Source organism: Musa acuminata, chromosome BXJ3-8 (genome assembly GCF_036884655.1).
Source record: "Musa acuminata AAA Group cultivar baxijiao chromosome BXJ3-8, Cavendish_Baxijiao_AAA, whole genome shotgun sequence".
Taxonomy (NCBI): Eukaryota; Viridiplantae; Streptophyta; class Magnoliopsida; order Zingiberales; family Musaceae; genus Musa; species Musa acuminata.
In genome coordinates this window covers 10,153,399-10,434,405 of record NC_088356.1, presented here as the reverse complement: position 1 = coordinate 10,434,405, position 281,007 = coordinate 10,153,399, and the positions used below count along the sequence as shown (strand labels likewise).

Below are 281,007 nucleotides of genomic sequence, written 5' to 3'. Positions count from 1 at the left end.
GATGCTTATTTTTATACTACAAATTAAGTTCTTGATAATTCTCTTCCTATAGGTATGTACCTCATTACAGAGTTTAACGGTGGTGAACCTTTGGACCGGCAAAGCATGATGTTTAAGTTCACCAAAATGAAATTAATGTTTGTACTTCGTAGTAGCTTTCATGAGCAATTAAAAAGAAGATTTATCAATAAAAATTGTGAGTGATAATCATCAATACCATTAATTCATGATGTCTTAGGGTGAGTTTTATATCCATTATCAAAAATCTTTCTAGAATGAGTTAGTGTAACAATGAATCGATATAATGACTAAGGGATTTTAAATCATGATAAACCATGATATGATTTATCATGATCTCCTTAAAATTTTAATATTATATTATCATAATCTTAAATTATAAATTTATAATAATATATTATCATGATTCTATCAATAATAAAGAACATGTTTTTCTAAATTATGAAATAATATATATATCATTGAGATAAGATTATCATGATCTTAATTCTATTAATAATAAAGATTAGATCACAAAATGATTTATGAAAATATGAAATAATTTAATAATTATTTTATAATTATTTTTAAATAAAATATATAATTATTATATTTTTATAATTTTTATTTGTGCATATAAATTTATAATCATTATTAATAAAAATTTAGTGAGTTATACTCATTGGTACTGTTAATTCATAACAGTGAGCTTTATATCTATACCAAAAATCTATCTAAAATGAGTTAGTGTAAAAAAGAATCGAGATCATGATTAAGATATTCTAAATCATGATCAATGTATTCTAAATCATGATATGATTTATCACGATCTCCTTAATATTTAAATATTATATTACCATTATCTTAAATTATAAAATTTATAATAATAATTAATAATGATTCTATCAATAATGAAATAACATGTTTTTCTAAATTATAAAATAATATAGATATCATTGATATAAGATTATCACGATCTCAAAGATATTTTAAGAATATATAATTATAATTTTAAATTATAAAATATTATCTTGATTTTATCAATAATAAAGATTAGATCTCAAAATGATTTTCGAAATTATTAAATAATTTAATAAATATTTTTATAATTATTTTTAAAATAAAACATATAATTATTATATTTTTAAAATGTTTATTTATGCATATAAATTTATAATCATTATCAATAAAAAAATAATGAATCATATACCGTTAATTCATGATATCATAGGATAAGTTTTATATCAATAACAGTTAGTGTAATAAAAAATCGAGATTAGGGATTCTAAATCATGATAAACTATGATATGATTTATCACTATATCCTTAATATTTTAATATTATATTATTATTATCTTAAATTATAAAATTTATAATAATATATTATTATGATTTTATCAATAATAAAAAATATGTTTTTCTAAATTATAAATTAATATCGATATTATTGAGATAAGATTATCACAATCTCAAATAAGTCATGGAAGACATTTAATAATTCATCGAAAGATAAATCTATATCTAATAAATTTGTTACCTACTCTCCGATGGCCATTAAGGCATAATGAGCAACTTGCTCGGTGTTGGACTCCTCTTCTTCGGACGCGCTCGAATCATCCCATGTTGCTTTGAGCGTCTTCTTCTTTGTTGTTCTCTTTTTGGCTTGGGGACAATCACTCTTGTAGTGTCCCGACTTTTTGCACTCATAGCAAATAACTTGGTCCTTCTTGGGTTCAAGTTTATTTTTAGTGTCATTCTTAATCTTGTTTCTTTTAATGAATTTTTTAAATTTTCTTGTTAGAAGGGCCAAGTCATCGTCACAGTCCTCATCACTTGAGTTTTCTTTCGTGGTCTTCCAAAGTTCTAAGTGCCATATCCTTCCTGTTCTTTGGAAGGATGTCTTATTGCTCTTCATGAGCTTTGCAAGTCATCTCGTAGGTCATTAATGACCCAATTAGTTCTTCAAGAGGGAAGTTGTTTAGATCTTTCGCCTCTTGAATAGCAGTGACTTTAGGATCCCAACTCTTAGGAAGGGATCTTAGAATCTTATTTACGAGCTCAAAATCTGAAAAACTTTTTTCGAGTCCTTTTAGACCGTTGATGACATTCGTGAAACGGGTAAACATGTCGCCAATAGTCTCACTCGGTTTCATCCGAAAAAGTTCGAAAGAGTGTAACAAAAGATTGATTTTTGACTCTTTCACTCTACTTGTGCCTTCATGAGTCACTTCGAGTGTGTGCCAAATATCAAATGCGGTTTCACAAATCGAAACACGATTAAACTCATTTTTATCAAGTGCACAAAATAAGGCATTCATAGCCTTTGCATTAAGAGCGAAAGCCTTCTTCTCCAAATCATTCCAATCGATCATTGGAAGAGAAGACTTCGAAAAATCATTCTCGACAAGATTCCAAAGTTCAAAGTCCATAGAAATAAGAAAGATCCTCATTCGGGTCTTCCAATAGGTGTAGTCCGTCCCATTAAACATGGGTGGACATGTAATAGAATGGCCGGCGTAAGCCATCTCTCTTGGATTTTAATCCGTTTGAGAGTTAACCGAGCTCTGATACCAATTGTTAGGATCAAGAGCACTAAGAGGGGGGGGGGGGGGTGAATTAGTGCAGCAGAAATTTTTCAGCGATTAAAACGAAAGCTGCGTTCGTTCGATAAAAACGATTTCGATGTGAAAGCCGATTCTAAGATTACTTTAACTTGAGATTAAGCGAGATAACGTTAAAGTAGATCTATGAAGGTAGTTTGCAGTTTATGATGGAAAGCAGAATACAAGCGCAAATTGAAATGCGACGTTCGTACGATAAAAACCGATTTACGTCTAAACGCAGATTTAGAAAGTTCTGAACTTCGAAACTTATTCGTAAGATCGCAGAAGGCAGTAAACAATTATGATTGAAATCAAAACATAAACGTAAACTGAAATATGATGATCGTACGAAAAAAGCCGATTTACGTCTAAACGTAGATTCGAAAAGTTCTGAACTTAGAAACTCGTTCGTAAAATGGCAGAAAGCAGTAAGCTATTGAGAAGTTTGCAGTGAAGGTAAAATGCTCAAAGGAAATGCAAACCGAGATTTAGAGTGGTTCGGTCAATCTTGACCTACTCCACTTTTGGCTTCCTCCACCGACGAGGTCACCGACGTCAACTAGAGGCCTTCCTTCAATAGGCGAAGGCCAACCACCCTTTTACAGATTCACTCCTTTTGATGGGCTTAGGAGACAACCCTTACAGAAGTTTTCTCTCCTCTCTTTACAACTCAAACTTTGAAGAACAGAAGGAGAACTTTTGGTCTTTACAACAGTTTTAAGCTCTAAGAATCACATAAAGATATCAAGATTTTGAGTGTAAGTTGCTACCTTTCAGTGCTGAATGGGTGGGGTATTTATAGGCCCCAACCCAGTTCAAATTTGGAGCTCAAAACTGTCAATTCCCGGAATTCCGGGATCAGGCGGTTGCACCTCCTGACTGGGGCGGTTGCACCGCCTGGCAAAGCTCGAAGACTGAGCCTCTGGGCGGTGCCACCTCTGTCAGGGGCGGTTGCACCTCTCTGCCAGAGCTCGAAGACCGAGCTCAGGCGGTTGCACCTCCTGACTGGGGCGGTTGCACCACCTGGCAGAGCTCGAAACTTGAGCTCAGGCGGTGCCACCTCTTGTCAGGAGAGGTTGCACCGCCCAGTCTCGCTCGGAGACTGAGCCCAGGCGGTTGCACCTCCTGGCTGGGGCGGTTGCACCACCCAGTCTCCCTGTGAGACTTAGCCCAGGCGGTGCTACCTCCTGGCTTGGGCGGTTGCACCTCCCACAACAACCAGGGTCCGAATGGGTTGATCCATTCGGCCCAATTTGGGTTTTTCAGGGGCCCAATTGCCCCAAGATTAAGCTAATGGGATCACCTCCCATTTTCAACTTAATCATTAGTGCTAACTACGATAAATCCTAAGACAATTTCTGCAGCTTGCTCCGGTGCGTCAATCGCTTCTTCCGGCGAGTTTCCGGCGAACTTCCGTCGATCATCCGATGAACCCTCGGTGATGCTCCTGTAGACTTCCGGCAAACTCCTGGACTTGCGACGATCCACTTGGCAAGTTCCGACGAGCTTCTTTGGCAAGCTTCTGGACTTCTCGGATTTGTTCCCGCAGAACCTCCGACGACTGTCCGAACTTCCGTCGAGCTCTCGAACTCCCAACATGATCATTGTCATGACTCCGGCGTAACTCCTGCTGCATGTCTTACTTTCATCGTAGTTAATCCTGCACACTTATCTCAACACATAGATTAGACAACAAATGACAATTGACTTCGTCATCAAAATCCGAGATTCAACAATCTCCCCCTTTTTGATGATGACAATCAATTGATAATGGATTTAACCTTAACTCCTCCTGTCTATATGCCATACTTGAGATAAGTCATTCTTGAATTTAAAACCTTATAAATTCAAGAGACATATTCCCATCATGATTCCTATCATGATGTATCTCTTTGAAGATGATGTCAAGGCTTGACATTCATTTTCAAATTTTACATTACAAGTTTGAATGATGGTAATAGTAACAATTCATCATATTGTAAGATATCAACATGTAAAGCTGTGAAGTAAGATTTTGATATCATTACATGATGCACACATTTCTTATATTTTAGCAAGTGTTGCATTTCTATATATGACATCTTTTCATATATCTCTTGATGATGCAGGCATGGCATAATCATAGCATCAGTGTTTATAGCATCAAATCAATTCATATATTTCTCCCCCTTTGTCATCAACAAAAAGCATGGTAGATGTGATACCAGGAGAACAATATAAGCAAGTTATCAAGCATATAAAGGAAGACATGATAAGTATAATGCTTTGAATACTTCTTCTCCTTGTATGTTATAATTCTTTGTGCATGAAGGAGGAAAGTCATTTTATCAAATCCATTTCGAAAAATATTTTTCATAAGAGCGTGTTTGATTTTTATCATTCCAACTGTTAAGCGAGTCCGAAAATGAGATGAATTCTTTCATGCATTCGGACCAGATTATGCTACAAAAACATTTCAACACATGGCAATCAAGTGATTTGATCATTCAATAAAGTTCGAAAAGTAATTTTAACTAGTTTAAGTATTCGGACACATCAACATTCCTAATTCTCTTCTTATAAAATCAAATTGTTCTTTACTTAGAGGTTTTGTAAAAATATCGGCTAGTTGATGTTTAGTATTAATGATAATGACTTATCAACTGCATCATTTTTTCAAACTATATTTATCAAAGCACAAGGTTTTCAAAACTTTTAGTTTCAATATAAAATCCGAGATAACCATTTAGTTTATATTTACCACAAGGCACAGGGCATATATTCACCACGATAGATGTTTACAACTCTACATATGCTCAAAATATATCAGGTAACCATATCAAGGATCAAGTCAAAGCACATCATGGTGAGTAATATAAGGAGTTTACAATAACAACAGATGATTGTGTTCATACAAGCTCATTCATGAGGTGGAAAATTAAAGTGCCTAAACAAGGAGTCAAATTGACGATGAATTTGCTGCAGCTCAGATAGGATTTGATCTTGTCGTTGTTCAAGCCGTTCTTGTCTTTGTTCGAATCGATCCATCCGAATCCCAATATCTTCGACAGATGATGTATGAGTTTGCTCAGATGGATGTGTTTCCTCAAAGGGACAGATCGGAGGAGATTGGGTACCCCTAAATACTGGTGTTTCCGGTTCTGGTTCAGGTTGAGGAGGATCAGTTCTTCTTGGCATTCTAACCCAGTTACCGTTTCTATAAAAACATCTTAATCGGTGAAGTAGATTTTTATTAATTATGCTAAATCTATATACTTTTATTACTTCTTCTTCCGGTGGTATTAGAATATCGTAGGCTTTCATTATTCTAGTTATTATACCACCATATGGGAGCATCATGTCTTTCTTAGATAGTTCTAACATGTTTTGTTGGATAAGATAACCAAGACAGATGTCATGTCCTTTCATGATCAAATACATAGTTCCTAATTCTAATTGGCTTACTTCATCATGATGGTATTGTTTAGGGAGAATGATGCTAGTTAGGATATGATGAAGTACCTTAGTGTTTAGAGGCAGTAGATGTTCACAACTTTTAGGAACAAATGCTAAATTGGGATTGGCAAAAATTGTTCCTAGGGCTTCAACGTATGTTGTTCCAATAGTTTCATCATCCCATGATCCTCTAAAGTAAAGTCCTCTACTTTTCATGGGAATGCCTATCATGTCGCAAATGAATCTATCCATAATTGAGATGTGTTGTCCTAAAAGATAGGTGGACATTCTTTCTTCTTCATCTACTTGTATGTTGTTGTAAAACAATCTAACAAGTCTTGGATAGATGGGTTTGTTAATTTGCAAAATTGGAAGTAGATCTAAGTTTGCAAACCATTGGATTGTTTCTAAGTCTCTTAGTTTATTTAAGTCTACGTATTTTCCCTTATTGACACTCCTAAGTTCGAAAGAGGAAAATTTTTCATCATGGTATTTTGAATCGAAAAGGGTGAGATCAAAATCTTCTACTAATCTCCTCTTTCCTTTGTCCCTTGAGGATCTTCTAGATCCCATAACTACTGCTGTTTAGAACAATAGTGATGAGCAAGAGTAAATGAATAAAAAAACAGAGTTTAAGGGCTTCTTAGAGAGTACCTTAGTGAGATCTTCAAGAGAGGGAAGGATTGTTGATGCTTTGCTTCGAAATGAGGGGTTTTTGGGATGCTAAGATGGGAGAAATGGGGATGGAGGAGGCTTGGAAGAGCAGAGGAGGGAAGGGAGTGAGTTGGGGTCGGTTTCACCGCCGGCCCTAGATTGGGTTAAAAAGGGGCAGAGTTGCGGGCGGTTGCACCTCTGGCTGGAGCGGTGCAACCGCTCGCAACACGTGACAGCTGGAGGTGCTACCTCCAGCTGGGGCGGTGCCACCGCTTGCAGGCGGTGAGCACTTGTTCTGATCAATGTGATCTGATCTGAGAGTTTTTCTGTCTTGAGGAGAATTTTCATTCAGAGCAATCAACTTTACTTACGTAATTACGTAAGAATTTTTTATTTTAAGATAAGGACTTTTGCACGATCAAGATAGATTTTTAACGTGCATACTCTCAATGTCGTACACGTGTTTGTGATAGTTTCTTCAAGTTGGTAAGTCTTGCAAGTTCATGACAGACTTGGTCACTTCATGATACAGAGTTAGATTCGAAGGTTATGAACGGATGAAATTGATGGGTTCAAAAATCCAGGGGATATGTGAATTTGGGAATCATATGTTTCTAATTCTGAAAAGTCAAATAAGGTTGTATCTAAGTCGCATTTGTGATTTTAAATTTATAATCTCCGTCTGTAATTAAGGCTAGAGAGCATTACAAGTTCCTTTTTGGATCTTGGGTTATGAATATCGAGAATCAAGGAGCAGAATATTATTTCTTGCTCCAGCCTAAAATTTTTATGTTTTTAATATTTTTACAGGAAGGGATAATTTTTAGGTACCCATTTGCTTTTGGGTACCTCACAAATAGATCTACATTGTTTATCATGTTGCATAGCATTTATCATGGTTCCTTTAGAAACCCAAATCAATTTGTTTGGACTAATTTTCTTGAATGGACAATAATGCGTCTTGTGTCCAAATTTGTAATAAAAGTTGCATTTGTTTTGGTGTTGAACATGTAGGATGGGGCCTTTTATGAAGGTGGTTGGATTTTGGTGAGAACTTCTCATAAATCCAATTCCACTCCTTTTTGGAAAGTGACCCTTGTTTGCAAGGATCATGTTTAATGACTTGCTACCAACCTCGAATTTCTTCAAGGTGTCTTTAAGTAGCAAGTTTTCTTTTTGGAGAGTTTCTAGATCATGGCATTTGATGTATGGATCTAAACTATCATGATATTCAGTTTTTAACTTATCAAAATCACAAGTAAGACTATCATGCTCCTTTTTTAGCAATTTATATTTTCTATTGATAATCTTGCATTCATCAAATAAGTCATGGAAGGCATTTAATAATTCATCGAAAGATAAATCTGCATCTAATAAATTTGTTACCTCCTCTCTGATGGCCATTAAGGCATAATGAGCAACTTGCTCGGTGTTGGACTCCTCTTCTTCGGACGCGCTCGAACAATCCCATGTTGCTTTGAGCGCCTTCTTCTTTGTTGTTCTCTTTTTGGCTTGGGGACAATCACTCTTGTAGTGTCCCTACTTTTTGCACTCATAGCAAATAACTTGGTCCTTCTTGGGTTCAAGTTTATTTTTAGTGTCATTCTTAATCTCGTTTCTTTTAATGAATTTTTTAAATTTTCTTGTTAGAAGTGCCAAGTCATCGTCACAGTCCTCATCACTTGAGTTTTCTTTCAAGTGGTCTTCCAAAGTTCTAAGTGCCATATCCTTCCTGTTCTTTGGAAGGATGTCTTCTTGCTTTTCATGAGCTTTGCAAGTCATCTCGTAGGTCATTAATGACCCAATTAGTTCTTCAAGAGGGAAGTTGTTTAGATCTTTCGCCTCTTGAATAGCAGTGACTTTAGGATCCCAACTCTTAGGAAGGGATCTTAGAATCTTATTTACGAGCTCAAAATCCGAAAAACTTTTTCCTAGTCCTTTTAGACCGTTGACGACATCCGTGAAACGGGTAAACATGTCGCCAATAGTCTCACTCGGTTTCATCCGGAAAAGTTCGAAAGAGTGTAACAAAAGATTGATTTTTGCCTCTTTCACTCTACTTGTGCCTTCATGAGTCACTTCGAGTGTGTGCCAAATATCAAATGCGGTTTCATAAATCGAAACACGATTAAACTCGTTTTTATCAAGTGCACAAAATAAGGCATTCATAGCCTTTGCATTAAGAGCGAAAGCCTTCTTCTCTAAATCATTCCAATCGATCATTGGAAGAGAAGACTTCGAAAAACCATTCTCGACAAGATTCCAAAGTTCAAAGTCCATAGAAATAAGAAAGATCCTCATTCGGGTCTTCCAATAGGTGTAGTCCATCCCATTAAACATGGGTGGACGTATAATAGAATGGCCCTCTTGGTTTCCGTCGTAAGCCATCTCTCTTGGGTTTTAATCCGTTTGAGAGTTAACCGAGCTCTGATACCAATTGTTAGGATCAAGAGCACTAAGAGGGGGGGGGGGGGGGGGGGGTGAATTAGTGCAGCGAAAATTTTTCAGCGATTAAAACGAAAGCTGCGTTCGTTCGATAAAAACGATTTCGATGTGAAAGCCGATTCTAAGATTACTTTAACTTGAGATTAAGCGAGATAACGTTAAAGTAGATCTATGAAGGCAGTTTGCAGTTTATGATGGAAAGCAGAATATAAGCGCAAACTGAAATGCGACGTTCGTACGATAAAAACCGATTTACGTCTAAACGCAGATTTAGAAAGTTCTGAACTTAGAAACTTATTCGTAAGATCGCAGAAGGCAGTAAACAATTATGATTGAAATCAAAACGTAAACGTAAACTGAAATATGATGATCGTACGAAAAAAACTGATTTACGTCTAAACGCAGATTCGGAAAGTTCTGAACTTAGAAACTCGTTCGTAAAATGGCAGAAGGCAGTAAGCTATTGAGAAGTTTGCAGTGAAGGTAAAATGCTCAAAGGAAATGCAAACCGAGATTTAGAGTGGTTCGGTCAATCTTGACCTACTCCACTTTTGGCTTCCTCCACCGACGAGGTCACCGACGTCAACTAGAGGCCTTCCTTCAATAGGCGAAGGCCAACCACCCTTTTACAGATTCACTCCTTTTGACGGGCTTAGGAGACAACCCTTATAGAAGTTTTCTCTCCTCTCTTTACAACTCAAATTTGAAGAACAGAAGGAGGAGAACTTTTGGTCTTTACAACAGTTTTGAGCTCTAAAAATCACAGAAAGATATCAAGATTTCGAGTGTAATTGCTACCTTTCAGTGCTGAATGGGTTGGGTATTTATAGGCCCCAACCCAGTTCAAATTTAGAGCTCAAAACTATCAATTCCCGGAATTCTGGGATCAGGCGGTTGCACCTCCTGACTGGGGCGGTTGCACCGCTTGGCAGAGCTCGAAGACTGAGCCTCTGGGCGGTGCCACCTCTGTTAGGGGCGGTTGCACCTCTCTGCCAGAGCTCGAAGACCGAGCTCAGGCGGTTGCACCTCCTGACTGGGGTAGTTGCACCGCCTGGTAGAGCTCGAAACTTGAGCTCAGGCGGTGCCACCTCTTGTCAGGAGAGGTTGCACCGCCCAGTCTCGCTCGGAGACTGAGCCCAGGCGGTTGCACCTCCTGTCTGGGGCAGTTGCACCGCCCAGTCTCCCTGGGAGACTTAGCCCAGGCGGTGCTACCTCCTGGTTTGGGCGGTTGCACCTCCCACAGCAACTAGGGTCCGAATGGGTTGATTCATTCGGCCCAATTTGGGTTTTTCAGGGGCCCAATTGCCCCAAGATTAAGCTAATGGGATCACCTCCCATTTTCAACTTAATCATTAGTGCTAACTACGATAAATCCTAAGACAATTACTGCAGCTTGCTCCGGTGCGTCAATCGCTTCTTCCGACGAGTTTCCGGCGAACTTCCGTCGATCATCCGATGAACCCTCGGTGATAATCCTGCAGACTTCCGGCAAACTCCTGGACTTGCGACGATCCACTTGGCAAGTTCCGACGAGCTTCTTTGGCAAGCTTCTAGACTTATGATCTCAATATGATTTCATAAATTATTAAATAATTTAAAAAATATGTTATATCTATTTATTATTTTAAAATATATATAATTATTATATTTTATAATTTTTATTTATGCATATAAATTTATAGTTATTATCAATAAAAAATTAACGAGTCATGCTCTATGGTAGCGTATGTATAAGGATTGTTAATAGTGTTTAAGGGTACATTAAGAGCGAGATCAATATTATTTCACTTATTTGTTAGGTACCTAAATTTTATATCAATGCAACCTATATCTCTCCCACCATCGAAAAGCTTTCTAGCATTCTATATTGAATCTCGAATTTTGACGATGAAACCAATTGATAATATTTATAATTTGATATGCATTTTGAATGACGTAAGATGCTTCGATCAGGGAGAGACAATTAAAGTAGGAAAAATCATGTTAGGCAGGAGGAAAACATGTCAGAAGATTGGACGTCGTGCCGAAAGACCGGTCGACATATCGGCATAAGGCTTCGGTCCATGGATTTGGGCATTGGGCAAAAAAGAGCGAATATTGCGCCAAGGATATCAGAGTTGTTGATGTCAACTGGTCGATTGGGCAATAGGCCACAAGAGAGGACGATGCGCCGAAGAATCGAACGAAGCGTCAATTGACCAATGACATGCCAAACAACATGATTCATGCTTAGTAATAATTGTCTAGATCGAAGTATATTTTATGTGTGCAGGATTAACTATGATAGCAAGGCATAAAGCAAAATGAAGTTTCGGAGTCAAGAACGTGATTTCGTTAGGAGTTCGAGAGTTCGTTGGAAGTTCTGCCGGAACTAACCGAGAAGTCCAGGAGCTTGCCAAAGAAGCTCATCGGAACACGCCAAGAAGATCGTTGTGAAGTATAGGAGCTTGCTGGGAGTCCGTTGGAACATTACCGAGAGATCGTCGGAAGTTCGCTGGAAGTTCGCCAGAAGCTCGTAGGAAGAAACCAAGACTAACCAGACTTGATTTGCTTAGAATATGCCTTAAGAATCGTAGTTAGTATTTAATTAGAGTGTGATTTGGGAGGTAATCCTATCAACTCTGTTAAGGGCTAATTGGGCCCGAAGTTAGGCTAGTTTGGGCCGGATTCAAGGACCAACTAGGATGTTGGACCATGTTTGGCAGTGGCATCGCCAGATTGAGGTGGTGGCACCACTTGGGACTCGGTCTCCCAGGAGCTCTGGGCGGTGGTACTGCCCAGTGCAGTGTCAGACTAACACTGGCGGTGGTACCGCCCGTACCTAGGAAACCCAGGTTGAGACATTTTTAGGCTTCAAGTTTAAATCAACTTGAAGCCTATAAATACCCATTTCATCACTGGTTAACGTATACAAGCATAGAGAGTTTTAAAGTGAGAAACGCTATTACAATTACTTAAGAAATCCCCTCCTATAGACCTAAATTTATAATTCTGTTTAGAGAGGAGTGAGTGCTTGCAAAGGTTATCTCCTAAACCTGTGAAAAGGAGAAGAGGGGTGTAAAAGGTGGTTGGTCTTCGCTTATTGAAGGAATACCGATAGTGGATGTCGGTGGCCTCGACGGAAGAGGAATCGGTGGAATAGATGTAGGTCACGACGACCGAACCACTATAACTCGGTTTGCATTTACTTCTTACAATTTACATTTCTTGCAAACTGCCCTTCCCTACTTTACTTGCCTACTACTTTCACTATATATATAAACATGTTTCAAGTTAAGATCTTTACGAAATAGTTTTCGTTGGAATCGATTTTAATCAAAACGAAAGGATTTGAATCGATAATTTTACCACTGCACTAATTCACCCCCCACTCTTAGTGTTGACTCATTCCTAACAGTTGGTATCAGAGCCTCGTAATTTCTCATTTGGTTTAACACCCAAGAGAAATGGCTCTTTTCGATTTTCAAGAGGGTCACTCTCTCATTCATCATCCCTTATTCAATGGGACAGACTACACATATTGAAAAACTGGAATAAGAGTTTTCTTGCTTTCGTTGGATTTGAATTTATGGAATATTGTCGAAAGCGATTTTTGAAGGTCTTCTCTTCCAATGAACCATTGGAATGGTTTGGAGAAGAAGACTTTTTTTTTAAATGCTAGAGCTATGAATGCTCTATTTTACACTTTAGACAAAAAAAAAGAATTCAATCGAATTTTATGTGCGAAATGACTTTCGATATTTGGTACACTCTTGAAATCATACACGAAGACACTACTAGAGTTAAAGATTCTAAAGTCAATCTTTTAATACACAATTTTAAACTATTTTGAATGAAGCCGAGCGAAATCATTATTAACATGTATACCCGTTTTACGAATGTTGTCAATGGTTTAAAAGCTTTTGGTAAAACTTTTTCAAATTTTGAACTTATTAGTAAAGTTTTATGATCACTTTCTAAAAATTAGAATTCGAAAGTAACGGCTATTCAAGAATAAAAAAAATTAATTTTTTTATCAAAGAAGTTATAGGGTCTCTAATAACCTACGAAATGACCAATGTGGCACAAAACGAACTTGAGGACAACCTTCCAAAAAACAGGAAGGATTTCAGACTTAGAATAATTGAAGACCACTCGAGCATAAGCTCAAGTGATGGTGAACTTGAACTCCTCACTATGAAATTTAAAAAGTTCATGAAACAAAAATTAAAGAACAAAAAGAACGCAACTACTCGCTATGAATGTAAGAAGAGAGAAGCACTTTGAAATGAATCAAGCTCATCTGATGACAAGGAGGAAACCGATGAAAAACAAACCAACAAAGGTGAGGCGGCAACGCCTTAATGACTTTCAACGACGAGGTAATCAAAATCCCTTAATTTATTTTGAAATTACTTGATGCATTTCATATGTTGTTTTTAAATTAGTATATAAAATATAAAATAAATAAATAAATAAAAGGGGATCATGCTTTTTTTTTTTCTAGCTAATTTTGAAAATGATTATGAAAATTACATGTTTAATGATGTAATAAAAATATTAAATGTTTTGATACCATAATTGATTATTTTATTTTATGCATAATAATCATGCTTAATAAATTTATATTTCAAAATTATGCATGATGATTTTTGTGATTTTTGCTTATCGGTTTGTACTGTAATGAAAGTTATTTTTTCGGTTTTAAAAATGATGCATGTTTTTTTATTTGACATAAATGAAAAAGGCATGCTTCTATGAAACAAAAAGGGTCTGCATTTTGAAAATAAATGTTTGTTTCATATTTGATGATTTTATATTTTTTAAACTATGTATGATGAGTTGAAGTAGTAATGGTTTGAATGCATGAATCAATAATTTTTTTTGTCATACGAATCATGACTCCATCACTTGATACTCTAAATTTTTTTTTTACGATTCATGAAAAATTGAGACATTATACATAAATCAAGTTCTCGTCTGAATCTATCTATGTTGTCTTCATTGAATTTTTTGAAAAATAATTTTGATGATCATTTTGATTATTTAAAAAGAGAATTATCGAAATGATTCATGAAATTTTGGATTCATGTCTTGATCTTTCATTTGTTTATGAGATGGTTGAAATCTTTGTACCTTCGAATTCTTTCCTTCTCCTTTCAATTTTTAGAAATTATGCATGTTATATATTGAAGATTTGAAACTATGTTTTGGTATCATGCATACCCAAGAAATGTTGATTTGACAAATTGAATGAGTTGAAAATTAATGATGATTTTTTCTCTCGATTATAACTTGTGATATTTCTTATATGAATCATCATCTTGATTTCTTGATATTTGATACCATTATAATGTGAAGTATTTATGATTTGGAATGATGCATGCAATACTTATGATTTTATTATGATGATATGATGTATTGCATATGATGTGAATCATATTTAAAATTGCTTTGACTTGAATTTAACTTGAATTCAAGGTTTATCTTAATTATGGCATATTGCAATAATAATGACACTTTATCTTTCTTATAATTTAAAAATTGATGAATTACACCATTGTATTTTTATTCCCCTCTTTTTGCCAATGACAAAGGGAGAGAAAGAATTACTAGTGTGCACATCTCAAAAGAAAAAAATTTGCTAGCTTGCGCAATTCAAGAAGATGCAAAAACATGTTAGCCTGCTCATCTCAAAAAGAGGAGTAAAGATTGCTAACTTGCTCATTTCAAGAAGCAAAAGTTGCTTTCTTGAACATCTCAAATATTGCTAGCTTATATTTTTTAAAATAATATTAAAAAAAAAAATATGCTAGCTTGCATGATGAAAAGCTTGTTAGAATTGCTAATTTGAACATTGCAAAGGAAGAAAAAATTCCTAGCTTACACTTCTCAAAAGAGAAGAAAGAGTGATGCTATCTTATGAATTTTGTTAAGTTACACATTTCAAGAAAATACAAAAATGATACTATTTTTTATATTTCAAAAACTTGCTAGTTTGAACATCATAAGGAAAAGTAAATATGCTAACTAGCACATATTTAAATTTGCTAGCTTGTATGTTCTAGAACTTGCATATCTCTAAAAACTGATAGTTGCACTTCTCCCTTTTGTTGATGACAAAGGGGGAGAAGTTATGATGATAACCATGCATGCAATGATGTACTTAGATATTTTGATTATGCATGATTTTATGATGGTTGCAATGATGTGATAACTTGGTTATTTCAATACTCATGTTGCATGCAATGTTGAAATACTATGATTTCAAAGTTTCTATCAATATGACATATTGATAGGAGGAGTTTATTTAAACTCTGGGAGTTAAGGTTAACTCCGTCAATCAATTTGTTGTCATCATAAAAAAGGGAGAGATGATTTAATCTTAGATTTTGATGATGAAACCAATTGATAGTATTTATGATTTGATCTGCGTTTTGAGTGACGTAGGATGCTTCGATCAGAGAGAGACAATTAAAGCAGAAAAAATCATGTTGGGCTGGAGAAAATTATGTCAGAAGATTGGACGTCGCGCCGAAGGATCGGTTTGTTGGGTTGATAGCCCATGTTTAACCTATTGTGGGCTTTATAAGTTCACAACCCACACCCCTTCTTAACCTAACCCTATATCAATATAAGGGGGGGTGGAGGCTGCGTTTTAGAGGCAGAAAAAGGCAGCAATGTGGGAGAAGGCTGCAGCCACGGGATTCCAAAGAAAAGAAGGAGAACAAGGCAGAAAAGTAAGAGAAAGAAAGGAAATAAGACAAGGACAACACAGAGAGACTGTTCTCAATCATCTAGCAGTGTTCTAATCTCATGTTAGATCAAATCTACAGTAGACTCTTGTTGTGATTACTTGGGGAGGTTTTAGATATTGTGGGCAGTAACGTGATCCTTGTATCCCAATTATTCTCTTATGATTGTTGCTATGGTTTAGGGCAAGAGATTGAGATTTGTATATTCATTATTCTCATAGTGGATTATCTCTAGTTTGCCCCGTGGTTTTTTACCCTTCACATTGAAGGGGTTTTCCACGTATATCTTGGTGTTTTATTTGATTATGCTTTCATTTAATTCCGCTGCATGTTATGGCCTGCTAGTATTTGTTCATATACAAAGGTTATTCCTGGTTGACTTGAGGCTGAATTTAATTTCAGTTGGAAGGCTTGATGATGAAGACTATGATAGCAGATTTCATAGAGGGCAATGGAAGCTCAGTAAGGGTTCTCTTATTATAGCTAGTGGAAAGAAATGTCATACTTTGTACAGGTTGTAGGTTAAAGCTTGTTGCGAGCAGTTAAATGCTACAGAAAAAGACTTCAGCATGGAGTTGTGGCATAGGCGACTAGGACACATGAGCGAGAAGGGGCTGCAATATCTTTCCAAGAGAGAGATATTACCAGATCTCAGAGGTATACATTTGAACCCTTGTATTGATTGTTTGGCTGGTAAATAACATAGAGTTTCATTTGCTAGTCCTGCTTTATCTAGAAAAATGCATGCCTTAGACCGTGTTTATACATATGTATATTGTCCTTTGAGGACAAAAACTCCTGGTGGATCTATTGATGTTCTTGGTATAAATGGTGCACTTTATTTTGTCACTTTTATAGATGATTTTTCAGGGAAAGTTTGGGCCTATGTTTTGAAGACCAAAGATCATGTGATTAATGTCTTCAAAGAGTTTCATGTCAGGGTTGAAAGGGAGACAAAAAGGTAATTGAAATACATAAGATCAGATAATGGTGGTGCGTATACATGATTGTTTAATGATTATTGCAGGTCACATATAATCCAACATGAGATGACAGTTCTTGGTACACCTCAGCATAATACAATTGTAGAGAGGATGAACCACACAATCGTAGAAAATATCAGATGTATGCTTTCACATGCCAAGCTACCCAAAAGGTTTTGGGATGAGGCTTTGAGGACTGCAGTCGATGTGATCAACTTATCACCATGTACAACCCTAGATGGTGATGTTGCAGAGTATGTATGGTCAGGAAAAGATGTTTCCTATAGGCATTTGAGAGTGTTTCGTTGTCGTGCATTTGCACATGTTCTAGATAATGAGAGGTCCAAATTGGATGGTAAGACTAAAGAATGTATTTTTCTTGGTTACTCACATGATCATTTTGGTTACAGGCTTTGGGATCCAGAAAAGCAGAAGGTGTTTAGAAGTAGAGATGTGGTCTTCTTTGAGGATCAAACCTTTGAGGATTTGAAGAAGAAGGTACCAGCCAAGACTTCTATAGAAGGATTAGCATATTGTGACCCAATTATTCCTCCAGTATATTAGGGTGATGGGGGAGATATATAGGAAGATGGTGTAGAACCTGATGTTGATCTACTTGTAGGACATGTTGAGCAAGAAGAAGTAGGAGAGCAAGTTCCAATAGAACCTCAGTTGAGAAGATCTTCTAGACAACGTCAACCTTCCAAAAGATACTCTACAGATGAGTATGTGATGCTTACTAATGCAGGTGAACCAGAGAGTTACCAGGAAGCAAATGATAACGTAGCAAACATGTTGACAAAGACTTTACCAAAAGAAAGACAAGAGATATGCCGATAGCTGGTCGGCATAACTTCACATTGAGGAGTCATGAGACAACCTCCCTTATGGGCTGAAGGGGCAGGTTGTTGGGCTGATAACCCATGTTCATCCCAATGTGGGCTTTATAAGCCCACAACCCACACCCCCTCTTAACCTAACCCTAGATCAATATAAGGGGGGGTGGAGGCTGCGTTTTAGAGGTAGAAAAAGGTAGCAACGTGGGAGAAGGCTGCAGCCACGAGATTCCAAAGAAAAGAAGGAGAACAAGGTAGAAAAGTAAGAGAAAGAAAGAGAAGAAGACAAGGATAACGCAGAGAGACTATTCTCAATCATCTAGCAGTGTTCTTATCTTAGGTTAGATCAAATCTATAGTAGACTCTTGCTATGATTACTTGGGGAGGTTTTAGATATTATGGGCAGTGACGTGATCCTTGTATCACAGTTATTCTCTTGTGATTGTTGCTAGGGTTTAAGGCAAGAGATTGAGATTTGTATATTCATTATTCTCATAGTGGATTATCTCTAGTTTTCCCCGTGATTTTTTACCCTTCACATTGAAGGAGTTTTCCATGTATATCTTGGTGTTTTATTTGATTGTGCTTCCATTTAATTCCGCTGCATGTTATGGCCTACTAGTATTTGTTCATATACAAAGGTTATTCCTGTTTATATCCCTTTCACAGTTGATATATCAGTAGAAGACTTCAGACCATGGATTCGAGCATCGGGCCAAGAAGAGCAGATATTGCACCAAGGATATCGGAGTTGCGAAGGTCAACTGGTCGATTGGGCAATAGACCACAAGAAAGGACAATGCATCGAAGAATCAAACAAAGCATCGATGGACCAATGACATGCTGGACAACATGATTCATGCTTAGTAATAATTGTCTAGATCGAAGTGTGTTTTATATGTGCATGATTAACTATGATAACAAGGCATAAAATAAAATGAAGTTCCGGAGTCAAGAACGTGATTTCGTTGGGAGTTCGAGAGTTCGTCGGAAGTCTAGACGTTCATCGAAAGTTCTACCGGAACTAACCGAGAAGTCCAGGAGCTTGCAAAAGAAGCTCGTTGGAACACGCCAAGAAGATCGTTGTGAAGTCCAAGAGCTTACCGGGAGTCCGCTGGAGCATTGCCAAGAGATCGTCGGAAGTTCGCCAGAAGAAACCAAGACTAACTAGACTTGATTCGCTTAAAATATGTCTTAAGAATCATAGTTAGTATATAATTAGAGTGTAATTTGGGAGGTAATCTCATAAACTCTGTTAAGGGCCAACTGAGCCCGAAGTTAGGTTGGTTTAGGCCGGATTTAAGGCCCAACGAGGATGCTGGACCCTGTTTGGCGGTGGCACCGCCAGACTAGGGTGGTGGCACCGCCTGAGACTCAATCTCCCAGGAGCTCTGGGCGGTGGTACCGCCTAGTGCAAGGTGTCAAGCGATGGTACCACCCAGTGCAATGTCAGTGTCAAACTGACATTGGCGATGATACCGCCCGTACCCAAGAAACTCAGTATAAGACATTTTTAGGCTCCAAGTTTGAATCAACTTGAAGCCTATAAATACCCCTCTCATCCCTGGTTAACATATATAAGCACAGAGAGTTTTAAAGTGAAAAAATGATATTGTAATCACTTGAGAAATCTCCTCCTCTAGACCTAAGTTTAGAATTCTGTTTAGAGAGGAGTGAGTGCTTGTAAAGGTTGTCTCCTAAACCTGTGAAAAGGAGAAGAGTGATGTAAAAGATGGTTGGTCTTCGCCTATTAAAGGAAGACTGATAGTGGATGCTGGTGGCCTCGACGGAAGAGGAATCGGTGGAGTGGATGTAGATCATGACGACCGAACCATTATAACTCAGTTTGCATTTACTTCTTACAATTTACATTTACTGCAAACAACCTTTCCCTACTTTACTTGCCTACTGCTTTCACTATATATACGAATGTGTTTTAAGTTAAGATATTTACGAAATGGTTTTTGTCAGAAATGATTTTCGTCGGAATGGGGTTTAATCGAAATGAAAGGATTTGAATCGAAATGGGATTGTCGTTCTGCTAGTTTAACGATGCCATTGGGGGAATCGGTTAACACCAAAGCAAAACTAAAAGTACGGAATGTTAGGTTTAGGTCTTGAGATAGATGTTCTTGAAGAGACAAAAAAAAGTACGGATAGTGCTGGCATTCACGAATTTTTATTCAGGGACAAAAAAGTTTATTTTGAAAGGGCCATTTCATATATGCTCTCTGAAGGAATAAATAGAAATCCTACTAAACAAATATAACCATAAGATATAAAATGGAAACTGAAATACGTTATTAGAAACAAAATCCATTAGTGATGGATTTATCATCAGAGAGCAGTAGACCGAAATTATAAAAAAAAAAAAAACTTCTTATAAGAATTTGTTGTATTTCTTATTGATCAAGATTTGATTGACTAATTATGTCAATAAATTATAGCTTGGATTTGAGGCAAGTGGCTTGTCTGCCTGAATGAAAAACCTTAAAATTTTGTTATGCAATTTGGTATGAAGTTTCAATATATTGGATATCAAAACTTTGGATAAGCATGTATGTTGATATATTATTTCAATATGCTTAAATATTATATGTTTTACATATCAGCCATATTTTATTATTCCTGTATATATTACTTGTGGCATGACATGTTCTCATGAACCTATATGTGATTGTTTTATAGTCTTCATTCTCGCATAACTATTTTAAATTATGAATCAGTGTTTTATAAAAATATATAAGTATGTAGCAATTGACGAGAAAGTATATGATTGATTACTAGATGCTTATTTTTATACTACAAATTAAGTTCTTGATAATTCTCTTCCTATAGGTATGTACCTCATTACAGAGTTTAACGGTGGTGAACCTTTGGACCGGCAAAGCATGATGTTTAAGTTCACCAAAATGAAATTAATGTTTGTACTTCGTAGTAGCTTTCATGAGCAATTAAAAAGAAGATTTATCAATAAAAATTGTGAGTGATAATCATCAATACCATTAATTCATGATGTCTTAGGGTGAGTTTTATATCCATTATCAAAAATCTTTCTAGAATGAGTTAGTGTAACAATGAATCGATATAATGACTAAGGGATTTTAAATCATGATAAACCATGATATGATTTATCATGATCTCCTTAAAATTTTAATATTATATTATCATAATCTTAAATTATAAATTTATAATAATATATTATCATGATTCTATCAATAATAAAGAACATGTTTTTCTAAATTATGAAATAATATATATATCATTGAGATAAGATTATCATGATCTTAATTCTATTAATAATAAAGATTAGATCACAAAATGATTTATGAAAATATGAAATAATTTAATAATTATTTTATAATTATTTTTAAATAAAATATATAATTATTATATTTTTATAATTTTTATTTGTGCATATAAATTTATAATCATTATTAATAAAAATTTAGTGAGTTATACTCATTGGTACTGTTAATTCATAACAGTGAGCTTTATATCTATACCAAAAATCTATCTAAAATGAGTTAGTGTAAAAAAGAATCGAGATCATGATTAAGATATTCTAAATCATGATCAATGTATTCTAAATCATGATATGATTTATCACGATCTCCTTAATATTTAAATATTATATTACCATTATCTTAAATTATAAAATTTATAATAATAATTAATAATGATTCTATCAATAATGAAATAACATGTTTTTCTAAATTATAAAATAATATAGATATCATTGATATAAGATTATCACGATCTCAAAGATATTTTAAGAATATATAATTATAATTTTAAATTATAAAATATTATCTTGATTTTATCAATAATAAAGATTAGATCTCAAAATGATTTTCGAAATTATTAAATAATTTAATAAATATTTTTATAATTATTTTTAAAATAAAACATATAATTATTATATTTTTAAAATGTTTATTTATGCATATAAATTTATAATCATTATCAATAAAAAAATAATGAATCATATACCGTTAATTCATGATATCATAGGATAAGTTTTATATCAATAACAGTTAGTGTAATAAAAAATCGAGATTAGGGATTCTAAATCATGATAAACTATGATATGATTTATCACTATATCCTTAATATTTTAATATTATATTATTATTATCTTAAATTATAAAATTTATAATAATATATTATTATGATTTTATCAATAATAAAAAATATGTTTTTCTAAATTATAAATTAATATCGATATTATTGAGATAAGATTATCACAATCTCAAATAAGTCATGGAAGACATTTAATAATTCATCGAAAGATAAATCTATATCTAATAAATTTGTTACCTACTCTCCGATGGCCATTAAGGCATAATGAGCAACTTGCTCGGTGTTGGACTCCTCTTCTTCGGACGCGCTCGAATCATCCCATGTTGCTTTGAGCGTCTTCTTCTTTGTTGTTCTCTTTTTGGCTTGGGGACAATCACTCTTGTAGTGTCCCGACTTTTTGCACTCATAGCAAATAACTTGGTCCTTCTTGGGTTCAAGTTTATTTTTAGTGTCATTCTTAATCTTGTTTCTTTTAATGAATTTTTTAAATTTTCTTGTTAGAAGGGCCAAGTCATCGTCACAGTCCTCATCACTTGAGTTTTCTTTCGTGGTCTTCCAAAGTTCTAAGTGCCATATCCTTCCTGTTCTTTGGAAGGATGTCTTATTGCTCTTCATGAGCTTTGCAAGTCATCTCGTAGGTCATTAATGACCCAATTAGTTCTTCAAGAGGGAAGTTGTTTAGATCTTTCGCCTCTTGAATAGCAGTGACTTTAGGATCCCAACTCTTAGGAAGGGATCTTAGAATCTTATTTACGAGCTCAAAATCTGAAAAACTTTTTTCGAGTCCTTTTAGACCGTTGATGACATTCGTGAAACGGGTAAACATGTCGCCAATAGTCTCACTCGGTTTCATCCGAAAAAGTTCGAAAGAGTGTAACAAAAGATTGATTTTTGACTCTTTCACTCTACTTGTGCCTTCATGAGTCACTTCGAGTGTGTGCCAAATATCAAATGCGGTTTCACAAATCGAAACACGATTAAACTCATTTTTATCAAGTGCACAAAATAAGGCATTCATAGCCTTTGCATTAAGAGCGAAAGCCTTCTTCTCCAAATCATTCCAATCGATCATTGGAAGAGAAGACTTCGAAAAATCATTCTCGACAAGATTCCAAAGTTCAAAGTCCATAGAAATAAGAAAGATCCTCATTCGGGTCTTCCAATAGGTGTAGTCCGTCCCATTAAACATGGGTGGACATGTAATAGAATGGCCGGCGTAAGCCATCTCTCTTGGATTTTAATCCGTTTGAGAGTTAACCGAGCTCTGATACCAATTGTTAGGATCAAGAGCACTAAGAGGGGGGGGGGGGGGTGAATTAGTGCAGCAGAAATTTTTCAGCGATTAAAACGAAAGCTGCGTTCGTTCGATAAAAACGATTTCGATGTGAAAGCCGATTCTAAGATTACTTTAACTTGAGATTAAGCGAGATAACGTTAAAGTAGATCTATGAAGGTAGTTTGCAGTTTATGATGGAAAGCAGAATACAAGCGCAAATTGAAATGCGACGTTCGTACGATAAAAACCGATTTACGTCTAAACGCAGATTTAGAAAGTTCTGAACTTCGAAACTTATTCGTAAGATCGCAGAAGGCAGTAAACAATTATGATTGAAATCAAAACATAAACGTAAACTGAAATATGATGATCGTACGAAAAAAGCCGATTTACGTCTAAACGTAGATTCGAAAAGTTCTGAACTTAGAAACTCGTTCGTAAAATGGCAGAAAGCAGTAAGCTATTGAGAAGTTTGCAGTGAAGGTAAAATGCTCAAAGGAAATGCAAACCGAGATTTAGAGTGGTTCGGTCAATCTTGACCTACTCCACTTTTGGCTTCCTCCACCGACGAGGTCACCGACGTCAACTAGAGGCCTTCCTTCAATAGGCGAAGGCCAACCACCCTTTTACAGATTCACTCCTTTTGATGGGCTTAGGAGACAACCCTTACAGAAGTTTTCTCTCCTCTCTTTACAACTCAAACTTTGAAGAACAGAAGGAGAACTTTTGGTCTTTACAACAGTTTTAAGCTCTAAGAATCACATAAAGATATCAAGATTTTGAGTGTAAGTTGCTACCTTTCAGTGCTGAATGGGTGGGGTATTTATAGGCCCCAACCCAGTTCAAATTTGGAGCTCAAAACTGTCAATTCCCGGAATTCCGGGATCAGGCGGTTGCACCTCCTGACTGGGGCGGTTGCACCGCCTGGCAAAGCTCGAAGACTGAGCCTCTGGGCGGTGCCACCTCTGTCAGGGGCGGTTGCACCTCTCTGCCAGAGCTCGAAGACCGAGCTCAGGCGGTTGCACCTCCTGACTGGGGCGGTTGCACCACCTGGCAGAGCTCGAAACTTGAGCTCAGGCGGTGCCACCTCTTGTCAGGAGAGGTTGCACCGCCCAGTCTCGCTCGGAGACTGAGCCCAGGCGGTTGCACCTCCTGGCTGGGGCGGTTGCACCACCCAGTCTCCCTGTGAGACTTAGCCCAGGCGGTGCTACCTCCTGGCTTGGGCGGTTGCACCTCCCACAACAACCAGGGTCCGAATGGGTTGATCCATTCGGCCCAATTTGGGTTTTTCAGGGGCCCAATTGCCCCAAGATTAAGCTAATGGGATCACCTCCCATTTTCAACTTAATCATTAGTGCTAACTACGATAAATCCTAAGACAATTTCTGCAGCTTGCTCCGGTGCGTCAATCGCTTCTTCCGGCGAGTTTCCGGCGAACTTCCGTCGATCATCCGATGAACCCTCGGTGATGCTCCTGTAGACTTCCGGCAAACTCCTGGACTTGCGACGATCCACTTGGCAAGTTCCGACGAGCTTCTTTGGCAAGCTTCTGGACTTCTCGGATTTGTTCCCGCAGAACCTCCGACGACTGTCCGAACTTCCGTCGAGCTCTCGAACTCCCAACATGATCATTGTCATGACTCCGGCGTAACTCCTGCTGCATGTCTTACTTTCATCGTAGTTAATCCTGCACACTTATCTCAACACATAGATTAGACAACAAATGACAATTGACTTCGTCATCAAAATCCGAGATTCAACAATCTCCCCCTTTTTGATGATGACAATCAATTGATAATGGATTTAACCTTAACTCCTCCTGTCTATATGCCATACTTGAGATAAGTCATTCTTGAATTTAAAACCTTATAAATTCAAGAGACATATTCCCATCATGATTCCTATCATGATGTATCTCTTTGAAGATGATGTCAAGGCTTGACATTCATTTTCAAATTTTACATTACAAGTTTGAATGATGGTAATAGTAACAATTCATCATATTGTAAGATATCAACATGTAAAGCTGTGAAGTAAGATTTTGATATCATTACATGATGCACACATTTCTTATATTTTAGCAAGTGTTGCATTTCTATATATGACATCTTTTCATATATCTCTTGATGATGCAGGCATGGCATAATCATAGCATCAGTGTTTATAGCATCAAATCAATTCATATATTTCTCCCCCTTTGTCATCAACAAAAAGCATGGTAGATGTGATACCAGGAGAACAATATAAGCAAGTTATCAAGCATATAAAGGAAGACATGATAAGTATAATGCTTTGAATACTTCTTCTCCTTGTATGTTATAATTCTTTGTGCATGAAGGAGGAAAGTCATTTTATCAAATCCATTTCGAAAAATATTTTTCATAAGAGCGTGTTTGATTTTTATCATTCCAACTGTTAAGCGAGTCCGAAAATGAGATGAATTCTTTCATGCATTCGGACCAGATTATGCTACAAAAACATTTCAACACATGGCAATCAAGTGATTTGATCATTCAATAAAGTTCGAAAAGTAATTTTAACTAGTTTAAGTATTCGGACACATCAACATTCCTAATTCTCTTCTTATAAAATCAAATTGTTCTTTACTTAGAGGTTTTGTAAAAATATCGGCTAGTTGATGTTTAGTATTAATGATAATGACTTATCAACTGCATCATTTTTTCAAACTATATTTATCAAAGCACAAGGTTTTCAAAACTTTTAGTTTCAATATAAAATCCGAGATAACCATTTAGTTTATATTTACCACAAGGCACAGGGCATATATTCACCACGATAGATGTTTACAACTCTACATATGCTCAAAATATATCAGGTAACCATATCAAGGATCAAGTCAAAGCACATCATGGTGAGTAATATAAGGAGTTTACAATAACAACAGATGATTGTGTTCATACAAGCTCATTCATGAGGTGGAAAATTAAAGTGCCTAAACAAGGAGTCAAATTGACGATGAATTTGCTGCAGCTCAGATAGGATTTGATCTTGTCGTTGTTCAAGCCGTTCTTGTCTTTGTTCGAATCGATCCATCCGAATCCCAATATCTTCGACAGATGATGTATGAGTTTGCTCAGATGGATGTGTTTCCTCAAAGGGACAGATCGGAGGAGATTGGGTACCCCTAAATACTGGTGTTTCCGGTTCTGGTTCAGGTTGAGGAGGATCAGTTCTTCTTGGCATTCTAACCCAGTTACCGTTTCTATAAAAACATCTTAATCGGTGAAGTAGATTTTTATTAATTATGCTAAATCTATATACTTTTATTACTTCTTCTTCCGGTGGTATTAGAATATCGTAGGCTTTCATTATTCTAGTTATTATACCACCATATGGGAGCATCATGTCTTTCTTAGATAGTTCTAACATGTTTTGTTGGATAAGATAACCAAGACAGATGTCATGTCCTTTCATGATCAAATACATAGTTCCTAATTCTAATTGGCTTACTTCATCATGATGGTATTGTTTAGGGAGAATGATGCTAGTTAGGATATGATGAAGTACCTTAGTGTTTAGAGGCAGTAGATGTTCACAACTTTTAGGAACAAATGCTAAATTGGGATTGGCAAAAATTGTTCCTAGGGCTTCAACGTATGTTGTTCCAATAGTTTCATCATCCCATGATCCTCTAAAGTAAAGTCCTCTACTTTTCATGGGAATGCCTATCATGTCGCAAATGAATCTATCCATAATTGAGATGTGTTGTCCTAAAAGATAGGTGGACATTCTTTCTTCTTCATCTACTTGTATGTTGTTGTAAAACAATCTAACAAGTCTTGGATAGATGGGTTTGTTAATTTGCAAAATTGGAAGTAGATCTAAGTTTGCAAACCATTGGATTGTTTCTAAGTCTCTTAGTTTATTTAAGTCTACGTATTTTCCCTTATTGACACTCCTAAGTTCGAAAGAGGAAAATTTTTCATCATGGTATTTTGAATCGAAAAGGGTGAGATCAAAATCTTCTACTAATCTCCTCTTTCCTTTGTCCCTTGAGGATCTTCTAGATCCCATAACTACTGCTGTTTAGAACAATAGTGATGAGCAAGAGTAAATGAATAAAAAAACAGAGTTTAAGGGCTTCTTAGAGAGTACCTTAGTGAGATCTTCAAGAGAGGGAAGGATTGTTGATGCTTTGCTTCGAAATGAGGGGTTTTTGGGATGCTAAGATGGGAGAAATGGGGATGGAGGAGGCTTGGAAGAGCAGAGGAGGGAAGGGAGTGAGTTGGGGTCGGTTTCACCGCCGGCCCTAGATTGGGTTAAAAAGGGGCAGAGTTGCGGGCGGTTGCACCTCTGGCTGGAGCGGTGCAACCGCTCGCAACACGTGACAGCTGGAGGTGCTACCTCCAGCTGGGGCGGTGCCACCGCTTGCAGGCGGTGAGCACTTGTTCTGATCAATGTGATCTGATCTGAGAGTTTTTCTGTCTTGAGGAGAATTTTCATTCAGAGCAATCAACTTTACTTACGTAATTACGTAAGAATTTTTTATTTTAAGATAAGGACTTTTGCACGATCAAGATAGATTTTTAACGTGCATACTCTCAATGTCGTACACGTGTTTGTGATAGTTTCTTCAAGTTGGTAAGTCTTGCAAGTTCATGACAGACTTGGTCACTTCATGATACAGAGTTAGATTCGAAGGTTATGAACGGATGAAATTGATGGGTTCAAAAATCCAGGGGATATGTGAATTTGGGAATCATATGTTTCTAATTCTGAAAAGTCAAATAAGGTTGTATCTAAGTCGCATTTGTGATTTTAAATTTATAATCTCCGTCTGTAATTAAGGCTAGAGAGCATTACAAGTTCCTTTTTGGATCTTGGGTTATGAATATCGAGAATCAAGGAGCAGAATATTATTTCTTGCTCCAGCCTAAAATTTTTATGTTTTTAATATTTTTACAGGAAGGGATAATTTTTAGGTACCCATTTGCTTTTGGGTACCTCACAAATAGATCTACATTGTTTATCATGTTGCATAGCATTTATCATGGTTCCTTTAGAAACCCAAATCAATTTGTTTGGACTAATTTTCTTGAATGGACAATAATGCGTCTTGTGTCCAAATTTGTAATAAAAGTTGCATTTGTTTTGGTGTTGAACATGTAGGATGGGGCCTTTTATGAAGGTGGTTGGATTTTGGTGAGAACTTCTCATAAATCCAATTCCACTCCTTTTTGGAAAGTGACCCTTGTTTGCAAGGATCATGTTTAATGACTTGCTACCAACCTCGAATTTCTTCAAGGTGTCTTTAAGTAGCAAGTTTTCTTTTTGGAGAGTTTCTAGATCATGGCATTTGATGTATGGATCTAAACTATCATGATATTCAGTTTTTAACTTATCAAAATCACAAGTAAGACTATCATGCTCCTTTTTTAGCAATTTATATTTTCTATTGATAATCTTGCATTCATCAAATAAGTCATGGAAGGCATTTAATAATTCATCGAAAGATAAATCTGCATCTAATAAATTTGTTACCTCCTCTCTGATGGCCATTAAGGCATAATGAGCAACTTGCTCGGTGTTGGACTCCTCTTCTTCGGACGCGCTCGAACAATCCCATGTTGCTTTGAGCGCCTTCTTCTTTGTTGTTCTCTTTTTGGCTTGGGGACAATCACTCTTGTAGTGTCCCTACTTTTTGCACTCATAGCAAATAACTTGGTCCTTCTTGGGTTCAAGTTTATTTTTAGTGTCATTCTTAATCTCGTTTCTTTTAATGAATTTTTTAAATTTTCTTGTTAGAAGTGCCAAGTCATCGTCACAGTCCTCATCACTTGAGTTTTCTTTCAAGTGGTCTTCCAAAGTTCTAAGTGCCATATCCTTCCTGTTCTTTGGAAGGATGTCTTCTTGCTTTTCATGAGCTTTGCAAGTCATCTCGTAGGTCATTAATGACCCAATTAGTTCTTCAAGAGGGAAGTTGTTTAGATCTTTCGCCTCTTGAATAGCAGTGACTTTAGGATCCCAACTCTTAGGAAGGGATCTTAGAATCTTATTTACGAGCTCAAAATCCGAAAAACTTTTTCCTAGTCCTTTTAGACCGTTGACGACATCCGTGAAACGGGTAAACATGTCGCCAATAGTCTCACTCGGTTTCATCCGGAAAAGTTCGAAAGAGTGTAACAAAAGATTGATTTTTGCCTCTTTCACTCTACTTGTGCCTTCATGAGTCACTTCGAGTGTGTGCCAAATATCAAATGCGGTTTCATAAATCGAAACACGATTAAACTCGTTTTTATCAAGTGCACAAAATAAGGCATTCATAGCCTTTGCATTAAGAGCGAAAGCCTTCTTCTCTAAATCATTCCAATCGATCATTGGAAGAGAAGACTTCGAAAAACCATTCTCGACAAGATTCCAAAGTTCAAAGTCCATAGAAATAAGAAAGATCCTCATTCGGGTCTTCCAATAGGTGTAGTCCATCCCATTAAACATGGGTGGACGTATAATAGAATGGCCCTCTTGGTTTCCGTCGTAAGCCATCTCTCTTGGGTTTTAATCCGTTTGAGAGTTAACCGAGCTCTGATACCAATTGTTAGGATCAAGAGCACTAAGAGGGGGGGGGGGGGGGGGGTGTGAATTAGTGCAGCGAAAATTTTTCAGCGATTAAAACGAAAGCTGCGTTCGTTCGATAAAAACGATTTCGATGTGAAAGCCGATTCTAAGATTACTTTAACTTGAGATTAAGCGAGATAACGTTAAAGTAGATCTATGAAGGCAGTTTGCAGTTTATGATGGAAAGCAGAATATAAGCGCAAACTGAAATGCGACGTTCGTACGATAAAAACCGATTTACGTCTAAACGCAGATTTAGAAAGTTCTGAACTTAGAAACTTATTCGTAAGATCGCAGAAGGCAGTAAACAATTATGATTGAAATCAAAACGTAAACGTAAACTGAAATATGATGATCGTACGAAAAAAACTGATTTACGTCTAAACGCAGATTCGGAAAGTTCTGAACTTAGAAACTCGTTCGTAAAATGGCAGAAGGCAGTAAGCTATTGAGAAGTTTGCAGTGAAGGTAAAATGCTCAAAGGAAATGCAAACCGAGATTTAGAGTGGTTCGGTCAATCTTGACCTACTCCACTTTTGGCTTCCTCCACCGACGAGGTCACCGACGTCAACTAGAGGCCTTCCTTCAATAGGCGAAGGCCAACCACCCTTTTACAGATTCACTCCTTTTGACGGGCTTAGGAGACAACCCTTATAGAAGTTTTCTCTCCTCTCTTTACAACTCAAATTTGAAGAACAGAAGGAGGAGAACTTTTGGTCTTTACAACAGTTTTGAGCTCTAAAAATCACAGAAAGATATCAAGATTTCGAGTGTAATTGCTACCTTTCAGTGCTGAATGGGTTGGGTATTTATAGGCCCCAACCCAGTTCAAATTTAGAGCTCAAAACTATCAATTCCCGGAATTCTGGGATCAGGCGGTTGCACCTCCTGACTGGGGCGGTTGCACCGCTTGGCAGAGCTCGAAGACTGAGCCTCTGGGCGGTGCCACCTCTGTTAGGGGCGGTTGCACCTCTCTGCCAGAGCTCGAAGACCGAGCTCAGGCGGTTGCACCTCCTGACTGGGGTAGTTGCACCGCCTGGTAGAGCTCGAAACTTGAGCTCAGGCGGTGCCACCTCTTGTCAGGAGAGGTTGCACCGCCCAGTCTCGCTCGGAGACTGAGCCCAGGCGGTTGCACCTCCTGTCTGGGGCAGTTGCACCGCCCAGTCTCCCTGGGAGACTTAGCCCAGGCGGTGCTACCTCCTGGTTTGGGCGGTTGCACCTCCCACAGCAACTAGGGTCCGAATGGGTTGATTCATTCGGCCCAATTTGGGTTTTTCAGGGGCCCAATTGCCCCAAGATTAAGCTAATGGGATCACCTCCCATTTTCAACTTAATCATTAGTGCTAACTACGATAAATCCTAAGACAATTACTGCAGCTTGCTCCGGTGCGTCAATCGCTTCTTCCGACGAGTTTCCGGCGAACTTCCGTCGATCATCCGATGAACCCTCGGTGATAATCCTGCAGACTTCCGGCAAACTCCTGGACTTGCGACGATCCACTTGGCAAGTTCCGACGAGCTTCTTTGGCAAGCTTCTAGACTTATGATCTCAATATGATTTCATAAATTATTAAATAATTTAAAAAATATGTTATATCTATTTATTATTTTAAAATATATATAATTATTATATTTTATAATTTTTATTTATGCATATAAATTTATAGTTATTATCAATAAAAAATTAACGAGTCATGCTCATCGATACCATTAATTTATGACATATTCGGGTGCGATTTATTAACATATCGAAAATCTCTCTAGAATAACTTAGTGTAACAAATAACAGAGATCAGGATCAATTGATTCTAAATCATGATAAACTATGATATGATATATCATGATTCTAAATTATAAAATTTAATATTAATATTTTTATATTATATTATTATGATTCAAAATTATAAAATTTATAATAATATATTATTACGATAATAAATTATAAAATTTATAATAATATATTATCAAGATTCTAATAATAATAAAGAACATGATTTTCTAAATTATGAAATAATATAGATATTTTTGAGATAACATTATCACGATCTCATTGATATTTCGAGAATATATTATTATAATTTTAAATTATAAAATATTATCATAATTCTATCAATAATAAAGATTATGATCTCAATATTATTTTCGAAATTATGAACTAATTTAATAAATATTTTTTTTTATATTTTATTATTAATTAAAAAAATATAATAATTTAGTTAGTTAGTTTTTATCACTTTTAGGTCTCTTTTGTGGTCTAAGAAAATTAATAAAAATTTATACTGATCGATACCATTAATTCATGACATCTATACCGAAAATCTCTCTAGAATAACTTAGTGTAACAAAGAACCAATATAACAATCAATGGATTCTAAATCATGATAAACCATGATTTGATTTATCATAATCACTTTTATATTTTAATATTATATTATCATGATCATAAATTATAGAATTTATAATAATATATTATCATGATTCTATCGATCATGAAGATAATGATTTTATAAATTATAAAATAATATAGATATTATTGAGATAAGATTATCATGATTTCATCAATATTTTGAGAATATATTATTATAATTTTAAATTATAAAATATTATCATGATTTTATCAATAAGAAAGAATATGATCTTAATATGATATCCTAAAGTAAGAAATAATTTAATAAATATTTTTATATTTTTTATTATTATTTTAAAAACATATAATTACCACATTTTATTATCTCTCTTTGTATATATAAATTCATACTTATTATTAATAAAAAATTAGTGAATAATTTCTTCTTTCTTTCTTGTTACACTTTTGGTTTCTCAAGAAAATCAATAAAATTAATACTCATCAGCACCATTAATGTATGATGTCTTGGTGTGATCTTTATAGCCATACCAAATCTCTCCTAACCCAATGCAACAAGGAAACCAAGATCATGATCGAATGAATCTAAATCAAAATAAGATTTATCATGATTCCCTTAATATTTTAATATAATATTTCATTATCCTAAATCATAGAATTTATAATAATATATTATCATGATTCTATCAATAATAAATCATGATCTCAACATGATTTTCTAATAAATTAAAATTTGTCTCTTGAGCTGATAAAGCTATTTCTGTCTTGCCATTCTAGCTAAAGTAATATGGTCTTATGCATTGGTTGAAAATTGAATCAATATTTTGTCTCAACTTGTTTAAATGTTTTCTTTCATCTCAAATGAGGTATTATTATATTCTGTAGACATTGTAAAACCATGTAGAAGGGGAGTCATTGTATCATGGCAAGGTTGCAACTTGAGTGACCAACTACTGAATCACATGAAGATGTCCTCCATTTTGGGGAGAGCCCTTCTTTGTGAATGTCGTATAGTATTTGCTAGCTGTATACATTTCGGTGTTTCCTGCATTGGAATCTGCGATGGAAGTGAAATTGTTTCCGTAAGGAATTTCCTAGAAACTGAGGTTTATCTCTCTTTGCAGGGATCATACACACTTACAATGCGGATGACTGGAGAAGATGGGCAGCAACTGACTTGCATCACCTTCGGTTTCAGCATTGGATTCGTACCTGTTGTCGACAACTAGAAAAAGTCATGTATTATCGACTGTAATAATATGAACTTACTTATCACAAGCCATCTATGCTTCCTTTGTGAGATCATATCGTAAAACCTCTGCGTGTTATCGCCACGTTACATCGACGAGGATCATATATGCTATATGTTTTCTGTAGACTAATATATGGAATGGTTTGGTTAGTTTAATTTCTTGGCAAGAAGGAAAGTTATTAGTCCAAAGCAGATTACAGCATCATGATTCTTCTGTTTGCTTCTATCTGTCAGTACTTTGAGATGATATGGACATGAATTGGCCATGCAATTGTGGTCTCTGTCTCCATTTTCCTGAAGCAGCACTGATCCTCCACAGCAATCATTCTCAATATACTTGTGATATATTGAGAACACCTCATGTTCTCAATTCGTGATTCACTCTCAGCTTATTTGTCTCTCAAATGAACACTTTGTTCCTGCCATAATGGTCAACCTGAGGTCAATAAATATACCTTTCTTTTTGGTCAATTAAAAAGATTTTTTTGTGAGTAAAAAGAAAAGAAGTGAGAATTGGGAAAAATGAATCCTAAAATCTTAAGAAACCAACAGATAATCCGAATGACTTGGTCCTCCTAATATAATTCGAAATGAAGCGGTTTCCCTCACCGCAAAACAAGGTCAACCCAACACCTCTTCACCCCCAACACGGTCAACTCACACCTGCAATCTTCGCCGCATGCATCTCGCTCCAAGAATAGCTCACTCCCCGAGCTATTAAAGCTCGGGTCGGTCCTCCCACAACTCACTCGCCATTCTCGCTCCCTCTCCTGCTCTCTACATCCCCCACACATACTAAGAGGGGAAAGATATCCAATGGCGAAGGTCCAGCTCCTCCCCGTCCTCGTTGCCCTCTGCCTTTCCCTCGCCGCGTCTACTGCGACACCTGCCGTGCCGGCTTCCAGACCGCCGTCAGCCAGTACATTGCAGGTGATCCCATCTCATCTACCTCATCTGCATGCGTTCATGCAGGAGTACTGACAGGTGAGATCGGCTTGCAGGTGCCAATGTCAAGCTGCAATGCAGAAACTACGAGACCGACGCGGTGGAGCACCTGGTCGAGGGCGTGACGGACAACACCGGCATGTACCACATCGAGGTGGAGGACAGCCACGAGGAGGAGATCTGCGAGGTGTCGCTGCTGCAGAGTCCGCAACCAGGCTGCACAGAGGTGGCGCAAAGCAGGAACCGTGCCCGCATCCTGGTCACCGGCAGGAGCGGCTTGGCCTCCGACATCCGTTATGCGAACTCCCTGGGCTTCCTCAAGGACGAGCCGCTGCAACAGTGTGGGCTGTTACTGCAGCAGTATGCTTTGGGCGTCGATGACTAAGACAAGAAGGCAAGGCACCTAACATTAAGTATATGTATCACCTAGCTTTCCATGAACCATGGATGGATGACCTTGGTTTCGGATCCATGGAACTTAGATGTGCTAACAAAGCTTGGTGAAGTATTCTCCTATAATATTAGATGTGCTAATATTATATTATCATAATCTTAAATTATAAATTTATAATAATATATTATCCTGATTCTATCAATAATAAAGAACATGTTATTCTAAATTCATGATGTCTTAGGGTGAGCTTTATATCCATACAAAAAATCTCTTTAGAATGACTTAGTATAACAAAGAATCGAGATCATGATTAAGGGATTCTAAATCATGATAAACCATGATATGATTTATCAAGATCTTCTTAATATATTAATATTATATTATCATAATCTTAAATCATAGAATTTATAATAATATATTATCATGATTCTATCAATAATAAAGAACATGTTTTTCTAAATTATGAAATAATATATATATCATTGAGATAAGATTATCATGATCTTAATTCTATTAATAATAAAGATTATATCTCAAAATAATATATATCATTGGTACCGTTAATTCATAACGGTGAGCTTTATATCCATGATAAACTTATCACAATCTCCTTAATATTTTAATATTATATTATTATAATCTTAAATTATAAAATTTATAATAATATATTATCATTATTCTATTATTAATAAAGAATATGTTTTTCTAAATTATGAAATAAAATAGATATCATTGAGATAAGATTATCACGATCTCATAGATATTTTTAGAATATATTATTATAATTTAAAATTTTAAAATATTATGTTAATTCTATCAATAATAAAGATTAGATCTCAAAATGATTTCCAAAATTATGAAATAATTTAATAAATATTTATTATTATTATTATTATTATTATTATTTATTTTTAAAAAAATATATATATAATTATTATATTTTTATAATATTTATTTGTGTATATAAATTTATAATAATTATTAATAAAAATTTAGTGAGTGATAATCATCAGTACCGTTAATTCATTACGTCATAAGCTGAGTTTTATATCCATTACGAAAAAAAGTTAGTGTAACAAAGAATAGAGATCATGATTAAGAGATTCTAAATCATGATAAACCATGATATGTTTTATCATGATCTTTTTAATATTTTAATATTATATTATCAGAATCTTATATTATAGAATTTATAATAATATATTATCATGATTCTATCATTAATAAAAAACATGTTTTTCTAAATTATGAAATAACAAAGAACCGAGATCACAATCGATTGATTCTAAATCATGATAAACATGATATGATTTATCATGGTCTCCTTAATTTTTTAATATTATATTATCATGATCTTAAATTATTAAATTTATAATAATATATTATCATGATTCTATCAATAATAAAGAACTTGATTTTCTGAATTATATAATAATATAGATATCTTTGAGATAAAATTATGAAGATCTTATCGATATTTTGAGAATATATTGTTATAATTTTAATTTTTAAATTATTATCATGACTCTATCAATAATAAAGATTATGATCTCAATATGATTTCATAAATTATTAAATAATTTTAAAAATATTTTATATCTATTTATTAAATTAAAAATATATATAATTATTATATTTTATAATTTTTATTTATGCATATAAATTTATAGTTATTATCAATAAAAAATTAACGAGTCATGCTCATCGATACCATTAATTTATGACATATTCGGGTGCGATTTATTAACATATCGAAAATCTCTCTAGAATAACTTAGTGTAACAAATAACGGAGATCAAGATCGATTGATTCTAAATCATGATAAACTATGATATGATTTATCATGATTCTAAATTATAAAATTTAATATTAATAATTTTATATTATATTATTATGATTCTAAATTATAAAATTTATAATAATATATTATTATGATAATAAATTATAAATTTTATAATAATATATTATCAAGATTCTATTAATAATAAAGAACATGATTTTCTAAATTATGAAATAATATAGATATTATTGAGATAATATTATCCCGGTCTCATTGATATTTTGAGAATATATTATTATAATTTTAAATTATAAAATATTATCATAATTCTATCAATAATAAAGATTATGATCTCAATATTATTTTCGAAATTATGAACTAATTTAATAATTTTTTTTATATTTTATTATTAATTAAAAATATAATAATTTAGTTAGTAAGTTTTTATCACTTTTAGGTCTCTTTTGTGGTCTAAGAAAATTAATAAAAATTTATACTCATCGATACCATTAATTCATGACATCTATGCCGAAAATCTCTCTAGAATAACTTAGTGTAATAAAGAACCAATATAACAATCAATGGATTCTAAATCATGATAAACCATGATTTGATTTATCATAATCACTTTTATATTTTAATATTATATTATCATGATCATAAATTATAGAATTTATAATAATATATTATCATGATTCTATCGATCATGAAGATAATGATTTTATAAATTATAAAATAATATAGATATTATTGAGATAAGATTATCATGATTTCATCAATATTTTGAGAATATATTATTATAATTTTAAATTATAAAATATTATCATGAGTTTATCAATAAGAAAGATTATGATCTTAATATGATATCCTAAAGTAAGAAATAATTTAATAAATATTTTTATATTTTTATATTATTATTTTAAAAACATATAATTACCACATTTTATTATCTCTCTTTGTATATATAAATTCATACTTATTATTAATAAAAAATTAGTGAATAATTTCTTCTTTCTTTCTTGTTACACTTTTGGTTTCTCAAGAAAATAAATAAAATTAATACTCATCAGCACCATTAATGTATGATGTCTTGGTGTGATCTTTATAGCCATACCAAATCTCTCCTAACCCAATGCAACAAGGAAACCGAGATCATGATCGAATGAATCTAAATCAAAATAAGATTTATCATGATTCCCTTAATATTTTAATATAATATTTCATGATCCTAAATCATAGAATTTATAATAATATATTATCATGATTCTATCAATAATAAATCATGATCTCAACATGATTTTCTAATAATAATTAAAATTTGTCTCTTGAGCTGATAAAGCTATTTATGTCTTGCCATTCTAGCTAAAGAAATATGGTCTTATGCATTGGTTGAAAATTGAATCAATATTTTGTCTCAACTTGTTTAAATGTTTTCTTTCATCTCATATGAGGTATTATTATATTATGTAGACATTGTAAAACCATGTAGAAGGCGAGTCTTTGTATCATGGCAAGGTTGCAACTTGAGTGACCAACTACTGAATCACATGAAGATGTCCTCCATTTTGGGGAGAGCCCTTCTTTGTGAATGTCCTGTAGTATTTGCTAGCTGTATACATTTCGGTGTTTCCTGCATTGGAATCTGCGATGAAAGTGAAACTGTTTCCGCAAGGAATTTCCTAGAAACTGAGGTTTATCTCTCTTTGCAGGGATCATACACACTTACAATGCGGATGACTGGAGAAGATGGGCACCAACTGACTTGCATCACCTTCGGTTTCAGCATTGGATTCGTACCTGTTGCCGACAACTAGAAAAAGTCATGTATTATCGCCTGTAATAATATGAACTTACTTATCACAAGCCATCTGTGCTTCCTTTGTGAGATCATATCATAAAACCTCTGCGTGTTATCGCCACGTTACAATGACGAGGATCATATATGCTGTATGTTTTCTGTAGACTAATATATGGAATGGTTTGGTCAGTTTAATTTCTTGGCAAGAAGGAAAGTTATTAGTCCAAAGCAGATTACAGCATCATGATTCTTCTGTTTGCTTTTTTCTGTCAGTACTTTGAGATGATATGGACATGAATTGGCCATGCAATTGTGGTGGTCTCTGTCTCCATTTTCCTGAAGCAGCACTTCGTGATCCTCCACAGCAATCATTCTCAATATACCTGTGATATATTGAGAACACATCATGTTCTCAATTCGTGATTCACTCTCAGCTTATTTGTCTCTCAAATGAACACTTTGTTCCTGCCATAATGGTTAACCTGAGGTCAATAAATATACCTTTCTTTTTGGTCAATTAAAAAGATTTTTTTTGTGAGTAAAAAGAAAAAAAGTGATAATTGGGAAAAATGAATCCTAAAATCTTAAGAAACCAACAGATAATCCGAATGACTTGGTCCTCCTAATATAATTCGAAATGAAGCGGTTTCCCTCACCGCAAAACAAGGTCAACCCAACACCTCTTCACCCGCAACACGGTCAACTCACACATGCAATCTCTGCCGCATGCATCTCGCTCCAAGAATAGCTCACTCCCCAAGCTATTAAAGCCAAGCCGGTCCTCTCACAACTCACTCGCCCTTCTCGCTCCCTCTCTTGCTCTCCACATCTCCCACACATACTAAGAGGGGAGAGATATCCAATGGCGAAGGTCCAGCTCCTCCCCACCCTCGTTGCCCTCTGCCTTGCCCTCACCGGCGTTGCGCTTGCCTCTCCCAAGTTCGTCATCGAAGGCCGCGTCTACTGCGACACCTGCCGTGCCGGCTTCCAGACCGCCGTCAGCCAGTATATTGCAGGTGATCCCATCTCATCTACCTCATCTGCATGCGTTCATGCAGGAGTACTGACAGGTGAGATCGGCTTGCAGGTGCCAAGGTCAAGCTGCAATGCAGAAACTACGAGACCGACGCGGTGGAGCACCTGGTCGAGGGCGTGACGGACAACACCGGCACGTACCACATCGAGGTGGAGGACAGCCACGAGGAGGAGATCTGCGAGGTGTCGCTGCTGCAGAGTCCGCAACCAGGCTGCACAGAGGTGGCGCAAAGCAGGAACCGTGCCCGCATCCTGGTCACCGGCAGGAGCGGCTTGGCCTCCGACATCCGTTATGCGAACTCCCTAGGCTTCCTCAAGGACGAGCCGCTGCAACAGTGTGGGCTGTTGCTGCAGCAGTATGCTTTGGGCGTCGATGACTAAGACAAGAAGGCAAGCACCTAACATTAAGTATATGTATCACCTAGCTTTCCATGAACCATGGATGGATGACCTTGGTTTCGGATCCATGGAACTTAGATGTGCTAAGAAAGCTTGGTGAAGTATTCTCCTATAATATTAGATGTGCTAATATTATATTATCATAATCTTAAATTATAAATTTATAATAATATATTATCCTGATTCTATCAATAATAAAGAACATGTTATTCTAAATTCATGATGTCTAAGGGTGAGCTTTATATCCATACAAAAAATCTCTCTAGAATGACTTAGTGTAACAAAGAATCGAGATCATGATTAAGGGATTCTAAATCATGATAAACCATGATATGATTTATCAAGATCTTCTTAATATATTAATATTATATTATCATAATCTTAAATCATAGAATTTATAATAATATATTATCATGATTCTATCAATAATAAAGAACATGTTTTTCTAAATTATGAAATAATATATATATCATTGAGATAAGATTATCATGATCTTAATTCTATTAATAATAAAGATTATATCTCAAAATAATATATATCATTGGTACCGTTAATTCATAACGGTGAGCTTTATATCCATACCAAAAATCTATCTAAAATGAGTTAGTGTAAAAAAGAATCGAGATCATGATTAAGGTATTCTAAATCGTGATATGATTTATCATGATCTCCTTAATATTTTAATATTATATTATCGTTATCTTAAATTATAAAATTTATAATAATAATTAATAATGGAACGTGACCCTTGTTTGCAAGGATCATGTTCAATGACTTGCTACCAACCTCGAATTTCTTCATGGTGTCCTTAAGTAGCAAGTTTTCCTTTTGGAGAGTTTCTAGATCATGGCATTTTATGCATGAGCCTAAACTATCATGATATTCAGTTTTTAACTTATCGAAATTACAAGTAAGACTATCATGCTCCTCTTTTAGCAATTTGTATTTTCTACTAATAATCTTGCATTTATCAAATAAGTCATGGAAGGCATTTAATAATTCATCGAAAGATAAATCTGCATCTATTAAATTCGTTACCTCCTCTCCTATGGCCATGGCCATTAAGGCGTAATGAGCAACTTGCACGGTGTTGGACTCCTCGTTTTCGGACACGCTCGAATCATTCCATGTTGCTTTGAGCGCCTTCTTCTTCACTCATAGCAAATAACTTGGTCCTTCTTGGGTTCAAGTTTGTTTTTTGTGTCATTCTTAAACTTGTTTCTTTTAATGAACTTTTTAAAATTTCTTGTTAGAAGTGCCATGTCATCGTCACAGTCCTCATCACTTGAGTTTTCTCTCAAGTGGTCTTCTAAAGTTTTAAGTGTCATATCCTTCCTGTTCTTTGGAAGGATGTCTTCTTGCTCTTCATGAGCTTTGCAAGTCATCTCGTAGGTCATTAATGACCCAATTAGTTCTTCAAGAGGGAAGTTGTTTAGATCTTTCGCCTCTTGAATAGCAGTGACTTTAGGATCCCAACTCTTAGGAAGGGATCTTAGAATCTTATTTACGAGCTCAACATCCGAAAAACTTTTTCCGAGTCCTTTTAGACCGTTGACGACATCCGTGAAACGGGTAAACATGTCGCCAATAGTCTCACTCGGTTTCATCCAGAAAAGTTCAAAAGAGTGTAACAAAAGATTGATTTTTGACTCTTTCACTCTATTTGTGCTTTCATGAGTCACTTCGAGTGTGTGCCAAATATCAAATGCGGTTTCACAGATCGAAACACGATTAAACTCGTTTTTATCAAGTGCACAAAATAAGGCATTCATAGCCTTTGCATTAAGAGTGAAAGCCTTCTTCTATAAGTCATTCCAATCGATCATTGGAAGAGAAGACTTCGAAAATCCGTTTCTGACAAGATTCCAAAGTTCAAAATCCATAGAAATAAGAAAGATTCTCAATCGGGTCTTCCAATAGGTGTAGTCCGTCCCATTGAACATGGGTGGACGTGTAATAGAATGGCCCTCTTGGTTTCCGGCGTATGCCATCTCTCTTGGGTTTTAATCCGTTTGAGAGTTAACCCCGCTCTGATACCAATTGTTAGGATCAAGAGCACTAAGAGGGGGGGGGGGGTGAATTAGTGCAGCGGAAATCTTTCAACTATTAAAACTTCGTTCGTTGATAAAAGCGATTTCGGTGTAAAAGCCGATTCTAAGATTACTTTAACTTAAGATTAAGCGAGATGACGTTAAAGTAAATCTATGAATGCAATTTGCAGTTTATGATGCAAATCAGAATGCAAGCGCAAACTGAAATACGACGTTCGTACGATAAAACCGGTTTACGTCTAAATGCCGATTCTGAAAATACTGAACTTTGAGATACGTTTTGTAAATGCGCAGAAAGCAGTTTGCAGTTATGATTGAAATCAAAACGTAAACGTAAACTGAAATATGATGATCGTACGAAAAAGCCGATTTACGTCTAAACGCAGATTCGAAAAGCTCTGAACTTAGAAACTCGTTCATAAAAGCGCAGAAGGCAGTAAGCTATTGAGGAGGTTTGCAGTAAAGATAAAATGCTCAAAGTAAATACAAACCGAGATTTAGAGTGGTTTGGTCAATCTTGACCTACTCCACTTTTGGCTTCCTCCACCGACGTCAACTAGAGGCCTTCCTTCAATAGGCGAAGGCCAACTACCCTTTTACAATTTCACTCCTTTTGACGGGCTTAGGAGACAACCCTTACAGAAATTTTCTCTCCTCTCTTTACAACTCAGAACTTGGAAGAACAGAGGGAGGAGAACTTTTGGCCTTTACAACAATTTTGAGCTCTAAGAATCATAGAGAAAGATCAAGATTTCGAGTGTAAGTTCTTGTCTTTCAGTGCTGAATGGGTGGGGTATTTATAGGCCCCAACCCAATTCAAATTTGGAGCTCAAACCTATCAATTCCTGGAATTCCGGGATCAGGCGGTTGCACCTCCTGATTGGGGCGGTTGCACCGCCTGGTAGAGCTCGAAGATTGAGCCTCTAGGCGGTGCCACCTCTGTCAGGGGCGGTTGCACCTCTCTGCCAGAGCTCGAAGACCGAGCTCAGGCGGTTGCACCTCCTGACTGAGGCGGTTGCATCGCCTGGCAAAGCTCGAAGACTGAGCTCAAGCGGTGCCACCTCCTGTCAGGAGAGGTTGCACCGCCCAGTCTCGCTTGGAGATTGAGCCCAGGCGATGCCACCTTCTGGCTAGGGCGGGTGCACCGCCCAGTCTCGCTGGGAGACTTAGCCCAAGCGATGCCACCTTCTGGCTTGGGCGGTTGCACCTCCCACAGCAATCAGGGTCCGAATGGGTTAATCCATTCGGCCCAATTTGGGTTTTTTTAGGGGCCCAATTGCCCCAAGATTAAGTTAATGGGATCACCTCCCATTTCCAACTTAATCATTGTGCTAACTACGATAATTCCTAAGACAATTTCTGTAGCTTGCTCCGGTGCGTCAATCGCTTCTTCCGGTGAGTTTCCGGCGAACTTCCGTCGATCATCCAATGAACCCTCGGTGATGCTCCTGCGGACTTCCGGCAAACTCTTGGACTTGCGACGATCCACTTGGTGAGTTCCGACGAGCTTCTTTGGCAAGCTTATGGACTTCTCGGATTTGTTCCCGTAGAACCTCCGACGACTGTCCAAACTGCCGTCGAACTCTCGAACTCCCAACGTGATCATTGTCTTGACTCCGGCGCAACTCCTGCTGCATGTCTAACTTTCATCGTAGTTAATCCTGCACACTTATCTCAACACATAGATTAGATAACAAATGACAATTGACTTCATCATCAAAATCTGAAATTCAACATGAAGAACATGTTTTTCTAAATTATAAAATAATATAGATATCATTGAGATAAGATTATCACGATCTCATAGATATTTTAAGAATATATTATTAAAATTTAAATTATAAAATATTATCTTGATTATATCAATAATAAAGATTAGATCTCAAAATGATTTCCGAAATTATGAAATAATTTAATAAATATTTTTATAATTTTTATTTTTGCATATAAATTTATAATTATTATCAATAAAAATTTAGTAAGTCATACTGTATCATTAATTCATGATGTCTTAGGGTGAGTTTTATATCAATACAAAAAATCTCTCTAGAATAACAGTGTAACAAAGAATCGAGATCATGATTAAGGGATTCTAAATCATGATAAACCATGATATGATTTATCAAGATCTCCTTAATATATTAATATTATATTATCATAATCCTAAATCATAGAATTTATAATAATATATTATCATGATTCTATCAATAATAAAGAATATATTTTTCTAAATTATGAAATAATATAGATATTATTGAGATAAGATTATCACGATCTCAAAGATATTTTGAGAATATATTATTATAATTTTAAATTATAAAATATTATCTTGATTTTATTAATAATAAAGATTAGATCTTAAAATTATTTCAAAAATTATGAAATAATTTAATAATTAGTTTTATAATTATTTTTTTTATAATAAAATATATAATTATTATATATTTTTATAATTTTTATTTGTGTATAAAAATTTATAATCATTATCAATAAAAATTTAGTGAGTGATAATCATCAATACCAATAATTTATGATGTCTCAGGGTGTGTTTTATATCCATTACCAAAAATCTTTCTGGAATGAGTTAGAATAACAATGAATCGAGATAATGATTAAGGGATTTTAAATCATGATAAACCATGATATGATTTAACATGATCTTCTTAATATTTTAATATTATATTATTATAATCTTCAATTATAAATTTATAATAATATATTATCATGATTATATCAATAATAAAGAACATGTTTTTCTAAATTTATAATAATAATTAATAATGATTTTATCAATAAAGAATAACATATTTTGCTAAATTATAAAATAATATAGATATCATTGAGATAAGATTATCATGATCTCATAGATATTTTAAGAATATATTATTAAAATTTAAAATTATAAAATTTTATCTTGATTATATCAATAATAAAGATTAGGTCTCAAAATGATTTTCGAAATTATGAAATAATTTAATAAATATTTTTATAATTTTTATTTATACATATAAATTTATAATTATTATCAATAAAAATTTAGTGAGTCATACTCATCGGTACCGTTAATTCATGATGTCTTAGGGTGAGCTTTATATCCATACAAAAAATCTCCCTAGAATGACTTAGTATAACAAAGAATCGAGGTCATGATTAAGGGATTCTAAATAATGATAAACCTTGTATGATTTATCAAGATCTCATTAATATATTAATATTATATTATCATAATCCTAAATCATAGAATTTATAATAATATATTATCATGATTCTATCAATAATAAAAAATATGTTTTTATAAATTATGAAATAATATATATAAATATATAAATATATAAATATATAAATAAATATATATATATATATATATTTATTTATTTATATTATTGAGATAAGATTATCACGATCTCATAGATATTTTTAGAATATATTATTATAATTTTAAATTATAAAATATTATCTTAATTCTATCAATAATAAATATTAGAAATCAAAATGATTTCCGAAATTATGATATAATTTAATAATTATTTTTATAATTATTTTTTACAATAAATTATTTATTATTATATTATTATAATTTTTATTTATGCTTATAAATTTATATACATTATCAATAAAAAATTAGTGAGTGATAATCATTAATACCGTTAATTCATGACGTCTTAAGGTGAGTTTTATATCCATTACCAAAAATATCTTTAGAATGAGTTAGTGTAACAAAGAATCGAGATCATAATTAAGGGATTCTAAATCATGATAAACTTATCACGATCTCCTTAATATTTTAATATTATATTATTATAATCTTAAATTATAAAATTTATAATAATATATTATCATGATTCTATCAATAATAAAGTATATGTTTTTCTAAATTATGAAATAAAATAGATATCATTGAGATAAGATTATCACGATCTCATAGATATTTTTAGAATATATTATTATAATTTAAAATTATAAAATATTATCTTAATTCTATCAATAATAAAGATTAGATCTCAAAATGATTTCCAAAATTATGAAATAATTTAATAAATATTATTATTATTATTATTATTATTATTATTATTTAAATAAAATATATAATTATTATATTTTTTTATAATATTTATTTGTGCATATAAATTTATAATAATTATCAATAAAAATTTAGTGAGTGATAATCATCGGTACCATTAATTTATGACATCATAGGGTGAGTTTTATATCAATTATGAAAAATCTCTCAAGGATAAGTTAGTTTAACAAAGAATAGAGATCATGATTAAGAGATTCTAAATCATGATAAACCATGATATGATTTATCAAGATCTCTTTAACATATTAATATTATATTATCAGAATCCTAAATTATAGAATTTATAATAATATATTATCATGATTCTATCATTAATAAAGAACATGTTTTTCTAAATTATGAAATAATATAAATATCATTGAGATAAGATTATCACGATCTCATCGATATTTTGAGAATATATTATTATAATTTTAAATTATAAAATAGTATCTTATTATATCAATAATAAAAATTAGATCTCAAAAAGGTTTCTGAAATTATGAAATAATTTAATAAATATTTTTATAATTATTATTTTTAATAAAATATATAATTTTTATATTTTTATAATTTTTATTTATGTATATAAATTTATAATTATTATCAATAAAAATTTAGTGTGTCGGTACCATTAATTCATAACGGTGAGCTTTATCTCAATAACAAAAATCTATCTAGAATAAGTTAGTGTAACAAAGAATCGAGATCATGATCAAGGTATTCTAAATCATGATACAACATGATTTAATTTATCACGATCTCTTTAATATTTTAATATTATATTACCATAATCTTAAATTATAAATTTTATAATAATATATTATAATAATTATATTAATAATGAACATGTTTTTCTAAATTATGAAATAATATAGATATTATTGATATAAGATTATCACGATCTCAAAGATATGTGGAGAATATATTATTATAATTTTAAATTATAAAATATTATCTTGATTTTATCAATAATAAAGATTAGATCTCAAAATGATTTCCGAAATTATTAAATAATTTAATAAATATTTGTCGCCCCTTGCTGTGAACATAATCCGCGAGAGCTTTGATTCCCGATGGAAATGTCAACCTTTTTGGCACCATATAACCCTGGAAGCATTTATGAATGACCATGAGAGTTGATGAAACACTAAAATGAATGCCTTAAAGTATTTATGAGCAATGCACTTGATGCATCATATCATAAATAGGTCAATAAAAACCCATCTACAAACCGTTGAATCGCGATCATGCTCAACCCAGCAATCATCTGCATATCCATTCCATCGACAATTCATCAGATTTAATCTCTCTAAATCTAAAGAAAATGTAATTGTGAGTGAGGCTATAAAAAGCATACCTATGTTGACATATCGATATCCAAGTTTGGCAAGCCCGGTAGACACCAATGCATCCGCTATAACATCGAAACAGAGCATCACTAGTATGTTTTAAACTAATCTACTTATCGTTACTCATCGTTACTCAAACCACCATTTCCAACTTCGAGCATATCTGGGTCTATAGACGTAAACCAATATGTCAAATATCTTGCACAGAAAACGATGAGATCAGCTAATTATGCAGGCACTTACCATTCCAACCACCGGGTCTTGCATACTCAGCATAAACTTCATTCTGATCTGCCCTCGAGACCATACTACAACATAAAGAAACAACACACATTATGCCACACAAGAACATCAAGAAGAAACAAAGATGAACGACCGTACCTTTCCCATATCATTTATGTCAAACGTTGTTGTCGATCAACGAAGAAGCAAGGATTGTTTACTCTTCTATTCTCTAGTATTCTTTTCATTTTTTACCATTCACATAAACAGGTCAATAAAAACCCATTTACAAATCGTTGAATCGCGATCATGCTCAGCCCAGCAATCATCTGCATGTCCATGCTATAGACAATTCATCAGATTTAATCTCTCTAAATCTAAAGAAAATGAAATTGTGAGTGAGGCTATGAGGCATACCTATGTTGACATATCGATATCCAAGTTTGGCAAGCCCGGTAGACACCAATGCATCTGCTATAACACCAAAATAAAGCATCACTAGCATGTCATAAACTGATCTACTTATTTTTTGTCTCAATTATTATTATCTTAAATTATAAAATTTATAATAATATATTATTATGATTTTATCAATAATAAAGAACATGTTTTTCTAAATTATGAATTAATATCGATATTATTAAGATAAGATTATCACGATCTCAAAGATATTAGGAGAATATATTATTATAATTTTAAATTAGAAAATATTAAATTGGTTTTATCAATAATAAAGATTAGATCTCAAAATAATTTCTGAAATTATGAAATAATTTAATAAATATTTTTTATTTTTAAATTAAATATATAATTATTATATTATTATAATTTTTATTTGAGCATATAAATTTGTAATCATTATTAATAAAAATTTGTAGCCATACCGAAAATCTCTCTAAAAGACTTAGTATAACAAAAAAACGTGATCACAAACCATTAATTCTAAATCATGATAAACATAATATGATTTATCATCATCTCCTTAATTTTTTTAATATTACATTATCATGATCCTAAATTATTGAATATATAATAATATATTATCATGATTTTATCAAAAATAAAGAACTTGATTTTCTAAATTATGAAATAATATAGATATCTTTGAGATAAGATTATCAAGATATTATCGATATTTTAAGAATATATTGTTATAATTTTAAATTATAAATTATTATCATGACTCTATCAATAATAAAGATTATGATATCAATATGAATTCATAAATTATGAAATAATTTTAAAAATATTTTATATCTATTATTAATTAAAAAATATATAATTATTATATTTTATAATTTTTATTTATGCATATAAATTTATAATTATTATCAATAAAAATTTAATGAGTCATACTCATCGATACCATTAATTTATGATGTCTTAAGGTGAGATTTATTAACATACCAAAAATTTCTCTAAAATAACTTAGTGTAGCAAAGAAAAGAGATCACGATCTCTAGAATTTGTACATGAATTTATTCATCATATGAGCCCTCTACTTCATTAAAATACTAGCAAATTCAAGCATCGAATTTGTACATGCATTTATTCATTCTTCAAGTAGTGACTAGACTTTCGGTTCATCCACATCTGATAATGTAAGAGGCGTCAACAGGAACATCTTGCAGGCATGGTGGTGCACGTCGGCTCACAATTAATTCATGTACCTCTTCTCTAGTGTCGCATGCTGTAGCAACCAAGAATGTACAATCATGTTAACTACAACTGTCAGTCGATGATTGCAAGATGTAAAAGAAGCTGACGAAGCAATTGGAGTACCTTATAAAGATCTCTGACTTCCACAACCATGTTTGGTGATTTTTTTTTACTTTATTATGATAGAATCATATTATTATTTTTTAAATAATGAGATTTTTTTTTGTCTGTGCCTATGACTACCTTTGAGGGAAACAAGTCATGAATAAAAAAAGATCGTGTTTCTCAATTACATTAAAATACCAATAAATTCAAGCATCGAATTTGTACATGAATTTATTCGCCCTCTACTTCATTAAAATACCAGCAAATTCAAGCATCGAATTTGTACATGCATTTATTCATCCTACGAGCAGTGACTAGACTTTTGGTTTATCCTCGTCTGATAGTGTTAGTGGCGTCAACAAGAACATCTTGTAGGCATGGTGGTACACGTCGACAATCAATTCGTTCACGAACCTCTTCTCCAATGTCGCATGCTGCAACAAACAAGAATGTACAACCATGTTAACTACAACTGTCAGTCGATAACTGCAAGGTGTAGAAGAAGATGGTGAAGCATTTGGAGTACCTTCCAAAGATCTCTAACTTCCACAACCGTGTTTGGTGGGAGACCGATGTCATCCCGTTGGACTGTGATGGTTCTAAATTCAGGAGAGCGATTCAACAGAACAACTACTATTTTGTATCCAGAGAGAGGTCCTGCCCAAACCTGCATCCAAACTTCCATGATCTCAAGACTTGCGTGCTTCACCAGATGATAGAATATGAGAACAATTTGCAGTGTCAATTACTAACCTCGTGATCTCCGTCCATTCGCACCTTCTTCGCTTGAACACCGAGAGGATCTATTCATCAGAAAACAAACCATATGTGAAAGCCATAGTCATGAGAGCCCCATCGAACTTGTCGCATATGCCTACCTTGGTTTACAGCAATCACTTCCTCGTTGCCAAGGATAGCTAAGGTTTCCTTAGTCATGCTCCTTACATCACAACCGATAATAAGAGGAGCCTGCAAGGATGGATTGGATTAGAGTGGAGCAATCTGTAAATAGAATATTCACAAATGATGAGAGAGAGAGAGAGAGTTATGCTACCTTGGAAGCGGCCCAGAGGCTGAAGTGCACGATGTACTCATCGTTACTCATACCACCATTTCCAACTTTGAGCATGTCTGGGTCTATAGACGTAAGCCAACATGTCAAACGTCTTGCACAGAAAACGATAAGATCAGCTAATTATGCAGGCACTTACCATTCCAACCACTAGGTCTTGCATTCTCAGCATAAACTTCATTCTGATCTGCCCTCGAGACCATACTACAAGATAAAGAAACAACACACATTATGCCACACAAGAACATCAAGAAGAAATAAAGACGAACGACCGTACCTTTCCCATGAATCATTTATGTCAAAAGTTGTTCTCTAGCTATTTCCCAACTTGTCAGCCCAAAGAGCCGGGTGCATGTCTCCCCTGAATCAGAGAGAACAAGAACAGAGTCGATCAACGAAGAAACAAGGATTGTTTACTTTTCTATTCTCTGGTATTCTTTTCATTTTTTACCATTCACAGAGAGAGACAAAAATTGGTTTGCCTATTCTCATCAGAGCTCGAGTCATCTCAGGATACCTACATCAACAATTCTTCCTTGTTTCAGTGGCACACATGAAATCTCACCAAAACGAAAAAAAAGAAAACCTTACCGCTTCATCGGTTTCAAATCATCATTGTTACAGTTGTCGTACTTGAGGTAATCAATACCCTAGTACAAGAATAATAATAATCAACAAGCTAATTCGTATCAGAGAAGCTTCAGCAATTCGACCACGCATGCTTACCCATGAAGCAAAAGTTTCAGCATCTTTCTGCTCATGCCCAAGTGAACCTAGCATCATCTGGCTGCATGTTCGGTGCCTACAATGCCCGACAAGTCTTGTTTCAAGAACTCACAGATCAAAACAATCATGAAGAGATGATCAGGATTCATTGTTTAGCCAGACTTACCCTGCATCCGAGTAAATACCAAGTTTAAGCCCCTTGCTGTGAACATAATCCGCGAGAGCTTTGATTCCTGATGGAAATGTCAACCTTTTTGGCACCATATAACCCTGGAAGCATCTATGAATGACCATGAGAGTTGATGAAACACTAAAATGGATGCCTTGAAGTATTTATGAGCAATGCACTTGATGCATCATATCATAAACAGGTCAATAAAAACCCATTTACAAACCGTTGAATCGCGATCATGCTCAGCCCAGCAATCATCTGCATGTCCATTCCATCGACAATTCATCAGATTTAATCTCTCTAAATCTAAAGCAAATGTAATTGTGAGTGAGGCTATAAGAAGCATACCTATGTTGACATATCGATATCCAAGTTTGGCAAGCCCGATAGACACCAATGCATATGCTATAACATCGAAACAGAGCATCACTAGTATGTCATAAATTAATCTACTTATTTTTTGTTGGAGAAAACACATCAATATATTTGTACCTGATTCTCTAATTATAGTCTCGTTGATATCGCAATAAAAGTGATTCCAAGTGTTCCAACTGCTCTTAAAGTAATCTTATGATCAAAAAAATTTACATGAATCTATCAAAAATAAGAGAAAAAAGAAAACATACCCCATGGGAGGAGTCATCCCAAGCCCATTCGCAAGCAAGTTCCGACGCTCGATTACCGGTCTTGCTTCGACACTAATCAAATGTTGGCGACAAATCATCACCACCACGATCATCACCAAACCAATTATGAAATATTTTAATACATATTTTTATAATTTATTTTTAAAATAAAATATATACTTATTATATTTTTATGATTTTTATTTGTGCATATAAATTTATAATCATGATCAATAAAAATTTAGTTGTCATACTTATCGATACTGTTAAATCGTGATGTCTCGATGAGCTTTATATCCATACCAAAAATCTCTCTAGAATGAGTTAGTTTAACAAAGAATCGAGATCACGATATTCTAAATCATGATAAACCATGATATTATTTATCACGATCTCCATAATATTTTAATATTATATTATCATAAACCTAAATTTTACAATTGTTAACAATATATTATCATGATTCTATCAATAATAAAGAACATGTTTTTCTAAATTATGAAATAATATAGATATTATTGAGATAAGATTATCACGATCTCAAAGATATTTTGAGAATATATTATTATAAATTTAAATTATAAAATATTATCTTGATTTTATCAATAATAAAGATTAGATCTTAAAATGATTTCCAAAATTATGAAATAATTTAATAATTATTATTTTTAAATAAAATATATAATTATTATATTTTTATAATTTTTATTTGTGTATAAAAATTTATAATCATTATCATTAAAAATTTAGTGATGATAATCATCAATACCATTAATTCATGATGTCTTAGGGTGAGTTTTATATCTATTACCAAAAATCTTTCTAGAATGAGTTAGTGTAACAATGAATCGAGATCATGATTAAGGGATTTTAAATCATGATAAACCATGATATGATTTATCATGATCTCCTTAATATTTTAATATTATATTATCATAATATTAAATTATAAATTTATAATAATATATTATCATGATTTTATCAATAATAGAGAATATGTTTTTCTAAATTTATAATAATAATTAATAATGATTCTATCAATAATAAAGAACATGTTTTTCTAAATTATAAAATAATATAGATATCATTGAGATAAGATTATCACGATCTCATAGATATTTTAAGAATATATTATTAAAATTTTAAATTATAAAATATTATCTTGATTATATCAATAATAAAGATTAGATCTCAAAATGATTTCCGAAATTATGAAATAATTTAATAAATATTTTTATAATTTTTATTTTTGCATATAAATTTATAATTATTATCAAAAAAAATTTAGTAAGTCATACTGTACCGTTAATTCATGATGTCTCAGGGTGAGTTTTATATCCATACAAAAAATCTCTCTAGAATAACAATGTAACAAAGAATCGAGATCTGATTAAGGGATTCTAAATCATGATAAATCATGATATGATTTATCAAGATCTCCTTAATATAATAATATTATATTATCATAATCCTAAATCATAGAATTTATAATAATATTTTATCATGATTCTATCAATAATAAAAAATATATTTTTTTAAATTATGAAATAATATAGATATTATTGAGATAAGATTATCACGATCTCAAAGATATTTTGAGAATATATTATTATAATTTTAAATTATAAAATATTATCTTGATTTTATTAATAATAAAGATTAGATCTTAAAATTATTTCAAAAATTATGAAATAATTTAATAATTAGTTTTATAATTATTTTATTAAAATAAAATATATAATTATCATATATTTTTATAATTTTTATTTGTGTATAAAAATTTATAATCATTATCAATAAAAATTTAGTGAGTGATAGTCATCAATACCATTAATTTATGATGTCTCAGGGTGAGTTTTATATCCATTACCAAAAATCTTTCTAGAATGAGTTAGTGTAACAATGAATCGAGATAATGATTAAGGGATTTTAAATCATGATAAACCATGATATGATTTATCATGATCTTCTTAATATTTTAATATTATATTATCATAATCTTCAATTATAAATTTATAATAATATATTATCATGATTCTATCAATAATAAAGAACATGTTTTTCTAAATTTAAAATAATAATTAATAATGATTTTATCAATAAAGAAAATATATTTTTTCTAAATTATAAAATAATATAGATATCATTGAGATAAGATTATCACGATCTCATAGATATTTTAAGAATATATTATTAAAATTTTAAATTATAAAATTTTATCTTGATTATATCAATAATAAAGATTAGGTCTCAAAATGATTTTCGAAATTATGAAATAATTTAATAAATATTTTTATAATTTTTATTTATACATATAAATTTATAATTATTATCAATAAAAATTTAGTGAGTCATACTCATCGGTACCGTTAATTCATGTTGTCTTAGGGTGAGCTTTATATCTATACAAAAAATCTCCCTAGAATGACTTAGTATAACAAAGAATCGAGGTCATGATTAAGGGATTCTAAATCATGATAAACCTTGATATGATTTATCAAGATCTCCTTAATATATTAATATTATATTATCATAATCCTAAATCATAGAATTTATAATAATATATTATCATGATTCTATCAATAATAAAGAATATGCTTTTCTAAATTATGAAATAATATAGATATTATTGAGATAAGATTATCACGATCTCAAAGATATTTTGATAATATATTATTATAATTTTAAATTATAAAATATTATCTTGATTTTATCAATAATAAATATGAGATCTTAAAATAATTTCCAAAATTATGAAATAATTTAATAAATATTTTTATAATTATTTTTTAGATAAAATATATAATTATTATATTTTTTATAATTTTTATTTGTGTATAAAAATTTATAATCATTATCAATAAAAATTGTGAGTGATAATCATTAATACCATTAATTCATGATGTCTTAGGGTGAGTTTTATATTCATTACCAAAAATCTTTCTAGAATGAGTTAGTGTAACAATGAATTGATATAATGGCTAGGGATTTTAAATCATGATAAACCATGATATGATTTATCATGGTCTCCTTAATATTTTAATATTATATTATCATAATATTAAATAATAAATTTATAATAATATTTTATCATGATTCTATCAATAATAAAGAACATATTTTTCTAAATTATGAAATAATATATATATCATTGAGATAAGATTATCATAATCTTAATTCTATTAATAATAAAGATTAGATCTCAAAATTATTTATGAAATAATTTAATAAATATTTTTATAATTATTTTTAAATAAAATATATAATTATTATATTTTTATAATTTTTATTTGTGCATATAAATTTATAATCATTATTAATAAAAATTTAGTAAGTTATACTCATTGGTACTGTTAATTCATAATAGTGAGCTTTATATTTATACAAAAAATCTGCCTAAAATAAGTTAGTGTAAAAAAGAATTAAGATCATGATTAAGGTATACTAAATCATGATCAAGGTATTATAAATCGTGATATAATTTATCACGATCTGCTTAATATTTTAATATTATATTATCATTATCTTAAATTATAAAATTTATAATAATAATTAATAATGATTCTATCAATAATGAAGAACATGTTTTTCTAAATTATAAAATAATATAGATATCATTGATATAAGATTATCACGATATCAAAGATATTTAGAGAATATATTATTATAATTTTAAATTATAAAATATTATCTTGATTTTATCAATAATAAAGATTAGATCTCAAAATGATTTTCGAAATTATGAAATAATTTAATAAATATTTTTATAATTATTTTTGAAATAAAACATATAATTATTATATTTTTATAATATTTATTTATGCATATAAATTTATAATCATTATCAATAAAAAATTATTGTATCATACTCGGTACCGTTAATTCATGATATCTTAGGATAAGTTTTATATCCATAACAGTTAGTGTAATAAAAAATCAAGATTAGGGATTATAAATCATGATAAACCATGATATGATTTATCACGATATCATTAATATTTTAATATTATATTATTATTATCTTAAATTATAAAATTATAATAATATATTATTATGATTTTATCAATAATAAAGAACATGATTTTCTAAATTATGAATTAATATCGATATTATTGAGATAAGATTATCACGATCTCAAAAATATTTGAAGAATATATTATTATAATTTTAAATTAGAAAATATTAAATTAGTTTTATCAATAATAAAGATTAGATCTCAAAATAATTTTCGAAATTATGAAATAATTTAATAAATATTTTTTTTATTTTTAAATTAAATATATAATTATTATATTATTATAATTTTTATTTGAGCATATAAATTTATAATCATTATTAATAAAAATTTGTAGCCATACTGAAAATCCCTCTAAAAGACTTAGTATAACAAAGAAACGAGATCACAAACCATTAATTCTAAATCATGATAAACATAATATGATTTATCATGATCTCATTAATTTTTTAATATTATATTATCATGATCCTAAATTATTGAATATATAATAATATATTATCATGATTTTATCAATAATAAATAACTAGATTTTCTAAATTATGAAATAATATAGATATCTTTAAGATAAAATTAGATCTTATCGTTATTTTAAGAATATATTGTTATAATTTTAAATTATAAATTATTAGCATGACTCTATCAATAATAAAGATTATGATCTCAATATGATTTCATAAATTATGAAATAATTTTAAAATATAATATATATATTATTAATTAAAAAATATATAATTATTATATTTTATAATTTTTATTTATGTATATAAATTTATAATTATTATCAATAAAAATTTAATGAGTCATACTCATCGATACCATTAATTTATGATGTCTTAGGGTAAGATTTATTAACATACCAAAAATTTCTCTAAAATAACTTAGTGTAGCAAAGAAAAGAGATCACGATCTCTAGAATTTGTACATGAATTTATTATCCTATGAGCCCTCTACTTCATTAAAATACTAGCAAATTCAAGCCCTCTACCATTCTGTATCCAGAAAGAGATCCTGACCAAACCTGCATCCAAACTTCCATGATCTCAGGACTTGCGCTTCACTGGATGACATAATGTGAGAACAACTTGCAGTGTCAATTACCAACCTCGTGATCTCCGTCCATTCGCACCTTCTTCGCTTGAAGATCGAGAGGATCTGTTCATCAAAAAACAAACCATATGTGAAAGCCATACTCATGAGATCAAAAACAAACCATATGTGAAAGCCATACTCATGAGAGCCCCATCGAACTCGTCGCATATGCCTACTTTGGTTTACAGCAATCACTTCCTCGTTGCCAAGGATAACCAAAGTTTCCTTAGTCATGCTCTTTACATCACAACCGATAATAAGAGGAGCCTACAAGGATGGATTGGATTGGAGTGGAGCAATCTATAAATAGAATATTCACAAATGATGAGAGAGAGAGAGTTATGAAGCGACCTAGAGGCTGAAGTGCACGATGTACTCATCATTACTTATACCACCATTTCCAACTTCGAGCATATCTGGGTCCATAGACGTAAGCCAATATGTCAAATATCTTGCACAGAAAACGATGAGATCAACTAATTATGCAGGCACTTACCATTCCAACCACCGGGTCTTGCATGCTCAACATAAACTTCATTCTGATCTGCCCTCAAGACCATACTACAAGATAAAGAAACAACACACATTATGCCACACAAGAACATCAAGAAGAAACAAAGATGAACGATCGTACCTTTCCCATATCATTTATGTCAAAAGTTGTTGTCGATCAATGAAAAAGCAAGGATTGTTTACTCTTCTATTCTCTAGTATTCTTTTCATTTTTTACCATTCACATAAACAAGTCAATAAAAACCCATTTACAAACCGTTGAATCGCGATCATGCTCAGCCCAGCAATCATCTGCATATCCATGCCATAGACAATTTATCATATTTAATCTCTCTAAATCTAAAGAAAATGAAATTGTGAGTGAGGCTATAAGAAGCATACCTATGTTGACATATCGATATCCAAATTTGGCAAGCCCGATAGACACCAATGCATCTGCTATAACACCAAAATAAAGCATCACTAGCATGTCATAAACTAATCTACTTATTTTTTGTTGAAGAAAACACATCAATATATTTGTACCCGATTCTCTAATTCTAGTCTCATTGATATCACAATAAAAGTGATTCCAAGTTTTCCAACTTCTCTTAAAGTACCCCATGAGAGGAGTATCCCAAGCCCATTCAAGTTCCGACTCTCGAAGTTCCGACTCTCGATGACTGGTCTTGCTTCGACACTAATCAAATGATGACTACAAAGCATCACCACATCATCACCAAATCGATTTGCTTCTCCATCTTATTCTTCTCATACCTTCCAACAAAACACCATATTCTGTTAGTATTGATAGGGATTTTTTTGTTAAGAAAGATATCGATAAGATTATCTTGATCTCATAGATATTTTGAGAATATATTATTATAATTTTAAATTATAAAATATTATCTTCATTCTATCAATAATAAAGATTAGATCTCAAAAAGATTTCCGAAATTATGAAATATTTTTATAATTTATTTTTAAAATAAAATATATACTTATTATATTTTTATGATTTTTATTTGTGCATATAAATTTATAATCATGATCAATAAAAATTTAGTAGTCATAATTATCGATACCGTTAAATCGTGATGTCTCGATGAGCTTTATATCCATACCAAAAATCTCTCTAGAATGAGTTAGTTTAATAAAGAATCGAGATCACGATCGAGAGATTCTAAATCATGATAAACCTATTAGGATCGGAGCGGCACTAAGAGGGGGGGGTGAATTAGTGCAGCGGATTAAAACGTTGGTTTTGGAAAATCTTTCGTACGATAAAAACTGAACTCGGAAGTGCTTAACTTGAAAGTGTGTTCGTAAAGGTGTGCAGCAAAAGTAATGAGGAAGTAAAGCACGTATGAAGGTTTGCAGTAAGGTAAATAGCAATAAGTAAATGCAAACCAGAGAACACGCCAATTTTATAGTGGTTCGGTCAAATGACCTGCATCCACTTACGAAGCCTTCTTCGATAAGGCTCCCAACTTACACTAGCAAATCACTTTGAAGTGGAAGGACGAATACCCCTCTTACAACCTTTCACAAGTGGTTCACACTCTTACAAATCTTCAACGAAAAAGAAGGAGGTGAACACTCAAGCAATTGAAAACAAGGCTTGCTAAAAACTTTACAAAGGCTTTTGTCTCAATCTAATGCTTCTAAAAAAGTTGTATTCTCAACTGAGAATTGAGGGGTATTTATAGGCCCCAAGAGGATTCAAATTTGGGTGCCAAATTTTGAATTCCTTTAGGTTCCCGATGCTGGCGGTGCCACCGTCTGTCAGTATCTGACATTGATAGTGTACTGGCGGTGTCACTGCCTGTCAACGGAGCCACCGCCCGACCTTTCGGGTTTTGGGCGGTGCCACTGCCTAGTCCGGCGGTTCCACCGCCCAACCTTTCGGGTTCTGGGTGGTGCCACCGCCTAGACTATTTTAGCTCACTAGTTGGTCACCAAACTTGGCCCAAACTAGTTCAAACTCGGGCTCAATTGGCCCTTACTTGGGTTATAGGATTAACACCTAATCCTAACTCTAATTAACATGATAACTACGAATTTAAAGACATTTCCTAAGCTATTACAAAGTCCGCAAGTCAAGACTTCTTCCAGCGAGCTTCCGACGAACTTTCGGCGGTCTTCCGATAAACTCTCGAAAACCATTCTGCGGACTCCCAGTTGTCGGTGGATTCCCGATGCTGGCAGTGCCACCGCCTGTCAGTATCTGACACTAATAGTGTACTGGCAGTGTCACCGCCTTGACACGGACTTAGCTGGTTTTGCCTAAGTCGTGCGGCACCCTCGCGCGTCCGTCCGCGAAGGTCAGCCTCCCCGAAGCCTCCCATTGTCCCTTAGGACCACCAAAAGAGAGAACGGGTTAGAGAGAACGCCTCAATCGAGATCCACAAGCAAACATCTCCGAAAAACACTTCATAGACAATGCAAATTACAAACAGACTTTACAAGCTCTGAACAGTGGCACAACAAAGGGTAAAATGGTCCATTACAGACCGAAAAGCTCTCGCACGTGTCCACATGACACAACCTTTATTTACAAGCCTAAAGAGGCCACCAACCCAACTAAAATGAGACTATTAAGCCTTCGGCCGCCCCTTTACATTCTGTACAAGGCATGAACATGCCAAAAGACACGGACACACATAAGCATTATATCCAACATCTTGTTGAGAAGTTTGTCCGTGACATTCTCCCCCACTTATCCCTTCGACATCCTCGTCGAAGCCTTTGTGAACACTGCAACTCTTCGCCTTTGCTGAGTCTTCAATCTTCTGCTCCAGCTGCAATGCGCCTCCTGGCTCCCAACTGCTCTCCGCTACTGTTTTTGAGTAGTCGAACCTTTGATCCGCCATGCTGCTTCAACTCACCAATGACTCTGACTCTGGTGTGGGGTTGGCTGAGTTGTGTTGATCCTCGTTGATTCCTGCGGATCCACCAAATGAAGGAAAAGACCATCCTTACTGCGCCAATTTCTCAAAATTTTCACATGCTGCTTGAACTGGGTGGATGCTTGTTGGAGCTTTAACGAGCATCGCCTCGCAAACTTCTGAAGTTTTGGGTCCTTCCTCCACAAAATCTGCTCATTGACTCTTCTTTCAGTTAGTTGTCGCATCCAAGTAGGTTCGCATCACTTCCGCTTTCGATTGGCATTTCGTTGGGAAATGAAGCGGACAATCTACTCTCAGTAGCACTGATCACCGTTGGTGAGGATTTGACAACTATTGTCTTCCATTATCTTCGAAGGGTCTTTGAACTTGCGCAGAACTCCTCTGCTGGATAGATAAGAGAATTGGGGTACTCGGTTTCGCCCATTCTCTTAAGAGTTGAGAAGGCAAAGGTTACTTGACTTCGCCCGCCTCCTCGAGGTTGAACTTCATGCATCGAGCTAGTTACTGGCCTTCGCCTGCTCTTTGCTCACACTTCTGAAGCACTTGAAGTGTTTGCACTCCTTGCGTTGAGTTAGCTACTGTGATTCACCTTCTCAATGCCATCGAACTTCTGGAATGCGGAAAGTTTTCACCCCAACTTGGAGTAATTCTCTGATAGATGAGGTCGTCTCTGGGATTGTACCGTCTTCTCCATCAACCCTACCGCCTACTCCACTGAGTAGCAAAGGTACAGCACCGCGTACTGCTTGCTTCGTTCCTTGGTCGTGCACTCTTGCATGACCCGAAGTCCTTCACTTACAGCTATCTTGATGAGAAACTTGTTGACACCGGTCTTACGAAGTTTGTTGGCCTCTGCCCTTCAGCCTTGTCTCGGTACTTGGAGATTGCCTCTGCATACTCCACCTCCTCGGCCCCTTTCACGACCAAGCGCTCTCCCTCCATGAGAGCAAGGGATCAATGACTTTTACGGAAGTCCCGCCTCTGCGGTACCATGGCGCTGCCATGCCCATGTCACTACTATCCGTCGCCTCGCATCTGCATCCCTTTTCTTCATGATCAGTAGATATGTTTCCGTGGCACTCCTCTGAGTCCACCTCCATTCTAACTGATGCTTGATTTTGGGTAGCTAAGTCCCTCTGGACTCGTCGTCGCTTCCTCGCCCCTTTCGACCCCCTGCTTCAACACCTTTGTGTTCTCCAAGCAGTCTGTTTGGTCGATGGAAAGATAGACTGCAACTCCCATGCATGGCCTCTGCCATCGCGTTGTAGGGTTTGCACCAATTCTGTTCTCCTTAGCTTCCTTGGTAGCAACGTTCGCTTACTCGACCTTGTCCTCTGACTTGTCGGGCTCCCTTAAGCGAATATGAGTTCTGGAGCAGTCCAACTCTCCAGCTGCTTCGATCATACCTCTGCATGATCAAGTCCTTCCCATGGAACTCACTGGTACTTGCATTCGAACTTTTCCCTTGGTGCAACCCAGCCCCCATATGCTGATGACCAAGGTTTTCATCCGATGCAAAATTCGGTGCACGCCCGGAAGACCCGCCTCTGCGGTACCATGGCCTTCACTCCTTGAATCCATAGCCCTTCTTGCCGTCGTGTTGTTCACCAAAGCGGAGCTCCTAGTAGCTCCCGATCATACCTCCATATGATCTCATCCCTCACGGGACTCAGTCGTGTGTATCGCATTGCCACGAACTGTTCCACCACGATCCGCTGCACCATGTCGCCTCCTGGTGACATCTCCATTGCATTCTTATCCTTGTGGAATAAACTCGAATTGTGAACCCTCCATGTGTGTGGCCTCTGCCAATACATCGCAGGGACTCCTCCACCTTCGATTTTGTTCGCTCCTTTGGCAATCGACCTTCATCCACCCACTCTTGGGTCACACCTAGATGAAGCACCGCTCTAGGACAGTCCGTCGCCTAGTAGCTCCCGAAGTCCACCGACTTCACTGTAATTTGTGCACCATTGTCTGGATCCTGGGCCTCTGCCCCTACCAGCACAATCTCCGCTGCGCACCGCTTCCTTCCTAGCAACTCGAATGGCAACACTGTGGCATATTCTTCAAGAGTACCCGCCTTTGCGTCCTCTTGCCCCGTGCTAAGGCCTTATGAACCCAACTTCGCCTCCGCAAATTGAGTCACCTTAGTTCCTCCATCAACTGCTCCTCCGAGATAAGGTGCATGTGCCTCGAAGCTCCCTTCGTCTTTGGCACCATGCAAGATGAGTCCGCTCCGTCAGAATGAAAGACCCATGGAACAACATGATCCTACTCTTGCCTCTACAAGAGTTCATGTCCTTAACCTCTGTCTAAGGAAAGCACTGTGCCTCTGCTCCATGTTCCAACTTCTATGCTGGCTCCCTTCATGCGGCTTGGGTACTTCGCCAAGTTACACCCAAGTTGCTCCGCTCCTCGTTTCTGCATTGAGTCGATGGTGGCCCTCGCGCCCACCATTCCACGGGTCAGCCCTCCCTTGAGTCCGATCTCCACATCGACTCCAAGTGTGCCTTCATTTAAGTTGCTTCAGGTCGCTCCCCCACTTGATCTCGCAATGCATCCACCAATGCATTCTCTCGAGCGAGATCATGCGACGACTCCTCGCCGCTTGCTCAGTCCATCGAGCTTCGTGGAGTTGTTGTTTGTTGAGGTACTCCTCCTCAACTTGTGAGGTCCGTCTCACATGATTCTCCCTCTGGAGAGTCGGGACTTACCCCTCCTGGATAACTGTCCCATTGGAGCAACATCTCTCTTCGTTTCGGAGACCACCATCCCCTTGGACTACTCCAATCTGCTGAACAAACTGTGCATTGTTCTACCTCCTGCAAACGCACTTTGCTAGATTGCGACTCCCCGTCAATACAGCCCTCGCTGCACCCCTCAAGGCCTAGCAACATGCTGAACTCGTTGCACACTTCAGCCTCCTCCGGACGTATCCTTCGCATGCCGAAGAGAAAGTTTCAATGCTCCATGGCGCCGAGTCTCGACCGCCTTGGGATGGCCACGAACATTCCATCGTCCGCATACAAGCCCATGCATGAGTACCAAATTCTTCGAGTTAGCAATTCCCCTCACCTCTGTGAGCTTTGCATAACTCTTTTGGTCGTTGAGCAACTCATTCCACCTTGGATGGTCTCATTCTTGCCAAGCGCCTTGCTTGCCTAGAGCACCATCAAGTATAGTTGTCAACGTTGAGCCGTAGCTCAAACTCAGCCATCCCAACCTTTGTGCGCTCCAAATTCTTCCAAGCTTGTCTGTTCTCGTGGTGCCTCTTGCGCGAAGGGTTGGTCATTCCTCTGAATAGCAATCTCAGATGCCCGCTCCTCTGAGCGACTCTTTTCCCTACATCTCCATGCCCGTTTTCCCTCAAACGGTCGCGCGTGTGCTGATTGCCCTCAATGCAGCCCTGCTAGGTCCCCCACGTTTGCATGCTAAGTGTTTCTATGAGTGCTTGTCCCGCTCTGATACCATATGACACGGACTTAGCTGGTTTTGCCTAAGTCGTGCGGCACCCTCGCGCGTCCGTCCGCGAAGGTCAGCCTCCCCGAAGCCTCCCATTGTCCCTTAGGACCACCAAAAGAGAGAACGGGTTAGAGAGAACGCCTCAATCGGGATCCACAAGCAAACATCTCCGAAAAACACTTCATAGACAATGCAAATTACAAACAGACTTTACAAGCTCTGAACAGTGGCACAACAAAGGGTAAAATGGTCCATTACAGATCGAAAAGCTCTCGCACGTGTCCACATGACACAACCTTTATTTACAAGCCTAAAGAGGCCACCAACCCAACTAAAATGGGACTATTAAGCCTTCGGCCGCCCCTTTACATTCTGTACAAGGCATGAACATGCCAAAAGACACTGACACACATAAGCATTATATCCAACATCTTGTTGAGAAGTTTGTCCGTGACAGCCTGTCAGTGGCTGTGCCATTGCCTGATCTCGGGTGCTGGGCAGTGCCACCGCCCAGTCTGGCTGTGCCACTGCCCGACCTTTTGGGTTTTGGGCGGTGCCACTACCTAGTTCAACGGTTCCACCGCCCAACCTTTCGGGTTCTGGGCGGTGCCACCGCCTAGACTATTTCAGCTCACTGGTTGGTCTCCAAACTTGGCCCAAACTAGTTCAAACTCGAGCTCAATTGGCCCTTACTTGGGTTATATGATTAACACCTAATCCTAACCCTAATTAACATGCTAACTATGAATTTAAAGACATTTCCTAAGCTATTACAAAGTCTACAAGTCAAGACTTCTTCCAGCGAGCTTCCGGCGAACTTTCGGCGGTCTTCCGATAAACTCTCGAAAACCATTCTACGGACTCCCGGCAAGCTCCTAGACTTCACGATTTGATCTTGGTGAGTTTCGATGAGCTTCTTCGGTAAGCTACGATCTTTCTCGGTGAGCTCCGCGAACTTCCAACGTACCTTTCGGCGAGCTTCCGAAAACCCTTCGGCAAGCTCCCTACTCATTCTCGACTATTTCCGGCAGCATTCCCGACGAACCTACGGACTTCCGTCGAACTCTCGAACTTCCAACGAATCCTTCGTGCTTGACTCTGGCATTTTGTTTCACTTTATGTCTTCATCATTATCGTAGTTAATCCTGCACACACACCCCTAAACTCTACTCCGATCTAGACAATTATTACAACGCGAATTGACTTTCTGTTGCCCGGCACGTCATTGGTTGGCGCTTCATCTGATTCTTCAGCGCATCATCCTCTCTTACGGCTTGTTGCCCAATCGGCAGTCGACCTCCATAACCCCGATATCCTTGGCACAATTCCGCTTTCCTTGGCCCGATGCCCAACGTTCGAAGCCTTCTGCCGTCCAATATCTTGACGTGATCTCCTCTGGCGTAACGTTAATTCCTCCTGCGTCAACTGTCTAATCCTGATTGAGTAGACCTGCATCACTCAAAATGTAGTTAAACATCTAAACACAATCAATTAGTTTCATCATCAAAATCCGAGATTCAACAATCTCCCCCTTTTTGATGATGACAACTAATTGATGACTAACAGAGTTAACCTTAACTCCCCGGAGTTTAACCAAACTCCCCCTATCAATATGCCATTGATAGAACACTTGGATTATCCTAAATCCAAGTAACATTCATCACATGTTATGAAAAACATTCAAACCATCATGCAAATATATATAAAATATTCAATTCAATGCATGAAATCATCCATATACTTCTCCCCCTATGTCATCAACAAAAAGGAGAAGTAGCTCTAGCTATTTTAAAAGATATGCAAGTTTTTGCAACATGAAGCTAGATTTTTATCACAACATATAAGCACAAAAGCATAGCAAGATTCTTAAGTTCAATCATGGCAATTCAACACTTGCTTCTTGTGCAAGATTGCACTTTGCTTTTATTTGCAAGTAACAATATTTATGATGTTTGATATAGCAAATTTCTTCATTACAATGATCGAGCTAGCAAATTCTTTATTCAAGTGTGCAAGCTAGCAATAACTTTATCCCCCTTTGTCAATGTCAAAAAGAAGGAGAGGAACCAATGATTTAGACTTTTACATCAATTTTGCATCAATCAATATTTCAATTATCACATGATGCATACAAGACAATAATGCAAAGAAATCATTTCATGAAGGATATCAATGTGAAAATTCACCAAGGATCACATGATACAATCGCAAATCATGATATCATTATGCGATACATCATGAGATGATAATTTATCATATCAATGAAAGATATCAATTGTTAAACATGATATGATAATAGTCTCAAAATATTTAATTTGTGATACATGTGATATATTGCGATACACTAAAAAATTTAATGAGATGCTTTTAAGGATATCAACCTATTTTTGATACAAAGCATGACAAGAGCAATTTTGTTGCAAGTTTTCTAAGTTTTGCACTTTTTGCTTCTTTCGATAGGCAAGATCTTTCTTCTCTTTTTGAGAAGTGCAAGCTTGCAAATTTTACTTCCTTAGCATGCTAGGAAGTTTACTTTCATTTTCAATGCACAAGCTAGCAAAACCTTCTCCCCCTTTATCAAAGTCAAAAAGAAAGGGAGGACTCAATGGCTAAAAATTTCAACCATTCAACAAGCTAAATATGCAAAGAATTCATCAAATATATCAATAAGGATCAATTCATGAATACCAAAGATATTATTCATGGTTCATTAAAATTCTTCTTAACAAGTTCATGATCAAGATTCATATAATTCATAATAAAGTAAATTGATGTACAATCATCACATAAGGCATACAAGGCAAAGAAATCTTGTTATTTATATATTATGAAATATATGATATCAAGGCTCATGATTCATTTGAAAAGATATAGCACAAAGAACAACTTGAAACATTCTTATCAAGATCATATTTTAAAATATTCCAAGTATCAAGTGTTTAGAGACAAAAAGTTCAATACGCAAGTTTAGCATTTTTGCTTTTCTTGAGATAGCAACTGTTTGCTTCTCTACTAGCTAGCAATTTTTACGATATGCAAGTTTTACTACATACAAGCTAGCAAATTTAAAGATGTGTAAGTTAGCATATTTGCTTTTCTTTGTGATGTGCATGATAGCATTTCTTTGTAATGTTCAAGATAGCAAATTGTACATTATGCTAGCTAGCAAATTAAAGATGTTCAAGAAAGCAAGCTCTTTCTTCTCTTTTGAGAAGTGTCATTTCTGCTTCCTTAGCAAAATGCCAACCTAGCAAGGGACAATGTTTTACATGAGGCAAACAAACAATTTGGCAAGTGTTACATTTGCATCTTCTCTTTAGATGTGTAAGAAAGTAAGTTTTTGCATTTTCTTGACTTGTGCAAGCTAGCTAATTTCTTTTTGAGATGACCCTTTACATCAATTCAAGATAGCACATTAGCAACTCTTCCTCCCACTTTGTCATTGACAAAAGGAAAGGAAGATTCAAGTCATGAATATCAAAATAATAATTTTATCATGAATATTTCATCATTGCGTGCATCATTATCAAACGTTAAAGTATTGCATGCATAATACCAATAAATTAATCACTATGGGCATATCATACATGATATATCATTTTGGTAACAAATCATAGCATTTATCAATATTTTGATCATGATACCAAACATTCATCATTTAGAGCATTCATGATACCAAACATTAAATCAACATTTATGATACATCATTTTAGCAACAATTCATAGCATTTTAAATCATGATTCACATCATATGCAATACATCACATCATAATTAAAAAGCACAAGTATTGCATACATCATTGCAAATCATAAATGTTTCATATCATGATGGTATCAATTTTATCAAATTATATCCTACCATGCATGATCAAAACTTCTCCCCATTTTATCATTGTAAACAAAAAAAGAAGTAGGGAAGAGCATAAAAGTGTAAAACATTTCAATCATTTTAAGGCATTTGTATCATAAATACAAAGAAATCATATCATCAAAGATAAGACCATTTGAATACCAAAAGACATGATTTATTTCAACAAATCTCTTTTATTTTTATAGATGTCAAAAAGAAATGTAGGAGATCAAATGTTATAGTACCTTGATTCTTGCATAAGAAATCTTAAGTTATAAATTTTGAAAAATCAAGATAAGTCTTATTCAAATTCAAATCATCAAATGAAAATTATTTTCAAGAGATTCATAAAAAGAAAAACATATATAGGTTTATTAATCTCTCAATTCTTTATGAATCATAAAAATTATAATTTAAAAAAAAATATGATTCATTTCAAAAATTTTCTTCTTTAGTAAACAATAAGAAGAAACATGGAAGTTCAAAGAACAAGATCTTGATTCACAATAAAATTTCATGTATCGAATATCGAGAAATCAAGATGATGATTCATAAAGAATACCATAAGTTACATTCCAGAGAAAAATCATCATTCATTTTTAATTCATTCAATTTGTCAAATCAATATTTCTTGGGTATGCATGATATTAAAACATGGTTTCAAATCTTCAACATATAACATGCATGAATTCAAAAATTGAAAGGAGAATGGAAGAATTCAAAGGTACAATGATTTCAACCATCTCATAAACAAATGAAGGATCAAGTCATGAATCCAAAATTCATAAATCATTTCGACAAATCTTTTTTTAAATAATCAAAATGATCATCAAAGGAAATCTCATGTTATTCCAAAAAATCAAGATCATGATTTTGATAAAACTCATTTAAATCAAATCTTTAACTTGAAACTCATAATCAAGTCATCAAAATCAATTTCGAAATTCACAAAATATCATGAAATCATTAATCTCGATCAGATGGGAAAAGCATTTTTTAAGTGATTCTTTTTCATCTCAGCATGCCTTATATGTCATGAGTAAGTTAAGCATGCCTTAAACATCTATTTTCACGCCATATAAAGAGTAAGTTAAGGATTCAATTATCTCATGTCATGAATTCCAACAGGCATCTCAAATTATCAACATCACATTAAAAAGATATTTCAAAAAGATATATCGATAAGTGATTCATTTGTATCATTTCATTCATTCGGAAGATTCTCCTCTTTGGTAAATAAATCTAGGAGAACAAGATAAATTAAGGGAGATATAACATGATTGAAGCATTGAACATGATTCATATTTAAAATGTGTCTCATGTCATAAGTATGAATCAAACATTTGTGAAATCCGAAATCATCCTCAAAGTCACATTCAATAAATTCATACACGACAAGCATAGATTTATTGAAAAGTTGATAAGATAGAGGATCACATTTCGTTTTTATAAATTTCTATTCATGTGATTTTCTTCTTATAAGCATGCCTTTACCTTTAATAAAACAAGTGTCAACATTTAAGACGGAAAGGTAAATTTCATAAAACAAATCATCAAGCATGATTTCATGAGAACATCCTTTTAATATCTTGATATTCATCATCAAGTATGATTTCAAAAAAGAAGTTCAATAGAAATCATTAAGACCAAATGCAAGATACACTCATTTATTTTCAAAATATTCATCATGTTTATTTTCATGAGATTCACAAGATTGGTCAAATAAATTCATTAATCTCAATAGGATAGAAAATTCATTTCCATTTCATACAATTGATTTCATGTGAGGGTATTCGAGTCTTTTGTGAAAACATGTATCATCATTTAAAATCGAAACATAAGTTTCGTCATGAAGTCGTCAAGACCAAACACATCATGATATCACATCTATCATCAAAAGACTATCAAGAAATTCATACATAGATGTACATGCACTATGTCATCTTAATATGTCATGAGAATGCCATCTTAATTCGTTATAAAAACGATTAGACCAAAAACATGTTAATCTAAAATGAGAGTTTCAAATCAATATTTACTTCAAAAACTCATGCATGACATAAAATCATCAAGATACACATGCATGGATTAATCCTAAGCATTATCACATATCATATAATTATCATCCCTAATGTTGCATACATCATTCAACATTTCAAAACATAACATGCATGAAACCTTAACAATATACTTTTCATGATCAAATTTTTAATTTTTCAAAGATGCTAAAAAGAAAAACATGATATAATTTTTGAAAAATAATTTTTTATTTCCTATTCCTACTATCTAAATTAAGCACTCATGAAAAACTTTAAGTAATTTCAAAATAATTCAAGAGAGTTGAGTTACTTACGTTGTAGTCGAAGCCCGTCAAAGCCCATTTCGTCGTTTTACCTTTGGAAGTTCTTGATTCATCCTTGATTGCCTTCCTCTTCTTTGGCCTCTTCCTCCGTTCAAGTTTATTATTTATTTTATATTTTTGTTTAATGAACTTATTAGGATTTAGTGTTCGAAGTTTAAGTTCATCATTGTCCTCATCACTTGAGTCATCACTCAAGTGGTATTCATTTGTCCGGAGTTCGAAATCCTTCCTATTCTTTGGAAGGTGGTTCAAGTGCTCATCGGGTTCAAAATGTTCCAAAAGTGTTATTTCATAGATCATTAATGACCCGATTAATTCTTCTAATGGAAAATCATTTAAATTTTTTATCTCTTGTATTGCGGTTATTTTAGGATCCCACCTTTTTGGAAGGGATCTTAAGATCTTCCTTACGAGATCAAAATTCGAAAAAGATTTACCAAAAACTCTTAGATTATTGACGACATCCGTGAAACGGGTGTACATATCGCATATAGTCTCGCTTGGTTGCATTCGAAAAAGCTCAAAATCATGCAATAAAATGTTAACTTTCGAGTCTTTGACTCTACTAGTTCCCTCATGCGTGATTTCAAGTGTTCACCAAATATCAAAAGCTGTTTCGCACGTAGAAATCCGATTGAACTCATTTTTGTCCAAAGCGCAAAATAAGGCATTCATAGCCTTTGCGTTTAAAGAAAAATACTTCTTCTCCAAATCCGACCATTCGATCATAGGTTTAGAGGGAAGTTGAAAATTATTTTCAATAATATTCCATAAATCCAAATTCATAGAAATCAAGAAAACTCTCATTTGAGTTTTTCAATAAGTGTAGTCCAATCCGTTAAACAACGGTGGACGAACAACCGAAAAGCCCTTTTGAAAGCCATGAAGAGCCATTTCTCTCAGGTGTAAATCCGAAATGAGAAATACCGTGCTCTGATACCAATTGTTAGGATCAGAGTGACACTAAGAATGGGGGGGCGGGGGGGGGTGAATTAGTTCAGCGGATTAAAACGTTGGTTTTAGAAAATCTTTCATATAATAAAAATCGAACTCGGAAGTGCTTAACTTGAAAGTGTGTTCGTAAAGGTGTGCAGCAAAAGTAATGAGGAAGTAAAGCACGTATGAAGGTTTACAGTAAGGTAAATAGCAATAAGTAAATGCAAACCAGAGAACACGCCAATTTTATAGTAGTTCGGTCAAATGACCTACATCTACTTGCGAAGCCTTCTTCGATGAGGCTCCCAACTTCTACTAGCAAATCACTTTGAAGGGAAAGGACAAATACCCCCTCTTACAACCTTTTACAAGTGGTTCACACAATTACAAAACTTCAACGAAAAGGAAGGAGGTGAACACTCAAGCAATTGAAAACAAGGCTTGCTAAAAACTTTACAAAGGCTTTTGTCTCAATCTAATGCTTCTCAAAAAGTTGTATTCTCAGCTGAGAATTGAAGGGTATTTATAGGCCCCAAGAGGATTCAAATTTGGACTCCAAATTTTGAATTCCTTTGGGTTCTCGATGCTGGCGGTGCCACCGCCTGTCAGTATCTGACACTGATAGTGTACTGGCGGTGTCACCGTCTGTCGGTGGCTGTGCCACCGCCTGATCTCGGGTGTTGGGCAGTGCCACCGCCCGACCTTTCGGGTTCTGGGTGGTGGCACTGCCCAGTCCGGCGGTTCCACCGCCCAACCTTTCGGGTTATGGGCGGTGCCACCGCCTAGACTATTTCAGCTCATTGGTTGGGCTCCAAACTTGGGCCAAACCAGTTCAAACTCGGGCCCAATTGGCCCTTACTTGGGTTATAGGATTAACACCTAATCCTAACCCTAATTAACATGCTAATTACGAATTTAAAAACATTTCCTAAGCTATTACAAAGTCCGCAAGTCAAGACTTCTTCCAGCGAGCTTCCGGCGAACTTCCGGCGGTCTTCCGATAAACTCTCGGAAACCATTCTACGGACTCCCGGCAAGCTCCTAGACTTCACAATTTGATCTTAGCGAGTTCCGATGAGCTTCTTCGGCAAGTTACGATCTTTCTCGGCGAGCTCCGTGAACTTCTGACGTACCTTTCGACGAGCTTCCGAAAACCCTTCGGGAAGCTCCCTACTCATTCTCGGCTAGTTCCGGCAGCATTCCCGACGAACCTTCGTACTTCCGTCGAACTCTCGAACTTCCAACGAATCCTTCGTGATTTACTCTAGCACTTTGTTTCACTTTATGTCTTCATCGTTATCATAGTTAATCCTGCACACACAGCCTAAACTCTACTCCGATCTAGACAATTATTACAATGCAAATTGACTTTCTATTGCCCGGCACGTCATTGGTTGGCGCTTCATCTGATTCTTCAGCACATCATCCTCTCTTGCGGCTTGTTGCCCAATCGACGGTTGACCTCCATAACCCCAATATCCTTGGCACAATTCTGCTTTCCTTGGCCCGATGCCCGACGTCCGAAGCCTTCTGTCGTCCAATATCTTGATGTGATCTCCTCCGGCGCAACGTCAATTCCTCCTGCGTTAACTGTCTAATCCTGATCGAGTAGACCTGCATAACTCAAAATGCAATTAAACATCTAAACACAATCAATTAGTTTCATTATCTCAAAATGCAATTAACTCAAAATGCAATTAAACATCTAAACATCGAGTATAATTTATTTTTTAAATAAAATATATACTTATTATATTTTTATGATTTTATTTGTGCATATAAATTTATAATCATTATCAATAAAAAATTAGTAGTTATACTCATCGATACCGTTAATTCAAGATGTCTTTATATCAATACCAAAAATCTCTCTAGAATGAGTTAGTATAAAAAAAAATCAAGATCATGATTGAAGGATTCTAAATAATGATAAACCATGATATTATTTATCACGATCTCCTTAATATTTTAATATTATATTATCATAATTTTAAATTATAAAATTGATAATAATATATTATCATGATTCTATCAATAATAAAGAACAAGTTTTTCTAAATTATGAAATAATATAGATATCATTGAGATAAGATTATCACGATCACCTAGTTTTTTAAAAATATATTATTAAAATTTTAAATTATAAAATATTATCTTGATTATATCAATAATAAAGATTAGATCTCAAAATGATTTTCGAAATTATGAAATAATTTAATAAATATTTTTATAATTTTTATTTGTGCATATAAATTTATAATTATTATCAATAAAAAATTAGTGAGTCATACTCATCCATACCGTTAATTCATAATGTCTTAGGGTGAGCTTTATATCCATACCAAAAAACTCTTTAGAATGAGTTCGTATAACAAAGAATCGAGATGATAAAGAGATTCTAAATCATGATAAACCATGATATGCTTTATCACGATCTCCTTAATATTTTTATATTATATTATCATAATCTTAAATTATAAAATTTATAATAATATATTATCATGATTATATCAATAATAAAGAATATGTTTTTCTAAATTATGAAATAAAATAGATATCATTTAGAGAAGGTTATCACGAACTCATAGATATTTTGAGAATATATTATTATAATTTAAAATTATAAAATATTATCTTAATTCTATCAATAATAAAGATTTGATCCCAAAATGATTTTCGAAATTATGAAATAATTTAATAAATAATTTATTATTATTTAAATAAAATATATAATTATTATATTTTTATAATATTTATTTGTGTATATAAATTTATAATAATTATCAATAAAAATATAGTGAGTGATAATCATCGGTACCGTGACGTCATATGGTGAGTTTTATCTCCATAACAAAAATCTATCTAAAATAAGTTAGTGTAACAAAGAATCGAGATCATGATCAAGGTATTCTAAATCATGATACACCATGATATGATTTATCACGATCTCTTTAATATTTTAATATTATATTACCATATAAATTTATAGTTATTATCAATAAAAAAAATTAATGAGTCATACTCATCGATACCATTAATTTATGACATCTTAGGGTGAGATTTATTAACATACCGAAAGTCTCTCTAAAATAACTTAGTGTAATAAAGAACAAAGATCAGGATCGATGGATTCTAAATCATGATAAACTATGATATGATTTATCATGATTCTAAATTATAATAATATATTATCATGATTCTATCAATAATAAATCATGATCTCAACATGATTTTTATATTATATTATTAAAATTCTAAATTATAAAATTTATAAATAATATATTATTATGATTATAAATTATAAAATTTATAATAATATATTATCAAGATTCTATTAATAATAAAGAACATGATTTTCTAAATTATGAAATAATATAGATATCATTGAGATAATATTATCACGATCTCATAGATATTTTGAGAATATATTATTATAATTTTAAATTATAAAATATTATCATAATTCTATCAATAATAAAGATTATGATCTCAATATTTATTTTCAAAATTATGAAATAATTTAATAAATATATTTTCATATTTTTATTATTAATTAAAAAAATATATTTATTTTATTTTATAGTTTTTATTTGTACATATAAATTTATAATCATTATAAATAAAAATTTAGTTAGTTAGTTTTTATCACTCTTGGGTCTCTTTTATGGTCTAAGAAAATTAATAAAAATTTATACTCATCGATACCATTAATTCATGACATTTATACCGAAAATCTCTCTAGAATAACTCAATGTAACAAAGAACCAATATAACGATCAATGAATTCTAAATCATGATAAACCATGATTTGATTTATCATAATCACTTTTATAATTTAATATTATATTATCATGATCATAAATTATAGAATTTATAATAATATATTATCATGATTCTATCGATCATAAAGAACATGATTTTATAAATTATAAAATAATATAAATATTATTGAGATAAGATTACCATGATTTCATCAATATTTTGAGAATATATTATTATAATTTTAAATTATAAAATATTATCATGATTTTATCAATAATAAAGATTATGATCTTAATATGATATCCTAAAGTAAGAAATAATTTAATAAATATTTTTATATTTTTATTATTATTTAAAAATATATAATTACCACATTTTATTATCTCTATTTGTATATATAAATTCATACTCACTATTAATAAAAATTAGTGAATCATTTCTTCTCGCTTTCTTGTTACTCTTTTGGTTTCTCAAGAAAATCAATAAAATTAATACTCATCAGCACCATTAATGTATGATGTCTTGATGTGAGCTTTATAGCCATACCAAATCTATCCTGACCCAATGCAACAAGGAAACCGAGATCATGATCGAATAAATCTAAATCAAGATGAGATTTATCATGATCCCCTTAATATTTTAATATAATATTCCATTATCCTAAATCATAGAATTTATAATAATATATTATCATGATTCTATCAATAATAAATCATGATCTCAACATGATTTTCTAAATTACCAAATAATTTAATTAATATTTTATATTTATTATTAATTAAAATAAATTATATTATTATCACATTTTATAATCTCTCTTTGTGTATATAAATTTGTAATCACTATCATTATAAATTTTATAATCTTTTCAGAACGACGTAGTGCCACAAAGAAATCAAGATCTAGGGATTCTAAATCATAATCCCTTTAATATTTTAATACTATATTATTATGATTCTAAATAATAGAATTTATAATAACATATTATCATGATTCTATCAATAATAAAGATCATGATATTAACCAGATCTCTTAAATTATGAAATGATTTAGTAAATATTTTATATTCATTATTGATTAAAAATATATAATTATCATATTATATATATATATATATATATATATATATATATATATTTATACTCACTATAATAAAAAATTAGTGACTCATTTCTTCTCACCCTCTTGGGTCTCTTTTGGTGGGTGTTGCAATCCTCTAGATATCATTGCTTTATTGCAATATATTATGCCATAATGCAGTGATTATTTTGTATGGAGATTTGGAAGTTTGATGTTGGAAATCTAATTCAAGAAGATTCCCAATCCCCAATCAATGTAGATTAGACTGAGGGTGACAGAGTAAAAAACACACACATTATATATATATATATATATATATATATATATATATATATATATATATATATATATATATATATATATATATATATATATATATATATATATATATATATATATATATATATAGCATTAGGCCATCAAATTAATAATTCATAAATTTTATAATTAAATACTTATCGTATAAATCAATAAGGTAAATTTCTAGTAAATCTTGCAAGATTTTTATCATAGTATTAGAGTGGTAAAAAAAAAAAATTGAGCCTTAAGATAAAAAGAGATATATTCTAAGATACGGTCTTGTTGATTGAAAAAGTTAGACTATATATATTAAGTTTGACTCTTAACTTAGAAGCTTAAGCTTTTAGGTTGAGTATCTGATTTAATATATGTTAATTTTGATTAGTTTAGTTCATACTCATCATTATAATATTTCGAATAGATTATTCCTTTTTATTTTATTTTGATGTAATCATATTATTATTTTTAAAATAATACATTTTTTTCTTGTCATCCTCCTCGCTAGTCGTTGCGTTTGCCTCATGGTTTTATCATGATTACCTCTACCCCCTCACCATGCCTATGATTACCTTTGCCTCGTCATGAAATTAGCTATTGCCACATCCTCCTCTAGATGGACATTAGTGATTATTGTCTTAGTTCCATCGTGGCCACCTCCATCCCATATGTTGTTACCTCACACTTCTCTTCGCATTCACATGACCTTCGGTGCCCTTACATGGGACTTGACCAAAGGAAAAAATTCTCTCTCTTATCTTTCTACGAAGGCTCCATACCTTCTGTCTATTATGAGTTGTATGGTATTGAGGTAAAAGAGGACAACATATGAAGTAGGGATGAAAAAAGGAACATCATCATTTAAAGAAATCTCCAGTTAGGTGACAAGGATGTAATGGAGAGAATGAGAAAAGGGGTCCAATCAAGTGGAGGTAGATGAGGTTTAGGCTGGGGCCAAATAGGAGGATGTGGTGGGGCTCTGATAGGACGAGGGTGATAAAAAAAGAAAGAATATTTTTAGAAAATAAGAATTGCTTTGCATGAATAAATAAATAAAAGAATGTCATATGAGAAAAAAAATTAATATTTAAAATAAAAAACTCTACTCAATTATATATATATATATATGGGGGGCGAGATAAATAACAGGAATTAAGGGACTTAAGCGTAAATATTAAAACATATTGGTAACGCTTTGCCACCTCACTCCGATCTCCGCTCCCTAAACCCCATCTTATCGGCTCTTGTCGGTGGCAGCCACCACCTCCTCGCTTGAGCACCGAAGGGAAAGTGTTCGACACTTCGGAGGCGGACGAGAAAGAGAAGCTATTTTTAGGTATCGATCGATCAACCGGATAGCTTGCTCTTGTTCTTCTCCGTTGAAGTATCCAGATCTCTTTTCCTTTCGCGTTTATCGTTGCTTCTTTTTATGGTGTTATGGTTTATTTGTAGGAGGCAGCTAGGGTTTTCGCTGCTGGAGGGGAGGAGAGAAGGGATGGCGAACATCGACATCGAGGGGTTGCTGAGGGAGCTGCCCAACGACGGGCGGGTGCCCAAGACGAAGATCGTGTGCACTCTGGGACCCGCGTCGCGGTCGGTGCCGATGCTGGAGAAGCTGCTTCGGGCGGGGATGAACGTTGCCCGCTTCAATTTCTCCCATGGCACCCACGAGTACCACCAGGAGACCCTCGACAATCTCGGCGTCGCCATGCACAACACCCAGATCCTCTGTGCCGTCATGCTCGACACCAAGGTGCTTCTTTATTGCTTTCCCCTCCTACCCTTCTTTATTGCTTTCGATTGGCTCTTCTTGTGTGATTAGTGTCGTGGCTATGCCTTGCTTGTGAGTTTGGTGTGGAGGGATACTGTAAATTTTGTATCTTTTAAAAAACATCCCTATTTTTAGCCTCTGTCTGCTCCGAATGGTTGCTAGTTCTTTATGATATACCTGTGGGGCTTTTTCTTTTTCTTTTGAGGGTATTAAAGCTTATAAATATATCAGGTACTTTCCTACAACTTCAAATTTTGGGGTTGTTGGTAAACTTATCGAGATCTTTTTCATGGTATTAAAGCTGGTCATGAGATTTTGAATCTTACATGTGCCCTTCTTTATTTCGGTTGGTGTTTGATCAATACTTGTGCTATGCCCTTTTCATTAATTGTCTTGCACCATGTCAAGCCAACTCTATAAATACAAAGAAGAAAGCAAGTTATGAACCTTGAGCCTTTTGCTTTTCATGATTTATATTGAACAGGACCCCTGGAACAACTTTAGCATCTATGTATAGTGTTGCTGCCTGTTTTATTGGCCATACACCAATTAGCACCTACGTTGATTTATGTTGAGCCCCGTACGTAATGCATCATTATGCTGTCAGTATAGGATACCACAAGTCATCCCATCACTTCCTGTGTACCTTCAGTGGCCACCCTGAGGCATTCAACTTTGATCGTCTACTGTACTTTCCATGTGAACCTTAGTATGCATTGCCAAAATCTGAGAACTGTTGCTTCTTTTGTATACCAGACATCAAGTTCTTGTTATACTATGTTTCTCTTTCTTTCTTTCTTCTCATTTGCACAGGTCAAACAGAAGGTTTTATCACTTATTAAGTGGCATCTTGTTGTTGTTGTCAATCATAATTCCATTGTCAATCAGACAGAAGTCCAGTATAACATTGTATCTTTTCTAAGAAAAATTAAGTTTAAGCTTCCTGTTAAAAGCTACTGTGCTTGTTCTGTGAAGCAACATGTTATCTTTTTTTCTTGATTATCTTGCTCTTGTTCTTTTGTCATGCTGTTTGAGATTGCCTTGGACTTGAGGTTGTTTACCTTCCATTATTCAGTTATGATCACTATCCGTATTTGGAAGATCCTGATATGGTTATTTGGTTAAGGTTTTATGACTAATAATATCATGCTTACCTCAAACATCCTGGTAATCTCATCAAGCCTAGGCTAGACAAGATCATAAGATCAGAAGTTGCATTTTTTGTATTTTGAATGGCAACATTAGATTTAATTTTGTTTTGTCATTAATGTCTCTGCACAAATTATAGTCAATTTGGCAGTTTATTTGACCTGTTGGCTTAGAACAGTCAGTCTGTTCATGGTAAACCTTCAATCAGTTCCCTCTACCATGGTAAAACCTAGGCATTCCAGTCCATTTAAGTTCTACCAATCATGATTTGATTGTACATCGAGGTATGGAAGCACATGTTATGGTGTAATATGGTCTCTAATTGCAAGTAAAAATAAATTCTTGTTCCTCCAATCATAAAATGGAGATCATTTTCCAGCAAGATTCTACTAGGTTGATGTCGATGGTTACAGGGTGGAAATACTATATTCTTTTATTTCATTTTACGGGGGTATGTTTGCCCGTCTCACATGCTGTCATTTATTCTCGTACATTATATATCATATGCTAAAATGATGTTTGTGACATAATTAACTTTTTTTCTGGTTTTGTTATATTTTTGGTACTGCCCTATGTTGGCTTATGTTGGTAGAGGCAACATCTCTGTACTAATCAATTACCCTTTGCCTCTGTATGCATGCTCATATATATGTATATAAAGTGACACACACTACCTCTATTCACGTGCAGATGGCATTCTTGTATGCACATGTATTTACGTATGTATATCAATGCATGTAGAGAGAGATCAACTAGGGATATGATCATAAACCCATGAGGCATAAGAAAAATCTTCTTACATGCTTTCAATTTGAAGAACAATCGGAACTTAACATTAGATACTTGTTTGATATACTTGTCTGTTCCATATGTGCGTGTTGAGTAGGTACTCGAAATTGATGCTTGTTTCATGTTTGTGGATCCAGACAAAATAGATGAAACGGAAGAGATGCATGAGATGATACATTTCCAATTTCAATTACTGTTTTTCATCTCCTCATCTTTCTACACTTTCCATATTTTTCTGGAACTTATAAAGAATTGAGAAGAAATCATAAGAAATTTGAAATAGATGATATTTTCCCAATTGCAATTTAGCGCCAGTCCTACTATTTAAATTGTGATCCCAAACCTTGTAGATGTTGTTATTAATGGTTCCTGATTGATTTCTTGCTTTTTTTTTTGTCAGAGTAATTCGATTATCGACATTAAATATATGTCTTGACAAGTATTGGTTGTTTTGAGGACCGTTGAACTTATGCTCTTGAGAAAATTACTGAGCAGATAAAACAGTAGGTTGCTGTGCTAAATATTTGAACATCCACCATATCTTTGTATACTGTTGAGTGTTGACATATGTTTATGTGATCACCAACTTTGCCTCCTGTTGACATATGTCTTTGTTGCCCGTGCCTTCTTTGCTCACACTGTTCCTTGTAATTTGCTAGGGGCCTGAGATTCGAACTGGTTTTCTGAAGGATGGGAAGCCTATCAAACTGACAGAGGGTCAAGAAATTACCATTAACACTGATTACAACTTAAAGGGTGACGAGAACATGATTACTATGAGCTACAAGAAACTTCCTGTCGATCTAAAACCTGGAAACACCATACTGTGTGCTGATGGTACCATAACCTTGACTGTCCTGTCATGTGACCCAGAGGGTGGAACAGTGAGATGCCGTTGCGAAAATACTGCAGTTTTAGGTGAGAGAAAGAATGTCAATCTCCCGGGTGTCATTGTGGATCTCCCCACGTTGACAGAAAAGGATATGGAAGACATTCTGGGGTGGGGTGTGCCAAATGAAATTGATATGATTGCCCTCTCTTTCGTCCGCAAAGGATCTGATCTTGTTCATGTACGGAAGGTTCTTGGCCCTCATGCAAAACGTATACAGCTGATGTCGAAGGTTGGTTATTCTTTTTGCTAGCATAACACATTTATATAGCTTTACATGTGTTTTTATACTCACAGTTAATAGTCAATCATGCTTGCTATGATGGAACTGTCATAATCTGTTATAACGAGTATAATGGACATGTTTAAAACCATAACAAGTCATTATAATGGTTAGTTATAACAGATTCATGCGAGCCCTCCTTTCAATGTAATTTTGCTACTTTTTTTTTTAACCAAAAAAGAGAAAACTTATATTAAAACACTAGAACACTTATTATGACTTTGCTACTAATGGTTGCATTATTCAGGTAATCACAGGTTTATACCATGTTATAATGAGATATGATGATTGTTCTTTTTTATTTATTTCTTTTAAGAGGTGCGATGACTTTTACTAGCCAAACACCATGATTATAATTGAAGAATTTTAAAACAATTGTTGTCCATCTGATTAAAAGTTCTACATTGTATAGATGAACAACGATGAAATTCAACAATCTATGATATGATGGCTTTTATAAATATCAGGTCATGACAGTTGTTTGCCCTTTTATTATATAGCATGAGTCCCCGTCTTCAAGATAATGATATCTATCTTCTGAAAAAAAAAATATTTCACCTTGCTAGTGATGCAATTGACTTGTTTTGACTTTTATTTGTGAATATGTTTTTCGTTTCATATGTTGTTTGTTTGAACTTTTGATGTTGGTCATGAAGATCGAGAACCAGGAGGGTGTGATAAACTTTGACGAAGTCCTCAAGGAAACTGATTCTTTCATGGTTGCCCGAGGTGATCTTGGAATGGAGATCCCAGTTGAGAAGATTTTTCTTGCTCAAAAGATGATGATCTACAAGTGCAACCTTTTGGGCAAACCTGTTGTTACAGCCACCCAGATGCTCGAATCCATGATCAAGTCTCCTCCCCCAACACGTGCAGAGGCAACCGATGTGGCCAATGCTGTTCTCGATGGAACTGACTGTGTCATGCTCAGTGGCGAGAGTGCTGCCGGAGCATACCCTGAGCTTGCAGTGAAGATTATGGCTCGAATTTGTATCGAAGCAGAGTCATCCCTTGATTATGGTGCCATCTTCAAGGAGATGATAAGGACCACTCCTCTGCCAATGAGCCCATTGGAGAGCCTTGCATCCTCAGCTGTTCGCATAGCAAACAAGGCGAATGCAGTGCTCATAGTGGTCTTGACACGTGGTGGAACCACTGCTAAGCTGGTTGCCAAATACCGGCCAGCAGTCCCGATCCTCTCTGTGGTTGTTCCGGTGCTGACAACTGATTCATTTGATTGGACAATCAGTGATGAGAGACCTGCAAGGCACAATCTGGTATACCGAGGGTTGATCCCTGTGCTCGCTGAGGGCTCAGCCAAAGCAACGGATGCTGAGTCGACGGAGGTGATCCTGGAGGCCGCAATGAAGTCGGCAGTTCGAAAAGGGCTATGCAAGCCAGGAGATGCTGTCGTAGTACTGCACCGCATTGGCATCGGATCTGTCGTAAAGATCTGTATGGTGAAGTGAGTTAATAAGCATGTAAGTTTACTGCTTTATCTCGTGGGATCTACTTCTTGGTATAATTATCTACCGACTGTGTAGTAAGTGTTTGATCAGTATATGATTAAACTGTCTAGTCGTGACCATAATTTTGCTCTGATTTAGAATTTTTGTGCTTAGGTTAATCTTCCGAATCTGTTGGGTTGTTCCGTATTCTTAAACGGTGGAGGCTCTGAACTGATTAATCTAATCATCATTTATTATTTATTAGTTTTAGTTTAAACATATAAAAATATTATTTTTGGTTTATCTTTTAAGTTAAGTTTCATCCAACTTTTTAGAGGTATTGCTCTCTAATGCGTTAGAGATGTGATGGGGCACGGCTGTACCAATTAACTCACACGCTCAAGCATAATTATTAGATGCTATTGAAATCATGGCCGGCATTGGGGGTTTAAAGAGCAAGTAATGTTAGAAATTACTGATATATAGCAAAATAAATGCCCATTATCAAACAAAAATCATCCATGATGATGTGATTTTGGTCACAACTTGGAAGAGGAAGCAAAGAGCAAATAAATAATGATAGAATTACTAATATATGGGAAAAGAATTGGCCATGTATGGAGCCATAACTTTTTGTTCATCAAATAAAATATGATGTTTGAGGAAAAGAGGAATAATTTTTTGAGAAAAGCAGTCTCCTATTTACCACCAACATTCCTCACATTACATAAATAGGTCAACAAGGTTTAAAACTGAAAAACAAACAGCCTAAAATTTTATGAGATGCAACAAAATTGCATGCATATTTTTTCTCTGGTCATTCGTCATCGGAACTTTCATAAGCTAAACCTAGCAAACTTTTAACTGCATCCTCTGCACCCTTTGATTTCATGGAAGGATCTTTACCCTCCTGCTCTTCCTGTTTCTTGTGCACCCCAACGGCAGCCACCAAGCATGAACTTTTCTGTGTTTCGCATGGCCTCGTGGGAGATAGATTCTTCCCAAGCTTTCCTTCACTGTCTGCAGGTGACGCAACTCTTCCAGGGAAAGATTGGGTGGAATGCTCAGGTTGCAAAGAACCAGGGCTCGAAACCTTCTGCCGCTTAGGTTTGATTCCAATGATGTTTTTCAAGAGATCTTGCTGCCTGCCCATCAAAGAAATAACAAATCATGTTTCTTGTATAGTAATAATAAGCCTGTAACTAAATCCAACATTACCTTATGCCACTCTTTGGCTTCGGTTCAACCCGAAGTGGCAGGGGCAAAGGTGCAGGTGAGGAGTCCGCCAAACTTGCAGCTTTGTAGTCAGAGTCATGGAAATTAAAATATACAAATGAGAAAAAAGACAAAAAATGATGCAGAAATAGCTATATGTCAACACATGCAACTCGTTCCCATGAGGATATCTTAAATGCAGCAAATGCCCGTTTTTCAGTGCGCCGTAGAAGACGCTCGGCATCTTCCTCGGCTTCCATTTGTTCTTTAAGATATAGCAAGTCATCACTGTCCAAAGCTGAGAGCGAACCACCACAAAGTTAACCATATCATGAAAGTATATAACATTGCTGCGAAAAAGAAAATCAAGTACCGCCTCGCCCATGAAGGTAGCCTCCACGTTCACCGGCAACTTCCTGCATCTGCTAGCATCAACCGCCCAACAGGAGAAGCCAATATCCCTGCCGGGGCACGTTATCAGAACACTAACATAGAAAATGTTTCCAACACGCATGCCTGAATGAATGAATGAATAGTTAACCTCAATGAAGTCACATCAGTTCACAAGAAAATGGTCAGCTATGCCATATTATCAAGTTATAAGCAAAATACTTTCAATCAGCCATACAGACATGTACTCCTTCTAAACATCAGTATATCAGCATCTGCAGGGCATCATTGAAGCTGAATTACGTTCAGCCAGTGCAAGTTTTTCTCAAATAGTCACTGCTCTTTTTGTGGTTGCAAGGGAATAATTTTCAGCATATAAAGTAATTCGATGTGTTGAAAAAAAAAAAGAGAATAAATGCTAAACTAGAAAATTATAGTGTTTCACACTAAAAAGGTGAAACACTCCAAAAAGTTTTGCATCATTAATCTAATATGCCTAATTGAGTGATATTATGTCGTACACATGAATTCGAACAAGAAATGAGTGAACTTTTCTAGCTCATATGCAATTCAAATTATAGTTGTCTTTATTACTAAGATTGATGAATCAGAAAACCTTGGATGTAAATCATATTCTATTCCCCATGAGATCACATCTAAAATTACAGCACCAGTATGGCACAGGATAATCTCCATGCCCTGTTTATCTGATTCAATCAGTTGAACTTTGCAATGGCAACCAACGCCAGCCAGTTAAGAGTCCAAGAAATCTTGCATTCCATAATTCTAACGACCAACATATATTACTCGAAACTCAGAAAAAGAAAGATTAAAAGACTTCTTTTTTTTTCTATGAAATAAAGCTACTTGGAACAAATCACAGGAGCAATGACCCATAGAAGGGCCGATCGGCTAACCTTAGCCACCATCCGTTGGAAGGTGACGTCCTCGTCGTCGATCTTGTCTTTCCCTTTCCCCCATTTCCGATCTGCGAATCATTACTAGGATTGCAGTTATCGCGTCTCACGACGAAAACAGCAGCAACAGCCGCAACGAGAAGGTCAAGGAGTTCGCCTGCAGCAATACCTTTGGGGTCGCTGAGGTTGGTGTACTCCCGCACTTCCTTTCCCGCCATGGCTTTCGATCACCGGCGAAGAGAAACCCTAGATTTCCAAAGCCTCCGCCTCCGGCGAAACAACAAAACGATCGAGGGAACGGAGAAAGCCCTAGAAGACGAACGGAAACTGGTGCGGGCTAAACGTGGTCTCTTCTCGGCCCAACTTGATCTCCTCCTTCCGTTTTGTCAACGACTCGGTCAAACCTGATCAGTATACTTTCATTATTCTCTCACTAAGCATCAGCCAGTCCCCATCATGCCTACCTGTCTGCTGATTGGAAATCAATCTCACTCCACTCATCCCACGTGATTCGTGCGTGCACCACCTTTGAACGGTACATCATTGTCACGCCGATGATACCAACGACCTGCACGTGCGTTTCCGACCGTAGTGCGCGGACGAAGCGTTCTTCGTATCGAAACGCCGTAGCACTCGGAGAGGGTTGCGGTTTCCTCCTCTTCTTGACGAAGAAACGCGAGATCAAGAAGCTGAGGCAATCCCTAACGCAATAGAAGTAGAAGAAGAGAGAGAGAGAGAGAGAGGATTGCGGTTTCCTCCTCTTCTTGACGAAGAGCGGGAGATTAAGAAACGGAGGTAAACCCCAATGCAATAAAAGAAGAAGAAGAAGAAGAAAAAGAAGAAGAAGAAGAAGAAGAGAGAGAGAGAGAGAGAGAGAGAGAGAGAGAGAGAGAGATTCCGCTGGATTAGAGATCGGAGGCCACATGGCGAAGGGAAAGGACATCTTCTTCGAAAGCATCTTGCGGGAGAACACCCTCAAGTCCATCTTCAGCGGCCGGCGTCGGAAGCGCACCGGGGTAGCGGAGGACGTCGGCAACCCCATCCCCCAGCTCTCCTCCTTCGCTAACTGCGTCGTCGCCCGCTGTTCCAGGTAAGAATCGAGAGCTTGCTTTCTTTGACGGAAGAATCAAGAACACTCTGGTTTATCCTCGTTGCTTGCGCGACGAAGGATCTCCGTCCTCACCATCTCGATCGAACTCCCTTTCTTGCAAGGGAAGAATCGAGAACTCGCTCGTTTTCCTCGTCCCGCTGAACTTGCTTTCTTGAAGGGAACAATCAAGAAATTTCTTGTTTCGGCAAATTTTACCAAATCTTGTGATGATCTCCTCCCCTCCCTCTCTGTAAAACTTGATTTCTTTCAGGGTAAGGATCAAAAACTTGCTTGTTTTGACAAGTATTGTATGTATATGATTTCGATTCTTCTTGCATTGTCAGAATGGCGACGGGAAAAAATTGAGAAGAAGTTCAGAAACTGTTGTCTCGAACCATTACTTGTGTACGATGAATAGCATTATACAGTTCCCTCTTCTTACGATGCTCTCGTCCATATCCCTAAATTTGGCCATTATATTCCTCATAGCAGGCATGCATCGTTGCGATAAATTAATCAAATAATATGATCTTTGAATGCAAGATCTGAAGCAATCTTGTGTGCTCTGTCTAGTTGTAATAAACTTTCTTCCAACATGTCCTAGTGAAATCTTGAACTTCTTTGGCCTGTAAGTAGATGTGGTTTGATTTCGATTCTTCTAGCATTGTCAGAATGGCGACGGGAAAAAATTGAGAAGTTCAGAAACTGTTGTCTCGAACCATTACTTGTGTACGATGAATAGCACTATACAGTTCCCTCTTCTTATGATGCTCTCATCCATCTCCCTAAATCTGGCCATTATATTCCTCATAGCAGGCATGCATCATTGCGATAAATTAGTCAAATAATATGATCTTTGAACGCAAGATCTGAAGCAATCTTGTGTGCTCTGTCTCGTTGTAATTAACTTTCTTCCAACATGTCCTAGTGAAATCTTGAACTTCTTTGGCCTGTAAGTAGATGTGTCATTATCTATATCACATTTGTGGTTTGCTTTTTGTAAGGCAGACCGCTAAACTTGTCCATCATCATTTCCAGTATCATCTGAAATAATAGGTGCTATAAACATACATCCACTCAAAGACTTCCATCTCCACTATGCTATGAGAACTTATTCCCCTTCTACTGAATGAAGGTTGTCATTTCCAGAAGGTGAAGTACTCATGACATCCGTTCTTTGTTTCAGGACAATTAGGCTTCACAATTTTATGAATGTGATTATCCTATGAATGTAATTATCTTCAAGTTACATGCACCTGAGTACCTTTCACAGGAGCATAGATGTGATAGGACTGATTCCTTTGACCATAAAAAGAGGAAGTTCTCATTGAATCGCCATTGATTACATTTCTTTCAGATTGAGGGTTGTGTTGACTTGTATCTTTCAATTATGTGTGCCCTCCTTGGGATAGACACTGTTTGCCACACCACAGTTTGTCATCTCCCCCTAATTTTAGACTTCCCACGATAACCTATCATCCGGAGTCTACTTAGTGTTGAACTGTGCCCCAAAGTGGATATCTGTGGGAAACTTTCGGATGAAAAGGTGTGGCCCAGTGCATGTGGCCTCCTTTTAGTGTCTGGCAAATGTGGTGAGGATTTTCCTACATGCTTATCTAAGTTCTGATGCCTGAAAGAAGTTTTAGTCATATGAAGAATATTATTTGTTATGGCTCTAATCCACCTTAAATGGTGCATTTGAGTAGGAAATGTGGAAGAATACATGGTTAAATTCCAGTTGATTGGAAGTCTGTTTTTGGTGGATGTCTCTTGATCATTGTGCATGTCCCTGTGTTGGATCAGTTTCTACTTACCTTTTGTTGTAGACCCAGCGATCTTGACTAGAATCCTTCAAGTAAACCTGATCAATTTAAGATGATGCATGGGTTTCATGGATTGAGCTCTGAGTCAAGTATTCTTTATTCGTTAGGTTGGGATCAGGTCAAGCATATATTTCTCTAATAATATGGAGCAACATGGCTTGACCTGGCTCATGCTTTTTTTAGACAGGAAAGAATAGCTTACCTTACACTGCCATCCCTATTCAACCGTGATCAGCTCAGGTGACCCGAGCTGACCTATTAGCTATATTGGTTGAACAGGGGCCAACATTTCTTAATCTGTCGGAGGTTGGTTCAGCGTAGCCCTTAATTCCTGCACCATCCATTGCAACTATATCGGATCTGACTCATTGGCAGCATTAACTTATGGGTCATATGACCCACTGTGGGATGTCGGTCTTGTTGTATTAGTTATTGTGTAAATCAATATCGTTGATCTGTTGCTTGGATGTAAACAACAGCAAGCACCTAATGGTCCTTGCAACTGCAGGATTCTTCACATTTCAAGGGACAAATTGCAACAATCTTTTGAGACCGAATTTCCTGATCGTGTCAAACTTCCTACTACATATGCAAGAGACCTATTTGAATATTGCTGTTTCAGAACTTTTCATGCGGTGATCAAGAATCCAGATTATTTGGCCAATAAGGAGTTCCGCCAGTTAACTTTTGACATGATGCTGGCTTGGGAGTCCCCTGGAGCATGCAGCGAATCCATACCCAAAGTGAGACATATGAGATCTTTAAGTTTACATTTGTAAGAACTTGAGTTGTTGATGTATCATTTTCTTTTGTCTCTTAAGGTTATGTCAGTCGTATTGTGATGTTTCATTGTAATTTCCTGTTGTTATTTGTCCTAGTATTGCATTTGCTGGCAGCCACACATTAGTGTGTGACTAGGGCAAATTGACAAATTAGTTGACTGGAAAATGCATGTGCCCCCCTTTGCTGCCTTGTGTTGATTATCACATGATGTGCTGGCATGAACCAGCAAGAAACTCACCAATTGACTTAAATTCTCGATAGAAAACCATACTATTTCAAAATGCTATTTAGCCACTCTAAGACAAACGTCCAAAGTTATGTGTATGGTTTTTAGTTAATATTTTCATATTTTGTACTCAATTGCTAATCTCATTCTTGTAACAGGAATCTAATACTTGTGACCATCTGGTAGTTGAAGAAGAGCATGGGGTATCATTTTTTTACATTAGTTCTTCATGTCTGGCTGCTCAGGTGTGTTACCATTGATTATGTTTTCTTATACTCCATAGTGCTTTAGTTTTTTTTCTTGTGTAAGTCAGGTAGATGAAAGGAAGACTGTTGGATTGAAAGCTTTTGCACGAATAGCTCCTGCCTGTCCTGCCATTGCTGACTCAATAACTGTGCACAACTTGTTTGACGCATTGACTTGCTCATCAGGGGGCCAAATGCATTTTTTCATATATGACAAATACCTCAAAAGTCTATACAAGTATGTTATTCATGACTATCAATTCTTTTTCATGGATGTACTACCTAAGAATAACTTAGCGCACTAGAAAATTTGTAATATGTAACCTACTTAGTCAAGGGATTGTAATTTAAAATTTGAAAATATAAAGGAGCTATTATTTTAGTATTTGAAAGCAAGATCAGGTAATTGAAGTTAGTTCCTTGTCGGCATGTGGATGCTTCTTGTCTTCTTTTAAAGATGTCATCTTGTAGGACACATAAGATTGAATAGCGGACTTGAGAAGAAATTTTCATGAGCATTATGGTAGCTACAGAAAAAAAAGTACTGTAAAAAATTTATATAAGTTGTTATCTAATCTCAGATTCTCCAGCGTATGGGTTGCTTCTTTTATTATTGATCATAAATAAGTTAATTGTAAGTAGCATCAGATCATATTTCATATTTTCTTTCATTTTTTGTAACCCTGAACTGCTGTGGTTGGATTCGACCATTAGGTGAAATTTAGATTTAACTTATATAGTGTAATTCTGTTATAGGGAAATTAAATCTTTAAAAAATATTATGGGCTCATTGATTGCTTCAAACCTTCACCTTTCTGATGGAGAAGTTATTTTAGAAGTTGATGGTGTAATGCCCACTCAACCTGTTCTACAACACATTGGAACATCTGCATGGCCAGGTTAAGCATGTTCTTTTGTAATATTTACATGCATATAAATTTTGTTTGAATAGGCCTTTGAGTGATTTCTTTCCTTTTGGCAGGACGATTGACGTTGACAACCCATGCTCTCTACTTTGAATCATTAGGAGTGGGTTATGATAAAGCTGTCAGATATGATCTGGCAACAGACCTAAAGCAAGTGATAAAGGGTGATCTGACTGGACCTCTGGGTGCTCGCCTCTTTGATAAAGCTGTGATGTACAAGTCAATATCTCTGTAAGTGTTGTCATTGGCAATTTTATTGCATCTGTTCTTCCAACTGGAATCTATAAAATCTGATAATAACTTTACCTCATCACAGAGCAGAACCCATTTATTTTGCATTTCCTGAATTTAAAGGCCATTCACGGAGAGACTACTGGCTGGCAGTTGTTGGTGAAGTGTTGCAGGTGCACAAATTTATTAGGAAGTATGATCTTGATGAAATTCAGCAGATGGAAGCTCTTTCAAAGGCCATTTTAGGCATCTTCAGATATCGAGCTTTAAAAGAAGCATTCCATATCCATCCTCCTCGTTTTAGGTCTATACTTGCTTTTTACTTAGCTGAGAAACTCCCAAAAGGAGATAAGATCTTGGAGGCTTTATATGATTATTTAAAACTGCCAGCTGATGGAATCCAGAGCATTATTGTCAATTCATCATCTGATACGAATTTACATGTTTGTCCTTTACCATTTTCATTATACACAGTCACCAAAATGGGCTTCACACTTGAAATGGAAGTGGTAGATGGTATCGAGGAAAAATACATCCTTGTTGGTGATGTTTGTGTTGGTTCGACAAGTTCTCTGGAAACTGCTGTAAAGGAATCGTTCTGTTACTCTGAAATAGCTGAAGCGGCACGTGCAACGGTGGACCAGATGAAAGTCGACGGCATCGATACAAACCTAGCTGTAATGAAGGTATGCGATTCTAGTGATGTTTTTATTTTTATTTTTACTTATTTTCTTCCAATTCTCATCACACACTAATTTGAATCGATCCACCTCACATAACTGGTGCATCTTTTCTAGGTACCTTTTAGAATTAGGTACTTTTATAACTTCCGCATGTCTTTTCTCTGTAGTTTGATCTATTATGATTCTCCAAAATCTATCTTAAGACAAGATATGAATAGTTGACTTAGTTGGCTTTTGTCATTTTTAATATACTGACCTAGTTATAAGTTATTAATTGAAAATCAATCTCTCATTGTCCCATCATTGATATGTGGTTTTTGATGCTTGATTGAATAAATTTGGATGTGCTTTCCAAACAAATAAAGATCACATCTGATTTCACCAGAACTATGGAGAATCTGTTGTGATGTACATTGGATCATGATCCACATGAAAAAATTTGCGTCCAAATGTATTTTGTTTGAAATATTAGAGACCCATATTATTATGTATGAAACTGATGTTTAACTATGAAAATTACATCTGGAAACTATATGCAATTTCAGCTTATTATGTTGTTCAGCATTCAAAATTATTATGCTCCTACATCAGTAATTATCTAAATTGCTATGACCTATATATATATATTTGGGTAATATATAAGTGAATGGTAATATATTTGGGTAATTAGGTATCCAAAATGATACATCTAAAGTTTGCATTGAATAGTTTATTTTCTTCACCTTCAAACTTGTAATAATGAGCATGATTTAAGTTAGTGTTTTGCGGGCATCTCTGATGACTCTCTCTGTCTCTTTTGCAGGAGTTGCTGTTCCCAGTTCTCGAGTCTACCAAGTTGCTTCAGCTTTTAGTTAAATGGGAAAATCCTTTTAAATCAACTTCGTTCTTGGTTGTGAACCTTTACGTTGTTTACAGGTAACTTTCACCTTCTAGTGGTCATAGGAAACTACTTTTTAATATATTGACATTAATATTATGGATGCCAGGGGTTGGGTCAGATACGTTTTATCTTGCATATCCTTATCTCTGGCTCTTCTCATGACGTGGCACAAGTTCCGCAGAAAACGGAAACCTGTGCAGGTGTTTCACATCACGCCTCCCCCTTCCAAGAATGCTGTTGAGCAGCTCTTAGTTTTGCAGGATGCCATCGCCCGGTTGGAAACTATGGTTCAGGCAGGAAACATCGGACTTCTTAAGCTAAGAGCTCTCCTATTCGCGGCAATTCCAAAGGTGGTTGGCCTGTCTTTTGTTGAATCATCCACGGAAGATCCAATTAATTAATCACTTGATTGTTGTTTCAGGCAACCGACGAGACGGCGCTCACCCTGATCGTGGCGGCGACATTGGTTGCAATTGTGCCTTTTGTGCATTTGATGGTGTTATTGGCGGTGGAGGCCTTCACCAGGGAGATGCCGCTGAGGAAAAAGAGTAGTGAGAAGCTGAGGAGGAGACTGAGGGAGTGGTGGGCTCGTATTCCGGCGGCCCCTGTTGAGCTTGTCAGGCACCAGATGGAAAAACCACACAATTTTTCTTCGCAGGAGAAAGCTTCATGATGATATATATTTATTTCTACATGAGCTTGTGTTGGATTCTAAATTATATATAAGTCTGATAAAAATAATGTGTATGGAGGACTCGAAAAGTTCAAATATGCGTTTGACCAAAATGTAAATGTGAACATCAAAAGTAATTATATGGAGGAAACATCCGAAATGTAAGAAGCACAAGACGAAACCTTGGCTGGCAGACGTAGTAGCAAAAGCTCCACCAAGCATCCTTTGTTATTTTGGCAACTTGTATCATGCATGGTCTAACCACCTTTTCCGGTTACCACGTCAGACTTGGAATCTCTCCGAGTCAGTCAAAGGTCCTTTCCATTCTGTGCGGAGCCATTTCCTGAACTGCATTCACATGGTATGATGATAACAATGATTAAATCAAAATTAATCACCTTTGAATTTTAACTAAGCCAATATTATTTGATAATAAATACACACCAGAATGTGTTGCGTACACACCAGGTTTTTTTACCTTTTTTTTTTATATATAGAGGAGCATCACATCATCTGACCAATTGCATCTATACATTGTCCGGCCAGAACTCCCTGAAGAAGGCTCGTTCAAATTCCTTCTCTTTCATCCTCTCCTCTTCTTCCCGCATCTTCCTTATTCTTTTAGAGACTTGTTTGTTCTTTTTCTTAGATTGCATGTCCTGAACATTTGGATAAACGGTAGCACAATTTAGTACACAAGCCTATTTCTCTGATCCCCTATCATTAAACAACCAAAGGAATTCAATAGTTGCATGCCCAAAGAGAATAATAATAATATGTATACCAGAAAACACATTCAAGCATGGAAAAAAATTGGAAAATTAGAGGTCTAAATAAACTAAAGAAAACAATGTCATGAAGAAAACAAAACCAAAATGTTGTTGGTCATCTGAGTGCTCAGTTACTTACATGATTATTTTGCATCTTGGCATCAAGATCTTTCGGGACTTCAACCTTTTTCTTGGTTTTATCAGCACCTATACCACGCTTGTTCTTCTTAACAAATGTCGGGATAGGCTCCAACATGCCCTGTTCAATCCAATCAATGACACTAATAAAGGATTTTATAGAATGAAAAGATAAACAGTAACTGACTGACATGAGGAGAAGAATTACATAATAACAAAGCCTCAAAACTGCTTGCCATGTCGTGAGAAAAATAAAAAAATCAAAATCAAAAGATTTTAAATAATTAGACGAAATAGGAGGTAAAACTGTAACTAACATGAGAAAAAATTATATAAACAAGCCTCACGATTACTTGCCAAGACAGGATAAAATGATTAACAAAGATACATTAACAAAATCTTTAAAAGAATCAGAGAGTTCTAAATAATAGTCTTCTATCTCTACTTCATCACAGTTGTCCAATATGATCAAAAGCTTGATCAAATTTCATGTGCTCGATGATCCAACCTTCCATATCCCTCCTGCAGTTAGCATGGCTCATGATAAATTTTAAGAATGACAATAAACATCGCTCTGTTGCAAACATAAGTTTGGACCCGACACATAATTATCCATGCATAAAACAAGATACGACTTGACTACTATGATCAATCAATTTATCTTGTTACATGATAAAAATAAGATTATGAAAGAAGATGTTGAACAAAGACAATTAGAAAAAACTTATTTGCTTAAGGGATATGACCCTAAATAACACTTTCCTGTAAAAGGTTCGCACAGAAAATCTAGAGTTTTCCAATTGTTGTAATAATGACCTATGGCAGCACCCAAATAGACTTGTGATTTACATGACAGTGCAAAAGAGATACAACAATATTCCAGCTACCATACTGTAGTTGAGTAGAATTAATGAACTCAAATCTCCCTTAGTGGAAACCAGAAGAATGAACAGAATTTAAACTCCAATTACAGAAAACAATTAACTCTGATAAGGACTTTGTTTCATTATTTCGGAAATCCTTTTCAATCCTTACTGATCCTGCATAGAAGTAAGAAGTTCTAAGTGGACAAGGTGGACAGCTTAATTTATAAAGCTAAAATGGACAATTTCAGTTGATCATCAAGAAGAAACAAGAAATTGAGAGAGAGAGAGAGAGAGAGAAAGACGGACTGGATGTTCTCTGGACCACTATCCTCCTCTCTCTCCATTCTTACCCACTACAAATACACATAAACATTTATTCATATTTACTTTCTGTTAAACTCTACGAGATCATACTATTTCTTAGGATGCTACCGCTCTTTCATGCTTCTATGTAGCTTATTTACATACCACACTGATATTTTAGATCAAAAGAACCAGGATTGAGATTCATATCAACACGAAAATTTGAATCCCGGGATGGCCAACTGCAGAAAAATCCTACTAATTGCCTAAGATTTCTGGTAGCCCAGAATTGTTATATCCTCCATGCTATTTGCATTTTTATTTCTTCAGTAGAATTATTTAAAGTAGAAACTTCAATGCCGATTTCTCTATGCAGCAGCCAGAAAGTTCCCCAACTTACTGTATTACATTTGGACTATAAAGCCTTATACATGATTAACACTAAAAATCTAGATCCTACAGCTTTAATTACTACAATACTTTGTCAAAGCGTTATAGGTGTTTATGATGTAGCACAATGCAATTTCAATGCAAAATATTATTGTGCTTCATGGTGCACCTTGGTGCAGTAGTGAGGTAGAAACCTGAGCTCATGGGTGCAAACTCTGGAATCAGACTCCATGGATACAGCAAAAAGACCAAATAGTTTGATCATCCTCAGCCCCTGCAACCGCAGGTGGCTCGTACACTGGGATGCCCTTTCAAGGAATATTGTGATTTCTTGAGAGATGCCTAGCATCTCATACTTCTTTCAGTTTTTCTGGAAAAATATGAAGAAAAGAACAATAAAATATGGTCATCTCCAGCCTCTGCAATCTTATGGAGACTAATGCCCTGGACTGCCCTCTTGATGCTTATCAGTTCATACTTGACCATCCCCGCCCCGTGGATGGCATGATTTCTTGAGAGATGTGGTTCATACTTCTTTTACTTTCTTGAGAAGAATATAAATAACAGTTAAACTTGTGCCCCTGCAACTACAGGTGGCTGGTACACTGGGCTGCCCCTTCAAGTATCTCGTGATCTCTCGAGAAATGCTTAATAGTTTATACTTCTTTCACCTTCTTGTAAAAAAATATAAAGAATAGTCAAGTTTCTTACATCCCAAGCCCCGCAGTTGCAGGTGGCTGCTACGCTGGTCAGCCTACACAGAATCTGCCTAGTAGCTTGTACTTCTTTCGCGTTCTTGGATAAAATAATAAAGAAAAGAACAAATATCCAACCCTAATTGTTCTAGCAGCAAAGAAATAAATCCGAAACTATGAGGTTCTGCTCGAGAAAACTACAAAATAGGAATCGAGAAACATTGAAAGAAGACAAAGGGAAACGACCACAATTGAACGGAGAGATGCTCATGCTCGGGAACAAGGAAAAGAACCCTAATCAATAGAAATTTTACCGACGAATTGCAAGAACACAAATACAGATAAAGATTTGTTAGTTACACAATACCGATCCATAGCAGAAGAGAAAAGCAAGTGCAAGAGCAAACCAAAAGGAAGATAAAGGACCGTCGAGGCGAGCTCTCACCTGCTCGGAGGCGCCGAGGCCGGTGCCCTCCTTCCATCCGCACTTCTTCAGCAACTGCAGGTAGGAGAAGAGATCTCATCTTAGAACAAAAACGGAAACGCTTTCGAGAACGAATGGATGAAACCCTAAAAGAGAAACAGGAAGGAAGGAAGGAAGGAAGAAGAGCGAAGGGAGCGAAGGAGAGAGCGGACCTTGAACCCGACGTTCGAGGAATCGATGGCTGTGTGACCGGCAGAGCCCAATTCACCGTCCCCCATCTCTCTTCGTCTCTTCCCTCTACCGATTTCGCCGAGTTCGCTGATCTTGGAAAGCTTCGATGACCCTATTTATAGGAGACGACGACGGCCGACTTTTTGCCAGAAATATAGGCGCATATATATATATATATATATATATATATATATATATATATATATATATATATATAATTTAATTATGATTATTTTGTTTTGACACTAATGCTCTTATTTTTGTGAGTTAGCCATCAATAACAAAGAAAAATTGAATATTTCTATTGGCAATCCTTTTGCTATTTATGATATTATTTGAATAATTTTTAATATTTTTTAAAATATTTTATTCATAAATAAACATAAATATTTTTAAGTTATTACTTAATTCTAACAAGCTCTTTCAACTCCTTTCATACAATCATTTTTTATTTCCCTTCTTCTCCATCTTCCTATTATTAATTTTCTTCTACTATTAATCGTTAGATCATTTTTCATCTATGTAAAGTGATAAAAAATATATTCAAATTGAACGATTCGATAATAAAGACAAGAAGGTGAGAAATATATTTTTACTTTTGCTAGACCGATTTAGCATTTTTTAGATTTATAAGACATCAGGTTACAAACCCGAAAATTAACATTATGGGCGTTTCTACAATAATATAAAAAATATATTTGTTTTTGGGGGGTAAGTCTGTATCACTCTAGAAAATGTAATATTTGGATTCAAAATATGATAATTAAGGAATTGTGAGAAATAAAAGTATGATTAATAATTATAAGATTGTATATAGTAAAATTATAATTTTTTTATGCGTTTGTAGGAAGTAAGGAGGTTGCCAATAGCCAAAAAGAAAAAAAAAAAGAAAAAAGCAATATTGTTAAATATAATTTCTCAATTATTAATCATACTCTTATTTCATACGCAACAGTAATGCTGCGTCACGTCCGACCATCTCTGATGAGTTAGAATATGCTACAAAAATAAAAAGAAATTATATAGAAGGAGTTGAATGATGATTGAAATTAAGTGATAAGTTAATGATATGTATGTGCATTTGTAAAGGATAATGTTATGAATATTAAAAAAATGAAAATACGATTGAAAATAAAAACAAGGGATTTGTGAATATTCTAACCTTTGAGGTTGACTGACAAAGATTCCCCAAGCTAAGCTTGTTGTAGGACAGGTTGATGGTCTTCAGAGTAGGAACGCCTTCCTGAAGCTGCCCGGCAATGGACTCGAAAGCTGGTAACTCGAAAGATCCAAAGACTGAAGCCTCTCTAGGTCGGCCATAGACTCCGGTATGGTCCCAGTGAGAAGGTTGTCGCTGAGAGAAAGATTGCTCAGAGACACCAGCTCGCCGATCTGGGATGGGATGTGCCCGGCGACCTTGTCACGACTCGAGTCCATGAGGCTCGTCTTTGCCAAACTGCTCAAGGGAAAGGTCCTGCTTCAAGATTGGCCGACGAAGTCAGGAGACCAAGCCGGACAAGCTGTTGTGGTGGAGATCAAGGACGGTCAGGCGATGAAGGTCTCTGTAAGCTGACGGAACAGAGCCTGTTATGCCATCGCGTGCCAAGGATAAAGATGGCAGGGTTCTAAGCTTCTGGGCAACTGCCCCGTGAGTCTGTTCAGTGACAGAGACAAGTTCTGCAGAGAGGGCAGCCTGTGCAGTACCGTGGGGATGCCGCCTTCAAGCTTGTTGTCGTGGAGGACCAGATGGCGAAGCTTGGACAGTTTCCACAGGCTCTTGGGGATGGTTCCATGCCGATGATTATAGCTATCAGCAGAACGTTACGTAGGGTCGGGGAAACTCCAGCGCCATTAAACTCTCCAAACAAATTAAAAGAACTACTGCCTGACCCTATCGAAACTGATACCAGGGTTTGTTCATCGGTTGAAGTCTCTGTGAACGGGCTACATATCTGCAGACTTTGGTGGATGGATGAACACGTTCTCATTTCAGTCGACTTGAATGCTGTTGAGAAAGAAGGATGAGCCTTTTAATGTGGACCTGTGTAGACTTGCCTGGAAAATCCATGAACAAGGGAGTCATTTTCTATCAGGTTCTTAATTTCAAGTGTAAGAAAATAAGAACAGTTTAATCCTACAGAGAGCAACGAGACATGAATGGGAGACAGTCTGGGATCAAAGATCTTCTCATTACCATGATACAACTGCATAACAGTTTTATTTCATTGTCATAATAAAATTGTGTCACAAGGAGTCATTTAGATCTAAGAAAAATGGTATACAGAAGAAAATAATTTATTCAATCACCAAGAGTCTTTTACATGGAACTCCCCATTTACAGAAACAATCTACAAGTTCTGGTTTCTAAATGAAAACCATTTGAGACTTTACAGCCAAATATGTGTGGCTATATGAACACAAAGCTGCATTGAGACACCTCCAAGTCCTAAGCTCAAGATACAGACATACTTTAGACACAATAACTTTGGTGAAGACTTTAAACGAAAGGTGCGTTCACGCACTAGAACTTGCCCATAAGCACCTGTCGTTAAGTGTTGTCACATTGTCGTGGTCTATGTTTCAGAAGAAGAAATCAACCATACCTTCACTTTCACCTAAGCTGCCATCAAAATTTGTTCTACAGCATTCAGGAAACTGCAAACCAGCTTGCTGGCAACCCAGCCTTGTAATATGAGGGCACGAACGCAGGTCAAGGTACTCCAGATACTTGCAGAACTGCAATATGGAACCCACACCAGAAATTGTGATCTTCAAGCAGTTACTCATCTTTAGAACTTTCAGTTGGGACTCAAATCCTCCCATTTCCAGCGAATGGAAAGCTGAATCTGTAATCTTGTCACAGCAACCGATGTCAAGAGCCACAAGATGTCTACAGTTTGACAGCATGCATTTCAAGGACGAGTCAGTGATGTTTAAACACCAGTCCATCCTAAAACTCCTTAAGCTGTGGCAACAAACAAGTGACAGAGATTTTATGGATTCATCTGAAACATCACGGCATCCACCAACTACGACAGTCTCAAGGTTATGGCAGAAGTGAGCCAATGAAAATATGGATTTATCACCAACTCTGAAACAGTCCAACATCTTGAGAACCTTCAATGATGATGGTGCAACCTCAGCAACTCTTGAGACTCCGACATCACTGATTTTAGTGCATTTACTAACATCTAAAGACTTAATATGTCGACAACCATCAGCAAGAGTTGAGAGACCAATGTCGGTTATGTTGTTGCATCCTGCCAATCCTAGATCTTCTAGGCAAGGACAGCTCTTAGACAGAGATTTTAATAATTCATCTGTTATAGATTTGGATCCAGTTACATGCAACCTTTTTAAATAAGAACAACCCGAGGCGACAGCCACCAATCCTTTGTCGGTAACTTTTTTACACTGGGAAACATCAAGGGACTGAAGGGACGGGAGGCCATTTCCCAGAGTAGTCATCCCGACATCAGTAACACCTTTGGAACAGAAAGGAGATAATCTATATTAGACTACTTAAGTCTGAAGGCAAAACAACCTATTTTCTACTGATGAGGGAAAGGTGATAGCGGGATTAAGTGAAAAAAAAAAGAAGACAAACTTGCATATAGTGACAGATTTCATTATAAAATATGACTTACCAAAATTTGCATGTCTCTGTAAATAAGAAGATAACCATAGTGTTTCATCACGGATACAAAATATACAAGACACCATTAAGAAACAACAGTAATCACAGATATCTAAAATCAGCTACACAGTATCTTAACCACTGTTGCGGTGGAATTATGAAGTTCCAGGAAGAAACTAAAAGAAGAAAACCCCACTAGAAAAGTGAATAGTATGATGAAATTTGCATTTAAATTACATCTGGTGAAATGACACAAGAGTAGTTGAAAATACATTCACAGTAAATAAGCAGTAATAAACTATGAGAATGTGCACTTGAGTTAACCAGAAGGAGATGAATGCCCAAGTCGATCTCAGCAATCTTTTCCAAATGTTTTGCTAATCAATAATACGAAGTCAGAAGAAAGACATTTTTACACCAAATGATACCTCCTTTCTGTCCAAACAATTTTATCTATTGAGTTCCAGAACATTGAAAAGACATACTACCATATGGGCAGATCATTTAAATGGAAAAAAAATGACATATCTACTAAATTAATCACCAACAACCATTACCTAACATCAAGGCCCGATCAGCGAAAGCACTACATCCAAGCAAAGTTCAAATAGTTAAAGAAGAAGTTGTGCCTACCAAGTGATTAAATAATACCAGTACTTGTATTTTCTTTTACAAGTGCATAACCTAATAATCAATTAATTCATTGCAAAGACTCATCTAATATCATTTCCGCCATCACCGGTGGAACCTAACAAACACTCAGGGCTAACCATCCTGGGAAACAAAGTCGTGTCTTTAAGATAAAGATCTAACCTTAACTACTCAAATTTAATAGAGACGATCAACAACCAAACAAAAGTCTATACCAAACGATTAAACCACAGACCATAACCTTCACGTGAGGCCAAAATGTCTCACCTTTACAGTTCTGAAGATCGAGAACGCGCAAATTCCGGAATCCAGCAGCGATGACAGCGAGATCCGAGTCGGTAACTCCAGGGTAGAACGATCTCGAGGCGGACTGGGAGAGGTCGAGCTCCACGAGTCCCGGGAACCGGTCAGCCATCCGGCGGAGCATGGCGGGGCCGGCCCGGGCCCGGAGGCGGCGGCGTTCGGTGCTCTGAAGGCGGAGCCAGCGCTTGCATACGAGCCCGAACAGGTCCCGTTCCTCCTCCTTCTCCAGCTGCCTGAGCACCGCCCGGAGCTCGTCGTCGGTGAGGGCGTCGTTGATGCAGACCCTAGCCCCCTCCTCCTTCGGCCGGTCGCAGCCCTCCAGCTTCGCCGGGGCCATGGGAGATCGCGACGAAGCAGGGGGAATCGGCTCGTACTGGAACGAGCACGACGAGGAGGCTTAGGGTTTCGATGTGGAGGCACTCATCCTAATGGGCGCCCATTAAAGGCGTCCTCTTTCGTCTCCATTCCACATGGCTAGCCCAAATAAGAAAATAGTTCACCTACGCTAATGGGCGCCCTCTTTCGTCTCCATTCCACATGGCTAGCCCAAATAAGAAAATAGTTCACCTACGCGTCTGTAGCGTACCTGCCGACTACCTATTATATGATTAAAGAAGCTGATGGGGACCACTCATACGCCGTCGCATTCTCAGATATAAGATGCCACGTCACGCTTCGTAACTCGCCCCGGGTTATAACGAGTCACGTGTCTCTTTGTCCGAGCCGAGAGCGGTCTATAACTCACCTTCGTTCTCCAAAAGAGGAGGATGTCAACCGTTGGATCTCTTCTCCAAACGCCCTTTGCGGGAAGTGGGAACCGTTTCTTTCTTCCGCCGTTCCTCTCTTCTCTCTCTCTCTCTCTGTTTCTCTGTTTTCTTGAAGCCATTTCTTCTCGCTGCATTTGAAGTCGCATGTACGCTTCTTCCCTTTTCCCTATCTATTAATGGCAGCAATTACAGCTCTCCGTACACGAAAGGAAAGAAGAAAGCAATTAGAATTCCTCATACTCCGCATTGCATGTTTGTTTGTACTAATTTAAATCATTTCTTTCTTTTCTTATGTAATCTTTACTTTTATTTTAATGAATTTTCTGATAAGTTTCTTCCTCAGAGAAGGTATTTGTACACTGCCATCAGACAAAGCTTCTGTGTTGGTCTCTCAGAGATTAATTTCTGTTGACCTCTTACCATAATTCACTACTGCATCCCTGTAAAACATGAATAAGAAATCAGTAATGTTCTGGATCAGGTTTTGGTGTTCTACATAAGGAAGTAGATGGATGATTACTTTCGGTGATGGGATCTGTTATCAGTAAAGCTGCAAATGGTGTTGGAACTGCACTTGGGAATGCTTTTGTTGCTCCAGTTAAGACCATATTTGGTGCTTCATGCGAGTAAGTAGAATCAACAGCCTTATTTTGCTGCTACAAACAACTCTTTACTGTCTTAACATACCGAAAAATCTTCTTTTGCCTCTTCTTTTGATGCTTTAATCCTTGAAGATAAATCCAGAGCTCTCAGCTTTATGTTCATACAACAGACCCATGCAATGGTGCAATGGATTTGTGATGTGATCATACTAATTTTTGTCCTCGTTTGTTTTGTGTCTCTGTAGGGGTATTTGCTCAGGAACATGGGACATTACCTGCTTTATTGAGCATTTGTGCATCTCCAATCTTTTGAGGCTGTTGATGGTATCTGTGCTGGCTTATATAAGTAAGACTCCTTCACCCATTTCTGTGAAGCCTGAATAGATTAGCCACTGATATAGATATTAATACACTTGCAAATTTACAAATGTATAATAATATTTGTTGTGAGAGAAAAAACACTTAGACTTTGATCATTTGTTCTTTGCAGCTTTGCTCTTCATCTACCTGCTATTTAAAGTGGGAATACTCCAATGTGTATGCAGAAGTATCTGTAAGATGTCATGGGCAGCATGTAAGACATACTGGACCGCACTCAAAGAGATTACCTGTTTTCTGTGGCACAAGCTGAAGAACACCAAACGTACGTATCGTCGTCGATTCGAAAACGTGGAAGAAGGATACAGTTCAAGCGAGTATGATTCCTCATCAGAGGAGTCCTTGGATCATCACAGAGGTGTTAGGAGGAGATCAGTGAGAGAGAGGAGGAAGGAACACATACTGAGGTCTCTGTATCCCACGAGGCAGAGCTCGAAAGGGAGAGGATATGCGAGGGGTAGTCGTCACCATGTGAGATTGAAGACGAGGGAGGTCTCTGTGCATGTCAAACCAGGAAGGAGTAGGAGCTCCAGTTTGCTCCAGCTTACCGGCAGAGCACACAAAAGCAGGAGGCGACTCATCAGGAAACCAAGAATCTGGTGATCTTTCAAGAAAAATAGAACAAAAATGTCATGCAATTTCCATTCAGATTTCTGCAACTTGCAAAATGTCTTGCAATTTTGCTGCAGCATTCTAAAAATGTCTTGCGATTTCAAACATTACAAACCTAAGTATTGTGGATTGCAGGAGCTTCAATTGCTTCAAATGGTAAACTAAGATTTGACATCACGAGATAACCTCCAGTGCAAAAGAGAGCTCCAACACGATTTACACTACTCGAAAGCATAAAAAAGCACATGAAGATTTGGCAGGCAGATACTACCCTGCTTGAGTTCCATCCATCATGTGAAATCCAATCTTATTGGCGTGCCGGAGGCGGCTCGCTCGGTTCTAGTTCTCCTTCTCGGCTACGGCGTACTCGGTCTCTGCGATGGCTGCCTCCGCCTCCAGCACCTCCTTCTCTGTCTTCTTCCCCTTCTTGGACTTGTAGTAGACGTCCATGAACGTCCCGATAGCCTTGTACTTCCTGCGGCAGTGGTCGTACAGCTCTCGATCGAACATCCTCCAGAAGTTGTCCTCGCTGAGCTCCGACACCGAGTACTGCGGTTGGAAACCATGGTTCTGGATCAGCCATTCCTCCAGCCTGTGCACGGCTTCGGCGCCGTCGAACTCCTCGCCTCTCAGCACGGGCCCGGGGGCGTAGTAGACGCCGATGTCCGCAAACATCTGCGCGAAGCTGGTGTCTCCCTGTTTCGGATCCATCTCGAATCCAGGTTCTGGGTATACCATGGTCTTCACCGGGAGCTTGAAGAGGCGGTGTGGGCAAAGCCAGATCGGATAGACCTGAATCAAAACCCCAGCATGACATGCGTCGCGGTGTGTAGCACTAGCAATTCAAGCAAGGGCAGCAGGAAGTAAAGACGGAAACCTACCTCCATTTCGCGGTGGAGGAACTCCAGGGCGTCGGCGACCTTGTGCATGGGCAGCAGCATGTCCTGGATCACATGCATGTCGTGGTAGTACTTCCTAATCGCCTCCCCCTGCGTAATCTTCATCAGGGAGATCTTGGGAGGCATCATCCACCCCATCAACCACCGGAACCACCACTGGTCGCCGAACGGCAGGATGAGCTTCATCTCCCAGAACAAGCTCCTGGTGTGCCGGTGGTAGTACTCCCGCGTCGGGATGTACTCCACGAACTCGCCCCTCTTCAACGCCGTCTCGGCGTGCTGATAGAACCACGGTTTGAACCACCACCCCACCCGGTTGATCACGTTCCCCTTCCTCTTCGCTTCTTCCTCGGAAGCGTAGGCCCCGGTCATGAACACCCCCTCCGTGGGCGTAAAGATCAAGGACTCGACGAAATCCGGCATCTTCTTCGGGTCGCCACCTTTGGGTGCAAACGAGTCGGCGTAAGCCTGCGCCAGTTCCCCCAGGCTCCCCCTCACCGGCTTGTAGGTCAGCTTCATGTACTCCTTTACCGGTATGAGCTTGATTTCGGCTGACACCAACAGGCCCAGCGTTCCCTGAGACCAAGGAATGGCGTAGAAGAGGTCGGAGTACTCGTTGTCCTTGGTTGCTCTGACGACTTTTCCGTCGGCCAGGACGACCTCCAGGGAGACCAGAGTGTCGGAGAAGAGGCCGTATATGTGGGAGCTGCCCTCGATGCCGTAGCCATTGATGAGGCCTCCGACGGTGAGGTCGTTGAGCTCCGAGACCACCGGGAGCGCCAGATTCATGGGAACGGTGATCCGGCTAAGCTGGCCCATCGTCACCAGAGGCTCGACCTTGACGACCTTTCTTTCCCTGTCGACGTCGAGGACGTTGTTGAATGGGGAAAGGTCGACCTCGAAGTGGCGAGCGCGCTTGTAGTCCACGTGGCGCATGCCGACGACGATGTAGGGCTTCCGAGCCGTGCACACGAGGCCGTCTTTGAATGGATTCCGCTGCTGGAGGCGTTTCACCACCTTGTGGACGTTCTCCTCGTGCTCCTTCTGCCGCTGCTTGTACGGCTTCTTCTCGGTCTTCCGCTCCTCCAGGTAGGACAGGAAGTAGATGAAGCAGGAGAGGGGCAGGACGACGAAGACGATGATGATCCATCGGAACTGGACCAGATAGTCCACCCAAATCTTCTTCCTTTTGGGGCGGGGAGGTGCTGGCAGAGTAGACATCGCTTCGCTCCTGAGCTAAGAGAAGAAGACGAGAGAGCAACTAAAAGACTGCATCGTAAAACCAGCTCGTAAACAAACGTCAATGCCGTAAGCAGCAACGGTTTCCTCATCGATAAACAACAAGGACAGTTACTCCGCGAAGCATTAATAGGGTACTGATTGGGTCTAAAAGTAGATAAGCAGAAAGCATTTTGTTGAGAGCAATGGATGCAGCAAGCAAGGTTCCGAGAGGAGGAAGTAGGTAGCTCATGGTTACCTCGTAAACAAAACTAGCAGGAGAGCCCAGCGTTACTCGACGGCGAGAGGAAGCCACGGAAGCCTTCCTCCGCTCCGCTTTACTTCCTTCAATGCGAGGGAGATTGATGCCAGGAGAAGCCTAGTGCCGTCTTAAATAAATAACAGGGTGCCCTAAAACCGAGGCGATCGAGAGGGAGAAAGAGACGAGGAGGCATCCGCCATTTGGAATCACGAGAAGGAAACGTGGACGACGCTCTGGCCATCTCATCACGTGACACGTTACACTCCTCTCTCTCTCTCTCTCTCTCTGTGTTTCTCGAGGGCTCAGGCTACCGTGACCGTATTTTAATGGCCGCGCGCGAGAGAGAGAGAGACAGTAACGATTCGTTTGTGGTCTTCGATGGTTCTCGGGCAGAGAAAAGTTGCAGGACTCTTAGAACGTGGAGGAGAAGATGCCGGGGGGGTTGGTGGGAGACGGAGGAAGACGATAGAGGTATGGGGAGGTTGGTAAGCCATGGACTCCATCCTCATGGCGAAAGGCCCCTTCTTCCTACCAACCACCGAGTGACCTGAAGAGAGAGGAGATCCACTGCAGATTCATGGCAACCCGTGCGGCAGGAATGCATGTAAAGGGAGGCATCTCCTTTTATGTGTCCAAGAAACAGTATCATCGTCATCATCACCATCACTCGATCAATCCTTTACACTTAAGGACATATTTTCTATATCAAAATGTACAACGGTAAAATAGCTTATTTCCAAACTGGACGGAAATAGACATGTCAATCCCCATAAGTACATCAAAATATACGGACCAGATTGGGGAAGTCGATAGGGGTATATATGTAAAAGTACATTTGTTACTATAAAAGTCCGGCCCCATTCCTGGTCCCCGCTCCTCTGCCCGTCTCTCTCTCGGTTGCTACTCTTGCAATCGCGTTCTGGTCGGCCGCCCTAGATGCCGCCGCGCCACCCCCCGTTGCTTACGTAAGTCTTAACCCTAACGAGGCGACCGGCGTCGCACTAGGACAATTCAACATGTTCATGCATATAAGAAACTCAATTATCTGTTGTATATCACCTGTTCGATGAAAGTTCACAATGAAATCTTTTTTAGATGATATGGTTTTTCTGATCTCTTATTTAATGTAGTAACAGTGTTAAGGTGTTGCGTGTTCTTTGTGTAATATGTTGGGCTAGTCTTAGCTTCTTTGGACGGCATCTTCTCTAGGTGCTAATTTAATCAAATGGCGAATAGCAAGTATGAGTATGTCAAGAAATTTGAAACCGATGACAGACTGTCTCCCTCCAGTTGGATTGTTGTCAGAATTGATGGATGTCATTTTCACCGGTGAGGCAACTTTTTCAGAGTACATTTTTACCCTAGTATGGGTGTAGCTAATCTTTGTGCCTATTAAGTCTTCTTTATAGCTTTTGTTTCTTATCTCAAAATTATGGCTTTTATAGTTGCACTCAGATTCTCTACCAAATTAGTTTATTAAAATGTTAGATTTTGAGTTGTGGATCTGTAGATTATTACAATGCAAAAAGAGTTGAATCAATTTGAGAGAAATGAGGTGTGGAAGCTTGTTCCAAAGCCAAATTACCATTTAGTTATTGGTACTAAATGGATCTTTAGAAACAAGCAAGATGAATTTGGTATCATGGTTCAAAATAAGGCTAGATTAGTGGCCAAAGGTTTCAACCAAGAAGAATGTATCGATTATGAAGAAACCTTCGCTCCTGTGGCACGATTAGAAGTCATAAGGATGCTCCTTGCCTATGCTAGTAGTAATAATTTTAAGTTGTTTCAAATGGATGTTAAAATTACTTTTCTTAATGGCTTTATTTTCGAAGAAATTTATATTGAACAACCCCCCAGATTTGAGAATGATAAGTTCCCCAATCATATGTGTAAATTGACTAAAGCTCTCTATGGTTTAAAACAAGCCCCAAGGGCTTGGTATGAGAAACTTAGCTCTTTTCTTATTTAAAATAATTTCTCTAAAGGCAAGGTCGATGCCACATTGTTTATCAAAAATTTTGAAAATGATTTTCTTATTGTTCAAATTTATGTTGATGACATTATTTTTGGCTCTACAAATGAATCCTTATGTGAATCGTTTGTCAAAAGCATGAGTCTAGAGTTTGAAATGAGCCTAATGGGGGAACTAACCTTCTTTTTAGGCTTACAAATCAAACAACTTAAGGATGGTATTTTTATTAGTCAAACAAAATATGCATTAGACTTGTTAAAACGATTTAATATTGACAGTTCAAACGATATCAATACTCCTATGAGTACCTCCACTAAGTTAGACATTGACGAAGGTGGAGAAAGCTTTGATCAAAAAGCTTATAGGGGTATGATAAGTAGTTTGCTATACCTCACTGCAACTAGACCGGATATCATGTTTAGTATAAGACTTTGTGCTAGATTTTAATCTAACCCAAGCAATCTCATTTAAAAGCTGTCAAAAGGATTTTTAAATACCTAAAAGGAACTCCTTGGATGCATCTTCTTCCGAAACGTCCTTACCTAAGGAATAGAAGTATGTAGATGCTCATCCTAAGGGTCGGTAATAATGGTGAAGGTCACTTCACGCATTGTCCTTTAGAATAACTAGCCTTAAACTGCATTGCACTACAGAATAATTAGCCATAGTAACATACGTTGGACAGCTTTAACATACAATTCTCAGTTAGAATTACAAATCTAATGAGTTAAGAATAATAGAATGGATAGAGGAGGGAACATGCTGAAATAACAAAAAGAGTTCCATATTGAAATATTGATTTCATGATTATGTTATTTTTGTGTAGCAAATACCTAAATAAGGGTAGCCTGATGCACAAGGCCCCAGCTAATAAGGTAGCCTGCTACATTCTTCAAGCAGAGTCTCTGCTTCCATATTCCTGATTCCTAAAACCCAACTTTTGTATTTGCCATGGTTTGAAGGCTCTCCTTCTCTGTTTAACCAGGTTATTTTTCCCATGACCAGATGCCTTTATATGTAGAACAAAAAAATTAATAGGTTATCCTTTCATTGTGTACAGGTAAATAAATATTCTTGATATTTGATTGTTGTCATATTCAATCTGGTGTTTGTTGTCCATTTTGTTATATACTCATGATGGTAGGTTTAAAATGTCTATGGAGTATTTGGTCAAAGTTGGTTAGATTTTTCTTTTTCTTTTCCTCTGTAGTTCCTCTTATTCCATAATTATTCCATGTTTAGTTCTGATATTCTCTTGATCAGATTTTCTGCAGAACATGCATTTGCAAAGCCCAATGATGAGAATGCTTTGAATTTGATGAACTCATGTGCAGTCTCTATGCTAGAACAATTTCCTGACATAGTGTTTGCATATGGTGTCAGTGATGAATATAGGTATGGCCTTTACTCCATGTCTCTGATATATCCGAATCCTATGTGTTATTTATTGGTGTGTATCACCTTTGGTATTAAAGGATTTTACTCAGAATATGTACCACATAGGGCTCATGTGTTTCTTGTAATCACATGTCTGATAAATTTCTTTCAGGTAACATTATTGCATGAGCTTGATTTGGCTATTCAAAATGATCAAAGGATGAAATTTCTTCTCCTACCCACAGTTCCATCTTTAGGTCCATGACTTCATTATGCAGTAAAACCAAAGACATTGCATACAATATGCACTGTGTGTTTTCTTTGCCACTAAGGAGACAGTAACTAGAATGAATTAGCATAATGACCTCTTATTTCAGATCTTATTAGTTTGTGGCCATAATGGATCAAAAAGTAAACATTTCAACTGATTATCCTATTACAAGACTTCGATTAATCCAGTATGATTTTCTTTTATCACCTAAGGCATCCTTTTGCAGTTTTATATGGAAGGAAACAACTCAGTTTTACCAAAGACGGGCAAGGTTACTTTTACATTCCTTTTGTTTTCGTATACAGCATTATACATGTTCACATAACTCTTTTATGTTTTGTTGTAACCTAATTCATAGAGAAAAAGGTTCTAAGGTTCTAAATTAAATGTTTTCGTGCATTTACAATATATTATACTTTCACTCAGTGACCAGTTGCTTTAGATAATCTCAATGCAGCAAATTACTTTCACTTAGTGTATCCTAATTCACATCTGTCTATGTGATGAAGTGGCAAGATTTTTTTCCTCACGAGGAACTGAAAGTACCTCATTTTGATGGACGAGTTGTATGCTACCCAAGAGCAAAACTTGTTCAGTATTATCTGGCATGGAGGCAGGTGGACTGTAAGTGCACTAACGAAAGAATTATATCACTTTAAGGATTTATGGGAAAACGTGTTGGAAGTTACTGCATAAATCAAGCATGCCAAGCCACATTCACTTCCACACATAAATCAAGCATGCCAAGCATAAACAATCAATATAATACATTTTTCTGGATGTTAGTTAAGTCAGGAAAGACCGAGAGGGAAGCACAGGAATTTTTAAAGGTATGCATTGGTTCCTTTGCAGCTAATTTAACTAAATATATAGCTTTTTACATATCACAATGGCGGTAAAAGAACCATGTAGCCGACCTCAAATAGTTGGGACTTACGACTTTGTTGTTGTTTGTATGCATTGGTTCATTTGCCTAGAACTGTTTTGGAAAACCTTTTTCTTTCACGTTGTAAGTTAGCTGCACAAACTTTTATGCTATGGGAACGGCATAATAAGTCTTTAATTAAATAAGATTTCTGAAGAGTTTACCTTTTAGGTAAATGGATTAAACAATTCTGCTTATTGTAGCCACATTATCTATAGAACTGCCAGATGCTTCTGTTACCTGTTCTTTTGGGGCCACAAAATTTTGTAACTAAAAGGTGTTGGATCTATTTAGTACATATCATTAATCATGATATATGCAAAACTCATTGACGAAACGATTTGTAATCAGTCAAAATTTAAGCATGTGGACTTTGGGCTAAGGATTACATTCATGCCATCCTTACTGAGATCTCCATCATATATTTTTCACCCAGTGCATAGGAAATCTTTATCATGTGGTTACTTCTTGAGCTACTGATCATGACTGGCTTGAGTTAATCTCAAGAGATGTATCTTTATTTAAAATATCATTGTGGCCCATGAACAGGATTTAATTTCTTTAGTGCACAACCTTTCTAACTGCACTCTAAAACAGGTTCATTATGTTCTGTGAATAATATGATATGTTTCTAACAACGTTAGTCATCCAATTTTGAGCAATACTTTTGTTCGTGGACTTCATGTTGATAAGCATTCCAAGAGATGTCACACTATTAGGTACTTGGAATCTGTAAATTTCATGTGGATGCCTTAAGACGTTGTCAACAATTCCAATGGTCAGGATTAGGCTTCTTGTATTGGGTTTTGATGACCCTGATGATGCTTATACAAGTTTTGTAAAAGCTGGAGTAAAGTATTAGCTTAAGCATGTGATATTGTAAATATCATTTTTTACTCTATTTTGGATATTTGAACGCTGATGATAATCATTACTAATATAAGTTTGTCCTTCTGGAACAAGAAATATTTAAAATATTCCACAAACATGAAAGAGTATGATTGTTCTTTTTTTTTTTCGCATTTTAATTACTAATACAATTTTAGCATTCATGGTGTTGGAACTTTTTTTTTTTTGTTCATATTTCTCATACAATTATCTTTGTAATTTAGGAATGATTTATTTATGCTCAAAATTTTCTACATGGTTTCAGAATTCATATTGTCGTAGTTTTACAGGGCACACAAGCAAAAGATAAGAATGAGCTGCTTTTTCAACAGTTCAATGTTAATTATGATAAGCTACCTCAAATGTTCCGAAAAGGATCTTGTATTTACAGAAAAAAGGTAAATCAAATCTTGCTTTTCTTTTGTCATGTTGGTCATTCAAAAAAATTATCGCTGTGTATGTTTCGCTGGTTAGATAAAGGAATACCCTCTTGTTGTGAGGGATGCATGTGCTTCTCAGGAGATTCTTCTAAATGTTTCTGTGATGGATATGCATTTGTTAGCCTTCCAAAGCAGTTTGGTGATGCCATTTGTCTGGAGTTGTCCTTTCTGAGTTTAAAGGAAAGAGGATCTGAGTGACCTGTCCTATTGAACATTTTGTTGTAGCAGTTCACCATTAGGACGATGTTACAGACAGGAGAACGTATGCTTATCGAGTCATTATCGACTTCACGAATCATGTTGCTGCTGCGCCTCCATAGATAGCTGCTGCCATGTTTTATTTATGGAGTTGTTAGATCTTTAGTATGTTGAGCTCCTAAGCTGGCTCCTGGAGGTTTTTGGTGTTATTAGGATCCTATTATCCAGTCATTATCGACTTCATGAATCATGCTGCTGCTGCGCCTCCATAGATAGCTGCTGCCATGTTTTATTTATGGAGTTGTTAGATCTTTAGTATGTTGAGCTCCTAAGCTGGTTCCTGGAGGTTTTTGGTGTTATTAGGATCCTATTATCCAGTCATTATCGACTTCATGAATCATGCTGCTGCTGCGCCTCCATAGATAGCTGCTGCCATGTTTTATTTATGGAGTTGTTAGATCTTTAGTATGTTGAGCTCCTAAGCTGGCTCCTGGAGGTTTTTGGTGTTATTAGGATCCTATTATCCAGTCATTATCGACTTCATGAATCATGCTGCTGCTGCGCCTCCATAGATAGCTGCTGCCATGTTTTATTTATGGAGTTGTTAGATCTTTAGTATGTTGAGCTCCTAAGCTGGCTCCTGGAGGTTTTTGGTGTTATTAGGATCCTATTATCCAGTCATTATCGACTTCATGAATCATGCTGCTGCTGCGCCTCCATAGATAGCTGCTGCCATGTTTTATTTATGGAGTTGTTAGATCTTTAGTATGTTGTGATAACAGAAAGATTTTCTCTGATAAAAGAGAGATATTCTCAATTGCATAGCAGATGAGATTTCCTCAACTGCATGAGGAAATCTCTCTGCTCAGTTAAAGAAATATCCTCTTTCACTATGTATAAATAGACTTCACATGATACTAATTGAAGTGTGCCTTTTTGCTTTATCCTTATAATTTCATTCTTCATTCTCTCATTCTATCATGGTATCAGAGCGGCGTTCTCCTCTTTGAGTCTTTCAACCTCACCCATCAGCTTCACGTCAGGCCATGGAAGCTATTGCTGCATCATCATCTTCCCACCTTTCATCGCCGCCAGCACCCCGTCACTGACCCTCTGCTCCAGATCTTCCAGATCTGCTCTGCTTCCGCGTGCTGGTCCATCGACCAGCTCCTGGCCTTCTCCCTCCGCCACCGCTGTCCTCGACTCCGGCAACATTATCCTCACTACTTCCGAGAGGACTTTCTGGGTGCAGGCCTCCCAACAGCCAGCATCCTGCTTTGCCTTCGTAGAGACAAGCAGCCTTCGGTAACTTTCCACGCTGCTGCCTCATTGCCAAGATTCCTCACTGCTGATCTATTGCACACAGATCTGCAGTTGTCTTGCACAAAGCTGATCACGCCACTGGCTGCATCACTGCCCAGAGTCCCTCCTATAGAACTGCTGCATAGAAATCTATAGCTTTACACCATCTTCCCTCTTGTTTTATCTTCATGAGGCTGGATAGAAGACTAAGCATGCGAGTGCGAAAACGATTGGCCAAGGTGGTTTGCAACTTGCACCAAGCTTCGGCAGCAGTGTCACATGAAGAAATGAGTGGGGCAAGGGATCCAGCGACCGAGGCTTGAATTGCTTGAAGGATGAGACGATCCTGGCGTAACCATAGTTTGTGATCCGGATTTGGTACTGGATCGGATGCGCCTGAGATGTTGAGCATCGCCGGTGGACAACGAAGAGAGCCATCGACATAGCCTAGAAGATCATAGCCAAATAGTATATTAGAGAATTGAGCATACCATGATGCGTAGTTACCACCGTTGGATAATTTGAAGGGGATGAGGGTTGCTGCATTTATGGAGATAAGGTTTGTATGTGGGAAGATACTATAGTTCCCTGTGGGAACAGTAATGGGAGCATCAGAGGTAGATGATGATGACATATGGAAGATATGATCAGGGAGAAAGAAGTATTGGTATAGATCAATGTCATCGGAGACGAGTATAAGGAATTGGCAGCAGCAATACGGGCGCGTGATTCACCAATCACATTCGAAGAACTTTTCGACAAGCTGATTGACTTTGAGATATATCTCAAGCGCAAGGACAAACCGCCAGGACCATCCATCACAGCTCAAGTCACTCAAAAAAGGAGGGGCAATTCGTATAACAAGATTGTCAACAAAGGTTTGACCAAGACACCTTCTGAACCTATGAGCTCCAAACCAACTATTCCTTCTCCTCATCCTCAACATTCCAATCACAACAACCAAGGTGGCTTCTTCAATCATCCGCAGTTCTGGCGCCCTCACTACACAAACCAACAAAGAATTGTTTGCCAACTATGTGATAAAGTCGGTCACTCTGCAAAGGTCTGTCGATCTCGACCCAGACTTCCTGCTCAATCACATTGGCCTCAAGCAAATCTCACGACTACTCCAACGACCAGTGATCATAATTGGATTGTGGACTATGGCGCATCCCACCACATCACCTCAGATCTCCAGAACTTGTCCATCCACAACAACTATGGTGGCACTGAGGACATCATCATCGGTGATGGTAAAGGAATTCCTATTACTCATACGGGTTCTACACTGCTTAATTCACCTACCACAACCTTTACACTCGATGATGTTTTATGTGCACCTTACATTAAACGAAATCTCATTTCCGTTTCTCAATTTTGCAAACAAAATAATACCTCCATTGAATTCTTTCCTAACTCTTTTCTTGTTAAGGATTTGAGCACGGGGGCATCATTGGTCCAAGGCCAGAGTAAGGACAATGTTTATGAATGGCCGTCACTTCCACAAATAAAACAGCCCACTGCTTACTCCTCCGTTGCAGCTTCAATCGATGTGTGGCATCGTCGTCTCGGTCATCCCTCTCTCCCTATCCAAAATAAATTACTTTCTCGTTATTCTCTTCCTACTCTTACAAATAATAGGGTTGTTACTTATTGTGATGCTTGTCTTCATAATAAAAATCATAGACTTCCTTTCAGTGTTTCCTCTATATCATGTTCTAAACCATTTGAAATTATTTATACTGATGTTTGGGGCCCTGCTCCTGTCACTTCTTTTGACAAGTTTAGCTTTTATGTTATTTTTGTCGACTATTTTACTAAATACACATGGCTATATCCTCTTCGTCATAAATCAGAAGTTTCAAAAGTCTTTATCAACTTTAAAAAGCTGGTTGAAAACTTCTTTCAGTCTACAATTAAAACAGTCTACTCTGATGGTGGAGGTGAATTTCAAGCCCTCACATCCTACCTCTCAACTTGTGGCATCCAACACCTTAAGTCGCCCACAAACTATTTTTGTTTCATCGATCCAAGATCGGTATCCTTGATAGGAGCTCGATCTTGCGGGGGCATGATAACAGAGAGATTTTCTCTGATAAAAGAGAGATATTCTCAACTGCATAGCAGATGAGATTTCCTCAACTGCATGAGGAAATCTCTCTGCTCAGTTAAAGAAATATCCTCTTTCACTATGTATAAATAGACTTCACATGATACTAATTGAAGTGTGTCTTTTTGCTTTATCCTTATAATTTCATTCTTCATTCTCTCATTCTATCATGTTGAGCTCCTAAGCTGGCTCCTGGAGGTTTTTGGTGTTATTAGGATCCTATTATCCAGTCATTATCGACTTCATGAATCATGCTGCTGCTGCGCCTCCATAGATAGCTGCTGCCATGTTTTATTTATGGAGTTGTTAGATCTTTAGTATGTTGAACTCCTTAGCCGGCTCCTGGAGGTTTTTGGTGTCATTAGGATCCCTATTTAAAGGTCCCTTACTTTCTTTTTTCTTTTTCAACAAAAGGAATTGGCATGCATGTCATGTTTTGTCTCTTTACTATCACAAACATTACAATGTTTCTGTAAGTAAATTTTGCTGCAGCATTCTTCTTTTCCTTTTCCATTGCTCTACTGGTATTGCATCTCTGCTGACCCTTCTGTTATGTGCATTCTGATTCTTGCAGGTGGAAGAAGTGATGAAGTTGGATGATACTGGAAATCCTGTCACGAGAACTCGAAGCAAGGCGGTTGTGGAACGCATGGATGTAATAGGCCCCAAGTTTTGGAGCAAGCACTCTTGCATCCTCAAAGAAGAGTGACTGGAATGACCACATCTTTGAACTATCGATCAGCAATTTGCAAGCAGCGTAGTATACAGTCGGTCGGTCGCGGTCTGATGTTTTCACATCTCACGCTTTCCATGGCACAAACATCTGCTGCTACCATATATTGGTAGTTCAGGAAGAGACCTGTTTTGTAGTCTCTGAATCAAAGGGATCTCTGTAGCTCAAATATCAAAGTGTTAGATGAATGAATCATTGTCGTTTTTATGAAATCTGAACTCGCTCTTTGCAGGACATTTTAATTCTATTTTTCTTGATGAGTCACCTCCTGCTTCTGTGTGCATTTGCTGGTAAGCTGGAGCAAACTGGAGCTCCTACTCCTTCCTGGTTTGACATGCACGGCGATCTCCCTTGTCTTCAATCTCACGTTGCGACGACGACTCCTCGCGTATCCTCTGCCTTTTCAATCGACGCGATAAGTACGTTTGGTGTTCTTCAGCTTGTGCCACAGAAAACAGGTGATCTCTGAGTGCAGTCCAATATGTGTCACATGCTCGCCCATGACATCTTACAGATGCTTTTCATATTCCAGTAGGAGATCACCGATTCGGAGGGATGGAAGATTGATGTGTTCGCTCTGTTGATTCCATTAATCGAACAGGCTCCATCAAATCAAGGGCCAGAATCCAGATCGACGGTGATAAGTCGTTCGTTCCAACCCACTAAGGAATTCTCAGCCGTCGGCTCCCTAAGCCGCCTCATGCATCTCCGCTCCCCCAGTCTCCGACACCTCGAGCGAGCCCACGCTCACCTCCTCAAGCTCGACCCGTCCCTCTCCTCCTCCACCGCCGGCACTCTCCTCTCCCTTTATCCCCTCGCCGCTCATGGCGGCGCCTCATACGCCAAATCCCTCTTCTCTCAATTCCTCCGACCCTCGGTTCTCCACTGGAACACCTTTATTCGAGGCCTCTCCTCTGGCGAGAACCCTCACGAAGCCATCCGTGTCTTCCGTTCCATGCTCCGCGGAGGCTTTCTACCCAACAACTTCACGTACCCGTTCCTTCTCAAGGCATGCGCAGCGTGCGCGTCGGAATCGTACGGTTGCGCCGCGCATGCGCGTATCGTGAAGACCGGGCTGGAGCTCGATCCTTACATACAGAGTGCCTTGATTCATGCGTACTCCGAGTGTAAGGATCTTGGCGCCGCTCGCCGGGTGTTCGACCAGTGCGACGACCGGGAGACCGTCTGCTGGAATGCCATGATCGACGGGTACGTAAAAGCCGGAGAGTTGGACCTCGCGCGGGGCGTCTTCGATAGGATGGAGCGCAAGGATGTTGTCTCGTGGAACACGATGATTAATGGTTGTGCGATTCTGGGGGACTTGAGCGAGGCGCGAAAGCTGTTCGCCGGAATGCCCCAGAGGAATGTGGTTTCCTGGAACTCCATGCTCGCCGCTCACGCGAAATGCGGGGATGTCGAGGGGGCTCGCACGGTGTTCGCCGAGATGCCGAAGCGCGACATCATCTCGTGGAACACGATGTTGGCGTGTCTAGCGCAAAGCGGGTGCTCCGAAGAAGCTCTTGCGCTATTCGATGAGATGAGGCGCACCGACGAGAAGCCGACCGACGCGACGATGGTGAGCTTGTTATCAGCCTGCGCGCACTCGGGAGCTTTGGATCAAGGGGAGCAACTCCACGCATCCATGGCAGAGCACAAGATAAAGCTCAATACCATCCTGAGCACCGCATTGGTAGACATGTACGCGAAGTGCGGAAGCATATCACGCGCAGCGGAGATCTTCTACGCCATCGAGCAAAAGGATCTACTTGCATGGAACGCAATGATCGGCGGAATGGCCATCCACGGACGTGCTGATGAAGCGCTTCAGCTGTTTGATGAAATGACCAAGAGCGGCGTGAGGCCGGACGACATCACGTTCGTGATGGTTCTCACCGCCTGTAGTCACGCGGGAATGGTGAAAGAAGGCAGGCGGATGCTGAGCTGCATGAAGGATAGCCATGGAATCGATCCGAAGCTGGAGCACTATGGATGCATCATCGATCTCTTGGCACGCGCGGGCTTGTTCGAGGAGGCAGCGGAGCTTACAAGAGCGATGCCGATGGAGCCCAGCGCGCCTGCCTTGGGGGCTCTGCTTGGTGGGTGCAGGATTCACAGGAACAGCGAGGTTGCAGATGGTGTTGGCAGACACCTTCTTCACCTTCAACCGGGGCACAGCGGCCGGTAACTCCACAGATATTGTGATGTGGATTCTCATAATGCTGGTTTAGATGATCCTATCAATTTTGTTCGACAGGTACGTCCTGCTATCCAACATCTACGCGACAGCCGGTCGCTGGGATGATGCCAAGGAAGTCAGAGGCAGGATGCTGATAAATGGAGTAGCCAAGACGCCTGGTATGAGCATGATAGAACCCAATGGCACACCAAGTTCTGCCTCAAGCTGATGGAGATAAAACAAAGGAAGACGAGGAGGAGCAAGCGGTGTCTGTGCACGGTGAGAAGTTGACCATTGCTTTCGGGGCTCTTGAAAACGAGCTCCGAGGCTGCCATTACCGTCATCAAGAAGCAGCTCAGAGTATGCAGTGATTGCCATGGTGTTGGCAAGCTGATCTCAAAGGTTCAAGGAAGAGGGGCTGGAGCATACTTGAAGCTCAATCCAAGATGCAGTGGTAGTAAAACATCAATCGGCTGACAGAAGAAAAGTCTGCTTCAAATTTTGATCATGTTTAAATGTACACAACATTGGGTCAACAGAACGTTCAGAGCTAATAGTCTTCTGCACAAAAGACGATATGAATCGGTTGCCACTATAAAACACACAATCTGTAAGGATAAAGATTGCAACCACTTACAGTGGTGGTCTGCAGATTACAGAAAACATAAGTGGTGTCATTTCTGTGTGCTTTCAGTCTTCTCAGCAGATGTGAAGGAGACGGGGTAATGTGGATCTTCTTTCACAGTCAGGCTCAGCACCTCAGGCCTCGAGTAGTGTCCAACCACATCGAAAACAAACTTGGCTCGCACGATTTCTTCAAGATCTACATATCATGCGGTAAGAGACTTATCTTTTGTTTAGATGCAAGGTAATGAAAATATGGAGTACAGAATTCAACTGTTGAGTTTTCACAGGTAAAGGACCATTCCTAACTATTCCCATTTCATTGCAACATTCATCCTGCTCAAGATGTGGAATATAGATTGCTGATGTTATAAGCTATATTTTTCCACATGAATTAATATGCAGATCTAGGTTGTGAAGGTTGATTTTCATATACTTACATGTCTTTCACATTTTACTTCTGTTTGCAACTGCAAAGTTTCATTTTCCTTGTCTGAACAAATCAAATGTTATATATGCTATTTTTTTCTGCAAGAATTAATATGCAGATCTAGGTCTGAAAGTTTGCTTTTCGTATACCTTCATGTTTTCACGTTCTACTTCATCTGAACAAATCCAGGTAAAAATGTGCAAATATCTTTTAATTCATGGCCTCATTCCAGATGACAAAATGTTCAAGTGTTATCTTTATGCAGTAATTTTCATACCTAGATCCGCTGAGATGAGGGCCTCTCCTTCGTAGTTGGGACCAGCCAAGACTGCGCCTGATGGTGAAACGATGACGCTTCCTCCAGCACACACAACAGAATCCATCGATGGTTCTTCCTCTGCACCTGCAAAGACATAGTCAGGTGGTGGAGGATAGTCCTTTCTCCTGCAAAACTGGTTTGCGGACAGCACAAAGCAGCCACCCTCAAGAGCAATATGCACCATGGAAGCTTGCCAAACATCCCTGGCATCTGCTGTGGGAGCACAATATATTTCGACGCCTGCAGAACAATGGTACAGGCAACAGTAAAGGATTTGTTTCTTCTTTCTTTTCTTTTTTCCTTCTACAAAAGCACACCATCTGATTGATGGATTATTAATAAAATAAAATTGTTTATCAATGTTAAACGCAGTATAAGCATATCCCATCAACAAATGCAAAAAGTGACCACCAAATGACACTCCGTCAAGACAAATGAAATGCATGCTGAAAATGTTTAACAATCATAAGAAAGATCTTCGAAGAGATTCTTTTCCACACTAAAATCTATATTGCAGAAGGATCAAGCCTTGTCCCCCTTTTGTGAACTCATATTTGATAAACAATCATAAGCAAGCCACAAATATCTACATTTTACAGACCCCTGCCAGCCAAAAGCCAACATGCTGGAAGGCAACACAGCATTCAAATATATATGAGTTGAAAGCATTATCATGGCTCCTCCATTCTTTGATGTATATCACAACAAATAAAGATAATTTACCTATCATCCTGTGTCAGTCAACTTCATTGTACATCTTCTAGCTTCATTGTACATATAAGCAAAACACTTTGTTTGTTTATTTTCGTCTTTTCTTCTACCTTCATTCTACATCTAGTCGTGATATTGACCTAGAGCCATCTAAAACTCCCTTTATATTTCACATTACAAAAGGGTCACAACTTTTATTGGGTATGAACATCACGATTTTAATTTGTTTTAATGTTTAGTTGAATATTTAATGATTCTGGCAACGTATAAGTGTCTAATCTAATAACTTTACCATTAGTTGAAGCTTTTGCTTATGTTTGTTAGACAAGTTTCATATATCAGTTCGAGCAAAAATGAAGATAGATTTCCTTGCCTAAATTACATCAGTTCAAGTTTGTGCCCTTACACTGGTTTAAAATAACCTAAAAACACAATATAATTCAACTCCTTTCCTGGCCAAATGGATAGGAACTAGAGCTTTACATATATTCCAGTATATGGCCGATCATCCAACTAAGTAAAACATGCCAGAGAAATAAAACATTCAACACATCTTGGAGGATATTCAGCGAAATAAAAAAGAAATGGCATTCAGGATAGTCATTCCATTGGAATATAAAACATATATGGAGAAACTTACCTTTACCATACAATGCCGTTCTCAGAAGTGGCATTCTATTTTCCCAGCATATAAGTGCACCTATCTTTCCCATAGGTGTTTCAAAAACTGGAATAGTTGATCCATCTCCAAAGCCCCATATTATACGTTCTAGTGCTGTAGGCATGAGTTTGCGGTGTTTTCCGAGGTATTGACCCTGAGGATCAAAGAAAAGGACCGTACAATAAAGTGTATATCCAGCCCTCTCAATGACACCCATGACCAGAAAGATCTTATATTTCCCGGCCAATGCTGCCAAGCGATCAACCTCAGGGCCTGCATACTTAACATTGTCAGAATCAGACAACCATATGGCTAAAAGCTTTCATGAAAATCCATCCTACGAATTCGCAAAAAACAATGGCCAGAAAAAGGCCATCATCCGTTCACATGATCTGCATCTTGTAAACCATGATCTACATGCCAAAAGTATATCAAATATTAACATGTCAACAATCTCTAGTCGTTTTTATTTCATATATCAAATGGCATCCACATAGTATTAGATGATACCAGGCACATCAATTGCAGCAGCATGATACTTCCGAAATTCCTCCTGTCCCTTGGCTGAACGGCTACCTATAGTGACACCATATGTAGAACCACGAGGATATCCGCCAATGAATGCTTCAGGGAAAACAACTAACTGTGACCCATATGAAGCAGCTTCTGCAACCAGCCTCTCTGCCTTATCTGCAAGAGATAATGCCAGAATCAGCAACAGGAACTCAAGAAGGGCAGAAGAAAAAAAAAATTGCTTCCATTTGATGGATACAAAATCAAAGTTAGGATTGGCATAATCATCTATTAAATCATACAGGCTAAGCAATGTAGCACAGAGACATTCTCAAGATCATGTCTAGCCAGCCCTTCATAGAGATTTTCAGCACATGAACTGATACTAATCCAAAATTATACATTCCTCTATGATTTCACTTGGTGCTGAATGCGCTGTGCTATACACCTAATGACTGATGTTACAAGACAAATGCGAAAACAACGAATCTGGCTAATTTAAAATTAAATTTTGGAAGTAGAAGTTGGTAAAAGAAATCCTGTCGATCCCTCCTTCTCTGTCCTCCTTTCTCAAATGACCTCAAGAAATTTCTGCAGTCCTACGAAAAAGGCAACAGTTGGCAAATCAGTCAGCGTGCTCTATAGAAGAGGACTTGGCTCCACATCCACACTGCAGAACTGTTTTGCAACCCTATAATAGAGATGAAAATGCTATAAAACCCTCTAATCTCACAGTCCCCTTACAAGCATATCTATGGTTCAAGATCTCACATCCTCTGCACCACGCTTTGATTTGTACCCTGTATTATGTTTACATCCAATTTCGAGAATTCGTGTATCACACGGAGCAAAGTGGAACATCAACAATAACGATTGGGGTTCGATCATTGCAACGATTTGTACCCGCGGAGTTCACGACGAAATGCAAAGCGCTCCATAAACAGCTAAAAGCAGCGGACAAGAAATCAAGAACCGCTTCATCTCAAAATCAAAAGCGCCACAGAAGACCGAAAAGAATCACGAGATGCAGCATAAAAGTTACCGAGGGTGGCGGGGGTGTCGTAGAAGACGGTGGAGGCCTGCACGACGGTGGCGCGGACGGTGGAGGAGGGATCGGAGCCTCCCATGTCGACCTCCGCGATCAGAGGGGATCCGACGGCGGAGGACGGGACCAAAGCCATCTGGGAAGAGGGGGATGAGCTACTTGCCATAGCCGTGCTTCTTGCGGAGGTAGTCCACGACGAACTCGTCGCGGGCGAGCTGGGGTCAACGTTGGCGCACGAGAGGTGGCCTCCAGCGGCGAAGACGGAAACGCTGGTGGCGGCTAACTGCTTCGGAGTGGAGAGCAAACACCAACCCATCCAAGCACACCACAACCGTCGTTTCAACACGTAGGCACCAACCAGATGCTTCTTCTCAACTACGTGCGGACCACGTGGTGCTTCAACGTGTTGTGGGTTAGGCGCCGGCGTCCAACAACTTGGACGATCAGCGCTTGAATTCCATCTTGTCGTTTACGCTGCTCAAACCGTCCACTTTTCTTTTCTTCGTGGGAACGACGAATTCTTCACACCATTATCTTCGTCGAGGACTGTTTCGAGAATTTGGTCAGATTTAGGGTGGTACATATCGACATTTGTGCTCCCATCGGGCGAAGATTGCAGACCAGTGTTTCGTCTGCAATATCTGCTGATACCATCTGGTTCTACCAGATTTTGAAGGAGATTTTTCATCCAAATGCCTCTGTGTGTGTCTCTCTAAAATGAGGTTAGAAGTCATCAATGATGAGTACCACACCACTCGTACTCGGACAAATAGTTAAGATAAGCAGAAATTTATAAGATATAAGATTTTATCAGGAAAACAATGACTAATCACGACTTCACTGCAGTGACCAGCGATGATGTTAAACATGTTTTAATTAGCTATATGAAATTTATCAAAGCCAAAATTACAAGATCTACTCTCACGACATCTATATAGAAATAAATTGAAATTTTTGCACATGCCGGAGCTAAAATTTCGAGCACGTTGAGGCACACGGCACGACATTTGAATCGGATCATAACACTCAGATTCTGCCAAATTAGTTTATTAAAATGTTAGATTTTGAGTTGTGGATATGTATATTTTGAGTTGTGGACCTGTATATTATCGCAATGCAAGAAGAGTTGAATCAATTTGAGAGAAATGAGGTGTGAAAGCTTGTTCCAAGACCAAATGACCATTTAGTTATTGGTACTAAATGAATCTTTAGAAACAAGCAAGATGAATTTCGTATCATGGTTCAAAATAAGGCTAGATTAGTGGCCAAAGGTTTCAACCAAAAATAAGGTATCGATTATGAAGAAACCTTCGCTCCTGTGGCACGATTAGAAGTCATAAGGATGCTCCTTGCCTATGCTAGTAGTAATAATTTTAAGTTGTTTCAAATGAATGTTAAAATTACTTTTCTTAATTGCTTTATTTTCGAAGAAGTTTATGTTGAACAACCCCCGTATTTGAGAATGATAAGTTCCCCAATGTGTGTAAATTGATTAAAGCTCTCTATGGTTTAAAACAAGCCTCAAGGGCTTGGTACGAGAGACTTAGTTTTTTTCTTATTCAAAATAATTTCTCTAAATGCAAGGTCGATACTGATATGACAAAAAATGGCAGACCCCACTCCTGGCAATGCCTCCCGCACGAGGACGGGCGCGGCGCCCCAGGGAGAGCAACGAGGGTGACAGCTTGCGTCCGGACGTCAGCCTCACTAAGCCCACAGCCCCTCAGTTGACCCGGCACAGGTGGACGAGACAGAGGTAGGTAGCGGTTGGAGCTCGCCCATACCCTGCGATTCCCCAATCCCCTACGCAACATCCTCGGCGATGTCGGACGCCATCAGGGGTACGACCCCGTCCGACGGGGCGACGGGCCCGGTAATACCGAGTCCCCCTATAAACGTCCCCTAGCCAGAGGGAAGAAGATAAGTTGGACTCCCCGAACAATCGCCACCGCATCTCTCTAACTTGATCGTCGGAGGGGTCGGGTCGAGCCGACCCGACCTTTGCGCAGGTGTCAAGCCGAGGTCTCCCGTCCGGGACGCACAGGCGAGGAGCCCCCGCCCGGAGGAAGTCGCCACATCGCCCCGAGTCCGAGGCCGCACCCGACCACCTCAGCGGAGACGAGCATCGCCCCAGGGAGATCCCCGCCATTCGGACCTCCGAACAAGCTGAGACGACCTCCCGGGTCACGGCTAAGAAAAAAAGGGTGTTTACCCTAACATAATGGCGCTAGAAGGAGGGCCGGTCCGAATGTTAAGCGATCAACAGGCTCACTCCGACGGACCCCCAGCCATCCGGTCGCACACGACCAACGCAACGGAAGAACATCCCCAACAGGAGGGGGTTCGGGACGAGCGCCCCGCTGCGATCTCGGAGCGCTATTGGCGATTGTTCAACGATCCGGGTCTATCGCCGCCCATCGCCAATCCCAGTGGCCCGTCACTCGTGCCACCCGAAGCCTTCTACGACCTTACGCACCAGGTCCGGGCTCTTACGGGAGTGATGCAGACCATCATCCCGCTGGTCTCTCCCCCGACGTCTTCACACTCAATCCTACCTCCACCACGGCAACGGCCCGTCGCTCAAAACCCCGCACCGCTCCCCGAGTCTCTCGTTTCGCCTCCGGACCAATCGACCCAACCCGGGAGCCGAGGAGCGGAGGAACCAGCGGCGCACCCGACGCCCGTAGCCCCACTTTCAGACTCGGCGGAGGGCCTGTGGGCCCAGCTACGCCTCGTAGGCCGCCGGCTGGACGAGGTGCAGTGTGAGGTTCGCCGGACCAGGGGAGACCCGGGGGCTGAGCAACACCAGGGGAGACCCGGGGGCTGAGCAACACCAGGGGTCCCCCTTCACCCCCGAGATTCAAGAGCAAGCAATCCCACCGCATTTTCGGCTCCCGTCATTAGATGCCTATGACGGTGCCACCGATCCGACGGACCACGTAGCTGCTTTCCGCGCCCAAATGGCGCTATACGGGACGTCCGATGCCCTGATGTGCAGGGCGTTCCCGATAACCCTGCGGGGCCCAACCCGAGCGTGGTACAACAATCTGAAGACCGCGACCATCGCCTCTTTCGACCAGTTGGCCAGGGACTTTGAGCTTAACTTCCTGGCTCATGCCAAGCCGAAGCCGTCGGTGGCGATACTCCTCGGGCTCAACCAGAGGGAGGATGAGCCCCTTTCTTACTTTGTGAACCGCTTCACCACACAAATCTGCGGGCTGTCTGATGCTCACCCTTCTTTGATGATGCAGGCATTCATGATGGGCCTGCGCCCTACCCGATTCTTTTGGTCTCTGGTGGAGCGACCCCCCACTTCGGTTCCCGAAATGTTGCAGCGTGCGAACCAGTACATCGCTGCTGAGGCATGGATGGTCGGGAAGCGCGACGAGCGCAAGAGGGTCAAGCCAGAGCAGTCCCAACAACAACAGCCCGCTACCTCCCGGCGTAGGGTCGGCGGCCTCAACGATGCGGCACCTAGGTCCCCTCCCCCGGGCCTGAACTCCTCTCGGACCGAAATATTTCTCCACATTAAGGAGAAAGGCCTTCTCAAAGACCCCTACCCGATGAGGAGCCCGCGCGAACTCGCGGACCGCTCTAAATACTGTCGTTTCCACCGACAGCCCGGTCACGACACCGAGGAGTGTCGAGAACTAAAAAGGCAAATTGAGGAGCTCATCCGCCGAGGGCACCTCGGCTCATACCTCCGACCAGATAAGGAGCTCTCGCCACGCCCGGAGGGCCCCATCGAGCGACACATAGATGTCATAACCGGCGGACCAGCGTCCGGAGGAAGTTCCATGGCGGGCGGAAGGGCATACGCCAGGGCCTCCCGGGCTGAAGCTTCCAAACATGAAAAAGGCCCCGAAGTCACCTTCCCGACCGGGGAACCTGAACCAGCCGAACATGATGACGCGTTGGTAATATCAACCAGAATCGCCAACGCGCAAGTGAGAAGGATCATGGTTGACACTGGGAGCTCGGCCGATATACTTTATTGGGACGCCTTCCAAAAGCTCGGCCTGGTAAAGGAGAACATGAAGCCGGTACGCTCAACACTCACGGGGTTCACCGGCGCCTCAATCTCGTCACTAGGGGTCATCACCCTGCCCCTAACTTTGAGAGTCTTCCCGAAGGCAAAAACAGTGATGACCTCCTTTCTGGTGGTCGACCTCCCCACGGCATACAACGCCATCCTTGGACGGCCAACCCTCAACAAGACCCGAGCCGTCATCTCGACGTACTACCAAACCATCAAGTTCCCGACCCACGATGGGGTCGGGGAAGTGGCGGGGAACTCCTGGGAGTCCAGGCGCTACTACTTGACCGCTGTGTCACTAAACAAGAGAGCGAGGGTCCAATCCCCGCTGGAAGACCCCCGGGAGGGAAAAAAACCGACCCCCCGCCCCGAGCCGAAGGAATCCACCATCGACTTGCCACTGATCGAAGGAAGGCCCGACCAAACAGTCAAAATTGGGTCGGGACTGCCCGAACAAGAGCAACAGCAGCTCGTCGGCCTTCTGCGAGCCAACGCCGACATCTTCGCTTGGACGCCGACTGACCTAGTCGGAGTCCACCCGGAAGTCGCGCTGCACCACTTGAACATCTCGTCCGACGCCCGCCCGGTAAAACAAAGACCCAGGCGGCAGGCCCCGGATCGGCAACTGGCCATCCGAGAAGAGGTAAACCGACTTCTGACGGTCGGTTTCATAGAAGAGGCAAGGTACCCACAGTGGCTCTCCAATGTAGTCTTTGTCAAAAAGCCTAATGGAAGCTGGCGGATGTGCATTGACTACACCAGTCTCAATAATGCTTGCCCAAAAGATTGCTACCCCCTACCGAAGATCGACCAGCTAGTTGACGTCACGGCCGACCACGCCCGTCTTTCGTTTATGGACGCATTCTCCGGGTACAACCAGATCAAGATGGCACCCGAAGACCAAGAACACACAGCCTTCCTCACCGAGCAAGGGATATATTTTTACAAAGTCATGCCGTTCGGGTTGAAAAATGCCGGGGCAACCTACCAGAGGACGGTGAACAGGATATTTGCCCATCAGATTGGACGAAACATGGAGATATATGTCGACGACATGATCGTAAAGAGCCGAACGGCGGAGGCCCATCCTTCCGACCTAGCTGAAACATTCGACACCCTGCGAAGGTTCGGCCTGCGCCTCAACCCCGCCAAGTGCGCCTTCGGCGTGACCTCAGGAAAATTCCTCGGATTCATCATACATGAGAGAGGGATTGACGCCAACCCGGAAAAGATACAGGCCATCATTGACATGCAGCCTCCTCGGACGATCAGAGACCTGCAGCGCCTTAACGGGAGGCTAGTCGCGTTATCACGTTTTCTTTCCCGATCGGGAGATCGCTGCCTCCCCTTCTTCCAGGCCCTGAAGGATCCGAAGAACTTCCGATGGACGACGGAATGCGAGAGGGCCTTCGAGCGGATGAAACAACACCTGGCCAACCTCCCCCGACTCACTTCAGTCTCCCCTGGGGAGAAACTGAGTCTCTACCTCGCCGCCTCCCAGCACGCGGTCAGTTCGGTTCTGGTCAAAGAAAATTCCAGCGACCAACTGCCGGTCTACTATGTCAGCCACATGCTGAGCGGGCCAGAAGAACGCTACCCGCCAATCGAAAAGCTGGCGCTGGCGCTCGTCCTGTCGGCGCGAAAACTCCGCCCTTATTTCCAGGCCCACCCGATAGAGGTAATAACTGACCAGCCGCTCCGACTTGTTCTGTCTAAATTCGACATTGCAGGGCATCTCCTCAAATGGGCAGTGGAGCTCGGCGAGCACGACATACAGTATATACCGCGGACCGCCATCAAAGCACAGGCCGTGGCAGACTTCATTGCGGAGCTGACCCCGAGCACAGGCGAGGAACTCGAGCCACCACGTGAGACGTGGACCCTCCACGTAGACGGGTCGGCCAACGCAAAAGGCGCCGGCGCAGGGCTGGTGCTGGTGACACCTGACGGCCGCTCGATCGAGCGCTCCTTCCGTTTCGGGTTCAGGGCCACCAACAACGAGGCAGAATACGAGGCTCTCCTGGCGGGGCTCCAGTTGGCACTGGAAATGCGGGTGACTGACATACGCGTCATCACCGACTCACAACTGGTGGCTAGGCAGCTCGACGGTGGATACGAAGCCCGGGACCCGACTATGGCGAAATATCTGGCACAGGTAAAAAGCCTTGCCACCAAGTTCGCCCATTTTGAATTGTCGAATGTTCCCAAGAGCGAGAACCAGCGAGCCGACACCTTGGCAAAATGGGCATCCGGCTCGGCCCCTTGGGCTCGACCCGAGACCGAAGTGCTCCCCCACCGAGCCATAGAGGTCGTCGCCACGGTCACGGGCGGCGCGCCGGCCACTTGGGTACAGGAGATGCTACGCTTCAAGCGGGATGGGGCCCTACCCGACAATGAAACCACAGCTCGACGCTTGCGTCGGACGCAGGCATGGTACGTCGAAGAGGAAGGACGGTTGTACAAGCGGTCCTTCTCGCGCCCCTTGTTACGCTACCTAGAGCCGAACGAAGCTCGGACCATTCTGTCCGACATGCATGAAGGGGCCTGCGGGGAACACATATGCGAACGAGCCCTAGCACACAAGATACTCCGACAGGGGTACTACTTGTTGAATCTCGTATTTTGATGATGAAACTACTTGATATATGTTTATGATTTAATATGTGTTTTGAGTGACGTAGGATGCTTTGATCAGGATGAGACAATTAAAGCAGGAACATCATGTTGTACCGGAGGAACATGTCAGAAGATTGGACGTCGGGCCGGTGGATCGATCGACGTATCGACAGAAGGCTTCGGGCCGTGGACTCGGGCATCGGGCCAAGAAGAGCGGTTATTGTGCCAAGGATATCGGAGTTGCGGAGTCAACTGGCCGATTGGGCAATAGGCCGCAGGAGAGGACGATGCGCCGAAGAATCAGACGAAGCGTCGAGGGACCAATGACATGCCGGACAACTTGGTTAATTGCTTAGGATTAATTATCTCGATTGAAGTTTTGTTTTAATTGTGCAGGATTAACTATGATAACGATGAAGACATAAAGCGAAACAAAGTGTCGGAGTCAAGCGCGAAGGATTTGTTGCGAGTTCGAGAGTTCGACGGAAGTCCGAAGGTTCGTCGGGAATGCTACCGGAACTAGCCGAGAATGAGTTGGGAGCTTGCCGAAGGGTTTTTCGGAAGCTCGCCGGAAGGTTCGTTGGGAGTTCGCGGAGCTCGCCGAGAAAGATCGGAGCTTGCCGAAGAAGCTCGTTGGAACTCGCTAAGAACAAATCATGAAGTCTAGGAGCTTGCCGGGAGTCCGCAGAATGGTTTCCGAGAGTTCATCGGAAGACCGCCGGAAGTTTGCCGGAAGCTCGCCAGAAGAAGTCTTGACTTGCGGACTTTGTAATAGCTTAGAAAATGTCTTTAAAATCATAGTTAGCACATTAATTAGGGTTAGGATTAGGTGTTAATCCTATAACCCAAGTAGGGGCCAATTAGGCCCAAGTTCGGACTGGTTTGGGCCAAGTTTGGAGCCAAACCAAGTGAGCTGAAATAGTGAAAGAGGTGGCACCGCCCCAGCCAGGAGGTGGCACCGCCTAGGCTAAGCCTCCCAGCGAGACTGGGCGGTGCAACCTCCCCAGCCAGGAGGTGGCACCGCCTGAGCTCAGTCTTCGAGCAAGACTGGGCAGTGCAACCTCCCTGACAGGAGGTGGCACCGCCTGAGCTCGGTCTTCGAGCTCTGGCAGAGAGGTGCAACCGCCTCAGTCAAGAGGTGGCACCGCCTGGGCTCAGTCTTCGAGCTCTGCCAGGCGGTGCAACCTCTCCAGTCAAGAGGTGCAACCGCCTGATCCCGGAATTCCGGGATTTGATCGTTTTGAGCTCCAAATTTGAATTGGGTTGGGGCCTATAAATACCCCACCCATTCAGCACTGAAAAGATACAGATCCATACCGAATTCTTGATCTTTTCAGTGACTCTAAGAGCTCAAATTTGTGTAAAGTCCTAAAGTTCTCCTCTTCTCTGTTCTTCAAGTCTTGAGTTGTAAAGAGAGGAGAGAAAGGATCTGTAAGGGTTGTCTCCTGAGCCCGTCAAAAGGAGAGAAACTGTAAAAGGGCAGTTGGCCTTCGCCTATTGAAGGAAGGCCTCTAGTTGACGTCGGTGACCTCGTCGGTGGAGGAAGCCAAAAGTGGAGTAGGTCAAGACTGACCGAACCACTCTAAATCTCTGGTTTGCGTTTATTTTAAGCACATTATCATTACTGCAAACCTCCTTCATAACTACTACTTTCTGCGCTTTTACGAACAAGTTCTAAGTGTTGTTCCTTCAGAATCTGCATTCAGACGTAAATCGGTGTTTTCGTACATTACAGTTTACGTTTACGTTTTGATTCTGCAAAACTGTCTTCTACGCCTTCACGAACAAGTTTCTAAGTGCTGATCTGTCCGAATCTGCTTTCAGACGTAAACTAGTGTTTTCGTACGATATTTACATTGCAGTTTACGTTTACGCCTTGATTCTGCAAAACTGTCTTCTGCGTTTTTACGAACGAGTTTCTAAAGTTCAGATCCTTTTGAAACTGCGTCTAGACGTAAAATTGCGTTTAGACGTAAAACTGCTCAAACTGTATTTAGACGTTTTAAACGTAAACTGAGTTTAGACGTAAATCTGAGTTTAGACGTAAATCTGCGTTTAGACGTAAATCTGCGTTTAGACGTAAATCTGCGTTTAGACGTAAATCTACCTTTAGACGTAAAACTGCGTTTAGACGTAAACTACGTTTAAACGTAAAACTACGTTTTAGACGTAAACTGAGTTTGGACGTAAATCTGCGTTTAGCCGTAAATCTGCGTTTAGACGTAAATCTGCGTTTAGACGCAAACTGCATTTAAACGTAAATTGTGTTTAGACGTAAACTACGTTTAGATGTAAACTGCACTTAGTCATAAGTTATCTTTGAGTCGGCTTTTGCTTCAAAACTGATTTTTATCAAACGAACGCAGCTTTTGTTTTTAATTGCTAAAAGATTTCCGCTGCACTAATTCACCCCCCCCCCTTTTCGTGCTCTCGATCCTAATAATTGGTATCAGAGCGGGGTATTTCTCATTTTGGATTTACACCCAAGAGAAATGGCTCTTCAAGAGGGCTTTTCGGTCTTTCGTCCACCGTTCTTTAACGGATTGGACTACACTTATTGGAAAACTCGAATGAGAGTTTTCTTGATTTCTCTAAATCTGGATTTATGGAATATCGTTGAAAACAGTTTTCAACTTCCCTCTAAACCGACGAACGAATGGTCGGATTTGGAGAAGAAGTATTTCTCTTTAAACGCAAAGGCTATGAATGCCTTATTTTGCGCTTTGGACAAAAATGAGTTCAATCGGATTTCTACGTGCGAAACAGCTTTTGACATTTGGCGAACACTTGAAATCACGCACGAGGGAACTAGTAGTGTCAAAGACTCGAAAGTTAACTTTTTATTGCATGATTTCGAGCTTTTTCGAATGCAACCAAGCGAGACTATAGGCGACATGTACACCCGTTTCACGGATGTCGTCAATAGTTTAAGAGCTCTTGGAAAATGTTTTTCGGACTTTGAACTCGTAAACAAGATTTTGCGTTCTCTTTCTAAGAAGTGGGATTCAAAAGTAACTGCAATACAAGAAGCTAAAAACCTAAACAACTTACCACTTGAAGAACTAATTGGTTCATTGATGACATATGAAATGGTGCACAATGCACATGATGAACATGTTGAACACAATTACCTTCCAAGGAACAGGAAGGATTTGGAACTCTGGACAAATGAATGCCACTTGAGCGATGACTCAAGTGATGAGGACAATGATGAACAAAACAACCTTCCAAAGAACAGGAAGGATTTGGGACATAGAACATTTGAAGACCACTCGAGCATAAGCTCAAGTGATGGTGAACTTAAACTACAAATGAAACGAAAATTAAAAAGCAAAAAGAATCGAACTACTTGCTTTAAACGCAAGAAGAAGAACAAAAATTGGGATGAATCGAGCTCCTCCGAAGAAGAGGAAGTCAACAAAAGCAAGGCGGCAAACTATGCCTTTATAGCCTACAATGATGAGGTAATCGAAATCCCCCTAATTTATTTTGAAATTACTTGATGCTTTCATGATGTATTTTTCTCTTTTAGTTTAGAATTAATTTTCTTAAAAATTACATGTTAAAAAAAAAATTATTATGATCATACTAAGTAATTTCGAAAATGATAATATTGCATATTTTATGATAAACAAATAAAATGATCTTGATTGAAAATATGAAATCATGGTTAAGAAGTAATAATGTGCATTACGTTGATTTCCATTGTTATTTCTCGATTTTGATTAAAGATCATGTTTGATTTGAAGAAATGCATAATGATGAAATTAAATATTTTGATTAACAATTTTATGCATGAGATTTTAAGCCGATGATAAGCATGTGTTATTCTCATGAGTATATTTGAAAAACTATGGCAAAAATGTGCTCGAATGCATGAACGTGTTAAGATTATTTTTCGGACATTCTTGATTCAATGTTCAAAACACTTAATTGCCATGATGATTTTACATATAACATGTTGGAAATTATATGTTTTGGATACATAAATTTTTATGATCATGAGCATGTTTTATCTTCATAATTGAACTTGAAAATCTATAGCAAAATCTTATCCGAATGCATGAAAGTACTAATTTCATTTTCGGATTCACTTACCAATTGGTATCCTAACAATCGGATTTTCTCATACACTTTTGAAAAATATTTTTCTAAAATGGATTTGATGAAATAATTCCTGCTTATAAATTCCATCTTGAAATATGAATGATAGTGTCTTTGCCTGCAAAGATTTGTTTCACATACATATCTCCTATGATTCATGTGCAGAAAAAGAATTTATAAATCATAATACAATGAGATTTCTTATGCAAAAATAAAGTGCTTTTGTGATTTTTTTTGCTAAAGAGAATAATTATTAAAAATCATGATCTTGATAATTATGACATAAAGCTCTTTATAAATCAAGATCGTTCATTATGCTCCCTACATTTATCAAAAAGGAGTTCTTCAAATGAAATGCAACTTGTCTTTTGATTTCATGATATTTTGTGAATTTCGAAATTAATTTTAATGACTTGATTATGAGTTTCAAGTTGACGATTTGATTTGAATAAGTTATGTCTAAATCATAATCATGATCTTGCAAAATTGAAATCACAAATAATATCTTTTGGTATTCATGAATTGATACTCACAATATGAAAGTATTGGTATTCATGACTTGATTTTGATTGAAACATTAAATGCTTAAATTAATCATTCTTCTATGTTTCAAAAATTCTTTAAATGCCTTATGTGATGACTGAAAATTAATTTGCTTTATGATGAATCACGAATCATGACTTGATCTATGATATTGAAATATTTTAATCATGATTCTTGGTTATATAATTCCTTTGCCCTATTAAAAGGATTTGTTGAATGGATCATGTCCTTCTTGAACTTTCTTGATATCATGACAAGATTTTGTAATATGGCCTGTATAATAATTAAAAATTTTTGGCCATTGATTTCTCCCTTCTTTTCGACAAAAACAAAGGGGAGAAAGCTTTTGCTAGTTAGAACATGCAAAGAAAAGCAAGTGCAATCTTGCACATGAAGCAAGTATTGAATTGCCATGATTGAACCTAAGAATCTTGCTATGCTTTTGTGCTTATATGTTGTGATGAAAATATAGCTTCATGTTATAAAAACTTGCATATATTTTAAAATAGCTAGAGCTACTTCTCCTTTTGTTGATGATAAAGGGGGAGAAATATATGAATTGATACTATAAGTGCCATATTTGAATTTTCATCATGTTAAGATATCAAGAACTTGCATCGTAATTCTACTTGATGATATCTTGCCATGTGATGAAATGCTACGATTTGTTGCTAAAATGATGCATGCAATACTTATGCTTTCTACGTAATGTATTGCATATGATACGAACCTTGATTAAAATTGCCTTGATTTGAATTCAAGGTTTATCTCAATTATGAAATTTTGAAATAAGGATGATTACTCACCTTTGTCATGATTTAGAAATTGACAGAAAGGGTTTTCCCTTCTTTTTGACAATGACAAAGGGGGAGATAGCTAGCTTGCACAAGTCAAGAAGATGCAAAAACTTGATTGCTAGCTTGCCTATCTTAAGTAGCAAAGATTGCTAACTTGCTTATTTCAAGAAGCAAAAGTTGTCTTCTTGAACATCACCATCTTGAATATCTCAAGAAGCAAGACTTGCAACCTGCACATTACAACAGGAAGCAATAATCATGAGCCTACACAAGAAAGTTATCTTGCATTTGCTTTCGAAGTTTTTGCTAACTTGTATATCGTAAAAAAATTGCTAGCTTGTAGTCTAAAGAGAAGCGAAAAGTTGCTATCTCAAAAGAAGCAAATGTGCTATCTTGCCTATCTCAAGAGGCAAAAATGCTAACTTGCACATCTAGCAAAACTTGACAAATTTGCATATCTCAAGAAGCAAGAGTTGCTTTCTTGAACATCTCTAAATTGCTAGCTTGCATGTTCTAAAAGTGCTATCTTGTATACTGTAGAACTTGCATATCTGAAACTTGATAGCCTGAATATTCTAAGCATGATGTAACACTTGCTATATTTTCTAGCAAAATTGCATGATGATAAAACTTGATAGTATGTTTTTCATGCAATAAGTTAAACCAATATCACAAACACTCAATTGTGATACTTCTCCTTTTTGTTGATGACAAAGGGGGAGAAGTATGTTGATGAAAGTATGTTGATGACATGACATGTTATGCATAAGTTTATGCATATGTTCATGTTGACGTGTTGCAAGTATTCATGATGAATATTGCAATGACTTGAATTTAGTTTGAATTCAAGGTTCTATCAATATGACATATTCATAGGGGGAGTTTGTTTAAACTCCGGGAGTTAAGTTTAACTCCGTCATCAAGTAGTTGTCATCATCAAAAAGGGGGAGATTGTTGAATCTCGTATTTTGATGATGAAACTACTTGATATATGTTTATGATTTAATATGCGTTTTGAGTGACGCAGGATGCTTTGATCAGGATGAGACAATTAAAGCAGGAACATCATGTTGTACCGGAGGAACATGTCAGAAGATTGGACGTCGGGCCGGTGGATCGGTCGACGTATCGACAAAAGGCTTTGGGCCGTGGACTCGGGCATCGGGCCAAGAAGAGCGGTTATTGTGCCAAGGATATCGGAGTTGCAGAGTCAACTGGCCGATTGGGCAATAGGCCGCAGGAGAGGACGATGCGCCGAAGAATCAGACGAAGCGTCGAGGGACCAATGACATGCCGGACAACTTGGTTAATTGCTTAGGATTAATTGTCTCGATTGAAGTTTTGTTTTAATTGTGCAGGATTAACTATGATAACGATGAAGACATAAAGCGAAACAAAGTGTCGGAGTCAAGCGCGAAGGATTTGTTGCGAGTTCGAGAGTTCGACGGAAGTCCGAAGGTTCGTCGGGAATGCTACCGGAACTAGCCGAGAATGAGTTGGGAGCTTGCCGAAGGGTTTTTCGGAAGCTCGCCAGAAGGTTCGTTGGGAGTTCGCGGAGCTCGCCGAGAAAGATCGGAGCTTGCCGAAGAAGCTCGTTGGAACTCGCTAAGAACAAATCGTGAGTCTAGGAGCTTGCCGGGAGTCCGCAGAATGGTTTCCGAGAGTTCATCGGAAGACCGCCGGAAGTTTGCCGGAAGCTCGCTAGAAGAAGTCTTGACTTGCGGACTTTGTAATAGCTTAGAAAATGTCTTTAAAATCATAGTTAGCACATTAATTAGGGTTAGGATTAGGTGTTAATCCTATAACCCAAGTAGGGGCCAATTAGGCCCAAGTTCGGACTGGTTTGGGCCAAGTTTGGAGCCAAACCAAGTGAGCTGAAATAGTGAAAGAGGTGGCACCGCCCCAGCCAGGAGGTGGCACCGCCTAGGCTAAGCCTCCCAGCGAGACTGGGTGGTGCAACCTCCCCAGCCAGGAGGTGGCACCGCCTGAGCTCAGTCTTCGAGCAAGACTGGGCGGTGCAACCTCCCTGACAGAGAGGTGGCACCGCCTGAGCTCGGTCTTCGAGCTCTGGCAGAGAGGTGCAACCGCCTCAGTCAAGAGGTGGCACCGCCTGGGCTCAGTCTTCGAGCTCTGCCAGGCGGTGCAACCTCTCCAGTCAAGAGGTGCAACCGCCTGATCCCGGAATTCCGGGATTTGATCGTTTTGAGCTCCAAATTTGAATTGGGTTGGGGCCTATAAATACCCCACCCATTCAGCACTGAAAAGATACAGATCCATACCGAATTCTTGATCTTTTCAGTGACTCTAAGAGCTCAAATTTGTGTAAAGTCCTAAAGTTCTCCTCTTCTCTGTTCTTCAAGTCTTGAGTTGTAAAGAGAGGAGAGAAAGGAATTGTAAGGGTTGTCTCCTGAGCCCGTCAAAAGGAGAGAAACTGTAAAAGGGTAGTTGGCCTTCGCCTATTGAAGGAAGGCCTCTAGTTGACGTCGGTGACCTCGTCGGTGGAGGAAGCCAAAAGTGGAGTAGGTCAAGACTGACCGAACCACTCTAAATCTCTGGTTTGCGTTTATTTTAAGCACGTTATCATTACTGCAAACCTCCTTCATAACTACTGCTTTCTGCGCTTTTACGAACAAGTTCTAAGTGCTGTTCCTTCAGAATCTGCATTCAGACGTAAATCGGTGTTTTCGTACATTACAGTTTACGTTTACGTTTTGATTCTGCAAAACTGTCTTCTACGCCTTCACGAACAAGTTTCTAAGTGCTGATCTGTCCGAATCTGCTTTCAGACGTAAACTAGTGTTTTCGTACGATATTTACATTGCAGTTTACGTTTACGCCTTGATTCTGCAAAACTGTCTTCTGCGCTTTTACGAACGAGTTTCTAAAGTTCAGATCCTTTTGAAACTGCATCTAGACGTAAAATTGCGTTTAGACGTAAAACTGCTCAAACTGTATTTAGACGTTTTAAACGTAAACTGAGTTTAGACGTAAATCTGAGTTTAGACGTAAATCTGCGTTTAGACGTAAATCTACGTTTAGACGTAAATCTGCCTTTAGACATAAAACTGCGTTTAGACGTAAACTACGTTTAAACGTAAAACTACGTTTTAGACGTAAACTGAGTTTGGACGTAAATCTGCATTTAGCCGTAAATCTGCGTTTAGACGTAAATCTGCGTTTAGACGTAAAACTACGTTTTGACGCAAACTACATTTAAACGCAAATTGTGTTTAGACGTAAACTACGTTTAGACGTAAACTGCACTTAGTCATAAGTTATCTTCGAGTCGGCTTTTGCTTCAAAACTGATTTTTATCGAACGAACGCAGCTTTTGTTTTTAATCGCTAAAAGATTTCCGCTGCACTAATTCACCCCCCCCCCCTCTTAGTGCTCTCGATCCTAACACTACTGGCCGACCATGCGCTAGGACGCGAAAGCTTTCGTGCGGCGGTGCGGCTCGTGCCAGAAGCACGCCCGCACCGCCCGACGACCTGCGGTCCTGTTCACCCCCGTCGACTGTGCCTGGCCATTCGCGCAATGGGGACTGGACATACTCGGGCCTCTCCCACCCGCCTCCGGCCAGCGGAAATACATCATCGTGGGAGTGGACTACTTTACCAGGTGGGTCGAAGCCGAGCCCCTAGCAACCATTACGGAGTCACAAGTGGAAAGGTTCGTGTGGAGAAACCTCATAACCCGGTTCGGCCTGCCCCAGTCCATCGTCACCGACAATGGACCTCAATTCGCCGACAGGAGATTCCAAGAGTTTTGCGCCAAGCACAAAATTTAGCTGAGGTTCAGCTCGGTGGCTTACCCCCAAGCGAATGGGCTAGCTGAGGTAACCAACCGGTCCATCGTCGACGGCCTCAAAAGAAGGGTATCCGCTGCCCGATCGGTTTGGATCGACGAGCTCCCGAGCGTCCTATGGGCGCTGCGCACTACCCCCAAGACCCCGACCGGGGAGTCTCCCTACAGCCTCACGTTCGGGACCGAGGCCGTATTGCCATCCGAAGTAGCCATCCCGACTCCGCGGACGGCAGACTACGGCGAAGAGGCCTCAGGAGAAGGGCTCCGATCCAACCTGGACCTGCTCGAGGAAAGACGGGCCAACGCACACCAGAAAGCTCTTTCTTACAAAAGAGCCGTAGCGAGGGTCTACAACCGGAGGGTACGACCCCGATCAATAAAATTAGAGGACCTGGTCCTGCGCAAAATCGAGGTCAGCCGCCCAACCCAAGCAAGGGGGAAACTGACCCCGAAGTGGGAGGGACCCTATCGGGTCATCGGAGTATCCCGACCGGGGACGTTCCGACTCGCAACAATGGATGGCGACCCCGTGCCCCGGACTTGGAACATACAGAACCTTAGGAAATACTTCGTCTGAAGATGTAGGCACTACGCAAACACAGAAAGCGAAAGAAAAGATCATTTTATTAAAAAGGAGGGGATACAGAACCATAAACCATGAGGAACAGAAACCAAACTCATACAAAACCCCTCACTCCCTCGACCTCGACTCCGACATACAAAAAACAAACACTCATCACTCTCCCGGAGTCCGCGGGCGGTCGTCGAAAGGCACGTCCTCCGGCATGTCCACCTCCAAGTCCACGGGGTGAGAGGCGAACGGATCCCTTTCCACCTCGGAGCCAGGAGGGCACGAGCCGAAGCGACCCAGGGCAATTCTGTATCCGTACTCGTAGGATACTCGTCCCATTCGGGTCAGTCCGAGCTCGAAGTTCTCAGACTTCTTATAGGCTTCGATCGCCTCCTTGTCCTTTGACGGGCGGAGGCGAACCTCCTCGGCCAGCGCCTCGGAAGCAGCACGGGCTTCAGCCTCGGCCTTCTCCGCCCTCTTGGTGAGACCAAGCGCCTCTGACTTCAACAGGCGGAGCTCGGCCCGATCCAAACGGAGGAAATCCTGGAGTTCCTTGACCGAATCGCCCGACCGCTCGAGCTCCGCTCTCAGGCGCGCCACCTCCTCCTCAGAATCGGCCGCGCGTTTTTCCGCGGCAGCTACCGCCTCGGGCCCCGACCCGGCCCGAACCTCCTCTAGCTCGCGGCACAGCTCAAAGTTGCGCTCGCTGAGGTTCCAGATTACCTGGCCAGCATCGCGCACTCAGTCCATTAGCGCCGTTGAATAGTGGAAGCCCTGCCACAGGAAAAGAAGGGTCAGCGCACAGTCGCAGGGATGCCCGGAGTTAACAAAACACTTACCAGTGTTAGAAACCTCCCCGCCTTGTTGAGCATGGCCTCCGAAGGCAGAGTGTATAGGTCCCGAGCCAGGTCGGGGTGGAGCACGCCTCGAAGAAAAGCGGCCGAGGGATCCCCCCCGGCCCATACCTTGTCCCCTCGGGACAGCCCCTTCCATCGGGCGACCAGCGGGTCGGAAGCCTCCCCCGGCGGGGCTCGCCCATCACCACTGACCATAAGGGCTCGTCGGCCCCCGTGCGTAGCCCGCACAGATCATCCACCGTGGGCAGGCTCGACCTCTTCCCGGCCGCCCCTTGGCTGGGCCCTTCAACTCGGGAAGGCCCTTCGTCCCGAACGGTCCGCTTTGCGCCCACGATCGTCGAAGGAGTGGCCCCTGCCTTGGCTCTCCCAGGACCCGTCGTCTTTGCCTTCTTCGACGGACGGCCCTCTGGGATCTCTAACGGAGCATCCGACGAGCCGGGCAATGGGTCGGTCGAGGGGCGTGGAGAGGAAGCAGCGGACTGGCGTGGGGAAGAAGCCGACGAGGAGCGACCACCGCAGAGGGACAGGAGCTTCATCCCTACGAAGGGGATAAGCAAACCATCACAAACTGTGGAAACAAACAAGACATAGAGTACACCCGCTATAGACATACCCCCGAAGGCCGGGCTAAGACCCGCCTCGGCCAGCCACTCCTCGGTCATAGCTCGGATGGCCTGAGAACCGGGAAGGATCGCCCGAAGCCTCTTCGAATCCCGACGCTCCTCGTCGTTCAAGTCCGGGACTGTGTTATCTATTACCCTCACCGCCCACCGAACTCCGAAGCCCCAATCCCTCAGCCAGCTAACGTAAAAAAACCGCCCCTTCCACCCTTTGTTATTCGAAGGGGCTCCCCCGACGCGAAAGCCAGCCCGGGCTGACACGAAGTAACCCCCCGGCCCCTTGAGAAGACGGAAACAAGAGAGAAAGAGGTTTCGGGTAGGGGTGATATCAGCATAGTAGCACTCCCCTAAGAACGCTACCAGGTAACGCCATGAGTTAGGCGTCACCTGGGAAGGCGAAATCCGCCACAGAGAAAGACAGGAGACAGTGACGGGGTGCAGGGGAAGGCGCAACCCATCCTCTAGGGCATCTTGAGTCAGCGCAAAACCTCGAGGGACTGGGTCATACGACCGCTGCCCCGGATCAGGTGCGACCAGAACAAACTCCTCCGGGATGTGATAACACTCCCGGAGCTTCTCCAGCAACGACCCGCTCACCACCGAGTCGAGGTCGTGCGGCCACATTAGAGCCTCAAGGGCTCGCACCGCCTCCTCGTCTGGGGAGGGCGGAGGCGTGCACTCCCGGGCTCTATCAAGAGACGAAGGTGAAGAGACAGGCGAGAGGGGCATCCTTACCGGCCTTGGGGCGAACAAGAGGGACGACGGGAGAGCGACTGGGGAGTGACAACGTAGGGAAGGAGAGACAGAAAGGACGACAAGGCCCAAGACTCAGCAACAGGAATCGTGAAACGGGCCTAGTTCGCCGTTTATATGGAATAAATCCCGCCAGGAGAGACGTCCTTTCGTCTCCCCATAGCGCCCAACAGCTCATCCGCACACTCGCTCGTCGAATCAGGGAAGACCAACGAACACCCCTTCATAAATGCGAGCCCAAGGTCGCTGCGACTCCTCGACTCTTAAAAAGAACGACGATATTTCCTCATATCCCCGAGACCACCTCCTCGGCGCGGCCAGCCCGCCCGAGACGTGCTCCTCGGCCTCATGTTCCCGAGACCACCTCCTCGGCGCGGCCAGCCCGTCCGAGACGTGCTCCTCGGCCTCATGTCCCCGAGACCACCTCCTCGGCGCGGCCCGCCCGCCCGAGACGTGCTCCTCGGCCTCATGTTCCCGAGACCACCTCCTCGGCGCGGCCCGCCCGCCCGAGACGTGCTCCTCGGCCTCATGTTCCCGGGACCACCTCCTCGGCGTGGCCAGCCCGCCCGAGACGTGCTCCTCGGCCTCATGTTCCCGAGACCACCTCCTCGGCGCGGTCAGCCCGCCCGAGACGTGCTCCTCGGCCTCATGTTCCCGAGACCACCTCCTCGGCGCGGCCCGCCCGCCCGAGACGTGCTCCTCGGCCTCATGTTCCCGGGACCACCTCCTCGGCGTGGCCAGCCCGCCCGAGACGTGCTCCTCGGTCTCATGTTCCCGAGACCACCTCCTCGGCGCGGCCAGCCTGCCCGAGACGTGCTCCTCGGCCTCATGTTCCCGAGACCACCTCCTCGGCACGGCCCGCCCGCCCGAGACGTGCTCCTCGGCCTCATGTTCCCGAGACCACCTCCTCGGCGCGGCCAGCCCGCCCGAGACGTGCTCCTCGGCCTCATGTTCCCGAGACCACCTCCTCGGCGCGGCCAGCCCGTCCGAGACGTGCTCCTCAGCCTCATGTTCCCGAGACCACCTCCTCGGCGCGGCCAGCCCGCCCGAGACGTGCTCCTCGGTCGCATGTTCCCGAGGCCACCCCCTCGGCGCGGCCAGCCCGTCCGAGACGTGCTCTCCGGCCCCATGCCGACCATAGCCCCTACGCAGCGCGGCCTACTTGCCCCGGAGATGTGCCTCAATCACGAACCACGAAAGAGAACCGCCGCTTACCGATCAAAGCTATGCCTCGAATCCCCACCGTCCGATGCCGAGCCATGGCTTCCTTTGGGGGGGGGATATGATATGACAAAAATTGGCAGACCCCACTCCTGGCAACGCCTCCCGCACGAGGACGAGCGCGGCGCCCTAGGGAGAGCAACGAGGGTGACAACTTGCGTCCGGACGTCAGCCTCACTAAGCCCACAGCCCCTCAGTTGACCCGGCACAGGTGGACGAGACAGAGGTAGGTAGCGGTTGGAGCTCGCCCATACCCTACGATTCCCCAATCCCCTACGCAACATCCTCGGCGATGTCGGACGCCATCAGGGGTACGGCCCCGTCCGACGGGGCGACGGGCCCGGTAATACCGAGTCCCCCTATAAACGTCCCCTAGCCAGAGGGAAGAAGATAAGCTGGACTCCCCGAACAATTGCCACCGCATCTCTCTAACTTGATCGTCGGAGGGGTCGGGTCGAGCCGACCTGACCTTTGCGCAGGTGTCAAGCCGAGGTCTCCCGTCCGGGACGCGCAGGGGAGGAGCCCCCGCCCGGAGGAAGTCGCCATATCGCCCCGAGTCCGAGGCCGCACCCGACCACCTCAGCGGAGACGAGCATCGCCCCAGGGAGATCCCCGCCATTCGGACCTCCGAACAAGCTGAGACGACCTCCCACGCTCACCTCCTCAAGCTCGACCCGTCCCTCTCCTCCTCCACCGCCGCCACTCTCCTCTCCCTTTATCCCCTCGCCGCTCATGGCGGCGCCTCCTACGCCAAATCCCTCTTCTCTCAATTCCTCCGACCCTCGGTTCTCCACTGGAACACCTTTATTCGAGGCCTCTCCTCTGGCGAGAACCCTCACGAAGCCATCCGTGTCTTCCGTTCCATGCTCCGCGGAGGCTTTCTACCCAACAACTTCACGTACCCGTTCCTTCTCAAGGCATGCGCAGCGTGCGCGTCGGAATCGTACGGTTGCGCCGCGCATGCGCGTATCGTGAAGACCGGGCTGGAGCTCGATCCTTACATACAGAGTGCCTTGATTCATGCGTACTCCGAGTGTAAGGATCTTGGCGCCGCTCGCCGGGTGTTCGACCAGTGCGACGACCGGGAGACCGTCTGCTGGAATGCCATGATCGACGGGTACGTCAAAGCCGGAGAGTTGGACCTCGCGCGGGGCGTCTTCGATAGGATGGAGCGCAAGGATGTTGTCTCGTGGAACACGATGATAAATGGTTGTGCGATTCTGGGGGACTTGAGCGATGCGCGAAAGCTGTTCGCCGGAATGCCCCAGAGGAATGTGGTTTCTTGGAACTCCATGCTCGCCGCTCACGCGAAATGCGGGGATGTCGAGGGGGCTCGCAGGGTGTTCGCCGAGATGCCGAAGCGCGACATCATCTCGTGGAACACGATGTTGGCGTGTCTAGCGCAAAGCGGGTGCTCCGAAGAAGCTCTTGCGCTATTCGATGAGATGAGGCGCACCGACGAGAAGCCGACCGACGCGACGATGGTGAGCTTGTTATCAGCCTGCGCGCACTCGGGAGCTTTGGATCAAGGGGAGCAACTCCACGCATCCATGGAAGAGCACAAGATAAAGCTCAATACCATCCTGAGCACCGCTTTGGTAGACATGTACGCGAAGTGCGGAAGCATATCACGCGCAGCGGAGATCTTCTACGCCATCGAGCAAAAGGATCTGCTTGCATGGAACGCAATGATCGGCGGAATGGCCATCCACGGACGTGCTGATGAAGCGCTTCAGCTGTTTGATGAAATGACCAAGAGCGGCGTGAGGCCGGACGACATCACGTTCGTGATGGTTCTCACCGCCTTTAGTCACGCGGGAATGGTGAAAGAAGGCAGGCGGATGCTGAGCTGCATGAAGGATAGCCATGGAATCGATCCGAAGCTGGAGCACTATGGATGCGTCATCGATCTCTTGGCACGCGCGGGCTTGTTCGAGGAGGCAGCGGAGCTTACAAGAGCGATGCCGATGGAGCCCAGCGCGCCTGCCTTGGGGGCTCTGCTTGGTGGGTGCAGGATTCACAGGAACTGCGAGGTTGCAGATGGTGTTGGCAGACACCTTCTTCACCTTCAACCGGGGCACAGCGGCCGGTAACTCCACAGATATTGTGATGTGGATTCTCATAATGCTGGTTTAGATGATCCTATCAATTTTGTTCGACAGGTACGTCCTGCTATCCAACATCTACGCGACAGCCGGTCGCTGGGATGATGCCAAGGAAGTCAGAGGCAGGATGCTGATAAATGGAGTAGCCAAGACGCCTGGTATGAGCATGATAGAACCGAATGGCACACCAAGTTCTTCCTCAAGCTGATGGAGATAAAACAAAGGAAGACGAGGAGGATGAGCAAGTGGTGTCTGTGCATGGTGAGAAGTTGACCATTGCTTTCGGGGCTCTTGAAAACGAGCTCCGAGGCTGCCATTACCGTCATCAAGAAGCAGCTTAGAGTATGCAGTGATTGCCATGGTGTTGGCAAGCTGATCTCAAAGGTTCATGGAAGCGGGGCTGGAGCATACTTGAAGATCAATCCAAGATGCAGTGGTAGTAAAACATCAATCGGCAGACACAAGAAAAGTCTGCTTCAAATTTTGATCATGTTTAAATGTACACAACATTGGGTCAACAGAACGTTCAGAGCTAATAGTCTTCTGCACAAAAGACGATATGAATCGGTTGCCACTATAAAACACACAATCTGAAAGGATAAAGATTGCAACCACTTACAGTGGTGGTCTGCAGATTACAGAAAACATAAGTGGTGTCATTTCTGTGTGCTTTCAGTCTTCTCAGCAGATGTGAAGGAGACGGGGTTCTGTGGATCTTCTTTCACAGTCAGGCTCAGCACCTCAGGCCTCGAGTAGTGTCCAACCACATCGAAAACAAACTTGGCTCGCACGATTTCTCCAAGATCTACATATCATGTGGTAAGAGACTTATCTTTTGTTTAGATGCAAGGTAATGAAAATATGGAGTACAGAATTCAACTGTTGAGTTTTCACAGGTGAAGGACCATTCCTAACTATTCCCATTTCATTGCATCATTCATCCTGCTCAAGATGTGGAATATAGATTGCTGATGTTATAAGCTATATTTTTCCACATGAATTAATATGCAGATCTAGGTTGTGAAGGTTGATTTTCATATACTTACATGTCTTTCACATTTTACTTCTGTTTGCAACTGCAAAGTTTCATTTTCCTTGTCTGAACAAATCAAATGTTATATATGCTATTTTTTTCTGCATGAATTAATATGCAGATCTAGGTCTGAAAGTTTGCTTTTCGTATACCTTCATGTTTTCACGTTCTACTTCATCTGAACAAATCCAGGTAAAAATTTGCAAATATCTTTTAATTCATGGCCTCATTCCAGATGACAAAATGTTCAAGTGTTATCTTTATGCAGTAATTTTCATACCTAGATCCGCTGAGATGAGGGCCTCTCCTTCGTAGTTGGGACCAGCCAAGACTGCGCCTGATGGTGAAACGATGACGCTTCCTCCAGCACACACAACAGAATCCATCGATGGTTCTTCCTCTGCACCTGCAAAGACATAGTCAGGTGGTGGAGGATAGTCCTTTCTCCTGCAAAACTGGTTTGCGGACAGCACAAAGCAGCCACCCTCAAGAGCAATATGCACCATGGAAGCTTGCCAAACATCCCTGGCATCTGCTGTGGGAGCACAATATATTTCAACGCCTGCAGAACAATGGTACAGGCAACAGTAAAGGATTTGTTTCTTCTTTCTTTTCTTTTTTCCTTCTACAAAAGCACACCATCTGATTGATGGATTATTAATAAAATAAAATTGTTTATCAATGTTAAACGCAGTATAAGCATATCCCATCAACAAATGCAAAAAATGACCACCAAATGACACTACGTCAAGACAAATGAAATGCATGCTGAAAATGTTTAACAATCATAAGAAAGATCGTCGAAGAGAATCTTTTCCACACTAAAATCTATATTGCAAAAGGATCAAGCCTTGTCCCCCTTTTGTGAACTCATATTTGATAAACAATCATAAGCAAGCCACAAATATCTACATTTTACAGACCCCTGCCAGCCAAAAGCTAACATGCTGGAAGGCAACACAGCATTCAAATATATATGAGTTGAAAGCATTATCATGGCTCCTCCATTCTTTGATGTATATCACAACAAATAAAGATAATTTACCTATCATCCTGTGTCAGTCAACTTCATTGTACATCTTCTAGCTTCATTGTACATATAAGCAAAACACTTTGTTTGTTTATTTTCGTCTTTTCTTCTACCTTCATTCTACATCTAGTCATGATATTGACCTAGAGCCATCTAAAACTCCCTTTATATTTCACATTACAAAAGGGTCACAACTTTTATTGGGTATGAACATCACGATTTTAATTTTTTTTAATGTTTAGTTGAATATTTAATGATTCTCGCAATGTATAAGTGTCTAATCTAATAACTTTACCATTAGTTGAAGCTTTTGCTTAAGTTTGTTAGACAAGTTTCATATATCAGTTCGAGCAAAAATGAAGATAGATTTCCTTGACTAAATTACATCAGTTCAAGTTTGTGCCCTTACACTGGTTTAAAATAACCTAAAAAACACAATAGAATTCAACTCCTTTCTTGGCCAAATGGATAGGAACTAGAGCTTTACAGATATTCCAGTATATGGCCGATCATCCAACTAAGTAAAACATGCCAGAGAAATAAAACATTCAACACATCTTGGAGGATATTCAGCAAAATAAAAAAGAAATGGCATTCAGGATAGTCATTCCATTGGCATATAAAACATATATGGAGAAACTTACCTTTACCATACAATGCCGTTCTCAGAAGTGGCATTCTATTTTCCCAGCATATAAGTGCACCTATCTTTCCCATAGGTGTTTCAAAAACTGGAATAGTTGATCCATCTCCAAAGCCCCATATTATACGTTCTAGTGCTGTAGGCATGAGTTTGCGGTGTTTTCCGAGGTATTGACCCTGAGGATCAAAGAAAAGGACCGTACAATAAAGTGTATATCCAGCCCTCTCAATGACACCCATGACCAGAAAGATCTTATACTTCCCGGCCAATGCTGCCAAGCGATCAACCTCAGGGCCTGCATACTTAACATTGTCAGAATCAGACAACCATATGGCTAAAAGCTTTCATGAAAATCCATCCTACGAATTCGCAAATGACAATGGCTAGAAAAAGGCCATCATCCGTTCACATGATCTACATCTTGTAAACCATGATCTACATGCCAAAAGTATATCAAATATTAACATGTCAACAATCTCTAGTCGTTTTTATTTCATATATCAAATGGCATCCACATAGTATTAGATGATACCAGGCACATCAATTGCAGCAGCATGATACTTCCGAAATTCCTCCTGTCCCTTGGCTGAACGGCTACCTATAGTGACACCATATGTAGAACCACGAGGATATCCGCCAATGAATGCTTCAGGGAAAACAACTAACTGTGACCCATAAGAAGCAGCTTCTGCAACCAGCCTCTCTGCCTTATCTGCAAGAGATAATGCCAGAATCAGCGACAGGAACTCAAGAAGGGCAGAAGAAAAAAAAAATTGCTTCCATTTGATGGATACAAAATCAAAGTTAGGATTGGCATAATCATTTATTAAATCATACAGACTAAGCAATGTAGCACAGAGACATTCTCAAGATCATGTGTAGCCAGCCCTTCATAGAGATTTTCAGCACATGAACTGATACTAATCCAAAATTATACATTCCTCTATGATTTCACTTGGTGCTGAATGCGCTGTGCTATACACCTAATGACTGATGTTACAAGACAAATGCGAAAACAACGAATCTGGCTAATTTAAAATTAAATTTTGGAAGTAGAAGTTGGTAAAAGAAATCCTGTCGATCCCTCCTTGTCTGTCCTCCTTTCTCAAATGACCTCAAGAAATTTCTGCAGTCCTACGAAAAAGGCAACAGTTGGCAAATCAGTCAACGTGCTCTATAGAAGAGGACTTGGCTCCACATCCACACTGCAGAACTGTTTTGCAACCCTATAATAGAGATGAAAATGCTATAAAACCCTCTAATCTCACAGTCCCCTTACAAGCATATCTATGGTTCAAGATCTCACATCCTCTTCACCACGCTTTGATTTGTACCTGTATTATGTTTACATCCAATTTCGAGAATTCATGTATCACACGGAGCAAAGGGGAACATTAACAATAACGATCGGGGTTCGATCATTGTAACGATTTGTACCCGCGGAGTTCACGACGAAATGCAAAGCGCTCCATAAACAGCTAAAAGCAGCGGACAAGAAATCAAGAACCGCTTCATCTCAAAATCAAAAGCGCCACAGAAGACCGAAAAGAATCACGAGATGCAGCATAAAAAGTTACCAAGGGTGGCGGGGGTGTCGTAGAAGACGGTGGAGGCCTGCACGACGGTGGCGCGGACGGTGGAGGAGGGATCGGAGCCTCCCATGTCGACCTCCGCGATCAGAGGGGATCCGACGGCGGAGGACGGGACCAAAGCCATCTGGGAAGAGGGGGATGACCTACTTGCCGTAGCCGTGCTTCTTGCGGAGGTAGTCCACGACGAACTCGTCGCGGGCGAGCTGGTGTCAACGTTGGCGCACGAGAGGTGGGCTCCAGCGGCGAAGACGGAAACACTGGTGGCGGCTATCTGCTTCGGAGTGGAGAGCAAACACCAACCCATCCAAGCACACCACAACCGTCGTTTCAAGCACGTGCGGACCACGTGGTGCTTCAGCGTGTTGTGGATTAGGCGCCGGCGTCCAACAACGTGGACGATCAGCGCTTGAATTCCATCTTGTCGTTTACACTGCTCAAACTGTCCACTTTTCTTTTTTTCGTGGGAACGACGAATTCTTCACATCATTATCTTTCCTCGAGGACTGTTTCGAGAATTTGGTCAGACTTAGGCTGGTACATATCGACATTTGTGCTCCCATCGGGCGAAGATTGCAGACCAGTGTTTCGTCTGCAATATCTGCTAATACATCTGGTTCTACCAGATTTTGAAGAAGATTTTTCATCCAAATGCCTCTGTGTCTGTCTCTAAAATGAGGTTAGAGGTCATCAATGATGAGTACCACTCGTACTCGGACAAATAGTTAAGATAAGCAGAAATTTATAAGATTTAAGATTTTATCTAGAAAACAATGACTAATCACGACTTCACTGCAGTGACCAGCGATGATGTTAAAACATGTTTTAATTAGCTATATGAAATTTATCAAAGCCAAAATTACAAGATCTACTCTCAAGCGTAACCGACATCTATATAGAAATAAATTGAAATTTTTGCACATGCCGGAGCTAAAAATTCCGAGCACATTGAGGCACACGGCATGACATTTGAATCGGATCATAACAAAAAATTACTGCTGTCTCACATCAAATGACGATCACGGTTAAATTCGGGAACATCTCAAGACAAGAGCATCGACAGGCATTAAAATCCTAGCAGCTGGGAGCGGGAGCAACTGCATATTATGTGGGTGGGCAATATGAAACAAAGACAACTACTCCACCTCTGCCAAATAATCATCGATTTCAGCTGGTGTAAGTACTCTGCAACACAGAAAATATCAGATCATATACTTGAAATGTAACAAGGAGGCCCAAGGGAGTTATCCTTTGACAGATGTGACGCATTATCCCTTTTTATGAAATCACATAATAACGTACTATTTTTAAGAAAAAAAATTTCAATGATGCTTTGTACGTAAGTTGTTTCTTGAATCTGTAACGCATCTCATACGAACAATCACCATGATAAATTAACCCTAGAGGTAAAATTCAAACGGTTAATGCTAAAAGACTTGACCCATCCAATGGTGTTTATAATCTTGGCTACGGTCAACAAACTTGGTGTCTATATAGATGTCAGGCTAGGACAATTGGATGTGACAAGTATTCATAAATTTGTTAGAAGATGCAAAACAAGTAGGTTAGGGGAATAATGTCCAGGACAATTTTACAGATCGAATGGTAAGGATGCACTTTGCAGTGTCTGCAGATCAAGCAATAGGAATCAACAAAACTAACAGGGAAAGAAAACCTTTAACCCATACAGCATTATATTCTTGCAAGTGAGCAAAAATGGGCAGATTTGGGAGTGGAACACGAATTGATTCAAAATTTGACTAAGATCACCAGCCCTAAATATGTAATTGTCCCAAGTAATTAAATCTTTTTAGCTTCTTAACTAAGATATCATTATTAACTTCATAAACCATTCATCCTAATCAGCAATTAGTTAGTAATTCCTATAATAAAACGATAATATCTTATTTGAGGATATTAAGATAGAAAACATTAATTAATTGTTGACTAAAACTTCTAATAAGGGTAGATGGTTTAGGAAATAAATAAAAATATCTTAGTTAACAAAAAAGAGTTAATTAATTAGGAAGATTGAAAAGAGACCAGTATCACCATAACCATCTGGATTTTTCAATGCAACAGAGTAAAAAGTATGAAAATAACACTTATACACAATTAGTTTTTCATATTAAAAAAGTTTAATTCTATAATTGAGGAGCTAATTTAACCATAACACATATGCTACAGCTTCAATGTAGTACCTGAACTTTCGGTCAGCACCCACTATTCCAATTTCAATGTTCTTGCCAGAGATCTGCCCTTGAAATCTACAAGGGTTACAAGAAATATATTATATGATGATCAAGGTATGCATGAGCTTCAGAGTAAGATTACAATGAAATGATACCCTTCTTTTAGAGTCAAGATGGCAGTGTGGACAGCATCATCAAGCTCCATATCATCAGTGTACCTGAAAAAGACAAGATAAGATATTTAATCAGCAAGAGAAAAGTATGTTCAAAGGGAAAAATCCCACCCCCAAGGAAAGAGACAAACTCAAGGATTGATTATCGCACAGTTATCATCCATCATAAACCAGTGAAATGTGTATATCAAGTAGTCTCAGAATCTCTGCCAAATTCATCCTTTGGGATAAGAGCCAATGTCTATCCAGCATGTTTGTCTTAGCATCCTATATGGAAACTTGTTATATATTGAATCATACATAACCTTTCCAAGTCTTAACAAGCACTAGAGAGTATTCCTCAATCACATGAGTCTAAAGTGCAAAATAATTAGGTAGGATATTCTTACCGGCCAAACTAACCTTTTGGCCTCATAGCAAATTCTGTTAGAACCTGAATTTGCACTGATTAAAAGATCTCCACTGATTACAAAATATCAAGTTAGGCAAACAGCCCACCATCAAATTCTGCTAAAACATGGTCACATTTACTTGACTTATGAATTATGTTTTATATGGACGAGAGAGGTTCTGATGATATTTAAAAATATTGAAAAATAAATGTAGGTGTTTTGCTGAGAAAACAGCAATTAATAGATAGATTTGGAGAATCAAGTAAAGAACCTAAGAGATACAGTACAAGGCCAATATAAAATGATTAAATTTAATTCAAATGCATCTCTAATTCTAAATGAAAAATCTCTTTGGTTATATAGGCTTAATCACGACTATAGCCTTAACAAAACAAGGACCCTAAAAAGGAAAAACTTATGGAGCAAAGACTTCTGTTTCAAGGAAGTTGGAATTTCACAAAATTCCAGCTAAAAACAAGTGTCTTCCATATGGATGTCTAATTATCAAGTGACTTCCATTCCAAGGGTCACATCAAGAGTTACATTGAGAAGGCAATCAAGAGTTTCAAGGGTCACATCAAGAGTTACAGTCAAGTGCCAACGTAGAAGTGGCATGGTAAAGACCATGCCATTTAGGGAAGGCAATCAAAAACTTCAAAAGAAGTACTATCTAGCAGCACTAAGACCAAATAAAAATCGAAGCAAAAAAATATTTATCAGCAAGAGGCACAAACTAATTGACCAGAATCATCCAAATTCAAGAAGTTGTGACTAATAAAATATCATAGGTACCTCTTCTCAAGAAATGTTTTAGCATTAGAGACATTCTTCCCCATTGCTGAAGCCTTCCATGAAAAGTATGAACCAGATGGATCGACCTGTCAAAAGATAGTTGAAAAAACCAAAATTCTATGACCCTCTGAAACCTCATATATAAAATTAAATTAATCATTAGCAGTACAGAAGCTGACAATTAGAAGTTGCACAATCACATAATCTTATACCAAAATAAACAATATAGAATAGAAACAATTCAGTAATGCTAATGCATACCTGATACAGTTGTGGACCATTGTCATCATATCCAGCAACCAGCAGAGAAACTCCAAATGGTCTTACACCACTATAATCAACAAAAGATTGGAAAGAGGAAGCAAAATGAAAATAATACCTTAGCTAAATTAGAAATGAGCCATTAAATGATATGAATCCCACATTAATTATTACTTAATGTACTTTATATTTTGGCATATACTATGTTATTTGCCTTTTAGCAGGTTGCTAAGAAATAAGAAAGGTTAGAGAACGAGAAAAGTGGAGCTGCTAGTGGAACTCAAAGAAAGAATGAGAAGGTGCATGATCCTACAATTCTCCTAGAAACATAAGCATGTAGCAATAACCTTCCTAAATTAGCCAGTGAACTAAAAAGAAGAGAGTAATATCTACCTAATGCTCAGTAGCATTACAAATCAATTTTGTAATCAATTGAAATTTGCCAAATCTCAATTTTGTCCTAATCTAAGCATCAAAAATCAATTTATATTTTATAATGCTTGTTTTTTAAATCAAGAACAAGTCAGTCTGAAACAATACCCAGATTGTGTAAACTCCTGCATAACAGCTGCAGTTTCTCTTACAAGTTGAGTTACGGGAATAGGCTCCTGCGATCACAAAAAATATGTAATCACTTCCTAAGTGGGCAATAGACCACATGAACATATATGGCATCTAAAGTAGACAAGAAGAACAGAATGACAGATTTAAATTAAAAAACAATCTTTCAGATGCATCAGACCTTAATAAGAACACAATACCATAATAAAGCATTAAAATACTGTATGGTTGAAGGATGGCCACCTTCAGGAGCTACACTAGCAAGAATTTTTAGATAATAGGATAACAGTATTTCTAGAATGCATGAGCAACTAGAAATCACAAAAAACAACCCCTCTGAGGAAAGCTACCTGATAATCATCTTCGGATTCTTTAAGAAAAAAGTCAAACCATTTTGTAAATATGAACACCAATGAAGGTCTGGCAGTGGACGAGGAGAGGAAGAGGAGGAGAAAGAATATGAGGAGGTCCGGAGGCAACAGGCAGAGGTGGGTGAGGCAGACTGGACTGCCTTAAAAGCAGTTGATACCCTAATAGACACCAGTTGGAATGAATCGGTCCAGGCAAAATTTGCATTCTTTGATAATTGCTTATGCACATCTTAAGCTAACATTTAAATATATAAAGGAGAATCAAAAAAGAATTTAGACAGGCGAAATTGAGATCCCTCCAACTGCTTAAAATAAGTTCAAGTGATATCTCATGTGATCCCTCCAATACTTAAAATAAGTCCAAGTGAGAAGTCATCCTAGGAAAGGTGGTAGCTCATATTGTAAAGACAAACTACCAGCTACCTAATTATTTAATGGATCCCTCTACCAACATCTTGTATCATGACACCATCAAGGAACTGATATCCCATACTTCATTAGTTGCAGCTGTTTATTTCAAAATTGTCCATAGACTGAGACTGATCACTGCTGGTGCAAATATATGGTATCAGGTCAAGATGGGTTCAGGTGCCACATACTCAAAGAGATATCAGATAGGGGAATTGGGTAATGAAACAAGACCGGACCTTATAAATTTTACTTTTGGGTCAGGTACAATTATGGGTGGTTAGAACGTATCAGACTTAAAGCACGTGTGGCCCAACAGTAGATTAAAAAGCAAGAAGAAAATTAATACAAATTCTAGCATGATATGCAATTTTGTAAATAGCAAAAGTCCAAAAGACTGAATAAATTTGTTACACATTAAATTAAATTATTTGATCTTTAATGACAAAATGCCTAAATAAAGCAATCAGAAATAAAGTGAAAAGCAAATATGGTCCAATAATAGAACTAAAAAGCATGGCATGAAACAATTTTGATATACAACCAAAATTTTCTAGGAATGTCACTATGTATATATAACGGACTAGGATTTAGCAGAGACACATATAGAAATTTTATATAAAGTTAAAATAGACAGTATGCATACTTTGCTACTGGTAAATTAAATGAGGTCCAAAATGGGTCCATGTTTGAGCACCAAATCACACCCATGACTGGCCCTATTTCCCTAATAGGTCCATATGTTATCCATATGACCCGTATGTTGTCCATATGAGCAACAAATACACTCTATACCCGTGTGTTATTCATACCACCAAAAAGTTCAGGTAGGATCTAATGAAGGTAACAGTACCACCACTGCTGATTCTCCCCCTCATCCACCAGGCATTTACTAAATTTGGGATACCACAGATAGTTCAGATAGCATGGATCCAACTTTAATAGAAAACTCAGATCAGACACATCAATCACCCGTCAGATGATAGAATATAACTATTTAGGGCCACTTATTGGATCTCCACCCACATTATCTCAATCAGAGGTCATGCCGTCAGATCCAACAAAAACTAGTATAACATCAGGTGAAGGGGCTACCAAAGTTAGGTAACAAAAAGGACTTCCGTTAACATCTGGATAACAAAAAGCACTTTCTTAACTTTAGAGAAGATAGATGTGGACCAAAATTGGATTTGATAAATGACTAGCACACATTTCTTGTTAAAAAATAAACTACCAAATGTCGCATCTATAGATGTTGCAGTTCTTATTGGATCCATGAAGGACCAAAATATCCTTAGTCAATCAGTAAAAGATAAAATTACATGTCCAGAAGCATCTTGTAATTGTAGAAAATAATCAAAAACATCTCTGAAGAATGAAGGTGAAAGGCTTAAACAAGATACCTTATAAAGTCGAAAATATTGTTGTGCTTGTTTTCTGCTTTTTCTCACTAGAACACGAGAATCTGGGCCCATTCCACTGTAACAAAAGAAGCAAAACATAAGTGGCATTGAAGTAAAAAAATGGATGAACAAAAATTCAGCATATGGGGACAATAGCTCGTTAGCTTTGTCTTAGTGAAAAACCAAAGAGAAGAGATAAATGCAAGCAGTAGCATATACAAGAATCGACTTCATTTCTTCTACAAGCTACATACTAATTTTACATAAGTGAGCAATAAGATTATTTTACTATTTTAAGCATCTGGTGCAGCTCAGTTTCTCAAATGGTACATCTGGCAGACATATTACAAGTGCTAACTAACTTTTCCAGTACTACAACTTGCTAGATGTGCAGCATATTCCAATATGTGGTAGTAAATTACATTTTACATGGTTCAGCATTGTAATGTGCTTGATCAGGCAAGACATTATAAATACCGCATGTTCATTTTCTAGTTTGGTTGAAGATAACAAGGCAAAGTCTACCCATCGACCACCAGTCACCAATTTTACTAATGTCTAATTTAACTAAACTTGATAACAATGACAATTAGTCTTTGCTTCAAATAAGAACCACAACAAAGAAGCCCCTGTGAAAGATGGGTGATAGATGAGGCAATCCCACTGTGTGTTCCTATCAAGATATGCAATTTCGAATAATACTGTCTGGTATGGACGGTACATACCGGTCCGTCAGCTTACCGGTACACGAACGGCCCGTTACCGGGCGGAACGAAAAAAAAATTATATATATATGTATATATAAAAGGCGACGTCGCCTTATATATAAAGAATATATATATATATATATATATATATATATATATATAAACTCGACGACGTCGCGTCGCGTGGGAGAAGGAAAAGGTGACGTCGCCGAGGCGATGCGACGTCGCCTTTATAATATTATATATATATATATATATATATATATATATACCGAGCGATATATCGAATGGTATACCGCTCGGTATACAGTTTCGTACCGTACCGAGCGAACGTCGAAACTCCGGTACGGTACGAAATTGCATACCTTGGTTCCTATAAAATCCATTGATCATTGACAATTAAAAAGATAAACAATGATAAAATATAGATTAGACAAACACGTAGAATTACATTACATAATTTACTTTCATATTCATGAAAATATTGGATACACATGATAAAATGACCCACAGGGAAATGTTTAAAATTGACATAATATTTAAATATTCCATTATTTCCAAGAACAAAACACTTTTAGAGAGTCAAATGGAAATCATTTATCCATGAAAACAGGTCTTTAAAAAAAAAAATAGCATGCTACAATCTGATAGCCACAAGTAAAAAAAATACAGAAGTCACTTCAGCATAGACAAACTTATTTACATGCTAAGAACATTATGCATAAAAAAACAAAGACCAAATTTTAATTCACAAGTAACTGCAAAAACATCTGAGATCATATCAGAACAAAGCTTCAAAAGAATGGCAAAACATATTGCTCACCTATAGACAACTCCAATATTTGTTGTCATAAGCTGAATCTTCTGGACCTACAATTTGAAAAAAAAAAAAAAACGAATGAACTATCTTCATATCTAAATGTATGAAAAGATACAACAAAAATGGTAATCTATGCAAAGAATAAAAAATATTATGAAAGAACATGTTGAAAAGAAATTAAGCAAAGAATAGATACATAAAAATAATTTAAGAATAAATGGAGTTTCAACTTAAAAATATCCAAATATCAGAATGTATGCTCATTTACAACCGCTAGCATGCTAAAACTGATTTTTACAAAAACCAAAGAGCATGAATGAAGTTTGGCAACGCCAACTAATCTGGACATCGAATATTTAAACATAACAACCATTAAATAATACAGCAAACAGTTTAAACAGTGTTTGTGATGGAAATATGTGTAAATCTAACACATACAAAATTCATGGAGCATACGAGCTTTAGGGATATTTAGCAATTAGAGGAAATCTCCAAAGTTCCACGAGAGCCCAAAATAAAGAGAGTTCAATACAGGTGTCAATAAAAAAAAAATCACTCCATTGCATTCAAGCTTGCATCTAGTAGTTACAAAAAGAAAAAAATTGTATGCTTAACTCTCTGGTATTTATGCCTGAGATGATAATTGCTCACTATAGCAAGGCTTATTTTTTTAGTCTTTTCTAGAATTGTTACATGTCTGGGAGAATTCTATGGACATGCTACTTGGACGAATGAGCTCAAAATGCAACAAAATGGTAGCTTCCCTACACATTGGTTAGGGTACCAGATATTATGAATTTGCATAGCTAGGAATTTAGTAACACATTTAGAGACACAATTATAAAGCTTTGTTGAATCTTCCATGAAACCTAAGTTTTGATGTGAGCATTATAGTTCACCCACCAATCTTAGGAAATGGCTTAGCTATTGATAATGATCTAGATACTATGACATAGATAATTATTTTTTTAGGAAAATAATGTCTAGCTACAAATTACAAAAACAATTAAACAAATTCAAGAAGAATCATCAATTCAATATATATTAGAAGTCCTATTAGTCAAAATCATGCATACCAACTAGATATAAGACAGATGCCTTTGAACAGCATTCCAAAATGTTGATGCAATGAAAACATATCAGTTAGGGCTGCTGTGTAGAAACAAGACTGGTAAGTAAAAGGTGAAGGAAAATATTGAAAGCTGCATGAGAGGAAAATAAAGAGACAAGGAATGGTAAACAATTGTTTAACAAGGGCAATCAAAATTATATATCATCACCAGATCCAAGACAGATCTGTCTTCATGCAGTACTCCAGAGTTTTAATTACAGGAAAGCCAACAAGAGGGGAAGAACTGATCAGAATCATGAGGCCATGATCAAACAAGCTCACATAACTACGCAATTCTCAATTCATGATTCTTTTTATAACATAAGCATACAACTGGATGGATGCACCACAAGTTTACTTCAACTAGAACCACACTTGGTTTCCAAAATGGAAACCTGTTGCTAAAAGTATATCCATCTTATCTTATGCCATCCAAACAAATCTGCATATTAACCTCTAATTAAGGAATTATGACATCCAATAGAATATCAATGAATTGGACTCCACATTAAATCTAAAGTCTTATTACTAATAAAAAATATGATGAATCTTGAGCCTAAATACAATAAAAATGGAAAATCCAATCTAGATTGACTTATGTGACAATCCAAAAACCTAAACAAAACTCAAATTAAGACCACCATTACCATGCCGCATCACCTTCTGCCCGTGCATGGATGCAGTGTCAGCATAAAAACCCTCACCTGACCATAATTGCACTAACTCGATCTGACACGCAATGTTTGTATTGAAGACATTAGAACCCACAGATAAATTACATTAATCTCCAGTTTCATCCTTGACTAGTTTATCAACTAGCCAAAATAGTCACAACTAGGATTGCTAAACAGAGAACATCTGTCCACATTATAATATCAAAAACCAACAGCAAATGCAACTTTCAAAGTGAAGTGTTATGTTCAAAAACGCAATATCTTAGGAGAAGAATAATGAGCAACTGATAGAGGTTTACTGATGTCTCATCCACCAAAATGGAAGGAAGCTTCTTCTCAGTAGCAATAACAACACCATTGGCCGCTGCAGTCATTAGAAAACAAATATCAAGAATTGTTCTATTCAAGTGTATTCCAAAAGACAAGCTTGCATGACTGTTGCACAATAGCCAGTAACTAAGTGCATTGACGACCATTTTGTGATGGAAACAATGTAGATATTGATTGTTTGAGGTTTAATATTGTGAGGTCCAACAAGGGTAGAATAAAAAAAATTGAGTTTACAGATAACTCAAATGGTTCAGTACTGATAACTTGGCCTTGAGCATTTTTAATCATATGGCAAGGTCGATTGCATATCATAGGAGCAATGATTTTCTGAAATTGTAAAAATGATATTAGAGCAACTTTGCATAGCCCTCTCAGTTGACTCAACAAAGGATAACAACTAAGCATACCTACAACAACATGGTGAGGAGACGTTTAAGTTTACCTGGGCTACATGTGATCTCCTAACAAGGATGTCCTGAGTTAAGTGGGAGAGGGTGAGACATTGCTAGCCCCACATCGGTAAAGAAGAAAAACATGGACAATAACTTAAATGGTCTAATGCTACAACTCAAGCTAAAACAATTTTATAAGTGAGGGTACTCTGGCCATATAAACTATTAGACTATTTTACTCATGACAAGAACAATGGTTAAAATGATCTTCATCAGATAGCTGACACTGAGAATTATACTACATAAACAGATGAAAAAGGAACGGTTTAAAAATGAAAGTGTGTTCTTCATGCGAATGATGAGAATAAACATGACCTAAAAAATAAACATATTATGAAGGTGAAGCATGACAAATGTTGTATACTAAAGAAATGATAAGTGTTTTGCATCTTTTATATTGAATCTACATCTAAGACAAGTCCTAAAGGTAAAACAGTACTTTTAAAAGGAGAAGGCAAAGAAGTGTCAATTCTTTCCAATCGCTCCATACAAAAAAAAAAAATCTTCTCATAGAGTGCATCAGATTTTATTTACTAATCCAAAAATTTGAGATCACATCCAACTAAATGTCATATCAAAATTGATCACCCAACTTAACTGTAATTACCCCATTTAAGCAGCATACTGCTGCCAGAAACACTGGACAAATCAGTTTTTTATTGAGCCTGGTAGTCTAAAGATGTAAAATCATTTCCAACTTCATGCCAGAGAATGGTTATCACAAAATCATCACATGTGACCACTAATTAAGGCCATCAAGCATCTCTGTACGTACCAATATAGATTATCTGTATATGCCAAAAGTTCTTCATGATAAATCCTATAATGTCACTGACAAAAGCAGCAAGTTTTTCCAAATTCTTAATACTTGTAAGATTTTCACAACTTTCAATCACATGCATACCAGCTAACAAGGTTTCCATCAATCAGATAATTTCTGCAATCAAAGTCTTGCCATAAACACATAAATTTTTGTGTTCTTTAAATTTGTAATTTCAACCAAGGGCACTCTTGAACAGACTCAATACTCATTCGGCAAATTATTCATGAAACGGTTACTCATCAGTCCAACCTTGTGTGAGATAGCCCTAGGTTCTAATCTTCAACCGTTGATTCAAATCGGACAGTGCCCATAACGTAGAGAAAAGAATAGAGAGGTACATATCAGATTGCATACCTTTGATCCCAAGGGAGGTCTGACCAGATCCGACCGCCGTTAAGGCGTGCTCGATTTGAACCAGTTTCCCCGTAGGGCTGCATGCCGACGGATCGAACAAGAGGGGTGAATAAAAGAATTCAAGAAGATGGAGGCGTAAGGGTTTTGGAGCAAGTAGAGGCTCGAGAAAGGAAGAATCGGCAAGACTACCTGAAGGTGGTGAGGGAGAAGGAGTACTGGCTGTCGCCCATCTCCGGCGTTCCGATTGCGGGCTGCAAGGGCGATACAGCGAGGGAAGCGAAGGGCGAGCGATCTGTTTGAGGAAAAGAGAAGCGGCTTCAAAGAGAAGACTGAACCCTTGCGCAAGCAAACAGGAGGGCTGTTGGGGAAAATGCAAAAAGTTTGTCACTTAATAAGTTCCAATTACACATTATTATCATACTCAGAGCTTCTTAACATTTCGATTTTTTCATTTAAAAAATTTATATTATAATTTTTATAATTATAAAAATAAATTATTTAATCTTATTTATTTTAACATCATCGATTTTACCGTAAAAGATACAATGACAATATATACAAAAATAATATAAAAAGATAATTTTAACATCTCAATTACGTTTTCTTTTGTTATGCTCTAATTAAAACTTCTTAGTCGATTGTTATGGTGATAGTAGATGACGATATCGTTGAGAGTCACGAGTGGCTATTGTAGTAATGGTCAGTGAAAATGACCCCATGGTCAACGTTACCTGATGTTGATCTGAACATCGACGATCGAGGCAGGGGTGATGGCCACTGACGGCAGTGGAGCTTGAAGGACTTTGATAAGAACCATTAAGTTGATCATAATTCTGCTAAAGACCCTTTAACCATTCATGAAGGCCCAATGATAAGAGCTAAAGCTAAAATGATGAAAGAAGCCTTAACTTGTTTATTTGAATGCATTTGAAATGAGCAAGCTAGTGAAGACTCGATCAAGATTCTATGGATGCAAGAAGAACCTAAAATAGTCAACATGATTCAAATAAGTCCAAATCATGAAGAGAAGTTCAACTTTGAGAGGACGAATTTTTAATCCATTTTGAAGAATAAAGGTCATTCATCCATATTAGACTATATTAGGAATTGTGAGCTTATTCATGAATAATCATTCAAATCAATTTAAGGCAGATTCATGAGTGATCTATATTTATATATTAGGAATATGAATGTTATTTAGCTATCGGGGTGTATGGTTGTTAAGTTGATGATTTTCATCATTTGGTATGGCTCAGGTTTACGTATTTATTTATTTGTTATTTTTTAGATTTCCCTCTTCTCTTCTTCTTCTTCTTATTTTTGTATCATATCTATAATTGTTGTTCTTCCTTCATATTCATTGTTGTGATTTTTGTGTTATTACTATTCTTCTTTGTATATCCGTACTTTATAGTATTAGAAAAAAGAAAAACATTAAAAAATAAAAAAAGAGAGAAAATCAAAGGTAAAAAAAAGAAAAAATCAAAGGTAAAAAAAAAGAGATCAGAATTTTAAAAAAATTACAGATTCAAGGAAATCTTACAAATTATAGAATTCTATCTTTGTTCATTTAAATTCTTGTTTAGGTTTGAAAATCTTTCTTCATTCCAAAATATATATTTTTATTTAACTGATATTTAAATTCTAATCTTTGCTTATGATTGAAATGCATTACACACACCTTTAAATTGGCCTACCTTTTGTTTGCTTTTAAACCTACCCAATTTTATTATATTTGAATTCTCACAATCTGAATTGTTTGTTTAGGTACCTTAGTTAATCTAAGAACTCAAAAGAACAAAACAAAAGAGGCAAAAGACAAGAGTGATGAGATCAGCATCGAGAAAAGCCAAAAATTATGTGAAACACGAGTGAATCAAATCTAGAGTGAAACACATGAAGGAGTGTTGGTGAGGCTATTCTAACTTTGTTTTTCAGATTGTAAACATGTATAAAGATAAAGAAGCGAGTTCTTCATCAAATGATCTTTTGGTTGAGGCAATGCAACAATAATTTGAACGTATGTTCAAAGTGATGAGAGATGTAAGAGATCATAAAAGGCATGATGATACAATTAATAGATTACAAAGTGAACCATATAGCATGGGAGACGACCAACCTCTGTTAATGATAAATATGATGGTGGCGATGACATAGATGATGACCAAGTTACTTTAATTGGTCAAGATGTTAATCCTAGGAGACAAACTAGGATAGGATATTTTGATGGTACGGACAGAAATATAGGCGGCATCAAAATGAAAATTCCTCATTTTCAAAGGAAGAATAATCCAGATGTCTTTTTGGAGTGTGAATGAAAAGTGGAGTTGATATTTGAATGTCACAACTATTCCGAAGCGAAAAAGGTAAAATTAACCGTTGTTCAATTTTATGATTATGGTATTATTTGGTGGGATCAATTATGTAAAGACAAGCATAGAAATGATGAAAGGCCCATAGAGACTTGGTTGGAGATGAAATAAATCATGAGAAGGAGATTTGTCCCTAGCCATTACTATAGGGATTTGCATCAATGGCGGCAAACTTTAACATAAGGTTCCATAAGTGTTGATGAATATCACAAGGAGATGGAGATATCCATGATAAGGGCTAATGTGGAGGAATACTGTGAGGCTACTATGGCTCGATTCCTAAGTAGATTAAACAAGAATATTGCTGATCTTGTAGAGTTGCAATATTATGTGGAGATTGAGGACATGGTGAATGTGGCCATGAAGATTGAAAGGTAACTCAAAAGAAAAGACACAAGGTATGATTCACCCATTGTTAAGCCTAAAATTGAGGACATGGTGAATGTGGCCATTCGGGTTCTTCTTCTTCTTGGAAATAGAATTTGAGTAAAAGAGATGATAAACCCATTGTTAAGCCTAAAATTGATGAAACTAAAAGCAAAAATGAATCATGCAACAAGGGTAAAGATAAGAATCAACTTAATCAAACTAGAAGCATTAAGTGTTTTAAGTGCCTTGGGCATGGACATGTGGCACGTGAATGTCCTCATAAGAGAGTTATGATTATGAAGGATGAACTTATGAAATCTGAAAGTGAGAGAGGAAGATGATAACATTCCAAAGGATGTTAGTGATGTAGAGTATGCTAAAGGTAAAAATCTAGTTGTTCACAGCACACTTAGTTTGCAAAATAAAAATGATCAATATAGTGAACAATGTGAAAATATGTTTCATACATATTGTTTGGTTGCTAACAAGTTATGCAATGCAATTGTTAATAGTGGAATCTGTATAAATATGGCAAGCACCTTGGTTGTGGAGAAACTAAAATTACATACTATATATGCTGGTCATATGTTGTTGGGGAGACCTTGGCAATATGATCGAAGGGTAATACATGATAGGTTCAAGAACCATTATTCTTTGATCATGGATGGACAAAAATATCAACTTGGACCTTTGCCTCCAAAGATAATTTTTGAAGACCAAATGCGTATAAAACAATAATTTGAGGAGCTTGAGTCTTTATTAATCAAAACTTTGGTGAGGGAGTGAGAAAGAGAGAAAAAAGAAAAAGGTGAGTTGAGTGGTAAAAACTAAAATATTGGGAAACATAAGGAGAGAGAAAACAAGAAAAGCTTGAGTGAAGGAAAAATAAGTGTTTTATGCCAAAATGAGTGATGTGAAGAAAGCCTTAACCATGAGGCAGCCCTTGTACTTATGTACAAGGACGTTTTGATTGTTTCTAATAAAATTGATAAGAGTTTGTCTAGTATTATTGTTGATCTTCTGCTGAAAAATGAGGATCTATTTTCTAAAGAAGTTCCTAATGGTTTATCACCAATTAGATAAATTGAGCATCAAATTGATTTCATTCCAAGCGCAAGTATACCAAATAAGCCAGCATATATATGCAACCTTGAAGAAACCAATGAAATTCAAAAGTAAGCAAGTGAGCTTGTAGAAAAGAGGTATGTGTGAGTCTATGTGCAGTTTCTATTCTGTTGGTACCAAAAAAAAATAGATTTTGGAGAATATCTTTTAATTACAAAGCCATCAACAAAATCACGGTAAAGTATAGACATTCTATTCCTAAGCTAGATGGCATGTTGGATGAATTGCATGGTTCTTATGTATTTTTAGAAATTAATTTAAAATCTGAATATCATCAAATAAAAATACGTGAGAGTGATGAATGGAAAACCACTTTCAAAACTAAATATGATTTATATAAATGGTTAGTGATGTCTTTTGACCTAACTAATGCACCTAGTACTTTCATGAGATTAATGAACCATATTTTGTGTGCTTACATCGGAAAGTTTGTAGTGGTTTATTTTGATGATATATCTGTGCATAACAAAAGTTTAGATGAGCATGTAACACATTTAAAAACTATTTTTAATGTGCTTAGAAAAAAAAAGTTATATACTAATCTAAAGAAATACACTTTTTACACTAATGAAATTACTTTTCTTGGATATGTTGTTAATGATAAAAGAATACATGTTGATCAAAAAAAGTGAAAGTAATTAGAGAATGGCCAAAACCTACTAGTATTAGTGATATTAGAAGTTTTCATGGTTTTGCTAGCTTTTATAGAAAATTCATTAAGGATTTTTCTATAATTACTGCATTATTAACTGAATGCATCAAACAGAATGTGGGATTTAGATGGGTGAAAACAAGTTGATGCTTTTAACTTGCTTAATGACAAACCCAGTTCAGCACATTTGCCTGCTTTACCTAACTTTGCTAAAACTTTTGAGATTGAGTTTGATGCGAGTGAAATAGGTATTAGAGCTTAATGCAAGAAGGCAGACCCATTACGTTCTTTAGTGAGAAGCTAAGTGGAGCAAGTCTTAACTATCCGACATATGACAAAAGAGTTTTACGCTTTAGTAAGAGTGTTAAGACATGATAGCACTATCTTTAGTATAAGAAATTCATTATACACACTGATCATGAGTCCTTAAAATATCTCAAAGGACAAGGAAAGCTAAATCGTAGACATGCAAAATTAGTGGAGTTTATTGAATCCTTTTCATACATCATTAAGTACAAACAAGGTAAGAAAAATGTGGTTATCAATATTCTTTCTATAAGATATGCTATAATTTCTCAACTTGATACAAAATTATTGGGTTTTGAGTACATTAAAGATTTATACAATTCTGACCACGATTTTGTTAATGTTTATGAGGCATTTGAGAATAGGGGTTTTGATAAGTTCTTTAGGCATGATGGTTTTCTTTTCAAAGAAAACAAGATGTGCGTTCCTCAATGTTCAATTGAGAGAATTATTTATGAGAGAGACACATAGTGGAGGTTTAATTGGATATTTTGGGGTCAGAAAAACATTAGATGTATTAAGTGATCATTTCTTTTGGCTACACATGAAAAGAGATGTTGAGAGATTGTATGAGAAATGCATTACTTGTAAACAAGTTAAATCTAAAGTAATGCCTCATGGGTTATATACTCCTCTTCCTATAGCTAGTGAGCCTTGGGTTGATATATCGATGGACTTTCTCTTGGGTTTACCTATGTCAAATGGAAGGAGAGATTCTAATTTTGTTGTTGTTGACAAGTTTAGCAAGATAGCACATTTCATTCCTTGTCACAAAACAAATGATGCAACACATGTCATGGGGCTATTCTTCAAAGAAATTGTTAGATTACATGGTATTCCAAAGACAATTATGAGTGATAGAAATGTGAAATTCTTTAACCACTTTTGGAAAATACTTCGGAGCAAGTTGGGTACAAGGCTGTTGTATTCAACCACTTTTTATCTATAAAGATATGGACAAGGTAGTAAATCAAACTTTATTAACACTTTTGAGGGTCATAATTCAAAAGAATTTAAAAAATTGGGAGGAATGTTTACCACATGTGGAGTGTAGGGAAATCTGGGGGGACATCACATGCGCAGCAGAAGAATATTAAAAACAAAATCTCCAATTTTTCAAAGATGTGTTCATCGTCGTGCAAAGATTGGTGTGCAAAAATCATGAAACTTAAAACTATGTATATGAAATATTGTGTTACCTAAGGAGATCGTATATCCTTGAATCCCTACATATCTCTATGAGAGGGTGAAGAATGTCAAGTGTCCTCCTCTCTAGCAATGATCCATATAAAAGGCTGTGAGGATGCTCCTCAAAACTCCAAGCCTACTATCTGAGGAGGAGAAGGGGAGGAGAATAGAAGATGCAACTCAAAGAGGCTTTTTCCCATGAACCATTGGTTCCCTCCTATTTATAGAGGTTTCATATCAACTTAACCATAATGAATCTTGCCCTATTGGGTATTGGATCTTCATCCAACTACCCAAGCATCTTAGATTAGTGGATCTCTATCCAATAATCTCTCATTGGCTCTTATTGAATCTCATCCATAGGATCCAATAATTCAGGGGCTTATTGGATATCCAATAAGATAGGGGCATCGACGAATATCTCATATCCGAACCTCTACTAGTCGCAACACTTACCATATTTTTATGACCCTCTAAGCCCAATATCGAGCTAACCGTGAATCATACCTATCAGAACTCCTTCTGGCTCAATGAATTATTATCTCAATAATAATTCACTCGATTCATCGATTGCGGACATACGAGGCCACTACGACGTAGTCACCATACGATATAGGGGAATCCAATTCATTAGATTTGTTTATCCTCAGTTACCATATACGTATAGTCCATCATCCATCTAATATCTAAGAGACTATATACCAGGCATAGTACTATCAAACCTATATAGTTTATACTTGAGTTTTGCTCTAATCGGATTCTCCCGGAGAACTCTTTTACTCTCAATCTGAATGACCATAGTTAGAGATTTGGCTGAGCAAGAACATAAGAGATATTCCTCTCATGACACTAAGAGTGGATGATCCTCTATCAACACTCAATAGTCCTCGTAAGGTTGGCTACCACTCCCGATGACTGGCTATGCTAGATCTGGAATCTCCAGACCTATAAGTCCGGTATCAAAGAGTGAAGTACTCGTACAGGATATTCTTGGTATCTCAAGTCTAAGGACCAGATACACCACTAGGACTACGAAATTATTATCTCATAATAAGACATCATCAACCATCTAGCATTCCATAAGTAGATCAATCAGTGAACTTATTTCCCAATGAGCACTTGTATTGTATTCCTAGTGTCCCCACACGAGCAGCTATGAGACCAGCTACATCTATTATATGGACGGGTATACAGTATACCAGTCTGTCTAGTTATCTGGATGTCCCTCTCGAGTAACCTATGATCGAGATTATTTAGGATCTATATTTAAAGATGAATTGATCTTATTATCGTGATCTCATCACGATCTGATTCTCATTGCATAGATCCATGAACATCACAATATATTCAAGCAACAAGCAATATAAAGTGATAAAATACTAAATAATAATAATAAGCAAAAAGACTACGTGTCAAGTAACACGTTTCATCACTCACGTTACTGACTTGCAAGACACCTATGACTAGCATGGAGTTTGCTTCTAACAAAAGTATACATGCTACAACAAACAATTCCTAATTTGGAGTTGTGTACGGGTTCAATCCATTAACTCATATGGATTTAGTATCTTTACCTTTGGAAAAGATCAATTTGGATGGTAAGCAAAAGGTTGATTTTGTCAAATTATTGCATGAAAGAGTTCGATCACAAATTTAAAAGAAAACTCTACAATATAAGAAACAACACAACAAAAACTAAAAGCAAGTAGTATTTGAATCTAGTAATTGGGTTTGGTTACACTTGAGGAAGGAAAGATTTCCTAGCCAAAGGAAGTCTAAATTAATGCCAAAAAGAGGAGGTCCATTTCGAGTCCTTCAAAAAATCAATAACAATGCATACAAGCTGGAACTACTAGGTGAGTATGGCAATGTTAGTACAACATTCAATGTTTTTGATTTATCTTTGTTTGATGCAAGTGACGAAGGCGCTGATTCGAGGATGAATCCTTTCGAGGAAAGGGGGAATAATATGAATCATCAAGTTGATCATAATTCTGCCAAAGACCCTTTAACTATTCATGGAGGACTAATGATAAGAGCTAAAGCTAAAAGAATAAAAGAAGCCTTAACTTGTTTATTGGAAAGCATTTGGAAGGAACAAACTGGTCAAGACTCGATCAAAATTCTATGGATACAAGAAAAGCCTAAAATAGTCAACATGATCCAAATAAATCTAAATCATGAAAAGAAAGTCTAGCTTTGAGAAAATGATGAATTTTTAGCCGATTTTGAAGAATAAATGTAATTCAGCCATATTAGACTATATTAAGAATTGTGGGCTTATTTATGAATAATCATTCAAATTAATTTAAGGCAGATTCATGAGTGATCTGCATTCATGAATTCAGAATATGAATGTCATTTAATGTATTTAATAGATTCAGTCCCTTTGTACTTGGCCTTTGTACTATATAAACAAGACTGACTCCGTTTATAAGAAAGCAATTGAAAAGTATAATCATCTTTCAACACTGGTGAGTGTTTTATTTTTAAATTTTTATATGAACTTTGGAACTTATCAAGCTTTTCTGCTTGTGGTGTTTAAAATCCAAAAATCTTTAGTTTTTTTTCCTTTCAACTTATCAAACTTTGTAGTTTGTGTGACGTTTTAAGGGAATTAAACTATTGCTCTAATTATTTCATCAATTTTTCATTGATAAAGTGATTAGAATAATTTTCTCGTACTTCAATCCGTCTTGTTTTAATTCGTTAGAATGTGTCAATTTGCTAAGTTGAAGATTTTCATTAGACTTCTATGACTTATTGCGGGGGGAGGAGGAGGAAGAGGATGAGGATGATGACTACTCTATAGCGTCCTACAATTGCGTTGGTGTCGCTCTATATCTGTATCGACAGGATGTGATGCAAAGGCCTTACATCTTGTCAACGTAGATGTCTCACCTCCCATCAATACAGATGTAGAGTAGCACAGATACAGAACAGTGTCGAAGAAGGAAGAGAAGGGAGATCGATGATGGGAGGTGAGACAAAGGGAGAGGAGGAAAAAGATGATGATGATAGACGCTCTGCATTGTCTTGCATTTGCATCAAGCGACCAAGATCTCCTTTCATATGTGCTCCGGCAAGTGGAGGGTGTACTATCGACGTCCTCCATCGACCATACCTCGAAATGTCCGATTGAATAAGATCGTGGGAGCTTCATCGACCATTGCCCAGATCGCGATCTAGCCACTCACCTCTGGCTTCCAATCTATGCCAATTTCATGACGCCTCCTTCTACTCCTCCTCTTCCGCCATAATTACTATGGGGTTCACAATGATGGTGACATGATCCTATGGTGGAGTAACAGTTTCGAGTTAAAGATTGATCGCATTTGTAACAAGGGTGGCTACAAGTAGCGGGTCAAGGTTGTCATCAATGACTCAGAGAGGTTGGTGCAATAGACAAAGCTAATTACGTGGGAGGCGAGCCAAGCGTCAATGCAATCCAAGTGAAAGACATGACTACAACGAGAGAGGAGGCGGAGCTCCTCGTCGAGGCACACCGCACACTCAAGCGTCCCTTTCCCCACCCTCAACCCCTTAACCTCAGAGTACATCAACATAAGAAAAATCTCGAGGACCTTAAGGTTCAACCCTTGCTATTGTCAAGAGCTATGCCACCATCAATCACTACCACAACAATCGACAAAAAAAAATTAATAAATTTAAAAAATATTAAATATTAAATTATCTTTTTATCTATAATTTTTATATTATTTCTACACGATAAACCAATCACGTTAAAATAAATAAAATTAAATATTTTATCGTCAGAAGACAAAATACATAAGATTCCAAACCGAATACTAAAAAGATGTAAATACATAAGATTCCAATATAGACACGACTCTAAATCGAGTTCAAACAATAACTCATCTCGTCTTATCGGCTCAATCATTTAATAAAATATTAATATATATTAGATATATAAGAATAATAATAATAATAATAATAATAATAATAATAATAATAATAATAATTACAAAAAATATATATGCAAGGATCCTGCAAACAGAAAGGCAAGTAGGAAAGCCTTTAAATGCGTCTGCTGCTCAACGGAATGTCACGCAGAGTAGAATACACAAACCAAGTTTTGGTAGACCAGCAGTAAAATCTCAAACATCAAAGATTTCTAATACAGGAGCAACTTGAACACAATATCGTCAACCTTCAGAGGCGATGTCACAATCTGTCACACAGATCAATAGGTTTAATAGCGGTACTTGGTGGAGTAATCTTTGGGAGCAATCACCAGCCCACGACCTTTCCTGGCTCCCCTATAAACAGTCTCCACAATGTCAATAAATTCTTGCTTGTCCTTGAGCGCCCAATTTATTTTGTTATTGTTACCCGTCCCGAGGTCAATCATGATATGCTTGTTCCTGAAGAAGAACATCACGGTTGAAGGATCATACAGCTCGTACATAGTATTGAAGTCAGGCACCTCGGTGATATCAACCAAGTAAATCACTGCAAAGTTCTTTATGGTCTCTGCAACTGAAGCCAGCACTTCATCCATCTGCACCACAAAAATGCAAGTGGTTGTTAGTCCTGCAGTAAAAACAAAAACAAAGTTTCTTAACAAATTAGATATGGCACTACGAACTTTATCTATGGAACTATACTACGCTGTGATATCCCAATTATTTAAGATTGATTAAATGGATCTTTTCACATAATTGAGAGCTTTGAACAAAATGATATTATTAGTTAAAGCTAAAAGCATTCATATCTCTATCTATGGTCATGTTGGTCTTCCTCTATCCTTTCTCATGTCACTAGTACTAATTGTCTCACCTAACGTAACGAATAAACCCGTGCACGTCTTTTGCCAATCTTCAATGCAGAAGATTGAGAAAGATTAGCATCTACAATCATACTCCTCTATAAGTGAAAGGTCTATCAGCAACTTGAACCTGATCATCCAGGCCACAAAGGAATAATTTCACTATCGAATCCTAACCTTTCGAACTATAGCTTCTGACTAAAAAATTAAAAGAACATTATTAATTTTCAAATTCTGAACAAAAGACTAAGTTATATCATAAAAGAAAGAAAATTAGTACTTGAAACAAGGAGTCCATCGCATGCTTAAAAAAAAAATCTCTAAGTTGAAATGCTTTAAGAGTACAGTCTTCCAAGAAAAAACCTAAAAAATAATTTTTCAAAAGACATTATCATCGAATAACGATTTCCCTCTCTTCAGAGGTTACATTTAATGTATACTGGCAACAGAGCATGTAGCACTTACTGAATTATGTAACAACATATATTCCTAGAAATCACAACGACACTGAATAACGAAATTGTAGTACTTAGACGCTACTCGGGTCAAACAGCTTAAAAGGCCACAGGTAAGTTGGTTTTCTTTTAAAAAAACAAAACGAACAAGTGTCAAGTATCTTCATGTTAGGCCTTTCCCTGAGATTTTGAGGACAGATATAGCTGTTAAATGTAGTTTTCCACATAGTTGTTAAGTATCTCTCTTCATGCTAGGCCTCTCTTCATGCTAGACTCAACATCAACCTTGGGTTGGTGTAAATACATTCAACCTGTGAAATCAAACTTGGTCTGGTCTGACATCATAGGCACCGCATCATGCCTCTTGTCTGAGTTTCCAGTTAACACAATAGTCAGTTAAAGGGAGTTAACAGAGTCGAAGAATAGACCTCACACAAAGCAGGATCCAGAAATAATATGTCTTTCAAGTAAGTGGAACATTACTAAAATTTGTAAACTGTGTAAACTGTGTAATCTAGCTAAAAGAGCAGGCCAACATAGTAAGATTCTTACAGAGGTTTACAACCATCCACATCACCTAGCAAAAGCATAAAAGTCTATAAGCAAGTTATTATGATTTAAGATGGTTCCAAGGCACTTAACTATATTGGAATCATCAGTTCACAATAACCCTTTCCAGGTTTTGCTACTCATATGTTTGCATATGTTGCAAATATACACTCAATTTAAGCAAGGTTTCACATCACACCATGTAATTAATGGAGTACAAAAAAAACAAAAGAAAAAATATACATATGTGAGACATAGAATAACAAAGAGAATTGAAAATCCAGCAAAAAGGAAGTTTGTTCCTCTCCATTTTGTTTCTCGATACTGCTTGTTTAAACCCACTCTTGAAATCACCCCCCACTTCAAGTGACATGCTATAAGCATAATGGAAACTCCACTTTTAATCCTCTTAACCATTCTTGTTTAGGTGCAAAGAAACAAGGAGCTGGTAGTAGCTATCATGATATGACTTTTGGCTTTTCCTTGAGGGAAACAAGGATCTGTTCATGGTAACAATAACACACACGTTAGTCAAATCCTAACTTGTCGACATCATTCAGCAGGTTCCAAAGTGCTTGAATCTCAAATCTCTAGGTTTCCTTTCTCCTGGATCAAGAACAAGAACAAGAAAATTGGATCGATTGTCAACTATAAGGGTCACATACAGATCGCTTGTTGACTATAAGTCAAAGGGCCACGGCCAGGAGAAACACCAAACCCTAATTTGGACATTGCGCCAAATCGATCATAGGTGACAAGAAACGTCTCGCATCAACAACCAAAGTCAATCTAGCAAATGATTCCCGTTCTATGAAAACAATGTAATCGAGAAAAGGATTCGAAGATAAAGAAGAAGGATCAAAAGGGGTGGAGAAAGGAAAAAAGAAAAGAGAGGAACCTGCATGCAGGTCTCGTCCCAATCGTGGCCAAACCGGATGACGACGAGGCGCTCCTCCTCGGCCAGGATCGCCTGATCCACCGCCCACCCCGAGTGCAGATGCGGCAACAAGTACGACATCTTCTTCGCGCCTCCACTCGACCCTCCTTCTCCCTCCGCCGCCTCGCGCAAGCAGAGGTATCGACAAGCAAACAAACTTACAATTATACCCTTCGAAAGGCCAAAGTCGGTCATTTACGTGTCTCTTCCTCCAAACTTTTGAGGGAACATGGGCACCTTCAGCGTCGGTTCCCGTGGGCCCCACACACCTACACCATACACCACGCGGGTAGGTTCACGAGTGAGTCGAATAGTTTGAATCACTAGCAGGCCAACCATTCCAATAACTACGAAGACTGGGACCCTTCTGGGTCAGTCCTCGTGGGCCCCACGCGTTCACTCCATGCACCACGCGGGTAGGCTCGCGGGTGACGGAAAAACCGGGTTTGCTCGAATAGTTTGAATCACTACCAGGCCAAGTCGGACCCCTTTCCAACAACCACGACGAGTGGGACCCTGTGCTTCGATCCTCGTGGGCCCCACGCGCCTACTCTATGAGCCACGGGGTCGGCCGCGGGTCACCCGAAACCGGGTTTGCTCGAATGTTTTGAATCACTAGCATGCCGAGTCGGACCCAATCCAACAACTACGACGTCCCGGTTCGGCATGAGGTGGATCAGACCGGCGGTTCAGCCCGATACGCCGCAGATTTAGGCGGATCCAAGGCGTGATCGGATCACATAAACGAAGCATCGAATGCCACAAAAGCCCCAATGGTATGCACAAAAGAAGGTGAATCTGCATGAAACGAGTCGGTCATGGGTCTGATGGCTTCTGCAGATAGCTTTTAAGGATATTTTGATTCTTCATAGAAAAGGTGTTTTGTGCTTATGCTTGCCAAAACCTTTGCTCACTCTCCTCACCCCACCATCCTTTGCTGGTTCAGTTCGTTCCTCTGCTTTCCCACTCTCTTTCCGCTACTTACAGACCTTTGATGCCTAATTCTTCGTGCTTTGGAGAAGTCGCAAAAGGAAGGTCAGCCGAAGCATATTCAAGAAGCAAGCAGAAGAGTACTGAGCTGAATGAAGTTGTCAGCAACCGAGAAGAGCTGAACGAGACTACTTCCTGTGTAGAAGAACTCACCGTCTCTTCTCAGGTGAGAAACTTACTTTGTCACTGTGATGGCATGCAAATTTTCTCCATGTTTAAATTGCATATCCAATGTTTCTGAACGAGAGTGAACTGAATTATATCCTGATGAGGGTAACAAATGGCGACAAGACTCGGGCTGACGTCAGCTGCCTCAGACGATGCCTCACGCCTCGATCAACCCGGCAGAACCTGGTCAAACGAACCAGAACGCAGGCCGAGGCCCATTAACGACCGCTCAGGCTCGATCCCTCACGCCACGCCAACAACGATGTCAGATGCCATCAGAGGTACGATCCTGCTCCTTGCGGGCAGGCACATCAGGTAACACTAAACTCCCCTATAAATACCCTCGTATTCTAAACGAGAAGGGAAAAAAAAGAGACACATACAAACAGACCTCTTCACATCATCTGACTTGATCGTCGGAGGGGTCGGGCCGAGTTCCGACCCGACCTGTGTGCAGGTACGAAGACCGAGCTACTTCCCCATCAACGCCGAGGAGAGGGACATTTCCACGCGGAGCGTCCCAACGAGCCTCGACGTGATCCGATCCGCACGGCCACATCGGCAACCCCCGAGGGACTTCGAGTAAGATCCCCGACATTCGGACCCGAACCGAGCCGCGTCGGCCCCGAGGCCACGGCTTAAAGTTGTTTACACTAACAGATTGGCGCTAGAAGGAGGGTCGAATGCCACGGGATCCTCAGACTGACCCGGACAAACTCCTTGCCGAGGGATCGTTCTTAACAGGGGCGCAGGCCGAGCGCCCCTCGCGTGACGGGCCACGGGCCGAGGACCTCGTCACGACCTTGAAACGCTACTGGCGTTTGTTCAATGACCCAAGTCTGCTCCTGCCCGAGGGTGCTCCGAGCGTTCCTTCGCCCGTGTCATCCGAAGCCTTTCAGGACCTTGCCTCCCAGGTCTGAACCTTGGCGGGGATGGTGCAGATCGTCCTCCCGTTCATTTCCCAATCAATGAACCCGTCGACAGCCCGCCCTACACGCCGAGTGGAGTCCTCTGCACCGGTTCACGCGACCACCTCGGCGCTCCCTGGTTCACCCCAGACCTGAGTGTTTTCCCTTGGAGATCAGGCAGGGGGAAACCCTGTCGGTCGACCCGAGCATGAGGCGATATCTCCCGACTCAGCAGACTCCTTCCGGGCCCAGTTGTGCCTTCTCAGTCAACGACTCGAAGAAGTGCGGAAGGAGGTCCATACCTCAAAGGGAGAGCCAGGGGACGATGCACACCGGGGGTCACCGTTCGCAGCAGAAATACGCAACCAAACGGTGCCCGCGAGCTTTCGACTCCCCTCCCTGGACGCCTACGATGGCACCACCGACCCCGCGGACCACGTGGCCACCTTTCGGGCTCAGATGGCGCTATACGGAACTACTGACGCTTTGATGTGCAGGGTGTTTCCCACGACCCTAAGGGGGCCAGCACGCACGTGGTACAACGGCTTGAAGATCGGGGAAATCGCTTCCTTCGACCAGCTCGCTAAGGAGTTCGAACTCAACTTCCTAGTTTTGGCCCGACCGAAGTCGTCCGTCGCCCTACTCCTTGGACTGAACCAAAAGGAGGACGAACCCCTCTCTCGTTTTGTGAGCCGATTTGCCACATAAATTAGGGGCTTGTCAGATGCTCACACCTCTTTGTTGATGCAGGCCTTCATGGCGAGTCTCCGTCCGTCCAGGTTTTTCTGGTCCCTCGTGGAGCGACCCCCCACCACAGTTTCAGAAATGCTCCAGCGAGCCAACCACTATGTTGCGGCGGAAGCCTAGATGTTGGGGAGATGCGAGGAACATAAAAGGCCTCGGACGGAGCCACTACGAGGGCAGTTGCCCGGCCCGCCGAGGCACAGGTCAGACCGGTCCGACTCGTTTGCGTCGAGGTCGCCACTCCCCGCTTTGGGAATGTCCCAAACGTAGATATTCCTCCAGATAAAGGAGAAGGGGCTGCTCCAAACCCCCAATCCGATGAGGAGGCCCCGGGAGCTCGCGGACAAGACATGGTACTTTCGCTTTCACCGGCAAAACAGACATGACACGGAAGAGTGCCGCGAGCTGAAGCGACAGATCGAGGAGCTGATTTGGAGAGGGCACCTCGACCGCTATCTACGACAGGATAAAGAGCTTTCCCCCCGGCCCGAGGGCCCCATCGAAAGGCAGATCGATGTGATCACGGGCGGCCCGACGTTTGGGGGAAAGAGCATTTCCGGGCGGAAAGCATACACCCGCGCTGCCGCAGCCGAAGACCCTGGGCATGGGCCCGAGCCCAAGGTCATGTTCCCCCCCGAGAGGGCCATGCGGCCCGAGCACGATGACGCGTTGGTGGTGGCCTCCAGGATCGCCAACGCCCATGTGAGTGCTAGTCATAGGTGCCCAGCAAGCCAATCACGTGAGTGATGACACGTGTGACTTGATACATAATCTTTTTGCTTATTATATTTTGGCGTATATCACTTTATAACAATTGCATATGTGCATATATATATTGTGATGTCCTTGGATTTGTGCAATGGGAATCGGATCGTGATGAGATCACGATAATGAGATCGATTCACCTTTAAACACATATCCTAAATAATCCCGGTCATAGGTTACTCGAGAAGGACATCGTGATAACCGGATAGACTGGTGTGCTGTATACCCGTCCATATGATGGATGCAGCTGGTCTCATAGCTGCTCGTGTAGGGACACTAGGGATACAGTACAAGTGCTCATTGGAGAATGAGTTCACTGATTGATCCGCTTACGGAATGCTGGATGGTTGATGATGCCTTATTGTCAGACAGCGATTTCGTAGTCCTAGTGGTGTATCTGGTCCTTAGACTTGAGACACCAAGAATGTCCTGTATGAGTGCTCCACTCTTTGATACCAGACTTATAGGTTTGGCTGTCCCCAGATCTAGTACAGCTGGTCATTGGGAGTGGTAGTCGACCTTACGAGGGCTATTGAGTGTCAATAGAGGATCATCCACTCTCGGCGTCATGAGAGGAATATCCTATGTGTTCTTGCTCAGACAAATCCCTGGCCAGGGTCATTCGGGTTGAGAGAGAAAGAGTTCTCCGGGAGAATCCGATTATAGCGAGACTCGAGTAGAAACCGTATGGGTCTGACAGCACCATGCTCGATATACGGTCTCTAGGATATTAGATGGATGAGGGATTATAGGTACACGGTAACTGAGGACAGACAGGTCCAATGGATTGGATTCCCCTGTATCGTCTGGGGACTACGGCGTAGTGGCCTAGTACGTCCGTAGTCGATGAGTCGAGTGAATTATTACAGAGATAATAATTCACTGAGTTAGAAGGAGTTCTGACAGGTATGACTCACGGCCAGCTCGATATTGGGCCTAGAGGGTCACACACATATGGTAGGCATTGCGATGAGTAGAGGTTCGGATATGAGATATCCGACGGAGCCCTTGTCTTATTGGATGCAGATCCAATACCCACTAGGGAAGGACCCATTAGGGTTTGACACGGGATCTCTATAAATAGGAGGGATTCACAGCCTCATAGGCTAGAGTCTTTGCTTGCCTTTCCTATTCTCCTCTCCCTCTCCACCTCAGAGTAGGTCTGGAGTTTTGAGGAGCGTCGTCGTAACCCTGCTGTGTGGATCACCGCTAGAGAGGAGGACGCTTGACCTCCTTCACCCTCTCCTAAGGATCTGCCAGGGATATACGATCTCCCTAGGTAACACAATCTCTATACGCAGTTTTGTGTTTTGCGGATTTTTGCGCACCAATCTTCGCACGACGACGAACATCTTTTTGGGAATCGGGGATTTTGTTTTCTTGTTCTTCCGCTGCGCATATGATGTCACCCCCCAATGATTTCCCAACAGTGAGGAGGATCATGGTCGACACTGGAAGTTTGGCCGACATCCTTTATCTGGACGCCTTCCAGAAACTCGGGCTCTCCCACGACGCCCTGGAATCTATGAACTCAGCGCTCACCGGGTTCACCGATGAATCCATTTCACCATTGGGCGCGATCACCTTGCCCTTAACCCTCGGGGAAGTGCCGAGGACGAAGACAGTAATGACAACTTTCTTGGTGGTCGACCTCCCTACATCTTACAACGCGATTCTGGGGCGCCCCACCCTTAACAAATTCAGGACGGTTATCTCCACTTACCACTGAACCTTGAAGTTCCTGACCCGAGCAGGGGTTGGAGTGGCCAGGGGGAGCCCCCGCGAGTCAAGGCGGTGTAACTTGACCGCGGTCTCCCTGCACAAAAGAAGGAAGGTTGAACTACCCCTCGAAGACCCCCGAGAAGCGAAAAAGCCGGCCTAGCACCCCGAGCCGATGGAGCCTATGGTGGATGTGCCAATACTGGAGGGGCGTCCCGATCGAACGGTCAAGCTCGGGTCGGAGCTTCCTGAGCGGGAGCAAGACCAGCTTATCAATCTCCTCCAAGAGAATGTCGACCTCTTCGCCTGGTCACCCATTGACATGCCAGGCGTCGACCCTGAGGTATCTCAGCACCGCTTGTGCGTCTCCCCCGACGTGCGGCCAGTAAAATAGAAGCCCCGGCGCCTTGCCCCCGAACGCCAGCAGGTCGTCCGAGAAGAGGTGGAGCGACTTTTGGCGGCAGACTTCATTGAAGAAGCCAAGTACCCACACTGGTTGTCCAATGTAGTCCTCGTGAAAAAACCTAATGGAAGCTGGAGAATGTGTGTTGACTACACCGATCTTAATCGTGCATGTCCGAAGGATTGCTACCCCCTCCCGCGGATCGATCAGCTAGTCGATGCAACAGCCGGTCATGCCCGCCTTTCATTCATGGACGCCTTCTCCGGCTACAATCAGATCAGGATGACGCCCGAAGACCAGCAGCACACCGCCTTCCTCACCGACCGAGGGATATACTTCTACAAGGTTATTACATTCGGGCTGAAGAACGCCGGAGCTACATATCAAAGGACCGTGAACAAAATGTTTGCTCACTAGATAGGGAGAAACATAGAGGTCTACGTCGACGATATGATTGTAAAAAGTCACGCGGCGATGACTCACTTGTCCGACTTGGCTGAGACTTTCGACACACTGCGAAGGTACAACATGCGACTCAACCCCGCCAAGTGTGCCTTCAGTGTCAACTCGGGCAAATTCCTCAGGTTCATCATACATGAAAGGGGAATCGATGTGAACCCTGAAAAGGTACAGGCGATACTCGACATGCAGGCCCCTCGGACAATCAAGGAGGTGCAGCGCCTGAACGGAAGGCTCGCCGCCATATCAAGGTTCCTTTCCCAATCGGGCGACCGATGCCTCCCCTTCTTCCGGGCTCTGAAGGATCCCAAGGACTTCGCGTGGACGACAGAATGCGAGAAGGCTTTCGCCCTCGTAAAGGAGCATCTGGCCTCCCTCCCTCGCCTCACTTCGGTGTCCCCTCGGGAAAAGTTGGGTGTCTACCTAGCCGCCTCTCAACATGCAGTAAGTTCTGTCCTGATCAAGGAGGCCTCTAGAGAACAACAACCGGTTTACTATACTAGCCATGTCCTTAATGGGCCCGAGGAGCGATACCCCCCCGATCGAGAAGCTGGCGCTGACGCTCGTATTGATCGCTCGGAAGCTATGCCCCTACTTCCAAGCTTATCCGATCGAGGTAATCACCGACCAGTCGCTCCGTCAGGTTTTGTCTAAATTTGACCTAGCAGGTCACCTCCTCAAGTGGTCAGTAGAGCTCGGTGAGTTCGATATTCGGTACGTCCCGAGGACCGCCATCAAAGCACAGGCGGTGGCCGACTTCCTCTCAGAACTAACTCAGCCCGAGGGCGAGGAGCCAGAACGCGTGAAGACGGAATGGCTCCTCCGCGTGGACAGATCATCCGGCCGAAAAGGCGCGGGGGCCGGGCTGGTGTTAGAAGCCCCCGATGGGCGCTCATTCGAGCGCTCCCTTCGCTTCGAATTTAAGGCCACCAATAACGAGGCGGAGTACGAAGCGCTGCTGGCGGGGCTCAGACTAGCCGTCGAAATGCAGGTGGGCGACATACACATCCTCACCGACTCGCAGTTGGTTGTCGAACAGCTCACCGGCGGGTATAAGGCCCGAGACCCAACCATGTCGAAGTATTTGGTGGAGGTAAGAGCTCTCGCCACCCATTTCTCCCGCTTCATATTATCCAAGGTGCCGAGGCGCCAGAACGAGCGGGCGGAGACGCTGGCAAAACTGGCCTCAAGGTTGGGTCCCGAGGGCGAGCCCGGCATGGAGGAACTCCCCACCCGAGCCATAACAGTCGCGGAGGTAGCCGCCGCCGGCCCCCCAACGACATGGGTGCTGGCCCCCCAACGAAATGGCGACAAGACTCGGGCTGACGTTAGTTGCCCCAGACAACACCTCATGCCTCGATCAACCCGGCAGAACCTGGTCAAATGAACCAGAACGCAGGACGAGGCCCATTAACGACCGCTCAGGCTCGATCCCTCATGCCACGCCAACAGCGATGTCAGACGCCATCAGAGGTACGATCCTGCTCTTTGCGGGCAGGCACATCAGGTAATACTAAACTCCCCTATAAACACCCTCGCGTTCTAAATGAGAAGGGATAAAAAAGAGACACACACAAACAAACCTCTTCATATCATCTGACTTGATCGTCGGAGGGTTCGGGTCGAGTTCCGACCCAACTTGTGTGCAGGTACGAAGACCGAGCTACTTCCCCATCAACACCGAGGAGAGGGACCTTTCCATGCGGAGCGTCCCAACGAGCCTCGACGTGATCCGATCCGCATGGCTGCATCGGCAACCCCCGAGGGACTCCGAGCAAGATCCCCAATATTCGGACCCGAATCGAACCGCGTCGGCCCCGAGGCCATGGCTTAAAGTTGTTTACACTAACATATCCAAAGCAACAAAGTTTGGTTTCCAGCCGTAAGCAAGCGAGTTCGAGAGTGTGAAGAAGCATAGGTTCCTCGTTCAAACATTGACCTCCATGTTGCAGAACATATCCTTCATGGCCATGTCAGACCACCATGTCTTTGTTCTTTCTGCTGCATGTTGATGGCAACTCAGATTGCTTATATCATGTTTTTGCCAGTAGTTCCTTCCGAAACCTAATATTGAGGGCATGGAAAGGGAAGCTGCACATCGATCTCTTCCAGATCTACATTGTCAAACATCATCATCACTGCCATCAGGCAAGACAGTGCCTCTCTGGTGCAGCATCTGCAGAATTGCTTGCGTGAAGAACTCTTTGAACCTGACGCAGCATTTCCAATGTAAGAAGCACAACGCCAGATTGGACCGACTGTTCGACAAAAAGAAGACTGGAAACGAGATGGTTTGGTGCCATGAATGCAACGCATCGTGTGCGCAAGAAGCACTCTGCTCGTCTCTTCGCACTGGAAGCTGCAAGATCCGAGGCCGCACCGGCAGAGGTAGCATCCCGTGGCGTTCTCAGCCATGGTGGCTGATGGTCACCAACATGGAGGCAACAGACCGAGGACGAGCTAACCAGGAAAACTAATCTGTCACTGACTCTCTGCACCAATGCAGGTTTCAGTCCTTTTAACTATCGAGACTTGTTATTAACCTTTGTTTCTATTACTTCCTTTTCTTTGAGTTTGGAGACCATTTCTATGAGCATAAATCCACTGGATTTAGATCATTCTATCAAACAGTTGCTGAAGAATATATGTAATCTTTGTTGACTGCGGTGGTGCTCTCACAGAGGAGAGGGCAGGAATACAGAACTCACTTCAGAAATCATTCCAGCAGATTATATTATTAGTGATTTAATAGGAGAGAATAAAGATTTAAATCACCTAATAATATAAATTTTCCTCTAAAGTAATATATTTTCTCATTTATTACTCACAATTTAAGTTTCACACACACACCCACACACATTGTCTGGGCAAATTTGTTGTTCCCAGAATTTCCAATATAGTATATATAGATGAGAAAGAAAAGATAAAACCTTAGATATATGTAATGTCAAAGTCAGGTTTAAATTTAACATATAATAAATTTAAGATAAAATATTGTAGTTAATCTGTGTTGAGTTAATTGTTAGTTGACACCTTAATCTATATTAATGTCCTTTAAAACTTATTATGAGCTAAATAGTAGAAATAATAGTGACAAGAATAGTGATCATCAGCATCAGCATCAGACAGTGTAGGACTAGGATAACTAGTAGTTCTCTGGAGGTTCGTCGTATCCTACAAAATCCCCATCTGCCTCCTCTGCGTGATGGCGTCTTCCCAAAGCAGCCTCTTTTCCATGGCAGGCGACTCCTACAGCAAGTACGAGATTCGGCGGCGCAACCCCAACCCCACCGCCGCCGCCCTCCTCGTCATCGACATGCAGCGCCACTTCGCCTCCATCGCTGCCCCCATACTCCCCGCCCTCCGCTCCACCGTCGCCCTCTGCCGCGCCGCCGGCATCCCCGTCCTCTTCACCCGCCACCGCCACCGCTCCCCCGCCGACTACGCCATGCTTGGCGAGTGGTGGTCCGGCGACCTCATCCTCGACGGCACCCCCGCGGCCGAGCTCCTCCCCGACATCGGCCGAGACCCCGGCGACCGTGTGGTCGAGAAGAGCACCTACAGCGCCTTCGCCGGCACGGGTCTGGAGGAGGCGCTGAGGGGCATGGGAGTCGAGGAGGTGATCGTCACCGGCGTGATGACGAACCTCTGCTGCGAGACGTCGGCGAGGGAGGCGTTTGTGAGGGGGTTCAGGGTCTTCTTCTCCACCGACGCCACGGCTACCTCGAACAAGGATCTGCACGAAGCTACCCTCAAGAATATGGCGTATGGCTTTGCTTATCTGGTGGACTGCAAACGCCTCGAGGCAGCTCTTGCGCCCAAGATTTGAGGTCAGGGTCACTTCTCTACCAAATCTACCTTGAAATGCTTCCATTACCTGTCTGCTATTAGGGTTGTAAGAACTGTATTGGAATCTGTAGTTTGCAATCAAAGTTATTAGCCATCCCTTTTCCTGTCTGTTAGTTAATAGGCTTTAAGAACTGTTCTTGGATCTGTAGTTTGTAATCGAAGTTATTAGCTTTCAGTTTGGGTGATTTGATTTGGTGGAGATATGCATATCACAAAGCTAAGAACTGGTGTGTTGTTCTGTAATGTAAGTTGCATGAGATTGGAAGCTTTAGAAGTATGTTGAATCCCTAACTTTCTGCTGCTACTTTTATTTGTCCATCACTTGCAAAATTCATTTATCTGAATTATGAACATAGTTTAAACGATAATAAAAGAATATTGAGCACATTGAAAATTTTAAGAATAATTATTGGAGGCTAATATTTGTTAAAGGATGAGTGATTCAAACCTCCAGGCTAAGTTTGCATCTTTTTCTATGGCTGTTTTGCGCTTCCACCAATGGCAAAGAGAGGGTCACATTACTAAGCAAAAATATAATTGTTCAAAGTCAAATGAACTGCAAATTTGTATGAATGATGAGTCCACATCATGCTTCTTCTATCTGCATCATAGTTTCTGGGAATCACGATAGTAAAGTGGTTGAAGGACTTATTATGGTCAGTCAAATATGTAAAAGCTAAGAATTGGAACACTTGTTAATTAGTAAGCTAATCTATGTTTTTTTTATTTTTTCTATTCTTCAAATGTCGATCTCTTCTCTCTTTTTCAATGAGAGAAATCTCATGGAGTTTTTCAAGGCTTTTTAAACTTGTTGATAAATAGAATGACCACATGTCCACCGACAAAGACTCTAGATTATGACCCCTCTTCTGTTCCTTGATGCCTTTGTCAGGAGCTTGGCATGAAACCATTATTGCAGTGAATTTTCTCCTGAGTTCAATCCCATCTGAGCAATACTTATTAGTCACATAATCCATGATCTAAGATGGATCTCCTTACAACTTGAGTTTGTTCAGTCTTTTTGCTGCAAAGGACCTTTTAGATGCAATAGTGACAAATCAAATCAAGATTGAGATCTCTGTCTTTCAGTTGTAGAACTAAATTGAGAAACATCATGATTTCGGATTAAGTTTTTGCATTTAGAACTGTGAACTGCTACCGATTGTGGAATAAACAGGTAACATAGTATAGAGGTTAAATTTAGATATATCAACAATCTTTATATGTTTCAGAGTTGAGGGGCCGTAGCATATAAAATAAAGCTGACATGAGGCTGGATGTCTAAATTTTCTCTGAATATTTCTTCCTTGGTGAAAATGGAAGCCAAATCTGATAAAAAGTGTTTATACTCACTAGGTTTGGTAAAAAGAAGTGAACATATCAGCTTAAGTTAGCCAACATTTTGTAAAATAGGTATAGATGTTCTTATCAAACATGTTCTGTGATGTTTTAGATTCAGCACCATTTGTCAACTTGTAAACAAGTATTAAGAATATAGATATACGGATCCTAAACAGAATAAGGGTGTTAATGATGGGCGTGATATTCTCTACAAAATACAAATAATATTACGGACAAAGATCTTCTGCAAAAAAGATGTGACAAAAAGTAATAAAACAGAATGGAAATGATATTATGTGATGAAATTTGATAGACTTTTGTGTTTTACATGGTTTTCTTATTGTCAAACTGGGGAAATGCATAATTCAAGAACACAAGCGTATGAACTAAAACAACTCTCTTATTGAAACATGGCTTGCACCTATTTTCAGTTATCACTTTGCATTGTTTAGTACGGGTAGACAAGCATTTCATCAAATGCAGGGTATGAAACCACTTATGTGAATGATTGGATGTCGAATGGGAGATTGGATCAAGACTTCCACTGCTAGAATGCTGATGGAGGCAATTGCTGGTTAGCCAAGAAGTGATGAATCAACTGCTGAGCCTGCCTAGGAGCAAATGTTGGAACTTGGTGTCCGGCACCACGAACTGTAACAAATGTCAGTCCTTCGAAGACAATTGTCCATCCACCCACCTACGTAGTTAACAAGAATGTCTGGTGACTCTCAAGTTATCCTTTAGGATGAAAATTACTAATGGGTTCCAGGGATCCAACTCATACCTGCTTACGATCATACCATGGCTTCCATTCTTGGATGGTTTTCATGCCAAGCTTGTTTAGTGTATACCTTGTTGAGGTGACTGGAATTCTTCCATCAGTGTCCCCACTGAAAGGGAAAGAAGAAAGTTGAGAACTAAAGGCCTTTTTTGTGTCTTTTGTTTTTGTTTTTGTTTTTTTTTTGCTAGTTATATATTGCTCAGGTCCTATCTGTTATATGCAAAGTGCATATTTTTGTTGATAGTATTAACTAACATGAAGAACTGAGAGACATTGTGTAAGACGACATTATTTTAAGTTTTTGTTGATCTCCATTCCAGAACCAAGATGATCTAGCACATTTGGTTATTTGTCTGAAGTGCTTTCTAGCATTAGCTAGCTAATCGATACTCACTCCATCGCATTGTTTTACAATATGATGAATGATTAATTGTAAGCTCAAATTTCTCCATGCAATTTGCATATTCTACTAATGCAGATATTTTGGTAATTATCTCAATTAGGGGTTCCTTACTTGTATCCTTACCTGAAAACCCATACTCTGAGGCCGCCATTGATAAGCTTGCGGATGACTGGGAGCATAGTGGCTGGCGAATCATTCCATTTGGTGACTACCTCACTGTCCAAAGAAGGCAGGAATATATTTTTTAGAATAGATGACTAATCTTGTAGAAACTGAGTTCATGTATTTGACAAATTGATTAATAATTACTTGTTCCTACTTCAGCCTCCTGGAAGCAAGTATTGGATTTTCTAGTTAAAAGTGTATTCTCCATGTCTCTACCAGCAAAATGCTGAAGATCTCAAGGAATCATCATAATTCACCAAATATATGTACCTGCAGTGGGTCCAGTTGTAGCCAATCTTTGTGGTGTTGGCATGCAGAGCTTCTTGGACATCCAGTCGGTTGAAATACACCTCGGAATAGTCCGAGACACAAGGGTCGTACCCCGCTGGCTTTTGATGCCACCCACTCTGTGAGAAGAGAAATCCTTACTCAAGCATTTATGTAGATACAGATATTATTTTGTCTAGTCTTGGTTGCTTAGATGCAGCTCTTCAGAATGAATATTCACATCCTGCAATGGGTATTGAATGTCAGGATGGTCGTCACCATTGTTGGTAGGAAAGCAACTTACATATCTGGAGAACAGCTTGGGAGCTGCACCCTCGATCTGAAAGGACTTCCGGGTAGAGGTGATGCTGGTACAGACAGGAGCATACAAGCTGTACATGTCGATTATACGATAGACTGCAAAGTACTCTCTCAGTGCATTGTTACAGGCCTCAGTAGCAGGTTCAATGCTGAAATTGCAGTTGCTCTTGACGTCGTGGTAGACACGGTCGGAGATGACGGCATGGTCCCATGCGTAGTCGATCATCCCCGTCTGATCAGTGTCGTCGTCCATCAATGCATTTCCTATCTGATTCATGCGTAAGATTATGTTGGTACGATCTTTAGCACCTTTGAGATGAATCTACACTAGCAGTTTCAGTTAGGAAAATGCTATCTACAGGTGTTTGATGTAGAACTTTTACCATAAATCCTTTGAAGTTTATGTAGGTTTCCTTTGAAGCTTTTTTGTTTTCGTCGAATATCTTCTCGGATAGTTGTGGAACATAGTGTCCTAAGGCAGCAAGTAGTGTTAATTACATTTCACCAACTGACCCAGTGATGTTTTGCATGGTACAGCAACTCTTTTACCTGCATAACTTTCTCCAGCAATGTAGAAGTCATGGGACTTGTACTGTGGGAACCTCTTGAGCCAGTTTACAAGGAAAACGTAGGAGTCCTCAGCTTTGGATGATCAGTAGAACAATATCAGTAGATGTGAACAAATCCCCCAAGGATTTCTATGGAACATGTATATGGTCAAGTGAAAGTACTCTCTGTAGGACTTACCAGTGATCTTGTCTCCCAGTGACTGCAAATCAGAGCTGGTATTAGTGTAAGAAAATCCCACTCCAACAGGTGACTCAAGAAATAGCAGATTTGCCTCTGAAATGTGACAAGAATCAGCATACTTTTAATTGTCCATCACAAATTGCTTTGTACTCAAAGAGTTGTGATCTTTCTGTTTTCTGTGACTCTGAAATTTAGCTGTTGATGTGTTATGCATTTGATCATTGTCTGCATTACATGTTATTACAATGCAGCAGTAGCATTCAAGTTAACCACTAGCAATATTTTGTGTCTGGAAAGGAAGCACTAGGGATAGGTGTCTTGCCTTTGTTCCAAGAATGCTGATTGAACCTGAGCTGTGGCACACCCTTTTGCATCAGAAAAGGTCCAAGCTCCTCTGCAGCCCCATACCCAATGGAAGAACACCCAGGCCCTGCAATGAACCATGTCAGACACCACCATGAAACATGCCAAGAGAACTTGCAATCCAATTTGTCTCCACAAGTACAAGATGCTGACGGATTGGCTGGACAATGCATCATGCATCCACTATTCCCAGTACACATCAATCATCGAGGCATCCACAGCGAGGGACTACTGTGGAGTTTCCCCCTGCAAAATTCTAATATTTTCTTTCTACCTTGGGACAAATTGGGCGAGTGATATTTATGCTACATTATCTTCTCCTATGGACGCAGGCAAGAAAGGTGGCCACACGCAAGTCCTACCTGGTCCCCAGATTCCTTGCTGCTTCCGGAACGGAGGAGGGCTCACCGGAGCTGGAGTCGACATAGTGAGACCTGCAGCATCTACGCTTTTTGTGGGCAAAAGGCGCCATCCCTGTCGACCTCGCAACTGGTACCACCTCTTACCCACTTACAGCGGCTCAATCCTGTTGCTTGGGTTGCCCATGGAGGATTCCAGCCTCTGGCTGGTCCCCGACCACCCACCTTCTCCCTTACTAGTAGTGCCACATCCGACCACCCACCCTCTCCCTTAATAGTAATGCCACATCAGGCCCTTCGGTCCCTGTTCCTCCGATCTAAGGTTACTGGAACAAACTACATTGCAGGCAGAACCTTCCGAATACCCAAAGGGTGTTGTGCTTGGGAAGGTGGAACCGGCAATGGCGGACACTGTTGCCTGTGAGGGAGGTTTACACAAGGTGTGGGTCAAGTTTCTCATCTTGTTGCTTGTTTGGAGAGAAGGTGGTCAACGAATGACTCCTCCTAGTGGGGGTGGGGGTGGTGGGGGGCGGGGGAGGGAAGCCCATGATGTGCCATGAACACCAGGTAGCTCTCTCCAAAGCTGGGCCATGCTGTGCTGCAATAATGGAAGGTCCCGATAGAACAACCCAAGGAAGAAATCAACAGTGTTCTTTCTTTCTTTTATTCCCAAAAGAATCAGTAAATAAGACATCATTTCATGTCATATAATATAGACTTTACACATAATTGGCTGACCAATTAAGGTTTCGTAGTTTGGTGAGGGAATTCAATTGGGACTGTGTTTTGGAGTCTGATTGTGGTGGAACCAACCTTTGGCCTATCCGCCATCATTTTGCTCTTCTAGACTTTACAAAAGGGAAGCTTCTTTTCCTGCTTGGATTAATGGACAAAATAATCATCGTTCCTAAAGGTCAGCAGTGTGTAGTTTACGAAGCTAAAGATGTTACATTCTGCCCAGTTTTCTGTGACGAAACATTGTATCATACGCTATCGATTACCGTAACAGTAAGAAGAAGAAGAAGAACGAAAGAAGAAGAAGATATGACCTCCGTTTAGCCAGAGAAGAAGCGGCTTCTTCTCCACATCGTGAGTGGCCTCAAAGAACCAGTAGAAGAGCGCGCGGCCGTGGCTCTCGTTGACCGTCACGTACCCGGCGTACTGGCGGAAGCTCACCGGCGGCTGACCGGGGAGCCCGACCACGCGGTCGGCCTCCTGTTGTCGCAAGGCCTCGCGGTCCAATTCCCTCGACCTGCCACCGCGAACCAAAGAGCAGGAGAAGAGAAGGACGAGGAGGAAAGAAGCGGAGGAGATGGAGAAGAGTCGCATTGTGTCAAACACCTAGCGAGCGATGGGTGTTTGTGCGTGCATGGGTCCGATACTTATAGTGCTTCCATCTCCCCCCTCCCCACCCTTTTCCTTGTGTGGGTGATACCACAAGAAAAAGGAAAGGAATTCTGGTAATAATACTGGAGAAAGCTGGCGGGAAGTCATCGGCTCAGGCTCGGCTCTCTCCTCCGTGTTCTGTTTTTGTGTTTGTTTGGGATCGGAAGAAAGCTTTCTTGGCGAGGATTGCGCCAACCATGGCGTGTGTCGCGGCACGGCAGAGAACGACTTTTCCGTTGCATCTGTGTATGCGTTGTCTTGGTGTTGTTGCTGCTTACTGCTGGTGTTATAGCGACGTCAACGGAGGTGGATCCCATCACCCGCTGCGGGCACAGCAAGGAGACAAACGGCAGGCGATGCCACCGATGCAGAAGCCGGCAGGACATGGAGGTGTGATTAGTCTTTGGCACTGACGTCAGAATTATTATTACCATTTCTTGCTGGGCAAAGAATACATGAAAGAGAGAACTCTCGGTTCATCACTTGAATAGGTTTGTCTTAATGACACGTAAGTTTTTATGATTTCTTATTATTTCCCTTTGAAAAATATCTATACACTTAGTAATGTTGAATTCTTTTCTCCGTGTACCAATCGTCATCACGTTCAAATTATCTATGATACCGGATTAATTATATATTACCCTCTATATTTGGCTACCTTTAGTGTTTTGATCGTTACGCTTTAAAAAGTTACATTGATATTTCTATAGTTATGAAAATGAAATATCTAGGTATATTTATCTTAACGATATTAGTTTTACTAACGAAAACATAAAAATAAAAAGCAAAAATATAATTTTAACATTTGGTGGTGAACGATAATGTTGTTGGCGTCGACACTAATGCAGTTGTCTGATCGTCTTTGATGATGATAAGGTCTACTCTCCTCATGATGCCACCCACCTCCACAAGGAGTGTCTCGCCAGCCTCATCGCCACTCATCCCGTGCCGCTCTGCATCTGCATTGAAGCTGACATAGTTACCAAGCAGTAAATGTGTCGACATCGATGATGGTTGTCATCGTGCAATCTACGATGAAGATGGTAGCCATCTCGATGCTGACCCGTTTGGTGGATTCTAACCTTGACTTAAAGCTGAGGTCGCCAGAGCTCCTGTCGCTCTAACATCAGTTCTAGTCCACCTCTCGTCGAGTGGTCCTTTCATCGCTTTGCATCTGTGTCAGTACTAATAGTTGGAGGGATTTGAGGATAGTAGGGTGGAGGCCACGAAAGGTGGCATATGTGGAGGCAAGGGTGTCACCCACGCCATTGATTGCGAAGATGAGGCAATGATAGCTGCAACGGATGAGGTGAAAGCGCTAGCAAAGGTAGAGGTTATGTTCACCTCCACTAGCGTCCTCTTTGCCACCGTCCTCCTCGTCTTCCTTTACCTCTACCTTCGATGGTGCTTTCGCCTCATCCATTGCGGCCATTGTCGTGTTATCTTCGCCATCAACGACGTGGGTGGCACTCTCGCCTCCATATCTGTCACTTGTCCTCCACCCTACTGTTCTTGAGTCCCTCCACCTATCGGTGCCGCTCTGCATCTGTGTCGATGCTGATGCAGATGCCAAGTGGCCCTTTCGCTCCTTAGCAATTGTATTAACAGTGACCCAGATATAGAGTGATGAAAGGGTTGCTAGACGAGAAGTGGTGTCAAAACTAATGTGACAACAAGAGGAGCGACAGGAGCTTTACTAACCCCAGCTTTCGATCGAGATTGGGATCCACCCAACAGGTCAATGGTAAGGTGGCCACTTTTTGCTGTAGACATGGTGGCGATCACTACCATCTACGTTGATGCCGACACAATTGTTGCTCAACGACCACTAAGCATCGACGCAGATGCAAAGCAACGCAAGACAGGTGGCGATGTGGTCAATGACGTACTTCTCATGGAAGCAGGTGACGTCACGATGAGAGCAAACCTTATCGTCGTTGGAGATGGCCTAACGACTACGTTGACGTCGTCGCCAATAGTATCGCCATCTGCCATCAAACATTAAAAATTACTTTTTTTTATCCTACATGTTTCACTTTCATAGTTATAAGGATAGTAACGTAACATTCTAAAATATAAGGACCAAAATATTAAAGATAGTTAACTACATAAGGTAATCTATAATGAATCCTGTGACACCTAATTGTATAAGCCTATTACAACAAACTTGCAAAGAAAAAAAATCATTAATAAAAAAGACATATCATAGGTAAAATATCAATATTATCGAGAAAATAAGCAAAATTAATAATTCAACTATTCCCTGTGATGTTATCATAGATTATAATGAATCGTTTACTGCAAACACATCTTCGAACAACTAATTATTTAATCCATAATTTAGTGAGAGTCACTAATGCAGTTGGATGTGCTATTATTCACCATACTCCAAGTTCATCATTATATGCTGAATACCGGGCTATCTGCCATAAATTTGTCTCAAGAATATTCTTATCAGATCCAATAATTTACAAATCTTCGGATTCGGATTCAAAAGAATCCTTAAGAGTATAAGAATGGCATTTTTTTTATTTATTACCAAAGCTAGAAAATAAGTCGTAAATTCACAAACGATCAAACAGAATGACATAATTTTTTTTATTAAAAAAAAAAAAACTCATAGACCTTATTACCAAAGCTATAAAACAAGTCGTAAATTCACAAACGATAAGACAACGACGTCGTAAATTCACAAACAATAAGACAACAACGTACTCTCCTCACATTACTCGTCCTAACCAACTTACCAACAAATGGGCCAACTAAAAAATATTAGTCACATGTTGAGTTCGTGATTAACCAAATTAAAGCAAAATGATATCTACTTTCTACCTTGCGTGATGCATGACTACATTGTTGATATATAGAGTATAAGCTACCCTATACTATAATAATACTTGCCAGCATTTGGTAGCTTCACCAGCATGCTTCTTCATCCTCCCGTCTATTACGTGTGCCACTGTGGTCAAATGGAGCACTGCATCCCGGTCAAGTAACCAAAGCAGAAGCAAATAGAATTTACTTGTGCTACAAGCTTTAGTAAAGTAGTACTCACATTGAAGAAAAGATGGCCTGTGATTGATTGATTTCCTTGCTCTTGCCACTGAAACATGAGTTCTTCCTCCTTCCAGCTTTAGGTCTTAATTGAGACCAGACACAAATCACCTGAATTCTGAAGCAGGAAAGGGTACATCCCATCAAGGTTATATCAACTCACCAACAATGTATTTTGCATGTGTAGAGAACAATATCAAACAAACCCCAAAGATATTTCATGATTATAGGCTTTCATTCAGATTCTTAAGAATAGCATAAACAGAAACAACGCCATCAGCATTTACAGCCTTGGAATAGTAACCAATCATTTATTGTGTACAATGAGAAAGCAACAAACTTCCATCCTGTTACAGATGATAGAGGCTAGTTTCTTGCCAAACCAAAACACTGATTCCATAGGGATAACATATATGGAATGCTTCTACACATGCAAGAAATATAGCTATTAGCAGGTTTGAAAGAGTGGAAGATTTCAAAATCATAACAAAATTAACACGATACATGATTGTTTCTGCTATCGAACGCCTAAGAACATCTGAAAAAAGAGGTCTAGCAAAGCCGCTGCTACTAGAGAAGGCATACCTCAACCATAGTTCAAAAATATCCATTACTATCACTGCCATCAGTGAAAAAAATGATGACACAACAAGTGGCTTGGATTTCACCAAACAAAATTTGTTCATCATTATGAGGATAAATATGTCAAGAGCTTATCAGTACAGCTCTCATCTTGAACATGCAACTGCAGAAAATCATATCTTACTGCAGGTAAGTTTGAGCACTTCACTTACATGTGAGAAGAGAGTAAAGCCAACAATTAAGATTCGTAATGACCTCACTGCAATGTTTGCCAACAGCAGCAACTGGACCAACTGTACAATGCAAACGAAATGTCAGCAACAAGAGACTAAAGACCCCATTACTAGCTCCATCTACGTTTATCTTCTTCTTCATCAACTGGAGTATACCATGCCGGGCGTCTCTTTTGATTACTCAGCCTGTAGTTCAAGAACACTTCCTCGTTGCACAAAGCCCTTGTTGCAACAAGTACGAGTGTCTTTAGCACTGGAGAATCTCCATCAGGATCAACAGAACTACCTAATCTGAACCAAAATGTGCCAAATCTCCTCATTGTGATACTTTCTTCATCTCCATAAATAAGGTTGGGAATGTAAACTCTCATGTCTTTCTCAGTCAACGGGAAATCATATGGGCAAACCATGACATTAGGGGCTATCCCTTTAGGTGGATGGTTGGCAAAATGGCCAAAAGCTAGGGGGTTGCGCCTCTCAAGTACTTCCCCAATGGTTCCTCTGTTACTGGCCTCCAAAGGCTTGCTAAGCATTCTCCACATCCGGTCGGATCCTCTGCCAGTTTCTTCAGAAGTATCTGGGTTGTACTGTGGGTGGTAAAAACCATCCCATAATTCTCGGGTTTCACCACCAGTACCCCAAGGTTGTGCATTAATAACATTTCCATCATACCTTGTGATAAGATAGGAGTTGGAAGCATCAACCCTGGGATACCCCGGAATATACCGATAGTAAGCTGGCGAATAGATCATCCCTGGATAAAATGCTATGATGGCTCCGACATCAGCCTCTCCATTTAGGAACAAACCTTGGCCAGCTTCCTCATGAGGAATTTGTGATGGCTTGATATCAGGAGCATAGCCAAGGCGATCCATCAGACACTGTGACAACTCCGAACGTGTCAAAGGCTGCGTTGTAGGTACAACTGTGCTGCAACATAATTGAGGTTAGCCTGTCATGGTGATGTTATGACCCAAATGTAGGTCTGATAGAACAATATGAACCAATTGTTTGATCTATGATGCAATGATGTTCTTTCAGTGTAATGAAAATTTTCCATATTATATATGCAGGTTTATGTAGGTTAAAGATAGATATCAATATTAACTAGTAAAGCAGCCATATGAATACTTTCGTATTTCGATTTTTCTTTCTACATAATGCTACAGTGCTATTCATGATGTGCAATCGTAAACATCATCACTGGCACACAGCCTTGCAATGAAACTAAAGTACAAAGTTGGTGCACATGATCCACAATGTGACTGTCCTACCAGTATTATTGTTAAATGTCATATTCACTAGTCATCAAAGGACCCAAAACAGGACCTTGAATAAAATATGCAACACTTTCAAATTGATACATGTAAAATTTGAAAGAGATCAGAAGGCCCAGTGAGTTGGGAAGAATTCTGACGATAACTCTAAACGTGTTCACATCACAAATTATTTTATATTGTCTCTGTCACTAGCTTTTAATACATATAATTGTTGAAAATGATATAGAAATAATACAATCCATCCACAAATGATGAAAACCGAGTTATCAAAATCTATAAAAAGTAAGACACTTTGCGTTAATATCTACATGGTTCTATGGTACTAAAAAAAATACAAAAGTATTATTTGTTATATTTGCAGGCGAGCATCACATATACAGTGGAAACAGGAGCAGAAACATAGTCATAGAGCTTAAACATCCAAGGGAACGATCCAGAAAATATTTCATGATTCAGATTTCAGCAATTTAGATTTCACGTGCCTATCTTTTCATTCAAAAGCCAACTTCAAATGCATCACTGACGTAAGCAATCCTTAAAACAAGACCTAAGGAAAATTAAGTGCATTGTATATGCAGTAGAGCCACTCACCAGGCTCATTGGCAGATGGAGTTCCTTTGCCAATGGCAAAACTCAACCCACTTCGTCGTCGAGGACTATTCTGGGAGCATGGAATTGAACTAGGTGGATCAGGGATGTTTTTATTGTCAACACGAAGAATTTCATCCATGATCTTACACATGTTTTTTATTTGAAAATGAATGTTTTCTTGGACTTGTTTCTGCTGATCTTTAACAGAGGCTTTGTTTGCCATCTCGATGATCTCGTCGGCATCATTCTCTTCAGCACTATTTCCCAAACGATTGTAACTGGATTTAGCATAAGCAATGATATCAGATGCAGTAAGTATACATAAAACAGAGGCAGAAAGGTTTGAATGATGAGCATCTTGAGGAATGAAAAGATATCCAGTAACTTATTAAATAAACCAATGTTCTAAAGAACAAAGAACAAGCAAAATTACAGTTTGAAGATGGTCATTTATTAGGTGAGACTTCATTATGTACTTAAATAGCTCTCTAAGTGTTAAAATTCTGAAGCAAATCAGTATATAGCCCATAAGAGTTTAACTTCATCATCAAGATGGACCTAACAAGCCCAAAAAAATCACTTGCATATGCAAGCATACAAGGAAACTCTTAACAGACATCACCAGTATAGTGTCAATCACCCTTAACAGAGCACATAAAAATATCCTAGGAGAGAGTAGTTCCATTAATTATTTTATAAAACATATTAGATATATTCCATTGCAACATTCGAAAGATTATTATATGGAAACATCCAATATCAGATTATTAGTATCATTTATTTACTCAACTTTAAATTAAACATTGTCTTAAATTTTTATTCATCTTTAGTCAATGAAACTAATGCTTCAAAATATCTATTATTAGTAAGCACGGAGAATTACAAAGCATAAGCTACATTTAAATCGTAATGTCAGATTGCGCAAGATTTGAAAACAGAAAAAAAAAACACACACATGAATGCTAACAATCCAAGCCTAGCAAGCTTATCCAGTGAGATACTGATGATTATTTAACAATATAAAACATGGGGAAAACTTTCAAGCAACAATAATAACGACTTCTTACTGAACTAATTTAGATATGGTTAGATCACACCACTGTTGTTTGATTCACATAATGGTGAGATACTTGAGAATTTACAGTTAGCATGAAATGAAATACAGTCTTGGATGCAAGAATTGCATTGACCTGGTATAAAGAAACAGGCGGTTTATGTCAGCTTCGAACTGAAGATGTCTTGGATCTCGAGCAAACATTCGATTCTTTGCAAGTACTTTGACAGCCTGGAATTATAGCTAATAATTATTTGAATCAGAATAAGCATAAACTAAGACCATATGAGAGCTTAAATCTATTAGACTTATTTCTATATGGTCTAAAAATTTGAGTACTTCTTCCCAAGGAAAAAAATTATCAGAGCTTAGTCAATGACTAATTGCTACGGGTATCTCAAGGAAGAAGGTTGATGAAGTATTTCACAGTAGATTTATGCTTTTCATCTAAGCCCATTAGTAACCATACTTTATTTCATTGCTTCACTCACACACAACTACTCATGTATAATCATTTCTTTCTAGAAGATGAACAACAACAAAACCAACAACAGCCAATGATAATGCCGGTGGCTCGATGGATCGATAAGATATTGGGATTCAGTTATGAGAAACTTGTGTAAGTTCTTTCCAGGTTGGAGATAGCTTCACCTCATCTGAACAAGCCATAATGACTAGTAGATTTTAGGCTTGTTAGCCTCTTTATATGCAGGTAAAATTGATATGTTCTCCATTTATTTATGATAAATCTATCCAAAAAAAAGTTATATGTCAGAAAAAGCAAGTGAAACAGTCAAATCAATAGGCCTCTTTATATGACAAGAAAATCAATTTGTTGTCCAACAATTGATAATGATGCCATTACAAAATTTATACACAGGTCTGTGAACCAGCCAAAATTTCATAAATTTTGCTAGACATGGAATATGCTACACCTGGCATAGAGCTTAGTTCATGATTCAGAAAGTCAATTTAAAATATGGTAATTGGCATAAGGGTGTCTTTTATTTTGTTTTAACCATAATGCCTTCACATCTCCCCCTCATAAGCTAGAGGTCACCTCTATCCTCATCAGCCCCACCAATGATGATCATTATGCATTTTGAGCCATTTTCCAGCATCATCATATCATAACCATAACAACAAACCCTTTTTTTGTCAAGCATTAAGAAACAAGGGCTACATAGACATTTTACATCCTTCGTTTTGCTTTATGATGTAATGAATAAAGACAAAAAAGCTATCTTCTTTCTTACATTCTTTCACCGTACTAACCTCTTACCCTAACTACATCGTTGCTGAAAATCCCTAATATATATGCCTTGGGGATGTGGATGACATTAACTTCAGCACAAAGTGCAAAATTAAGGCCAAAAAAAACCCATGACTACCCATGCCCCAATTTTCTACATCAAAAAAATGATCTGACACCTCCAAGATTCAGATTTTCCTGTAGAACAACGACTTCCCACTCCAAACGGACACAAAAGATGTAAATTTCAGGAACACAGACATTTTCACATCTATCATTTTGCTTTTATATTATTTAACGAATAAAGGCATCAAATTCGTGTTCTTTCTTACATTCTTCGAAATTGTCCCACACTATCTCGTTGACCCAACGACATCCTCGGCATTGTAGATAATTTCACAAAATACAAGATCTAAAATGATTTCGACCCTCCGAGATTCGAACTTTCTTGCAGGGCGACAACCTCCCACTCCTAACGAACCTCAACGAGATGAATCTCGACAACATAATACAAGATCTCTCTTAGCAAGAAAGCACCAAAAAAAAGAAGCAAAAAACCCTAGATCATCAGAGGCGAAACGGAAAGAAAGATGACATGGGGGAGAGTCCACACCTCTTGAAACTTTTGGAAGAGGAAAGCCATTTCGAGCGGCCAAGCGGAGCACCGCCCTCTCCCGAACCCAAGACTCGGTTGAAACCTCCACCCCGGCTCGCCGACTGGGAACACATGTAGGCGCAAAGACCACTCTTTTCGGATCCGGGGCTGTCGATGGAGTCGGATGACCTGATATCCAATATCGACCCGATCCGAAATTTTTATACGAATCTTTATCTTGAATCCATTAATCTTATCGACGGAAGTGGTATGGATTCAGAATCCAAATCCGATAATGTGTAACATCCGATGCTAAGACTCGGTGGGATACTATGGATTTAAAAAGAATTTGAATTTTTATCATATAAAACTCCTTATCGTGTGGCATGCAATATGAGAACTTTGAATATTTTGTCGATTAAAACAATAGAAAAATATATGAATAGATGGAAGCAAAGTGCTTTTAATCCTAATGATAACGTTATTGTTGTTATTATCCCATTTTCCAATACTATCTATCAAATAATTGATCTTATCTTTGGCTCTAAATTTAATACCATCAATAGCATAGCTAGAGTTCTCACCCTTTGAAGGAAACCCTTGGAATTGATTTGCATTAGGGATTATGGAGTTGGAAAGTCCCAAGTCCATTACAATATTATCAGAAAAAATATTAGTATTGCTGGGTCATGAACCAATTTTCTCATCATCATGTCATTTCCCATCAAATTGCTGATCATCCATGTGACCCCATCATGCTTGCCAAAAAACCACAACAAATTATGGAAAAGTGCAACATGAGTGTGATGAAAAGCATTACAGTGCAAGCAAGTTCAGTAAGAATACCTACTAGAAAGCACACGATTCTCGGTTGGTGAACGAGTGAGGTTGCCACATGAATCAAAAGTGAGGAATCGAGTCCAGCTTGTAACTACCAAGGCATAAACAGTTGGCTGCGCGATTCACAAAATTATCATTGATTCTTACACGGAAAGGCATTTCTTTTTTCCTTATCTGATGAAGAATTGGAGCTTCGAAACCACAGGCCATATTTACGCTAGTTCAAGAAGAATGCTTATTTATCGATCAAACTATCTTCCTTCAAAAACAAAAAAAAAAAGGAACAATCAATTCGTCGGTGTCCTCTGCGGGTTTCATATTTCTCATGGCATAATCCAAGAGACGAGCACAGTTGAAATCAAGATTCTTATATGGTGGTGATACCTTTAATGCATCAGTATTCCGCTTAATCCAGGGACATCCCTCCAGGCTTCGGTCTGATATAACCCAAACTCCTCAATTTTTCCGCCAGTTTTCTCTCTGCAGTTGCCTGAAACGAAGTCTCAAGGCAAAATATCAGTAAAGTTCTGGATGGAGCACATGATATCAAACTTTTAGACAAGTATGCATTCACATGGGAATTAATCCTACACATGATTTGTCTGGAGAAAGAGTTGAGCTAATTGTTGGTATATAAATTAAGATAAGCATCTGAATACCTCGAGCATGGGGCTGTCTTTTGGTATATTGCATGCCACAATGATATTAAGGCCAGTCTTCAGAACTGAAAGAAGTCAGTGAGCAAACTGGTCAGTTGAAGGAAGAGCGCAATAAACAGTAATATATGGCAGTTACCTAATCGACGAGCAATGCCTGATCCAGTATTGTCAGAAGTGCCTCCTAGTATTGAAGTAACAGCAACTTGATCATTCTACAGAAGATCATCGAGGATAATTAAGCATCAAATATGATAGAGCCTTGTTCAATCAGCAAGGATTTGAAGTTCAATACCGGTCTAGTGATTGCAGCAGCATACAGGTGACCAAACTTAGCAGTATTGCATCCAACCCATACAAATATCTGGATCAACAATATAGCACCAAGAAATATCACTAAAAGACAAAAAAGTGTGAACAAAGCAGTAACAATCACATAAGAAAGTGGAATGGTAATGTCATAAGCATGTCAAGTTCATAAAGTATATATAAGTTCCAAAAAAGCGTGAACAAAGCAGTAACAATCACATAAGAAAGTGGAATGGTAATGTCATAAGCATGTCAAGTTCATAAAGTATATATAAGTTCCAACAGAAGAAAATGTCCAATCTATCAGCAGCAAGGATAAAATGGCATAGATTTCATCTGTCTAAATCTGGTTCTGTAACCATGTGTGTCCGACATGTTTGGGTAATTCTGTGCCCCATCACATGTCTGTATTGGTTCCTAAATCTTGCTACTCAAAATCTTCCCAAGTAAGAATACGGCCATATGTGTTTAGCTCTATATGAATCTTAATTTCCAATTAGCTAATAATACCAAATTTTTATTGGAGTATATTTGGCTTGGGAGCTTTGAATGTGATCTCATCAAGTTTCAAAAGGACTTGTGTAGGGTTTCTGCTCGCCTTGCCTTGAGATGCTGATCTCACTGCTTCACATCACCACAGAGGAAGAGTGGAGACTGGAGAACACAAAAAAGGGCCCAGGGATTATCAAAAGAAAGTGCTTTTGGTTTCATAACAGTCTCCGATTGGATTAGATGATTTTCTTCATTTTCAGTTTTAATGCTAGTGTTGCGTATAATACCAATGTCCTATGGAGACTAAGGGTGCCAACAGCTCTTGTCTCGCACAACTTTTAATCTTATGCATAGCATCTTCAAGTCTTAGTTGCACATTAGTTATTTCACGTTAAGATCCACCTGATATTCAATGCAACTATATTAACACAACTAGTTGCGACATCCCAACAAGATCCATGTTTATAGCTCGATGCTGGAAGATTGGATATCTTAATACAATCATTTTTCCAGAATCAGTAAAGGTAGTGAAAAAGATTTAACAATAAGCACATACAAGTGGAATCAACTATTCCTCACCACAGAGGAGACAATGCAGTTAAAACCATAAATGCTTTGCGTTTAATCATTAAGTCAGAGTTCAATTGCATTAAGGCACATAACACAGCACATTTTCATGTCCAAGTTCCTCATCATAATGCACATATATGCATACATGTATTTATATGCACAAAATACACACCATATGTATACATATAAGTATGCATAGATACATCTACATGCATGCTTTCCCAGCTGTAGCTAGGAGACACACAATAAATATATGAGACTATTGACAATGAGTGGTCAAGATAAAAAATTGAAGGATATAATAGTTGATTGTCTCCACTAGTAATTCTCCACTCTTAAGGGAGCAGCATGAACAACAATCATGAACAGAAGATGAAATTGAGATTGGCCAGTAAAGTGAATGTGGGAATCAAGGATATTAGCATCATGTTGCAACAATTTAACCAACTAATAAACCTTAATAATTTTTCCCTATTTTGTTTCTCTGACTTGATGCACCCAGCATCTAGCCCTCAATCTAAGATAGACCATCAAAACTAGAGAATCAAGATAAACAAAAGGTTATTTTTTCATTCATTGCTGTAAATGGCTAGTGGCTTGCCAAACACTCAAAAGAAAATCACCATTCTTATACCACTTGTGTTTGCATGAAGGATGGTGCTGTGGTAATGAATAATTTGTTTCCAAGTACAACACAATCCCACCATCATATCTTCATGAAGGCTATAAAATAAAAGTTCTCACAGTTAAAACATTACTCCAATGTTTGTATTCTTGTTTCAAGAACAGTCTAATATATTTGACCACCTAATATGAGAGAGGAACTAAAAGGCTGCAACACTTTATGATAATGTTCCTCAAGTTAAACAATAAAGCTTATGGAAAGGACATGTACAATACTTCAACTTCTGCCACTAACATAAAGAAGAAAAAAAATCTTTTTACTTCTTTACTGGAAAAGGTTCTTATCCCTACTATGTGCAATTTTTCACAAGCAAATAAAGAAGGATGAGCCCTGATGCCATGACAAACTTGCTGTTTAGAATATGGTTGTTAATGTTTCAACCTATGTAAATAGTATTTCTATTTATTGCTGCACAAGTGATAGGTCTCAGGTCTGAGTCCTTGTATGAGCGTCATGTATGCCATATAATATAATGAAAATATATTCCAAATTTTGAAAGAAATTATAGAGTTAAGGCTGGATATACCCTGAATTGGTGCAAGTCTAATGCACCAATTGCCAACTTTTGAACCTACCACTTATAGTAACCTACCGCTTGGCAAAAAATATTGAACTATAAGCAATTTATAGTATGATGTTGGTAGAACAACTAGCCTTTTTCCTGAGCACACACAAAGCAAACAAGATCTTGAATTATTTGTAATGCACCAAAATAAGCATAGATATTCAATAACAACAGACTTCACAGAAATAAACATAACAACCTGAAGCTAAGGTTGATAAATTGGTGTTACAAAATAATTTTTAAAAAAAGTATGGACCAAATAGAATATGTAGAGGCTCCACAAGCAATAAGGCTAAATCAAAAGCCTGAGAAACTATGACAAGTTGAACAAGACAATGGCAACAAAAAACAAGATCACAATATAACACCAGAGCAAGAGAAACTATATCAGGATGGAAGCAAATTAAAGCAATATATACATGATCTTCTAGCAAGCTAATAACCTGTTTTGCAAGTCTTATGATCTGAAAATGAAGTGTCACATCATGCAGATCCTCTGTAAAACAAGTTATCTGAAAATCACCATCCACTGCTTGGTTCTCTAATATCTTGCTCTTCCCATTGCAATCAGAATCTCTTGTAACATGTAGCTCTGAAAAGTTTCTGTCTAACTCTTCAGATGCCATGGTCGATTAAATCTGTAAAATGTAAAACATGATATCTAGTTCTCTAAGAAATGATCACGAATCATCATACAAAAGTACATCTTTAAAGAAAAACTGAGCATATTAATTGAACCTGTTTTAGATTCAAAGTCAATTGAAAATTATTTATAAAGCACATCCAGTGATTTTGTAATTTACTTACTGTTAAAGTACCTTGGTCATACAGTGTCAATTAACAGAAATTTGAATGTTTTAGACAACGCATATTGATAGAGCTTAAAATAGCAAGAAGCAAACATGAGCCCCAATATCAGTATGGTAACATACCTAACATGTATGATCTACATCTAGATTGATGAAGTTCATATGATTATGTGAAGGTAAACTAATAAGATCATGCTCAACACCATAATCAAGAAACATTGGATCCCTTTCACATGGTAAATCAAACAATCACTAGTAGTTGTTGAATTAAAATAGAGGCCTAGGTTAGTCCATGGTGATTTATTAGTTTTATATATTAACAGATTAAAAGGGATAATGATGAACAAGGTAAGAGTTCTAATACCTCCTATTCTCGTTTGTTATTTGTCTTCTCTATAAAATACCACTGCCGTGCAATAGCAGCAAATAGAGATGAAGGCAGTGAGAGATCTAATAGAGTTGATGAAGTTTTCAATCAAAAAATCTTCTATAAAGTTCAGTGTTTAGACCATCTACTTGCCGTTGAAGTAATACATTGCTTCGAATGTATTATATGACAAACTGTTGATTTCTTTGCATGCGACAACATATACATTAGAAACCTCTGGCTATCAATTCATGGGCAGCAGCAGAATTGAACAGATCAAATTAACTGGCAACATTAATTTCTTCCCCTCTTCTTGTAGCTGATGATGACGATATTATTAAGAACTTTGTTCTTCTGAAGTCTTTGAGTTAAAACCGAGCTGAAGTCACAGGTTAAAGAAAAGAATAACATGACGAATCTAATAAGGCTACACTTGTTCTTGATCTCTTCTTGTATTGCCTATTGGTAAAAGAAATCAGAACTGAGGGATCATGTTTTACATAATGTTCTTTGATTGATGTCTTGGAAACCAATAACTTGGGATGTCAGCATCACCTAAAAAAAGCTGGTATCTTCCTGTTTGGATTTCAGAGAGAATCCATCTGGTCAACGGGAGATTTGTGGACAGTGAATGTGCCCATGGCCTGATTGATGAAATTATAGATCTTTTAGCTCGGATGAACTGCAAGTTTGTGCTAAGAGGAACGCAAAAGAGATTATATGATTATAGGAGGTCGAATCAGTGGGTTGTGGATCTAAAGAAGCTGTCCATTTGGTTGGAAGCAGGATGTCAACTACTGCCATAGCTACAGTGGCATAGAGAGATTCCTCTTCGCATCCAGCAACCACAAAAACATTGGAAACATGTGAAAAAAGATGGTGTATATTGTTAGAAAACAAAAGACTGGTATATTAAGTGGACACCAAATTAATATGGGAGACTGTTTTATGCCCTGTTTTGCACAGTTGCATTGACAAGCATCATTCTATCCACAGTCAAAGATTCCGCAGGAAATTAGGTGAGGTGGTCTGTGGATTAAGATGGATGTCTAAAAAGGAAATAGAGGAAGTTGATGATCACCAACTCGTCATGTTAATTGGCTAGAGATGAGTCCCAGAAGCTCAAATTTTGCTGCTGAGCCAGCATCTGGTTCCTTCTTTGACGACTAACATACCAAGAATCGGTTTTGCCTTCACCCATGGCAAACCTTCACCCATGACTAACATACCAGAAACCATTCCATGAACTAGTTTCGTAGGAGACATGGAAGACTCATTCTCATGCAGACTTCAATGGGGGGTAGCAGTATGTGAGACGTGTGGAACATGGTTGTTAAACTTGGTTTTCTACTTACGATCGTAAAGAGGGCCATAAATCAGGGTCAGAAGAGAGGAGATCACATGAGAAGGGAGGATACAGAGGATAAGAAGGGGACGAGGCAGGAGGAGAACAGAGGGGAGGTGAGGAGAGGATAAATCAGGATAGGAGATGGGAGGAGAACAGACGAGAGACGGGATAAGAGATAAGCGAGGAATAAGAGAGAGGGGAAGAGGAGAGGAGAGGAGAGAACAGGAGAGGGTAGGAGATCGGAGGAGAAGAGAGGGAAAGAGAGGGAGAAGACGGGAGGAGAAGAGAGAGAGGGGCAGGAGAAGAGCTTGGAGAGAACTATACCGACGGCTTGGTCTGCGACAACGGCAGCGGGAGGTGGCGCCTTGCAGCAGCGGCTTGGCCGGCGATGTTGGCAGCGGCAGAGAAAAAGCTAGGGCTCGCTCGTCGCTCGCGTCTTGGGTTCCGACGCACGCCTCTTCCGCTTCGCTTTCCTCTACTTTCTCCTTTGTCTCTCCTAGCAACGCATTGAGTCGACTCGATAAACTCGACTCGGACGAGTCGACCGATTGTACCAAGTCGACTCGCGAGTGAACCCGAGTCCACTAAATTTACGTTTCAGAGGCGCTAGGCTTAATCTGGGCCGTAAGATCTCACGATCCTACGGTCCAGGTGAGATCTTACGGCCCAGATCGTTATTTTGATAACATTGGTGTGGGAAGCGTTTTGATATTATGAAGATCGCGCAGACTTGGGGAATCTCCTTGTTGACCAACGTAAGACTAGCATTGCATTCTCTTCTTCATCTCTCCTTGAAGAAAAGATCAGATTGGTGATAGCTTATGAACTAGTTTTCATCTCTCGACGTGTAACACATGCTTGTCCTGTGTTCATCAAACTAAATGACTATAACGAATCAGAAGGAAAGGGTCTTGTAGGAACAGTGTTCGAGTCGCTGTGATTGACTGGGAAACCGTTCTCCTCCTCTGCGATTATTCCAGCGTGGAGGAACTCGTCAAACAAAAGCTTAAGTTTGGGGTCTTCTCCAGCTAAAACTAAACGCCTGTTTCCTCCCTGCAGTAGTTCTTCCCCGGCTCTAATTGCCGCTATGTACTTTGAGAAGCAGAGCCCCACAGGAGTGCAACGCAAGAGGAGATTCTCCTCCTGCATCCCCTGCTTCCTCGGCTCTCCCGTCTCCGACTCCGACGCGTCGCAGCGGCCGCCCGCCGACGCCCGGTCCAGGCGCAGGCACTCGGCGTGGTACTCACGTTGCAGGCTTCGGAAGGAGGAGGAGATGACGGAGACCGCCCAGCTCGACGCTTCTGCCAGAGCCGCGGCCGACGCTAAGGTGACTACTGCGGCCAAAGACAGCCTCTCCAAGAAGTCTTCTGCCAAGGTCAGCGATATCCACAAACTCGCGACTCTGTCGTCTTCCTCTTCTTCCTGTTTCGACGGCCGCTGGTTCGCTTGTCGGCCGGTGTCCTCCGGCGGTGGGCCCCTTCTAGATATGATCCAATCAGTGACGTGGGGTCTGCGCATGCGAGGCACGTGGGTTTGAAGCCCCGACGCGCAAGCGCCCGGGAGAGAGCATCAGCCCGCGCACGACTCTCGGCGCACTCGCCCCGGGTTTCGCTGCGGTCGGATACGGGATGGGTGTTCTTATTTAGGGTCGGAAGGTCTTCTACGTCGGGCGGAAGCTTCTGCGGGGCCCAGCCGACGTCCCATAGCGGCGGCTACGTGCTCTTATACCCTAAACAAACGGCGGGGTGGGGCCCACCTGATAGGGTCAACGCCATCGAGCGAAGGGCGTCTGATGTCTTTGGGCCCACCTAATCCTGGACATCACAGCCGTCCATTGGGTTCGTATTTATACCGACACGCCAACAAGTGATCTCTATGGTTTCGAATACGACATGGAGATACCATACCGTACATTATGTACATTATATCATTAAATCAAACTCAATTAATTATGACCGTAATGGTTATTACTATTGTCACAGGATCGAAGAGACAGCATCGAGCAACAACAAGAACAAGCTTTGAGGCGTCACACAAATCCCCGTTCTCAGCACACGAGTCTTCCCAGCATCTCGCCCAAATACAATGCTCGTAGAGCACCAATTCCGCGTTCGACCCGAACCAAGTCCAAAGGCAACGAACCCGTGACAGCCGAGCACATTCCCGGTACCTCCTCCGATGACTCGGCTCGAGCCGCCGCCGCGCTTGAGCCATTTGTCGGCGTAGGGGTCATGGTGGTTATATTGGCCGTCTTGGTCTTCTCCGGCCGAGCCGCCGCCGTCGTCTACTTGTGTTGTTCCTTGTTCATATTGCATCTCTCGAGGGTGATGTCGACGAGACCAGCAGCAGCTCACGATGAGATCGCATCGAGAGAGGTTGATATGGACTCCGATGAGTACAAGAAGAGGGTGATCTTAGAGGGTTTGCTACAGCGTGACGGTCGAAGGTCATCGAGCACTATCGTTCTCGACAATACTTGAGTTTGTATGAATTTTGTTTTAAGATTTATTCTACCATACTAATTGTAGCATCGAAACATACATTGAAATCAAAATAAAATGCATGCAAATTTGCACTTTAAGACCTCCCAAAGTGACAGATTCATGCGTACATGGTTGTCGGTGACGGGAAGCAGGTTTCAGGTTGACACGCCTTAGCTCTCACTGCAGCAGGACCACAAACTCTCCCGAAATGAATGCTGTCTGAAACTGACAGTGCTCGGCACATTTTAATGGTGGGGAAGAGAGGAAAAGAAGCTCATCTGTGACTTGGTTGCTGCGCTTCTCTCCATCATCAATGTTACAGTGACTTGGAGAGACAGCTCTCGACTCTTTCAGTGTAATTAAGAGACCTGTTGGCGTCGTTGGCGATACCGGTGCGGCATCCCAGTCGTGAGGTTCTGGCCGGCAATGCTGGCGACCTACCACATCATCTCGGCGATCCCGGAACTGATACGGCACGATATGTTCCTTCGCAGGTGCATGATCCATGCTTTAAAGCTCGAGCTTCAATACTGGCTTGGTTCTCCTCACTCGCGATCATAGCCAATCCTCTCTACCATCGCTCTCACTGCGAGCAAGTCGCACGAGAGCTGATGTTAGCAGGCCAAGCGAAGCTGAGCTCGAAGGAATTGCCGCGGTTGGTGGGGGGTCATGCTTCCCAGAAACTAAGATTTGTGGTCTGGCTTCGAGTTCTGGTCAATTCCTTCCCCGGAGAAGAGGTTGATCACCACAGCGAACATCCTCCGCTGCTGAGGCTCCTCGCACACGATCGAATTCCCCAGGCTCTGCCAATTGGGCCGTTGATAGGTCATGACGTCAACGAAGGTAGATGCGAGCTGAGCTTGCGGGAGAACGACCATGACTGTTTGGAATAGCTAAAGAAGCAGCTTCCCAACTCTACTTGTTTACGTGTCGTTCGGGAGTTGGGTCGGGCACTCGGACCAAAGCCATGCGACAGATTCATTATAGATTACCGCTGTAAAATTGAGGTTGTTAAATCTTTGACAGATATACATGAATATTATATTAAATATTTTATTTATAATTTTCTCCGTGACAAAACGTTGACATCGTGAGTAATTATTACGGTGATGATCAATAACAATAATGGAGTGATTCAAATATCAAGAAGAATAGTTGAAACTTTTGTTTGATTACTTTCATTTGCTGATTTATTCCACATCTCCTTGCATATGGAGTTCAAACTTATATTCTGCACGTTAGTACGTTAATGATCGATAGTATGTAACACTTGTGCATGTGAATATTATTATTAAAGACATAAATTGTCATACCTGCTGGATATGTCAGCATGTCCTGCTGCTTCTGTTTCTCTGTAAATAAAATAAAATAACAGGGAGGCACAAATCTCTGTCAGTGTAAAGCACCACTTAAGATCTTAAACAAGTGGCAAAAGCTCATGCTGAGTAAAGGAACCATTGGTCAAATGGAATCTGTGGGTGATGGCACATGTGTTAGACCATAGAATTAGGCTGTAGCTGCACTGTTCTTCGAATCATGGCCAGCTTTCTCTACCACCTTGGAGAGTTGCATCCTGTGGTACCCCAACAGATATGCTCCAAACTAGGGAATAATTTGACAGGTGAACCATAGCTGTGATGTCTATGAAATAAATCTCATGTCAATAAGTTGGGGTTGGATCTCAAGAACATATTAGCAAGTTGGTACTGAAGCAGTCTATGATTGACAAGGTCTGGTGGAGAGGTCAGATCTTTACTGAAACCTTTGTTGATATTTCAGACATCAGAGAGACTCAAGGAGTGGTGTTAAACTGATTCTTCGAGCCATCTTTTTCATCTGAACTCAGAGCCAATAAACACCATATTGTTGTACACTGGAGAGCCTGCAACAAGTATTTTCCAGATGCAACAGTTCTCAGGTAAGAGATAAGAGGACTTGGAACAGTGTTAACCTGCTAAATTGATACTTTGCCTAAGGTTTCTCTCTCTCTCTTATTTCATTCGGGTGGTTGTTCTAATAGATGACAGTGCATCACTCTATCCACTTTGTGGGTTGTGGTCCAACTAAGTTTTAGAAGGTGGAGAATTCAATCTTTGAAATAGACAGAGGGAAAAATAGCAAGCTACTAAAAGTACCTCATTGTTATCTATCTTTTTCATGCAATGGCTTCCCAAAGTTCAATCCAGCAAAAATAGCAAGCTAACTAATTATCTTTTTAACAAGCTCAGTCCAGCAAAGTTTCAATTTTCATGCATACAGAAATCCAGAGAAACATTCTAAAACCAAGTCAGCATAGCACCACTACAATCTGAGTAAAAGCTGAAGCTACAATGTGGATCATCAAGGGTAGTGCTTCGAAAGCCCAACATAATGGCTTCCCAAACTCCTTTATCCAATTGCATAAAATATGAACATTTGCATATTATCATACCGGCAAAAAAAACATCCCAGGTAACCACTGATGATTAATAGAAGCAATTCAAGAACACTATCACGGTTGAAAAGGTCTTGTCTCCAAGATCACACAGAGAATCAACCACTCATAGAATGGCTAATAGAAAGTTTCAAACTACAATGGATCTTTTGTACAGATGATAAATAGGACAATCTAAAACATGACTGAGCTGTTGACTCATGAGAACCTACAAGCAAACTTAATATAGATGAACGGATTGATCACACAAGTCTCGATTGCATAGATGTCACTATTCTCGGAATGAACAGGAACATCCATGATAAGATCATTTGGAGAAGCAGCAAATAAAACCACCAGCAGACTAGAATACCAAGGAAATCTGCAACAAAGATTTACAAAGCAGGTAGTAGGATCACAAGGCAAGGTGGCTAAAAAATGGTGAAGATAGAGTGATATGTATGCAAACATTAATCAGAAATGAGGTAGTAGAATCTAACCTCAAATTTACATATTCTTTTTCCACAATGCATAAGTATCAACCGCTTTGAGAAGAGGATCTTGTTGGGGGCAATGTGCCAAAGACAATATCCCAGAGTGAAGAAGTTATTCCAAACCCCTTGTTTTGAATTCTGAAGTGATGGTTCAGATGGTACCGCTGGAATGGACAAGAACCTTTTCAGAACCAAAATGCAAGTTTCAAAAGAAAAAAAGAACTATCAAGGAGCTTCCAGGTGTAACTTCTCTTTTAACTGTTCTCATCCTCATAGGCTCACCTTCAGATTTTTAGCTGGATCTTTGGATGGTTGTCCATGGTGCAGGTAGTAGTGAGTGCAGTCATACATAACATAACCAAACAGGCCACCTCCGAACAATGCAGGAGTGGTTGATGGAGTGGCTATTAACTTAACCACATTCCAGAACTAGAAAAAATTGAAATGTATTAGCTTCTGAAGCTGCAGCAATACCTCTCTCGTAACTTTGGAAGGAAAATTGACCATGACAACCTCCGGATTTTACATTCTACTGTAAGTGACTAAAAGCATCAGAAAGAATATCGGATAGGCATCATGCTTCAAACTGAGAAAGTTGCACATACCATGTCCATGAATATAACAGTAAAGGATGATTTGAGTTTGTTAGGAGCTTACTGGTACACATAAAATAGCTGTGGCAGCAGGGGGGAAAACTAGCCGCAAACCATCCATGGGATGCTTGTGATGGCAACCATGAAGAAGGTAATGCGCAGTGTTTCCCCTATAACATGGTTGCCAAAGATGTGTTAACAAACATCTGGAGTTCATTTGAATTGATTTGAAGAAATAATGCACAAAGATTCTTGAAAGGGTTACCTACCAATAGCTCTCAGTTTTGATGTGGAAAAGGAAGCGATGCAAAGTATACTCGATCAAGGTCCACAGAAATATCCCAGTCGCAACCATCAGAGCTAACTGAGGGGGTGTATTGCCCATTTGGATTGACTTGGTTAGACACCAACCAACAACTGGCAGCCATATCACTGGAACCGCCCACCACACTGTTCGAGTTAAGAACTGATATATGCAAAAGCACGTATTATAAAATAGACCAATCAAGTTGTCCATGTTGGCCTAATGTACTGTCATTAGGTTACCTCCAATAAGTCATTTGCAAAAAATCGTGGGCCTTCCTTGCTAACTATAGGCTGGTGAACCCATTCTTGGTAAGCTTCTCCGAGATGACCCACCTAAGAACATTTGCAAGAGCTTGGTCAATAAGCAGTTACTGTCAACTAATAGTGTAGATTACTCAATAACAGTAAATATAAATTGATGGGATGCACTTTAGAAACATGTTTAATCAGAAAACAGAATGATGACAGGCAATCAAGAGAAGAGAAAGCTGAAGAGAGAGATTTCAATTTTTCAAGATCTACGTTGGATGAGACTGCATAAAATGATAGCTGCTAGTTGCTAGTCATTGACGCCTCGTACCTCAGCTATCAAGGTTGTTGTTCTTCACCAACCCAGTTATTACTATTAAAAACCGAACAATGACAAAAATTTCTACCGGTTAACTCATGCTGGAGATATTCTCACCTTATTTAGTATGTATTGATTAACAACAGATGAAGCAAAGAAGCATTTATGCCTCACATGAAATAAAATACGAAAGATACATAGAAAAGAAAATATCTGAACCGCACCTGAAAAACGAGAGGCTTATTCAAGTCGACAGTGAACTCCTGTGCAACCATTTTGATGCTTTAGATTATGCTGGAAATACATAGTCAGAAGTTATTATCATATGAAATAAATCGAGATGAAAGAATACATGCAAACACCAAAATGTTAAAAAGAAAGAAATATGATAGCGAAAAGTCATGCAGTATGATGAACATTCACTCAAAATCTGGCTTTCATCTTGTTCTACATTGTGTGCATATTAAAAGCTAGTAAGGCTTAACTATGATAGATTAACAAAACAGAGATTACAAAAGACTCATTTGTACAACAATGTATCCTCCATTTTTTTGGTCATAACCATCACTCCAACAACAAGACACAACAAAATACACAGATACCCTTTCCGTGGTTGAGAAATCAAAGTTGAGACACAATAATTTAGGTATGTGAAGAAAAGTCCTGTAGTCTGCTTTGCAAGTATCAAGTAAGATGTTAATGCAGATACCAAGGAATCAGAAAGATCGAATTCATGTGAAGCAATGGCGTACGAGACCATAATCTAATATCAGGCCATACAAATTTTCAAGCCAAAACCTACATCGGGTCCTTGTAACAAGCAAACAATTTTCTAGAAGGCTATATGCTAAATGACCCACTATCTTTAAGTGTTTCATGTTCCTTATTAGAAAAAAGAGGATGCAATTGTTCCTACTGATCTAGATAGCATATTCAAATCTATAGTGCCTCCATCTATAATACTTGTAGATAGCAAACTACAACAACTAAATGTTGACATGGTCACATCAGCATAGATCTGTCTCTCTAACACAACATTTGTCATATAGCCAACAAGAGAAAAAGAAAAAAAAAAAAAAAAAAAGCCCCGGAATAGTATCAGAAAAACTTGTCACCCTCTCAAGGAGAAGACATCCACGTAGCGTAGTTCCAAAGAAAACCAACAAGATAACACAAAACAGAGGTAAAATTAGATATTGCAGTATTAAAAACTGAACTTTAGCCCCCAAAAAAAATCTAATTTAAGGGTAGAAATCTCAAGATGACAAGCACGTCTCGTCTCCTCGAAAGAACGAACAATATGGGTACTCTCACCCCTCCACTGACCTAATCAAGAACCACAGAAGCACAGACACCAGATCACTACAGGAAACGAATCTATCTAAGTACCGGAACAATGCGGGGGGGAGGAACCCTAGAAATCGCCTCCCCGATTCCTCTCTTCGCGTTATCGCCCTGCGAAGGAGAAGAGGCGGACTAGTCGTTTGGGCAATTCACGCCATTTTATCTACTGGGCGATTACTGCGTCCATAATCGGAGGGACGCCGTCAATTCCAACGGAATATACGGAATCCCCTAGAGTTCACGAGCCGACTGACGTTACGATAAAACACACGCCGAGATAATGTCCCGCTCGATGCCCAGGTGGTGTGACGCGAGTCGCTTTTCGTGTATGCAGCCACACCAACCCCTAAATGGTGAAACGCGATTCGATCACACCACCGGCGTTGCTGCACGTAGCGAACGTGACGACGGCGGATCATATCATCATGATTGAGTTAAACCTGTTTTGCTGTCAGATGTGTTCCCTCCCTGGATCTGATACTTGGAGCCAAAATATCAGACATATTAAACCCGCTGGTATCCATGCCTAGTATTGGGCGAGAGTGTGGACCCCTGCAGGTCCCAATGCGATTTGCTCAGTTACAGGGCAGGTGGGCGTTGCGGGAGGCCGACGGATGTATCTGTCTCTTGGTGAAGCGGTCCGCGCCCAGCTGGCCCCCCGCTTACACCTCGACCACGTGAAGCAAAAGTGAATATATATATATATATATATATATATATATATATATATATATATATATATATATATATGATAAATTAAAAAAAATTAAAAATTTTCATGTAACGTTTCAATTTTGAAAAACTTCTATGGATCAATTGCCTCCTTTATCCTTACATTATTTTTATAATCGTCAATCCACATCATCCATCCCGGATCGTTCTTATCGAATCTTAGAGGCATTGCACGTACAAAGACAAAAGTAGCTAACGAGACTAACTCATGCTTATATAGAGGAGATGATTAATAACATTAGTTTGTACATTAAGGTGTAAGCGACCACGAGAGAGAAAGGATTGACCGATAAGATTAGCTTCTATGCGGAGACATAAACAACTAGGAAAGGATGGTTAACAAGGCAAAGGGGGTGATCAACGAGCAAAGATCGATGCCTCACTAGGGTACGATGATTATTTTTTAAAAAAAATATATTATCTAAATTTTTTTCAAAATTATAATATTATATAAAAAAATTAAACTTATGGATTTTTTTTAAAATCGACCAGACACTAATGAAATCGACACGTATGTATATAAAAAAAATTGACAAAGATTTCACATTTAATCTATGTTTATGAAATGGAATTCATAATATTATAGTGACATTGCAAATGCATCTATACCAACATGGGGTGATCTTCACAAAAAATAAATAGTTTTTGAGAGCAAATTGGACAGACATCATTGACTTAGAAGTCTTCTCCGAGGATGATTTCTGTGTGTTTTGTCCACACGTTAGTCAATCAAAAAATTTCCAACTGTTATGTTCATTCTAGAATATGATCCATCAGTTTCAAGACAGCGGATGCTGCCGGTTTTATAGACTATTGTTGTGGGAAAGAGTTCATCACTTGACTTGTCTTCCACACTTTGCTCTCTTCTTTTCTAATCCTTTGACGAGATCAACCATTGAATTGATGTTGCTTGCCACTGCAATAGGTTACAAGACTAAGGTTTTGTAACAGTGTTAGCATCAAAATGGGTGGTCGATTCAAGTCATGAAATTGATATGATCCGATCAACCTTTTTACCATTCAAGACTGCATATTTCAGTCTATTTCCTGTAACTCTACGCATGAAAATAGTTTCTTTCATCATCATCATCATCTTATCGATTTGTATTACCGAGTCAAAGTCTTACAACACCATAAACCCCGGTGAAGATTGCAACGGTTGACTTGCATGGAGTGCAGCTGTCTCCATTCCAAGCTGCGGCCCGCAAACAAATGCAGGTTTGAATGCTGCATTCAACTCCTTGATTGCATCTCAGTCATGGCGTGAGATCCACAAGCCAGTTCAGATCGAACCTCCTGGTCGAACAATATCTTCAGCAGCCATGCAAGAATCCTGGTATGAACTGGATCTAAGATTTCCAAGCTACACAGTTTTCAGCAGTCAACGAGAAGACCATCCCCATCCCCACTTGATATCTTCCAGGTTTCCAAGCTTTCCAGTTTCCAGCGTCCCCACTTGATAATATCGATGTTGATGCAGCTCTTGGTTACCCAACCAATCCATGGTATCAAAGTGGTTCGATCGGGTTCAGAGATCCGAATAATATAGTATTTGATTGTTTTAGATATGATCCATGCATGCTCAAGTTAATAATACAGTATTTGATGTTATCGAAGACAAAAGAACTTGAAATTGAGGTGTGAAACATTAAGGTCAACAGTTTCTTGGCAGTGTTCATCCAAGTCTGGAAACAGGATATTGAAGAAGACGCACAACAACAAGAAACACTAAGAAGTGGATGTGAATGCTTACCAATCTGGACTGGTGACACAATAAAGAATCTACAAACGTGGTGGAAGAGAAGATGAGGAAGCTAATCTGGACTGGTGACATAATAAAGAATCTACAAATGTGGTGGAAGAGAAGATGAGGAGGAAGCTAACACAAAAAAGAATCTACAAATGTGGTGGAAGAGAAGAAGAGGGAAGGATATGAACAGTTCGACAGTGTCAGTGGGGATTAATCTGGTAAAGCAGCTTTCATATCATTTAGTTTATGGAAGCCATATCTGTGCTCACACCAAGTCAGTACTTGATCTTGATCGAGTGCAGGCTCTCATTACTACTCCATATCTGTGCTGTCTTCTTTCCCATGGGAACTGTCTAATGAACAACCATTCACTTCAAGTATAAAAGGATGTATATTTGATTAGTGTGAGAAACTAATTAGGATAGAGATATTAGTAACAAAATTAAAATTTGAATGTATCAATTAGTTTAGTCGGTAAGATTTATCGTAAAATCATTTATTTTAATATCACATTCATCACTTATCTTTAAAAAAAAAATAATTAAAAAAATTAAATTTATTAACATTAAATTATGATTTTTTTTAAAAAAAATCTTTCATCATAAATGAGTTGAAAATTGTTTAAGGTTGGAAGAAATATTAATATAGTGGTGAAAAATATGAAAGAAAATATTTATTATTGAAATTAAGATCCTAATCCAATCAAGAAATCATGATAGGATAATAACAGTTTTGTTTTGTGTTTTTATGCTTTTGATCAAAAGATAAATCAGAAAATAAGAACTTGGATTTGACCCTAACTTTCGGATCTACGAGAGGATGCGGATGCGGATGCGGATGCGGATCTATCTCCTCGAAAGATTGGAGATGGATGATGATCTCGATGGCCGGCTTCCAAGTCAAATCCAATAACTGCAAGTGGGTCCGCCGGATTCCTCTCTTCCCACCCATCTCCTCTCCTCTGGCGCTCACACATCCCACGCATAGGTCGTGATCGGGATAACACGCTCGTGTCCCCACCGCCACCATGCCAGCTTTTCTTTAAAGCCGCACTGCGAGAGTGAGGGGAGAGGGAGGGAGAAGAATGGGGAATGAGGATAGGAACGAGGTGGCGATGGCGGAGAACCCGAGGAAGGAAGAGACCGGGCCGGTGTCGGTGGAGCGGGCGTTCGAGGGGCAGCGGGTGCCGGGGTGGCGGGAGCAGCTGACGGTGCGGGCACTGGTGGTGAGTTTCTTCCTGTCGGTGATGTTCAGCGTGATCGTGATGAAGCTGAACCTGACCACCGGCATCATCCCCTCCCTTAACGTCGCCGCCGGCCTCCTCGGGTTCTTCTTCGTCAAGCTCTGGACCAAGGGCCTGGAGAGCACCGGCCTCCTCCGCACCCCCTTCACCCGCCAGGAGAACACCGTCATCCAGACCTGCGTCGTCGCCGCCTACGGCCTCGCCTTCAGCGGTATTGATCCTCTTCTCGCCCTCTCTTCTTTCTCCTGGCTGCTGTTGCTGATTTGGTCGCTTGCACCGGATCATTCATCATCCGTAGGGTTGTATGTGTCGGATTGCAGATCCTGATCGAGGCGGTGGATGGGTGATGGGTTGTGGATTTGGAGGCTTGTGGCATTAGGTGACGTTTGGAAGTTTGTGATCATTGCCTTGCCACTTGAACTCTGAGTTTGGCTTTTGATCCGAGGAAGCAGAGAGAGCAGAAGCAGGATTAGTGGCAGAATTGAAATCGGATGAGAGATTGAGAAGGGGAAAAGGGGGAGAGAGTAAGGAATAAGAAGTGGGATCTCATGGAATCTTAAGCAAAAATTCCATTATATGATCTATGTTGTTTTCTCTTGGGTTTGTGTGGATTCTCTAACACCTCATGTGGATTGAGGAGTAGAAAAGAGAAAAGGGGATGAAATAGCACAAATCTCTGGTTCCGCTAAAAAGAAAAATCTCTTGTGATGACAAAAGAGTTTTTCTTGGATTTTTACTAATTTATAGATTTTTTTTAGTTGAAGGAATCTATAGCTAAATATATGTTTTATTACACTTTATCATGGTAAGCAAATAGCATTGCTGTACAGCTTTATCCAAAAGCATTTGCCATTCATTAATGCCTTAGATACATAGTCACTGTTGCTTTGATTTGGTAGAAACATTTATTAGTCTCTGACATAGGGAAACAGACTCCATGGCTCGCATAAATGACCTAAACCTATTCTGATACCAACTCTACCAATCTGATCCATAACTTAAAGTGCTCAAGAAATTTCTATCCTAGTTCATGATCCATGGTTTATATTATATAACTTACATATTTGGACTTGTTGGGTGACATGATATATCCAAAGTTTTACATTTGAACTTGTATGGAATTTTTTTCTCGGTACGTGACTTCAGGGGAAACTAATAGTTTGAGAGGTTGGAAGGGAATTCATGTATTGAAACTTGGGCAATAGAGCGGTCCTAGATAAGCAATTTTGGTCAACTTTTGTGGTGGTGGTCACCGAGTTTGAATTTCAAAAGAGACATGTATCTTGGACCACCATGAGCAACCAAGTGTAGCTGGCTTCAACTGTTTTTTGTCTGCTCTCATCTTTGTGGAATGTAGTGTGGATATTTTTCTTGCGTGCAGAGGGCCATTATTCTTTGTCCCATTTTATATATTTACAACACTGGTTAGGCTATTTCTTCGAATTGTCTTTGTCCCGAAACATTGGATTGAGGTGAGTCTAGTATCTCTATCAAACCATATAACATGAGTTTCAAAACTTAAATTTGTCTCGGGAAAGAATGATAAATCGTAAAGTAGTGGTCTTCTAGAACATCAATTAGCAATATTAATATATAGTATAGTTATAAAAATAAATAATCTTTTAGCTGTAACTATGTTTTGAGAATATTAGTTATATCAATGATCATATTAATGCGGTAGTAGTCTTTGATTTTATTGCTATATCCTCTGATAGTGTTGACTAATATGAGCACAAATCATTCTCCATCTGGAAGAACTACAACAAGACTGTATTTCCTTTTTTTTATTATATATATCTCTGTTCATCATCTTATTAAAAGATCTCAGTTGCGAGTTGGATTCATCTTGACAAAGAAAACTATGAAATTGCTCGACTACTCTAGCAGACAATCTGAATGCCTTTAACCTACAGTGAGATTGCTTTTCCTACCTGTCTTATCTGTATCATAGTGCAATAAAGAGTTTGTGAACAGGTGGTTTTGGAAGTTACATTTTCGGCATGAGTTCAAGAATTGCAGACCAAGCAACAGAAGAAAATAATTCACAGAACATAAAGGAACCAAAACTCGGATGGATGATCGGATTTATGTTTGTGGTTAGCTTTCTTGGACTATTTTCTCTTGTTCCCCTCAGAAAGGTGAGTCCAACTTTTACAGTGAATTTCTAGTAATTAATAGTGCTTTCTTTTCGGGTTTCAACAGTATAATTGTTGACGGGAATGCTTATTTCAGATAATGATCATTGACTACAAGCTGATCTATCCAAGTGGTACTGCCACTGCATACCTTATCAATGGCTTCCATACTCCTCAGGGTGAAAAGCTGGCCAAGTAAAGATCTTTCAAATGTCTAAAATTTCCTTCCTCTTTCCATTAGTTCTTTTCTGAGAGATTTGTTCCTGAACTTTGAATTTGTTGCAGAAAACAAGTCTGGACATTAGGCAAGTTCTTTGTCATTAGCTTCCTGTGGGGATTCTTTCAGTGGTTTTATACTGCTGGTGACGATTGTGGATTTGCAGCATTTCCTACACTTGGTCTTAAAGCTTATGACAACAGGTATCATGGACAACCTAAATTGTCTCTATGTAGCTTTGGGAGAAAGTATGGTCACGTGATCGTGGGTTCTTGATGTATTTTATCAGGTTTTTCTTTGATTTTTCTGCTACTTATGTCGGAGTTGGAATGATCTGCCCGTATATGGTGAATATATCTGTTCTCCTTGGAGCCATCCTTTCTTGGGGAATCATGTGGCCCCTTATAAACAATCAAAAAGGCCACTGGTATTCAGCAAGTCTCTCACCAACCAGTCTTCATGGATTGCAGGGTTACAGGGTAAATTCTCACTCCTTTACTATCAATTGGTTACCATCACATTTCCACCCTCTCCTATTCATCCTCTGTCCATTGTGCAGGTCTTCATAGGCATTGCCATGATTCTCGGTGATGGCCTCTATAACTTCTTGAAGGTCCTACATCGAACAACATCAGCCTTCATTACCGCAGCACGGAAGCGCCCCACAACCACTCTCCCTGTCTCAGATGATGACCGCCCTGCAACAACACCCACTACGTTTGATGATGAAAGGCGAACGGAGGTCTTCCTTAAAGATCAAATCCCAAAGTGGGTGGCATTTGGGGGCTACATTGCGGTTGCCATTATCTCCATCATTACACTTCCTCACATCTTTCCTCCGCTCAAGTGGTATTTCATCTTGGTTGCCTATGTTTTCGCCCCAGTTCTAGCTTTCTGCAATGCCTACGGTTGCGGCCTCACGGATTGGTCTCTGGCCTCCACCTACGGAAAGCTTGCTATCTTCATCTTTGGAGCCTGGGCAGGTGCCTCTCATGGCGGTGTGCTTGCAGGACTGGCAGCCTGTGGTGTCATGATGAACGTTGTATCCACCGCATCAGATCTCATGCAAGACTTCAAGACCGGATACTTAACTCTAGCTTCTCCGCGGTCCATGTTCGTGAGCCAAGTCATCGGCACTTCCATGGGTTGTGTGATTGCTCCATGTGTTTTCTGGCTTTTCTTCAAGGCCTTCAAAGACATCGGCATGCCCGGCAGTGAATACCCAGCACCTTATGCCATTATCTACCGAAACATGGCAATACTTGGAGTCGATGGCTTCTCGTCGCTGCCAAAACACTGCCTCACTCTCTGCTACATATTCTTCGCCCTAGCCATTGCAATTAACTTGGCAAGAGATTTGTCTCCCAAGAAGGTGGCGAGGTTTATTCCGATCCCCATGGCGATGGCTATACCTTTCTACATTGGATCATACTTCGCCATCGATATGTTTGTGGGAAGCGTGATACTATTCGTTTGGGAACAGTTGAACAAGGCCAAGGCAGATGCCTTTGGTCCTGCAGTGGCATCTGGATTGATCTGCGGCGACGGGATATGGACTCTACCGCAAGCAGTCCTCGCACTTGCTCAAGTGAAGCCACCGATATGCATGAAGTTTCTATCGAGGAAAATGAATGACAAAGTCGATGCGTACATCGGAACCTTATCGTAGTACCTCCCTCCAGGGAAACAAAGGGGAAAACAGGATGCCCCTCAACTTCAGCATTTTATAAGCCAAATCTATGCATCCCCACAAGGAAAGATGCCACAGGTGGATTGCGCTGTGATTATGTCCAGAGTTACTTTTATCTGATGTCTAGTGTTTTCCTTTTCTAGTGGAAGAACTCATAGATCTGTGATTACACTTTGTGCTACTATAGATTGGTGTTGATATTGTCCAACTTTGATCACTCAGAAGTGTTGTGTCTTATAAACTATAATCTTAGCTGTCACACAATCAATCATTTTGTTGTTTGACCAAAGTTACACTGAGATGATGACACCAACCCCACCTTCCTCTCACTACAGTTGACTTTGCTTAAACAAAGCTGGTGGTAGTCATCATGCATATTCTAGGTATCAAGCACTAATTAATTTAGCCAAAAAGATAAGCTTAAGAACTAAGCTTAGCCGCCAATCCCACTCAATTATGGTGCCTTCTTCCTCTGGTGTCCATTATGATCATGCTTAAGCTAATGGTCAAACATTAAATACTTCCCTGATTGTATAATGATCCCAATGCAAAATATAAATATCGTGTTCTTTACATAATAAATATTTCATTATTAAAAATTAGGTGATTTAATGATGACACAATCAATTTTAATCGTCAACTCGATACGATTGGAATTGTTCGATTTGATTTATATTTTGAGTGATGTCTAATCCAAGAAGTTCGATTAATCAGAGAAGAATTTGACGTTCCAAAAAATATCTCCGATGTATTTAATCTAATTAAATATTGACTTATTTCCGAATTAGTCAACCACTAGTTGATGTCGTTTGACGGGACACGTGTCGCGCAAAGAGTTACTCTGCAACCAGAGACGGACACGCGTCCGGTAATCCGAGTCGGAGCTGCTACAGTTTGAGCGCGTTGTGCCGACGATTGCTGCGGTGAGGGTGGTGGGGCGTTGAGTTGTAGAATACGGACACGTGTCACCGACCCTGGCCCACACAACCCCCGGGGGTCTACGCTTGGCTTCGTTCCGTCGACTTTCCCGTGTGCCGAAAGCGGAGTCCACCGAACAGCGGCGGGTTGGTGGTGGTTGCTGTTGTCGGTTTGACTGATGCTTAGGACCTCATCGACAGATCTCGCAGCTTCTCGTGAAAGCTAAGATCAACAGAGAGAGGGAGAGGGAGAGGGAGGGGGAGGGAGATGACTCCATGTTGGGAATCTTGAGATCAACCTGGGCGACAGTGAATGGAGGAGAAGGTCCAATGGGAGGAACGCAGTCGGAATGCGGGTGGGACCCACCGACCGACCGGTGTGGGCTACCCCAAATCTTTTCCCTGCTCTTAAAACCCTCCACCCGTCCCTCCCCTGTATCAAACGGGCTGCTCTGCTTCTTCGATTCAACCTCCTTCGTCTTCTCTCTTCCTCTTGGAAGAGAGGAAGGTGGCGGTGTTGCTCCTACGGCAGATCGCATGTGGACTAACTTGCTTACTGGTTGTTCTTGGTTTGTGCGGAAGCCATGGAAGGGAGTGATGGCGGGGGAAGACAGAAGGGAGCGCAGAGGACGTCCGTGCAACCTCGGCCTTTGAAGAAAATTAGAAGTCCCGATCGACGCCATCACTATTCCTCTACTTCAACCTCTTCGTCTTCATCTTCTTCTCAGTGTTCCTCGAATTCTAATCCCGTTTCCAGCTCCTTCTCTGGCCCTCCGGTTTCTTCGTCCTCGACTTTATATTCCAAGCCTATTTTTCCGTTTGCTTCGGCAGGCAGCTCTCGGGCTGTTGTTGATCCGACACTGTCACCCCCCGCGCGTTCCAGTCTGCATCATCAGCCGCCGCCATGGCAACAGCAACAGATGATCTCATTCGGACGTCATCATCCCCATCAGATCCGAACGTATCCTCCCTCTCCTCCATTCATGACGACAGAAGAAGCGGCGGCGACACAGCAGCAGCTGCAGCATCGGGTGTATCAGGAGCAGTACCTCCTGAGGTACTGGAGCGAGGCGCTCAACCTTAACCCACGCGCGCGGATGGTGATGGCGATGAGCCGCCCGCTGCACCCCTCCTCCCTTTGTCCGCGCCCGTTGCTGCCCCCCATCCCGACGCCTGCGAAGCTGTATCGCGGCGTGCGGCAGCGACACTGGGGGAAGTGGGTGGCGGAGATCCGCCTCCCCCGGAACCGCAGCCGCCTCTGGCTCGGAACCTTCAACACCGCCGAGGAAGCCGCCCTCGCTTACGACCGCGAGGCGTTCAAGCTGAGAGGGGAGAACGCGAAGCTCAACTTTCCTCATCTCTTCCTCGGCACCGGTGGCGGTAGTGGTGACAGAGGCGGGGCTTCTTGTTCTTCCTCCTCATCCTCTCCTCCTGCCACGCCTGAGGAAGCTCGACCACAAACCATCCACCACCAATCGCAACCCCGGCCACCTCCACCTGTGGCTTTTGAGACTACAGGCGTTACTGCCACCGTCATCGGCAGTTCCAGCAGCGGCGACGGCTCCGCGTCAGGGCTTGATGAATCCGGTGGATCGGAGCCTACAGCCCCCGAGACAACAACACCCGAAATGGTGTGGGGAAACACCGCTGCAGCAGCGGAAGAATGGTTCAGCACCTGGGGGCCAGGGAGCTCCATATGGGACGACATCGACGGAGCCAATAGCTTGCTCCTCCACTCCCGGTTCACGAGCTTCGCCGACATGGATCCCTCCAATGCCGCACCACCACCATCATCAGCCGCAACGACGACAGCATCTCCGGATGCTGACGCGTCTTCTACTGCTGGTCCTGGCTCTTCTTCTTCCGTGTTTCTGTGGAAGGAGTGACCAAATAGATTTCTCATCTACTTCTTCTTCCTGCATCAACCACATTGTCACCATTGATGCATTGGTTCAGTCGCTCAGAGCTTGCGGCAACCTCGCGCAGATCATGCAGCTGCTTTGTTCACAGGTTGCAGATTTTTACGAGGCATCCAGTGTGACTATAGGAATCTTAGCTGCTGCATGTTAGGATATCAGATTTGCCACCATTCTTCTCCTCTCTGCATCTACTACATCAGGATATCATGCATTGGAAGATTCCGGCATGCAGTTTACTTTGTCTACTTCACTGGTTGCAGATTTTATGAGACAGCCTGTGACTTCTGATTGTTATCTCTGCGTGCCAAAAATCTCAGAGTTTATATCCTGCTATCATTCATGCACAGAAGTAAATGATCAAGTAACCTAGAAATTATTTCTTGACATCATTCTACACTACAAGATGTAGATGCACTCACATTTTCCTGGAAATTCCAGCTACAATTCAAGTCTCTCTTCTCCGGTTTATAAGGCAAAAGATATGACTGTAAGACCTCTGACTCCCTGACACTATAACAGTTGGCTCAGCAATTCGTTTACGGCTTTGCATTGCCTGACTTCTGTTTCTGTCACAGATGAACAGCTCTGAAAAGATATCAGAAAGCACACTGCCATCCAAAGAGGGAGCTTTGGATGGAGATGTTGAGGACTGGCCCCAAATCACCACCACCAGCAGTAGCCAACCCTATCATTGGCAACCTTGTGGAAGACCTCCGACTTTAAACACCCACAGCTGACCTAGAAGTCATAGTCTTACAGGTCTTGGATCTTTCTTATCTATCCCCGCTGTCACATCACAATGTTTCTGCAGGCCTCCATCAACCATTTGTCTCCGATCAGTGGACTCGAGATCACTTCATTCAACCTTGGATTGTCTGAGTACCTCGAACTGTGTTCTTCGTGCTCACTCATGCTAAAAGTATCAATCTCTGTGTCACTTTAGAACAGAGTTTGCTGCTGTAATCTACAGTCTTTCATGCTACCAAGAAATGAGTGCTTCAGAAGTTCATAGGATTTCATGAAGGCTGCCCTCAAAGGCTATCATAAGAGAGTTCAAAGAAAGAGAAAAAGCAATAGCATCATGTAGCAAGATGAAATCAGCATCTGCATGGAGTTTCACATCTGCATCCTGCTTGTGACCATTAAGATGAAGAGTTTTCTTGTTTGGGATTGCTCCATTCATGCAGATGAATATAACAGGGATCTGAATCATACACAAGTGCTGCAAGTTTCATGGTTGGCTTCTCACTCAAAATAATCTGTATAAGTAGGCTTTAGTGTTTCATTTGCACAAGTCATAAGCAGCAGCTGTAGATCTCTTGTTTTCGAGTTGCAGGACTAGAAAAGCACAAGATCACTAATAATTCAGTAATCAAGTTCTTGTCAACAAATGCTGCTGCTTCAAGTGACTTCAGACAAGGCAACAAGATTTCCACCGAGCATCATGAGCAGACTCCTCGAACGCATCAAGATCCACATAAGAAACATCTTCCGCTCGTGAAACCTCTACTGACTCACCATAACTGGCAGTACACAAGTCCATAGAAAGATTAGGACAAAGCACTCTACCGACTCGCCATTCCAGTTGTCAGTAAATGTTTTGAGAGTTTACAGCAAAATGACTTTGTCGACTAAAACTAGAGAATGTTGGAAACATAAAGCCTAAAATTAAAAAAAAAATGCAAGAAACCCGAAGAAATAGAAAGAACCTCTCAGGAGCCCCAAAGTTTTAATATTCATTTGGGATCTCCCAACTATCGGGCAACAAAGGTGGTTTGATACTGTTGCCAAATTGACAGGTTCAAGCTGCAATGTGATCCCAAACACAAAAGTATAATCCGCATTGACGTGCACGGCTACATGCTTCCAAGAGAGGTTCTGCTAAAGATGCCCAAGAATGGATGAGATATAGCTTTTATCAATTTACTTGAGAAGTCTGCTCAACGTTTTCAGGAGTTGGTTCCCGATTAAACTCAACTGGCTTGCTCTGCCACAAAGCTAATATGATAACCATTGAAGAAGTGGGCTGGTAGCACAGTGCCTTCAAGGCACAGGAGTTTCGCTTTTAGAATATCTTCCAGAAGGTGGAATTCTATGCAGTATATGTGAAACTTCTGGTTTGAAACGCTTGTTTGACATCATCGACAGTGACCTGAGAACGAAGAAAAAAAGAGAGGAAGATGTAAAGCAATTGGAAGTATGATTAACTGGGGATTACTGGTCAAAGAGAGGCTATAAAAACGATATGAACCAATTGCACAAATTCTTGTACCCGAAAACTATAAAGAACCACCACCGATGACCATGCCTTTTTTATTTAGAATGAACAACAATGAATCATGAATAAATAAAAAAATGACAGCAGATTCCTTCAAGGCTCTAAATTAGCGAAATGAACAAACATCAATTTCTGCAAGATCCCAGGATCATGTTTCCAACAATTAGAAGATTCAAATGAGTCAACCTTTGTAAAATTGAAAGAGTGTTTCCAAGCATTCAAGCCTCTAACCAATAAAGCATGCAACTCTTGAGCAATTTCATGGAGGTTCCTAGTTTTTCAAGCAATTTCAACTCCTACAACAAAAACATTCATGCACACTATTGGCAGTCCAAAAAATCATTGAGCAATATGTTGCTAAATACTCTCATGCTTGAATATTTTGAGACATCAAAGTTGTCTTTAAAATAAAAATTGTTTCAACAAAGTAAGAGCGTAATTAGGCATTCTATGCAAAAAAGTAATCTCACCCTGGTGAACTAGAGTGTTTTTGAGAATATTGTCCAAGCATGGACCTCAAAGTTCCAAGAGCTTCTTCGGCAGCCTGTAGAATTGATGCAAAATTAAGATTGGTGACATTGGTCAACTATATTTTATCAAGGAAACAAAATTTACATCATTATCTATGAAGTGCAGTAAAGACCACAACACTATTAAGCGGTGGATCAATGTATCTCAGAGGTACTGCTTACAAAAGAGGAAGAGCAAAGAAAGCCTGGTAGAAGCTAAAACAAAGAAAACAACCCTTGGAGAAATAAAGGTTTTAACCACAAACAGAGCAAATTAACAGAAGCTTTTACCGATCATATAGAAAATTGGAGTCCAAATACTAATATCTGTTTTGACTAATCAACAGAAAAAAACAGCTTATGCCTGAAAATGAACATCTGATTTTGAATTTCAACCTAAATCTCAGATGGCAAGCTGGGTGACTTCGCCTGACTAAATCCATGGCCAATTCAGAGCAGATTTGAGCTCAGGTATCATTGACAAGTGGTGGGCCTAGTATAGAAACTCAACATGACTTTAATTTATTTAGGTCGTGCTCCAGTTCAAAATTTTAACAACCTGGTTTAAATATATAATAGTAAGGTATCCATTTCCCTGGCATTATAACACTAGACAGCGTTGCATTACAATACAAAGGAGAAGAAAAGAAACAAAGAACAAAGATTAGAAGGAGAACTGGGAGGGTATCCAAATATACTACCTGGAGTTTGGCGTCTTCCCAGGACATTCCAACCCCTCTCCCCAAGATCTGTCTTGCTATTTCTACCTGAAAAGGCAATAAGCAGATAAAAAAGTGGTCCGTAAGAGAATAGTAACGGAAGAGAAGTCACACTTTTACTCATGAACCAATTGTTAATTTCTTCACTTTTTCAAAGTATGAATTTCATTGTAAGTACATAAATGGGAATCTAGCTTAAGTGGACATTTCACAATTAAATACTTCAGCTGGTTATCCTAACGGGTCACGTCATAACAAATAGTATCATAGATGCATTGGAGGATATGATAAGGGCTCGAGTAAGAATGAGCTATTTGTGGATGGAGGCAGACTGTTTGATCTGGGTGTTACTTTGGATTTTGGTCCCTAAGTCTTTCTAAAAGGGAAACAACACTACAGATGTTTCTGAAGTAGAAATTTCCGGTTTTCATATATATTTTCATGACCAGCTAATATGACAGAACACAAGATATTGCTCAAAGTCCGAGAACACTTTCATCTTAAATTACTTACCCTCAGCCATAAGGTACTAGCCAGTAAAGAACAAGACTGTTAATATCAAGGTCTTGGGATGAATAAAGACTTCACCACTTACCCTTGATCAAATTTATTTAAGGTGCCATACCAAGCTGATTGACTACTCAACCATTTGCAATAAGAAAAATAAATAAATAAATGTTATATATATATATATATATATATATTTGCAAAGGGTAAGTGATGAAGGCGAGATTCGAGCCAGGACCTTGCAATAAACTGTCAAGGCTTTTACCAGCTAAACTAGGTGACACATTCCTTCAAAAATGTTGAATCGGGGTTCAAACCGGGGACCTCTAGTGTGAGACTAGCGTGATGACCGCCTACAGCACCCAGATGCAAACTTGCCGCACCATACATGTTTCACTCTTAACAACATTCAACTCTCTTAATAATGCATTGAGAAGATGCTAGCATGGTAGCACATTACACCTTATCTAACCAAGATTCTACACATAAAAAGGTACCCATTCCCACGTATATTGTCGATCAACTGAAGCCCCCACAAATGGAAGGATACAACTCAAAATTTTGGTTAAATTAATGTTCAGAACTTCTGAAAAACAGAGATTTACTATATGAATTTTTGTTGACCAAGAGATATTAAACCAATAAGCCTATTCAGGTAATACATCACTGATACAATACATTGTTTTTTTCAAACTAAATTGTAAAAAAAATTAAGTTAGGGAATAACCTGCGCTGACACTTCCCCTTTACTAATTGATCCATTAGAAGGTGAAGGTTCGGCTCGAAAAACAAGATCGAAACCCTCCATGACACACTAACATGCAGAAACATCAGAAATAAATATCGTGGAATAAATGCCTGAAATACACATACAAGTGTCCTATAGAAGTAACATACTAGTTCTTTTAGGGAAGTAGTAGCAGATGTTCTTCTTGAGCTCTCTAATCTCTGATCCATGGAACGAGAATCTTCCGAAGTACTTGCAACTGGCAAAAGGTCATTCCTGGGGCATGGCTGATAGCCGTAAGAGTTTGAATCACTTAAAAGACCCATTTCTTTGGTTTGAGGGAGCTTAAGTAGATCTCCATGTACAGTATTAGGGCCACCCAGAGCATTTGACAAGTATTTATCTGAAATTAAAATTAGGATTAACTAAATTGCATACAAAAAGTACTTTTTTGAGGGAAAGAGTAAAGACTACAAAAGAATAAAGCTAAACGAAATTTCAACTAGTAGTTTGATGTAGCTTGAAGTTGTCGTTGCTTAAGCATATACGTAAATGTAAAGGTTAGATAAGATTGATTTAAAGAAGTTAACATCATAATGAATATCATTCGTGAAAGCTAACAATGTAGGAGAAGTTACTAGAAAATGACAAACTAATTTTCTCAGTAGTTATTCAGAAATGTAGAAGAGTTCCTAATGGTCTCATTGCTCAAAATTATAATTTGACTTACTGCATTGAAAAGAAAACTACAGAAAACAATCATTTGTAGATTTTTATTTTGCCTTCAGATATTATTAAGGTTCATCAATAATTGTTGTCTAGCTACTATAAATGGCAAAAGCATACCAGCCAAATTCCGAAGGGACATATCAGCAGCTCGATGCTGGGCTTCTTTCCTTGTTTTGCCAACCCCCTCACCTAATTTTTCTCCAACAAACCAAACCTGGCAAGTAAAAACATGCATGATTAACATCACAAGAAAATAATTCTTTCTGAAACAAGGAAAATGAGCAATAGTCATCCATGAGATCAATAAAAAATATAAAAGTTATACCATTAGGCAAGAAAATAGGAAAGTAAAGAAGTAAGGTTGCTAAAGTTCATTTTTCCCCTTCACATGTACTAAGGGGGTGATTAGTTGCTTGCAAGTGGACCATTTACAAGTGAGGTTGCCACAAGTAATCCACTTGCAAGCATTTGGTTGCTTGCAAGTAAGCCACTTGTAGCATGGACACATGCTACTGGACCCCTACATGCTTTCAAGTGGACTTGCATTCAAAAACCGGTTTCGGATTTCTTCGTGAACCTCTAACACATCGCCTTCTTACAAGTTCGAATGAGTTCTTAACATATGTTTGTATTTACTAATATGATATAAACCAAATATTTAAATTAAACTTGGATGCAAACAAGTACTTGAATTTTACTTTGTGAATAGATGTGACTTTTGTTCAGATATTATTGGTTAAACATGGATTATGACATGTACATCATCTGGCTTCATCAATATAGGAGCAGGAAATGAGTGAAGACATTGAACTTTTACCTAATGACCCTATATACTGTCCTGTCCGCCAAGGTTTAATTTGTTGTCTCGACCAGTATATCCATGTGGTCAGGGCTTACTGTCCATTCCAGGCCCAGTAATAGACCTGGACTGGGTGCTAAGTCTGGTTCCTTTTTTGTGTGTGTAATCTTAACCTAATAAGAAACCCTATTCTGTGCCCGCCACACCCCACCAACCTTTTTCCTTTTTTCCTTTACCCCAACCTCTCTCGCTTGTGCAATTCATCTTCTTATGCCGTCACCTGCTGACCGCCCGATGTCATGCCACCTGCTGCCCCTGGCATCTGGTACTCTTCTCTTCCTCCTCCGCTGCCTCCTCCTCGCCCCTTCTTTGTACCATGTTATGAACCAGCATACCATCTGTTGACGTACTGCCACAGATTCAACCCAAACCGGTCTGCCATGGATCAATACCTAAAATGTAGAACCTTGCAACATGCCCACTTTCACTGGGAAGAAAGAACATGCTACACAACCTAGAATCCTCACTTGCGGTTCCTATGCAGAATGAAATCCGGAGGACCGCACACCAAGCTGTTAGGAATGGCGCTTAACAAATTTTGTCTCCTCATCAGGCTCAGGGCTTACTACATCTTCCTAGATTCCATAGTGCATTAACCCATGTATAGCAGTCACTGAGGTGCTAGGACTTTATAGTACCCTCTTCTACTAGTCTCCAAAGGAGTTTGATTTTCCATTTCATGGACCAGCTGCTTCTCACTCAGGGTCCTCCTTCATATCCAATGCAGAAATAAATCCAGAAAGCCTCTAATCACATTACTGACATATACCTCAATATTTTTTATGCGTACAGGTGCTAAGATAAGGGAAAACCACATCTTGAATTTATCCTCTAGAAGTCTAGATCATTACTGTATAAAAAAAGAACCATAAAAATGCCAAACCATAACAGAGATTCAGCCACTCAACTAAAGAGGATTCTTCAAACTTCCAAAGGTGGATGAACAGTACAAGTAGCCAAAAGTCTACCTTTATATTTTTAGTGTCTAAACTCTAGACAAAGATGGCCTCACATCATCCACTATATATATATATATATATATATATATATATATATATATATATATATATATATATAGATATAGATATATATATATATATAAACTATAGAGCATTAGCCCATAAAAGGGACCACAAAGTTTGTACTCCAGTACCTCTTACAGCATCATATGCTAAGGCCCTAATTCCATAATATTAACAATGAAGCCTAGAGATTGAGTTGATGATAACAACAATATCAAAAACTTAATGGAGAATCAATACTTGAACAATACTATATCCATACTAGTAAAAGTGGAAACTGGAAAGCATAATCTAGTAGCTTCTGCTAACTACTGGTATCATAAGCTTAAACATTTTGCATGATGCTATTTAATCCATTCCATGCAACCTACTGAACCAGTAGATTGAAAATGGATCACACAAGTGGTATTGGAACTGACACCTACAATGTGCAAAGAAAAGCATACAGAAAATGGTGGAGGTAGTATGGTATGGTGGAGGTAGTATGGTAGAGTTGTGATATCTCACGAATTCCATAACAACCATAGTCGAAAAACTAAAGGGAAAAAAACCAAGAATTTGAACAATGGGGGGGCTGCATCAGAAAAAAAGAAAGGATGAATTTATAGATGTGAAATCAGAAAACCAACTAGCAGAATTTAAGCACTTCGAACCAAGTTCCAAGCTCACAGACTGGGTCATTACAGTACAATAGAAGTGGCACATGCAAAATCAAATCCAGAAAAACACTGATAAAATGGAAAGAAAACAAGATCCCCCTCTCATGAACATTTGACATACAAAAATAAACCCATTATTCAATAAAATCAGTCAAAATCTAGAGCCATGATAAAGGAATAACAATGGTCAATGACACCTACATTATATTCCTTAAAAGATATGAGACAGAAAACCCATACTAAGAGATTACAATGCCAATATTTACATATGGTTCTGAATCAAGCTGAGTAAATAATAAGCCAACCATATTCAGCATAGTATAAAAATATACTTCAGTGAACATCTATTATCAACAAAAAAATGGAAACACAAGAATGGTATGAGAACTTCTAAAAGTCATTCTTGACCGGATAGTCTTAATACCTCGATAGAAAACTGCAATTCTGCCGTATCACAGAGAGTGCTTCGAAACTCCACCTAATAAAAGTATGAAAAAAGTCAAAAACATCAATTAGCAGCTTGATATCTATACACCAGAATTTTGAAAACTACCTTATTTCTACATTTTATTGCTATTTCCTGTAGAACTCCAGGAGGAGATCCTGCTTGCTTTATGGTAGCCTGTTTAGGTTCAAGTTGTGCGTCCTTGTGCCTTGAAAAGTTTCGACCCATAGGCATCTCCTCACCTTTACGTTGCAAGTTTGGAAAAAAGCAGCACAGCCCATTAGTTCCAAGACGAAGCAAAACAAAGATAGTGAGAACACAACTTAGACCACTTTTGACAACAATCTGATACAGAATGTGCAACAAATCAGAAATTTGACTGAATCACAAAAAAAAAAGGAATTCCAGCACCAATTATAGATCTCTAATGAACAACATTAAATGAACACAGACCACATAACATGAGAATAGTATTACTACCCAGAGAATATTTGTTGTACATGAAATGGGACCCTAAGTGGTGAAGAAATTGTTGATTGGTTAGCAATTGTTCACTGTTAGAATTAAGTTATCTGTTTGATCGTATGCCTGTACACGCCTGTACCTGAAAAAGAAAGAACTTCCCAAATTGTTTATAGATATAGAGGGCATTGGAAAGTTTTTATGATAAGAAGCTCTTGGGATCCAGAAATTAAAATGAGTTCCTAATCCTTATATGGCAAAGTTGCTGCACTTGTTCCAAAGCATGGAACATGAGCCAAAGGTTGCTTGAACTGCTTTACAACGAAAAGTTCAGCCTCATTATTCTTTTTTCTCATGTTCCATTCACCTCTCATTTGACCACTATGAAGCTTCAAATCCTGAGATATTGAACACACCTAGTGTCAAGCTTAAGTGCTACTCCCCACCCTGCAATGGACAATCCATAATAATATCCATTGTGGTAATCAACTTGAGAAGCATTGTTGTCGACCCATCCTTCCAAAGGTTGCTTGAACAACAACGACTACACATCCTTCCAAAGTAAAACAGATTTATGAAAATTGTAATTGTGTATCAAAGGCTAGATTCATCGTACCATGGCATACCGCTCAGTACGGGCGGTACATGCTCGTCCAACAGAGGGTTGGTACAGGTGGGGTATATTGGCACGCATCCATGTACTATGCATCGGTATACTTAGTATGGCTCAATATAGCTCGGTATGTACCATACTAACAATTGGTCGGTACATCGGTACGAATCGGTACGGTGAACCATGATCAAAGATTTCACAAAATTCGAACAATCTTTGCCAATGATCATGAAGAATCCACATAAAAGGAAAGAAAATAGATATTATTACTTCAAAAATTATAATTGTGAAAAAGAAGAGTTCAACATGATGATAACAAAGGAGCAATAACAAAAATGAGGAGAAATAACAAAGATGGAAACTCCAAAAGTAAGAAAAAAATCAAGGTTCATTTCCTCATTGGACAGATTAATCTTTAGGGGGAACATCACCAATGGTGATAAGAGATCAAGAAAAAGATGACACGATTTTTCTAGCCATAGGGTAGCTCAGTCAATTTACTGTGACAAACAACCATCCTGAATTTTTACAAAGGATTGACACAAAAAAGCAATTCTCAGAAACTAAAACTCTGCCTTGTGTGGGTAGAAGAAATTTCCCAAATTGTCTGGAATTGCATCAGCAGGGTTTCTTAACATTGAAAGATTTAGACTGTGATCATTTGAACCCCCACATGCACCAAGCATGCCTGCATGGTTGGATATACATGTATAAGAGGTTCATATAAAGGACTCTCATCTTGAATCCAAAAATAGCTAGTCCTATGGCTCTTCAAATTGACGTGCTCAGCTGTGCCTTCCTCTGGCCACATTTGTATCACTACCAACCATGAACGCGTTCGCCACACACTGTTCTTGTGATGCTTGAAATTCTAGTTTCAATTGTAACTATTTCATTAATTTGCTTACTAAAAAGAACGAATTAGGGTTCTTTTAAGTTTCAAGTAATATGACCTGTGGATTACTAAATTATGGATCTGACAATGGAACGAATATGAAAGTTCAGCAATAAAAAAAAATAACTCTTATTCCACCAAGCACCAGAAGTATGACAACTTGGACCATTTGTCTCAAATTGACCTCATGAAAATCTCCAAGGCTCAATATTCAAATTATGCTATGCCGATGGAATAAAAGCTGAAAAATGGCTACTAAAAAACAAGGTTCAGTTTCACTCACTTACAGAAAGAGGTAGCAGTAATTTCAAGTCATTGAGAATATTTTCACAGTATCTCACTGTTCATGTTCCAATAATTGCTGATCTCAGCAAGCATCCGAAACTTGATTGTCAGCATTCACATTAAGCCCAAGAAATAATAAATTTTAAAATACCCAAAATAACAAGGTAAGATCCTGACTACAAAGTATTATTGTAACGTAAACTATGATGGTCAAACAGATTTCATTTTCCCTAAACAGCAAGTGCAGAATAAGACAGTTAATCTGCAAAATTCACATCTACAGATTGAAAGCAAAATAACTTAATCAACATATAGGCATTCAATAGGACCTAAAGATCTATTAGTTTCTTGAAGGGTAGGTTACAACCAAAATATATAGCAGAGGGCTGGGAAAATTTTGAAAAACTACATGTCGACCTATTGTCCATTGATAAGTAAGAAACACATCATCAGTAAACAAAGAACAAACTTTTATATTCAGATCACACCACATCCCATGGCAACCTCCTTACCTGATGTACAAATTCAACTTGAATTAGGCTACAAATTTATGAAAATTTCAATTCTATATAACTTAATCAATGGAAGGATTATAACTTATATGTCAGTAACAATTTAAAGCTTCAATTTTCTCTGACTATAAGATAATAATTTTACATGAAAAATAGAATGAGTAGGAAATTATGAACCATTTGTCATGGAACTAAACTCAAAATCAACACACTATTGACCTAAAAATGGGCATAATTGACAGACATTCACAACAGTGCTTTAACTTTCAAAAGAGAAGAGGATGCAAAGGAAAAGAAAACTATCAGATGCAAAATATGAGCATGCACAAAGACACACAATAAGGTCTTATTAATTAAGTGTGAGATGAGGCATAACACATGAGATCAAACAATGTTAACAAAGATACGCATTGGTGTGCAAGATAATATATACATCAGAATTCCATAAATTACTTTATAGCGAAAACTCACTTATATAGAAGTAAAAGATAAAAAAATATAATTAACAAAAACTGATGCTATAAAGCTAATAAATAGCAGCAAGCACTTGTTACTTGTACACATTTGATAAAGTAAAGAATAAAAAATCCACCATGCAACAGACAAATGGAAATGCAGTCTTCATTCATGTACCATACCTTGGAAGGAATTGAAGTTTGACAAGGAATTATTTAGCTGCAAACGATCACCTCCATTACGCAACTGAATCATTAAATCAGTTTAAGTTTAAACTAGTAAAATTATACACTTCAATACCTAACTGTTACCAGGTCAAAAACATAAGTCACCTGAATGGGTAATCTTCTAGGTTCATGAAGAACTCTATCAGAAGGAACAGAGTTCTCTCCACCATGCATAAAAGATGGATGCCTAGATCGTTTCCTGTAACGTCCAGGATCTGGTTCCCTACTAAATTCTTTAGGTGCGCTGTCTTGTTGTCTTGGATCAATCTCTTCCTCCAACGGAAACCAACTTCCTTGTGGTTGTACAGGAGGAATTGAGACACGAAGTGGGGGGCTTACAGGAAACGAAGGAGTAGGTTCTCTTGTGTCTTGACCATGTTGCAAGATGAGTAGTCGCCTCCTTGTGTCTGGATCTAATTCTGATTCAGGAACCTCACCCTCTTCCCTAGCAGGAGAACCCTGAAAGCTAGGTTCTGGAGAGGCCAATTGACCTAAAGGCCTACCTACTGGAACCGACTGAGCACATTGATTATTAGGTAATGGCACTGCCATCCGCATAGCAGTCAGTGAGGTTGTGTTGAATGAGGAAGGAACATTTTGTAAAGAAGATACTGGTCTCGGCCCAAAGTTCGTAACCATGGGCTGAACAGCTTGCATGCTGCAACTTGCTTCCTGTACAAGGTTAAAATGGACAGATGTATTATCAACTGCAGTTACCGATTCAAAGCATGAAATTGGTGATTTTTCAACAAAAAAAGTACCTTCAATCTCTTCCCAACCTCAGCATCTTCCATGCCATCAAGACAGACCTGATCTTTATTTGCATTTGCTGTTAAAGCGTCATCCTAAATCAAAAGAAGAGAAATTAAAGCAAAAGAATCAAAGGTTAAAGAAGTCTACATAACCTGGAAATTTACCGACAGAAAAATTTACCTCTGATATCAAAAAATTGCCCACGTCTGGAGCAGGTGGGAAATCCTTCATTTCGTCTTCATACAAAACTTCACTTATCCGTGGTAGTATTCCTTCATCAAAATCCCTATAATAAAGCAAAGACTGATCATGTCAAACAACTTACAAGGAACTAAGAGAATTCTCATGTCAAACATGATTTGACATTTCGAGTACCGGACCCATGCCAGTCTACCACCAGACGGGTTCAGGTTTGATACTTGCTGGCGTACCCACACATAGTATGCCAGCATGTGTCATGGATGGAACTTTTTGTAACAGACGCACTGATGGGAAGCATATGCCATGGTCCATGCTGCCAACCCGACAATGCATTGGACGATATGTATCGTTCAATACATAGCAGTCGAACGAAACGTAGAACCATGAAGTCAAATATATGCGAGTTGATATAGCTAAACACAATTAACAACGTAGCAAGACTTTCATGATGTCAAAAATATGCATAGTTGATACAGCTAAACACAATTAACAAAGTAGCATCACTTACTTGAAAAAACCACCTCTGACATTGCATGCAACATTTCTTGCAACACATAAAACTGGGATGGTGCTATTTGCCTATCAAATGTTAAGATAAAACAATCTCTTTAAGCAGACATAGAACAATTAAGATCTACATGAATATCTAGTTCATATAGGGTCCACTGTACCTCTGCTTGAGGAGCATAATATGGGGCAAAAGCAGGGACAACATGAACTCTTGGTTGATCTTTCTCATCCCAAACTTTCAGACGGTCATCAATTACAAGTGCCATCTTCGGATGGCAGATTCCATCTTGAAAGACATTGAGCAGTGACTTTCTTGAGCCTATCAGAAGACAAGTCAACACCAACATACAAGAATTGTATAAAATAGGGAACAGAGAAAAATATAAAACAGATGTCAATCAGTATATAGTATCCAAAAAATGCAGAGAATTCCATGAGAAATCGATGTCTTTCGGGGAAATATTGCAGAGGATATGTCATATATAACAGCAAAATGTATGCATGACATACCTGATTTAACACAAACTATACGATCAAGTAATTTTGAAGAGTTAATCAAGCTTGAATCTGGATCTAAAAGCCTCCACATTTCCAAAGCATAATCTCTTTCAGCCATTGTGCAAACATAGACCTCAAACCGTTTGCGTCCTCTTGCAGTTAGATAGCTCCGAAGATCTTCCCATGCAGGCCTTAATCGTACAAGAACACTTGTATCTCGTATCTAAAGATAAAATGAATTTTATCCACCTTAACTAAAGATATACCAATCAAGTTAAAACCGGAAAAGAACAAATTAAAAAGCTAGTAAGGCATATATGATATTTGTGATTTCTCTGAAAGTTATAGCACTCGAGGTAACTAATTACATTTCCAGAAAATTTTTTGATAGCAGACAGAGCTTATTTCAATTCTTAATCAGGAAAAAAAGAACACAGAAATAAGAAATGACATTTGATGCAGGAAGATAATGGGAAGGAACAAAGGGGTTAGTCCTATTTTGCAACATAAAGAACAGGACAAGAAACATACAGATGGATTTACACGTGTTAGAATGATGCTTTTCTCTTGTATCCGTATTACTGGACGTGTAATCAATTGATGATTATCAGACAAAGGTGGAACCATCTCTGATTGAACCTTGAACACCTTTCCATTTTCAACAACCTGGTCATTTTCTGCATATTGTTTCAAGATTGATTTATCGTCCTGATACCGCTTTATCTCCGTTAACATGCCAGCAATGCGCAGAGGATCTGTCTCATTACTTATCTTTCGCTGAAGTGCATCAATCCGGTCCTCGAATGAGCGCATGGTATTAGCAACTAGAAGTGTTTCATCAAGATCAAACACAATACCAAGGCACCTTAGGTTCAACATCAAAAGAGAAGATTCGTACAATCGTGATAGCACACTAAATCCCCAGAAACAAGCATATGGCATAGGATTCTTTCTGGAAGCCATGGCCACCAGGTGCAGCTCTTCTTCACCTAGTGCAATAACAGCAGTCTGCAAGCACATTGAATGCATGAATGAAGAGAAATTTAGATACTTAATTTAGAAATTGCCACATATAAATTTAGATACCTAATTTAGAATTGCCACATATCAATGCCAATTTTGTAGGCTTAAGATATGCATAAGATGTGCACCGTGCACATACAACCATGACCAACAAAAAAGGATGAAGAAATGTGTATGCTTCTTTGATATAGGGACTACAGAACAATTGAATTTTAAGCATATCAGTAATCATCATATAAAAATATCAAAATAAACCATGCAAGGTTCAGTTGACAACAGAAATCAACAAAGTTTAATCAATCGAAATAAATGCTTCACTCTAAATTTTTCATCCTTTGATCTCATTCAGACCACTTTGATCGAACTACATCACAGCCCATCACTGTCATTCTTGTTTGGACATCCATGAGAAATTTATTCTTGTAAATATTCTAGTTGTACCATACATAAGTCTTAACGCAACATAATTCCATACAAACCTAGCATAATTAATTATCAGTGTCAAGGATGGACAGCAAGGCAGTTGCCAACAAATACCTTATCAAAGTGAAGGTTGAAAGCCACTTCTAATCAAGGTTAAGATAGGACATCAACACTAATTTAACCAAAATGGAGATTACCTTCTAGAAAAGGACTTCAACTTTTACCGAGCTCTATTCTATAAGAGAAATGGAATAGAGTTCTGAGAGAGGGATAAACTGATAGCCTTAACAACCATATCCGATTGCACTATGACAAAGCAAAAATAATACAGTAATGAAAACTTTTATTACTTGCAACAACAGGACTGAGCTGATTGTTTAAAACCTGAAGGCAAAGCTAGTCCAAACTGATCTAGAAAACACTAGGAATAATTAACATCTGAAAAGAAAATTTGTGCTTTACTAGACCATTTATTGTATTGGAGGACGAACAATGAAGTAATGCATAAGTCAAGCAACCAATTTACTGTGTAGTGAATAAAAAGAGATACAGTAGTCTAAAATTTATGGGACAAATCTTGTTTTTACGACAATATGACATCGTGTTACTTGAACAATTCCAAGCCGGTAAAGTTTCAATAGAGCGACATTTGTTTCAAAATCAGTGTAATCAGATCATGAAAGGTGAATTTCACCAGCATATTCCCTTTTGAAAAAAGCAAGAGTTGCAAGCAATGAGTTAAAATCTAGACCTATTCACAAAGTGATTCTGCTAGGATTCACTATACATCATCCTGCAGCTGCATAAAAATCTTTCGTTCCGATTTTTGTTTCCTTTTGGGGAATAATACCTTATTCTCACTGAAGAGCGTGGCGTGCAAAGAGGACATCGGCGAATCTTTGGACAGTGGTGACTTCGACTCCATTTTGAAGCGGACGCCACCGGAGGCGACAGTATGAAGAATGGCGAGCGGCGGGCACCGCTCGCTGGAAGGCGAGAGATGGGAGATCCGGATCTCCCTGAGCCATGAGCCGGTGTTCGGATTCTGGGGATAAACTTCCACCTCCCCAACAAGGGAGTTCTCATAGTAAACTGCCGAGTTAAACATTTTTACAAGATCAAGATGAGATCTTTGTCGACCAAACCAGGAAATCCTTCAACAAGACCTACAGATCTAGGCCTGATCGTTCCGTATACAGTCCTGCAAGTCAAAGTCCGACCACGGTAACAGTCATCAAGAAGTTGGATCTCGGATCTTTCCAGCAACAAGAAAAAGAAACTACGGTTCGAATCTTCCGCTCCTGTATCAAAAGATCAAAACTTTCTGAGGTCCAATTTCATCTTTTAAGCGGTGCAAATCTGGAATTCGAGGTTCTCAGAGGATAGATCTGTTCTTACGAAAACGTTCTTTAATCTGTCCTGCAGTTGGGTGGGGGGGGGGGGTGCTCGCGAGCTGCTCGGATTCGTTACACGAGTGGGGGGAGAGGAGAGGGGGTGGGGGTTTAATGCTCCGCCGTTTGGAATCGGAAAATTACAGTTCTGAGAGAGGGCGATTCGAGGGTTTCTTGGTGTTCTTCCCTCTTTCTTTTGTGGTTCTCAGAAGCCACCGATGAGGAATCCGAAACCCTAGCACCCCGATTGACGAAGAGACACAACTGGAAAACGATGGCTTTAAAGAGATCAGACCAACCCGCAGCATAAATAACAATAAAAAATATATAATAATACTACTATTAGACTTTTACATATCTGTCCTTGCCAATTTCGTCAAAATATTAATATCCATAATTTTCTTCCACGGCTATATTCCATTACTATTCATCCAAAGTAACTCAGGTTAACAATTATGGACCAGATTTTCCCCATTTTCGAATTTAATGTAGCGGAAATATTAAGATGTTTAATGTCACAGTCGATGGATCAAATTCGAGGGATATATACGTAATTTTAACTAGTAAAGGCGACGACGAGAGGTGTGGAGGTGGGGATGGAATCATCTCTCGTCTTTGTCCACTGTGGGCCAACGTGGTGGGCCACAAATGGCAAGTGGTGAGCTGTCGATAACGCTTCTACAAATCGAGACTCGGTCTAATTTGTCGCTTTCTCCAACTCGAGGAGATTGACAGCAACGTGACGTGACACGAGAGACTGGTAATGTCTTCTGGAGTTATTTGCTCGTTACTCGATTCGTCGGCCATGGCATCCGTCGCTTGTTCCAATCACGAAGCCGGTGCACGAGTGGGTACACAGAAACTGAGTAGAAAGAGTTTTTGGTTGTATCTTTTCTAGCTATTCTAACTTGTTTGGTACCCCCGTCGTGGCCTTCGATAACAGAGCCGGTGCACGCGTGGGTACAATTCAAACAAGTAGGAAGAGTTTTCCTGAATTTCGTAAAACTATTTAGTGTTACCCCAATCGCCTACCATGCTATCTGTCAGTAGTTCCAATCAAAGAGCCGGTGCGACGTCGGGTAGGTAAGGAGTTGGTAGGAAGAGTTGTTTTCATATTAAAAAATCTCATATCCATCAATATGATCATCATTTTTTTTTTATTCCCATCAAATTTGATATAGATTGACTAGATTTTTTTCACCCTACATATGGTTTATGATGCACCCATAATTAAGAATCAATACTTTTTTTTTATCTTTTAATATAGTATCGAAACCTATGTTCTAATCTTCCCTCTATTCCGATATTCCTTCCTCACATGAGGAAATCGCGAATCCATAATCTTCCTCACGCAACATTGATAAGGGTAATAATGGTGATAAGACTCGGGTGACGTCAGCTACCCCAGAAGACGTCTTGCGTCTCTGTTGACCTGACAACACCTGGTCAACGCGGACCGAAGTACCGACCAAGACGTATTAACACCCTGCTCAGGCTCGATCCCTCATGCCATGCCAATGTGGATGTCAGACGCTATCAGAAGTACGATCCTGCTCTCTGCGAGCAGGCACATCAGGCAACAGTAATCCTCACTATAAAAACCCTCGCACTCCGAGGAAAATGGAGGAGGACGAACGGAAAAAAACCCTACGACTGTTCACTAACTTGATCGTCGGAGGGGTCGGATCGGGGGAGTTCCCACTAAACACTCAGGCGAGGAGTTCTCTCCCGGAAAAAAAAACGACTCAGTACTGATCAGACCACCGCAATCGATCACCTCAACAGTATCAAGAGTCGCCCTAGAAAGATCTCTCATCATCGGGATCCGAATCAAATCGCGTCGGCCCCGTGACCACGGCTCAAAGTTGTTTACAACAGACATGATCTCTTTGAGTTCTCAAATCTTTGACCTTCTCACTGATGACCTAACTCATGCTAGTCACCGCTTAAATCTATCGTTGGTTTCCTCTACGAATCAACGATCTTGATCCTCCGACCATGTTGCAGGTTCTTCCCAGTTTAAGCCTTGTTTTATAGTTGACTGCAATGTCAACCCATATTGCTTCTCATTCACTGACTGCTTTAATTTTCACACAATCTATAGATGTGTTCGTCTGATCAATGATATGTCAATCATCATGCAACGTATTTCCTCCAGCCAAGAGTCTCAGAGATGGCTCTTAACGAAGTCGATGAGAAGCTGGTTCACTTGCTCCGGGAACTGCTCCTGCACAAAATGGCTTCCTTCGGGGACGTAGACGATCTCCAGATCGGGGACGAATTGCTTCACCGTGCCGCTCCTGACGTAGTCCTCCATGCCCGGAAACCTAAGAACGTAGTCTTTTTCTCCCATGATCAGCAGCGCAGGGACTTCAACTTTCGGATCGGCTGGGGCCGTTACCTTGAGCAGCGACCTACAGAGAAGCAGACCGGCTGTGTCAACACGGTTTAAAGGGCTTCTTCTCATGCTTCTGCTAGCTTTGGCAGCTCACCGGTATGGCATATGGAGCGGAAATCGAAACCCCGAGGTCTCGTATAGAGCAGCATAGACATCGACGTCTTCCTCGGTGCACCACTGCGGCAAGGGCGTGGATGAGTCGGCAAGGTCCATGATCTCCTGGCCTCGCTCGGCTATGGGAATCTCAACCCTGGAGAATAGAATATAGATGGTGCGAACGACTCTCCTGACATCGAACCGGCCGAAGTCTGCCTCCGCTCGACCTGGCTCCTGTTGTCGGAGAAGATGAGATAAGATAAACAGTAAGCAATTTGCTGTGAGCGAATGAATCGTGGGATTATACCCGCCACCGCAGTATGTAGAAACCTTCGGGAAGCGTGTCGCTGTCTAAGTTTCGGGCGATGAATGGCACTCCTAAGGTCACGACACCCAGCACCCGTTGCGGATGATACAGAGCAAGATGATAAGCAGGCCAGGCGCCGAAGTCCTTCCCGACAACAAACACCTTGCGTGCAAAAAAAAACATTTACCCATCTATCAACCCTAAAGCGATCCGCTTCGGAGGATCAAAGATGGTACCTTGGGGATGGAGAGGGAATCGAGGATGGCGAGGAGATCCGCGACGAGGTCTTCCCAGGTGGTGTTCTCCGGCTCTGTTGGCTGGCCGGAGAGGCCGTAGCCACGGAGGTCCGGGGCGATGGCCTTGAATCCTGCTTCGGCGGCGGCGATCATCTGGTGCCGCCACGAGTACCATATCTCCGGAAATCCATGGACGAAGAGGACGTTCCCCAATTCACCTGCGTCCTCACCCACACAAGGCAGGTCGGATGGGAAGAGGGAGAGTAAGGTGATGTGGGGATTCGCTTACCTTTTCCTATGTGAGCTATGTGGAGGCTGATGCCTCGGACGTCCACGTGAGAGTGCTCGATCTTCTCCACCATCTCCTGCCGCCGACCACAACGAGTCTTAGACGACGACAATGTCAGAAACAACAACTAGTTGTCAGAAAAACTTCAGCCCTATCTTAGAGATAAGATAGTTGATCTTATTTAAATCACATATATATATATATATATATATATATATATATATATATATATATATATATATATATATATATATATATATATATGAAGGTAAAGACTTTTGACAAGTCTCACATTTATCACTTAATCTTTAATAATAATAATAATAATAATAATAATCGATAGCCGACCAGTGCAAAGGTTGCACCTCATGTGACATCGACTATATCTGATCGATTGAGAGACAGGACCACTGTGCTTATCGTATACAAATTGAAAGCAGCAAGCAAACAGCATGGTCTGCATTCTGGCCATCATTCACATCATACCCTCTGCTTGCAGAACACACAACTTTAATCTCTTCCCATACCAACTCCGCTCCTCCTCTTTAATCTTTCCCATGGCCAGCAAAGGAAGCATTTTTAATTCCGTAAAGTATCTTTAAAGCTCAGACTTCCTTCGTCTCTTATTCTTTATCCACCCCTTTTGCTTATGAATCAGAGACTCAGATCTCTAACATCTTTAATAATCGTGCTTCAGGGAGAGACTTCCTTCTTTGGATTTATAATCATCTTTGGTCGGTGATTAATTAATGTGCCATTCATTAATCAACTATTAATTCTAGCAAAATTGTAATAATTTCTTTTTTAATTGTATAATTTTGTGAATAGTGAAATAAATAAATAACAGAAAACGGGGATGTCCGACCGATCTACGTCACACGACACGCTCGTGAAGCGAGCGCGACAGCCCGTGACCGCTCGCCGTGTACGACCGCCGCGCTACCTCCACGTGTCGGTTTGCACCGCCTCACCTCGGCCGCCACGGCCGGCGGCGGAGCCTCATCCCCTCGAGCGCCCTGAGAACGTGCCACGTCGCGTCGCCCTGCTCCGTGGGGCGGTGGAAGAGCAGGGAGCGCCGCCGGGCTGGGTCCCACAGATTCCGCTGGATCGCCGACAGATTGGTGGCCGCCACGTGGTCGAGCGTCGCCTCAAGCCGGCCGACGTCTGCCTCCGCCACCGTCACCGATATCTCCGGCCACCGCACCGCCTCCGGGAAGGGCAGCCGGATGTCGTCTGCGATGATGACGGGCACGCAGCCGAGCGCCACCGACTCCACCAGCCGAGGGCTCCACGGCGCCCACCCCAGCGGGCACAGGCAGAACACCGACCGCGCCATCTCGGCTCGGTAATCGCCGGACCGTTTCCTCTGCAGCCGGAACCTCGGGTTCGCGCTGTACCGCCGCCATATCTCCGTCCTCACCCTCCTGCATCCATCCGACAACAGGGAATCGTCGGCAATTACTTGTGACGAGCTCGAACGGGCGCGATCGTTTCTTGTTGTCTGCTCGAGTTCATCGTTACCTGCCGTAGAAGCGGCCGCTGACGTTCTTGGGATGGACCTCCATCTTACCGCGAAAGAAGACGAAGATGTCGCGCCTCGCCTTCTCGGGCGCCGGCCGCACGTCTTCGATGCCCGGCGGCACGTAGGGAGGAATCAGAACGTGCTCTGCTCGCTGGCACGGGTGCGGCGACCGCACCCCGAACGTCTGCAGGATGATCGACCTCTCCAAGAACTCCGGTATCCCGTCCGCCATCGCAACATCTTCCTGCAAGCATCATTCGGCCGTGCGTCACCCCACCGTGCTAATCAAAACCGAAGAGTAGTACTGGGGAGTTAATGGTCACCATGGCGTGGAAGCAGGCGCCGTAGTCGTGAGAGGCGACGACGACGTGGTCGCTGCCGTGGGAGCGATTCCAGAACGGGAAGCGGGAGGACACGAAGTCCACCGCCGAGGACAGGAGCGGGCGAGCGTGGTGGAGGGAGGGGAAGCCGTTGGGCGTGCTGAAGTTGCAGGAGACGTAGACTGGGACGAAGAAGAAGTCGGCGTCGTTGGGGTCAACCGCGCGGCCGGGGTACCCAAGCAACGCCTGATGGATCGCCACCTCCGAGGCGAACAGGTGGCTGCCGCACCGCGGGTCCGACAGCCAGTCTTTGTTGTACCGAGAAGGGAGCTCATAGACATACACCTTAGGAAGCGGCGAAGAAGAGGGCTCCCGCGCCTCGATCAGAGCTCGAGCCGGGAGATTCGGTTTGAGGTGAAGGGGATGAGACAAGAAAGAGGAGGAGGAGGAGGAGGTGGTGGTGAGGAAGAGGTAGACGGAGAGAGCTAGCCAGAGAATCCATTTATAGTATTTCCAGAGCTGGAGAGCTTTCTGGTGGTGGAGTTGAGCTCTTCTGGCCGTCACCTTCATCTAAGAGGGTGGCTTCTGGTGCGGTCAGACGATCGGAGCTCAGGTCAGGAAGAGGGAGGCTACAGATAACGGTTGCAGGAGGAAGGTAGCTGACGGTGAATCCATGAAAACAAACACCGGGAAGAAGAAGAAGAAGAAGCAGCAGTAATTGTTCCGTGTTTTACCAGCTTCCATCAGCCTCCTCCGCCCATGGTGCGGGTGGGCCAGTGATCATGACGAGAAACTTACCAGTAGATTCTCCTTCATCTGACGCGTTCCTCGATGCGCTGTCGGGTCACATGGCATGCGCCATTCTCGCCTTTTTCTCCACCTCTTTTCGTGAAAATATTACACTGTTCTTCTTTAGTCCCTCTCCTTTGGCTGGCTTGGCGATCAGACGCGTTCGCCGTAAGAACAACCCGTCGGATCACGGCAGATGACACCCCTCTCTCTCTCTCTCTCTTCTTCGTCTTCGTCGTGAGGTTTCAAATCCTGAACTTGGACGAGGCAGTCGTCGGGACGCGCCTCACTTATGGGGCTCAGCAGAGACTGCAGGCCAAGCAACGACTCGGTCAAAATGGACCCAAAAGCGGTGTTGACTATTCATTTATATTATCATGGTAAATAATAAGTAATGACTGCCTAATCTGCTCGATGGAAGCGTATGTTATTTGAATCTATCATTTGATGTAATGTATAATTTCTCACGGTTCACATCGACATGACTAAAGTGAACCTTATAGACTCTTATTTGCATTATTCCTATATTCCGATTTAACATGGAACGATGGAAGGAACGTTACGACAAGCTTAAACAAGCTTTTGTATTTTGAGACACGACGGAAGTCGCGATAGTTATACTGTGGCAACTATTGTTGTCAGAGATACCACACTGAAAGCAATCATGGCCCACCCAAGGATACGACCCTCAGCCCACGGAACGAACAACTTTAGCTACGAGTGACTACCGTAGGACGGTGGCGGGGGCCCCAGATGGAACGGGAGATGTACGTGTCGACGAGTGGAAGGTCGTAATTGTGGGCCCCAAGGATACGCACCTTTGGATTCTCTCTCCAGCGAGGCAGTGCCGTGAGACGTTACGTTTTCACGTGGTAAAGCAATGCGTGCAATCAAAAGGGGTATGCGCCGTGTGGGATCCGATACAGTGATATTTTGATCCATTTCACTCGATCTTTAAATCCCTTTTCTTTTATTAAGATAAAATTGAGCTATCGAATTTCTAATCTTTTACTGTAATCGTATTTATTTCGAAGTCATAGAAAATAAAAATATTAATTTTGTGTTTGATAGAAGATAAGATTTTCTCAACTTGATAAGATTTCTATTCTAGTATTAGAAAAGCGATAAAGGCAACGAAGGACGGATGTAATGAGAACGAAGGGAACGCCTGTGCCCTCACAGCAACAGAAACAACGATATGCTCTTGCCCTACTCACGAAGCCTCTTGTTTTAAAATCGCCTCTTGTTTTAAAACCATTCTTTGCATCGATCCAAGATTGGTATCCTTGTTAGGAGCACTATCTTGCGGGGGCATGATAGAAGATAAAGATTTCCCCAACTTGATAGAGGATAAGATTTCCCCAATTATATGAGCTGTTGAGGGAAATCCTTCCTCCTAATTTGTATAAATAGGAGAGGAAAGTTAATAGATTCAAGCTAAAGCTATTTCATTTATACAATAAAGCTTCTTCAATTATTGCTCTTATCTTCTATTCTATTAGTGTTGCAGGTTTTTTTCAATCAAAGATTGATAAAAGAGAGCATATGTTTTGTTGGTGAAGAAGATATGCAAAAAGAAATTAAGGAAAATAGAGAAAGAAGGTTAAATAGCAAAATAATAAGGAAAAAATCGGAGGGGAGAGGCATAACAATATGAAATTAGGACATAAAATATCCAGGAAATGTTTTTGTGGCAGTTCTTCCTTCGAATACCACTTCTTATGAAAAGGAAAGGAGGAAATGTGATAATTCACCGGAGATAAATAGTGAGAAAAAAATAAAATAAAAGGCTGGATTTGAGTGGTTATTATGGTAACAGCACAGTTACAACGAAAATAGATAAGAGTTTAAATTGATTTAAGAGGGTTGCATTATTATTTATTTGGGTTTAATCATTTTGGTTCAAAATCCATATATTAACAAACAATATCATGATAAAATTCAAATAAAAATTCATTAAAAAAAGTGATAGTGTATCTAACACCATAATCTAAGGATGATTGAGAGGGATAAGTCGAGTATTGGTCGAGAAATCGACTTGTATGAAGATTGGAATGGCATGCTTAGGATTAAGATGAAAAATAAACTCACGTGTGAATAATAAATTAACATTGATAATGATAAATTAAGATGAAAAATAAAGTGAATATTTTATGATATGATAGAATATTTCCTTTTGCGTTCATCATCGTTTTTACATTTAACTATCATGTAATCCAGGTCTCATCCTTTGTATTGACTGATCAATTATAATTATAAGATGAGTTTATTGAATATCATATTTGATGATGAAGTGAATCGATAAAGTTATGATCTAATTAGTGTTTGAGTGACGTATGAATAACTTCAATCATGGAAAGACAAATCGATTGAAGCACAAAGAATCAGACTTTGGGCCGGAGTGAATCGACATACTCACAGAAGTACTTTGTGCCATGAGTTCAAGCATCGAGCCGAAGGATCGGACATTGCACCAAAGAGATCATATGTTATGGGAGGTCAATATGTCGATCGGGTAATATACCGAATGAGAGGACGATACGTTGAAAATTTAGACGAAGCGTCGGATGAACCAATGACATATCGGGTAACATAGGATTTGTGTTTGTAATTGATTGTAACTATGCTAACTCAATTAGAAGCTCATTGGGCCTGTTCTGGGATTGAGTTGGGCTCATTACGAGGCTCATTCAATGACTCAAAGTTGAGTCAGGTTATGACACTGCCAGAAAAGACGATAGTACCACTCAGACACAATCTTCCAAACCGTGTTAAGCAATGGTACCACCCAGATTGTAAAGTGGTACGAATGTTTTTAAGTTAAACATATTTTCTATATTGGTTTGATCGAACGAAGTTTTCAAATCATTGTAATTTTTACGAAGCACTAATTCATTTCTCCCCTTGGTGCCGATACGATCATAATAGAATTATGATTGAAATAAAATTTAATTTTTTTTTATGATTAAAATTTAAAGTTGAAAAACATAATTAAGGAAATAAGCATTTTTAGGTGAAACTCCACACATACACAAATATATATATATATATATATATATATATATATATATATATATATATATATATATATATATATATATATATATATATATATACTATTTTTGTTGGTCTCCATCCGGTACTATCATTTGATTATCAAGTAAAACATCTCTCATTAAAACATCTCACTATGATTATAAAAATAGATATTCACATATTTTCATAACTGAAATTAGTTAATCTTAAATCTTTACTAACAAAGATTAACCTGAATTATTTAGATGAATATTAATATAATAATATATATGTTTAATATTTAGAGTGATACTTGCTATATCAAAATGTATAAGAACCGCTTTTTGTTGTATCTTATTTTATTTGTGTTGATGAACCCTTCATGAAGTAATAGCCCGCAGAGAATCCGCATTCATCCATCCAAACATTTGTTTGGCTCAGCCACACCCACCTATGTGGATGAATCCAAGACAGTCGCGTTCAGCCCTCTATATATATGAGCATTGGGCCGTGCAATTAAGCATCCGCCAAAAAATATCCCGTAAAGGGCCGTTCCTTTTTGTGCTCGCTTTGCTGCCTTCTCGTTCTTCTTTTCCGCGACTTTCACCGGTCATGAACAGCCTTCGGAGCCTTCCGACGTCCGTTACCGATCCCTCCCTTTCTCTCCGTCTTCCCCTCCCTAACTTTTATCGTTTCTTTCTCGTGGGATCTTGATCGCTATTACTGTGAATTTTGGTTTCAGATCCTCCGCTCCGCCCTCGCCGGCCCCGAGAGGACGTTCGAGTAGGCCACCGAACTTGAATCTGGTTCGCGTCGTGGATTCCCTTTGCTTTCTTGGTTCATTTTCTCTTGTGATTCCTTGGGTTATAGTTTCTTGCTTGTTGGTTTTCTTGTGTCTAGGGGGTGATACGACCACACCATCTTCGTGTAAATGTCGCCAGGAGTGTGAGTAGGAAGCTTTCTTGGTTCTTTCTTGAACTCTATATCTGATCTAAGCGTCGCACATTGGTCTCTATCTTGTTTAGCCTGTTCCTTCAATTCACCTTGTTTTCGTTGATTCCACCTCCGTGGGTAACCAACGGACGGGTTCTGTGGTGAAGATTTGATTTAGAGTGCTTTTAGGATGCTAATGCTACGAGTTTCGGACTAGTTTCTCGTATGTTTGTGTTTGACACGGTCTATGGATTTCTTTTGCTTTCTCGACGTTTCTAGGTATTCTTTGGCATCTCCGGTATGGATTCCCTTTCGCACGGGCTATGGATTTCTCTTAAGTTTCTTGTGTTCTTGCTTGACCTGTATGCGGAGTCTGTTGCTTTCTTGATGATTCTCAGTATTCTTTGGTTTCTAGTATGTGTCTTATGATCAGTTGGTTATGTGGTGGCACGAGCTGATCACCATGAATGTAAGTAGGGGCTTTCTTGGTTCTCGATTTTTTTTCATTCTTGATTTCTATTCTTGATCCAAAAATGGTGTTTTTTGAGAGATAATAGTTGCATTTCTGCGGTGATTTTGGCTGGTCTGATTCTCTAACTACCCCTTTTTTTGTTACACTTTATCTGGTAACTGCTCCACGTATTTTATGGCACCATTTTTGCATATTTGGATTACAACCAGCAAATTGTTAAGACTCATGCCCTTGCTTCGTACTTTCTTATGGTGGTGCTTGAATGATGTTTGGCACTGACAGCTAATTGTTTGTGGAAAAAAAAAAAGTTCAGAATCTACATGATAAGATGGTAGGAACCTTAAATTATATGGATCCATAGAAAACATCTAGTGCTAAATCTTCATTGAGGATGAATTTAGTAATTGGAGGACAGCATGGTTCCATTGATTAAGAATAAGAAGGGATGATGTGGGCTAAATGGACACAAGGTGTCACCTATTGACGAATATTTGACTCTTTAGCCGAGTTTCTTAAAATTTAGATTTAGCGTGCTGTCTTATATCTGTATTTTCCTATTACAAATGGTAATTTTTAAGCTATTAACAATTTAGCACAAGCTTGAATAACACTGTCGAGCAACTATTTGTCTCTATGCACTAGTAAAAAAAACTCAAAAGGTTTCACAGATGATAAATTGGAATAACAGGTTTGATGAAGGAGAGAAGAAGGTACTCTGCCTTCTTCCATATTTTTTTTCCACTTGCTATTCTCTGGTTGACAACCATTCTTTTGTAGAAATAGTCTTCTCTTACCTTGCTGTTTCTTTTCAAATTTCAATTTGACAAGTGTACATTTTTCTATTCTCATGTAAGCATACATCTTCGATATTGAATGTTTATACAGGTATATATTATGCTAGTACATGTCTTCGTCGTTGGCTTGCCATCTAATGATATAGTTTGTAATGCAGAAAATTTTGGGGTTTTGGATTTTTGTTTTACATATTCGGTATAAGCTACATGCAAACTTATGTGTTTGCTTACATACATGGTATATTTCAAGTCGATACAAATTGATATTGTTTTTTTTTACAATTGGCTAGAACCAGGCTTGTTTCTTTGTTTCTACAGAGTCATTGCTCTTGTTTATACTTGTCTCATGAAAGTTTCAGGAAAGTGTTTGATTAGTTCCTGTCAACAATTTTGCCTAGTTTTTTATGCTTCGATTAATTCTTGTTAACAATTTTGCCTCGTTTTTTTGCTGCTTTCAAACATTAATGAAAGAATCTTTTATAGCTTCTGTAGCAGAATTCCTTTACGCTTTTGTCTCAATGAATATAAGAGACATAATTCTTGATATGCTGATATAACATTGGTGCACACAAGCTGAGGCAGTGTCACTGTCTTATATGACGTTTTAAAGTGCAAAAAAAGTTGATGTATGTGAAAATTTTACAAATTTCTTGTGATTAGGTCATTCAATCCTAACTTGTATAGTTTACCAGGGAAACACTTAAATGAGAAAGACTCCACCTGAATTTTCGGCTATGTGGGAAACTAAGAATATATTAGATATTATCTCAAACAGTTACGTGCAAACCAAAGATCCATTGAACTTAAACTGTGCACTTTTGCTGTGTAACCAAATTTCAATATGTTCATTTTGAACTTAAGCATGTAGTATTTATTTGAACTCAGGATGATTGTTTCAGTTATTTCCATCTTTTGCAGGCATGTTCCAAGTCTTCTGCAAGTCCTGAGAAGACTGGTGCTGAAGTGCAAGATCAGAAGTCTGAGATATATAGCAGTGATATGACAAAAGCAATGGGTGCAGGTAATCATCTACTTCATTTATTGCTAAAGAAGATTCTACCTTTTTGTTTTCTTCTAGGTAAATTTTTGTAATTATTTACTGTATAAAAGGTTTCTATTGTGGATGTGTGAACCAGTGCTGACATATAGGCATGAGCTTGGAATGAATTATAATTTCATCTACCCAGGATTGATTGTTGGTTCTTGTCTACAGGTAATGTAAGGTTTATTTCTTTTATGTCTTTGAACTTTTAAGATTAATATGTGCAATTACAGACCCCATCAGATGTTGATAAGCTTCGAAAGATTGGGGTGAAGACCATCTTTTGCTTGCAGAAGGACTCGGATCTTGAGTATCCTAATTGTGTTTCATTGGTGGCGATATTTTTTCATTGAAGATAATAGTAATAATCTAGAATTGGTCACAAAAGGGTATAACTTAGGATTTAGATTACAAAGCTTATTTGGAATAGTTAGAAAAAGAGAAATATTAATAGATGCATTTTTATCTGATAGTATGTGCAAGGATCAATAATTGACATGATGGATTAATAGTGGTCTACTGATGCAAACGGAAAAAGCGCATGTCTCCTTAGTCCCTCCAAAACACCAATATAAGTTATCATTTTAGGTTGTTTATTTCCGTGAATCAATGCGTTCCTTTGTCAGTTTTATCTCCATAAATGTATTTATTAGTATGTTTTTACTCAACAATCCATAAACGGCGATGGTGGAAAATGAATATGAAAAATGATGCATTCTTGAGTTGATGTCGTAATATGGGAAAACCAAGTGATTCTTTCATATCTAATTAATATTTTGGCTGCTTCATTATACTTAAAAGTAAGGTTTGTCGTACCACGGTATGTTGCCCGATACGGGCGGTATGTATTGATCGGACAGGGGACCGGTATTGGCGGTACATACCAATTTGTTGATACGTCCCATCATATCGTGTATCGATACGTCGGTATAGTTCGGTACATACCGTATTGATGGCTGGTCGGTATATTGGTACGGACCGGTAAGGGGAATCATACTTAAAATTGTCACTAGTTTATTGCCTAGACATCTTGTTTCCTTAATTTATTTCTGTAGATATTTTGGGGTTGATATTGGTGCAATTCGTGAATATGCCATGCAATGTGGTGACATTGAGCATCTTCGTGCTGAAATCAGGTGAGCCGAAGTACTTTAATAATGGCTATGTGTGGGCCACTTGTAAATCATTTTGTTGTTTTGCTTATCCCTTGCACTAAAATTATGATTTGGTCAGATTTAGAAGTGTGCACTCTTGCCCATAAAACATACACTATAGGTTTCAAGCTTCCAACTTCTCATGCCTGAATAATGGATAATAATAGTAACTACGTTGTAAACTTGTAATGACTACTGTTTTAACTCGTACTCTTGAAAATTTCTGCAGTTAGTTAGTGCCCTCAATTTCTCTTATTCCTGATGTCACAGGGATTTTGATGCATTTGATTTGAGGATGAGACTTCCTGCAGTAGTTAGCAAATTATACAAGGCTATTAATCGGAATGGTGGAGTGACTTATGTTCACTGTACAGCCGGGCTTGGAAGAGCGCCTGCAGTTGCAGTAGGGTCTTTGCTCTTGTTCTGCTCATTCTTTTGATGCTATCTATGCGTATCTTTCTGTTCTTTTGTTCCGTAATTGAAGACATTGTCTTATATTACTGGTGGACCATTGTTTTGTCTTTGGAACCTTTTGTTATGTCATAGCTGGACCATGCTTCATTTTGCATTTATATTGTGTGTTAAAGGTTATAAAAAAATAGTTCTTGCTATGTTAATATCCATTTATCACAAAACATTTTAATGGAACCGCTTGAGCCCAACACATTTTAATATTGGTGGGGCCTTTGGGGAGTAAGGAAAGTTTTTTCTACAACCTCTCTTGTTAAGATATTTTATACGATAAACTTAAATTAGTTTAACTTTGAGTGAATAATCTCTTTCTTCCTCTTGTTCTTCTTTGAATGTCGTTTCAACTTTCAACTCGAATTGGAGTATTGTGTTAGTTCTTACTTTTCTTCTTTCTGAGCTTATGTAGCCTACAATAGTTTTTCCACCAGTTAGAACATAACAAATTAGTGATAACATCTAATTGAACATTAGAGCTACAAGTTGATTAAAGAAAGGGGTCAAGTTATTTGTCTCTTCATTCTGAGTCTAGATTTGTCTCTTCATGTTACTTTTTATCAATTGAACCTTTCTCGGAAACCTCATAATTTAACAGTCTTCCATTCTTCGTACTAGACATGAATTTGTTGTTCACTTGTGATCATCAGCAAGGAACAATAACTATTTTTTACTCTATTTATTGAGCTGTAGTAGTGTCAAGATTTTTAAACTACTTTTACCTCTATGGTTATGTCAAAATATTACTTCTTTACAAAATTATGTCCTATATATCAAAACCTTTAAACTTTTTTTTTTTCAAAATCATAAGATTCAATCTCCATATTTTTATCATTTGTTAAAATAAACAGGCTAAGAACCTTTGCCCATTGATTTCTCAAGGTTTGGGTTTTGGCTTGCCAATTCTTCGTGTTTCTGTTTCTTGGTTGTCAGCCTGTTACTTTATTGTGCACTCCAGTCGGTGGAATACTGCTGCAGAATGTCACTATGATCAATGGTATCTGATTCAAAGACAGTAAAATATCGCATAATTGACACAAGTGATTGGAGTAATCGGTCTACTTCTGAAATTTTTCTTCAGTATATTTGGACTTCTTGAATACTTATTAGCAGTGAGATTAGGAACCCAAACTTAGATAGCCATTTAAAAAAAATGTTTTCAGCCTGTTTAGGCAAGATCTTCATTTATGAGTTGGTCACTTGAGATGATGCAGACACAACATGCTTATTTATCTCCAAAAGGACTGTACTCTCATTCCTCTGTTAATTCATATGCTTAACTAAGTAGCGAACTTATTATGGTCATATTTATTGATTTATCCACAAGGAATGTTTTTAGTAACTCAATGTCTTTTACACTGTAGTTGGCATACATGTTTTGGGTTAAAGGCTATGAGCTGAATGAAGGGCACCAGCTACTGCAGGTAATCCCTTCAGCATTTTCAGTGTTATGATGTTTATAAGTAGATGGTAAAACTGAAGTGAGTGCCTTGATTTGATAAAGATCTATATTTTTCTTATGACTAAAAGACATATAACATGGAGCCTAGATCTGTTGCTTTTATTTTCGATTTGTTGTAATGTAGCCACCTTAAGACAGTAAAATGTGATAAGTCCATTGGTATGTGTATCTTGCTGGCCATCTGATTGGATAGTCGTATCTTTATGTGAATTTTCTACATATGCATATTGTCAGCTTTGACATACCACAATATTCTGTAAGTGTATTACAGTTTAAAGATTCTCATTGTAGTCTAATATAACTTCACAAACTCGCCTGAGCTATTTTCATAGAGTCTAGAGGCATCTTTTGAATATCATTTCATATTGAGTTTTTTAACTCTTTAACTTTTTGAACATATTTTCAAGAGTTAGAAGATTTAAGCAGAATTTCTTCCTCACATTTTTCTTTATGTGCTTCCTTACCTATGATCTGTACAGACACATGCTCACTGGATTTTCCCAACAATAAACTAGTCCAAATGTACTTTATTTTTTATAGTGTATCTTACATATACTTGGTTAGCAAAACTGCAGCTCTCTGGAGAGGATATTTCATTTGTATCCCTTTTACTCTTGTTTTGAAAAGTCAAGTTTGGTTCTAGGCCAACAGTAGGGTACTTATAAATATCTTGAAGCATAAGATAAAGGACCAATAAATATATGTATGCTCATATCAGGAAAAAACTGGATCATAGACCTTATAAATATCCATTGGTCAATATCAGTTGGAAATTATTTTTTGTATCTTCTGGTTCTTAGGCACTTAAATCCATGCTCAAACTCTTTCAGGACCTTGTCCTATGCTATAGACTTTTTTGTCATATTCAGGCTCTTGGGAAACTTTTAATGTCAGGATTTAATTAATTTGGAGTTGAACTCTTATGTTTGGAATGATCAGTACCCATGAATTGTGTTTCCAAGGATAAACCATATGATGTTGGGAAGGTTTCCCAACATCTCACAAGAGAGAGTTATCATTTCACCCATTCTTATCATAAATCCTATTGTATCTAAACTTCTTTTGAAACAATAGAATTCAATTTTAAATCAATTTGTTTGAATTAAACAATAGAGTCAATTGATTTTGTCTTCACAAATAAGGTGTTTTAAAAAAAAGAAAGAAATTGAGCATATACGACGATTTTCTAGTTAAGGGATTTTTTCTCTAGAGTTATTCGAACCATTAATGTAATGCTTACAGGCGACCTACACCATATAATTGTTTAGTCCCACCAAGTTAGGTGGGCAACATCAATAATGCTGCAGGGTTGCTCCTCTTGGCTTCAGGTGACTGTAGTCCTATCTTATCTGCCTGTATGTACAAGCACAAGCTTGTGAGAACAAAGGATTTCAATCTTGGGTACTGTTACCATGCTGGTCCATGGCGGACTGGTATGGGTCAAGTCCATTCCGGCCCACCGTATGTTGATATACCAAAATGTGCCACGTTATAGAGAAGGGGGAGGAGAGGAGGGAGATGGTGGCTGAAGAGAGGGGGGAGCAGTAGAGAAGGAGAGGAGGGGAGGAGGTGGGCAGAGGAGAGGGGGAGATAAAGGTGGTGATAGAGAGATGCATGCACTGGAAGCAGGCAGTGCCAGATGCATGCAGCAATGGACGCAGAGCAAATAGCATGAGAGACATATGGCCATATGGGATTAAGATTATAAAGATAAAAAAAGTTGGGTCAGGCATTATATGCCCTAACAGCCTTTTATCACATATGGACTGCCTGAAATTGGACATCCATGTGTTGGTTCATGCCTGCACCAGTAGATACCAGCCGGTGCATATGAATCAGACAAAATCAAATTCCTTGGTGATAACTATTATTTTTTACGTTCTGCACAACCATAGAGCAAACTGTGAGAACTTTGATTCTATGTTTAACACTGTAATTGCATGTTGCATCTTTTTAATTAGGACACTTCTCATCATTGCATTTGTTTTATCATTCGATGTACATCTATTCACTTTGTCTTATCTTTTCATGATTACATTTTGCATATAGAGTAAGCGAGCATGCTTCCCAAAATTGGCTGCTATAAAAAGTGCAACCATTGATATGGTAAGCAGAATCTCTTTCCACTACCAGTTAGCATGTTTTGTCTTTTTTTTTAAATTATTCTGAAGTTACTATGAATTTGAAAGTCGATGCATTTTTTTCCTTGTATCATATGTGCCGACAGATTTACATATGGATGCTTTTGTATCTGATGCATGCATCCTTACAATTGATTATTCTTGATATTTTCATATTGACAAGTTCTCTCTTGATGTTCTATTTCTTTAACATGCACTATTTCTACTGGTTAGGAATTGGTGTATCTGCTTGAAGTTAGCATCTTAGACATTAATTTTATAGGAACTCATAAGCCATAGCCAATTTTACTTTCTAAACAATTAATTCAGTATGGAAATATGTTTTCGACCATACGTGGATTCGAATTTGAGACCTTTCTCAAAAGAGACAACCTGTTTTACCTTTTAGATGTTGAGTACTTTTGCATATTTTGGTGGGGATGCTCAATGTCTGAGGACTTTGAAACACACAAACAAATATAATAGATCTCCCATCACCTTATAGAGTTCCACTGGAATTTAGGCTGTTCTTAGAAGTTTCTTTTGCTTTGCGTACTTATAAACAGTACAATATGTTTCCTTATTAATAATCTAGTTACATTTCTAGTTATAGGAAGATAAAAGAGCCTAAAAAAGCAATTTGGCATGATCAATAAACTCTTGAACTCATGTATATCATTCTAAGTTGTAGGATGGAGATGTTAGATGATAAGGAAATAGAGTATAAACCAAGGAAGGCAATACCAAATGATACCGCCTGGTACGTACCGGTCCGATAGCATACCGGTACGCGGATCGCCCGCTATCGGGCGGAACGAATAAAATAATAAAATAATATATATATATATATATATATATATATATATATATATATATATATATATATATATATATATATATATATAATATTTTAGAAAAAGATGATGTTCGGCGACGTGACATCGCCTTTTTTGGATTTTATATATATATATATATATATATATATATATATATATATATATAAACGAGGCGACGTCACCGAGGCGATGCGACATCGCCTTTTAAATAAAATATATATATAAAAATATATATAATCTTATATATATATATATATATATAATATTATATTATATATACCGAGCGGTATATCGAACGGTATACCGCTCGGTATATAGTTTCGTACCGTACCAAGCGATCGTCGAAACTCCGGTACGGTTTCATCATCATGACAAACATCATCGTAGTTGATCAATTCTCTGTTTCTACTGTCTGCCATTCATTCTTCAATTTCATTAACTTCTTTTGATGTTTGATTTCCCTGCATTGGTAGAAATTTCTTTATTTAGTTATATCTCTTTATTTCCAATCTAAAAGTTTGGCATATTATTTCTTCTTAGCTCAGCTTTATTTCCTTAGGTTCTAGTATTTGTTTTTTTTTCTTTTCTTTTTTGCAATAGACATGTAGTACATCCTATCTTTTTCTATTTTGAAAGAATATACTGCATTTTGTTGACTAATTAAAAAAACATCATCAATAAAAATTAGGTGGAACCTCTACAAAAAAACAAACCCCAACTATGAACAGCATTGTATATAAAAATTTTTGCAATAGATTGTTCTTTTTTCTACTCACATAACAAAAAATTGACCACATTGACATCTTTTGCTAGAGAAAAATGTTCTTAAATACAACCATTCTATTTAATCCTGACCAATCTAAAAAGCTTTTTTTTTTATGCTAGCACTTCAGTTTTTTTGCAATATGGGCATATTTGGAGCTGCATTATGATCAAATTTCTGTTTTATATGTTATCATTTCCATCATATTCAATACGGGCATATGTTCTGCATTATGATCAACCTCACAACAAATGTTCAAGAATGTTTAATGCAGTATGGAGTTCCGCAGATAACCAAGTTGTGAGGTTGGATCTTCATCCTTGTTGAACTGTCCGTTTACCAGTACTTGAGGAAAATCATGGTTTCAAATCTTATTAGTCACAATAATTGTTGTCATGTCAAAAATTAATTTGCTGTGATACCACATGTCACCTTTACATTTTGTTTGCACTTGATGTTCTTGATTAATTTGATGTCCCACTAAAGCTCTAGGCTTTCTTACCTTTTTTAATCATAATATTCATTGAACTATGTTCCCTTTGTAGCTTATAGGCCTATCCAAGAACCATGTCACTCTGATGTGGAAAGGTAATGAGTGTTCCTCAGTGGAAGTGTCTGGACTTGATATTGGATGGGGACAGGTATGCTCTTCTAACATTTTTTTCTCTTTTTTTTTGTTTATAAAGAAAATTTGCATTTATAATCTTGAATCTTGATACATTATGCCATAATAAGTCAACATAGAGGTTGTTTAAATAATATCATATTAATACTGGCAGCATATTCATATGTGTTCGTGTCTCTTTACGCCGTGGCCGGGGAGTTAGCACAGCTAGGGTCGATTCTAGATGCGCAAGGTTGCCTGGTCTAGCGCTCGAGTCTCAGAAGCTGGCGTCGGCCATCCCGTGTCCGGTGCAGCCCTTTGTCTCAGAGTCCTCGATGCGTAGGGTCTCTCGCGTAGTCGCTCAAGCGTCGAGTCGGGCTAAAGCTTCATCCCCCGAGTGCGACCTCCTTTCTTGGCGGGTGGCTTGCTTCTCTACCGCTGGGCTCCTGCACACAGGTTGAGATTGGGAGGGGGATTTCCCGACTCGATCCCTCCGATGTTTAGGTTAGCTTTCCGTTGAATGAGTGAGAGTAGGATGCTTGAGTGGACCTCCCCCTTTGTGTTGGCCAGGCAATGGGCTTTTATGCCTGCCCACGGGGGTTGGCTATCCCTGCCTCTTAATGGTCGCCGCCCTCTTAAGCGGCGAACCCATACCTTTTATGCTGACACCAGTTGTCGTGCGCGGCGTCGCACCCGAGCGGAGCTGTCCCTACCTTTGCGGGGCGGAGGCATATACTCGAGCGGTGGCGTTCCATCCTTTGCGGGGACGGCGTCGTACCCGAGCGGTGCCACCGTCACACTCGAGCGGCGCCGTTCCACTCTTTGCGGGACGGCGTCGTACCCGAGCGACGTCGTCCCAACCTTTGCAGGGCGGCATCGTACCCGAGCGATGCTGCCATCACACCCGAGCGGCGTCATTCCACTCTTCGTGGGACGGCGCCGTACCCGAGTGGCGTTGTCCCAACTTTTGCGGGGCGACGTCGTACCCAAGCGGTGCCACCATCATACCCGAGCGGCGCCGTTCCATTCTTCGCGGGACGGCGTTGTATTGATGTGGTCTGCCACATCGACTTCGAAACTTTCCATTGGCACTGATGTGGTTGCGGTCGGCTACCTGGGGGCGTGCTACCAAATTGTGCCCTATCAATATGGTAAGTCATATGACAGGTAAATATATTCAGCATTGATATTTTTTATTTTCTTCATGGTATGAAAGATGTTGCTTCATGACCTACGAATCGGCATGAGCAACGATATGTATAGCTCACTAATTGTATTCTTGAAAATTTTATTAATTATAATTGGAGCATAGAACAGATGTAACAGAAGCTTTGTGTCAGTGGAAGCATTTGTAAGCTGGAATGCTGCTCATAGGTTTGTTGAATCAAGGACTGCAAGTGAGAATGGCATCAAAAGCATTATTATTGATCCCTACTCTTGAAATCTTCCTATTCTTGCTTAAAAGGATGTGGACATGCAAGTAATTTTAACTATTTATAAGTAAATCTTCTACTTTGAGTGTGTGTTGTATTTTGTGCATCTGATCTCGCATGGTTCTCTTATGTTTTAGATGTCTTATATCTCATCCATGTCATACATGTAAGTATTTTCCACTAATCTGAAATCTTACCATAGTCCATAGTTAGGAGGTTCAGATTTTGGTTAATTCTCGTAATTTAGCTGCTACTGTTACATCCTGGGCCTTCTAAGCTTCCTGACATGGTTAGCGTGGGATGCTTTTTTATTAACTTGTCATTATGTGAACAAAGTGTTGTTTGTTCATTGGTTTTGTGATTATGATCTTTTCACATATTTCATGTTTATCTTGAAAAGTAAATGCTTTGTAATGATTTTTTTTCAGTGAGCTTCATGATATAATTGCTCTGATGAGTGAGTTAATCAAGTTTTCATAATTTTCAGAGAATTCCTCTGAAGTTCAATGAGGAGGAAGGTGTATGGATTCTTGAGAAGAACTTACCTGTGAGTGTGCTGATGTGTACTCCTAAAAAATTCTTAAGCTTTATAAGTCTTATGACAACATTTGTTGTTCTGCAGCTTATCTTCAGTTTAATCTTCATCTTGTTTTGTCAACTTCTCCAACAGGATGCTGCTTCCTAGATTAGTTCTTCATTGTTATTTCTGTGGGATTGGGACTAGCATCTTCTTCATTGTTAATCCTCGGTTCACAAATGCACTAATAATACATGATAGCACCCAACTATAAAAGGAGGATGTGCATGGTCATTAATAAAAGTTAGTTTTAAGAACTCATCTTCATGATTAATAAATAGCACCGCTAATCTACAGATTGTCCATGCAGCAGTAAAGGAGATCTACATACGTGTAGGACTTGAACTGTGCTTAACCCTACATAAGGCCAACTAAGCTAAAGCCATCTCTGGGACAAGAAAACATAGCTTTAGGATTTTTTTCCATTCAAAATTTGGATGCTTCATTACAAATTGGTTTATTAGATTGAACCGGAACTCCAAACCTCATACCTCCTTGCCTAATGTTTTGTGATGTGTGGCAGTTGAGATTGGGTGGTATTATAGGCATGGCATAGGCATGCCCAACAATACCAGTGTGTCTAAAAAATATGCCAGTAGACCAAAGACTGTACCAACATGGTACATTCTTTTGGTTATAGACCAGTGAAAACAATACATGCAATCTTGCTCATGTGATTCTTAGATTGACATGTAGTATTTGATACTGTCAGTATTAGCAATAGGAAGAAAATTGGCCTCCATATGTTGGTCTTCTTAGTTAGTTGCTTTAGTCATGATGGAATCGTTCTTTATTTCTTTCAATTTTTACTTGTGATATTCATTTTTGTTAACATGTTAAGCTTTGCAATTGTTTCAGAATTTATGGTTCTGATGTATATTTATTTTTCATTTTTTCTTGATTACTATCCTGTGCATATATATTCATTCACATACTGCTTCGACAAACTATACACAAGAGATGCATGATAAAAAGGCTTCACCTTGCTCGTAGGCCACAACAGTTGCACAAGTCATGAGTAGGATTTCATTATAACAGAAAGTTCTATTAATGAGCTTGGGCAAAAAAATAAAAAAAGAAGCACCACCAGTGTGATTATACTAGTAACAGCCGTCTAGTCCCACGTTGGAAATAAAAAAATATTTGGATTCAGTTTGATGCATGTACTATTGATAATTTTCTTAAGTATCTTGGATCGGATTCAACAAAGTTTAACGGGTCATATATCCATTAGATAGAGTCATGATAAAATGTTATCAAAATCGAACTAGTATTGAGTCTTGAAAAGGGACTCGAGTAGGAAGGGACTACCTATATACACTTGGTTAAAAAGCATATACCATCATTGATGAGAATATACCATGCTAGAATATTCTGGGATATTTCAGGCTACACTAGTCTTTGATTAGAATGTCAGACTCCCAAGTGGGGGAGATTGTAATATCATGGTTTAGTCTCACAACATATATAAATAAATACTTCGAGTGATTTATAAGGGCAGTGTACCACTTTTAGGTTTTAAGCATCTTGAGAAGGTCATGACAATAACAAAAGGCAATGGTAAATTGCCAAGGGATGCATCAAAGTGGTTTGATATGTAATTAATAAAGGTTATCTTTCTTATAAAAGGATTGTTCAGACTATAATCCTTTAAGCCTTTCGATGGATGGAAGGTTATCTACGTTTTGCCCAAATGACTCATTTTTCTTCTTGTATGATGCAACACATGAGAACCTTTTACAAATTGATGGCTTGCGTGCATTCTGAGTTGTGCATTGAACACGATGTCGTAAAAAGTCTGTGCTTTTATTTGCAGCATGAGGTGCCTTTTATTTGTAAATTGATTTTTTTTTGTGTAGGAAGGACGCTATGAGTACAAGTACATAGTTGATGATAAATGGCTGTGCAACGAACATGAGTTGTTGACAAGTGCAAACAATGACGGTCACGTAAACAATTATGTAGAAGTAAGATCTTTCCCTAAAATTGAGAGACTCTTTGTGTTTGGATCCTTGGTTGACGTGATTTTGGCTTGTGTGCATTTGTTGTTGCAGGTTTCCAGTAGCGATACAAGTGTCGAGGCAATGGGGCTAAGGAAACGTTTAGCAAGCAAAAATGTTGACCTTACCAAGGAGGAAAGGAAGATGATTAGAGACTTCCTGGAATCCTATAACGCGTAGAAACGAGTTCTACGTGATGGTTCAAAGAGTATTATGGAGTAAGGGTGTCAACCTTCAGTGTCACCAATGTACATATCAGGTGATGATCCGATAGTACGTTATGTTAAGTTAATAATAAATGTAATCCTCCACTTTATGTTGTCAGTGTCGATCCACATGCTCTCGTCATCCATTGGTCTGGTCTTTGGAAAAAGGATATTTATTCTTTTGCTCTCCATGTTTATGGACCGAGTCGAGTCTATCCTATCTTAATAACAAAACCATCAAGCATAACTTAAACTCTACATGCTAACATGTTGGACATCCAAGTGTTGGATGAAGGTAAGGGTAAGCATTTTGAGCAGGGCATTGTCCACTTTGGAGAGACGTGCACGTCAGTCGGGAAGCAGATACGGGTTTGACATTGAAATAGGTGAGTGGATGAGTTGAAAGAGGGGGAAGTGGGTGACCGAGTCGTGACAAGCCTTCATATGGTTTCTCCTTCATGGAATTTTTGGTCTCCATGAACTCTACATTGGCATTCACGTCGACAGTAGTCGGCCTCACGTTCACTTCCCCGGCTATGCTCGCTCTTCGTTTCATTAAAATTCAGAGGTTCGAGGCAAGAACTCGAGAACAGGGTTACGGAAAGGTGAAGGGAAGAGGCACGATCCGCAGAAGAGAAGAGATATCAAAGAGAGATGGAGAAGGGGTGGGTTGTGGCGGTGATTGTAGCTGCAGCAGCCTTGTTGATGTTGGGCGCGGTGGAAGCCCGGCGTGGTCATGACGACGTGAAGGTCGTACACTACGATGGCAAGGTGCTGTGCCAGGACTGCTCCAAGGGATGGAACGAGTGGACGAAGGGTAAACCCGTCAAAGGTACGTTCCTACGCACCTTCTCTTCCCTATCAGCCTTTTAATGCTACACGCGTGACGGTTGTAGATCGATGACGGAAAACCTTTTCCCCTGGCAGTAACAGTCTGATGACTGTGACTGCATCCCTCTTATCGTCAAGAAGTTTGGATCAGCGCACACACACACTCCCCTCTCTCTCTCTCTCTCTCTCTCTCTCATTGGTGGCCATGCAGGTGCGAAGGTCGCGGTGACATGCCTGGACTCGCGCCGGCGAGCGGTGTGCCACACGAGCGACACCACCGACGACAAGGGCGAGTTCGATCTAGTGGTGAGCAAGTTCGTGTACGGGAAGGCGGTCCGGCCGGAGGACTGCACCGTGAGGCTGGTGTCGTCGCCCGATCCCACCTGCAACGTCATGACCGACTTCGGCGGCGGCAAGTGCGGGGTGAGGCCCCACCACCCCTCCGTCGTGCACCGCGGCATGCTCAAGTACACCGTGGGGCCTTTCTACTTCACGTCGCCGTCGTGCGAGGAGCCGGAGACTTCGCCGCATGAGGACGATGAAGACTGAGAGATGATATACCACGACGATGTCTTCGCTTTGGTCCGAGTCGATGCCCCGTCCGTGCGATCGTCTTAATAAGAAAGAAGCTGGTTTTATTTGTGTTAGGATCGTTAAGTTGCTTGCGACGTGTGCTTTTATGATATCAGCAATATCCAAAATGTTCGATTAAGAATAAGCGCATGGCTCGATTTGATCGAACCAAATCAGGTTCCCGATTGATGCTAATCGAACTCAAATCATGTTCACTTTAGACGGATCGGATCAGGAAACGCATCAAAATAACGCAATATATGGACGACTCCGAACGCCCGCACACGCCTCAACTACGAGTAGAAGGGCGGCTCATCATATATCATCCCCCCTTACGAGTGGCAGCAGATAGAGATCAGCACTCGGGAGTGAGAGAATGGTCCCTGGTGGAATCCTGGCAGTAGTCGTACACCATGTGGTTGCTCTGCACCCACTGCATCGCCGCGTACTGCTCGGGGCTGAGCCCGCCGCCCGAGGGCGACGACGGCACCGGACGGCAGCTCGGTGGCCCCGAAGCCGTGCACCCCCCGAGCTTGAACCCGGTGAACTCCGCGACGAAGGGCTGGTAGCGGTAGTCGGCTCTGTACCTGCCGTTGTCCGTCGCCCACGACGACGCGTCCCAGATGGAGCCGTACATCCACATGGGCCGGTCGGGGAACGTCGCCTCCGTCTTCCGCGCGTACCGCCGTACCGGCACGTCGTCGACGAAGAATCTGAGAGACACAAGATCCATCGAAGGCAGTCCAGTTTGCGACTGTTGTGGTTAATGCAATCGCACTCACATGATCTCGTCGGGATTCCAAAGTATGCCGTAGTGGTGGAAGTCGGCGGTGGGATCGAACCAGAGGTGGAACCGCATCTCCCTGCCGATGATCCTACCATCACCACTGCCCCTAACGTACACGTTCGTCTGCAATGTGTATGGCCTTCCAGCTATGTTCCCTAAGAATTCGATGTCCACCTCGTCGTGGAACCCGGGATAAGCTTGATTGTTCGAGAGCTGCAAGCAGAATGATCCACAATTAGCAGAGACTAGAGATGCAACAACAACAACAAGAAGGATGACTGACATAAAATGCCGTGTTGACGCCGGCAGTGTAGCCGCTTTGAAGCTTGATGGAAGCACCAAAGTAGCCGTTTCGGTATGCGGTGTTCGACTTGAATCCACTTCCTACATCCACATGAAGGTGTCTAGGATTCAGAGAGAGAGAGAGAGGAAGTCCAAGTCGGAGAGGAGGAACAACAGACCTGAGCTGCTATCAAGCCAAATGGTGGCAGTGTATTGATCTTGGGAGACGGATTGATGCTGAGGACCCCAAAGGTTGCCGTAACCTTGGTAGAATCTTACTGGACTCAGAGAAGAACCCGGGTGGAATCCCGGAGAGGGCTGGGAAATTGCAGTGCGCAAAATGAGGAGGAGAAGGAAGGCAACGAGAGAAGCCATGCGTAATGGAGCACACAAGCAAGGGTTGGTTGGGTGGAGGGAGGACATGGGATTGCATATGGTATATATAGGAGGAGTGATGAGGAGGAGGTCCCTCCCCAACTCCAAGAAGAAATGAATTATTGAGGAGGTCGAACGGCAGTTGTAAGTAATGTTGACAAATCAAAAGACGTAACGAGGAGTTGGAGGCAGAAACAGGCAATTTTTCCTCAACATTCACATGCCCAACGGTTGGTGATTGATTCCTTTCAGAAGAAGCATCCTCTTCTTCTCCGATCACATGGACAGACATGAAACCGGGGTTAAAGATCGATGATCGATGATGAACTTTCACTGTAGATGCCACTCGGTCAACCACGATACAGAATAGCAGGCAATTAGGTAAGAGCGCGAGGAGGAAGTAATGATGCCTCCTAGAGACGTTTCGAGGGAAGCGGATGCAGCGGCACTCTCACACCCGTCGCTTTCCCTGCTGTAGCACCGCAGAGGGCCTCTCCCCATGGTTTCCGCGACGACCGAGTCCCCACCGCCGTGACCGCAGACGAACCCCCTTGCACCGGTTGTTCTGCCTGCCAATCATCAAGCCACAACCGCCGAAGCCCCTCCTCTTCTTCTCCATGACCGCGTCCTTCCACTAACTACGCAAATTAACGGGAACAAGAATCTAATCTGCTCTGCTCCATGAGCAAAGAGCACAAGCACGTCCCGTTCCTTCACCTGGTCCAACAAGAGCATGGCCGCATGCAGCAGTTGGTCCGTCGTCGACAGTGTGGTTCTCGTGGCCATGACGCCGACCTCTCTACGTTGCCCACAACCCATGTGGCATGCAGTACAATCCTCTTCTGTGCTTCCGTACCCTTAGAAGTGCTTCTCCCACCCACTTTTGCTTCATGGATTGTATATATATATATATATATATATATATATATATATATGATGGATTTAAGCGCATGAAATTATTTATTATTAAGGTGAGCTTAAAAGTTAATATATGTGATATCGATATGATTACAGTATAATATTTATAGAAATAAATTGAATGATATATAAGTTCGAATAACAGATTAATTGAGTGATAACGTCGGAAACGGAAGAACAAATCGAGACAAACGTGGAGAGTCGGAAGTGGGACACACAGTCCTGTGCATGGCACTGCTTGCTTGTCATCGACGCCTCCTCATTCACATCCTAACTATGTCTCTATAAGTCGCTTTCACTAAAGGCTTGACGTTGCACCAACCAAGTTAAGTTTGTCATAAATTAGCACACTATTGCATTTCATATTCCTATTCAACATAACAGCTTCGATAATATAGTTGAAACAAAAAAAAAAAAAAAGTTTATTTACATGACTTCAACTTTTATAAAATGTTCGAGATGGATTGCTGGATGACCAAACGATTTACTCCTTTTTTTTTCATCCTTTTTTATTAATATACAAGATTTTTATAATTTTTTTAATATTCATCGGATACACTTTTACGATGAATATAAATATCCTCGTTATTTTTCATTTTTTTCTCTTCTTTTATTAATCGCTAGCGATATCGAATGACAAGTGATATTGATATGGTTAAGATTCTAACAAATAAAATAAAAGATTGTGAGAAAAAAATAATTGATATTTAGAGGATCATAAATAATAAAAAATAATTTTTATACGGATTGGCAATTGTAAAATGAGGATTGTTAATACGAAATAGAATGTGAGAATTCACCAAAACTAACCTAAATTGGAAGAATATATATATATATATATATATATATATATATATATATATATATACTAATTTAATTTATTAATTTCATCAAAATCTCTATCAAATCAATTAAACGGGTTAATTACATATTACTCCATGTAATTAGCTATCTTTAACATCCTGGTTCCTATATTTTCAAAAGTTACGTTAAGATCTCTATGCTTATCAAAGTAAAACATTTAATCCTATTTTTTTCTCACGCCCGTTGACTTTATAAAAAAAAATACTGTAAAGTTTATCACTGAACATATGTTGGTTCTGCCTCACTTTAATTTGCCACTGAGTACGTGCTGTCACGGACAAACTTTTAAACAAGGTGTTTGATGTAATGCTTATGTATGTCCGTGTCTTTTGGCATGTTCATGCCTTGTACAACATGTAGAGGGGCGGCCGAAGGCTTAATAGTCCCATTTTAGTTAGGTTGGTGACCTCTTTAGGCTTGTAAATAAAGGTTGTGTCATGTGGACACATGTGAGAGATTTTCGGTCTGTAATGGACCATTTTTCCCTTTGTTGTGCCACTGTTCAGAGCTTGTAAGGTCTGTTTGTAATTTGCATTGTCTATGAAGTGTTTTTCGGATATGTTTGCTTGTGTATCCCGATTGAGGTGTTCTCTCTAATCCGTTCTCTCTTTTGGTGGTCCTAAGGGACAATGGGGGGGGCTTCGGGGAGGCTGACCTTTGCGGACGGACACGCAAGGGTGTCGCACGACTTAGGCAAAACCAGCTAAGTCCGCGACAGATGGTATCAGAGCGGGACAAGCACTCATAGAAACACTTAGCATGCAAATGTGGGGGACCTAGCGGGGCTGCGTTGAGGGCAATCAGCACACACGCGACCGTTTGGGGGAAAACGGGCATGGAGATGTAGGGAAAAGGAGTCGCTCAGAGGAGCGAGCATCTGACATTGGCATTCAGAGGAATGGCCAACCCTTCGCGCAAGAGGCACCACGAGAACAGGCAAGCTTGGAAGAATGTGGAGCGCACAAAGGTTGGGATGACTGAGTTTGAGCTACGGCTCAACGTTGACAACCATACTTGATGGTGCTCAAGGCAAGCGAGGCGCTTGGTAAAGGATGAGACCATTCAAGGTGGAATGAGTTGCTCAACGACCAAAAGAGTTCTGCAAAGCTCACAGAGGTGAGGGGAATTGCTAACTCGAAGAATTTGGTACTCATGCATGGGATTGTATGCGGACGATGGAATGTTCGTGGCCATCCCAAGGCGACCGAAACTCGGTGCCATGGAGCATTGAAACTTTCTCTTCGGCATGTGAAGGATACGTCCGTAGGAGGTTGAAGTGCGCAACGAGTTTAGCATGTTGCTAGGCCTTGAGGGGTGCAGCGGGGGCTGTATTGACGGGGAGTCGCAATCTAGCAAGTGCGTTTGCAGGAGGCAGAACAATGCATAGTTTGTTCAGCAGATCGGAGTAGTCCAAGGGGATGGTGGTCTCCCAAACGAAGAGAGATGTTGCTCCAACGGGATAATTATCCAGGAGGGATAAGTCCCGGCTCTCCAGAGGGAGAATCATGTGAAACGGACCTCACATGTTAAGGAGGAGTACCTCAACAAACAACAACTCCACGAAGCTCGATGGATTGAGCAAGCGACGAGGAATCGTCGCATGATCTCGCTTGAGAGAATGCATTGGTGGATGCATTGCGAGATCAAGTGGGGGAGCGACCCAAAGCAACTTAAATGAAGGCACACTTGGAGTCGATGTGGAGATCGGACTCAAGGGAGGGCTGACCCGTGGAATGGTGGGCGCGAGGGCCACCATCGACTCAATGCAAAAACGAGGAGCGGAGCAACTTGGGTGTAACTTGGCGAAGTACCCAAGCCGCATGAAGGGAGCCAGCACAGAAGTTGGAACGTGGAGCAGAGGCACAGTGCTTTCCTTAGACAGAGGTCAAGGACATGAACTCTTGCAGAGGCAAGAGTAGGATCATGTTGTTCCATGGGTCCTTCATTCTGATGGAGCGGACTCATCTTGCATGGTGCTAAAGACGAATGGAGCTTCGGGGCATATGCACCTTATCTCGGAGAAGCATTTGATGGAGGAACTAAGGCAACTCAATTTGCGGAGGCGAAGTTGGGTACAGAAGGTCTTAGCATGGGGCAAGAGGACGCAGAGGCGGGTACTCTTGAAGAATATGCCACAGTGTTGCTATTCGAGTTGCTATGAAGGAAGCGGTGCGCAGTGGAGATTGTGCTGGTAGGGGCAGAGGCCCAGGATCCAGACAATGGTGCACAAATTACAGTGAAGTCGGTGGAATTCGGGAGCTACTAGGCGACGGACTGTCCTAGAGCAGTGTTTCATCTAGGTGTGACCCAAGAGTGGGTGGATGAAGGTCGATTGCCAAAGGAGCAAACAAAATCGAAGGTGGAGGAGACCCTGCGATGTATTGGCAGAGGCCACACATGGAGGGTTCATAATTCGAGTTTATTCCACAAGGATCAGAATGCAATGGAGATGTCACCAGGAGGTGACATGGTGCAGCGGATCGTGGTGGAACAGTTCGTGGCAATGCGATACACACGACTTAGTCCCGGGAGGGACTAGATCATATGGAGGTATGATCGGGAGCTACTGGGAGCTCCACTTCGGTGAACAACACGACGGCAAGAAGGGCTATGGATTCAAGGAGTGAAGGCCATGGTACCGCAGAGGCGGGTCTTCCGTGCGTGCATCGAATTTTGCATCGGATGAAAACCTTGGTCATCAGCATATGGGGGCTGGGTTCCACCAAGGTAAAAGTTCGAATGCAAGTACCAGTGAGTTCCATGGGAGGAACTTGATCATGCAGAGGTATGATCGAAGCAGCTGGAGAGTTGGACTGCTCCAGAGCTCATATTTGCTTAAGGGAGCCCGGTAAGTCAGAGGACAAGGCCGAGTAAGCGAACGTTGCTACCAAGGAAGCTAAGGAGAACAGAATCGGTGCAAACCCTACAACGTGATGGCTGAGGCCATGCATGGGAGTTGCAGTCTGTCTTTCCATCGACCAAACGGACTGCTTGGAGAACACAGAGGTGTTGAAGCAGGGGGTCGAAAGGGGCGAGGAAGCGACGACGAGTCCAGAGGGACTTAGCTACCCAAAATCAAGCATCAGTTAGAATGGAGGTGGACTCAGAGGAGTGCCACGAAGACATATCTACTGATCGTGAAGAAAAGGGATGCAGAATGCGAGGCGACGGATAGTAGGGCCATGGGCATGGCAGCGCCATGGTACCGCAGAGGCGGGACTTCCATGAAAGTCATTGATCCCTTGCTCTCATGGAGGGAGAGCGCTTGGTCGTGAAAGGGGCCGAGGAGGTGGAGCATGCAGAGGCAATCTCCAAGTACCGAGACAAGGCTGAAGGGCAGAGGCCAAGAAACTTCGTAAGACCGATGTCAACAAGTTTCTCATCAAGATAGCTGTAAGTGAAGGACTTCGGGTCATGCAAGAGTGTACGACCAAGGAACGAAGCAGACAGTACGCGGTGCTGTACCTTTGCTACTCAGTGGAGTAGGTGGCAGGGTTGATGGAGAAGACGGTACAATCCCCGAGGCGACCAAACCTATGAGAGAATTACTCCAAGTTGGGGTGAAAACTTCCTGCATTCCAGAAGTTCGATGGCATTGAGAAGGTGAATCACAGTAACTAACTCAACGCAAGGAGTGCAAACACTTCAAGTGCTTCAGAAGTGTGAGCAAAGAGCAGGCGAAGTCCAGTAACCAGCTCGATGCATGAAGTACAACCTCGAGGAGGCGGGCGAAGTCAAGTAACCTTTGCCTTCTCAACTCTCAAGAGAATGGGCGAAACCGAGTACCCCAATTCTCTTATCTATCCAGCAGAGGAGCTCTGCATACGTTCAAAGACCCTTCGAAGATAATGGAAGTCAATAGTTGTCAAATCCTCACCAACGGTGATCAGTGTTACTGAGAGTAGATTGTCCGCTTCATTTCTCAATGAAATGCCAATCGAAAGCGGAAGTGATGCGAACCTACTTGGATGTGACAACTAAGCGAAAGAAGAGTCAATGAGCAAATGTTGTGGAGGAAGGACCCAAAACTTCAGAAGTTTGCGAGACGATGCTCGTTAAAGCTCCAACAAGCATCTACCCAATTCAAGCAGCATGAGGAATTTGAGAGACTAGCGCAGTAAGGATGGTATTTTCCTTCATTTGGGGGATCCGCAGGAATCAACAAGGATCAACACAACTCAGCCAACCCCACACCAGAGTCAGAGTCATTGGTGAGTTGAAGCAGCATGGCGGATCAAAGGTTCGACTACTCAAAAACAGTAGCGAAGAGCAGCAAGGAGTCAAGAGGCACATTGTGGCTGGAGCAGAAGATTGAAGACTCAGCAAAGGCGAGGAGTTGCGGTGTCGACAAAGGCTTCAACAAGGACGTCGAAGGAGTAAGTGGGGGAGAATGTCACGGACAAACTTTTAAACAAGGTGTTTGATGTAATGCTTATGTATGTCTGTGTCTTTTGACATGTTCATGCCTTGTACAGCATGTAGAGGGGCGGCCGAATGCTTAATAGTCCCATTTTAGTTGGGTTGGTGGCCTCTTTAGGCTTGTAAATAAAGGTTGTGTCATGTGGACACATGTGAGAGATTTTCGGTCTGTAATGGACCATTTTTCCCTTTGTTGTGCCACTGTTCAGAGCTTGTAAGGTCTGTTTGTAATTTGCATTGTCTATGAAGTGTTTTTCGGAGATGTTTGCTTGTGTATCCCGATTGAGGTGTTCTCTCTAACCCGTTCTCTCTTTTGGTGGTCCTAAGGGACAATGAGGGGGGCTTCGGGGAGGCTGACCTTTGCGGACGAACACACAAGGGTGCCGCACGACTTAGGCAAAACTAGCTAAGTCCGTGACAGTGCGGTATTTTCATTAGCAAAACCCACGGTGTGAGGAGAAGTAGAGTTAAATGTTTCATTTTCATAATAATAAGGATCTCAATATAACTTTTGAAAGAATAAGGACTATGATACTAAAGATAACTAATTATAAAAGATAATATGTAATTAACTCTCGTAAGCATACACAAAGTCCATATAAACTATAAAGAAAGTGAGATTTACTTTGAGAGACATGAAAAATTAGATAACTTATTTTGCTTACTTAAAAATTAGATAACTTATTTTGCTTACTTATACAAAAAAAAAAAACATATATACACCTTCTCACAAATAAAAATAAAAATTCCTAAAATAAATAGAAGCATGACGAGGAAAAAAATGCACATAAGATACATATTGTGCTAATGTATAAATTACATATTAAGTATGTAAATTAAAATGTTACTCATAGATTTTAGAGGAAGATATATTGGGAAGTAGATGATGTTTCTTAATATATTAAGGATGTTACTTATCCTACTCAAAAATAAAACATCACATTAATTAAATACTGAATGATCAATTAATTAACATTAAAGGACTCATTAATCATTAAGTTTTAGCATTAGATGGATATATGTTTTATTAAGTGTTTATTATGATTAAAGAATTCCTATTTATAATTAACGAAAAATATCTCTTTTTCAATCACCAACAGCAAGTAATAAGAATAGGCCGTGACACGTGCAATGCACGTGATGCGCTCCAACGGTTGGAAGTTGTCGTTCGCAGTCAATTGGAACCGTCGGATGCAGTCAAAGGAGAAGAATGCCGACCAAGTGTTTGTTTTTTTGATTCCTCCCCCCATCACGCTTCCACCCGTTTCTTCTCCCGGAGAACAGCAGTGGGTGGGGGTGGGGGGGGGGGGGAGTAGCTGCGCCGATGGCACGGTTTGGTTCCGTCTTCGATGTTTAGTTTCTTCCCTTAATTTCGGCATCGAGTTTACCGTGAATGTTTCTATCACCGACGCGTAATTGCGATCGGCGCGAATGTTTTCTTCTTCTTTATTGTGGTTTGCTTGATTGTTTTTAGGGATCTTTTTCTTAGGGTTTCTTGACCGGGAATTGCTTTGTTCGGCCACTTCTGGGACCGGATTCGTTCCCTGCGGTCGCCACCGAATCCGCAAGAATTTTTTGACCAGGGTTTCGGTTTCATTCGATTATTTAAAGATACGGTTCCTCTCACCGGCGAAGCCGTGTGTGGAAATGCGAAACCGGCACGTATTTTGTGCTGTGCGTTTTGAGATAGGTGCAATCGGATCTGACCATCCGCTGATGTTTGCGCAGTCAAGAGGACATTTTGAAGCGAAAAGAGCTTGAAAATGGCTTCTGTGGCATACTTTCTCTTTTGTGTTTTAATTACTTGAACTTGTGTGAAGTAATTCGAACCAGACAATATATCCCTGCAAGTTGCAATAAATAGATGGTTTAGACAGGTTAATGTCATTGAACATTCTGATTTCCTATGTGCTGTTTTCATCTTTGATGCTTGATCAAGGATGAGAGAAGCATGCCGTTTGACTCTCTCTAAACTTGAATTTTGTTCGAAAGGTCATTTTGCCTATTCATGCACACAGAAAAAAGAAAAGGGGGGATGAATTACACAGAAAAAAGAATAGAGGTGATCCATAGAAAAGGAATAGAGTGTAATGACATCAGTTCTTCTGTAGCTATTCATGGAAACCAATGAATGGAAGAAAGAGTTAATGCTGGTTTATCATGTGTTACATGGAGCTTAAGTTAGGTGATAAGGAACAAATTAGACACTACCAACTTCACTAGTGAAGGGTGAACCATAAATCACATCGGGGGTGTGGCAAATTTTGTTATAGCCGCTTGGCTCATCTACCACATCATCATCAAACCAAAATGGCAAACCGGGCAGAATAATTCTCCCGCTGGGACAATCTTTCGTATCGACCGAGCCCCACTTAGCTCGTCTACTACATCGTCACTGAATCAAAATGGCATAGGCGTGGATTAGTTCCTCAATATCTGGTACATTGACAATTTATTCTAGTGGCTCCGTTAATTAGGAGTTATCTCACTATAAAACTTGCTTCCTCAAAGGGTTATAAGGAGACACTCTTCCTCCTCTCTAGATTAATGCATTCCTTACTGCATGCATTTTTTCTCCATCTCGGAGTGATTTGCTGACTTGAGCAATAGAGCAAGACCCCCTTCCGAGCACATTTCCAGTGTCCTCTCTGTTTTTGCAAGACTCAGTGTTTCACCTTAGCAAATTTACCTTGGCAGTTGCCACCTTGGAACGCACCCATCTGCTTCCTCACCGGGCAGAAAGGTCGAGTTTGGCTCCAACCCTCCACCTCTTTGATAGGCTATCAACAAAGGTTGGGACCTTTTATACAGTGATTCATGCTTGTCTTTGATACTACTGTTGGCTTGTTTCTCACTGGTGGACTAATCTAAGCCATTCAGAAGCACACTTGATCTTTTTCTTTTCTTTTTTGGTTCAGTGATCCAATCTCTTGAAAGTTGAAATCAGGCAGATCAGCCAGGGTGGCCTGTCTGAACCACCTCCGGGAAATATGTCAGATCTTTTAAAACGGAGATAACTGTTTGAGATATGAAAAATCTGCTGTTGAAGTGTCCACTTCTTTTGATGGCTCTGTCATTGGCTGTTTTAGGTTGATTAAGTAATAGATTTCTTTTCTTTCAGAAAAAAAGAAGAAAAGAAAAATGAGACATTGAAGTTTGCAGCTTGTCCAAGTACATTACCTAACGAGTTTGAGTACATTGCTATGTCTTATAGAGGCCGAAAGCTTGCAAAAAGGGAATGTCACCCATGCGCAGTCGAAATGGATATTCATGTTGAAGAGTGGGATAACGAGAGCATAGGCAGTATCAGATATTGTTGGCAAGGGTATTGTTGAGGGAGTGGCATTAGCTGATAACAGAGATTTGGATCACTAGATGCTTGGATTCAGGACAAGAACAAGATCAAGGCTAAACTAGGCACTGGTGATGGCTGGAAAGGCAAGCCTAACATCTGCCTTTGCCTCCCTCACTCAGAGGCTTCGATTCATCTCTATCTTCCTTTTGCCAACCAATTGTAGCAACCTTTCATTACTTGTTAAAATGGCCTTTGTGGTTGAATCATCATTGATCTCCTGCAGAACCAGAAATATTTGACCCGAGTGAAAAGAGTGCTTGCGTCCAGACCGCAGACTGGGTTTGTGAACTGTGATAATTCATGGTTGAATGGTTAATGCATGCATGTTAAGATTGATGGGAGCCTTATGCACTGGACTTCTTCATCCAAGTGTATAAAAATAAGTTGCTAAATTCAACCATTTTATGCGAGTTGATAGTTGGATTAAATAGGTGCTTTTTTCTCTGAACACTCGGAATATGTTGTTTTTTTATCCTTCGATGTCGGTTCTTCCTATCATTATGAATGACTTTTATGTTACCGGCGAATGGCATGCTGAGCACAATGTTCTTACTTTTGCAGCCATCTTCATCAAGGGAATAATGCTAAAGAAGGCATTCATATAAAGCTGAAGGTAGACCTTTATGCTGTTCTTGATCTACAGGAAAAGTCTATCTACTCTTTCTTGAGCTTATTCTACTCGGTTGTACAGGGTTTTGCAATTGGCAATGGACAAAGCAATACACTGGTTATGCACTGGGTACGGGAATTATTAAGGAATCTGACTACAAAAGCATCAGCACTATGTTCTATCCAGCATATGAACTTGCCATCAAACTTTGTGGTAAATCTGATATGCTTACCTTTCATAATGGCTATACACATGATTGGTTTCTCAATGCATGCATTTCTGTGTCTCTTGCAAATTGCTCCACAATGCATGATTTTTGGAGTGTCCATGGTTACTAAATCTCGGGTTAGATCCCCTGTTGTCCTATCTTTTGCTGTGCATTTTCACCTGTATAATATACCTCCTTAACAAGAAATGACTTGTTTTTGTTACATTGCACAATGTCGTGGTATTAACATCTCACACTGTGCATGCCACCATTATTTGCCTGCTGAACTACCCCAGTATTAGTCCTATAAAAGGCCATTCAGATTCGATCCAGCTTATATTGCATGGCATTCAGCAAACAATGAACAGAAATGAGATGATCTGTGTAAAACATTTCAGGAACGTCAAAGACTGTGTCTTGCTTGGCGTCATGTCATTTGCGACACCATTGTCAGTTCAATCACGAAATAGCTAGAAATGTGATATACTATTCCATTATTATTTCTCGTTGTTTACTTTAAGGTTATTTCTGTAGCATTACTGCTAACATTATTCTACCATCTTTTTAGTATTATGATATTAGGAAGCAATGTGAAGGCAGCCTGTGCTATGACTTCTCCTCGAGTCCCTTTAAGCGACATCTAGCAGTTCGTCCGAAAGCTTGGATTGAGGTAGTTCTTTTCTTTTCATCTGTTCTACATTTAAATGTTCCAACATCACAGCCACACCAAACAACTTTAGATTGAGATGCTTAAACTGCAAGTTACAAGAGTGAGTTTTGTTCAACAGCCGCGGTGGCCGCTGGACGGAGCCCCAGCCTCCACCCCGTACAGTCTCCTCAACCTGTCGATGACGGGGCGGAACCCGGCGCGGAGCGGCACCACCGACGCCACCCGCAGGTGCTCCGCATTGCCCTTCCTCGACCGGCTCAGCGTCATCCTCAGCATCTCCCCCTGAAGCAGCTCCCCGACCTTCTCCCTTGCCGACGGATGCGCCCCCAGGAAGTCCGTCCAGTCGTCCGCGGAGCACCCCATAAGCACCCTCGCCACCCTGTCGAAGCACACCACCACCATCACCCTGTCCACCGTGCCAACCGATACCTACAGCAACCACCACCGCAGCAATAAAGAAGTTGCAAGACCATCTCTCGGGAGGACGCAAAAGAAAGACGAGATCTTGGCGGAGGAAATCACTACGAGGAGGCGGTAGACGTGCTTCGAGCCGGCGTTGGGGATCCGACGGCTGCAGACGGGGCAGTTGGAGGCGGTATCGGAGAGGGTCCGCTCGCAGATGGAGCAGACACGGTAGCAGAAGGCGGACGTGTCTACGGCCACCACCGAGCAATAGGGCGGTGTCCATGGATTCTCCGCCGCCGCCGACGACGACGACGCTCCGTACGACGCCATCGCGGTCTGTTTCCCCTCTTCTGATGACCCGTGACCGGGCGTCCATCACCTAGTAACGGGCCCGGTGTAGGCCCCACATGTCACGTGACGAGTTCTTGAGTGGTTTTGGGTTCCGATGACCTCGTGCGCCTGACTAAAGGTCCGCCTGGGACGCGTCAATTTGGGTGCGCCCGCAAAAAGTAAAGAAGAAGGCGTTCGAACGTAGCTATTATGTAATTAACTCGATGGTCATCCTTCTTTATCTTTTCAGACTTGAATTCTGATACGTGATTTTGTGGTGGACAGGGAGAATGGTGGTTGCGGCGGTGTCTTTCGTGGTGCCGGTGCAGATTGACAGCAGCCACCGAGCCCTCTTAGTGATTTCGGCCAGGGCTCAAGATTTCTAATCGGTCTGGGTCTCTCTATTTTTTTATTTATTATCAAAGACTTAGAGCTATTTGTTCCCACTAAAAGGTCTGCATATTATTTTAGAAATTGGCATGCTGAATGCGTAAATGTGCTTGCATATATACTTCAGGGATCAGGGATGTTTATTGTTTGAAATTTTTTGATGAATATGGTGCCTAGTTTATACTGACCGCATTTGATCCTCAGTTCTTTGTGATTCCATATGTTGGTCGATCGTATAGGATTTATTATGTGGTGCATCTTTTGCACTTGTAAATCATTATTTGGCTGTGAATCACAGCAATGGCACTTAAATATGCAGATATCCTGAATTTTTTATTACACATATCAATGCTTAAACTGATGGCATATTTATGTTTTTTCGTTTACTGAAATGTAGTTACTGAATACGTAATATGTAGAGGCTGTTTGCATAGGCTGAGATGATATTTTGTTCTTGAAGATTTCTTGTGCCATATGACTTTAATATTACATTAAAAGTTTTATTTACTTTTACCATCGCTTTAAAATTCTTTGTATCTGAATGTCAAAGTTCGATATCTGATTTTTTAAATTTTTGTTGTTCACAATTCACAGAGAATAACATAATAATTAAAGTGAAATAGGTGATAGGATAATATCTCAAAGCAAAGTAGTTATTTGATTGTTAACCATCATGGAATATCCATTTGCTGGTTTTTTAGTGAATAACAACAATTGATGGAATCTAAACAAGAACAATGTTGCACTCACTTTGTTCAAGATCAAATTTGTGCTTAGGATGTATCTGTGTTTTTTTTTTTTTTTGTGTCATTTCATTTGTCATTTTCTGTTATGCTAGCTGCAAAAATGATACTGGATCTAGGAGAATTTAATAATGTCTACTCTGCCAGATTATCTTAATAATACTTGTGCTTTATTAGAGAATGCTTGAAGCATGGAGGATATCTTAGCACATGCAGTATATCTTAATAGATTTGGGCTTTCCTCAATATGGAGCTTGAGGATGGTCAATACAGACCTACCTTATAGGCCGAGAGATTGATTTTACTGAAAAATCAGTACAAAAATAATTTAGAAACATCACTTGTTTTATAAAAATAGTCTAAACTCAACTTGGACATAAACCTTGAACCCGGTTGCATGACTTTTTCTTTGCTGTTTCATGGCACCATTTTGGATCAACACCTTCGTAGAAATCCTTCTGTCCTAGGTGCAAAAAGATGGGAAAAAGACTGAAGCAAAAGAACAAGAGGGAGTTTTGTGTAAAGTAGTACTATTCACTGTACCACAATGAGTTGAAATTTAGATGTCTTTTAAGAGTTAGCCGCTGTGCTTCTTAATGCTGTTTTTGACCATGTTGTTACTGATACAAGGCGGTTAAAGATTTGGTCATACTCTTATTGACAAGTATGCTTGGAATCTCCTGTCCATACTTGATCCAGTTGGTATAATGAAATCTTGTTGACAGTGTTCGATACATAACGATGGTACAACAACAAACCCGAGTCTCACCTATTTGGGGAATGAAAACCGAGAACAATGTTCTGCTTCGACTCTCCCGTTCTATCTTCAACTAAAGCAACACCGTACAGAATCTTGTTGTTATTTTCGACCTAGAAATTTAAAGATATGATATGTATGCTTAAGCAAGTAATTTTTGTGCTTTCTCTGTTGTAGAATTGACAAAACTTTTCTTGTTTACTTTTCATCATGCATCGAAATTATGATCAAACATTTCTTGTGTCTGTACTCATTTGTTCGAGCGTGCCTACCTTGGCTCAGTGTGAAGCTCTTCAAACATGCTTGGATTAGCTCCGAGGTATCGATTGCTGTTCATACCGGTTGCCCAAGCTGTGGTTTGTTCACCAGAATCTGTACGCATCCCCTGTAAAAGAACCTGTTCTTCAGATTGATCAAGACAATGTTACTCGTTTTCAGGAATCATAAATTACTTCCAACTTGCCTTGTGGAACATGATTCTTGCGATGAGCATCTCTGAGGACCATTTCATAATGATGCATGTGTTGTGGAGTTGAAACTTTTATTTTGGTGCAGGTTGCTTATTTGCACGGAGCTTATCAACGTGAGAAGTTGAGGTAATGATGGATGGCTTCTATGGTTAAAGCGCACTTGCAGGGAAACAAGATGGGCCTTGATCTCAATTTCGACTATAATAATGCTCTTTG

At 39.7% G+C, this 281,007-nt stretch overlaps 32 protein-coding genes and 2 pseudogenes across 53 annotated transcripts; 16 read left to right on the top strand and 18 right to left on the bottom strand.

The window, feature by feature from the left end:
* The first annotated feature begins 33,829 nt into the window (after window positions 1-33,829).
* On the top strand, window positions 33,830-34,702 carry LOC135645763 (major pollen allergen Lol p 11-like). The gene is made up of 3 exons (XM_065164452.1): window positions 33,830-33,859; window positions 33,941-34,169; window positions 34,241-34,702. Exons 1-3 carry the CDS (start codon window positions 33,830-33,832, stop codon window positions 34,567-34,569), a joined length of 588 nt encoding a protein of 195 aa, XP_065020524.1. The 3' UTR covers window positions 34,570-34,702.
* Window positions 34,703-38,955: 4,253 nt separating this feature from the next.
* Window positions 38,956-39,730, top strand: LOC103994545 (pollen-specific protein C13-like). Its single transcript, XM_065163174.1, has 2 exons — window positions 38,956-39,172; window positions 39,244-39,730. Exons 1-2 carry the CDS (start codon window positions 39,019-39,021, stop codon window positions 39,570-39,572), a joined length of 483 nt encoding a protein of 160 aa, XP_065019246.1. The 5' UTR covers window positions 38,956-39,018; the 3' UTR covers window positions 39,573-39,730.
* A 7,442-nt stretch (window positions 39,731-47,172) lies between these two features.
* On the bottom strand, window positions 47,173-51,748 carry LOC135587029 (alpha-galactosidase 1-like; annotated as a pseudogene).
* A 25,329-nt stretch (window positions 51,749-77,077) lies between these two features.
* Window positions 77,078-82,367, top strand: LOC135645810 (pyruvate kinase, cytosolic isozyme-like). The gene is made up of 4 exons (XM_065164578.1): window positions 77,078-77,231; window positions 77,348-77,648; window positions 80,264-80,725; window positions 81,433-82,367. The coding sequence occupies exons 2-4, from the start codon at window positions 77,391-77,393 to the stop codon at window positions 82,243-82,245; spliced, it is 1,533 nt and encodes a 510-aa protein (XP_065020650.1). The 5' UTR covers window positions 77,078-77,231; window positions 77,348-77,390; the 3' UTR covers window positions 82,246-82,367.
* Window positions 82,368-82,925: 558 nt separating this feature from the next.
* LOC135644972 (uncharacterized) lies at window positions 82,926-85,115 on the bottom strand. 3 transcript variants are annotated; one of them, XM_065162976.1, is made up of 6 exons: window positions 84,916-85,115; window positions 84,747-84,817; window positions 83,813-83,861; window positions 83,631-83,737; window positions 83,443-83,525; window positions 82,926-83,369 (listed from the first exon to the last, which is right to left on the bottom strand). In XM_065162976.1, the coding sequence occupies exons 1-6, from the start codon at window positions 84,962-84,964 to the stop codon at window positions 83,042-83,044; spliced, it is 687 nt and encodes a 228-aa protein (XP_065019048.1). In that variant the 5' UTR covers window positions 84,965-85,115; the 3' UTR covers window positions 82,926-83,041. The 3 variants fall into 3 exon arrangements, with proteins under 3 accessions (XP_065019048.1, XP_065019047.1, XP_065019046.1); XM_065162975.1 differs by having other exon boundaries at window positions 83,443-83,523; window positions 83,813-83,955; window positions 84,916-84,984; XM_065162974.1 differs by having other exon boundaries at window positions 83,443-83,523; window positions 83,631-83,955; window positions 84,916-84,984.
* Window positions 85,116-85,332: 217 nt separating this feature from the next.
* LOC135644906 (uncharacterized) lies at window positions 85,333-92,306 on the top strand. Of its 2 annotated transcripts, none has more exons than XM_065162875.1 (10): window positions 85,333-85,836; window positions 88,168-88,402; window positions 88,827-88,871; window positions 88,982-89,151; window positions 89,670-89,812; window positions 89,896-90,070; window positions 90,156-90,756; window positions 91,556-91,668; window positions 91,740-91,983; window positions 92,055-92,306. In XM_065162875.1, exons 1-10 carry the CDS (start codon window positions 85,670-85,672, stop codon window positions 92,304-92,306), a joined length of 2,145 nt encoding a protein of 714 aa, XP_065018947.1. In that variant the 5' UTR covers window positions 85,333-85,669. The 2 variants fall into 2 exon arrangements, with proteins under 2 accessions (XP_065018947.1, XP_065018946.1); XM_065162874.1 differs by having other exon boundaries at window positions 88,827-88,913.
* Window positions 92,307-92,362: 56 nt separating this feature from the next.
* Window positions 92,363-96,262, bottom strand: LOC135583528 (uncharacterized). Of its 2 annotated transcripts, XM_065162879.1 has the most exons (5): window positions 96,105-96,260; window positions 95,914-95,967; window positions 93,216-93,335; window positions 92,785-92,965; window positions 92,363-92,654 (listed from the first exon to the last, which is right to left on the bottom strand). In XM_065162879.1, exons 1-4 carry the CDS (start codon window positions 96,168-96,170, stop codon window positions 92,834-92,836), a joined length of 372 nt encoding a protein of 123 aa, XP_065018951.1. In that variant the 5' UTR covers window positions 96,171-96,260; the 3' UTR covers window positions 92,363-92,654; window positions 92,785-92,833. The 2 variants fall into 2 exon arrangements, with proteins under 2 accessions (XP_065018951.1, XP_065018952.1); XM_065162880.1 differs by lacking the exon at window positions 92,363-92,654 and having other exon boundaries at window positions 92,810-93,023; window positions 96,105-96,262.
* Window positions 96,263-98,402: 2,140 nt separating this feature from the next.
* Window positions 98,403-101,207, bottom strand: LOC103994486 (uncharacterized). Its single transcript, XM_009414837.3, has 2 exons — window positions 100,679-101,207; window positions 98,403-99,608 (listed from the first exon to the last, which is right to left on the bottom strand). Exons 1-2 carry the CDS (start codon window positions 101,049-101,051, stop codon window positions 98,704-98,706), a joined length of 1,278 nt encoding a protein of 425 aa, XP_009413112.2. The 5' UTR covers window positions 101,052-101,207; the 3' UTR covers window positions 98,403-98,703.
* LOC135644907 (uncharacterized) lies at window positions 101,204-103,201 on the top strand. Its single transcript, XM_065162878.1, has 3 exons — window positions 101,204-102,107; window positions 102,329-102,429; window positions 102,574-103,201. The coding sequence occupies exons 1-3, from the start codon at window positions 102,010-102,012 to the stop codon at window positions 103,062-103,064; spliced, it is 690 nt and encodes a 229-aa protein (XP_065018950.1). The 5' UTR covers window positions 101,204-102,009; the 3' UTR covers window positions 103,065-103,201.
* A 16-nt stretch (window positions 103,202-103,217) lies between these two features.
* On the bottom strand, window positions 103,218-105,604 carry LOC103994484 (delta(24)-sterol reductase). Of its 2 annotated transcripts, none has more exons than XM_065162877.1 (3): window positions 105,450-105,604; window positions 103,955-105,203; window positions 103,218-103,865 (listed from the first exon to the last, which is right to left on the bottom strand). In XM_065162877.1, exons 2-3 carry the CDS (start codon window positions 105,191-105,193, stop codon window positions 103,413-103,415), a joined length of 1,692 nt encoding a protein of 563 aa, XP_065018949.1. In that variant the 5' UTR covers window positions 105,194-105,203; window positions 105,450-105,604; the 3' UTR covers window positions 103,218-103,412. The 2 variants fall into 2 exon arrangements, with proteins under 2 accessions (XP_065018949.1, XP_065018948.1); XM_065162876.1 differs by having other exon boundaries at window positions 103,955-105,208; window positions 105,450-105,598.
* A 736-nt stretch (window positions 105,605-106,340) lies between these two features.
* On the top strand, window positions 106,341-115,883 carry LOC103994488 (tRNA(His) guanylyltransferase 1-like; annotated as a pseudogene).
* A 103-nt stretch (window positions 115,884-115,986) lies between these two features.
* Window positions 115,987-119,587, top strand: LOC103994489 (pentatricopeptide repeat-containing protein At3g29230-like). The gene is made up of 4 exons (XM_065164489.1): window positions 115,987-116,129; window positions 116,204-117,852; window positions 117,926-118,684; window positions 119,167-119,587. The coding sequence occupies exons 2-3, from the start codon at window positions 116,372-116,374 to the stop codon at window positions 118,074-118,076; spliced, it is 1,632 nt and encodes a 543-aa protein (XP_065020561.1). The 5' UTR covers window positions 115,987-116,129; window positions 116,204-116,371; the 3' UTR covers window positions 118,077-118,684; window positions 119,167-119,587.
* LOC135645777 (bifunctional nitrilase/nitrile hydratase NIT4A-like) lies at window positions 118,322-122,481 on the bottom strand. The gene is made up of 5 exons (XM_065164491.1): window positions 122,148-122,481; window positions 121,103-121,282; window positions 120,572-120,865; window positions 119,179-119,460; window positions 118,322-118,670 (listed from the first exon to the last, which is right to left on the bottom strand). Exons 1-5 carry the CDS (start codon window positions 122,464-122,466, stop codon window positions 118,522-118,524), a joined length of 1,224 nt encoding a protein of 407 aa, XP_065020563.1. The 5' UTR covers window positions 122,467-122,481; the 3' UTR covers window positions 118,322-118,521.
* Window positions 122,482-125,110: 2,629 nt separating this feature from the next.
* LOC135645761 (uncharacterized) lies at window positions 125,111-138,630 on the top strand. Its single transcript, XM_065164443.1, has 5 exons — window positions 125,111-125,401; window positions 126,494-126,870; window positions 126,949-127,338; window positions 127,459-128,803; window positions 138,037-138,630. Exons 1-5 carry the CDS (start codon window positions 125,111-125,113, stop codon window positions 138,628-138,630), a joined length of 2,997 nt encoding a protein of 998 aa, XP_065020515.1.
* Window positions 138,631-142,367: 3,737 nt separating this feature from the next.
* Window positions 142,368-145,891, top strand: LOC135645758 (putative pentatricopeptide repeat-containing protein At5g37570). Its single transcript, XM_065164430.1, has 3 exons — window positions 142,368-142,418; window positions 142,522-144,164; window positions 144,238-145,891. Exons 1-3 carry the CDS (start codon window positions 142,368-142,370, stop codon window positions 144,386-144,388), a joined length of 1,845 nt encoding a protein of 614 aa, XP_065020502.1. The 3' UTR covers window positions 144,389-145,891.
* Window positions 144,621-148,797, bottom strand: LOC135645776 (bifunctional nitrilase/nitrile hydratase NIT4A-like). Its single transcript, XM_065164490.1, has 5 exons — window positions 148,464-148,797; window positions 147,419-147,598; window positions 146,888-147,181; window positions 145,494-145,775; window positions 144,621-144,985 (listed from the first exon to the last, which is right to left on the bottom strand). Exons 1-5 carry the CDS (start codon window positions 148,780-148,782, stop codon window positions 144,837-144,839), a joined length of 1,224 nt encoding a protein of 407 aa, XP_065020562.1. The 5' UTR covers window positions 148,783-148,797; the 3' UTR covers window positions 144,621-144,836.
* A 489-nt stretch (window positions 148,798-149,286) lies between these two features.
* On the bottom strand, window positions 149,287-160,669 carry LOC135645778 (proteasome subunit alpha type-2-A-like). The gene is made up of 11 exons (XM_065164494.1): window positions 160,489-160,669; window positions 160,300-160,376; window positions 158,640-158,704; window positions 156,559-156,605; window positions 155,029-155,104; window positions 152,826-152,893; window positions 152,286-152,355; window positions 152,025-152,110; window positions 150,823-150,885; window positions 150,677-150,742; window positions 149,287-149,660 (listed from the first exon to the last, which is right to left on the bottom strand). Exons 1-11 carry the CDS (start codon window positions 160,527-160,529, stop codon window positions 149,612-149,614), a joined length of 708 nt encoding a protein of 235 aa, XP_065020566.1. The 5' UTR covers window positions 160,530-160,669; the 3' UTR covers window positions 149,287-149,611.
* Window positions 160,670-170,392: 9,723 nt separating this feature from the next.
* Window positions 170,393-173,198, bottom strand: LOC135644864 (thioredoxin-like protein YLS8). The gene is made up of 2 exons (XM_065162803.1): window positions 173,003-173,198; window positions 170,393-170,833 (listed from the first exon to the last, which is right to left on the bottom strand). Exons 1-2 carry the CDS (start codon window positions 173,120-173,122, stop codon window positions 170,525-170,527), a joined length of 429 nt encoding a protein of 142 aa, XP_065018875.1. The 5' UTR covers window positions 173,123-173,198; the 3' UTR covers window positions 170,393-170,524.
* A 2,971-nt stretch (window positions 173,199-176,169) lies between these two features.
* On the top strand, window positions 176,170-176,598 carry LOC135645757 (uncharacterized). Its single transcript, XM_065164429.1, has one exon. The coding sequence runs from the start codon at window positions 176,170-176,172 to the stop codon at window positions 176,596-176,598; it is 429 nt and encodes a 142-aa protein (XP_065020501.1).
* Window positions 176,599-182,378: 5,780 nt separating this feature from the next.
* Window positions 182,379-187,467, top strand: LOC135583540 (nicotinamidase 2-like). Of its 9 annotated transcripts, XR_010498920.1 has the most exons (5): window positions 182,379-183,027; window positions 185,672-185,800; window positions 185,896-186,145; window positions 186,271-186,617; window positions 186,862-187,295. XR_010498920.1 is itself a non-coding variant. In XM_065164913.1 (2 exons), the coding sequence occupies exon 1, from the start codon at window positions 182,403-182,405 to the stop codon at window positions 183,024-183,026; it is 624 nt and encodes a 207-aa protein (XP_065020985.1). In that variant the 5' UTR covers window positions 182,379-182,402; the 3' UTR covers window position 183,027; window positions 187,452-187,467. The 9 variants fall into 9 exon arrangements, 5 of the variants coding, with proteins under 5 accessions (XP_065020985.1, XP_065020983.1, XP_065020984.1 ...); XR_010498922.1 differs by lacking the exon at window positions 185,672-185,800 and having other exon boundaries at window positions 186,013-186,145; XR_010498921.1 differs by lacking the exon at window positions 185,672-185,800 and having other exon boundaries at window positions 185,956-186,145.
* LOC103994494 (serine carboxypeptidase-like 34) lies at window positions 184,656-189,635 on the bottom strand. 2 transcript variants are annotated; one of them, XM_009414846.3, is made up of 10 exons: window positions 188,846-189,635; window positions 187,397-187,504; window positions 187,072-187,167; window positions 186,874-186,966; window positions 186,708-186,796; window positions 186,308-186,592; window positions 186,007-186,143; window positions 185,695-185,787; window positions 185,172-185,277; window positions 184,656-185,084 (listed from the first exon to the last, which is right to left on the bottom strand). In XM_009414846.3, exons 1-10 carry the CDS (start codon window positions 189,123-189,125, stop codon window positions 184,935-184,937), a joined length of 1,437 nt encoding a protein of 478 aa, XP_009413121.2. In that variant the 5' UTR covers window positions 189,126-189,635; the 3' UTR covers window positions 184,656-184,934. The 2 variants fall into 2 exon arrangements, with proteins under 2 accessions (XP_009413121.2, XP_065020979.1); XM_065164907.1 differs by lacking the exon at window positions 188,846-189,635 and adding an exon at window positions 187,580-187,998.
* A 2,195-nt stretch (window positions 189,636-191,830) lies between these two features.
* On the bottom strand, window positions 191,831-198,363 carry LOC135583552 (uncharacterized). Of its 5 annotated transcripts, none has more exons than XR_010498937.1 (6): window positions 197,842-197,993; window positions 196,113-196,207; window positions 194,923-195,200; window positions 193,031-193,976; window positions 192,238-192,354; window positions 191,831-192,159 (listed from the first exon to the last, which is right to left on the bottom strand). XR_010498937.1 is itself a non-coding variant. In XM_065165007.1 (4 exons), exons 1-4 carry the CDS (start codon window positions 197,869-197,871, stop codon window positions 193,162-193,164), a joined length of 1,218 nt encoding a protein of 405 aa, XP_065021079.1. In that variant the 5' UTR covers window positions 197,872-197,993; the 3' UTR covers window positions 192,878-193,161. The 5 variants fall into 5 exon arrangements, 3 of the variants coding, with proteins under 3 accessions (XP_065021079.1, XP_065021082.1, XP_065021081.1); XR_010498936.1 differs by having other exon boundaries at window positions 191,832-192,141; XM_065165007.1 differs by lacking the exons at window positions 191,831-192,159; window positions 192,238-192,354 and having other exon boundaries at window positions 192,878-193,976.
* A 150-nt stretch (window positions 198,364-198,513) lies between these two features.
* LOC103994497 (uncharacterized) lies at window positions 198,514-204,928 on the bottom strand. Of its 2 annotated transcripts, none has more exons than XM_009414850.3 (7): window positions 204,789-204,928; window positions 202,384-202,578; window positions 199,615-199,683; window positions 199,459-199,534; window positions 199,323-199,387; window positions 199,048-199,153; window positions 198,514-198,922 (listed from the first exon to the last, which is right to left on the bottom strand). In XM_009414850.3, the coding sequence occupies exons 2-6, from the start codon at window positions 202,564-202,566 to the stop codon at window positions 199,070-199,072; spliced, it is 477 nt and encodes a 158-aa protein (XP_009413125.2). In that variant the 5' UTR covers window positions 202,567-202,578; window positions 204,789-204,928; the 3' UTR covers window positions 198,514-198,922; window positions 199,048-199,069. The 2 variants fall into 2 exon arrangements, with proteins under 2 accessions (XP_009413125.2, XP_009413126.2); XM_009414851.3 differs by having other exon boundaries at window positions 198,514-198,918.
* A 324-nt stretch (window positions 204,929-205,252) lies between these two features.
* On the top strand, window positions 205,253-207,841 carry LOC135645990 (uncharacterized). The gene is made up of 2 exons (XM_065165011.1): window positions 205,253-205,839; window positions 206,447-207,841. The coding sequence occupies exons 1-2, from the start codon at window positions 205,552-205,554 to the stop codon at window positions 206,942-206,944; spliced, it is 786 nt and encodes a 261-aa protein (XP_065021083.1). The 5' UTR covers window positions 205,253-205,551; the 3' UTR covers window positions 206,945-207,841.
* A 1,571-nt stretch (window positions 207,842-209,412) lies between these two features.
* Window positions 209,413-212,907, bottom strand: LOC135583559 (dihydroceramide fatty acyl 2-hydroxylase FAH1-like). 2 transcript variants are annotated; one of them, XM_065163447.1, is made up of 8 exons: window positions 212,711-212,907; window positions 211,546-211,615; window positions 210,994-211,086; window positions 210,717-210,913; window positions 210,512-210,617; window positions 210,137-210,283; window positions 209,861-210,018; window positions 209,413-209,742 (listed from the first exon to the last, which is right to left on the bottom strand). In XM_065163447.1, the coding sequence occupies exons 2-7, from the start codon at window positions 211,594-211,596 to the stop codon at window positions 209,899-209,901; spliced, it is 714 nt and encodes a 237-aa protein (XP_065019519.1). In that variant the 5' UTR covers window positions 211,597-211,615; window positions 212,711-212,907; the 3' UTR covers window positions 209,413-209,742; window positions 209,861-209,898. The 2 variants fall into 2 exon arrangements, with proteins under 2 accessions (XP_065019519.1, XP_065019520.1); XM_065163448.1 differs by having other exon boundaries at window positions 209,604-209,742; window positions 212,648-212,780.
* Window positions 212,908-216,002: 3,095 nt separating this feature from the next.
* On the top strand, window positions 216,003-220,649 carry LOC135645553 (probable metal-nicotianamine transporter YSL12). The gene is made up of 6 exons (XM_065164047.1): window positions 216,003-216,601; window positions 218,365-218,528; window positions 218,623-218,720; window positions 218,811-218,945; window positions 219,032-219,221; window positions 219,302-220,649. The coding sequence occupies exons 1-6, from the start codon at window positions 216,232-216,234 to the stop codon at window positions 220,409-220,411; spliced, it is 2,067 nt and encodes a 688-aa protein (XP_065020119.1). The 5' UTR covers window positions 216,003-216,231; the 3' UTR covers window positions 220,412-220,649.
* Window positions 220,650-222,332: 1,683 nt separating this feature from the next.
* Window positions 222,333-223,235, top strand: LOC135645756 (ethylene-responsive transcription factor ERF053-like). The gene has a single exon (XM_065164428.1). The coding sequence runs from the start codon at window positions 222,333-222,335 to the stop codon at window positions 223,233-223,235; it is 903 nt and encodes a 300-aa protein (XP_065020500.1).
* Window positions 223,236-224,818: 1,583 nt separating this feature from the next.
* Window positions 224,819-240,117, bottom strand: LOC103994501 (RNA polymerase II C-terminal domain phosphatase-like 1). Its single transcript, XM_009414858.3, has 18 exons — window positions 239,979-240,117; window positions 239,431-239,881; window positions 237,666-238,142; window positions 237,147-237,357; window positions 236,798-236,955; window positions 236,635-236,705; window positions 236,106-236,211; window positions 235,934-236,017; window positions 235,278-235,844; window positions 235,128-235,191; window positions 231,831-231,964; window positions 231,702-231,755; window positions 228,855-228,951; window positions 228,179-228,411; window positions 228,009-228,095; window positions 226,757-226,822; window positions 226,017-226,090; window positions 224,819-225,420 (listed from the first exon to the last, which is right to left on the bottom strand). Exons 2-18 carry the CDS (start codon window positions 239,686-239,688, stop codon window positions 225,312-225,314), a joined length of 2,850 nt encoding a protein of 949 aa, XP_009413133.2. The 5' UTR covers window positions 239,689-239,881; window positions 239,979-240,117; the 3' UTR covers window positions 224,819-225,311.
* Window positions 240,118-241,997: 1,880 nt separating this feature from the next.
* LOC103994502 (uncharacterized) lies at window positions 241,998-243,469 on the bottom strand. Its single transcript, XM_009414860.3, has 5 exons — window positions 243,298-243,469; window positions 243,009-243,226; window positions 242,773-242,934; window positions 242,464-242,699; window positions 241,998-242,385 (listed from the first exon to the last, which is right to left on the bottom strand). The coding sequence occupies exons 1-5, from the start codon at window positions 243,368-243,370 to the stop codon at window positions 242,139-242,141; spliced, it is 936 nt and encodes a 311-aa protein (XP_009413135.2). The 5' UTR covers window positions 243,371-243,469; the 3' UTR covers window positions 241,998-242,138.
* A 615-nt stretch (window positions 243,470-244,084) lies between these two features.
* Window positions 244,085-246,151, bottom strand: LOC103994503 (probable glucuronosyltransferase Os03g0107900). The gene is made up of 3 exons (XM_009414861.3): window positions 245,143-246,151; window positions 244,819-245,063; window positions 244,085-244,721 (listed from the first exon to the last, which is right to left on the bottom strand). Exons 1-3 carry the CDS (start codon window positions 245,707-245,709, stop codon window positions 244,265-244,267), a joined length of 1,269 nt encoding a protein of 422 aa, XP_009413136.2. The 5' UTR covers window positions 245,710-246,151; the 3' UTR covers window positions 244,085-244,264.
* A 3,285-nt stretch (window positions 246,152-249,436) lies between these two features.
* On the top strand, window positions 249,437-263,922 carry LOC103994504 (phosphoglucan phosphatase DSP4, amyloplastic). Of its 2 annotated transcripts, XM_009414863.3 has the most exons (14): window positions 249,437-249,581; window positions 249,686-249,749; window positions 249,844-249,888; window positions 252,061-252,163; window positions 252,279-252,355; window positions 252,418-252,494; window positions 253,240-253,320; window positions 253,609-253,741; window positions 255,168-255,227; window positions 257,315-257,371; window positions 259,530-259,625; window positions 261,509-261,568; window positions 263,458-263,565; window positions 263,653-263,922. In XM_009414863.3, exons 1-14 carry the CDS (start codon window positions 249,556-249,558, stop codon window positions 263,776-263,778), a joined length of 1,113 nt encoding a protein of 370 aa, XP_009413138.2. In that variant the 5' UTR covers window positions 249,437-249,555; the 3' UTR covers window positions 263,779-263,922. The 2 variants fall into 2 exon arrangements, with proteins under 2 accessions (XP_009413138.2, XP_009413139.2); XM_009414864.3 differs by lacking the exon at window positions 249,844-249,888.
* A 416-nt stretch (window positions 263,923-264,338) lies between these two features.
* LOC103994505 (pistil-specific extensin-like protein) lies at window positions 264,339-265,282 on the top strand. Its single transcript, XM_009414865.3, has 2 exons — window positions 264,339-264,636; window positions 264,847-265,282. The coding sequence occupies exons 1-2, from the start codon at window positions 264,459-264,461 to the stop codon at window positions 265,182-265,184; spliced, it is 516 nt and encodes a 171-aa protein (XP_009413140.2). The 5' UTR covers window positions 264,339-264,458; the 3' UTR covers window positions 265,185-265,282.
* A 111-nt stretch (window positions 265,283-265,393) lies between these two features.
* On the bottom strand, window positions 265,394-266,696 carry LOC135645655 (probable xyloglucan endotransglucosylase/hydrolase protein 32). Its single transcript, XM_065164275.1, has 4 exons — window positions 266,457-266,696; window positions 266,279-266,379; window positions 265,991-266,208; window positions 265,394-265,921 (listed from the first exon to the last, which is right to left on the bottom strand). Exons 1-4 carry the CDS (start codon window positions 266,650-266,652, stop codon window positions 265,564-265,566), a joined length of 873 nt encoding a protein of 290 aa, XP_065020347.1. The 5' UTR covers window positions 266,653-266,696; the 3' UTR covers window positions 265,394-265,563.
* An 11,052-nt stretch (window positions 266,697-277,748) lies between these two features.
* LOC103994548 (uncharacterized) lies at window positions 277,749-278,640 on the bottom strand. The gene is made up of 2 exons (XM_009414908.3): window positions 278,222-278,640; window positions 277,749-278,125 (listed from the first exon to the last, which is right to left on the bottom strand). The coding sequence occupies exons 1-2, from the start codon at window positions 278,429-278,431 to the stop codon at window positions 277,808-277,810; spliced, it is 528 nt and encodes a 175-aa protein (XP_009413183.1). The 5' UTR covers window positions 278,432-278,640; the 3' UTR covers window positions 277,749-277,807.
* Between the last annotated feature and the right edge of the window lie 2,367 nt (window positions 278,641-281,007).

Bases quoted from the DNA above. Each gene is read 5' to 3' on its own strand.
- LOC135583559 (XM_065163447.1), bottom strand. From the start codon at position 211,596: ATGGTTGCACAGGAGTTCACTGTCGACTTGAATAAGCCTCTCGTTTTT. The intron at 211,087-211,545 runs GTGCGGTTCAGA...AAATGTTCTTAG, and splicing joins ATAAGCCTCTCGTTTTTCAG to GTGGGTCATCTCGGAGAAGC. The intron at 210,618-210,716 runs GTAGGTAACCCT...ACCATGTTATAG, and splicing joins ATCAAAACTGAGAGCTATTG to GGGAAACACTGCGCATTACC.
- LOC135583528 (XM_065162879.1), bottom strand. From the start codon at position 96,170: ATGGGGGACGGTGAATTGGGCTCTGCCGGTCACACAGCCATCGATTCC. The intron at 93,336-95,913 runs GTGAGAGCTCGC...TGGATTGAACAG, and splicing joins GCCTCGGCGCCTCCGAGCAG to GGCATGTTGGAGCCTATCCC. The intron at 92,966-93,215 runs GTAAGTAACTGA...CCAAATGTTCAG, and splicing joins CCAAGATGCAAAATAATCAT to GACATGCAATCTAAGAAAAA.
- LOC135644907 (XM_065162878.1), top strand. From the start codon at position 102,010: ATGGGATCTGTTATCAGTAAAGCTGCAAATGGTGTTGGAACTGCACTT. The intron at 102,108-102,328 runs GTAAGTAGAATC...GTGTCTCTGTAG, and splicing joins ATATTTGGTGCTTCATGCGA to GGGTATTTGCTCAGGAACAT. The intron at 102,430-102,573 runs GTAAGACTCCTT...TGTTCTTTGCAG, and splicing joins ATCTGTGCTGGCTTATATAA to CTTTGCTCTTCATCTACCTG.
- LOC103994502 (XM_009414860.3), bottom strand. From the start codon at position 243,370: ATGGTGGAGAAGATCGAGCACTCTCACGTGGACGTCCGAGGCATCAGC. The intron at 242,935-243,008 runs GTACCATCTTTG...TTTGCACGCAAG, and splicing joins ATTCCCTCTCCATCCCCAAG to GTGTTTGTTGTCGGGAAGGA. The intron at 242,700-242,772 runs GTATAATCCCAC...CTCCGACAACAG, and splicing joins TCTACATACTGCGGTGGCGG to GAGCCAGGTCGAGCGGAGGC.
- LOC135645758 (XM_065164430.1), top strand. From the start codon at position 142,368: ATGTCGGACGCCATCAGGGGTACGGCCCCGTCCGACGGGGCGACGGGC. The intron at 142,419-142,521 runs GTAATACCGAGT...TGATCGTCGGAG, and splicing joins CCGACGGGGCGACGGGCCCG to GGGTCGGGTCGAGCCGACCT. The intron at 144,165-144,237 runs GTAACTCCACAG...TTTGTTCGACAG, and splicing joins CAACCGGGGCACAGCGGCCG to GTACGTCCTGCTATCCAACA.
- LOC135644972 (XM_065162974.1), bottom strand. From the start codon at position 83,953: ATGCGTGTTGGAAACATTTTCTATGTTAGTGTTCTGATAACGTGCCCC. The intron at 83,524-83,630 runs ATATCCTCATGG...CTCTGACTACAA, and splicing joins GGGCATTTGCTGCATTTAAG to AGCTGCAAGTTTGGCGGACT. The intron at 83,370-83,442 runs GTAATGTTGGAT...TTTGATGGGCAG, and splicing joins AAGCCAAAGAGTGGCATAAG to GCAGCAAGATCTCTTGAAAA.
- LOC103994503 (XM_009414861.3), bottom strand. From the start codon at position 245,709: ATGAAGGTGACGGCCAGAAGAGCTCAACTCCACCACCAGAAAGCTCTC. The intron at 245,064-245,142 runs GTGACCATTAAC...TGATGCTTGCAG, and splicing joins GCGCCTGCTTCCACGCCATG to GAAGATGTTGCGATGGCGGA. The intron at 244,722-244,818 runs GTAACGATGAAC...GGATGGATGCAG, and splicing joins AGCGGCCGCTTCTACGGCAG to GAGGGTGAGGACGGAGATAT.
- LOC135644864 (XM_065162803.1), bottom strand. From the start codon at position 173,122: ATGTCGTACTTGTTGCCGCATCTGCACTCGGGGTGGGCGGTGGATCAG. The intron at 170,834-173,002 runs GTTCCTCTCTTT...TTTGTGGTGCAG, and splicing joins GGGACGAGACCTGCATGCAG to ATGGATGAAGTGCTGGCTTC.
- LOC103994505 (XM_009414865.3), top strand. From the start codon at position 264,459: ATGGAGAAGGGGTGGGTTGTGGCGGTGATTGTAGCTGCAGCAGCCTTG. The intron at 264,637-264,846 runs GTACGTTCCTAC...GTGGCCATGCAG, and splicing joins GAAGGGTAAACCCGTCAAAG to GTGCGAAGGTCGCGGTGACA.
- LOC135645757 (XM_065164429.1), top strand. From the start codon at position 176,170: ATGAGGAGGCCCCGGGAGCTCGCGGACAAGACATGGTACTTTCGCTTT.
- LOC135645553 (XM_065164047.1), top strand. From the start codon at position 216,232: ATGGGGAATGAGGATAGGAACGAGGTGGCGATGGCGGAGAACCCGAGG. The intron at 216,602-218,364 runs GTATTGATCCTC...GTTTGTGAACAG, and splicing joins CTACGGCCTCGCCTTCAGCG to GTGGTTTTGGAAGTTACATT. The intron at 218,946-219,031 runs GTATCATGGACA...GTATTTTATCAG, and splicing joins CTTAAAGCTTATGACAACAG to GTTTTTCTTTGATTTTTCTG.
- LOC103994484 (XM_065162877.1), bottom strand. From the start codon at position 105,193: ATGTCTACTCTGCCAGCACCTCCCCGCCCCAAAAGGAAGAAGATTTGG. The intron at 103,866-103,954 runs GTAGGTTTCCGT...GTTTTGATTCAG, and splicing joins TCCTCCACCGCGAAATGGAG to GTCTATCCGATCTGGCTTTG.
- LOC103994489 (XM_065164489.1), top strand. From the start codon at position 116,372: ATGCATCTCCGCTCCCCCAGTCTCCGACACCTCGAGCGAGCCCACGCT. The intron at 117,853-117,925 runs GTAACTCCACAG...TTTGTTCGACAG, and splicing joins CAACCGGGGCACAGCGGCCG to GTACGTCCTGCTATCCAACA.
- LOC135645756 (XM_065164428.1), top strand. From the start codon at position 222,333: ATGACGACAGAAGAAGCGGCGGCGACACAGCAGCAGCTGCAGCATCGG.
- LOC135645778 (XM_065164494.1), bottom strand. From the start codon at position 160,529: ATGGGCGACAGCCAGTACTCCTTCTCCCTCACCACCTTCAG. The intron at 158,705-160,299 runs GTATGCAATCTG...TAATGACTGCAG, and splicing joins GACCTCCCTTGGGATCAAAG to CGGCCAATGGTGTTGTTATT. The intron at 152,894-155,028 runs GTATCTTGTTTA...TTGTGATCGCAG, and splicing joins AATATTTTCGACTTTATAAG to GAGCCTATTCCCGTAACTCA.
- LOC135645776 (XM_065164490.1), bottom strand. From the start codon at position 148,782: ATGGGTTGGTGTTTGCTCTCCACTCCGAAGCAGATAGCCGCCACCAGT. The intron at 147,182-147,418 runs GTATCATCTAAT...TTAAGTATGCAG, and splicing joins TGCTGCAATTGATGTGCCTG to GCCCTGAGGTTGATCGCTTG. The intron at 144,986-145,493 runs GTATGAAAATTA...CATGATATGTAG, and splicing joins CCTCATCTCAGCGGATCTAG to ATCTTGGAGAAATCGTGCGA.
- LOC103994548 (XM_009414908.3), bottom strand. From the start codon at position 278,431: ATGGCGTCGTACGGAGCGTCGTCGTCGTCGGCGGCGGCGGAGAATCCA. The intron at 278,126-278,221 runs GTAGTGATTTCC...TGGTTGCTGTAG, and splicing joins AGCACGTCTACCGCCTCCTC to GTATCGGTTGGCACGGTGGA.
- LOC103994494 (XM_009414846.3), bottom strand. From the start codon at position 189,125: ATGCGACTCTTCTCCATCTCCTCCGCTTCTTTCCTCCTCGTCCTTCTC. The intron at 186,967-187,071 runs GTAAGTCCTACA...GATCATCCAAAG, and splicing joins ACTGGGAGACAAGATCACTG to CTGAGGACTCCTACGTTTTC. The intron at 186,797-186,873 runs GTAAAAGAGTTG...TTGCTGCCTTAG, and splicing joins TGCTGGAGAAAGTTATGCAG to GACACTATGTTCCACAACTA.
- LOC135645761 (XM_065164443.1), top strand. From the start codon at position 125,111: ATGGCGCTATACGGGACGTCCGATGCCCTGATGTGCAGGGCGTTCCCG. The intron at 125,402-126,493 runs GCATTCATGATG...TCACTAAACAAG, and splicing joins ACCCTTCTTTGATGATGCAG to AGAGCGAGGGTCCAATCCCC. The intron at 126,871-126,948 runs GTACCCACAGTG...TGACTACACCAG, and splicing joins GGTTTCATAGAAGAGGCAAG to TCTCAATAATGCTTGCCCAA.
- LOC135583540 (XM_065164913.1), top strand. From the start codon at position 182,403: ATGGCGTCTTCCCAAAGCAGCCTCTTTTCCATGGCAGGCGACTCCTAC.
- LOC103994504 (XM_009414863.3), top strand. From the start codon at position 249,556: ATGAACAGCCTTCGGAGCCTTCCGAC. The intron at 252,356-252,417 runs GTAATGTAAGGT...GTGCAATTACAG, and splicing joins TTGTTGGTTCTTGTCTACAG to ACCCCATCAGATGTTGATAA. The intron at 263,566-263,652 runs GTAAGATCTTTC...TTGTTGTTGCAG, and splicing joins ACGTAAACAATTATGTAGAA to GTTTCCAGTAGCGATACAAG.
- LOC135645655 (XM_065164275.1), bottom strand. From the start codon at position 266,652: ATGGCTTCTCTCGTTGCCTTCCTTCTCCTCCTCATTTTGCGCACTGCA. The intron at 266,380-266,456 runs GTCTGTTGTTCC...ATGTGGATGTAG, and splicing joins TTGGCTTGATAGCAGCTCAG to GAAGTGGATTCAAGTCGAAC. The intron at 266,209-266,278 runs GTCAGTCATCCT...TTCTGCTTGCAG, and splicing joins GCGTCAACACGGCATTTTAT to CTCTCGAACAATCAAGCTTA.
- LOC135645810 (XM_065164578.1), top strand. From the start codon at position 77,391: ATGGCGAACATCGACATCGAGGGGTTGCTGAGGGAGCTGCCCAACGAC. The intron at 77,649-80,263 runs GTGCTTCTTTAT...GTAATTTGCTAG, and splicing joins CCGTCATGCTCGACACCAAG to GGGCCTGAGATTCGAACTGG. The intron at 80,726-81,432 runs GTTGGTTATTCT...TTGGTCATGAAG, and splicing joins GTATACAGCTGATGTCGAAG to ATCGAGAACCAGGAGGGTGT.
- LOC135645763 (XM_065164452.1), top strand. From the start codon at position 33,830: ATGAAGCGGTTTCCCTCACCGCAAAACAAG. The intron at 33,860-33,940 runs GTCAACCCAACA...CTCCAAGAATAG, and splicing joins TTCCCTCACCGCAAAACAAG to CTCACTCCCCGAGCTATTAA. The intron at 34,170-34,240 runs GTGATCCCATCT...ATCGGCTTGCAG, and splicing joins CGTCAGCCAGTACATTGCAG to GTGCCAATGTCAAGCTGCAA.
- LOC135644906 (XM_065162874.1), top strand. From the start codon at position 85,670: ATGGCGAAGGGAAAGGACATCTTCTTCGAAAGCATCTTGCGGGAGAAC. The intron at 88,403-88,826 runs GTGAGACATATG...TTCTTGTAACAG, and splicing joins GCAGCGAATCCATACCCAAA to GAATCTAATACTTGTGACCA. The intron at 90,757-91,555 runs GTATGCGATTCT...TCTCTTTTGCAG, and splicing joins CAAACCTAGCTGTAATGAAG to GAGTTGCTGTTCCCAGTTCT.
- LOC103994501 (XM_009414858.3), bottom strand. From the start codon at position 239,688: ATGTTTAACTCGGCAGTTTACTATGAGAACTCCCTTGTTGGGGAGGTG. The intron at 237,358-237,665 runs GTATGTTTCTTG...TTTTATCTTTAG, and splicing joins TAACACGTGTAAATCCATCT to ATACGAGATACAAGTGTTCT. The intron at 231,756-231,830 runs GTAGTTTTCAAA...TACTTTTATTAG, and splicing joins CAATAAAATGTAGAAATAAG to GTGGAGTTTCGAAGCACTCT.
- LOC103994497 (XM_009414850.3), bottom strand. From the start codon at position 202,566: ATGGCATCTGAAGAGTTAGACAGAAACTTTTCAGAGCTACATGTTACA. The intron at 199,535-199,614 runs GTATTGAACTTC...GATCTTCTGTAG, and splicing joins CTGCTGCAATCACTAGACCG to AATGATCAAGTTGCTGTTAC. The intron at 199,154-199,322 runs GTATTCAGATGC...ACTTCGTTTCAG, and splicing joins AAGACAGCCCCATGCTCGAG to GCAACTGCAGAGAGAAAACT.
- LOC103994486 (XM_009414837.3), bottom strand. From the start codon at position 101,051: ATGGCCCCGGCGAAGCTGGAGGGCTGCGACCGGCCGAAGGAGGAGGGG. The intron at 99,609-100,678 runs GTGAGACATTTT...TCTGTTCCAAAG, and splicing joins CGATCTTCAGAACTGTAAAG to GTGTTACTGATGTCGGGATG.
- LOC135583552 (XM_065165007.1), bottom strand. From the start codon at position 197,871: ATGGCTTTCCTCTTCCAAAAGTTTCAAGAG. The intron at 195,201-196,112 runs GTCAATGCAATT...TGCTAAATCCAG, and splicing joins CGCCTGTTTCTTTATACCAG to TTACAATCGTTTGGGAAATA. The intron at 193,977-194,922 runs GTGAGTGGCTCT...GTTGCAGCACAG, and splicing joins TCCATCTGCCAATGAGCCTG to TTGTACCTACAACGCAGCCT.
- LOC135645777 (XM_065164491.1), bottom strand. From the start codon at position 122,466: ATGGGTTGGTGTTTGCTCTCCACTCCGAAGCAGTTAGCCGCCACCAGC. The intron at 119,461-120,571 runs GTAAGTTTCTCC...ATTGTTCTGCAG, and splicing joins AACGGCATTGTATGGTAAAG to GCGTCGAAATATATTGTGCT. The intron at 118,671-119,178 runs GTATGAAAATTA...CATGATATGTAG, and splicing joins CCTCATCTCAGCGGATCTAG to ATCTTGAAGAAATCGTGCGA.
- LOC135645990 (XM_065165011.1), top strand. From the start codon at position 205,552: ATGTACTTTGAGAAGCAGAGCCCCACAGGAGTGCAACGCAAGAGGAGA. The intron at 205,840-206,446 runs GTCAGCGATATC...CTATTGTCACAG, and splicing joins CCAAGAAGTCTTCTGCCAAG to GATCGAAGAGACAGCATCGA.
- LOC103994545 (XM_065163174.1), top strand. From the start codon at position 39,019: ATGGCGAAGGTCCAGCTCCTCCCCACCCTCGTTGCCCTCTGCCTTGCC. The intron at 39,173-39,243 runs GTGATCCCATCT...ATCGGCTTGCAG, and splicing joins CGTCAGCCAGTATATTGCAG to GTGCCAAGGTCAAGCTGCAA.